Consider the following 288,358-nt stretch of genomic DNA (forward strand, 5'->3'; position numbering starts at 1 on the left):
GTATGTTCGTATTTTCGTTCCGCAAAAAAAAAGAACATGTCCTATTATTGTCCGCATTACGGACAAGGATAGGACTGTTCTATTAGGGGCCAGCTGTTCCGTTCTGTAAAAAACAAAATGCACACGGATGTCATTCTATTTTTTTAGATCCGTTTTTTGTGGACCGCAAAATAAATACGTTCGTGCATGAGCCCTTATTCTGTGACTAAAAGTGGTTTTGCAGCCTCTGCTCGAACTGTGCAGGAAACTATGGACCTGAATTGCGCTGTTATGTAGGAACTGTTTGGATCAAGGGGTCAGAGTGATAGCGTATCCTGTAAATGAATTGCTAGAGTAATTCAGCAACCAGAAACATTCACCTGATTACTAAGGATGAATGTGAACAGTGAAGCTTGACTTTACACTCCTATTTCTATACTCAACACTGACAAGATGAATAAATCTTAAATGGGGAATTTGTTGTAATGATACTGATGACCTATCCTCAGAATAGGTCATCAATATTAGATTGGGGGGGCGATTCCCAGCTCCCCCGCTACTCAGCTGTTTTGATAGGTCATGACGCTTGTGCGAATGTTGGAGATTTCTTGTTAGGCGCATGGACTGTAGAAAGTCTGCTCCTCACCATAAATTAGGAGCATCCTCCGGCAGCGCTGGGGATATCAAGACTGATGCAGAAAGCGCCAGTCTTGATAACTTTCCCCAAATGTTCAAAATTATTAGATTTGTTGAAAAGAAAAAACTAAAATCTTGCATTGACATAAATATTCAGACCCTTTACTCAGGACTTAGTTGAAGGATCTTTGGCAGCGATTACAGCCTCCAGTCTTCTTGGGTATGATGCCACAAGGTTTGCAAACTTCTCGGTTTTCTGCCATTGCTCTTTGCAGATCCTATGAAGCTCTGTCAGGTTGGACTGTTGGTGGACAGTCATTTTTAGGTCTCTCTAGAGATGGGTTCAAGTCTTGGCTCTGCTTGTCCATAAGCCCCTCTTGTGTTGTCTTGGCTGTGCTTATGCATTGCTTCCACTACAAATGTTAATGTATTTCGAGCACTGTGTATGTCCCATAGACTGTATATGGAGTGGGAGGTTCCCTAGTTACCGTGGCTAGGTAGGGCTGGCTCCACCCTTTCTTCTCAGGGGTGGAAGTGAGTCAGTCTAGTGTTAGCTGTAGATGAGTGAAAAGCTAAAAACTGTGTGGAGCAGAGTTAACATTAGGGATGAGCGAATGGACTTTTATCCCCTCAGAGAACCTGAACTGTATCAGTTCAGGTTTGAGGTTCTGTAGCAGCTCCGGTGTGTATTAAGAGGTTCTGCAGCAGCTCACTTGTGTAGTGTGAGGTTCTGCAGCAGCTGCTGTTACACCAAGAGGCGGGCTTATGCAGTTTGAGCACTGCTCGACACCCCTGGTGCACAGTACAGGCGCCTCCATTGGTTGAAACACGCCCAATCCACTTAGATTGACAACAGTAAAGTTCATGTCTAACATTGAGTTCTCGCCCCAGGGACACTCATACGTGTTCTATATGGTATCTTGTGTCACATTTTCCCACAGATGTTGCAGCTGGGTCTGTGGGTCCTGCACATTCTTAGGTTACTGAAGCTGGTGTCCCAACTGGTCCCATAAATACTCAACTGGCGATAAAGCTGATGACCGGGCAGGCCAAGGAAGTGTTGCAATCACAATCTAGTGGAAACAATCATGAGAAATCCTTGTTGTGTGTGGGTGAGCATTATCCTGCTGAAATATGCTCACTACCGGGCCTTCATACTCGACCCCGACTGTCATTAGATGCCAAACAGAACTAGGATTTGTTGCCAAAGACGATACAGTTCCAGTCCATAGCAGTCCAGGTCTCTGGCTGTCAGGTGGCAACATCTGTCCTTCAAAGGCAGGACATGTAATGGTGGTCGTGACACCACATTTTCTTCTGCTAAGCACCTGGAAATAATCCAGGTATAGAGACAGCAGTGTGTAAAGAAGGTGCCACCTGTGTACAGTATGGATAGTGGACCACAAAATTGTGGGAGCTGCTTGTGCTCAAACAATCCTCTTTACTGGTGGTCTGGTTGGTTCATTTGGAGCAATGTGTGTTTGCTGTCAGATGACCACTGTTCTCAACACCTAGTCAGTGGGAAATTTGTTGAAATGATGTCTTTGAGTCCATTGTAGAGGCTTGTCTACCAGTCAACGATCTCTACCTAAAAGTAGCCTCTGAGAACCTTTTTATAGGGCAGCAAGGGAAACATACAGACCACACTTGTTATCATTTATACATCTGCCTGAGACATAACTGTGTGCGACTTGTCTGACATTTCTGTCTGGGTGCATTATTTTTTTGGTCAATGAGTGCATGCACTGTACTAGATTACAGCAGATGTGGTAATTGATTCAGGGATTTATGCCTACATTTTTGGAGTCAGGAAGGAATATTTCCCCCTAGTAAAAGGTAGTTGGAGGCTGTCTGAACAGGGTTTTTGCCTTCCTTCAGGATTTAGCTTGGACTTGATGGATCTGTGTGTTTTTTCAACTTTATGAACTATGTAACTATATATTACATTCCTGCACCTTTACTCCTACAAATTTTGCCAAGAATACTGTATTAAGATATAAGCCATCTATGTCTTGTCGTCACAGATTGGCCTCTTACTACACACTACACTGCATATATTGTTGCTTTCCTTCTGCTAATCCCTGCCCCTATCACAGTGATGGCTAACCTCTGTCACTCCAGCTGTGGTGGAACTACAACTCCCAGCCTGCTCCATTCATTTCTATGGAGTTCTAAGAACAGCCAAGCAAGGGTGCATCTTGGGAGTTGTAGTTTTACCACAGTTGGAGTGTCGGAGGTTAGCCATCACAGCCCTATCACATACTGCCCAGTCCCCACAATCACATAGCTTCCATAGAAAATTCATATTAAACATTACACTGACCCAGAATCTCTTAAATCAGGGATGCCCAACCTGCGGCCCTCCAGCTGTTCCAAAACTACAACTCCCAGCATGCCCGGACAGCTTACAGCTATCAGCCTACAGCAGGGCATGATGGGAGTTGTAGTTTTGCAACAGCTGGAGGGCCGCAGGTTGAGCATGCCTGTCTTAAATTATTCGCATCTCCAGCTCAGTATTTCAGTGTTTGGGTTGATGGTTGACACAGTGGCATTTATAACTGTAAAGGCTCATGCACACGACCGTTGTTGTTTTGCGGTCCGTTTTTCATTAATCCGTTGTTCCGTATCTGATGGGTTTTTTTTCCCTCTGATTTAGGCTACATGCACATGACCGTATGTGTTTTGCGGCCCGCAAATTGCAGGTCTGCAAAAAAAAAAAGATGACATCCGTATGCCATCCGTTTTTTTCTTTGCGGATCCATTGTAGCAATGCCTAAAACGGACAAGAATAGGACAGGTTCTATTTTTTTCGCGGGGCTACGGAACAGACATACTGATGCGGACAGCACATAGTGTGCTGTCTGCATTTTAGGTGGACCCATTGAAATGAATGGGTCCGCATCCTATCCGCAAAAAAAACAGAACGGACATGGAAACAACAACGTTCGTGCGCATGTAGCCTTAAGTCCTCTTCCTTTCCATTATTACACAAAACATATCCGTATGGGTTACGTATTTGATCTTTTTTTTTGTGGATCGTATACAGAAACAGTAACTTATTAATCACCAAACACATGAGCAATATGGGCTGGGCATAGCATTTCTACAGTATGGATCCGCAAAATACGGATAAAATACGGATGACATATGTTCGTGTGCATGAGCCCTTAGTTTGTGGAAAAAGGGGATGTGGAAGTTAGCTTTTTTTAAACAAAAAAATACAAAACTATTCTAGCAGAATCTAACACTAATCCACAAAAAAGGACAAATACAAAGGTGTCCAATCTCTGGGCAGTTGCTTTTTGGAAAATGACTGTGATAAAAATACAAGAGTATTTCCAGGCAAAGTTCTCACAAATTACAAAAGTATCGCATAAAATTAAGCCAAGGGCTAAATGTGAGACTTTGGCTCTTTCAAGGTGGCACGTTGACAAGGATTAAACATTAATTTCTGTCTGTCTCAATGAAGCATTTCACTCCACTCTGAATCGGATGACAATGACGGACTTTGGGGAAATCCTAAAACATGTTGGAGAATTTGGTCGCTTTCAGAAATGTTTGGTCCTTATGTTGTGTTTCCTTAGTGTGTTTAATGCGTTCCACATGTTTGGGCAGGTGTTTATGGGAATCTCTGTGCCTCACCACTGCAATACCAACTGGATCCTGGAGAAAAACCCAAATCTAACTGAGGACTACCAGCTGAATTTAACCATCCCACACAATGAACGTGGAGGCTACGAGCAATGCCTCATGCACACTCCAGTGGATTGGGATATTGAATCCATTGAGAGGTATGGACTAAACAGCACGGAGGAATGCCGGAATGGATGGGTGTACGACACGTCACAGCAAAAGTCCACGCTGGTCACTGAGGTCTGTACACATTTAATCATCACTAGTAAACCTTCTACATTAGATTCTACGGAGATCCTTCGCCTCTACGCGGATTCATAGTTTGCAGCAGCACATTCCTGTTTACACAGGGAGTTCTGCTGCCGACAATGATTTATTGTGCAACATCAAAGATGCTTTCACCAAATGAATGAGCATTTGCTTGTTTATCAGGTGATCGGTGGTATATTTACACAGGCCAATTATCGGTACAAACATTCATTCCTGAAAATGGATCCAATAATTTGCCCAATGATCTGCTTTTGTAAAAGCATCTGTACTTTGCAACAGGATTTTACGTCCAAACTGTGGCACAATTGTGGATCAAAATGTGTTTTCTTGGGTCACATCCCCTATCCTTCTAATCCACATTCTTTCCAATTAAGCCATTTTTTATGGATTTTTCTTAGAGGGAATCTGTCACCTGCTTTTACCATTTTAAGCTGTCACCATCGCTATGTTCACTAAAGTACCTTATTTCCAGCAGTCTTCTTTTTACTTTATTTCGTTTTGTAGTTTTGATATAAAAGCACTTTTATGATATGCTAATGAGGCTCCAAGGTGCCCAGAGGGGCGTTTTTTTCCTTCTCCGGTGCCCAGTGACGCCCCCCTGCAGTGCCCAAGAACGCCTCCTGATTCTTAAATAAGCTCCCACAGCCCGGCAAACGGTTCCGCCCCCTCCCCACGTCATAGTCTACCTTCTAGAAATGCCCCGTCCTTCGGCGGCCAGAAAACTCGCGCAGGCGCAGTACCGCCTGCGGCCTGCGCCTGTGTGATCATCAAGCACCTGAGGGCAACAGCCTCACTGGGCATGCGCCGAGCCCAGTGATGTGACCTGAGCGCTATTGCCCTGAGGAGTTTTCTGGCCGCCGACAGGAAGAAGGACAGGGCATTTCTAGAAGGTAGCTTTTATATCAAAAGGACAAAACGAAATAAAGTAAAAAGAAGACTGCTGGAAATAAGGTACTTTAGTGAACATAGCAATGGTGACAGCTTAAAATGGTAAAAGCAGGTGACAGATTCCCTTTAAACTACATACTCCAAACTGCACCAAAATTTGGTGCAATTTACAACATCTAGGTGCACTCTCATTCATAAATGTAGGCCAATGTTATTTTTATCATATGTCTTACATAGAGAGACATTGACAAATCTATATTGTCACTGTACTATATTGAATATAGTCATTATATATAATGTGCTAAATACTGTATATGATACAATAATACAGGTAATACTGGTCACAGGACAACAAGGTGACTTCTAATCGTAATCATTTATAGTAGGGTTAACATTATTCCTTATACTAAACACATAAACTGCTTCAGAACCTCTTTGTTAAGGGCAGTACCATTGCACCTGAGGCTCAGCTACTTTTCATTCCTGGATACTCCCACCACATGTACTCATGCCTGGCCCTGAAGTCTAGCGCACAGTGTTTGCCGGTATATGGCTGGAGATCGTGCTGCCGTGAGACTTCAGTGCCAGGAGTGAGTACATCTGCACTGCCTGGACCTGTCAGTCAAAGTGCTGGGGTTCTGCCGGGAATGAAAAGAAGCAGAGCCTCTGGTGCAACTAAGGGCAATGGCACCACCCTCGTTTCACTCAGGGGCTAATTAGCATAAAACTAAAAAGCCGATTTCTCAACAGAGGCCACCTATTGAAATACAAAACCATTGCAATGTACTGACAAGTGCGTTTCTCGCATGTAAGATGGATTCATAATGATGAATATGGTGACAGATTTCCTATAAGTCCTTAAAAGCCATTAATATACACAGTTGAGTCACATTATTATGACCAGTAGCTAATGTCCAGAGTAACTGCCATATGCAGCACGGACAGCTGCTAGACGGGCTGGGAGTGACCTGGTAGGTGGTCACAGGTATCTGGAGCAATGATGACTGCAGTACATCCCACAGCTTCTGGAGGAAGTGTGGGGGAGGATCCATAGAGGGAATATATGATCCAGGTGTGGTAAATTAGGGGACCAGGATAGTACTTGGAATTCTTGGTCATGCTCTTCTAACCAATGTTGGACATTTCTAGCCGTGTGACATGTCGCATTGTCTTGATGGAACATTCTATCCGCTCCAGGGAAGACAATCAGCATGTATGGGTGTATGTGCTAGGGGTGGGCGATATAGGCTATATGCAATATAAATTTGTGCCACGATATGGATTTTGTGCATATCGCCTATATCGCCGGACCGCGATATGATCTCGCTCTCGGCGCGCACCATGTTCTCCTGAGCTGGCACAGTGGAGAAGGAGGGAGGCCCTCCCTCCCCACTGTGCGTGGCTGCTGCTGACCACCAATGAGAATAGAGAAGGAGGAGGAGGGGAGGGACTGTGGCCACTGCGCCACCAATGAATGTGCCGGTCATATCCCAGCCCCTATGACTGCACACTGCGATCCGCCGCAATTAACCCCTCAGTTGAGGGGTTAATCGCGCGGATCACAGCGTCCTGTCAGAGGTCGGGTGCTGGGAATGTTCTTCAGTCTCTGCATTTGTGGCAGTGGGCAGTTCAGATCGGAGTCCCAGCAGTATAATGCTGGGGCTCCGATCGGTTACCATGGCAGCCAGGAGTCACGCTACTGAAGTCCTGGCTGCCATGGTATGTTAGTGAGCAGCATTATACTCACGTACGCCGTGGCCGCCGGACACTCCTTCTTCTGTCTGTGCGGCGCATTGCTAATGCTTATAGCATTAGTAATGCGCCGCACAGACCTATGAGAAAAAGGAGCGTCCTGCGGCCACGGCGCACGTGAGTATAATGCTGCTCACTAACATACCATGGCAGCCAGGACTTCAGTAGCGTGACTCCTGGCTGCCATGGTAACCGATCGGAGCCCCAGCATTACACTGCTGGGACTCCGATCGGAACTGCCCACTGCCACCAATGATGGGGGGATGAGGGGGACCCTGTGGCCACTGCCACCAATGATTAATACTGGGGAGGGAGGGATGGGTTTCAGTTACCAGAGGGGGCTGATAAGAGGGAGAGGCTGGAGGGCACATGAGAGGCTGGCTGCCATGGTCAGCTCCCTGCTGTTGTGTGCACAAAGCACAGGGCAGCAGGGAGCGTGCAAAGTCCTATTCACCCTAATAGAGCTCTATTAGGGTGAATATGACAAGGGTTGTAGCCCTTAAGGAGGCTAATCGTTATTAAATAAAAAGTAAAAAAAAAAAAAAAAAAGTTTAAACACCCCACCAGTATAGAAAACAATATATCGCAATATATATTGCATATCGCACATGCTTAAAATTATATTGCAATATAGATTTTAGGCCATATCGCCCACCCCTAGTATGTGCCATGAAAACATTGCCCAGACCATAACGCTGCCACCACCAGCTTGTGCTTTTCCAGCAATGGTTGCAGAATGTTTGTTGTTCTCTGATGTTTCGCGCATGACACGTCAACGTCTATCCGCTCAATGAAGCAGATAACGTGACTCATCTGAAGAGGCAACACTTAGTGGAAATCCAATTCCAATACTGCTGTGAAAATTAAAGCCTTTTCTGCAGATGTAACTTCATTAGCAGGAGGTGCAGTGGCCATCCGTCTGCTTTGGAGTACCCTATGCAGAGGGGCTCGCTGGACTGTTGTTTTTGACACACATCTGGTAGCCGCCTGGTTTATTTTGGTGGTGAGCTGCTTCACTGTAGCTCATGAGTCCGCCCTTGCGCACCTTCATAGCCAGTGTTCTCCTCTCACATCAATAGCACGTGGTTCTCTGCAGTTTCCATGTCACTTATTCGCAGTGGTGCCATTTCTCCACTCACGATACACTTTTACCACAGCAGCACATAAAAAGTTCACAAACTGCGCAGTTACAGAAATACCGCCACTCCTGGCCCAAAAGCCAATAATTATCCCTTTTTACAACTCTGATAAATCCCTTTGATCCATGACATCAACGACAGACTATCGCACACCTTACATACCCACCAAGCCAGCTCACCACACGTGACCTCCTTCATGAGCTACGCACTGGTGATGTCGAAAGTGGGAACAGTGGTGTAGCTAGAAATGACTGGGCCCCACAGCATATATTTGAATGCGGCCTCCCTCCCCCAGTAATTTTTTCGCAACCCCTTTCTTTCATGCCACCCCCATTCTTGTGGCTAGTAAAGATCGCTCTCTCAGACCAGGGCCAGCAGCTGTTTCATCCTGTCACTGTATATAATTTAATTGTGTAATACTGTTGAGGGGGCACTGACAAAATATTTTAGTCGTCATCCTCCTGGATGGGCCCCTTTGGGGTCAGGGCCCCAAAGCAACCGCTTCCCCTGCTTCCCCTATAGTTACGCCCCTGGGTGGGAAGTGGTCATAATAATGTGATTGGACAGTGTATGTTTGTAATTAATCACTTCACTATATACTATACGGCATGATAATCTGTCAGAAATTATAAATGTATGTAGAAGTAAAATATTCAGTGTACAGGTTTTGATCACTCATGTTTAGAGGGTACAGTATAATTCATGCTCAATATAATTAGAATATTTTTTGCCATTCAGTTCAACTTGGTGTGTCACAGAAAAGAAGAAACTGAAATTTCTCAGTCCATTTACATGTCAGGACTCCTTATTGGATCCATTATTTTTGGTCCCTTAGGAGATAGGTAAGTTATTATTAGCCGCATGGTAGGTTTGTACAGAACCAACATTTTCTATACTAGATCCTCTAGGTTGTGAATAAGAGTCATGATGAGAAGTGAAAAGTTATTCTGCTTTCATGATATTGCTGACCTGTTTACAGCACAGTATCATCAGATCGGTGGGGGTTGGACTGCCGGCGCCCCTGCTAATCAACTGTTTGAAGGGGCTGTGGTACTCATGCCAGTGCTACATCTTAAATTTTTACCTGCACGCTGTCTAGATTGTAGCGGAGTTGCAGAATAATGACAGCTTCCTCTCCCATTGAAGTTAATGGATGAAAGCTGTAATTACTTTTGCACTGCTGTTACAATGTAGACAGCGTGCAGGTAAACACTGAAGAGGCCGTAGTGCCTGAATTAGTGCCGTGGGCCCTTAACCCACAAAGCTTACATGCGGGGGAGACTAATTGGGGTGGCTTCTAGGTTAAAAAAAGAAAGGAACTCAGCTCTACTTGCTTTAGAGGCTAAATTGACCAGGTTGGTCCGAGTTCACCAACAAACCCCTTCACTTTACCTTCTAAAAGCGATTAGAGATGTTAAACTACAGCTAAATATGTTACTCTCCAACAACACTGAGAAGGCCCTCCGCTGGACAGCTTCCTACTACTATAAATATGCCAACAAACCAGACAAGATGCTAGCTCGAAAACTTAAAGCCAGACAGAAAATCAATCAGGTATTCCAAATTCGCACTAGCTCAGGACAGACCACTTCAAACCCGGACCTTATATACAATACGTTTCACACATTTTATAGAAAACTCTACTCCAACCCTGGAGAGCCTCCTGGATTGAAAGGGGAAGATTTTTTATCTTCTATCCCGCTACCAAAACTCACCCCGGAAGCGTCAGCAAGTTTAGGGGTAGATGTTACAGGGGAGGAGGTCGAATTCACAATTAAAAACTTAAAACTGGGTAAAGCCCCTGGTCCTGATGGGTTTTCGGCACTATTTTACAAAAAATTTGCCTCTTCACTAACCCCACGCATTGTCCATTAATGTAATAGTTTATTGAACGTTCCAAGCCCCCGTCAGAGTTCCTATCTGCCAAAATCACGGTTTTAGGCCTCATGCACACAACCGTTTTTTTTTTAAGGTCCGCAAAAACGGGGTCCGTAGGTCCGTGATCCGTGAACGTTTTTTCATCCGTAGGTCTTCCTTGATTTTTGGAGGATCCACGGACATGAAAAAAAAAGTCGTTTTGGCGTCCGCCTGGCCGTGCGGAGCCAAACGGATTCGTCCTGAATTACAATGCAAGTCAATGGGGACGGATCCGTTTGACGTTGACACAATATGGTGCAATTGCAAACGGATCCGTCCCCTATTGACTTTCAATGTTAAGTCAGGAGTCCCTTTTATACCATCGGATCGGAGTTTTCTCCAATCCAATGGTATATTTTAACTTGAAGCGTCCCCATCACCATGGGAACGCCTCCATGTTAGAATATACCATCGGATTTGAGTTAGATCGTGAAACTCAGATCCGACAGTATATTCTAACACAGAGGCGTTCCCATGTTAGAATATACTAAAAGAACTGTGTACATGACTGCCCCCTGCTGCCTGGCAGCAGGGGGCAGACCCCCCTCCCTCCCCTATAGTTAACTCATTGGTGGCCAGTGCTGCTGGACCCCCCTCCCTCCCCTGTAGTTAACTGGCGTCTATTCTAACAATAATACTGCATACGTCATATGTGACACTTCAAGGAGGTGCTTCTCTATAGACAGTGAATAATATATATATATCATCAAGTCATATGATTGGCTTATGCATGCCTCCACAATCTATACACCTCCCTTGGGACACCTGTACAAAGATGAGAAAACAGACCCTTCCCACAGCACAGCTCTTTGCCCCCCCCCCTCTCCAGTCTTGAAACAAAGAGGGGGGTGGGAGGCACTTGAAGAAGAAAAAGTTAACTCATTACAGTCCTAGAGACACATAATATAGAATAAAATTCACACATCTTTAACAGTCCCCCCTTGAATTTTAAGTCTCTCCCTAAACCTAAACATCTGTCCCAATGCTTCGCCTCCTCTTCACCAGCTTCCATGACAAGCCATTCCTAGTGAACAGCCTCCCATGACACTGGATTTGAGCACGGGGAAGTCAGATGATATTTCCCTAATTGCGTTGACATTACATGGGGGAGACTGGAGGTCATCAGTGCTTCTGATTTGAATGGACCGAAGTTTTCATACAATTTTTCCATATTCTTTTGAGTCATGATCAACAGTCACACAAGGGAAAACCAGTCTCAACACTTCCTTGAAATCAATCCAATTATGCTTTTCTTTGAGCTTCACTGTGCTTGTGGTCAACAACACTCGGAATGGACCATCAAACCAGGGTTTTAGGATTTTTCTAACGTGTCTTTTACTACCACCCAATCTCCAGACACAAGTGGGTGGGTTCCTGGTACTTTATCAAAACCTGGAAGTGAAGCAAAAACTCGAAAATGTACTTTAGTCAAATGCTTGTACAAAACTGATCACATAATCTGTCAGACAACCATGTTGCATCTGATGCTGCTGTGGGAAATAAAATCCTATCCTAGGGGCTGACCCAAAAAGGACCTTATAGGGACAAAGGCCTGTCTCACAGTTAGGCGTATACCTTACTAAAAGAGGGCTACCAGCAGGCACTTAAGGCTTAAGTCAATTAAGGCTTTTGAATCTTTAACTTTAGTGTCCCGTTCAGCTCCTTTTCCCTACTCTATTGCTGCTTTGTGGATGGTATGAAGCATGTAAGGCCTGTCCTACACCCAAAACCTTCATCATCTCCTGCATCACTTCATCTGTGAAGTGAACATCTGTGTCACTTTCAATGATCTAAGGTACCCCATACCTGCACACAACTTCGGCCATAATCTTCTTTACTTCTTTGGGTACGGTTTTGGCCATCCTGAAAACAAGTCATCACATATCAATACATACTCATACATGCCCACCTTGGGTAGTTGAAGGTAGTCTGCAACGTTGAAACAGATCCAAAAAGCAAGACGTTTCTTGGGTACCTTAACCACCTTGCCCACATTGTTCTGGGCACAAATCATTTATCCTTGAGTATGTCTGACTGTTACAGTGCTGAACCCTGGGGCGTACCATATGCTACGTACTAAATCACACATAGCAGTTTTTGTCTGGTGCATCACTCCATGGGTTGCCTGTGGCATCGTGGAGTAGAGGGACCTGGGAAGGCAAAGTTTCCCTTCTTATTTGTAGTCCCCCCTTTTCCATCCACCAGTCCCTTTCCTCCTTCCCCATCTGGTTCTGTAAGGTCTTAAGAACTTTCGGGAGACAGGAGGAGTTATTTCAGGGACCTGAACTGTGGCCACTTAAGACAGAGGTCTGCTTAGGTAATTTGGCAGCCATTTTTGCCGCCTGATCTGCCGTGGCTTTCCCCTTTGCCTCCTCTGCATCTGTTTACAGTGGCCTTTCGTTGCTATCATCACCCCTCATGTTAGTGACAAGAGGGCTTCCATCAGAGACCTCACTGCTTCCCCATTTTCAATGGGTTTACCTGAAGCGATCAAGGAGTCTGGCTTTCCATATATAGTCATGGGCTATCCCAAAAGCACACCTGGAATCAGTGCAAATGTTGGCTGTTTTCCCATCTGCATATCTGCAAGCCATCTTCAGAGTCTTTTAGCTCCACTTCTCGAGAAGATATGTGTGGTAGTTCACATTTAATCACCACTGCCCAACCTGTGTAGTACCTGCCATCCTGGCCATACCTCGATCCATCCACAAAGAGCACATGATCTAGGTTACCTAATGGCTTATTTACCAAATCCCACTACCTCTTGTGACATCATCTGCAAACAGTCAGGAGCCTCTTCCTTTGAATCTGGAAGAAAAATTTAAAGTGCTGTGCCCTAACTCTTCCCTTCCCCCTTGGTTCAGAGGCAACAGGGTGGCTGGGTCCAAAGTATTACACCTTTGGAGAGCAACATTGTCAGGCAACAAAATGGAACACTGCATTCTCAAATAACGGGCAACAAAACAATAATTTGGATTGTACGTTCATGAGGATAGATGTAATATTACCATCACTTTGTGGTTCAGAACTATCTCAGAGCTATCATCAAGCATAGCTAGTACAACTACTACAGCTCTGATGCGGAAAGGGGCACCTCTGGCCACGGGATCAAGTCTGACTGAATAATATGCTACGGGGCATTATTGTTGGCCATGCAGTTGGGTGAGGACAGCTGAGTCATGGCCACTCACTTCATAATAATACAATCTAAATGTAATAATCTGATAGGCTCAGGGTGGGGGAACACAAAATTGCCAGTTCTAGGCATAAAAAGCATCTCCACCTCATCTGTGAGGCGGTAGGGACTAAAGGACAAATCAATCACAGTGGAGTGAGTAGGGGTAATGGGAACCTGAGCTGACAAGGTGTGTGTGTGTGTATTGGGCACGATGTGGATGTTAGAAACTGTGGCTTCATTAACGGCATGTAGGTCATGTACCATCCAATGGTGAGTGGTTTGCTTTTCTCAGCTTCTGGGAGTACTGATACAAACATGGACCAGGGAATTTTATCATTAATGGCCAACAAACAAAGTTCCTGGTCGTTGAGGGCATCTGTAAGCTTCACAGTGCCGTCCTCCTGATATGAGATACTAGCATGCACTTTTGCAAGCAAATCTGCACCCAGGAGGCAACAAGGGGCGTTATTGCTGACCAGCAAACGGGCAAGCGCATCTTGGTTAGGGGCAAATCTAATATGGATGGTTTCTGTTGAAAAGGGAGCGTACTACTTTCCCATCCACTTCTACCCAAAGACTGGTGTGCTTGGAGAGTAAATCAGGGGAGGCCATGTTTGCTGTGCACAACTGTCTTGGCTGCTCCAGTATCAATCTTTTATCACCCAGAATGAGGGATATCATTGGGCCAGACTGAATCTGCTAAAAATGTTTAAAAGTAGAGCCGATACTGGACTTCCTGTTTGCTAATCTTGATCTAACTCCCCCCACCCTCACCTATCTTTGTGTTCTCCTTATGACAAAAAAACATGGGTGTCTGTGGGGGCGGACAGTGATCCGGGCATGGTCAACATAGAATACAATCCTCTCGTATGGTGTGGACGAGGAGAACCACACACAGCACAACACTCTCTCTTCTGGAATCTGGGTCCCACAGACTCTGCAGGCCCATCTCCCAGGACCATTACAGGGTGGCAGACTTACTTTTTCCTCACTTCAATGAGGCGTTTGACATCAGGGCTGAAACAATGCCAAAGGAACACTACCTATGGTAGGCACCACTGAACCACCCAATGCTGCTTGATGTTAATCTGCATTCTGGCTTACAGAAGTATCCAACTTTTCCTTTCACGGAATTAATGGACTGGAAAACAGGACTTCTCATCTTCCATAGGAGTGTCTTATAACTAGGGGATGGGCACAAGGGCTGTCGTTGTCTGTAACGTCCACCCCTATCCTCCTCCCTCCGCTTTGAGGAATCTAAGTCCACCCCTTTCAGTCAGACGCTGTGGTCCTCCTTCTATCCGTCAGTAGTGTCCCAGCTGTGATGTTAAGCACAACACTTAACATGTAACACGTAACTTCAAACATTGAAACAAACAGATCTGACAATACAGACATGAACACACAAAGGCCCCATAAGAAACTTTTCATTGACTTTAATTTAAAAAAAAATGTACAGCTCAATCAACATTGTAAATTAATTTCTCAATGTGCATATTATTTAAAAACAAATATCGTACTCCATACGCATTCACATTTTCATGTACTTACTTTCACAAACAGCTCATAACCACGCCCTTATATATAAAATATGAATTGCATTCACAGCTCTGCTAAAACATCCATCAGTCTTCACACATTTTCGACTCAACTACAACTCAAAGCCACACCCATTCACATTCCACAGAATCATTTATGTCTTCCAACCTAGCCACACAGTTTTCTTGTTTCATCCCAAAACTTGCAGCACAGACAAACAAAACTTTCCTGGAAACAGATCACCGCACCCAGAATTGCTGATGTTCTATGTAGCTGTTGTTGCTGTTATTTCCAATGTCTTCTGGTCTTTACTCTGTGATTAATCAACTCTTATAAGAAGACAATATACAGTTGCAAGAAAAAGTATGTGAACCTTTTGCAATGATATGGATTTCTGCACAAATTGGTCATAAAATGTGATCTGATCTTCATCTAAGTCACAACAATAGACAATGACAGTCTGCTTAAACTAATAAGACACAAGTAATTAAATGTTACCATGTTTTTATTCAACACACCATGTAAACGTTCACAGTGCAGGTGGAAAAAGTATGTGAACCCCTAGACTAGTAACATCTCTAAGAGCTAATTGGAGTGTCAGCCAACTGGAGTCCAATCAATGAGATGAGATTGGAGGTGTTGGATACAGCTGCCCTGCCCTATAAAAACATACACCAGTTCTGGGTTTGCTTTTCACAAGAAGCATTGCCTGATGTGAATGATGCCTCGCACAAAAGAGCTCTCGGTAGACATACGATTAAAAATTGTTGACTTGCATAAAGCTGGAAAGGGTTATAAAAGTATCTCCAAAAGCCTTGCTGTTCATCAGTCCAGGGTAAGACAAATTGTCTATATATGGAGAAAGTTCAGCACTGCTGCTACTCTCCCTAGGAGTGGCCGTTGTTAAAGATGGGTGAATTTTATTCTATATTTTGTAAATCTAGGATTGTAATGAGTTAACTTTTTCTACTTCCAAGTGCCCACCCACCCCCCTCTTTGTTTCAAGACTGGAAAGGAGAGAGAGGGGGGCAAAGAACTGTGCTGTGGGAAGTGTCTGATTTCTCATCTTTTACATGTGTTCCATAGAGTGTCAGGCATTGCCTTATGCATGAACAGGTGGAATGCGTAAGCCAATCATATGGCTTGATGATATGTATATATTATTCACTGCCTATAGAGAAGCACCTCTTTAAAGTGTCACATATGACGTAGGCAGTATTCTTGTTAGAATAAACTCCATTACAAAATGGCGATGGTAACCAGATGTTTACATTAGTTCACATTCCAAAGTGGTACTCACTGCGCAGATGTTGAAGTGTTATCTCTGTTTCTCTTATCACTTTTTCCTTTTTGACCAATGAAACAATGTTTTAGCCTCAGAGAGGACTGCCCTCTTCTGAAGATTCATAAACGCTTAGTCCATGTAATAAAGTTAGAGATTGCTTTGACCAACTTCTGTGTCAGTGTCCAGTCTCTCAGCCACGCGTGGATATTAACCCCTGGGGGGGTACATTGATCTGGAACACCAGAGTGTATCTAAAATGCCCTAATTTAGGGTGTTTTTAACAAATGGCACCCCAGATTGGATTCTGAGCGAATGTAGCATCAGACAGCTGACAAGACGGGCCCCTGAGCTTGACGAACGGCAGAGGAGAGAGGATTGCAACCTCAAAGAAAGGTGAGAAAACTTTTTATCTCATCTGCCTTTCTGCTAGTTACTTCGTCATGCTCACATAGCTCAGTCTGCTGTGAGGTGGTACCGATGTAAGTATAGTAGTCGGCTGTAATGCTGAAAGCTTGGAGTCTATTGAACCAATAGTCTGAAATCATAGATCACTCTGGTGTGTATATGTTTTGTGTGTGTCTGTGATTTATGTGAGGAGTGAATTGAGCACAGACTGTAAAACCACAGACAAAGGGAGGGAACAGTAACCTCCTGGTTGGGAAGGGGGCGCTATAGCGCCGAGGTGTGGGACAAGGAACTCCGGCTGACCTGACCAGGAAGATGCGTAGAGCCGTATGATCTCTTGATCTGATGGAAGACTGCGGAGACTACCTGACCTGACCTTAGGAAGATGGTAGAACCTCTCATGACCTTTTGATCAAGGGAAAGACTGCGGTGATATTCTCTACCTGACCTGACCCCAGGAAGATGCGACGGAGCCCGCCTGACCCCTGGTTTTGGGGAAGACGTGCGGGGAGTCCCGGCTGACTAGTCAGACGTGATAGTCAGATTTGAGCCAACCAGAGGGGGGGGTGAATCCTTTGTCTGCGGAAGAAAGGGCTAAAGGTGCTGATCACTCCTCTGTTTTGTGTGTGTGTCAGTCTGAAATACTGTTGTTTTGATATCGGTCAGTCCCAGCATTATGAAGGAGAAAATACAGCCCCTAGCTAGTAGTGAGGGAAGAATTGAAAGTTAAAATGTGAAAAAGAATGTTAGAGAAAGTGTAGACTCGGACAGAGGTCGCCCCTGGCAACAGGGATGAAGATCTGTAAGAATCTGTGAAGTTAGAGCTTACAGACTGTGGGCATCAGAACTCCCGTGATTTTGAGGGGGGAGTTGTCAGGATGTTAATTGATGGCATTAACAAGAAAGAAAGAAAGTGCCCCAGTGTCTGCAATCAGAACGGCGCTTGTGTTAAATGTTCCGAAACGAACCGGTTAAGTTTTGTTACCCTAATAAAATGTGTGTGTTTAACTAGGGAATATCCTAGAGATTACAGCAGTAAAAGATGGTCAGTTAACGGATAGGTGTTGTATCCAGTGTGAGCTACAGAGACTCACTACCCCCACCTTAACAGAAACATTCCTGAGATAAGAGGATCAGACTAAGGAAAAAGGTGGGAGGGAATGAGGGAATGATGCAGAGTCAGTGATGTGTAATATATTATACAAGACAAAGAATTGTTCAATAATTTTCTTTCTTCTTTCTTCTTTCCCAAGCAGTGTACTGTGGGAATCCAGCTTTTAACAAAATGACTGTATGATAACATGTATATTCTCTTACAGCGACAGACCATCAGCAATTCTGGGTGTGGTGTGGCTATCTGTTTCTAGGAAAGCTGTGTTTGTCTGTGCTGCAAGTTTTGGGATGAAACAATGTGGGTTGGAAGACAAATGATTCAGTGGAATGTGAATGGGTCTGGCTTTGAGTTGTGATTGAGGCGAATATGTGTGAAGACTGGTGGAGGTTTTCAGCAGAGTTGTGAATGCAATTCAGTTTTTATGTATGAGGGCGTGGTTATGAGCCGTTTGTGAAAATTAGTACATGAAAATGTATATGAATGCGTATGGAGTACGATATTTGTTTTGTTTTTTTAATAATATGCGCATTGAGGATTTTATTTTATTTTTCTTGGAAGTTTTTGGGTTTTTATTGGTGCCAACAGCATTGATCAAGCTGTACATTTTTATTTATTTATTTATTTTATTTTTAAATTGAAGTCAATGAAAAGTTTCTTATGGGCCCTTTGTGTGTTCATGTCTGTATTGTCCGATCTGTTTGTTTCAATGTTTGAAGTTACGTTAAGTGTTGTGCTAAACATCAGAGCTCTGTTCTGATGGGCAGCTGCCACATTACTGATGGACAAAAGGAGAACCATAGCGTCCGACTGAAGGGGGTGGACTTAGATGACTCAGAGCGGAGGGAGGAGGATAGGGGTGGACGTTACAGACAACGACAGCCCTTGTGCCCATCCCCTAGTTATAAGACACTCCCATGGAAGATGAGAAGTCCTGTTTTGTTTTCCAGTCTATTAATTCTGCGATAGGAAAAGTTGGATACTTCTGTAAGCCAAAATGCAGAGTAACATCAAGCAGCATTGGGGGGTTCAGTGGTGCCGACCATAGGTAGTGTTCCTTTGGCATTGCTTCAGCCCTGATGTCAAACGCCTCATTGAAGTGAGGTAAAAGTAAGTCTGCCACCCTATGGTGGGCCTGCAGAGTCTGTGGGACCCAGATCCCAGAAGAGAGAGTGTTGTGCTGTGTGTGGTACTCCTCGTCCATACCACACGAGAGGATTGTATTCTATGTTGACCATGCCCGGATCACTGTCCGTCCCCACAGACACCCATGTTTTTTGTCATAAGGGGAACACAGACAGGTGAGGGGGGGGGAGTTAGATCAAGATTAAGAAACAGGAAATCCAGTATCTGCTCTATCTTTAAACATTTTTAGCAGATTCAGTCTGGCCCAAGGATATCCCTCACTTTTGATTGATACTGGAGCAGCCAAGACAGTTGTGCACAGCAAACATGGCCTCCCCTGATTTACTCTCCAAGGACACCAGCCTTTGGGTAGAAGTGGATGGGAAAGTAGTACGCTCACTTTTTTTTCAACAGAAACCATCCATATTAGATTTGCCCCTAACCAAGATGCGCTTGCCCGTTTGCTGGTCATTGGTAACGCCCCTTGTTGTCTCCTAGGTGCAGATTTGTTTGCAAAAGTACATGCTGGTATCTCACATCAGGAGGACGGCACTGTGAAGCTTACAGGTGCCCTCCACGACCAAGAACTTTGTTTGTTGGCCATTAGTGATAAAATTCTCTGGTCCATGTTTGTATCAGTACTCCCAGAAGCTGAGAAAAGCAAACCACTCACCATTGGATGGTACATGACCTACATGCCGTTAATGAAGCCACAGTTTCTAACACCCACATCGTGCCCAATGCACACACACACCTTGTCGGCTCAGGTTCCCATTACCCCTACTCACTCCACTGTGATTGATTTGTCCTTTAGTCCCTACCGCCTCACAGATGAGGTGGTAGATGTTTTTTGTGCCTAGAACTGGCAATTTTGTGCTCCCCCACACTGGGCCTATCATATTATTACATTTAGATTGTATTGTTAATGAAGTGAGTGGCCATGACTCAGCTGTCCTCACCCAACTGCATGGCCAGCAATAACGCCCCATAGTATAATATTCAGTCAGACTTGATCCTGTGGCCAGAGGTGCCCCTTTCTGCATCAGAGCTGTAGTAGTTGTACTAGCTATGCTTGATGAAAGCTCTGAGATAGTTCTGAACCACAAAGTGATGCTGATATTACATCTATCCTCATGAACGTACAATCCAAATGATTGTTTTGTTGCCCATTATTGTTCCATTTTGTTGCCTCAATGTTGCTCTCCAAAGGTGTAATACTTTGGACCCAGCCACCCTGTTGCCTCTGGACCAAGGGGGGAGGGAAGAGTTAGGGCACCGCACTTTAAACTTTTCTTTCAGATTCAAAGGAAGAGGCTCCTGACTGTTTGCAGATGATGTCACAAGAGGTAGTGGGATTTGGTAAATCAGTCATTAGGTAATCTAGATCATGTGCTCTTTGTGGATGGATCGAGGTATGGCAGGTACTACACAGGTTGGGCAGTGGTGATTAAACGTGAACTACCACACTTGTCTGCTCAGAAGTGGAGCTAAAAGACTCTGAAGATGGCTTGCAGATATGCAGATGAGAAAACAGCCACCATTTACACTGATTCCAGGTGTGCTTTGGGATAGCCCATGACTATGGGCCCATATGGAAAGCCAGAGACTCCTTAATCGCTTCAGGTAAACCCATCGAAAATGGGGAAGCAGTGAGGTCTCTGATGGAAGCCCTCGTGTCACTAACATGAGGGGTGATGGCAACGAAAGGCCACTGTAAACAGATGCAGAGGAGGCAAAGGGGAAAGCCACGGCAGATCAGGCGGCAAAGATGGCTGCCAAATTACCTAAGCAGACCCCTGTCTTAAGTGGCCACAGTTCAGGTCCCTGAAATAACTCCTCCTGTCTCCCGAAAGTTCTTAAGACCTTACAGAACCCTGGGGAATGAGGAAAGGGACTGGTGGATGAAAAAGGGGGGACGACAAATAAGAAGGGCAACTTTACCTTCCCAGGTCCCTCTACTCCACGATGGCACAGGCAACCCATGGAGTGATGCACCAGACAAAAACTGCTATGTGTGATTTAGTACGTAGCATATGGTACGCACCAGGGTTCAGCACTGTAACAGTCAGACATACTTAAGGATAAATGGTTTGTGCCCAGAACAACATGGGCAAGGTGGTTAAGGTACCCAAGAAACACGTCTTGCTTTTTGTATCTGTTTCAACGTTTGCAGACTACCTTCAAATATCCAAGGTGGGCATGTATGAGTATGTATTGATATGTGATGACTTGTTTTCAGGATGGCCAAAACCGTACCCAAAGAAGTAAAGAAGATTATGGCTGAAGTTGTGTGCAAGTATGGGGTACCTTAGATCATTGAAAGTGACACAGGTGTTCACTTCACAGGTGAAGTGATGCAGGAGATGACGAAGGTTTTGGGTGTAGGACAGGCCTTACATGCTTGGTACCATCCACAAAGCAGCAGTAGAGTAGGGAAAAGGAACTGAACGGGACACTAAGTTAAAGATTTAAAGTCTTAATAGAGTACCTGCTGGTAGCCCTCTTTTAGTAAGGTATACGCCTAACCGTGAGACAGGCCTTTGTCCCTATAAGGTCCTTTTTGGGTCAGCCCCTAGAATAGGATTTTAATTCCCACAGCAGCTCCAGATGCAACATGGTTGTCTGACAGATTATGTGATCAGTATGGTATAAGCATTTGACTAAAGTACATTTTCGAGTTTTTGCTTCACTTCCAGGTTTTGATAAAATACCAGGAACCCACCCACTTGTGTCTGGAGATTAGGTGGTAGGAAAAGACACGTTAGAAAAGTCCCAAAACCCTGGTTTGATAGTCCATTCCGAGTGTTGTTGACCACAAGCACAGTGAAGCTCAAAGAAAAGCATAATTGGATTGATTTCAAGGAAGTGTTGAGACTGGTTTTCCCTTGTGTGACTGTTGATCATGACTCAAAAGAATATGGAAAATTGTATGAAAACTTCGATCCAGAAAATCAGGAGCACTGGTGACCTCTAGTCCCCCCATATAATGTCAACGCCAGTTAGGGAAAGATCATCTGACTTCCCCTTGCTCAAATCCAGTGTCACGGGAGGCTGTTCGCTAGGTATAGCTTGTCGTGGAAGCTGGTGAAGAGGAGGCGGAGCATTGGGACAGATGTTTAGGTTTAGGGAGAGAATGAAATTCAAGGGGGGACTGTTAAAGATGGGTGAATTTTATTCTATATTTTGTAAATCTAGGATTGTAATGAGTTAACTTTTTCTACTTCCAAGTGCCCACCCACCCCCCTCTTTGTTTCAAGACTGGAAAGGAGAGAGAGGGGGGCAAAGAGCTGTGCTGTGGGAAGTGTCTGATTTCTCATCTTTTACATGTGTTCCATAGAGTGTCAGGCATTGCCTTATGCATGAACAGGTGGAATGCGTAAGCCAATCATATGGCTTGATGATATGTATATATTATTCACTGCCTATAGAGAAGCACCTCTTTAAAGTGTCACATATGACGTAGGCAGTATTCTTGTTAGAATAAACTCCATTACAAAATGGCGATGGTAACCAGATGTTTACATTAGTTCACATTCCAAAGTGGTACTCACTGCGCAGATGTTGAAGTGTTATCTCTGTTTCTCTTATCACTTTTTCCTTTTTGACCAATGAAACAATGTTTTAGCCTCAGAGAGGACTGCCCTCTTCTGAAGATTCATAAACGCTTAGTCCATGTAATAAAGTTAGAGATTGCTTTGACCAACTTCTGTGTCAGTGTCCAGTCTCTCAGCCACGCGTGGATATTAACCCCTGGGGGGGGTACATTGATCTGGAACACCAGAGTGTATCTAAAATGCCCTAATTTAGGGTGTTTTTAACACCGTCCTGTAAAGATGACTGCAAGAGCACAGCGCAGACTGCCCAATGAGGTGAAGAAGAATCCTAGAGTGTCAGCTAAAGACTTACACAAGTCTCTGGCATATGCTAACATCCCTGTTAGCGAATCTATGATATGTAAAACACTAAACAATAATGGATTTCATGGGAGGATACCACAGAGGAAGCCACTGCTGTCCAAAAAAAACCTTGCTGCACGTTTACAGTTTGCACAAGAGCACCTGGATGTTCCACAGCAGTACTGGCAAAATATTCTGTGGACAAATGAAACCAAAGTTGAGTTGTTTGGAAGAAACACACAACATTATGTGTGGAGACAAAGAGGAACAGCACACCATCATCAAAACCTCATCCCAACTGTGAAGTATGGTGGTGGGGGCATCAAGGTTTGGGGCTGCTTTGCTGTGTCAGGGCCTGGACGGATTGCTATCATCAAAGGAAAAAGGAATTTCCAATTTTATCAAGACATTTTGCAGGAGAACTTAAGGCCATTTGTCCACCAGCTGAAGCTCAACAGAAAGGACAGGACAACGACCCAAAGCATAGAAGTAAATCGACAACAGAATGGCTTAAACAGAAGAAAATACGCCTTCTGGATGGCCTAGTCAGAGTCCTGACCTCAACCCGATTGAGATGCTGTGGCATGACCTCAAGAAAGCAATTCACACAAGACATCCCAAGAATATTGCTGAACTGAAACAGTTCTGTAAAGAGGAATGGTTAAGAATTACTCCTGACCGTTGTGCACGTCTGATCTGCAACTACAGGAAATGTTTGGTGGAAGTTATTGCTGCCAAAGGAGGTTCAACCAGTTATTAAATCCAAGGGTTCACATACTTTTTCCACCTACACTGTGAATGTTTACATGGCGTGTTCAATAGAAACATGGTAACATTTAATTATTTGTGTGTTATTAGTTTAAGCAGACTGTAATTGTCTATTCTTGTGACTTAGATAAAGATCAGATCACATTTTATGACCAATTTGTGCAGAAATCCATATCATTCCAAAGGGTTCACATACTTTTTCTTGCAACTGTACATGTTATAATACTACAGTAATTTTGTTAAAAGCTGGATTCCCACATTACACTACTTGGGAAAGAAGAAAGAAAATTATTGAACAATTCTTCGTCTTGTATAATATATTACACATCACTTACTCTGTATGATTCCCTCCCCCCTCTTCCTTTGCCCGTTTCTCTTATCTCAGGAATGTTTCTGTGTGAAGGCAGGAGAAAGTGAATCTCTGTAGCTCACACTAGATACAATACTTATCCATTAACTGACCAGGCTATGGGTCTTCCCTATTTCCCTATTTAAACACACACATATTATTAGGGTAACAAAACTTAACCAGTTAATTTTGGAACATTTAACACAAGCGCCTTTCTGATTGCAGACACTGGGGCACTTTCTTTCTTGCTAGTGCCATCAATTAACATCCTGACACTGCTCTGTAACATTCTTTTTCACATTTTAACTTTTCAATTCTCCATTAATATCACATCTATAATCTCCCTCTTCCCTCGCTACTAGCTAGGGGCTGTATTTTCTCCTTCTTCATAATACTGGGACTGACCCATTTCAACAGCAGTATTTCAGACTGACACACACAAAACAGAGGAGTAAAGAGGCACCTTTAACCCTTTCCTCCACAGACAAAGGATTCACCCTCCCCTCTGGTTGGCTCAAATCTGACTATCACGTCTGACTAGTCAGCTGGGACTCCCTGCACGTCTTCCCCTCCCTAGGGGTCAGACGGGCTCTGCACGCATCTTCCTGGGGGTCAGGTCAGGTGGAGAATATCTCCGCAGTCTTCCCTTTCTAAGGGTCATACGTCTCCACGCGTCTTCCTGGGGGTCAGGTCAAGTGGAGAATATCTCCGCAGTCTTCCCTTTCTAAGAATCATACGGCTCCACGCGTCTTCCTAGCTAGGTCAGCCGGAGTTTACTTTGTTCCACACCTTGGTGCTACAGCGCCCCCTTACAAACCAGGAGGTTACTGTCCCCTCCCTTTGTCTGTGGTCTTACTGTCCATGCTCAATTCACTCCTCGGACCATACTAACACACATAAACACATATACACACCAGAGTGATCTATCAATTCAGATTATGGTTCTATGGACCAGAGGCTTTCAGCATATTAGCCGACTACTATACTTACATGGTTACCACCTCACAGCAGACTAAGCCAACATGAAGTGATGAACTAAATGGCAGAAAGGCGGGTAAGAGTATTCTTACCGTTCAATTAAAGCCGGCCATCTCCTCTCTGCCGTTCGTCAAGTCCTGGGGCCTCTTGTGTGTCGGCTGTTGATGCTCCCTTCGCCTTGGGGTCCCATCTGGGGTGCCATTTGTTAAAGTAGCCCTAAATTAGAGCATTTGAGATGCACTCTGGTGCTCCAAATCAATGTACCCCCAGGGGGTTAATATCCACGCGTGGTTGAGAGACTGGACACTGACACAGAAGCTAGTCAAAGCAATCTCTAATTTATTACAGAAAGTAAGCGGTATATGTATCTTCAGAAGAGGGCAGTACTTTCTGAGGCCCAGGCATTATTTCATTGGCTCAAAAGGAAGCAGAGATAATAGAAACAGAGATAACATCCTAACATCTGTGCACTGTGTATCACTTTGGAATGTGAACTAATGTAAACATCTAAGTGTCCGCCATTTTGTAATGGCGTCTTTTCTAACAATAATACTGCATACGTCATATGTGACACTTCAAGGAGGTGCTTCTCTATAGGCAGTGAATAATATGTATATATCATCAAGTCATATGATTAGCTTATGCATTTCTCCACAATCTATACACCTCCCTTGGGACACCTGTACAAAGATGAGAAAACAGACCCTTCCCACAGCACAGCTCTTTGCCCCCCCTCTCTTCTCCAGTCTTGAAACAAAGAGGGGGGTGGGAGGCACTTGAAGAAGAAAAAGTTAACTCATTATAGTCCTAGAGACACAAAATATAGAATAAAATTCACACATCTTTAACAGGTGCACTTAATCCTAGGAGTACTGGATTAGTCAAGTATGTACGGTCTGCACCCGTAGTTCTGTTTCGCGGCCCTACAAGAAAGATAGAGCATGTCGTATTCTTGTCCGCAATTCATTTATATCATAGTGCCTTTCATGTGCGGTCCACAAAATGTGGAACTCATACTACCGGTATCCGTTTTTTGTGGATCCACCATTTGCAGACTGCAAAACACTATGGCCGTCTGAATGAGCCCTAAGGGCTGGCATTTTTTGCTGAAATAGCAATTCTAGAGCATCTTGTACATTTCTGCTATTGTTCATTTATTCCTCTTGGCAATGTGTGTACAAATCAGGCTCGGACTGGCCCACAGGGGTACAGGGGAATTCCCCGGTGGGCGCCTGAACAAGGTGGGCCCCTAGTCTCCCACCACCTGCACATGACACAGTAGACTTACTGCACTGCCTACATATATTCAATGTACATCACCTCAACCAGCCTATGTCCATATAAAAAATGTGGCAGATTATTTATTATATTTGAGTGTATCTGTACGGTGGACCCCCAAAATAAATTTTACTGGTGGGCCCTTGGTACCCCAGTCCGACACTGGTACAGATTACCAATTATATGTTATAATTCCCCTTGTCAAAGGGGCCTGTCCATAGTTAGTTTGACACTTTCTTATCAGGGCCAACAATCTTTGTAGGGACATTATTGATTTATACATTTTCAGGAGCAATAACAGAGGAATGCAAGATATTGCAAGGGTTTTTTTTATAAAAGGTATAACCGAAATGATATTGTTTTTTCAGAGTGAAGATATTATATTATCTACTATTATCTACTACAGGGATCTGGCCCTGAATTGTAATATACTGATGGAAAACATAATATGAAGAATATAAAATATCCCAAACAACAAAACCACACCAGCACCTTCACTGTTAGCACTTTCCTTTCAAAAGGATGTCTAATTTTTATAAGATAGTTTTGAACTAGGATCAATATACACCCCAAGAGAACATAAAAATATGAATAAAAGTTAACCAACGTTAACATTAATCAGATTACAAAGTGTAGAATCCCCTAGACCTAGTCATATGCTATAACTCACCTTGACTGCTTAGTATCACATCTTTGGCAAAATATGATACTAACCTCTTTGTATGACAATAGAAAAGTACAATTAACATTTTATGTATGTTTATCGCTGTGTTTTAAAGGATTGGGAGGCGTCCTGTTATATTAATCTCCATGTTACTGATGTTCTCATTTGGCATCGGAGCAGCATTTGTCACAGAATTTTACGTCTACATAGCGTTGAGATGTGTGGTGGGAATGGCTATGTCAGGGGTCCTGATTAACAATCTTGTATTAGGTAAAAATACTTTCCATTATTATTTTCTGATGTTTTATGTTTATCTGACCAATGAAATTTTTAAAAAGGTTTCAATGCAACAGAGTTGTCTAGTTTGCTCACCTAATCCTACTTCCAGTTGCAAAAAAAAGTATGTGAACCCTTTGGAATTATATGGATTTCTGCACAAATTGATCATAAAATGTGATCTGATCTTCATCTAAGTCACAACAATAGACAATCACAGTCTGCTTAAACTAATAACACAAAGAATTAAATGTTACCATGTTTTTAGTGAACACACCATGTAAACATTCACATTGCAGGTGGAATAATTATGTGAACCCCTAGACTAATGACATCTCCAAGAGCTAATTAGAGTGAGGTGTCAGCCAACTGGAGTCCAATCAATGAGATGAGATTGGAGGTGTTGGTTACACCTGCCCTGCCCTAAAAAAAAAAACACACACTAGTTCTGGGTTTGCTTTTCACAAGAAGCATTGCCTGATGTGAATGATGCCTCGCACAAAAGAGCTCTCAGAAGACCTACGATTAAGAATTGTTGACTTGCATAAAGCAGGAAAGTATTATAAAAGTATCTTCAAAAGCCTTGCTGTTCATCAGTCCACGGTAAGACAAATTGTCTATAAATGGGGAAAGTTTAGCACTGCTGCTACTCTCCCTAGGAGTGGCCGTCCTGTAAAGATGACTGCAAGAGCACAGTGCAGACTGCTCAATGAGGTGAAGAATAATCCTCGAGCGTCAGCTAAAAACTTACAAAAGTCTCTGGCATATGCTAACATCCCTGTTAGCGAATCTACGATACATAAAACACTAAACAATAATGGATTTCATGGGAGGATACCACAGAGGAAGCCACTGCTGTCCAAAAAAAACATTGCTGCACGTTTACAGTTTGCACAAGAGCACCTGGATGTCCACAGCAGTACTGGCAAAATATTCTGTGGACAGATGAAACCAAAGTTGAGTTGTTTGGAAGAAACACACAACACTATGTATGGAGAAAAAGAGGCACAGCCCAGCAACATGAAAACCTCATCCCAACTGTGAAGTATGGTGGTGGGGGCATCATGGTTTAGGGCTGCTTTGCTGCATCAGGGCCTGGACGGATTGCTATCATTGAAGGAAAAATGAATTCCCAAGTTTATCAAGACATTTTGCAGGAGAACTTAAGGCCATCTGTCCACCAGCTGAAGCTCAACAGAAGATGGATGTTGCAACAGGACAACGACCCAAAGCATTGAAGTAAATCAACAACAGAATGGCTTAAACGGAACAAAATACTCCTTCTGGAGTGGCCCAGTCAGAGTCCTGACCTCAACCCGATTGAGATTCTGTGGCATGACCTCAAGAAAGCGATTCACACCAGACATCCCAAGACTATTGCTGAACTGAAGCAGTTCTGTAAAGAGGAATGGTCAAGAATTACTCCTGACCGTTGTGCATGTCTGATCTGCAACTACAGGAAACTCTTGGTTGAAGTTATTGCTGCCAAAGGAGGTTCAGCCAGTTATTAAATCCAAGGGTTCACATACTTTTCCCACCTGCACTGTGAATGTTTACATGGTGTGTTCAATAAAAACATGGTAACATTTAATTCTTTGTGTGTTATTAGTTTAAACAGACTGTGATTGTCTATTGTTGCGACTAAGATAAAGATCAGATCACATTTTATGACCAATTTGTGCAGAGATCCATATCATTCCGAATGGTTCACATACTTTTTCTTGCAACTATATGTTACCTTATCTATGTTCCACACTGATGGACATTGTGAATGTATCCACCATGTTAGGCAAATACTTAGGGCAATGATTGTGAATGAATGATCATTGCCGGCTCGTTTCGATGCAACCCCCATGATTGCTACTGCCATTGTTTGTTTTCATACGGATACATTGTTAGTTGGCAGCAGACCTTGGTTCACACAGGATAATGCGCTGCCCACAAATGATGATTTTAAGGGCCATATAAATAGATGGTCAAGGGCACCATTACACAAGGCAGTTGTTGGGAACAAGCATTCATACAAACATTCTTCCCTTGTAACTGACCCAATCCTCCACCTGTGCAAAAAGTCCCTTAGTTCATGACCATACTGGGGCTCACAATCTAATTTGCCTATCATAAACAACCTAAAGCTTGCTTGTTAAAAGGGAACCTGTCACCATGAAAATGTAGTCCATTCTGCAGGCAGTTGTTATAGAGCAGAAGAAGCTGAGCAGATTGATATATAGTTTTATTGGAAAATATTCAGTAAATAGTCAATTTAGTCATCTAAATCTCTGCTTATTCTGAGCTAAGAAGTAAATTTTAGTGAGCAGTAAATGAGTCTAATGCTCAGTCTTGCAAATTCTTCCTTGTAGAGGAGAGATGGCTTTCTTGATGCAAAGTTCCAAGGAGTGAGAACATGTTGCTCTTCTCACTTCCTCAGCTAACACTGGAGTGAACTAAGTACATCACATAGCTTTCTACAAAGGCAGAGTCAGGATTGTTAACCCTAACTGATCCATACAGCCGAATACTGAGTTACTGGAATACATCAGAGCATTATGTAACAAAAAACAACTTTGCAAGTATCCTATTCTGGGGTACTGCAAGTGTCTGTACAGGAGACTAAAAGCTTGACAAATTATATTAACTTTTGCTCAGAGGGGAAAGTGAGGTCACACAACAGGGCAATTTATTCTAAATATGTACTTTAGTAGGGCGGAGCCCCTAATAAATATTCATGAGAGGTAATTTTGATTGAAAAACACATGAAAGCTGGAAGATCACAGTGTGAATTATATAATGACAATAACCATCTCATAAATGAGAATTATATTGGTGCTTGAAACTTATATATATTTCTGCAAAAGGTTGACTAAAACTACATCAGATTTTCATACAAGTCCTAAAAGTAGATAAAACCAAATCAAACAAATGTGTCAGAAACATTCGAGTTGGTCATTTATTTGTATGAGGAAAATGATCCAATATTACATGTCTGTCTGTGGCAAAAGAATGTGTACATCTAAGATTAGCCCATAATTTAATGGTGGAATTAGAGTCAGGTGTTTTCAATCAATGGGATGACAATCAGCTGTGAGTTGGGCGACCTCTTTTATTTAAAGAACAGAGATCCATCAAAGTCTGACCTTCACAATATCAAGTGTATTATTGCACAAACAAGGAGATTTTTGAGGACCTCAGAAGAATTGTTGATGCTCATAAGGCTGGAAAAAGTTACAAAACCATCTCTAAAGAGTTTGGACTCCACCAATCAACATTTAGCTGTGTGCAAATGGAGGAAATTGAAGACCATCATTGCCCTCCCCAGGAGTGGTCAACCAACAAAGATCATGCCATGTAATAGTTCACATGGTCACAAAGAAACCCATGGTAACATTAGCTAACATTAATGTTCAGAAATCAATCATGAAAAAGACATTGAACTACAATGGCAGGATTGCAAGGAGAAAGCCACTGATCTCCAAAAAGAAAATTACTGCCCGTCTGTAGTTTACTAAACATTTCCTGGATAAGCCAGAAGGCTGGTAGAACAATGTTTTTGGGATCCATAAGATCAAAATAGAACTGTTTGATTTAAATGAGAAGCCTTATGTTTGGAGAAAGGAAAACACTGCATTCTAGCACATAAACCTAATCCCATCTGTAAAATATGATCATGGTTTGGGCTTGTTTTGATGGAAGAATGAATTCTAAACTATGACAGCAAAATTCTAAAGAAAAAGGACAGGATACCTGTCAGTGATCTGAATCTCAAGAGACTGAATCTAGGAGACCTTAATCCAATACAAATGTTGCGGAAGAACCTGAAGTTAGCAGTTCAAGGGAGAAAACCTACCAACATAACAGAGTTGAAGTTGTTTTACAGTGGAATGGACTAAAAATATGTGCAGGACTAATCAACAATTATCATAAATGCTTATTTGCTGTTATTGATGAAAAAGGCGTCACAACAGATACTAAAAGCAAAGGTTCACATACCTTTGCAGCAAAGACATGTGATATTGAATAATTTTTCTCAATAAATAAAAGAATAAACTTAAAGCCTGTATTACACAGGCTGATTGAGTAAGCGACTGAGGAAACGCTCCCCTCCCGGCAATTGCCTGCAGAGATCTCCTCCGCAGCATGGGGAGGAGCAATCTCTATGCCATTGCTCGTCCGCATGCAGTTTAGTGGTTTACCGGCAGCAGAACGTTATTAGACAGCACGATCTGCCACCGACAAACTATAACTTTCAAGCCTGCTTAAAAATCCCAATTGCCCGATGACCGAGTGTTTGCTCATTCATCGTGCAATCGGCTGAAGTATTACATATCCAGATGATCGTTAACAAACGTTCATACGAGTGCTTGTTAGCAATCATCTGCTGAAAAATCGGCAGGTGTGATACAGCCTTAATATTTTAACTAATTTGTTTAATTTGATTATCTTTATCTACTGTTAGGACTTGTGTGAAAATCTGATGTAGTTTTAGGTCTATTTATAGAGAAATATAGAACGTTTTAAATCTTAAAGGTTCAAAAACTTTCAAGCACCACTGTATATTATATATTTTATTATTATATTTATTATTTAATTAATCATAAGATCTGTACAAAAAGATCTAAAAATACAATTTCAGTGACTTTTTTTATCAGTTTTCAAAGAAACATTATGCGACTTTTATTTTACAGTTGCTGAGTGGGTGGGATCTTCTCATCGTGCATACGCCACTATCACCGGCCATGTCTGCTTTGCAGTGGGACTGATGGTTCTGGCCGGGCTTAGTTATGGCATTAGGAACTGGAGGTGGCTACAAATTGCTGGCTCTGCACCCACGGGCTTATTATTCTTCTATATTTGGTAAGGAAAGGTAACATGACATAGCATGAGGTGGAAATTGAGAATGTTCAGATTTTTCTACTTGTGATCAGGAAGTGATAATATAATATATAATATAAAATGTAATAATATATTATTGTGCTTCGAATATCAGATTTATACCGTATTTTTCGCCGTATAAGACGCACCGGCGTATAAGACGCACCTAGGTTTTTGGGGAGGAAAATAAGAAAAAAAATATTTTTAACCAAAAGGTGTGCTGTGGGTTTGGTGGGTTTGGAACTAGGTGGTCTGTGGATGGCACTATTACTGGGGATCTGTGGATGACGGACACTGTTATGGGGGGATCTGTGGATGACGGACACTGTTATGGGGGGATCTGTGGATGACGGACACTGTTATGGGGGGATCTGTGGATGACGGACACTGTTATGGGGGGAACTGTGGATGACTGACACTGTTATGGGGGGATCTGTGGATGACTGACACTGTTATGGGGGATCTGTGGATGACGGACACTGTTATGGGGGATCTGTGGATGACGGACACTGTTATGGGGGGATCTGTGGATGACGGAAACTGTTATGGGGGAACTGTGGATGACGGACACTGTTATGGGGGAACTGTGGATGACGGACACTGTTATGGGGGGATCTGTGGCTTGCACTGTTACAGGGGGATCTGTGGCTGGCACTGTTACAGGGGGGGATCTGTGGATGGCACTGTTATACATGTGTCATCCACAGACCCTCCCAGCCCATAACTGTGCCATCCACAGATCCCCCGCCGCTCCAGTATACTAATATAATAGGTCTTATTCAATTAATAGTTATTAAATATGCCTCTTTATTCCTAATAGTACCTTAAATCCTAAGCGTTTCAGTACAATGCCGGCAGGCCGGGCAGCCGGCGCGGCGTGTCACTCACTGACGTCACTTGCCTGCGCCGCCTGCTTCATTCATAAAGTAGGCGGCGCAGGCACGTGACATCAGGGAGTTACGCTGCCGCCCACCCGGCCTGCATTGTACGGATGCGCTTAGGATTTAAGGTACTATTAGGCATAAAGGGGCATATTTAATAACCATTAATTTAATATGACATATTTTATTAGTACACCGGAGTGGCGGGGCGGGCCTTTAGTACAGTGACTGCACCGCCCCGCCGCTATTGCCGGCCCCAGCTCCTCCTCCCAGTCCCTCCCCGAGTCCCCGCTCGCTTTACATCGCTGCCAGCGATGTAAAACTGACTGCATTCGCCGTATAAGACGCAGGGGCATTTTCCCCCCATTTTGGGGGAAGAAAAAGTGCGTCTTATACGGCGAAAAATACGGTATATCACCAGCAGAGCCTATAGTTGATACTGCTGTGTGATAATGGATTGTATTGAGAATTTAGATAAAATTATAAATGGATAGCCAAAACATTCAAATGTTTGCATACAGTCTATTCCACATAGTCGGTATTTTGTATCAGTATTTGATCAGTACCGTATTTGTAAGCCAAAACCAGAAGTGGAGCCTACAAAGAAAAGGTATAATAGAAATAATTTTGCCTCTTCTATGTTTTGGACCCACTCCTGGTTTTGGCTTAGACTACTTGCACATTAGCGTTTTTTGCGGATCCGTCGTGAATCTGCAAAAACGCTTCCGTTACAATAATACAACTGCATGCATCCGTCATGAATGGATCTGGGTGTATTATGTCTTCTATAGCCATGACGGATCCATCATGAACACTTGAAAGTCAACGGAGGACGGATCCGTTTTCTATTGTGTCAGAGAAAGCGGATCTGTCCCCATTGACTTGCATTGTGTGTCAGGACGCACCACACACCACCACCACATCCGCAACCAAACGGAACGGAATGTATTTTGTTACATTCCGTTTTGTTCAGTTCAGATTTGTCCCTACTGACAATGAATGGGGACAAAACTGAAGTGTTTTCTTCCGCTATTGAGATCCTATGACGGATCTCAATAGCGGAATTGAAAACGCTAATGTCAAAGTAGCCTTACAAATACTGATGCAAAAATACTGACCATGTGAAAGAGGCCTAATACTAAGTTAGAAATTTAGGACAGAAAAATTTCTTTCTAAATGAGAAAAAGCAGGTTCTAAATTTTGTGACCATTATACTAAATAATATGAACTATAAAAGCATAATAAAAGTTTTTCAATTTTGTTTGAATCATGTGTATTAAAGTAGTGTGCAAATGTTTTAGGCAAATGTGTGGAAAAATGCTTCAAGGTTACAATGCTTTTCAAAATAGAAGTGTTAATGGATTATTTATCTCAATTAAGAAAAGCTAAGTGAATGAACAAAAGAGAAATCTAAATCAAATCAATATTTGGTGTGACCAGCCTTTGTCTTCTAAATAGTGTCAATTAGGTACACTTGCATACAGTTTTTGAAGGAACTTGGCAGGGATGTTGTTCCAGACATCGTGGAGGACTAACCACAGATCTTTTGTCAATGTAGACCTGCTCAAATCCTTCTGTCTCTTCAAACTTCATAGTAGTTTGTCATGTAGTAAGTATTCCTATACAGCAGAATTATCATTTCATATTTCACAACAGGTTAAACTGTAGCTGTATAGCGTAGTGGTTAAGGTTTTTGGCTCTAATGTAGAAGGTTGTGAGTTCAAATACTGGCAGAAGCTTTCAGAAATAGTTTTGACAAAAAAAAAAATCTTAGTTTACTACTTTTCCACCATTCTCGCATCTTTTGGACAAATCATCCTACCACAATACTGTGCTGCTGTGATCCCCAATACAATACTGCAGACACAGATAAACCCCCTGATAATAATAGTACCACACAGAGCCCCCCATAGTGTCCCCCAATAATGTGCCAGTAAAAAGGGACCCCCATAATGCCCCCAATAATGTGCCAGTAAGTGACCCATAGATGCCCCCATGTGCCAGTATCAAGTGCCAAACGCCCCTATGTGCCAGTATCAAGTGCCTCCCACCATGTCCCAGTATCATAGTGCCACCTCACCCCCCAAAGTGCCAGTATCAAGGGCCTCTCTCCTTCCCACCCCCCATGTGCCAGTATGATAGTGCCAACCCCCATGTGCCAGCATCAAGTGCCTCTCTCCTCTCTCCCATGTGCTAGTATCATAGTGCTATCTCCCCCCAATGTACCAGTATCATAGTGCCATCTCCCCCCAATGTACCAGTATCAAGTGCCTCTCTTCTTCCCACCCACCTCCCCATGTGCCAGTATCATAGTGCCATCTCCCCCCCAATGTGCCAATATCAAGTGCCTCTCTCCTTCCCACCCACCTCCCCATGTGCCAGTATCATAGTGCTATCTCCCCCTCAATGTGCCAGTATTAAGTGCCTCTCTCCTCCCCTCCCTATGTGCCAGTATCATAGTGCCATCTCCCCCCCAATGTGCCAGTATCAAGTGCCTCTCTCCTTCCCACCCCCCATGTGCCAGTATCATAGTGCCAAACCCCCCCATGTGCCAGTATCAAGTGCCATCTCCCCCCCAATGTACCAGTATCATAGTGCCATCTCCCCCCCAATGTACCAGTATCATAGTGCCATCTCCCCTAATGTACCAGTATCATAGTGCCATCTCCCCCCTCCCAATGTGCCAGTATCAAGTGACTCTCTCCTTCTCACCCCCCCATGTTCCAGTATCATAGTGCCACCCCCCCCATGTACCTGTATCATAGTGCCATCTCCCCCTTCTCAATGTGCCACTATCAAGTGCCTCTCTCCTTCCTGAAACCCCCCAACCCCATGTGCCAGTATCATAGTGCCAAACCCCCCATGTGCCAGCATCATAGTTCCACCTCCCCCCCAATGTGCCAGTATCATAGTGCCGTCTCCCCCCAATGTGCCAGTATCATAGTGCCGTCTCCCCCCAATGTGCCAGTATCATAGTGCCATCTCCCCATGTGCCAGTATCAAGTGCCTCCTGCTCCCCCCAGGTAGCAGTAACAGTCCAGTATTTAAAAAAAAAAAGCACTTACCTCCATGTCAGCGATGCGATGCAGGCCTCTGTCCCGCGCTGTATGTCCATATATGGAGTCAGTGTTTGTGCATTTCAGAAAAGTTTCTGCTGGGACTCGAACCCAGGACCTTCTGCATTAAAGGAAAGGCACCTAACCACACAGCTACAAAAGCTGCATAGCCACTACCTGAAAAAATATGAGACTTCTACTATAGACTCTGTCATAGCTTTGATAGCCAGTGTACATCCATACACATGACAGCTGCCCAGCACACTCATCTCTGCTATATCTCTATATGACAGCTGCCCCAGCACACTCAGCACTACTATATCTATACACATAACAGTTGCCCCAGCACACCCAGCTCTGCTACATCAATACACATGACAGCTGCCCCAGCACACTTAGCTTTGCTATATATTTAATAAAGATATAGCAGGGCTGAGTGTGCTGGGGCAGCTGTCATGTGTATAGATGTAGCAGAGCTGAGTGTGCTGGGGCAACTGTCATATATATATAGAGATATAGCAGAGCTGAGTGTGCTGGGGCAGCTGTGATGTGTATAGATGTAGCAGAGCTGGGTGTGCTGGGGCAGATATCATAAATAGAGATATAGCAGGGCTGAGTGTGCTGGGGCAGTTTTCATATAGAGATATAGCAGAGCTGAGTGTGTTGGGGCAGCTGACATGTGTATAGATGTACACTGGCTATAACAGCTAACAGAGTCTACAGTAGAAGTCTCATATTTTTTCAGGCAGTGGCTATGCAGCTCTTTTAGCTGTGCGGGTAAATGCTTTGCCACTGATACAGAAGGTCGTGGGTTTGAGTCCCAGCAGACACTCATCTCCCTCTCCTCCTGCAGCACAGGCAATGCATCTGTATCGCTGTCCTGAGGACAACGATACAGATGACTATGCCCGGGATTCATCGGATTCGAATTTTGTAAATGAGGTCGGGATTCGAGTCCACGAATCCTTCTAATCCAGCAAGATTCGAGAGATTCGTGGATTCGACGGATATGTCGCCCCACCCCTAATATTTATAATATATTATAATATATTTTAAATATATTATGGCTAAAAACATCAGTAGTAGTTTCCCACATATTATGCATTCAGATATATCAGAAGTATGATTTTATCTATCTATCTATATATATATATATTATTCTTATTTTTTATAGTAATTACACATTTATTTTGTGCCATACACTTTTTACAATTACAAAGAAATATATAAAATGTATACATTTAATCTCTATTTCTGAGATGTTTCTGCCAGGATTTGAACTCGCAACAATCTTCTACATCAGAGGCAAGAACTTTGACCACTACACTATACAGCTGCATGTTAATCTGCACTGAAATATGACATTATACTTCTGCTATATAGGAATACTTACTACATGACAAACTACTATGAGGTTTTTCTGACATAGTTTATCATTCAGCTTTATAGCTGAGTGGTTAAAGTCCTTGCCTCTAATGTCGAAGGGCGGCAAACTTCTGTTTAAATATATATATATATGTTTTTAGCCATAATATATTTACATATATTATTATATATTTAGAATATATAATTTATTATGATTTATGTAAAGAAATTATGGCTAAAAACATCAATAGTAGTTTCCCACATATTATGCATTCATATATATCAGAAGTATGAATATATATATATATATATATATATATATATATATATATATATATATTTGTTATTACATATTTATTTTGTGCCATACATTTTAAATTTACAAAAAACTAGAGGCTAAATTAAATTAATATATTTTATATTTTTTTAGTAATTGTAAAAAATGTATGGCACAAAATAAATGTGGAATTACAAAAAAGAAAAGAAAAACAATATACTAATCATACTTTTGGCTAAATTAGATTTAAATACACTGGGTGTCCCCAAGCACTGACTCTATATATGGACATAGCTATATATAGAGTCAGAGCAGTGACTCCTAAGCCAAAGACTCACACTGGGGGATTCCCTCACTGTGGTCTGTGATTCCCTTCTGCATAGACCTCAGTGGGACCCGGTACCCTCCCCTCTTTAGAGCAGGGGGTGCCTGGTTTAATGCTCGGTTTCTTCCATTGACTTCCATTGTGTTTGGGTGCTCTGTAGAACATCCGAGCATCGCAAAGTGCTCTACTCGAGCACCAGAGCACCCGAGCGCTTTGGTGCTCGATCAACACTAATAGTGACACAGGGGCCCAGGCTGGGTACAAGTGCACAGTACCTTGTAGATAGAACAAAGCTCTCAAGTGGTAGAGGTGCTCTGACCTGCTCTGCATGGTTCCGGACTGTGTTCACGCCGATCCAGCGAGTAAGATCAATGATTCTTTATTTCTTCATTTAAAAAAATGTATAAACAAGTAATGCTTCTGCATAAAATCAATGCGTTTCAACCATAAGACAGGTCTTCATGGATTCATAGTATAAAGTATCCATGAAGAAGACCTGTCTTATGGATGAACAAATGAAGAAATAAAGAATCATTGATTTTACTCTCTGGATCCATTAGGACTTTTTTGTTGCACAAGTGCACAGTCACTGCCCTTTCCTTCCCTCTCCTATGTACTGTATGTAGCTCCCGATACTTTACATTAAATGCAATGCATTACCTGTTTTATTGCAGTATGTGAGTGAAATTAGGTAAAATAATTTTTTTATAATTAACCTGCATATCCTCAAATTAAGTTTTATAAGATGGTGGAACTCTTCCCCAATACATTGTTTGCAATGATATAATATGATGCGTGTTTCAGCCCAGAGGTGGGAAGACTAGTGTTACCAATCCATGGGCATTTCATTTGTAATGGAATATATGATTACTGCTTTTTAGTATAATATTTTAAATCATGTTCCAATCTTGTCTAAATTGGGGGTGGCTACCGCTGGTTCAATCAGTTCGATGCACAATGGTAGCAGGGAGTTGTGATCCAGGTCCCGCTTCCTACAAAAAAAAGTGCTGTTAGTCTATGTGATAATGCGGTGGGAACTCCACACACACTAGTGATATTGTGGGGCACAGAACTAACTTACTTGGTGTAAAATCAGGATGGGGCATAGCCCAGTGGCAGCCACAAATCAATGCACTTAACAAGAGTTAGCAGGATTGATCATGTGTGTCCCATATGGCAGTGCAAAACTGCTCTTTGTCAGTCTTAAAAAGTTTGATGAGTTCAAGAGAGGGCCCTCTCCACAAGTACGATATGATATTGGATCTCCATAAGCAAATAACTAGGCATACATCCAGAAAACACTGCGGTTGTGACAGGGCATTACGGATCTAGGTGAGAGCCAACAAGTAGGGTAAGCCACCATTACCAATAATCTTTACATAGTTGGAGATGAGAAACTGTTGTGAAAGTTAAAAGTATCTGCGCTTGACTGGTAACTGTAATTGTGGTTTTGGGGTCCTGATCACACCAGCCTCTTCCCAAGAGTCCATACTTTACAGTTTTATGGCAATAACTGGAGATCTGCATGAAATATAGACTTATTGTTTTCATATGTGTAATCCTACAGGGTTCTTCCAGAATCACCACGATGGCTTTTAATTAAAGGCAAATATGAGGAAGCAAAAAATCTTCTTCAAAAAGCAGCACATTTTAATGGACGGACTATACCAGAGGAATTACTGCTACAGGTAGCAAATCTCCCTGTCTACAGTCTAGGTAGAATATTCTATTGCAGAGGATAGCTCAAAAGTCCTTGGACAAATGTGTCACTTCTGTCTGTGGATCTCCCAATCTCTCTATCTTCTGGCCATGATGCAGTCTCTAAGATTGCTGCTGTTCACCTTCCTTCCTTAGCCTTTCCCACTGGTCCCCCTGCTATTGTCTACAAGGAAGAAGAAAAAGTGCTCATGGGATTTGTAGTCCACTTCACATCAAAAGAATCAGCACTAATGCCTGCTGCTGTGAGTCCCTGCTTGTAATGCACAGTCGCAGCATTCACTAGACCAGGGATGCCCAACCTGCGGCCCTCTAGCTGTTGCAAAACTACAACTCCCAGCAAGCAATATCAGTCTACAGCAAGCCATGGTGGGAGCTGTAGTTTTACAACAGCTGGAGGGCCGCAGGTTGAGCATTCCTGCACTAGACCCACAGGGGTTATATTGCAAAATTCTAATTTTGACATTTCTTTCTCAGTTACAAGAAGAAAAGCAGAGTAAATCTGGAACTATGCTTGATCTGTTCAGGATTCCATATTTAAGAAAAGTAACTCTTGTCATGAGCTTTGTGTGGTAAGTTCTACGACAAGAAACCTAATAATGTCTCCCTTGTACTCAGGAGAATGTACAGTACAGATAATAACATCTTGTCTCAGACTTGAGTATTTCCATTCAGAGCTTTTTTATTTCTTGGGCATGGAGAAGAATTGTACACATAGAAACCTATTAGATCCTGCAAATACTGTTAATGGTTAATAATTTTGCTTTGGGTACTGTACTGCATAAACATGGATAACATTTTTATAGTTATTCCTCTCTAAAGTTCAATTACTTTGAAGGGGTTGCCTGAGACAAAAATTCTCAGGGGGCTGGACATGATATACAAAGAAAAAAGGATACTGTCCTTGTCAAAGGATCCCAGTTCCAGTGCTGTGGCTCCTGTCTCTGGTCTCCACTGGGCCAGAAGTGTGATGTGCATATGTCTACTGTCGGCCTTTCAGTGGCTTTAGAGGCCACGTCAGGTGAAGTATAGATGTCTAGCTGGCAGGCTTCGATAAAATTAACTTCCTTAGTAGTGTTAGTGCAAATTGTAACTAATTTGGTGATTAACAGTTTCTTAGGAAGCAATCTAGTGCAGATCATTACGGATGCAGCGATACCTAATATGTCTTTTTAAAAAAATTTGTTTGCTATACTACTCAATTTTCCATTTATGTATTTTCTGTTTCCACGTGGTCGCAATTTAATTTTTGTTTTGCTGGGTGCTTTCAATTTAATTATCATATATATGTGATTACTGCAGGAATACCCACATTGTGGCAGCATGTCACCCACTCACACCTAATGGTCATCCCATTAATTGAAAACACCTAACTTTTATTTCACTTTTAAATTATCAGATAATTCTAAAGGTTCACATACTTTTGCCACTCACAAGCAGTGATGGCCAGTTCGCATTGTTCGCCCGCAAACATAGGTGGGCTGCCATCTTTTTTCACAAGTCCGGCGAGGCACAGGGAAGCCCTTACCTGTCCCTGTGCGGCGAGCCGGTCTGAAAACAAATGCGGTCATCGAGAGCAGACAGTTCCGAGAACAGCCCAATGAAGGCCCCCGGTGGCTGTTCTAAGAACTGCCTGCTCCCGCTGATCGCACTTGTTTTCAGACCGGCTCACGCACAGGTAACGGCTTACCTGTGCCTTGCCGGACTTGTGAAAAAAGATGGCAGCCCGTATAACTTTGCGGGCGAACAATGTGAACTGGCCATCACTGCTCACTAGCATGTTAAATAGGATCATTGTCCTCAATAAATAAATGACCAACTCTAATATTTACACACGTTTGATTTGTTTATCTTTATCTTCCTCTAAGACTTGTATGAAAATCTGATATAGTTTTAGGTCAATTTTATGTATAAATATAGAAATGTAAAAGGCTTACAAACTTTAAAGCACCTCTGCATTAATACATAGTTATCAGATCTCCCTTCAGACGTCTTTTTTCTAAACTAAAAATTTGTTTCCTACCCTTGAATCTGTTCAAACTTTGATATGTCTTTCTTTGTAAAGTGGTAGAACTATCATGTGCATCTACACCCATGTCAAGAACATAGTACAAGAACATAGTACGCCCCATGATCTTGTTAGCCTTGGCAGCAGCTGCCTGACTGATTACTACAGTTAAGGTTACTGTCAACTAAAATTCCCAAGTACTATTCCATGCCAGTCTTACCCAGTTTTTTACCATTTGGTATGTACTGGTGATATGTATTCTCCCTACCCATTTGCAACTTTTCTGCCCAAGCTTTCAACCAGCCCAGAACCAGCTGTAGTAATATACAGTACAGTCCTCGTTTTTGTTCATTACCTTACACAGTTAATATCTGTAAAAAAAATATTGTACTGTGCAACTCTTCAGCAAGATATTTAATGAATATATTGAAGATTACTGAGTCCATTACTGCTCTCTGAAATACCTCACTTGTGACAGTGACCCAATTTGAGTACGTACCATTAATAACCACCCTGGTTTCTATCACTGAGCCAGTTACCCACACACACCAATTTTCCCCCAGTCCAAGCATTCTCATTTTATGTACTGTACTAACATTTTATGTGGCACAGTATTAAATGCTTTGGGGAAATCAAGAGATTACATCCAATGACTCACCCTTTTCCAGTCTAGAACTTGCCTCCTCATAGAAACTGATTAGATTAGTTTGATAGGACAAGTATTTGATAAATACATGCTGATATGGCCTTATACACTTATTTGCCACTGATGTACGTGATAAAAGCCTCTGATGAGTGTGAGTGACAATCTCTTGTACAAGCAATAGAAGATAGTGAACTTGCTATACTCCTTCCCCTAGCAATTGCATGTAGAATTCCAGTGAGTGAGATACAACGGATATGCTTTTAGGTAATTTATTGAATGTACTTTGAGAAGTTATCTGATAGATATCAAATAAAATCCTGTCTCTGGATCTGTGATGCATATCTGGCAAACAGGAAAGGGATGCATAAGACAGGATTTCACCTCAAGAAGAGGAGTAACAGAAAGAAAAGAATATGGAAATTACAGCCTCAGATAATGTACATAAACCCAATATAACAATGGCCACAAGATGGCAGCAGAGCACAGTAAGTATAGTGGGTAACAGATATACCACTGAATACAATGAAAATGGAATTTAGTTGGGAAGCCAATAGCTGGGACAGCACAACACATATTTTCATTAAGAAACTACAGGATAGCATCTCTTAGAAAACCTTCAGTGTGCCACCCATATATGTTAAAATAATAGGCCTACAGTTTCCAAACTCACTTTTTGACTCCTTTTTGAATATTGGCACCATATTTGCTATATGCCAATCCTGTAGAATAGACCCTGTCATGTAGATTCCTTAAATATTAGAAATACTGTAGAGTGTATGCCATCTAAATCTAAATCCAAAGAACCTCAGTGTACCAGGTAACTCTAAAAGGAGGTGTTGATACTACTTTGTGTGACAACATTCTACGTTATATTAAAAAATCTTTAGTTTTTTTATTTCAATTTCTTTACATGTTGAGTTTAATTTTAAACTTTTGATGTGATTGCAGGTTTGTAAACAGTCTGGTATATTATGGTCTGAGTCTAAACGTTGGTAGCTTTGGGCTGGACATATATCTCACACAGCTTATATTTGGTGCAGTAGAAATTCCAGCTCGCCTTGGATCCATGTTCATAGTACAGATCATTGGACGGAAACTAAGTCAATCTCTGTGCCTTTTATTGGGAGGAACTGTGTGTCTGGTCATTATTGCCATACCAAAAAGTAAGACATGATATAATTATCTTGTTATATCAATTTGGAAAAGGAGTTTTACATTTTTTTTTTAAATTGGACAGTGAACAATATTTTGGCTTTCAAGGAAAAATCTGTATTTAGCATTTTACATAAAATTTAATTAGTATAGATTTCTAAGAATTATATTTATAGTACACATTTGCAAGATCATAAGTGTTAGGAGATTGCAGTTACTCCCAGACTTTGGTACCTTACTGGACCAAATAGTCAATCTTTCATTTTAAATACGATATGATAGAGGTGCCCGGCATCATCTTATTCCATCTCTCCATGTCAATAATCATGAATCATCAGTTGATTTACAAGGTAGCTGTGGGAAATATCTGTTGTGGAACACGGATTTGACAAACATTTGTTTTCTCTCTTACATAGTTTTGTGGTTCAATCTCTTTTTATTAAGACAGTTTTGAAATACAATAACAAGGTGATATAGGCACAGAAACATTGTGTCTCCATCAGTAAAGCTTGACATAATGCAGTATCATAGGCAAACGTAGCTACATAATACAGTGCAATACCAAGAACAGATGTAATAGAGACACTAATGTAATGTAACCTAGGTAGGAATCCAGGTGTAAGGTACTATCATTTATTAAAAAGTGCAAAGGGTGAGGTATATAGAAACGATAAGACAGGCAAAAAAGAACACAGACTCACAGACTAAGTCCTCATGCACACGGCCGTTGTTTGGGTCCGCATCCGAGCCGCCGTTTTGGCGGCTCGGATGCGGACCCATTAATTTCAATGGAGCCGCAAAAGATGCGGACAGCACTCCGTGTGCTGTCCGCATCCGTGGCTCCATTCCGCGGCACCACAAAAAAAAATAACATGTCCTATTCTTGTCCGCGATTTGCGGACAAGAATAGGCATTTATATTGCCGGCACCCGTTCCGTTCCGCAAATTGCAGAAGGCAACACGGGCGCCTTCCGTTTTTTGCGGATCCACTGTTTGTGGACCGCAAAAAAACGGCACGGTCGTGTGCATGTAGCCTTAGGCCTCATTCACACGACCGTATTTTATTTCCGTGTCCGTTCCGTTTTTATTTTGTGGATAGTATGTGGACCCATTCATTTCAATGGGTCCACAAAAAACGCGGACAGCACACAGTGTGCTGTCCGCATCAGTATGTCCGTTCCGTTGCTCCGCAAAAAAAATAGTGCATGTCCTATTTTTTTCCAGTTTGCGGACAAGGATAGGCATTATTACAATGGATCCACAAAAAAAGGATCCGCAAAAAAAAAAAACGCATGCTTTACGGAACGTCACCCGTTTTTTTTGCGGATCCGCAATTTGCGGGCCGAAAAACACATACGGTCGTGTGCATGTAGCCTTACATAGGAGACCGGACAGATACAAGGGATTAGGGTGGGTAAGAGTGTCTACCTTATCATAGACACTGACCATCTAGGTGACCTGTGAAGGAACAATGCCATTGGTCAGCCAATCCGAGAATTGCAAGGACTTGCGGAACTGAAGCCAAGGCTCCCAAGCCTGTGCAAATGCAGACACCAGGTCGTGATCTTCAGCCCAGAGCTCCTCCATGTGAACATAGATATTGAGTGAAGATACCCAAGTTATTCTCTGAAGACTCTCAGTTCATCTCCATCTGCGGGGAACTATTTGCCTCATGGCCAAAACAAAGAGTCTGAGTGCTCCTCTCTTAATCTGTTGGATCTGACCTAGAAAAACAGATAACAAGGCTACTGTAGGTGAGGGAGGTACAGTAGACCGGTAAAGGGAATTATATAAGGTGAATACATCTCTCCACAAAGGAGCCACCCCCGGGAAATCCCACCAGATGTGAAGCAATGCGTTGACCACCGCCGAACAGAAGGATAAAACTGGTGGAGCTTTACCGATGTACTATACCACCGAGTCAGTATCTTGTAGTTGAGTTCCTGCAGTCTACACGACACTGATGATTTATGAGTAAATAGTAGATATCTACTCCATTGTTCCACTGTAAGAGTGGTGCCTATTTTTTCGTCCCAAGTGATAATGGGAGCTGTTGCCGAAGCATTGACTGCCCCATCCCCAATCTATCCAGTGTTCAGTAAATTGTAAATGAGTGAGATAGCGTGTCCAGGTGCCGAGTCCGCAACACACAGTTTTTCTAAGTCTAATACAGGGGCACATAACTGCGATCCATGTGCCAGGGAGTTGATAAAGTTGAGTGATAAGTCATTGAGAGGGACGTAAGCCATTACTGTTGTAGAGGTCTATAACCCTAGTTAAATTCCCACTCGGGGATCGTAAGGTCAGAAAAGATTTGAGGCCCTGAGGCAGAGCTGGGTGATCTGTTAAGACTGTAAGAGGGCCTGGTGTTGTGACTAGATTAAGTTTAGATGCAAACTTGCCCCAGGACTTCGCCAAAGAAAGCTTAGGTGGTGAAGGTTGAGGGTGGGGCAACTGGGCCTGTGTAGAGGATGGGAGCCAAAAAATACCTGATGTCAAGTGGGGCGCCGTTCCATGTTCTATCTCCACCCACAATTGCGTAGAGCAATTAACAAGAAGTTCAAGGACACAATTTGCAATCGCTGCCCTGTAATATGTGAGAAAGTTGGGAAGGCCCACTCTGCTGGAGGTCTTTGGATGCATCAGCAGACTATAGCTTAACCTCACCCTAGAGCTTTTTCATATGAATTGAGAAGTCAGTCTCTTGAGGCAGGGCAAAAAATGCTTGAGGGATCCCACAAGGGATCGTCTGAAATAGATACAGAAGTCTGGGTAAAATGTCCATCTTAAGAGCACTGATTTTGCCAAACTATGAGATTTGTAGAGAGGACCACCTCTGGAGATTTAACTCAATGGATCTCAGTACGGGTTATATTTAAAATTAAAAAGGTGGGAAGGATTTGCAGATAGGTGAACTTAATGGATTGTGCAGTCCATTGAAAGGAGAATGCTTCCCTAAGTTGGGTTGAGTCTCGGTGAGGGAGGGTGATATTCAATATTTCTGACTTCTGGATATTCCCCTTGAAGTTGCTGGGACGTCCAAAGAGCTAAAATTCTCAGATGGCAACCCTCAGCCCTAATTTTTTAGATGGTCAGATAAGTAGCATGCCTCGCCCCTAATGTTTTATAGGGTCAGCTCAGCAGCAGACTCTGACCCCTAATGTTTTAGATGGTCAGATTAGCAGCAGGCCCTCTCCCCTAATGTTTTAGAGGGTCACCAGCAGGCCCTTACTCCTAATGTTTTTGAGGGTCACCAGTAGGCCATCAATCATAATTTTTCAAGGGTGTGTATGATGCCCTCCTTTATGTGTAATAAAGGGTGTTTTGGAGTGCCAGTTCCTTGTAATTTTTGGTAGCCCTTTCTCTTAGTGCATAGGCTTTATGAGTGTAAGAGTCCCACTACCTGAACAATTGTACCACAATGTGAATGAGGCCCTCCTTTATGTGATATACAGGTTGTATCGGAGTGCCTCTTCCTTGTAATTTTTAGCAGCACTTGCACTTTAGATACATGTAAATATATAGGAAAGAATGTTTCCTAACAATTTTTCCTCTAAATTCGATTTTATCTTCGGTTTTGTGCGTATTATTGTCAGTCTGTAAAAGTGGCGTACTACTCTGACAACATTGTTCCCATTAGCGACCTTGGAGTCCTAGATGCATCCAGACATCCCCCCCAATCCTGTTCTTGAACCATTTCGGTGGTGTTTCTTTCAATTTCGGACCTTTTCCTATGAACCAGATACCCTCTTCAGAGCAGGTTCTCCCATTGACTTCCATTGTGCTCGAGCTCCCGAGCATCCCAAAGTTTTCTACTCGACCACCTGAGCACTTTGGTGCTCGATCAACATTAATGGCATACAATGTAGTTGGAGGGGGGGGGGGGGAATTCCAAATGAGGTGGAATTGGGTTTTGTTCCTACCGGGTTCCCTTTGCAACAAAACTGACCATGCACTTCATTCTCTGGGTTAGTATGATTACAACGATACCACATATATATATATATAGGTTTTTTTTCTGTCTAAATAGTGTAAAAATAAATCAAAACTTTGAAAAAATGTTTTTTTACATCATCATATTCTGACCACCACAACTTTTTTTTTATAGTTATATCTTCTGAGCTATGTCGGGGCTCATTTTTTGCGGAACGATCTGTAGTCTTTATTGATACCATTTTGGAGTGTGTGACTTTTTGATCACATTATATTTTTTAGAAATAAGAAATGTGATAAAAAAAATTGAGAATATGCCATTTTGACCCTTTTTGCCATTCGCCGCATTGGAAAAATATTTTTATATTTAAATAGTATGAGCGTTTTCAGACGCGGTGATGCCCATGATGTTTATATTTTTTGTTATTTATATATTTTTTTTTTATTCTACGGAAAGGGGGGTGATTTAAATTTATATATTTTTTAACCGTTTTTTTTTTACTTTTTTATGGTATTATCTCATGTTTGAGGATGCAAAACTCCTTTTTTTAATTCTGAACCATCATGGTTGTTATAGATCCATGATGAGAGGAGAATTGCTAATTTCTTATGTTGGCCTGCCCCCTGCTGGCCAAAATAAGGATTGCAGCTTTCATTCCCTGGGTCTCTTCAGAGGGACCCAGCATATTGAATTAAACTACCGACATCCTCTTTGGCTGCATTGGATGCCGATAAGAAGCCTGGAAGCGCATGTTTCTGGGTTTTTTAGCACTTGATCAGGGCATCTAAAGGCTTTAATGACTGGGATCAGCATTGTTGCCAGTCGTGGTAATTACCCATCTTTCCAGCGCCGTACATGTACGGAGCTGGTAGAGAAAGGGTTAATAAGTTAGTTTATTATATATATACTGTATATCACTGAGGTGGTTGCACATGCTCAGTTCTTTCAACTGTTTCCAGCTTTTTTAGAAGCTGTGACAGTTACAGGGAGTTGCCAGCTTGAATAAATCTAGCAGCTCAAATGGAACAATGAATGAGGAGATCTCTTGATGTACAGAGGTGGTTCTAGCCGTGTTAGGCATTGTTATATACTATATTGATTTTCTTTTTTAACATTAATCATGGGATTACAAAATGGGTTATCTTTAATCTCTTTTTTTTTTTCTTTTAAGCGTTACCTGTTGCCGTCACTGTGCTTGCAGTTATTGGAAAATTTGCCATTGCGGCCTCTTTTTCCATTTGCTATATTTATGCAGCAGAGGTATTCCCCACAGTCATCAGGTGAGTGGTTTACAAAAATCATATAATCGTTACTCTACCAGAAAATATAAAGGGCAAGAATGATAGTAAGGCCTCATGCACATGGCAGGGCTAAGTGCACAGGACATGTATAGCAGCATGTGGAATTCCTACGGTATTACTTCATGAGCTTCAACACCATATTACAGAGGCAGGTTTAGGACCAATGCATGTGGCACAGCGGCTTTATGTTGACACACAAAGTACAGAGCTATACAATGCTTCAAATGGTTGTATGTAAAGAACTATTCTCCCCCCAGAAGCAATACAATGTCACAATTTCTATACCTCATATCTGAGGCATTCGGTATTTGATCGTACAATACCTCTCTTATTAAATCTGTGTCCCCCATTAATAAGAAATCAGCTCTAGCCCCTCAGAGCACCTTAGCTTCTTTGCTTTCCACAGGACCAGGCATCCTCACTATGGTCTTGCCTGGTCTGGAAATGCTGCATGTGCCAGGTCATCTTTAATCGATGCATGCTTAGTACATCTCTTAGCTTTCCCTAATGATGAGATGCCAACTGCACATATACCGACTAAAGATTCAACATGCACGATTACGGGGCCAGTTAAGAGGACAGTGAGGATACCTGGCCCTGTCAGTCAAGGGGAGCAGTTAAGGGTGGAAAGGTAAAATCTAAGATGTTTTGAGATGCTGAGATATTGTTTCAATCAGCAGGATCAACCATACCCGTCAGTATGCCTTGTTTAATAGAGTTGGACCTGATGACAGATGCTCTTTAACCAATTCATTACTAGAGTGTTTACCCAGCTTCCTTACCAGGCCAATTTTTAAATTTCAGCACTTGGCCTATCCAGCGACATACTGTAACTAAAAATAAGTGTGTCCCATAGCAAGTTTTTGAATGTGCTCCCCCCAGCAACTTCCTTGCAACCCCTTACTCCCATGCAGTATGTGACCTAGTGACTGGCCACAGTAGTCATGTGCCCCATGTCAACATAAATGGTGATGCGGAGAGACCTTGGACCTGTAGAAGAGTCGGTGGTGGAGAGATGGAGCCAAAAATTAGTGGCAGAGATCAGGTACATATGATCACCACCACATGTCTGGCCATGTTGGAGGGTCTAAAAAAAAGCTGGCACCCACTTTATTAATAGAATCTCTTAATGGGTCCCACCAAACAGTGACAATGTTCCAAAACTAAATCAGCAGTGCTGATTGAGTTTTGGGATGCTGTAGCAACACTGTCAAGCTAGTTGGGAGTTAGGCATTATTTATGTCTCCTACCTCCCTCTGAGACCTCCCTGCCCTACTCCACTACTTTTGTTTCCTGTCACTGATCTACAAGTCAGTGACAGAGATAATGATAAGTTGCCCTAACTTACAAAGTAATTTCACTCCTCAGAGACTCAGCCTCCTGGGGAGCAGACTCCGCACTCCGGTCAGGATGCACAGGACTATTAAATGCTGCCACTAGGCTCCTCTTTCGTTCCTAAACTGGACGGGGAGAACTTCATAGTGCTGGCTAGTGTGATGACGTTCTATACCAGCGCCAGGTCCTCCTGAGTCCTGACACTTACTAGCACAGTACTAGACTCAGCAGTCTGTCTACCAGTGCCACTGTAGGGTATATGTGCTGGGGCCCTGCTGCCGTGCGTGCCGGGTCCTGAAAGTAAATAATCAATTAGACCTAAGGTGGTCTAAGGAGGACTACAACTCCGAGCATATTCAACAATGTTATTATGTATATCAGAGGACATAACAAGAAGGATGTGTACTAGGACAGAACTACAACTCCCATTATGTCTAGTCCATTATTATATCAGAGGACATTACAGGGATAAGGTATAAGAGGAGAGAACTACAACTCCCAGCTTTTCTATGGCTCAAATTGAATCAATTGCCTTTCCACTTTCTTTTCCTCCACACAAAGCTCCCATGACATCATCACAGGTCCTTAACCACAAATTCTTCTCAACACTTCTGAGCTCTATCTTCTCTTGCACTAATCAGATGACAGTGACATCACCACAGATCCTTCAGCTCTTGGTGTGTAGCTAGCGTCTGGGCTCCCTGCTTGTGCCGGCCCCGTAGCAGCCACTATGGCTACGGTAGTAGTTACACGTCTGGGCCAATCTAGCTGCAAATAATAAATTTAACAGACCTAAGATTAATAGTAGTGTTGGGCAAAGCAAAGCATTCAAAGTGGAGTTCGGTCTGAAGTTTAGGAAAAATCGATTTGCAACAAAGCCAAATTTCCTTGCAGTTCGCAGTTCATGGTAACAAACCAGGTTTTCCTAAAATGGTGGCTGAAAATGTTACAAAGTGAAAGCAAGAAGCACGGGAACGTGAAATCACCTATTATACCGTGCAGTTAACCAATCTGCAGGTAGCCAGCCCTGTGATATCACAGCCCTGTAAAAACTTCATCCCACGCGGACTCTGCCAACTTTGCTCATGTGCCAGTGTTGCTGAAAACAGTTTGAAAGACCAATATTAGAGAGGAAGAGTGCAGGGGAGACTGCAGGGAGAATGTATCTTCATGTGCATCACATTCTAGTGCACCAACATTTAGAGTTAAAGTGTAGCTGTCATTCTTTTTTTTTATGTGTAGGGGCAGTGATACTGACCATTTTTGTAATATACTTTAATTACTGAAATTTCTATTAGAAAAATTGCTCTAAAGTGGCCCATTTTGAGCCTTAACAATGCTCCATTGTCTTCTGTTTAGTGTTGACGGAGGAGTGTTGCTAAGGCTCAAAACGGGCCACTTTACTGATAGGAAGCAGCTGTTGGTGGGCGATTCTATCATAAGAGGTGTGAAGTTTGAGGAAAATGGTTTTGTGAGATGTCTCCCTGGTGCTACCGCTAGCAGGGACAGACGACGTATTCTTAATATTGTTAGGCAAGCAAAGCAGGAAAGGGAGGTGGATGTTATTGTCCATCTTGGGACAAATGATCTGGCTTGCAATGAGGTTTCAAAGGTGAAGGAAGCTTTTCACACACTTGGTAATGACATACAGGAGGTTGCATTGACTGTTTCATTCTCTGCAGTTTTGCCTGTGCATAACCTTCAGCATGACAGGAAGATGCACATTAAGGAATTCAATGTATGGCTTGGTGAATGGTGTCCGAACCAAGGGTTTGGCTTTGTGTCTCATGTTAGCTCTCGTTGGAATGGAAAAGAACTGCACAAGAAAGATGGCTTGCATCTTTCTCTCAAGGGAACGAATGTCCTCAGTGAACAGTTCAAAGTATTTGCAAAGGAGCATTTAAACTAGGAAAGGGGGGCAAAAGAGTGATAATCCAGCAGTCCGACTGCCCCCCAGAACAATGCCAGAAGATGCCAGTAGCACATAGGTTAAGAAATAACAAGCTCAGAGTCTTGTCTACAAATGTTTGCAGTTTAGGGAATAAGATCAATGAACTTGAGTCTATAATGGCATCTGAGAATATAGATTTAGTGGCTGTTACTGAGACATGGTTCAATGGGATTAATGACTGGGATATAACAATGTCAGGGTTCTCTCTATATAGGAAAGAGAGAGAAGGCAAGAAAGGGGGAGGGGTGGCCCTGTATGTGAAAGATAGCATAAAATCTAATGACAAGATAGCGAGAGCAATTTAGAGTCAGTTTGGGTTATGTTGCAGCTTGATAATCATAAGGTAACTTGTGTAGGTGTGATATATAGACCACCTAGCCAAGTCAAAGAATTTAACTGATCTACTAGTTGAGGAAATAGCTAAAATGACATTGAAAGGGGAGGTTATCATTATGGGAGACTTTAATCTTCCTGATGTAAACTGGAAAACCAAAATAGCTAGTTCTGCCAGGAGTACAGATATTCTAAATTCCCTACTGGGAATATCTCTACAGCAAGTAGTTGAGGAGCCAACCCGGAAGGAGGCCATTTTAGATTTAGTATTCACAAATGGAAATTTGGTATCTGATATTACTGTAGGGGAAAGCTTGGGATCTAGTGATCACCAGTCAGTGTGGTTTACTATAAGTAATAGAAACTCGTATACAACTAATCTAATTTTAGAAAAGTCAAACCACACAAAAACAAAAGTTATAGATTTTAGAAAAACTGACTTTTCTAAAATTAGATTAGTTGTATATGAGTCTCTATCAGATTGGAACAGTTTCAATAGAGTCCAGGAGAAATGGGACTACTTAAAAGTGGCACTATTGAAGGTAACAGATAATTGCATGAGGCTTGTCAGTAAAAGCAAAAAAAGGAAGAGACCACTGTGGTACTCAGCAGAAGTGGCTAAATCATTAAAAACAAAAAGGATAGCATTTAGTAATTATAAAAAAAAAACGAGAATGACAGGCAAATTTATAAGATTAGGCAGAGAGAGGCCAAGCAAGTTATAAGAGCTTCTAAAGCACAGACAGAAGAGAAATGATCTCAGTCAGTGAAAAAAAGGTGATAAGACATTCTTCAGATACATAAATGAAAAAAAGGAAACTAAAACAAGGAATTACCAAATTAAAAACAAAATAAGGAAGGTATATGGAAGAAGATAAAGAACTAGCTGACTAGCTTCTCTTCAGTTTTTACAAAGGAAAATGAAGGAAAATGACCTCAGTTAGGAAGGAAGACTAATGAATCTTTTGATGCATGTGTCTTTACAGCGGAAAAGGTTCTAAGTCAGCTGTCTAAAATTAATACAAATAAGTCACAGGGGCCTGATGGGATACAACCAAAGCTATTAAAAGAGCTCAGCGGTGAACTAACAAAACCATTAACAGATTTATTTAACCAATCACTGGTAACAGGAGTCGTCCCAAAAGATTGGAAATGAGCAAATGTTGTGCCCATTCACAAGAAAGGTAGTAGGGAGGAATCTGGCAACTAAAGGCCAGTAAGCCTGACATTACTAGTGGGGAAATTAATGGAAACCATACTTAAGGAGAGGATTGTGGAAAAATCCCATGGATTGAAAGTTGAAAAACAGCATGGGTTTACTTCAGGGAGATCATGTCAAACTAATCTTATTGATTTTTTTGATTGGGTGACTAAAATAATAGATGGCGGAGGTGCAGTAGACATCGCTTATCTAGACTTTAGTAAGGCTTTTAATACTGTCCCACATAGAAGGCTTATCAATAAATTGCAGTCTTTGTGCTTGGACTCCCATATTGTTGAATGGATTAGGTAGTGGCTGAGGGACAGACAGCAGTGGGTTGTAGTCAATAGAGTGTATTCAGACAATGGTCTTGTTACCAGTGGGGTACCTCAGGGATCTGTTCTGGGACCCATATTGTTTAATATCTTTATCAGCAAAATTGCAGAAGGCCTTGATGGTAAGGAGTGCCTTTTTGCTGATAACACAAAGATTTGTAACAGGGTTGATACACCAAATGGAAAAGGATTTAGGAAAACTAGAGCAATGATCAAAAATCTGGCAACTAAAATTTAATGTTGATAAGTGCAAGATAATGCACCTGGGGCGTAAAAACCCAAGAGCAGAATATAAAATCAGTGATACACAGGGGCGTAGCGTGGGGGGGGCCAGGGGGGCCGTTGCCCCGGGCGCCAAATTGTAGGGGGCGCCAGGCAGAAGGCAGTAAAATGAGGGTGATGGAAGCCTATGGCTCCCATCCCCTCCGTTCCGCCTGGCATCAAGCTTTAAAACGCAGTAGAGCGGCGCAGGAGTCCAGGAGATCGTGATTATATGACCGTGACCTCCTGCGCCGGGTCTCGCGAGATGACGCGATGACGCGGCGCAGGAGGCCACGGTGATGTGTTCCTGACTGCCTGCGCCGGGTCTCGCGAGATGACGCGATGACGCGGCGCAGGAGGCCACGGTGATGTGTTCCTGACTGCCTGCGCCGGGACGCCCAAGCAAAGACTGCAAGAGGTGATGAAGAGAGGTGAGTACTTTTTTTTTTTTTTTATGTAAGTACTGGGGGCCATACTGGGGGCACTATGGAGGTGGCCAGTATATTTAAAGAATGGGTACCGTTTTATATTATACAGAGGGGCCATGATACATTATACAGAAGGCCATTATATATTATAGATAGTGACCCCTCTGTAATATTAGGATATATAATGGCCCCCTCTGTATTAATATTATATATATATATATATATATATATATAATGCCCCTCTGTATAATTATTATATATAATGACCCCTCTGTAATATTAGGATATATAATGGACCCTCTGGATAATTATTATATATAATGGCCCCCTCTGTATTATTAGGATATATAATGGCCCATTATATATCCTAATATTACAGAGGGGTCATTATACAGAGTGGGGCATTATATATAATAATAATAACTAATATTAATAAAACTCTGCAGAGATGTGACGTGGCTGAAAGAAGGTGTCATGGCGGTCTTATCTCTGAATGAAGATGCTGAGGAAAGTCTACATCACAGGAGACGTCACTGGATGGATGAGGTATGTGGTGCTGTATTATACTGTATATTTTGTAGTGATGTATGTAATGTCCAAACACATATTTGTTATACGGTAGGGTTGGGGGGTGGATTGAGAATTTGGCGCATCCCTGCTGCATCCTGGCCCCAGACTTCAGGTCACACTGTGCGTGTTCTGAATTCTGGGGCCTTATACCCATCTACTACATCATCTGTACTTAGAGCGTTGTCACCATGTTATCTGTGGTGTTACATAGGACTGCTACATTAGCTGTAAAAGGGGCGTGTCCACAGGTTGGGAGGGGGGGGGGCGCAATACATGGCTCGCCCCGGGTGCTGGCAACCCACGCTACGCCACTGGTGATACAGTCCTAACCTCAGTATCTGAGGAAACGGATTTAGGCGTCATTATTTCAGAAGACTTAAAGGTAGGCAGACAATGTCATAGAGCAGCAGGAAATGCTAGCAGAATGCTTGGGTGTATAGGGAGAGGCATTACCAGTAGAAAGAGGGAGGTGCTCATGCCGCTCTACAGAGCACTAGTGAGACCTCATTTGGAGTATTGTGCGCAGTACTGGAGACCATATCTCCAGAAGGATATTGATACTTTGGAGAGAGTTCAGAGAAGAGCTACTAAACTGGTACATGGATTGCAGGATAAAACTTACCAGGAAAGATTAAAGGACCTTAACATGTATAGCTTGGAAGAAAGACGAGACAGAGGGGATATGATAGAAACTTTTAAATACATAAAGGGAATCAACACGGTAAAAGAGGAGAGAATATTTAAAAGAAGAAAAACTGCTACAAGAGGACATAGTTTTAAATGAGAGGGGCAAAGGTTTAAAAGTAATATCAGGACGTATTACTTTACTGAGAGAGTAGTGGATGCATGGAATAGCCTTCCCTGCAGAAGTGGTAGCTGCAAATACAGTGAAGGAGTTTAAGCATGCATGGGATAGGCATAAGGCCATCCTTCATATAAGATAGGGCCAGGGGCTGTTCATAGGATTCAGTATATTGGGCCGACTAGATGGGTCAAATGGTTCTTATCTGCCGACACATTCTATGTTTCTATGTTTACAGCTAATTTTCTAATAGAAATGTACAATTTCAGTAATTAAAGCATATTACAAAAATTGTCAATATCACTGCCCCTATAGATTACCAAGTAAAAAAATGAATTCTCAGTATTAAAGGCAGGTGTCATATATTGCGGTGTGCATAACTGTGCAGTGCACAGACATTCATAGCTAATCCCTTCTGTTAGCTGTAGCATTATGTTGCATCCTTACTACAGGCAAGTGTAATTTGCTGCCCTGTACATGACTGTGCAGTAGAATTAAATATATATATAGCTAATCCCTTCTGTTACCTGTAGCATAACGTTAAGTCTGTTTCTGACAGATAAACAGTGATGTGAACACAGCTTACTGCCACTGCTACCACTCTACCCACTCTGTTATGGGACCACTACTGTCACTGCTACTGCCACTTCTGCTACCCTCCTCACTCTGTCATGGGGCCACTACTTGAATTTTAGTGCACTGCACAGTTAAACCCACTGCAATAAATTAGACCTGACTGTAACATTTACCTGTAATACTGATGCACAGTAAATCGATAGCTGACAGAAGGGATTAGCTATGAATCCGGGTGCACTGCACAATGATGAACACAGTGATACACTTTCCCTGCAGTTTAAGTTCCAAGCCTTCACTCTGAGATTGGGCCACCAAGTGGGAAGAATATGATTAGGCGGATTGGGCTAGGTATACCAGATTTATGGTGATTTGTGACAAATTAATTTGGATCTAATCAAATTTCTTAACGAACTTCAGGGAAGCTGCCAAATCGAATTTTTCAAAACTTCGCACATCTCTAATAGTTTTGTGAAATTGTGTATAATGTCAGCGGCATAACTAAAAATGACTGGGCCCCACGGCAATTTTTTTAATGCCCCGCCTCCCCCAGCTACTTCTTTGTAACCTCCTCCCCCTGTACAATCCCCACTCCTGTGGCTAGTCAAGTTCGTTCTCTCAGACGGGGCTTGGTAGCATCTCTGTCCATTTCCTGCAATATCACCATATATAATGTCATTGTATAATAGTGTTTAGGGGGCCCTGACAATAAAATCTTTTAGTCCTCCTGGGTGGACCCCTTCTGAGTTTTGGCTCGAAATAGCTACGTCCCTGTATACTTTATTGATTCAGTAATCCCTGCTTCCTCTCATGCGTTGGAAGGGCAGCTTTTCCCACCCTCAATCTATGACTAGAATGCTTTTTCCCATGCACACTCCTACAGAGAAGGCTGTCATTCACTGACACGTTTATAACTTGCACTATGTTTTTGTGCCAGAACTGGTCAAATGGTTTACACTGATATTTTTATTTTATTTCTTATGCTTTTTTCACATTTACATTCAATTGTATTTTGCAGAAACTAAACTATTTTATTATGTTTCATGGTGAGATTTTGTCTGCTTTCAGGCAGAATGGAGTGGGACTTTGCTCTATGACAGCCCGAGTAGCTGGGATAATTTCTCCACTCATTAGTCTTTTGGATAAGTACCACCCAGCTATACCAATGGGCATTTATGGCAGTGGCCCTATCATCGGAGGTCTCCTCTGCTTCCTATTACCAGAGACGCGAAACAGGGAGCTTCAAGACCATGCTCATGACTCCAATGACATTCCAAGGTAAAACATCCAATATGTAGGAAATTAGGAATGTCTTACTAGTTATTAAATCACATTTCTGCATTGTGTTTTATTGTGGGGCTTATCCCATAAAATGAAAACTCTTTTTTTTTTTACTTATTTGGAGAACTTTCTTGGCTTTCTGTGCGCGTGCAGCAGCTCACATAAGACATTCAAGCACTTGCTTGTTCCAGGATGCATTGCAATTAGTTCTTCTTAACTCTTTCCTCCTTTGCATAGAAAATAGTCCCAGGATATACTGTATATATTGTATATAACTTATCCACAATTTTCTTCTCCCATGTCTATAAAGAGATATACTGTAGCTACATATGTCCATGAAATTAGAAGTACAAATGAAAGAATGAAAGGTATCTAGGCCGTTTCACTCACTTCTCTATGAGATCACTATGTAAGCACTAAGGGGAGTGGAGAATGGAAGCTATTGAGAATATTAGTAATAATAATTTAATAAAAACTGCAAGGAAAAGGGGGTCAGTCAGCATCCCAATGTGCAGGTGCACGTTGCCATCACTAAATACACACAAAAATACAATGCAGCAGCACTCTGCAAACCAGATAAAGTATATAAATGTCATAGTGATATTAATCCTACGCTTATTTAGTAAATTTGAGATTCTTAGCAAATATATTTAGTACAAAATTATTTGGGCCCGTCTGCCAAACGTCAAGACGAAATCTGTAAGACGGGAACCTAACACTAAAAGCTACCTGTTATGAGCCCTCACATTTGGCAGACGGGCCCAAATAATTTTGTACAAAATATATTTGCAAAGAATCTCAAATTTACTAAATAAGTGTAGAATTAATATCAGAACATTTATTACTATGACATTTTCTATACTTTATTAGGTTTGCAGAGTGCTGCTGCATTGTATTTTTGTGTATATATATATATATATATATATATACAGTACAGACCAAAAGTTTGGACACACCTTCTCATTCAAAGAGTTTTTTTATTTTCATTATTTTCAAGAGGAAGTCACCTGAAAATGGTCTTCCGACAGTCTTGAAGGAGTTCCCAGAGATGCTTAGCACTTGTTGGCCCTTTTGCCTTCACTCTGCGGTCCAGCTCACCCCAAACCATCTCGATTGGGTTCAGGTCCGGTGACTGTGGAGGCCAGGTCATCTGGCACAGCACCCCATCACTCTCTTTCATGGTCAAATAGCCCTTACACAGCCTGGAGGTGTGTTTGGGGTCATTGTCCTGTTGAAAAATAAATGATGGTCCAACTAAACGCAAACCGGATGGAATAGCATGCCGCTGCAAGATGCTTTGGTAGCCATGCTGGTTCAGTATGCCTTCAATTTTGAATAAATCCCCAACAGTGTCACCAGCAAAGCACCCCCACACCATCACACCTCCTCCTCTATGCTTCACGGTGGGAACAAGGCATGTAGAGTCCATCCGTTCACTTTTTCTGCGTCGCACAAAGACACGGTGGTTGGAACCAAAGATCTCACATTTGGACTTATCAGACCAAAGCACAGATTCCCACTGGTCTAATGTCCATTCCTTGTGTTCTTTAGCCCAAACAAGTCTCTTCTGCTTGTTGCCTGTCCTTAGCAGTGGTTTCCTAGCAGATATTCTACCATGAAGGCCTGATTCACACAGTCTCCTCTTAACAGTTGTTCTAGAGATGTGTCTGCTGCTAGAACTCTGTGTGGCATTGACCTGGTCTCTAATCTGAGCTGCTGTTAACCTGCGATTTCTGAGGCTGGTGACTCGGATGAACTTATCCTCCGCAGCAGAGGTGACTTGGTCTTCCTTTCCTGGGGCGGTCCGCATGTGAGCCAGTTTCCTTGTTTAGCTTGATGGTTTTTGTGACTGCACTTGGGGACACTTTCAAAGTTTTCCAAATTTTTCGGACTGACTGACCTTAATTTCTTAAAGTAATGATGGCCACTCGTTTTTCTTTACTTAGCTGTTTTTTTCTTGCCATAATAAAAATTCTAACAGTCTATTCAGTAGGACTATCAGCTGTGTATCCACCTGACTTCTCCACAAGGCAACTGATGGTCCCAACCCCATTTATAAGGCAAGAAATCCCACTTATGAAATCTGACAGGGCACACCTGTGAAGTGAAAACCATTTCAGGTGACTACCTCTTGAAGCTCAATAAGAGAATGCCAAGAGTGTGCAAAGCAGTAATCAAAGCAAAAGGTGGCTACTTTGAAGAACCTAGAATATGACATATTTTCAGTTGTTTCACACTTTTTTGTTATGTATATAATTCCACATGTGTTAATTCATAGTTTTGATGCCTTCAGTGTGAATCTACAATTTTCATAGTCATGAAAATAAAGAAAACCCTTTGAATGAGAAGGTGTGTCCCAACTTTTGGTCTGAACTGTACAGACATCCACATATACATATACAGTGACTATAAAAAGTCTACACACCCCTGTTAAAATGTCAGGTTTCTGTGCTGTAAAAAAACAACACAAAGATAAATAATTTCAGAACTTTTTCCACCTTTAATGTGACCTATGAACTGTACTCAATTGAAAAAACAAACTGAAATCTTTTAGGTAGAAGAAAAAAAAAACTAAAATAATGTGGTTGCATAAGTGTGCGCACCCTCTTATAACTGGGGATGTAACTGTGTTCAGAATTAAGCAATCACATTCAAAATCATGTTAACCACTTCAACCCCGCTAGCTGAAACCCCATTAATGACCAGGCCACTTTTTACACTTCTGCACTACACTACTTTCACAGTTTTTTGCCCGGTCATGCAACTTACCACCCAAATGAATTTTACCTCTTTTTCTTCTCACTAATAGAGCTTTCATTTGGTGGTATTTCATTGCTGCTGACATTTTTTCTTTTTTTGTTATTAATCAAAATTTAATGATTTTTTTTTGCAAAAAAATGACATTTTTCACTTTCAGCTGTAAAATTTTGCAAAAAAACGACATCCATATATAAATTTTTTGCTAAATTTATTGTTCTACATGTCTTTGATTTAAAAAAAATGTTTGGGCAAAAAAAAATGGTTTGGGTAAAAGTTATAGCGTTTACAAACTATGGTACAAAAATGTGAATTTCCGCTTTTTGAAGCAGCTCTGACTTTCCTAGCACCTGTCATGTTTCCTGAGGTTCTACAATGCCCAGACAGTAGAAAACCCCCACAAATGACCCCATTTCGGAAAGTAGACACCCTAAGGTATTCGCTGATGGGCATAGTGAGTTCATAGAACTTTTTATTTTTTGTCACAAGTTAGCGGAAAATGATGATTTTTTTTTTTTCTTACAAAGTCTCATATTCCACTAACTTGTGACAAAAAATAAAAACTTCCATGAACTCGCCATGCCGCTCACGGAATACCTTGGGGTGTCTTCTTTCCAAAATGGGGTCACTTGTGGCGTAGTTATACTGCCCTGGCATTCTAGGGGCCCTAATGTGTGAGAAGTACTTTGCAATCAAAATGTGTAAAAAATGGCCTGCGAAATCCGAAAGGTGCTCTTTGGAATGTGTGCCCCTTTGCCCACCTAGGCTGCAATAAAGTGTCACACATCTGGTATCTCCGTACTCAGGAGAGGTTGGGGAATGTGTTTTTGGGTGTCATTTTACATATACCCATGCTGGGTGAGAGAAATATCTTGGCAAAATACAACTTTTCCATTTTTTTTATACAAAGTTGGCATTTGACCAAGATATTTATCTCACCCAGCATGGGTATATGTAAAATGGCACCCCAAAACACATTCCCCAACTTCCCCTGAGTACGGCGATACTACATGTGTGACACTTTTTTGCAGCCAAGGTGGGCAAAGGGGCACATATTCCAAAGTGCACCTTTCGGATTTCGCAGGCCATCTTTTACACATTTTGATTGCAAAGTACTTCTCACACATTTGGGCCCCTAAATTGCCAGGGCAGTATAACTGCGCCACAAGTGACCCCATTTTGGAAAGAAGACACCCCAAGGTATTCCGTGAGGGGCATGGCGAGTTCCTAGAATTTTTTATTTTTTGTCACAAGTTAGCGGAAAATGATGATTTTTTATTTTATTTATTTTTTTCCTTACAAAGTCTCATATTCCACTAACTTGCGACAAAAAATAAAAAATTCTAGGAACTTGCCATGCCCCTCACGGAATACCTTGGGGTGTTTTCTTTCCAAAATGGGGTCACTTGTGGCGTAGTTATACTGCCCTGGCATTCTAGGGGCCCTAATGTGTGAGAAGTACTTTGCAATTAAAATGTGTAAAAAATGGCCTGCGAAATCCGAAAGGTGCTCTTTGGAATGTGTGCCCCTTTGCCCACCTAGGCTGCAATAAAGTGTCACACATCTGGTATCGCCGTACTCAGGAGAAGTTGGGGAATGTGTTTTGGGGTGTCATTTTACATATACCCATGCTGGGTGATGAGAAATATCTTGGCAAAAGACAACTTTTCCCATTTTTTTATACAAAGTTGGCATTTGACCAAGATATTTATCTCACCCAGCATGGGTATATGTAAAATGACACCCCAAAACACATTCCCCAACTTCTCCTGAGTACGGCGATACCACATGTGTGACACTTTTTTGCAGCCTAGATGCGCAAAGGTGCCCAAATTCCTTTTAGGAGGGCATTTGTAGACATTTGGAGCCCAGACTTCTTCTCACGCTTTAGGGACCCTAAAAAGCCAGGGCAGTATAAATACCCCACATGTGACCCAACTTTGGAAAGAAGACACCCCAAGGTATTCAATGAGGGGCCTGGCGAGTTCATAGAAATGTTTTTTTTGGGGCATAAGTTAGTGGAAATTGATTTTTTTTTAGTTTTTTCTTACAAAGTCTCACTTTCCGCTAACTTGGGACAAAAATTTTAATATTTCATGGACTCAATATGCCCCTCAGCGAATACCTTGGGGTGTCTTCTTTCCAAAATGGGGTCATTTGTGGGGTGTTTGTACTGCCCTGGCATTTGAGGGTCTCCACAATAATTACATGTATGGCCAGCATTAGGAGTTTCTGCTATTCTCCTTATATTGAGCATACAGGTAATGAGATTTTTTTTTCCGTTCAGCCTCTGGGCTGAAAGAAAAAAATGATCGGCACAGATTTCTTCATTCGCATCGATCAATGTGGATGAAAAAATCTCTGCCAAAAAAAAAAAAGGAGGGGAAAGGCGTCTGCCAGGACATAGGAGCTCCGCCCAACATCCATACCCACTTAGCTCGTATGCCCTGGCAAACCAGATTTCTCCATTCACATCAATCGATGTGGATGAATAAATCATTGCCGGGATTTTTTATATTTTTTTATATGCAAAGTGTTTGCCAAAGCATAGGAACGCCGCCTCCTCCTCAGCTCGTATGCCTGGGCAAACGTATCTTTAACTGCAGAGTAGAAATCTCGTCTTGCAGCGCCGCATACACCGACTTGCGTGTAATCTGACAGCAGCGCAATGCTTCTGTCAGAATGCACATCGGTGCTGCAGCTGGTCGATCAGTTGGTCCACCTGGAAGGTAAAAAACAAAACAAAAGAAAAAACAAAAAAAAAACAGGCCGCAACGCAATAATTTTATTAACGTTGGAACAGAACATATAAACTTTAACTTTTTGAACTAAACATTAACCTTTTTGCTTACTGGTGTTTTTTTTTTTTTTTTTTTACCTTTATAGAACAAACCTCTCCTTCCCCATGGGTCAATGTGCAAAGCGCAAATCGCCCAAAGATGTGGCGAAGTGCGTTATGCACTTTTTCCCAGGTGAAAGGAGAGGTTTGCAGCAGCTGTATGTGAATGGGCCCTAATAGCCCTGTGTGCCTGTCCTGGTGAGATGTGATCCCTATGCTAGATGTACCTGTGTGTGGTACTTCCGGAAACACTCCCCTAAGCATAGGGCAGGGTGGTCAGGACAGAAATAGCGGGTGTCACGCCTTATTCCACTCCTGCTACAGACACAACATCTTTTTCGGGGTGACGGTTAGGTTGAGGTACTGGCAACGACATTGGGGAAATGTGGCTCGTGTAGACGGCTAACTACACTGGTGGATGGGGCCACGGAACCTCCTGGGTACAGGAGGTTCTCGATGATCTCTTCCTGAAATTTGAGGAAGGATCCAGTTCTCCCAGCCTTACTGTAGAGAACAAAACTATTATACAGAGCCAATTGAATCAAATATACAGACAGCTTCTTATACCAGCGTCTGGTTCTGCGGGAAACTAAATACGGAGACAACATCTGGTCATTGAAGTCCACCCCTCCCATGTGAAGGTTATAGTTGTGGACTGAGAGGGGCTTTTCAATGACACGGGTTGCTCGCTCAATTTGTATTGTCGTGTCTGCGTGAATGGAGGAGAGCATGTAAACGTCACGCTTGTCTCTCCATTTCACCGCGAGCAGTTCTTCGTTACACAATGCAGCCCTCTGCCCCCTTGCAAGACGGGTGGTAACGAGCCGTTGGGGGAAGCCCGCGCAACTAGTTCGCGCGGTGCCACAGGCGCCAATCTGTTCTAGAAACAAATGCCTAAAGAGGGCCACACTTGTGTAGAAATTGTCCACATAAAGATGGTACCCCTTGCCGAATAAGGGTGACACCAAGTCCCAGACTGTCTTCCCACTGCTCCCCAGGTAGTCAGGGCAACCGACCGGCTCCAGGGTCTGATCTTTTCCCTCATAGACACGAAATTTGTGGGTATAGCCTGTGCCCCTTTCACAGAGCTTATACAATTTGACCCCATACCGGGCGCGCTTGCTTGGGATGTATTGTTTGAAGCCAAGGCGCCCGGTAAAATGTATTAGGGACTCGTCTATGCAGATGTTTTGCTCTGGGGTATACAAATCTGCAAATTTCTGGTTGAAGTGGTCTATGAGGGGCCGAATTTTGTGGAGCCCGTCTAAAGCTGGGTGGCCTCTGGGACGAGAGGTGCTGTTGTCACTAACAGACATCAGGAAACGCAGGATGGTCTCAAATCGTGTCCTGGACATGGCAGCAGAGAACATGGGCATGTGATTAATTGGGTTCGTGGACCAATATGACCGCAATTCATGCTTTTTAGTTAGACCCATGTTGAGGTGAAGGCCCAGAAAAGTTTTAATTTCGGAAACTTGGACGGGTTTCCACCGGAAAGGCTGGGCATAAAAGCTTCCCGGGTTGGCGGTTATAAATTGTGTGGCATACCGATTTGTTTCGGCCACGACTAAGTCTAAGAGCTCCGCAGTCAAGAACAGCTCAAAAAATCCCAGGGCCGAACCGATCTGAGCTGTCTCAACCCGAACTCCAGACTGGGCGGTGAAAGGGGGAACTACAGGTGCGGCTGAAGTTGGGGACTGCCAATCAGGGTTTGCCAGCACCTCAGGGATTCTAGGGGCTCTACGGGCCTGTCTTTGCAGTGGCTGCGACGGGGTCACTACTGCTCGTGCCACCATACCAGCTTCAACTGCCCTTCTGGTGCTTGCCACTTCACCAGGTTGTGCGGCAGTACTAGGTCCAGTAAGGGCTGCGCTGCTGGTGTATGCCTCACCACGTAATCCGACAGCACCAGCCCCACTCTGCTGCTCTTGAAGCGGATCCTGCGCAACCTGTGGTCTAGCGACATGGGGCCGGGTACGCCTGGTGCTATCAGGGACCTCAGCCTCCTCGTCCGAACTTTGGGTCAGAGAGCCACTGCTTTCTACAGGTTCGTATTCTGACCCGCTAGATTCATCAGATGAGGGTTCCCATTCCTCATCCGACTGGGTCAGAAGCCTGTAGGCCTCTTCAGAAGAATACCCCCTGTTTGACATTTGGGCAACTAAATTTAGGGGTATTCCCTGAGACTACCCAAGAAAAAAAGCAAGCCTGTCTTACAAAGGGGAGGCTAGCGAAGTAGCGGAGGCCGCTGCGGTTGATAAAAAATATCAAAACTGATTGTTTTATCGCCGCAGCGCGTGTAAAGTGAATGGGCAGTGATAAAAAAAAATACATTTTTTGTCACTGCGGTGGGGCGGGCGTGGGTGAACGCACGTGTGGGCGACCGATCAGGCCTGATCGGGCAAACACTGCGTTTTGGGTGGAGGGCGAACTAAAGTGACACTAATACTATTATAGATCTGACCGTGATCAGTTTTGATCACTTCCAGATACTATAAAAGTACAAATGCTGATTAGCGATACGCTAATCAGCGAATAAGGGACTGCGGTGCGGTGGGCTGGGCGCTAACTGATCCCTAAACTACCTAACCAAGGGGCCTAAACTATCCTAAAACCTAACAGTCAATACCAGTGAAAAAAAAAAGTGACAGTTTACACTGATCACTTTTTTCCTTTCGCTAGTGATTGACAGGGGCGATCAAAGGGGTGATCAAAGGGTTAATTGGCGTGCAGGGGGGTGATCTGGGGCTAAAGTGTAGTGTTTGGTGTACTCACTGTGAAGCCTGCTCCTCTGCTGGATCCAACCGACGAAAAGGACCAGCAGAGGAGCAGGGCAGCCATATAACAGATCATATTTACTAATATGATCTGCTATATGGCTTCTGATTGGATTTTTAAAAAATCAGCAACCTGCCAGCCGCGATCATTGGCTGGCAGGTTGCTGACGAAATACTGCTTTTACTTTTGCCAGCCCGCGATGCGCATGCGCGGGCCGGTTCTGACCGAAATCTTGCGTCTCGCAAGATGACGCACGGATGCGTCCAGGAGGAGTAAATCAACCACCTTCCGGACGCATCCAGTGCGTTAGGCGGTCGGGAGGTGGTTAAATAGGAGTCAGCATACACCTGCCATCATTTAAAGTGCCTCTGATTAACCCCAAATAAAGTTCAGCTGCTCTAGTTGGTCTTTCCTGAAATTTCCTTAGTCGCATCCCACAGCAAAAGCCATGGTCCACAGAGAGCTTCCAAAGCATCAGAGGGCTCTCATTGTTAAAAGGTATCAGTCAGGAGAAGGGTACAAAAGAATTTCCAAGGCATTAGATATACCATGGAACACAGTGGAACACATCAACTGGAGAAAATATGGCACGACAGTGACATTACCAAGAACTGGACGTCCCTCCAAAATTGATGAAAAGACGAGAAGAAAACTGGTCGTGGAGGCTACCAACAGGCCTACAGCAACATTAAAGGAGCTGCAGGAATATCTGGCAAGTACTGGCTGTGTGGTACATGTGACAACAATCTCCCGTATTCTTCATATGTCTGGGCTATGGGGTAGAGTGGCAAGACGAAAGCCTTTTCTTACGAAGAAAAACATCCAAGTCAGGCTACATTTTGCAAAAAAAAACATCTGACGTCTCGCAAAAGCATGTGGGAAAAGGTGTTATGGTCTGATGAAACCAAAGTTGAACTTTTTGGCCATAGTTCCAAAATATATGTTTGGCGCAAAAACAACACTGCACATCACCAAAGGAACACCATACCCACAGTGAAGCGTGGTGGTGGCAGCATCATGCTTTGGGGCTGTTTTTATTCAGCTGGAACTGGGGCCTTAGTTAAGCTAGAGGGAATTATGAACAGTTCCAAATACCAGTCAATATAAGCACAAAACCTTCAGGCTTCTGCTAGAAAGCTGAACATGAAGAGGAACTTTATCTTTCAGCATGACAACGACCCAAAGCATACATCCAAATCAACAAAGGAATAGCTTCACCAGAAGAAGATTGAAGTTTTGGAATGGCCCAGCCAGAGCCCAGACCTAAATCCGATTGAAAATCTGTGGTGTGATCTGAAGAGGGCTGTGTACAGGAGATGCCCTCGCATTCTGACAGATTTGGAGTGTTTTTGCAAAGTAGAGTGGGCAAATCTTGCCAAGTCAAAATGTGCCATGCTGATAGACCCATACCCAAAAAGACTGAGTGCTGCAATATAATCAAAAGGTGCTTTAACAAAGTATTAGTTTAAGGGTGTGCACACTTAGGCAGCCATATTATTATCATCTACCTAAAAGATTTCAGTTTGTTTTTCAATTCATTGGTGCAGTTTATAGGTCACATTAAAGGTGGAAAATGTTCTGAAATGATTTATCTTTGTCTAATTTTTTTACATCACAGAAACCTGACATTTTAACAGGGGTGTGTAGACTTTTTATATCCACTGTATTTATAGCATGTATATTGCATTAATAGTTTTTGTAGGATAATTCATTTAAGCATGTTCAACATGAAGACTTTTTTTAAATTAGTGATTCATTTACTTAAATATATGTAAAATTTATATATAAATAAAAGCATTTCATTCTATCCTAATTATTAAAATGGTTAATATAGTTACCTTTCAAATTACTCATGATTCTTGCTGTTACAGCTTGGGTCTCCTGTCACATCTGATGGTGTTTTTCATAGATGTCCATATGGCATGTCATTGAGTTGGACATCCATTCACTATGGTTGATACATCACTGCGTTGCACTGTGATTTATTGACCTACTCATCGGACGATCATCATGCAAACATGTAAACTGATGGGGCAGGAAGGAACCCAAACAGCAGTAGCAGGGGAACATTGAGGATTTGGGAAGGAAAGTATTTTGAAGCCCTCATTATTTTTGCATTTTGACAAGAATTGATTTCTTTTATTCTCCCCTGAAAACCCATTACAACTTAAAGGGTAACTGTCATATTTTTTTTTAATGTAATTGGATTGGTCTTACTAAGTTTACCATAGCTCCCTAGTTAATACTTTTGTATAGGTATTGCATTACCTAGTAATTGCAGCCTGTTCTTTCCTCTCCTAGGTATTTCAGTGGTTCGGCTAAAATTGAGTTGCTAGGTGTCCTCCGTCTCCTATCTTCTATATACAGAATACGGAGGACGTAGTAGTGGGCAGTCCTGAACGCTGTGTGCACGCTCCCGTCGGGCCGGGATAGTTCCGATATTCGCAATAAAAATTTGCGAGTGGAATATTCGCGATCAACTACTCAGGAGGAAGAGGGCATGTTTAAGTCTGGAGAAAGCCGATTGGTTGGGGTGAGGCTGAGTGTTCCCGAGATGAGCCGAATGAATTCTGAGTAGTTAGGGAGGGAGGTCTTAGCCTCAGGGTAAGGGGATCAGAGGCCATCTTGTGAAGATAGTCAAAAAGAAGTCTTGTGAGGAGCAGTGGCTGTGGAAGGAATCTTACTAAACAAGTAGTATGTGAACACAATAATTAGTGATTATGGATTATCACCACAGCAGCAACAACATATATCAAAATTGAATTTTGAGTGAAAATATGACAGTTATCCTTTAATGGTCAGCAAAGTAATTTGTTTTTCAGATCTCATAACCTTCCAAAAGATCAGCTCATACATGAAATTCAACAAGAGCAAGAAGTGGATCCTGCACAACAGCAAAAAAGGACTCGTTTATAATATTTAAAGTGTTTTTTCCCCAATTTTTTAAATTACATATTCACAGCATTTGGTGATAAAATGTTGGATTGCTGAGGGTCTAAACACTGTAACTTCTAGTGATCCTGAAAATTAGATGTTCTTGAATCCCTTATCTGAATAGAGTGATAGTGCACAAGTTGGTACAGCTCTCCATTCATTTCTATGGGACTGATGGAGCACTGTCTACGTCACTCCCATATACATTAATGGAGTAGTGGACTGACATGCACTACCACTCCATTCAAGACGACTCAAGGACTTCTTCTTCTGAGGATTGCTGAGGGTCCCAACAGTTGGACCCCCAGCAATATGACATACAGACGTGGACAAAATTGTTGGTACCCTTTGGTCAATGAAAGAAAAAGTCACAATGGTCACAGAAATAACTTTAATCTGACAAAAGTAATAATAAATTAAAATTCTATAAATGTTAACCAATGAAAGTCAGACATTGTTTTTCAACCATGCTTCAACAGAATTATGTAAAAAAATAAACTCATGAAACAGGCATGGACAAAAATGATGGTACCCCTAGAAAACACAGAACATAATGTGACCAAAGGGACATGTTAATTCAAGGTGTGTCCACTAATTAGCATCACAGGTGTCTACAACCTTGTAATCAGCCATTGGGCCTATATATATGGCTCCAGGTAATCACTGTGTTGTTTGGTGATATGGTGTGTACCACACTCGACATGGACCAGAGGAAGCAAAGGAAAGAGCTGTCTCAAGAGATCAGAAAGAAAATTATAGACAAGCATGTTAAAGGTAAAGGCTATAAGACCATCTCCAAGCAACTAGATGTTCCTGTGAGTACAGTTGCACATATTATTCATAAGTTTAAGATCCATGGGACTGTAGCCAACCTCCCTGGACGTGGCCGCAGGAGGAAAATTGATGACAAATCTAAGAGACGGATAATCCGAATGGTAACAAAAGAGCCTAGAAAGACTTCTAAAGAGATTCAAGGTGAACTTCATGCTCAAGGAACATCAGTGTCAGATCGCACCATCCGTCGTTGTTTGAGCCAAAGTGGACTACATGGGAGACGACCAAGGAGGACACCATTGTTGAAAACGAATCATAAAAAAGCAAGACTGGAATATGCCAAACTACATGTTGACAAGCCACAAAGCTTCTGGGAGAATGTCCTGTGGACAGATGAGACAAAAATCGAAGTTTTTGCCAAGGCACATCAGCTGTATGTTCACAGACGAAAAAATGAAGCATATCAAGAAAAGAACACTGTCCCTACTGTGAAACATGGAGGAGGCTCTGTTATGTTCTGGGGCTGCTTTGCTGCGTCTGGCACAGGGTGTCTTGAATCTGTGCAGGGTACAATGAAATCTCAAGACTATCAAGGAATTCTAGAGAGAAATGTACTAGCCAGTGTCAGAAAGCTTGGTCTCAGTCGCAGGTCATGGGTCTTGCAACAGGACAATGACCCAAAACACACCGCTAAAAACACCCAAGAATGGCTAAGAGGAAAAAATTGGACTATTCTAAAGTGGCCTTCTATGAGCCCTGACCTCAATCCTATTGAGCATCTTTGGAAGGAGCTGAAACATGCAGTCTGGAAAAGGCACCCTTCAAACCGGACACAACTGGAGCAGTTTGCTCATGAGGAGTGGGCCAAAATACCTGCTGAGAGGTGCAGATGTCTCATTGACAGTTACAGGAAGCGTTTGATTGCAGTGATTGCCTCAAAAGGTTGCGCAACAAAATATTAAGTTAGGGGTACCATCATTTTTGTCCATGCCTGTTTCATGAGTTTATTTTTTTACATAATTCTGTTGAAGCATGGTTGAAAAACAATGTCTGACTTTCATTGGTTAACATTTATAGAATTTTAATTTATTATTACTTTTGTCAGATTAAAGTTATTTCTGTGACCATTGTGACTTTTTCTTTCATTGACCAAAGGGTACCAACAATTTTGTCCACGTCTGTAGGTGTGGGATAACTCCTTTAATCGTCAAAGTTTACATTGGGTCTACTTGAAGAACGGAATGCTAATTTTAATCTTGTCGTCATCATGATAATACAGCAATGTTATGATCCTTTATTGATTTATTCATAAAAAACTGTAATATTAAGACCATTGGAACTGTTTACACCGTTTTAAAATACGTGGGAGATCAATATCTGCATCTAGACCTGTGAAGTTAATGGGGTTTTCTGAGTTCACAATATTGATGGTCAATCCTCAGGATTGACAACCATTATCAGATCTGTGGGGAACTGACACTTCACACCATTATTTTACATACAATCTAATATACAGTACAGACCAAAAGTTTGGACACACCTTCTCATTCAAAGAGTTTTCTTTATTTTCATGACTATGAAAATTGTAAATTCACACTGAAGGCATGAAAACTATGAAATAACACATGTGGAATTATATACATAACAAAAAAGTGTGAAACAACTGAAAATGTCATATTCTAGGTTCTTCAAAGTAGCCACCTTTTGCTTTGATTACTGCTTTGCACACTCTTGGCATTCTTTTGATGAGCTTCAAGAGGTAGTCACCTGAAATGGTTTTCGCTTCACAGGTGTGCCCTGTCAGGTTTAATAAGTGGGATTTCTTGACTTATAAATGGGGTTGGGACCATCAGTTGCGTTGTGGAGAAGTCAGGTGGATACACAGCTGATAGTCCTACTGAATAGACTGTTAGAATTTGTATTATGGCAAGAAAAAAGCAAGACTGTTGGAAGACCATTTCAGGTGACTACCTCTTGAAGCTCATCAAGAGAATGCCAAGAGTGTGCAAAGCAGTAATCAAAGCAAAAAGTGGATACTTTGAAGAACCTAGAATTTGACATATTTTCAGTTGTTTCACACTTTTTTGTTATGTATATAATTACACATGTGTTAATTCATAGTTTTGATGCCTTCAGTCTGAATCTACAATTTTCATAGTCATGAAAATAAAGAAAACTCTTTGAATGAGAAGGTGTGTCCAAACTTTTGGTCTGTACTGTATATATATATTGTAAAGGATTGTCTCTTATCTGGGGGTCATTCTCACAGACTTCGCTACGGACACCAGGTTGAAGTCCAAACGATGCTTCTATTTTTAAGCTCCCTAAAACACATCACAGTGCTTACCCCCACACAGGGTTAGAGGGTCCCGACTCCCACAGGCCTTGACACAGCCTGCTCCTTTCCAGACTGGGAGAGCCCTGAATGCGGCCTAGATTTATTCAGGCTCCTCAGCTGGCTGCTAATTAACCTTATTACCAGGCTAGCTGCTGCAGACAATGGAAAAACACAATTCACTGCAAAAAATGCACCAAAATGATACACAACTGACAATACTAGCCAATTCCTCAGGCCGATGTTAAAAGCTGAGAACTTTGCCAATATGTTCCAGTCAGGAACATATCAGAGCCCCTCATGCACCACGTCACGGTGTCTCAGCGCGCATGGGGTCCTACCACTAAACTGCCCGTGGTGTGTGAACAGGGTCTGAACAGTGCAATTAACTCACAGCCAGACTCTCACATGCCTCCATAGTGGTATCACAAATGCACTGTGAGGTAAAATAAAGCTGTGAGCCGCACCCACAACAGACCAGGTGACATAGACGCTACCAGGTGCAAAAGAATGTTACCAACAAAATAAAGTGGCACATTCCATACACATAAGGATTATAGACACGCCATAGTGTATGGGTTTGGAGCATTTTCACCCGTTTAAGCCACTTTTTTCAGTGAGTTTTTGTCCTTATGTGTATGGAATGTGCCACTTCATTTTGCTGGTAACAGTTCTTTTGCACCTGGTAGCTTCTGTGTCACATGGTCTGTTGTGGGTTCGGCTCACAGCTTTATCCTACCTCACAGTGCACTTGTGATACCACTATGGAGGCATGTGAGAGCCTGGCTGTGAGTTAATTGCACTGTTCAGACCCTGTTCACACACCACAGGCAGTTTAGTGGTAGGACCCCATGCGCGCTGAGACACCGTGACGTGGTGCATGAGGGGCTCCGATATGTTCCTGACTGGAAGATATTGGCAAAGTTCTCAACTTTTAACATCGGCTTGAGGCATTAACTAGTATTGTCAGTTGTGTATCATTTTGATGCATTTTTTGCAGTGATTTGTGTATATATATTTTTTCATCTGCACAATGTATCATTTTGTGTAAGATGTTCTTGTGGTGCATGCGGTCCGCCCCGGCATCCTCCATTGTACGCTGAGGAATTGCCGTTGTCTGCGGACCGCATGCAGAGGAATTGCTCCCCCGATTATAGACACGCTACAGTGTATGGGTTTGGAGCATTTTCACCCGTTTAGGCCACTTTTTTCAGTGAGTTTTTGACAATGGAAAAACCCTATTTTCCCAGGCTTTCTTGTTCTTACCCAGCTTTCTCTGGGTGAGATACACCTCTTGAATGGCCTTCCTATGGCCTATATATTAAAGCAAACAGACACACTCTTCAAGATCCTAGGTGCAAATCCTATATGAATCCTGGACTAGGATCCCCAAGCAATAAAATAAAGAGTAGTAGGCAGCACTCCGGTATGAAAAAGAAAAAGTGGACTTCTTTATTTACCCATGCAACGTTTTAGCCTTGTCTCAATGGAGGCTTTGTCAGGCTTTGTGACAAAGGCTCCATTGAGACGAGCTGAAACGTTGCATAGGTGAATAAAGAAGTCCACTTTTTCTTTTTCATACCGGAGTGCTGCCTACTACTCTTTATTATATATATACACACTAAAAACAAGAATGGTTCTGCGCTGACTACCAACATTGACCAACTCAGCCCAACACCTAGTGAATGTCTATTCCATACAATCCCAAACTCGGTGTAATATACAACTCCCAACTGGGCAGAACATAAGCTCCTGACTGTCAACTGTGGATATCATAAAAGTACTATAATCATCTGCTCACCTATTACCTGCATGTACTTCTTAGTAGCTTGTTCTTTGGTAAGCTTCTTGGTTCACTTGATAGGAAAAAAGAGGGTGGTTGGTGATTAAAACAGCCAATTGGAGTGTGCCCTTGCCAGTGGCACCACTCCGTACATCAAAAACAGCACTCTGCTCAGTCACTATTGGCTACAAAATGCTGAAAAGACCAAAACAGTAACAAAATAGTACTTTAATGATATCCACTGATACCAGGAGCTTATGTTCTACCCTGCAGGTGCAGTTGGGAGTTTGGTATGGTATTCAAAAACAATTGTGTTCAAATATCAAATCAAGTATGCTTCTCTATAGAGTAGTCTCACACCAGTTTCCTCTTCTGATGGGTTGATTAACCCATTCAAAGCCAAAAATACTAATGTTTTTGAAGACTAAATATTTCAAACAGCCATTGTGGAGGTCAACAAAGTGCTTAGCTGCACTACAAGCATTGATAAGCTTAGTTTCTATGTTGAATATGTGTTCAGCAATCCTACACAGAGGCACAATGTATGATTATACAGACACCGGTAATATGTATTAGCTTTCAATGTATTACAAAACCACTCTTCTCAATATGATAAGGGGATAAGAGGTAAGTGGTCCGTATTGCATGTACAGTAGATGTCCAAGGAGAACATTTTTTGCTTCAGTTATTTTTTCTCTCCCCCATTTAACCCATAATAAAAGGCCACAGCCTTGCTGTATTGAAAATATAGATTTTCTATATTTACAAAGCTAATACATATTGCTGGTTTATTCAGAGGTACATTATATGATTATTAAGACACTAGTAATATGTATAAGCTTATAGACAAGAGTATAGACAACCTCTATTCTCAATATAGTAAGGCTATAACCTTTTATTATGGGTAAAAAGAGTATTCTGGTTAGATTAAGTTATCCTCTATCCACAGGAAGGGGATAACTATTAGATCAGTGGGGGTCCTAGCACTGGGATCCCAACTGATCACAAGTAAGCGGGGCTTTGTACCCCCTGCAGCCCCTCTGAAATGAAGGAAGCAGCTGGTCGCACATGCGTGTGGCTGCTCCATTCATTTCTATGGGAGTTCTGGAGATAGCCAAGTACAGCGCTCAGCTATTTATGGCTGCTACATTCATTTCAGAGGGCTGCAGGGGGGTATGGAGTGCCCATTATCGTGTCTGGTGGGAGTCCCAGCACTAGGACCCCCACCGATCTAATAGTTATCCCTATCCAAAGGATAGGAGATAACCAAATCTAACTGGAATACCCATTTAATTGAGAGAGAAAAAAAAACTGGAGGAAAAGATCTAGAAGCCTCTCCTGGTACACCTACACACAAGGAAAACCACCTACCTCCAAGCTATAGCCTTATCATATTAAGAAGAGTGATTTTCTATACTTAGAAAGATAATATTTATTACTGGTGTCTTTATAATCATACATTGTGTCTGTGAATAAACCCATAATATGTATTTTCTAAGCATACAAAACCGCTATTCTCAACATGGTAAGGCTAAAGTATATGATGTGTACAGGCTAGAACACAGCTCTAGGACACATCTCTGCCCTCAGCATGCTGATGTCTAGCCCTGTCAATCAAGGGGAGGGGGAGGTGTGCACAGTACAGGGGTGTTACAAAAGCAGTGCTCTAATGTGCTCATTTACATATAAATAAAAACACAGATATCTCTGTACCTGTTTAACATACAGACACAAGAAAGGTATTGTTTTAATCAGCATGATGAACCCTACCAAGCTTTATGCCTGGTTAATTATGGTTGATCATGCTGACAGACAATCTAGAAAGTTTTCTGAGAAAGCCAAGTTTTGCCAAAAGGGTGTTTACGTTTATGCACCCTGATTTTTGTATTTCTGCTAGTGTTGCACCCTAATTTAATACTGATAAATAGTTTTGAATGATGTTCTTACGGAAATTTGTTTATATAATGGCTGTAGGATATAGAAAAGGTTACACATCTGTCGGTCAGTATATTTCTGGGAGTAGTTTTATCGGGAAAGAGAACCAATTGAAGTGTTTTATCACTAGCAGGGATGAGTAAAAGATTTTAAACTAATCAAATTTGTAAGAATTTCCCAACAATCTTGAGTTCCATTGAATCTGAGTTTTGGGATTCGTCTTGCTCGAATCAATCAAAATGTTGTCCGTCCTTTTACTGTACATATCAGAAAACAGGAGAGATAAAAAGATGAAGAATAGGCACATAACACCAGTGGATTTGCCCATATTGCCCATAATAGCTGAATAGAAGATAAAAAACGTTTTGTTCGGCTTTGAATAGGTTACTAAACCCATAAGAGAAAGAAACTGGTATAAGAAATTACATTACAGGATGCTGGATTTGGAAATTGGACAAAAGATTTCCGACTGTCTCAATTTTAAAAATGATTTGATGTATATTTTTCAATTGGTTGTATGTAAAATGTTGGCATAGATGCTAGTACATTGTTTAATTCACTATTCTGCACCCTCTAGTGATAACATGGCAACGCGACTGGTTTAAGTCTGTTTTTTCCATACTTTGCTGTTACAGTACCTTATGCTATAATTAATATGTAACTGTCATTCTATATATTTGTAATGTGTAGGGGGAGGGATACTGACCATTTTTGTAATATACTTAAATTAGCCTGTAAAGTGACCCATTTTGACCCTTAGCAACACTCCATGTCTACTGTTTACATAACACAGTCAGTGTTAAGCAAAAATTAGGAAAATTGGTGTCCACCTCATGGGGTTATATGCCTTCCTTTGGATCAACTTGCAGGCTAACAGGCTGAACTGGATGGACTTATGTCTTATTTCAGCCTTATAAACTGTGGAGGTCATTTATTAAGACCGGTGTTTTAGACGCCGTTCTTAATAACCCCTATAGCTGGCAGTGGATCTGCCGAAGTTATGAAGAGGTGCAGGCGCCCACATAGCTTATAAGTATCTAGCTCCAGTCTAAGGCTGGGTTCACACGGGCGTGTCCGCATTAGGTCCTGGATGCATCCCGGTGTATTGCGGCAAACCCGTGCAATTAGGTACGCAATTGCAGTCAGTTTTGACTGCAATTGCGTTCCGATGTTCAGTTTTTATCGCGCTGGTGCAATGTGTTTTGCACGCGCGTGAAAAAAAAAACGAGTGTGGTACCCAGACCCGAACTTCACAGAAGTTCAGGTTTGGGTTCGGTGTTGTGTAGATGTTATTATTTTCCCTTATAACATGGTTATAAGGGAAAATAATAGCATTCTGAATACAGAATGCTTAGTAGGTGATCAATTGAGGGTTAAAAATTATTTAAAAATTAACTCACCTAACTACTCTTGATCGAGTAGTTCCCGGTCTCTTCTTTACTTCTTTAATGATGAACTACCGGCTAAAGGACCTGTGGTGACGGACCATGTGATTGAAGCATGTGATCTGACCTCACCACAGGTCCTTTAGCCGGTAGTTCATCATTAAAGAAGTAAAGAAGAGACCGGGAACTACGCGATCAAGAGGAGAAGGTGAGTTAATTTTTATTTATTTTTTTAACCCTCAATTGATCACCTACTAAGCATTCTGTATCCAGAATGCTATTATTTTCCCTTATAACCATGTTATAAGGAAAATAATACAGTGAATAGACTGTCACCTAGCAACCATGCGTGGAAATCGCACTGCATCCGCACTTGCTTGCGGATGCTTGTGATTTTCACGCAACCACATTCATTTCTTTGGGGCCTGTGTTACGTGAAAAACGCACAAAGAGGAGCATGCTGCGATTTTCACGCAACGCATAAGTGATGCGTGAAAATCACAGCTCATGTGCATAGCCCCATAGAAATGAATGGGTCCAGATTCAGTGTGGGTGCAATGCGTTTACCTCCCGCATTGCACCCGCGTGGAAATCTCGCCCGTGTGAACTCAGCCTAAAGGTTAAGACAGTTTCCTTGCTGGCTTACATTTAGACCATTTTCTATGCCTAAAACAGGCATAGAAAATGATGAATTAGACGGGCCTGCCCCTACACATTACAAAAAAAAAAATCTGAATGACACACTTTAAGAAATAAACCTTGGAAATGCTGATGCTGGACTTTACTTCTGAAGTTTGAAAGATCCTACCAACACTCCATTATATATAGAACTATCATGTGGGTACCAAGCCATATTGCAAAACTTTGGTAAGCTCCATCTTGGTTGTATTTTAAATAATTTTCAATTAAAACGACTTTAAAAGTTGCTATATGTTTCATTTTAGATGACTTGAAACAATATAAACATTATTGCGGCGGTCTCTGTCCACCGACACTCCTCTTCTGCTGATGCACAAAGCTACTGCCTTGCTCACCGTCTACGCCTTTTCTGGCCTCCTGTGGTCTTGTGTGTCCCACCGGCATCTCCCTCTCCCTGCACGTCGGTCCCAGTCGCTGGAGTAACTCTGTACCTCCTAACTGAAGGCTTGTGCGTGCATTCCAGTCAGCTTTTTAAGGGCCATTAGCACAATCTTTCTTTCCAGCATATAGCTGGCTACCTTAGGGTATTTAAGTCACCTTCCTCTGTGGAAGGTGCCTGAGCAATAGGTTCTAGTTCACTAGTTTCCAGTGAAGGTTCCACATTGTTTGCCTGTTCCGTGTGCCGACTTCTGCCTGACCTTTGGAATTTGACCCTTTACTGCCTCTCCTGACTCTTGCCTGATATCTGTACTGACCCTGTGCTGTCAACCCTGACCTCAGATTGGTTATCTGACGGCTCATACTCTGCCGTCCCTGATCTCGTCCTTTCCCTGGGTATGCTTTTGCTCCCCACTTTTTTGATTTCTCTATGCTCCACTGTGCCTCTTCACCCTCATGGTTCAGCAGTCACTTGAACAGAGACTACTTGAAGAGGTAGTGGCCTGTTAGTTCCCAGTGACAGTGGATTCACATCTGCTTTGTTATAATAATAATGTTGAGAAAGAATGTATATCTTTACAGCACTGCAATATTGTTCCCACACAAATAGAAGTGTACAGTACACAGTATTCATAGGTCTTCCATAGGAGCAGCAAGACTGCATGGATGCAGAGTTTAAATGTGTTACTTGGAAAAAATCTGGCCTAAACAATTAAATGAAATGCATGTGTGATAATAAAGTTAAATAGTTACATAGTATGCATAAAAAATAACACAAGTCAATCAAGTTCAACCAAGTGATGGGAATTAAGGGAAGGGGGGAACCAGACTTCTACACATTTACACAAACATTAATGTTATTTAGCTCTATGGAATCATCTAAGCCTTTTTTTAAACTGTCCACTGTTCCTTATTCTGCCTGTGACCACGTTCGGAGGTAGACTATTCCACAGATTCACAGTTCACTTATTGTAAAGAAGCATTGTCACCTCTGGAGACTGAAGTTTGTCTTCTCCAGTCGGAGGCAGTGCCCCTTTATTTTTTGAAGGGACATTACATGGAACACCTTTTTACCATACCGTTTAAATGGGCCATTTATATATTTGTACAAATTAATTGTGTCTCCCCTTAGACTTGTCAAGACTAAATAATTTTTTTTATTTTAGTCTATCCTCATAATTAAGACCCTCCAGGCTCTTTATCAGAATAGTTGTTCTTCTTTGTACTTTTTTCCAGCTCCAGGGCATCCTATCTATGAACTGGCCCACAGAAGTGAACTGCTTATTCCAGATGAGGCCATACAAAAGCTTTGTAAAGTGGCAGTATGACATCCCTGTCCAGTAAATTCATAAGTCATTTAATACATGACAATATCCTGCACAGTACTAAATAGCTTGAAGTCATCTGCAGAAATAGAAAGAGTGCTATTAATCACGCTTCTACTCACCTCATCATAAAAACAAATGAGATTAATCTGACAACTTCAGTCCTTAGTAAACCCATGCTGGCTTAGGGTTTAGTGTTGGGCGATCATGCTCGGCCGAACACTAGTTCGGCTCGAGCATTGCGATGCTTGAGCCTCCTCCCCGCACATTTGTTGGCTGCTATGCAGGGGGGTTCTGAAAGGCAAAAAATGTGGCACGTGTAGCGCACTGTGCCAATTCTTTTGCCGGCCCATTTTTCAAAGCCTCCTTTTTATTTAAAAATGCAGCACACATATCACGTGCTGCACCTATTCCTTTGCCTGGCCATTTCTAAAAGCCCTGTAGGAGTTGAAAAATGCAGCGCGTGCACCGCCGCCCATTTCTAAAAGCCCCTCCTACATATAATAGGCCACTCCCAACAAACACTGTACAGCTGAAATTCTATTGTTGAGGCCTGTCCCTACACATCATACAGAGAGGGGAGGGCCTGTCCTGGCTGCACTGCCTGCTTCACAGTATACAATAAACAAAAGCAGGCTACAGCCAGGAAGCTCCTCCGCTCTCCTCCCTCCCCAGATCCTGCTCAAGGCCTGTGGTTCCCCCCACCATCTGCCACCCGCCCGTGGCCTGCTCCCCTTCTTGGCTGTCCTCACCCAGCTCTGAATCCTCCTTCTGCAAATGGCAGGGGGAGGAGCCGGAGCATCTCCTCTCCTACATAGCACCCCATATCTCTTACATCCAGTGATGTCACCTTTGTTGTAGACGTTCTCTTTCCTCATCTCCTCCATTCAGACCAGACCATTATGATGATTTTTCAGCCATCTCCCGTCTCTGTAGAGATTGACAAACAGACATTACTTTCCCACATTTCCATCATCTTCACATCTTCTGAACACCCTTTCCTGCCACATCCAATACTATACTGCAGAAACAGTCCCCCTGGAGTACTACTACCACACAGATAGTGCCCTCTTCAACAATTATTGGCACACATAAAGATAATGTGCCATGGTACCCCCCAAAGTAACAGTCCTCCCCAAAATACCATCAATGGAAATAATTCTCTGCCAGAGCACACTTAGTAGTAATAATGCCCCTATAGTGCCCATACTAGTAATCATGTTCCTCATAGCCCCCCGGTAATAGTAAAGCTTCCCATAATACCCCCTAGTAGTAATAATTCTCCTTATAATATGACAGTACATGAAATACCCCCGTTTAGTGCCCGCAGTTAAGCAAAAGTCCCCATAATGTATGCCAGTATAAAATACCCTATATAGTGCCCAAGTAAATGCCCTCATAGTGCTCCTTCCCCCTTCCCCATAGTGTCCCCCATAATATGCCAGAATAAAAAATGCCCCTTCTTAGTGCCCCCAGCAGATGCCCCTATAGTGCTCCTCTCCCCCATAATGTGCCAGTAAAAAATGCCCCTTCTTAGTGCCACCACATGCCCCAATAGTGCTCCACTCTCCCATAGCACCCCCAAATAATGCCCCATAGTGCCGCTCTCCCCTATAGTGCCCCCCATAATGTGCCAATAAAAAAGGCCCCTTTAGAGCCCCCACTTACCCATAGTGCCCCCAAATAATGCCCCTTTAGAGCCCCCCAGATGCCCCCATAGTGCTCCTCTCCCCCATGGTGCCCCCCCATAATGTGCCAGTAAGAAATGTCCCCATAGTACCCCCCAAAAGGGCAAGAAATAAATGCCTCCAGAGAGCCACCTCCAAAAAAATGGGGCTGTAAGAAATGCCAGATGCCCCTATAGTGCCAGCTCCCCCCCAAAAAACAAACAAAAACAAAACACTAATACTTACCTTCATCAGCAGGCCTGTGTCCCTGCTGTGTGCTGCCCGGCTCAGGCGGTGCAATGATAATGGCGTCATTGCGCCTCCTGAGCCGGTCTCTGATAGGCCACAGGCATTAGTGCCTGCGGCCTATCAGAAGAACAGGGAAGGGAGACACCTCTCCCTCCCCTGCCCCACTGCAGCACAGACATCTGTATCGCTTTCCTGAGGCCGGCGATACAAATAAATATGGAGATGAGTGCTTCCACAATGGAAGAACTCATATCCTACTGTACGAATTATTAGGAACACCTGTTCTATTTCTTCAATCACATGGCAGTTGCTTCAATGCATGTAGGGTTGTGGTCCTGGTCAAGACAATCTCCTGAACTCCAAACTGAATGTCAGAATGGGAAAGAAAAGTGGGCTACAACAGCAGAAGACCCTACCGGGTACCACTCATCTCCACTACAAATAGGAAAAAGAGGCTACAATTTGCACGAGCTCACCAAAATTGGACTGTTGAAGACTGGAAAAATGTTGCCAGGTCTAATAAGTCTCGATTTCTGTTGAGACATTCAAATGGTAGAGTCCGAATTTGACGTAAACAGAATGAGAACATGTATCCATCATGCCTTGTTACCACTGTGCAGGCTGGTGGTGGTGGTGTAATGGTGTGGGGGATGTTTTCTGGGCACACTTTAGGCCCCTTAGTGCCAATTGGCCATCGTTTAAATGCCACGGGCTACCTGAGCATTGTTTCTGACCATGTCCATCCCTTCATGACCACCATTTACCCATCCTCTGATGGCTATTTCCAGCAGGATAATGCACCATGTCACAAAGCTTGAATCATTTCAAATTGGTTTCTTGAACATGACAATGAGTTCACTGTACTAAAATGGCCCCCACAGTCACCAGATCTCAACCCAATAGAGCATCTTTGGGATGTGGTGGAACGGGAGCTTCGTGCCCTGGATGTGCATCCCTCAAATCTCCATCAACTGCAAGATGCTATTCTATCAATATGGGCCAACATTTCTAAAGAATGCTATCAGCACCTTGTTGAATCAATGCCATGTAGAATTAAGGCAGTTCTGAAGGCAAAAGGGGGTCCAACACCGTATTAGTATGGTGTTCCTAATAATTCTTTAGGTGAGTATATATATATATATATATATATATACACACACATACATATACACTCAGTTAGTAACTCCTTAAAAGGACCGATTCCAGTGAGAGTGATACGTAGTGTGAGAGGGAATTTATGTTGTTCCTAGTTACTCCTTCATCTATCCAATTTTTTAATCCTTCCTTGGCTCAGTCTTTCCCACTCCGTGATGGAGACTTATTGGGAATGACAATCAGGGGATTTAGTGGTAATTGGTATCATACTCATCACATGATTAGTCGCAACAGAGATGGGATGGTGAGTTGGTGGAATAATATATGATTGGGTCCGTTGAGTCGACGCCCCAAGTTTTTCCTATCTGGTGGCATGAATGGATGTCTAGTTGGAAAAAGGGATTTTGTTTCTACCCAATTTAATAATGACTAAATTCCAGGGTTTCATTCAGGCCAAATGGGGTTAGAGTATTAAACCTATAGATCCAGTACATCTCTCTTTTGCAAAGTTGAGAGTAAGATTGGGGGACTGAATCGATGGGGGTCAATTTTAAGCCAAAATGGTTGCCCCGATGTACCTCAGAAAAGTGTTTGACACCCCGTGTTTCAAATATTTTTGCTGGATGTTAGAACGATGTTGGTTCAGTCTCTCCCTCATTGTTTGAGTCATACAGCCAATGTATTGTAACCCACAGGGGCACTCCAACATATACGCAACGTACCTGGAATTACAATTCATATTGTGTTTAAGCGGAATGGATTCACCTGTGTTGGAAACAACCACTATGTCTACATGGTTCGAGATGCGGAGACAACACATGCAGCGCCTGGAGCCACACCGGAAGGAGCCTTTGGGTGAGGTATTGGGATCACTATTCTGGGAGCCCAAAATGTGGCCGGTGTGTTTAGGGCAAGAGGGCCCTAGTATATTTTTCAGAGTGTGGGCCCATCTATAGGTAATACTGGGAGTTTTCTGCCAATGATTGGATCTTGACAATGAATGGACCAGTGTTTTTGAAGAATCAATTTAATGAGTTATGGAGAGAGTTATACCTAGTAAAGCAGTTATACTGTACATCAGGTGGTTCAGTTTTAGGGGCAGTTAGTTTCCAGCTTCCATCAGTTTTGTCATGGAACCATGAACCAGACGTACAACAAGAGATGAGTGGAAATAAGAAGGCTTTATTGAAAATAAAGCTGTAAGGCAAAAGTCCAAACGGATGGCTAAACCGAAGCAGGGTCTTGCGAAACCAGAGATCAGGAACCAGAAGGGTGGTCAGATGAAGCCAGGATCAGGAACCAACAGGGTAGTCAGACGAAGCCAGGATCAGGAATCAGCAGGGTAGTCAGACGAAGCCAGGATCAGGAACCAGAAGCAGCAGCAGTCTTAGAAGCATGTGAGCACAGGAGGACCAAGCAGGGAACTGAAGCCACAGACCTCCTATATATATGAGCTAGGCATCCAGCTCCTCCCAGTGGGAAGGAGGAGCCGCAGGGTGGGAGGCTACAAGAAACCCAGAAACCAAGATGGCCGCCAGCACATGTCAAACGAAGGAGAACAGCAAGGAGGTAAGACCATGACAGTACCTCCCCCTCAAGGGCCCCACCTCCGCGGAGTAAGGAACGGTTTCTGAGGGAAGCGTGCGTGGAAGGCTCGGAGCAAGGCAGGAGCATGGACATCTGCGGAGGGAACCCAGGAACGCTCCTCTGGACCATAACCACGCCAATGGACCAAAAACTGCACCCGGCCGCGGACCAGGCGTGAGTCCAGGATATTGCTCACCTCATACTCCTCACGATTGCCCACTTGGACCGGACGAGGCCGAGGAATCGAGGAAGTGAAACGATTACACACCAGTGGCTTCAAGAGGGAGACATGAAACACGTTGGAGATCAGCATGCCAGGAGGAAGCGCAAGGGCATAGGCTACCGGGTTTACCCTGCGAAGCACTCGGAAGGGACCAACAAAGCGAGGCGCCAGCTTGGGAGTGGGCACTCGAAGGATGAGGTTGCAGGTGGACAACCATACGCGGTCTCCGACCTGGTAGGAAGGAGCTGGCGCTCGTCTGCGATCAGCCTGGAGTCTCTGGCGCTGCGCAGAGACCTCAAGGGACCTCTGGATCTGTACCCAAGAAGCACGTAGGACGGAAAGGTGATCCTCCACAGCCGGAATATCCTGGGGAGAGAATACCTCCGGTAACACGGCAGGTTGGAACCCATAATTGGCCATGAAGGGAGACGTCCCAGAGGAAGAGTTCACCGCCGTGTTCCTGGCAAACTCAGCCCAAGGCAGGAGGTCAACCCAATTGTCTTGGTGATCGGAGACATAGCAACGAAGGAATTGCTCCAATGCCTGATTGGATCGTTCTGCGGCCCCATTGGACTGAGGGTGGTAGGCCGATGAGAAAGAGAGATGAATCCCCAACTGGGAGCAAAAGGCGCGCCAGAACCTGGACACAAACTGACTCCCCCGATCCGACACAATCTCCTTGGGCAAACCGTGCAACCGGAAGACCTCCCTGGCAAAAATCGAGGCCAACTCTTGTGCAGAGGGTAACTTCTTGAGAGGTACACAGTGGCACATTTTGGAAAACCGATCCACTATCATGAGAATGACCGTATGGCCTCGGGATGCAGGGAGGTCCACAATGAAATCCATCCCCAGGTGTGACCATGGACGCTCCCCAGGGGCTATGGGTTGCAAAAGGCCCAACGGAAGGTGCCGAGGGGACTTACTCTGGGCACAAACGGAGCATGCCGCTACATATGCAGCGATGTCGGAACGTAGAGAAGGCCACCAGAACAGACGTGAAACAGCCCAGGACAGCTGATTCTTTCCAGGATGCCCCGCGGCCTTGGAGTTATGGTAGGTTCGCAACAACCGAGTGCGCAACTCCTCAGGCACAAAACACCTGCCGTTGGGTCTCCCAGAGGGAGCACCAGATTGAGCCGCCAAAATCTGCTCACCCAGGGGAGAGGTCAGGCTGGTGCGAATGGCGGCCAGGATCTGATTCGGAGGTATGACCGAAGTCGGAATCGACTCCTCCCCGGACAGCTCGGAGTACTGCCGTGATAAGGCATCCGCTCTGATGTTCTTGGAACCGGGTAGGTAGGAGACCACGTAATTAAAACGTGACAAGAACAGAGCCCATCTGGCCTGACGTGGTGTCAATCTCTTGGCCTCAGAGAGGTAGGTCAGATTCTTGTGGTCCGTCAGGATGAGAACCGGAACCACCGAGCCCTCGAGCAAGTGCCTCCATTCTTTAAGGGCCTGCCCGATGGCCAATAACTCCCTGTCACCAATCTGATAGTTGCACTCCGCGGAAGACAGTTTCCGGGAGTAAAACCCACAAGGAAGCAGAGGACCCTCTGGTGTTCTACGCTGAGACAGGAGGGCGCCTACTCCCGTCTCAGACGCGTCCACCTCGAGGACAAACGGCAACCCAGGGTTGGGATGCGACAGAATCGGAGCCGACACAAAGGCGGACTTTAGAGCCTCAAAAGCTCGGATGGCCTCGGGCGGCCAGACCTGGGGATTACTGCCCTTCCTGGTCAGATCCGTGAGAGGCTTGGCTAGCATGGAAAAGTCCCTGATGAACTTCCGATAATAATTGGCGAAGCCCAAAAAGCGCTGCAGGGCACGAAGACCACTGGGCTGGGGCCACTGTAAGACAGCCGAAACCTTCTCAGGATCCATGGAGAACCCCTCAGCGGAAATGATGTAACCTAAGAAGGTTACCTGGGATCGGTGAAATTCGCATTTCTCAAGCTTACCGAACAGCTTGTTCTCTCGTAACCGTTGCAACACTCGTCTGACATCCAGAATGTGGGCCTCCATGGATTCAGAATATACCAAGATGTCATCCAAATAGACCACCACACACTGCTGCAACAGGTCACGGAAAACATCGTTGATGAATTCCTGGAAGACTGCGGGCGCATTGCACAACCCAAAGGGCATAACCAAGGATTCATAATGACCGGTCCTGGTGTTAAACGCGGTCTTCCACTCATCGCCCGCCTTGATCCTTACCAGGTTATATGCCGCCCTCAGGTCGAGTTTGGTAAAGACCGTGGCCCCTTTGAGGCGATCGAACAGCTCGGAAATCAAGGGTATCGGGTAAGCGTTCTTGATCGTGATGCGATTGAGACCCCTGTAATCGATGCAAGGCCTCAACTCACCGCCCTTCTTTTTCACAAAGAAAAATCCAGCCCCTGCCGGGGACGAGGATTTGCGAATGTGTCCGCGTGAAAGCGCCTCCCTCACGTACTCCTCCATGGCCTCATTCTCCGCTACCGACAGTGGATAGACTTTGCCACGAGGAGGAACGGCACCAGATTGTAACTCTATGGCACAATCGTATGGGCGGTGCGGAGGTAGGGCAACCGCGCGCACCTTATCGAATACATCCCGGTACTCTTCGTATTCAGGAGGCAACAGAGAGTCCGAGGAAGTACACAGCAACTTGACAGGCCCATGGATGCAACTAGCCCCACACTGCGGTGACCACGAGAGGATCTCGGCCGATTTCCAATCGAAAGTCGGATTATGCTTCTGGAGCCAGGGGTACCCCAAGACCACCGAGTAGTGTGGAGACGAAATAACCTGGAGACAGACCGACTCTCTGTGAACGGCACCAATGGCCATCCCCACTGGAAGGGTCTCATGAGTCACGTGTGGCGGCAGAAGGGGTCTGCCGTCTATCGCCTCAAGAGCCAGTGGGGAACCTCGAGGCTGCAGAGGAATGGAATTGGCGGCAGCGAACACACTATCAATGAACAAACCACCAGCACCAGAGTCCACCAACGCCTGGGTCGTCACCGAGCCCCCGACCCAGGAGAGGACAACAGTAATCAGTGGTTTGTCAACACGGGAAACCGGGGACGAGGAGACTCCACCCAAGATCTGCCCCAGACAGGATCTCAGGTGCGAGCGTTTCCCGGACGGTTCGGGCATGCCAACCGAAAATGCCCACCGAGACCACAGTACATGCATCGGCCCTCGCGTCTCCGGAGTACCCTCTCCCCCTCGGACAGGCGAGCAAACCCCAGCTGCATGGGTTCACCCCCAGACAAGTCATCCCCAGGAGGCGTGGGAGGAGAGGGAGGCACGGGTGGGACAGCAAACGTAGGCGCCAATCTGTTAGAAGGCCTCCGCAGGCTCTCCTGAAAGGAAGGTCTCTCCCTGAGTCTGGTGTCAATCAAAATCAGGAAAGAAATAAGAGACTCGAGCTCCACAGGTAGGTCCTTAGCTGCAACCTCATCCTTCAAGGCATCCGAGAGACCATGAGAGAAAGCAGCGACCAGAGCCTCATTATTCCAGCCCACCTCTGCTGCCAGGGTACGAAACTCAATGGCGTATTCAGCTACGGATCGTGAACCCTGTCTGATGGACATAAGGAGCTTCGCAGCAGAGGCAGCACGAGCCGGCACATCGAATACCTTCCGAAGAGAAGCAACAAAACCGGAAAACTCGGCAACCACCGGATTGTTGTTCTCCCATAAAGGGCTGGCCCAGGCCAAGGCCTTGTCCGAGAGCAGCGAGATCAAGAAGCCCACCTTTGATCTCTCAGTAGGAAAGGCATGTGGCAGCAACTCGAAGTAAATGCCCACCTGGTTAAGGAAACCTCGGCACTGAGTTGGCTCTCCCCCAAAGCGCTGTGGAAGGGGGGCAGAACCGGTCATACCCCGAAACACCGCAGGCGCAGCAACAGGTGTCGGGGTAGACTCTGGCGCAACAACCGGAGCGGCAGTAGGAGCGGGCCCAGGAGCGACAACCGACCCATCGGCAACGGAAGCTAAATGAGCCGTGCGTTCAAGCAGGGTTTGCAACGCCACAGCGAACCGACCCAACAGGTGATCCTGCTGATCAAGTCTGGCAACCAGCGTAGGTAGCGAGGATGGCCCTGTACCGTCAGAATTCATGGCTTGGTCCTAATGTCATGGAACCATGAACCAGACGTACAACAAGAGATGAGTGGAAATAAGAAGGCTTTATTGAAAATAAAGCTGTAAGGCAAAAGTCCAAACGGATGGCTAAACCGAAGCAGGGTCTTGCGAAACCAGAGATCAGGAACCAGAAGGGTGGTCAGATGAAGCCAGGATCAGGAACCAACAGGGTAGTCAGACGAAGCCAGGATCAGGAATCAGCAGGGTAGTCAGACGAAGCCAGGATCAGGAACCAGAAGCAGCAGCAGTCTTAGAAGCATGTGAGCACAGGAGGACCAAGCAGGGAACTGAAGCCACAGACCTCCTATATATATGAGCTAGGCATCCAGCTCCTCCCAGTGGGAAGGAGGAGCCGCAGGGTGGGAGGCTACAAGAAACCCAGAAACCAAGATGGCCGCCAGCACATGTCAAACGAAGGAGAACAGCAAGGAGGTAAGACCATGACAAGTTTTGAGGCTATCTTAGTGGCTGCAACCCCCACTTCTCCTCCGCCTCCTCCTCCACTTCCACCTCTGAATTATCATGTTGAAGCACCAGTCAGACATCAATCAGTAGCTGGAAGCAGTGTAGCACAGCAGTGGGGAAGCGGCAACAGGCCGTGCTTAAACTGATCTGCTTAGGTGACAAACAGCACACCGCCGCAGAGCTGTGGCAGGGGAAAAGGGACCAGACTGAGCTGTGGCTTGGTTGTGTCTGATAATGGCCGTAACTTGGAGGCAGCTTTGGAGCTTGGTAAGCTCACACATATACCATGCCTAGCCCACGTGTTCAACCTAGTGGTTCAGCGGTTTGTCAAAACCTACCCCAATTTGACTGAGCTACTGGTGAAGCTGCTCCGCGTGTGTGCCCATTTCCAAAAGTCATCTACAGCTGCCGCCAGTCTGGTAACGCTGCAGAAGAGCTTGCAAGTGCCAGCTCACCGACTGTTGTGCGACTTGAGTACGCGCTGGAACTCCACGTTCCACATGTTGGCCAGGCTTTGTGAGCAGCAGAGGGCAGTAGTGGAATACCAGCTGCAACATGGTCATCGCCTTTCCAGTCAGCTTCCGCTCTTCACAAAGGACAAGTGGGCACGGATGTCTGACCTTTGTGAGGTTTTACGCAACTTTGAGGAATCAACACAGATGGTGAGCAGCGATGCCGCTATTATTAGCTTAACCATCCCACTTCTGTGTCTACTGAAACGCTCAATACTCACAATGAAGGCGGATGCTTTTCATGTGGAACAGGTGGAAATGGGGGAAGACAGTACACAGGGTGATAGCCAGACCACCCTCCGTTCGTCTTCTCAGCGCGAATTAGATGATGATGAGGAGGAGAAGCAGGAGACGGTTGCCTCTGCTACAGAGGGTAGTACCCATAACAGGTTTATTCCATCTGTTCAGCATGGATGGTGGATGGGCCGAAGAGGAGGAAGAGGATGAGGAGATTGACAGTCATCCTCCTGATGAGGACAGCGAAGTCTTGTCTTTTGGGACTCTGGCACACATGGCTGACTTTACACTCACCTAAAGAATTATTAGGAACACCTGTTCTATTTCTCATTAATGCAATTATCTAGTCAACCAATCACATGGCAGTTGCTTCAATGCTTGTAGGGTTGTGGTCCTGGTCAAGACAATCTCCTGAACTCCAAACTGAATGTCAGAATGGGAAAGAAAGGTGATTTAAGCAATTTTGAGCGTGGCATGGTTGTTGGTGCCAGATGGGCCAGTCTGAGTATTTCACAATCTGCTCAGTTACTGGGATTTTCACACACAACCATTTCTAGGGTTTGAAAAGAATGGTGTGAAAAGGGAAAAACATCAACTATGCGTCAGTCCTGTGGGAGAAAATGCCTTGTTGATGCTAGAGGTCAGAGGAGAATGGGCCGACTGATTCAAGCTAATAGAAGAGCAACGTTGACTGAAATAACCACTCATTACAACCGAGGTATGCAGCAAAGCATTTGTGAAGCCACAACTCGCACAACCTTGAGGCGGATGGGCTACAACAGCAGAAGACCCCTCCGGGTACCACTCATCTCCACTACAAATAGGAAAAAGAGTCTACAATTTGCACAAGCTCACCAAAATTGGACTGTCGAAGACTGGAAAAATGTTGCCTGGTCTGATGAGTCTTGATTTCTGTTGAGACATTCAAATGGTAGAGTCCGAATTTGGCGTAAACAGAATGAGAACATGTATCCATCATGCCTTGTTACCACTGTGCAGGCTAGTGGTGGTGGTGTAATGGTGTGGGGGATGTTTTCTGGGCACACTTTAGGCCCCTTAGTGCCAATTGGCAATTGTTTAAATGCCACAGGCTACCTGAGCAGTTCTGAAGGCAAAATGGGGTCCAACACCGTATTAGTATGGTGTTCCTAATAATTCTTTAGGTGAGTGTATGTTATGCCTTTCCTATGACCTTGGCCAACACCGATTACTGGTTGTTCACCCTTCTCAACCCCCGCTACAAAAATAACTTCTCATCTCTTATTCCTGTGGTGGAGAGGACAAGCAAAATGGTGCAATACCAGAAGGTCCTTGTGGAAAAATTGATGCGCTGCCAAGTGTCACAAGGAGAGAAAAGTTTTGGAAGATGGTGAAGGAGTACGTAGCAGACCATGTCAGCATCCTCAGTGATCCCTCTGTGCCTTACAACTATTGGGTGTCCAAGCTGGCACGAACTGGCGCTCTACGCCTTGGAGGTGCTGGCCTGCCCTGCCGCCAGCGTTTTGTCAGGGCAGGATTTTAGTGCTGCTCCTAATTTTTTGAGGGTCACCAGCAGGCCATCAATCATAATTTTTTAAGGGTGTGTATGATGCCCTCCTTTATGTGTAATAAAGGGTGTATTGGAGTGCCGGTTCCTTGTAATTTTTGTCAGCCCTTTCACTTAGTGCATAGGCTTTATGAGTGTAGGAGTCCCACTACCTGAACAATTGTACCACAATGTAAATGAGGCCCTCCTTTATGTAATATACAGGTAGTATCGGAGTGCCTATTCCTTGTAATTTTTGGCAGCACTTGTACTTTATATACAACTAAATATACAGGAAATAATGTTTCCTAACAATATTTTCTCTAAAATCAATTTTATCTTTGGTTTTGTGCGTATTATTGTCAGTCTGTAAAAGTGGCGTACTACTCGGACAAATTTTTTTTCCCAGCAGCGACCTGGGAGTCCAAGATGCATCCAGACATCCTCCCCATGCTGTTCCCAAACCATTTCAGTGGTGTTTCCATCAATTTCTGACCTTTTCTTGTGAACCAGACACCCTCCCCTGTTCAGAGCAGGGGGTGCCTTGTTTAATGCTCTAGTTATCCCATTGACTTCCATTGTGCTCTGGTGCTCTGTAGAGCACCTGAGCATCCCTAAGCTTGATCACCAGCACACCCGAGCACTTTAGTGCTCAATCAACACTACCGGCTATGTGATTCTGCCGCCGGCACCCGCCTCCTGTATCTGTATTAAACGTTAATTATCTTCATTGGTGGAGCAGTGGCCACAGTCCCTCCTCCTCCCCTCTCTCCTCTTATTGGTGGCAGTGGCACAGGGGGGACGGAGAGACTGCTGCTACTTTCCCTAGGAGTGACCGTCCTGTAAAGATGACTGCAAGAGCACAGCGCAGACTGCTCAATGAGGTGAAGAAGAATCCTAGAGTGTCAGCTAAAGACTTACAAAAGTCTCTGGCATATGCTAACATCCCTGTTAGCGAATCTACGATATGTAAAACACTAAACAAGAATGGATTTAATGGAAGGATACCACAGAGGAAAGCCACTGCTGTCCAAAAAAAACATTACTGCACGTTTACAGTTTGCACAAGAGCACCTGGATGTTCCACAGCAGTACTGGCACAATATTCTGTGGACAGATGAAACCAAAGTTGAGTTGTTTGGAAGAAACACACAACACTTTGTGTGGAGAAAAGAGGCACAGCACACCAACATCAAAACCTCATCCCAACTGTGGTCAGGGCCTGGATGGATTGCTATCAGGAAAAAATGAATTCCCAAGTTTATCAAGACATTTTGCAGGAGAACTTAAGGCCATCTGTCCACCAGCTGAAGCTCAACAGAAGATTGAGAGTGTTGCAACAGGACCACGACCCAAAGCATAGAAGTAAATCAACAACAGAATGGCTTAAACAGAAGAAAATACACCTTCTGGAGTGGCCCAGTCAGAGTCCTGACCTCAACCCGATTGAGATGCTGTGGCATGACCTCAAGAAAGCGATTCACACCAGACATCCCAAGAATATTGCTGAACTGAAACAGCTCTGTAAAGAGGAATGGTCAAGAATTACTCCTGACTGTTCTGCACGTCTGATCTGCAACTACAGGAAACGTTTGGTTGAAGTTATTGCTGCCAAAGGAGGTTCAACCAGGTATTAAATCCAAGGGTTCACATACTTTTTCCACCTGCACTGTGATTCAATAAAAACATGGTAACATTAAATTATTTGTGTGTTATTAGTTTAAGCAGACTGTGATTGTCTATTGTTGTGACTTAGATGCAGAAATCCATATCATTCCAAAGGGCTCACATACTTTTTCTTGCAACTGTATATATTGTGGTAAGGTGTACAGTAAAGTGCTAGAAGGGTGTATATTTCACCCAGAATCCTCAGCTGGGTGAGGTAAATCTAATCAAGAAAGCTGCAGTGGTTTCCACAAAGTGTAGCTTGCTAAGACAGTTTTGGTTAGACTCTGTTTTGGACTGGATTCTATTGGACTGGTGGGTAGGTGGAAGTGGGACTTACCAGTCCACTCCCTTACTCCAGCATGGCTATTTCCTCTAGCTTGTGGTGATCTTAGGTGTTACTGCTGGGATCATTACTGGGGAATAAAATCAGGTCTCAGATTGTCAGTAAGTGTCAGAAAGCCTGGGAAGCTAGCTGACCTGCTAGCCGGCTGAGCCAGATTCCCCCTGTGTGAACTGCGCTGTATTGGTGAGACCTGTGTATTAATCAGAGCCCAGATGGGCAAGAGTTTTTTTTTTCTTTTTCGTGTTATTTGCTGCGACTTCAGCCAAGTGACTTTTAACTTGAATGCCATGAATTTTGCTGCACTGAGGAGCAAATAAAATGCCATTTGGACTTTTAACCCCAGGAGTCTGAGAGTCTATCGACCCCACCGCAAGTACATGATCCCTTACAATATTTAAATAACTTTGTTCGGATTTGCTTTGCTCTCTTTGGTCACTATTTTTTTTTATATTGCAGATTTTATTTATGTTTTTTTTTACATAATTAATTAAGCCCTTTTTAAATTTAAAAGGCTATAGCATGGGGCAGCATGGTGGCTCAGTGGGTAGCATTAATGCCTTGCAGTCCTTGGTTAAAATCCAACCAAGGAAGCATCTTCATGGATTTGCATGTTCTTCCTGTGTTTGCATGGGTTTCCTCTCACTGATATAAAATTTAGATTATGATTGATGATAACGTTTGCAAAGTGCTGCAGATTATGATGGTGCTGTATGAGTGAGGGCTCATTCAGTCGACTGCAAATTGTGGATCCGCAAAACAGGGATACTGATCATGTGCATTCCACATTTTGAAGAACGGCCAGCCCTATGATAGAAATGCCTATTCTTGTCCACAGTTGTGGGGCCATGGAACAGAAGTACGCATGCGGAGAGCACACAGTGTGCTTTCCACATTTTTTGTGGCCCTATTGAAATGATAATGACCAAATATTTGGTCATCCGAATGAGCCCTAAGTAAAATAAATAAAAAATAAATATGGAAATTTAACTCTTAGATGTACCTATGCATAGGAAGATCATATACAATTCAAATGATCTATAGACTGTAATGTAATCTGTACAGGTAAACACAATACATGTAATATAAATATGAGACTTTGCCTCTTTACAGGTGTCTCTTGGACAGAGGTTAAACATTAATTTCTATCTGCTTGTTTTGTGTTTTTCATGACTTTGAATGAAGTGACAATGACGGACTTTGGAGAAATCCTAAAACATGTTGGAGAATTTGGTCGCTTTCAGAAATGTTTGGTCTTTATGTTGTGTTTCCTTAGTTTCTTTAATGCCTTCCACATGTTTGGGCAGGTGTTTATGGGAATCTCTGTGCCTCACCACTGCAATACCAACTGGATCTTGGAGAAAAGTCCAAATCTAACTGAGGAATACCAGCTGAATTTAACCATCCCACACAATGAACGTGGAGGCTACGAGCAATGCCTCATGCACACTCCAGTGGATTGGGATATTGAATCCATTGAGAGGTATGGACTAAACAGCACGGAGAAATGCCGGAATGGATGGGTGTACGACACGTCACAGCAAAAGTCCACGCTGGTCACTGAGGTCTGTACACATTTCATTAATTGATCAATTTAAATGCTGAATTGCATGTAATCAATAAACCATGTTGGTATAATGCCAAACGTAGTATTTAGAAGGCATGATGCACATACAGATAACCTTTGTCACTCTGTTAGTTGTGGCTGAACAGTAACTTCGGAGTGCTGAGCAACATCACATAGAAATGAATACCCTTTGTCTTAACATAAAGTCAAGATATACATTAGTGCAAATTCAGGGAATGAAGATTTCAATTTGATAAAATTAAATGAAATGTTGAAGATGCTTTTACTGTTTAATATGCTGATCACAAATTGTGTTTAAATGGAGAATGTGAAAGTATACATGTGGCAGAAATGTTATCCATTCCCTACATGTGAAGAGTGTTGCTTCTGCAGCATGCACATACGGTAGGTGCAAGAATTGGAGAGTGTCATAAATGTAATCTGCTTACTGTGAACTTATCATAAGGGCTCATGCACATGACAGTTGGATATGTTGCGGCAAAACACGGATACTGGGCGATGTACATTCTGCATTTGGCGGAACGGAACGGCTGGCCCCTAAAAGAACAGTCCTATCCTTGTCCGTAATGTGGATAATAATAGGATAGGTTCTATTTTTTGTGGAACAGCCAGGCGGACACGGAATACACACGCAGTCATTTCAATTTTTTGCGGTCCCATTGAAATGAATGGTTTCGCATACAGGCAGCAAAGAAAATGGAATGGACATAGAGAAAAAAATAAGTTTGTGTGCATAAACCCTAACACAGCATTCAGCCAGTGGACTTCATTTACTGCGAAGCCCACGTGACCGCTATGAATAGAGATGAACAAATTTCTTAAAAGTTCAATTCGGCTAATTCGCCGAATTTCACCAAAAAAAGCACTTCATGACAGATTACTTTGTCACGAAGCGCATTATTTTGTAAGTAGCGGGTGCAATGACAGGGAGCTGCGATAGCACCGCCCCCGTCACTTTACCCCTCAGATGCCTCAGTTCATACATGATCGCGCCATCTGAGTGTAAAATTGACAATGAAAAAAATTCAATCAAACTTATAGCCTCAATTTGCTCACGACGGGCCGGCCGCCTCCATCTTGCTTGAAGATTTTGTCCGAAATCCTGTTTGGCGCAAGATTGCGTCATCACGCCGGCGTGATAATCTAATCTCGTGCCGCATGGGATTTCGGCCGAGATCTTTAAGCAAGATGGAGGCTGGCGGCCCTTAGCGCCAGCTAAGTTTTTTATACTATTTAGTTTTTTATACTATTTCCTGTTAAATCGATTTGGATCGAATTCCACTTTGTGAGATTCGATTTGCCCATCTCTAGCTATGAGCAGCATATTCTACATATATTATAGAAGAGCATTTCTGCCATTAACATCCCATAAGACAAAAACGACTGGGGCGCCTCTATGTACAGGATCGAGAGAAAGGAGAATAAAAGGACACTTACCAGATGTAGATGTGCGATGCCATGCATCGTGGTAAGTGAATCCAGGACTGCTGCGACTTTATCACCAATACTCATCCAGATCCCATTTATTAAAAGTATACTTCCTCAGGCAAATAACTGAATTCCTCAGGTGGATAAAGGACCCCCACAACCTGGAGTTCATGATAATCAAAAGATCAAAAGAACTGAATGAAATCAGTTTGACATATAAAATATGATTAAAACGAGTGTGGTGGGTTGCTTAGGTATAAACTACTACTACAAATAAGTAGATACAGATGATGTAAGTGGGAAGAGTTGCCCATTACTATGACCAACGGACCCTATAGAAGTGAAAATAAAATAAAAGCGTGGACTAGGCATCCAAAACCAATCAGAAACCACAGGTAATGGAGTAAGGTGACCTGAAAGTAAAAAGACAATGTGAGTACACATGAAACTAGTTAAGAACAGAAATAATAATAAGAACATGTGTAATAGTGAGTGTATAATGAGATGATCAAAAACCTAGCATGGGCAGTAGAAATGAGCGAAGTTTTGAAAAATTCAATTTGGCCAATTCGCTGTACTTCTCCAATTAATTTGTTTCATTACAAATTAGCTTGTCACAAAGCATGTTAAATAAGGTCTATCTTTTTTTTTCATGTGTTATTTTCAGGGTTTGTGATGCCGATGCAAGATTTCTGATCATCTCCTGAGCACTGTATGTTGATATGTGTGTTTCAGTATACAGTGATACAATATGGCACTTGCCCTTCTAGGCTCTTAGACATTAGTAACAAGAAGGGCAAAAGGAGCATTTGTCCAGAGGCTAGTACCTCCAACAATATAGCATTCTCAACAGAGGTGTTTATGCTGCTTTTTCTTATACAGTATGTACAAACCGGATTCCAAAAAAGTTGGGACACTATACAAATCGTGAATAAAAACTGAATGCAATGATGTGGAGGTGCCAACTTCTAATATTTTATTCAGAATAGAACATAAATCACGGAACAAAAGTTTAAACTGAGAAAATGTACCATTTTAAGGGAAAAATATGTTGAATCAGAATTTCATGGTGTCAACAAATTCCCAAAAAGTTGGGACAAGGCCATTTTCACCACTGTGTGGCATCTCCCCTTCTTCTTACAACACTCAACAGACGTCTGGGGACCGAGGAGACCAGTTTCTCAAGTTTAGAAATAGGAATGCTCTCCCATTCTTGTCTAATACAGGCCTCTAACTGTTCAATCGTCTTGGGCCTTCTTTGTAGCACCTTCCTCTTTATGATGCGCCAAATGTTCTCTATAGGTGAAAGATCTGGACTGCAGACTGGCCATTGCAGTACCCGGATCCTTCTCCTACGCAGCCATGATGTTGTGATTGATGCAGAATGTGGTCTGGCATTATCTTGTTGAAAAATGCAGGGTCTTCCCTGAAAGAGATGACGTCTGGATGGGAGCATATGTTGTTCTAGAACCTGAATATATTTTTCTGCATTGATGGTGCCTTTCCAGACATGCAAGCTGCCCATGCCACACGCACTCATGCAACCCCATACCATCAGAGATGCAGGCTTCTGAACTGAGCGTTGATAACAACTTGGGTTGTCCTTGTCCTCTTTGGTCCGGATGACATGGCGTCCCAGATTTCCAAAAAGAACTTTGAATCGTGACTCGTCTGACCACAGAACAGTCTTCCATTTTGCCACACTCCATTTTAAATGATCCCTGGCCCAGTGAAAAAGCCTGAGCTTGTGGATCTTGCTTAGAAATGGCTTCTTCTTTGCACTGTAGAGTTTCAGCTGGCAACGGCGGATGGCACGGTGGATTGTGTTCACTGACAATGGTTTCTGGAAGTATTCCTGAGCCCATTCTGTGATTTCCTTTACAGTAGCATTCCTGTTTGTGGTGCAGTGTCGTTTAAGGGCACGGAGATCACGGGCATCCAGTATGGTTTTACGGCCTTGACCCTTACGCACAGAGATTGTTCCAGATTCTTTGAATCTTCGGATGATGTTATGCACAGTTGATGATGATAGATGCAAAGTCTTTGCAATTTTCACCATTTTTGGGATTTGTTGACACCTTGAAAATTTGAATCAACGTATTTTTCCTTTAAAATGATACATTTACTCGGATTAAACGTTTGATCTGTCATCTACGTTCTATTACAAATAAAATATTGACATTTGCCATCTCCACATCATTGCATTCAGTTTTTATTCACAATTTGTTTAGTGTCCCAACTTTTTTGGAATCCGGTTTGTATTAGTGGTTGTCAGACTGTCATTGTTCTGTTTGTATTGATAAGGCCTCATGCACACGACAGTATTTTTTCACAGTCCGCAAAAACGGGGTCCGTAGGTCCGTGATCCGTGACCGTTTTTTCGTCCGTGGGTCTTCCTTGATTTTTGGAGGATCCACGGACATGAAAAAAAAGTCGTTTTGGTGTCCGTCTGGCCGTGCGGAACCAAACGGATCCGTCCTGAATTACAATGCAAGTCAATGGGGACGGATCCGTTTGACGTTGACACAATATGGTGCAATTGCAAACGGATCCGTCCCCCATTGACTTTTAATGTAAAGTCAGGAGTCCCTTTATACCATCGGATCGGAGTTTTCTCCAATCCGATGGTATATTTTAACTTGAAGCGTCCCCATCACCATGGGAACGCCTCTATGTTAGAATATACTGTCGGATATGAGTTACATCGTGAAACTCAGATCCGACAGTATATTCTAACACAGAGGCGTTCCCATGGAGATGGGGACGCTTCAGGTTAGAATATACTAAAAAACTGTGTACATGACTGCCCCCTGCTGCCTGGCAGACACCCCCCCCCCCGTTTTTAACTCATTGGTGGCCAGTGTGGCCGGCCCCCCCCTCCCCCTGTAGTTAACTCATTGGTGGCCAGTGGGCCCCCCTCCCTCCCCTGTAGTTAACTCGTTGGTAGCCACCCCCCCCTTCCCCTGTAGTTAACTCGTTGGTAGCCAGTGGGTCCCCCCCTCCCTCCCCTGTAGTTAACTCGTTGGCAGCCAGTGGGCCCCCCCTCCCTCCCCTGTAGTTAACTCGTTGGTGGCCAGCCCCCCCCCTCCCCTGTAGTTAACTCATTTGTAGCCAGTGGGCCCCCCCTCCCTCCCCTGTAGTTAACTCATTTGTAGCCAGTGGGCCCCCCCCCTCCCCTGTAGTTAACTCGTTGGTGGCCAGCCCCCCCCCTTCATCCCCTGTAGTTAACTCATTGGTGGCCAGTGGGCCCCCCTCCCTCCCCTGTAGTTAACTCATTGGTGGCCAGTGGGCCCTCTCCCCTCCCTCCCCCTCCTAATTAAAATCTCCCCCCTATCATTGGTGGCAGTGGAGAGTACCGATCAGAGTCCCAGTTTAATCGCTGGGGCTCCGATCGGTAACCATGGCAACCGGGAACGCTACTGCAGTCCCGGTTGCCATGGTTACTTAGCAATTTGTAGAAGCATCATACTTACCTGCGAGCTGCGATGTCTGTGTCCGGCCGGGAGCTCCTCCTACTGGTAAGTGACAGATCATTAGGCAATGCACCGCACAGACCTGTCACTTACCAGTAGGAGGAGCTCCCGGCCGGACACAGACACCACAGCTCGCAGGTTAGTATGATGCTTCTACAAATTGCTAAGTAACCATGGCAACCGGGACTGCAGTAGCGTCCCGGTTGCCATGGTTACCGATCGGAGCCCCAGCGATTAATAATAACACTACTACTAATAGTAAAATGTGTAAATTTTTTCTGCGATTATTACAATTACAATATTCATTTTGGTATTTGCTTTATTTCAAGTTTGACCTGGTATGTCACAGGAAAGAGCAGAATGACATATGTCAATCCATTTATATGCTTGGTCTCCTGATTGGATCTCTTTTTTTCGGTCACTTAGCAGACAGGTAAGAAGGAATATATAATAAGTGCATGAAACAGATGATGACAATACTTCATTTTTCAAAAGACAATAGATCCCAATAATTTAGGTCAATTTCGGCATCTATATAATACAAGATTGGTAGACTTTGCCAAGGACTCCCATGTGCCATGTCCTTATGGACAGCTAAACTCCCTCTTAGCAACTCACTGTCTCAGCAGCAATGTCCAACTTCAACTTTTATTGCAAGGATAGAGTGAAATTGAGAAACAGAAATAAAGGGGTCAGTTATTAAGACCAGATCCAGTCTAATTAACCCCTGTATCTGGCGGTGGATCTGCCAAAGTTATGAAGAGGCGCCGGACTCTACATAACTCGGGCGCATCCAGCGCCAGTCTAAATGTAAAACAGCTTCCGAGCTGGAAGTTACATGTGCAGCATGTGTTCACTGTGTCAGCTTTGTGTATGACATTGTCCATTGTGTTAGCTAAGTGTGTGCAGCATGTCCCACAGTATGAGCTGCATGTGTGGCATGTGTGAGCAACATGTGGGGCTATAGTGTGAGCTATGTATGTGTAGTACCCCAGAGCGGACACTACCTTTCCTACACCCTGCTACTGTCTCTAATGGTTAATAAATAATGTCATCTGTGTATATATTTCTAGGTCCTTTGATATTGTGCCTTAATAATATTTTTATGCAACTATTATTTTATGAAATGTGCCTGGTTGTCCAGCAGGTGGCAGTGTATCTGGCAGAGAGTATCTTTAGATAGAACAGAATTTACCATTCCGTTCTCCCTCTTTTGGTAATAAGTGGGCTAGTCCTGCTTCCTACCAAGGGAGGGGTTGCATGAAGCTATCGTTAGTCTAGTCGAGAGTGAATCTGAGAATTGGAAGGAGAGCAGACATCTCGCAGTAAGGGGATCTCCCCCCCCCCCCCTCCTGCAGCCGGAGTCTCCCAAGGGAATCAGCTTGCAAAGCACCCCGACTCAGGCTCGGACTGACCCACAGGGGTACAGGTGAATCCATTGGTGAGACCCTGAGCAAGGTGGTCCCCTGACTTCTAGGTATAGAGGAAAGTTAGCCAGTATCCTCTTTTCCCCAGGACCTACCTTCTCAAAGTTGGTGCAGGGACCCCCATAGTTAATCATCTGGTAGCATCTTGCTGCTGTGTGAGCAGGTAATATTTGAATGTATCCGTACGGTGGGCCCCTAAAATACATTTTACTGGTGGGCCCTGCCCCTAAGCACCCTATTCTGACACTGCCTGTTGAACTTTTACCAAGTCTGGACTCTTACTCCACCAACTTCACCCTTCCCTCTATTGCTACAGAGCCTAACCCTGGGGAGCGGCGGTATCCAGGTAGGAGCACAGTGACACACCAAACTAATAAGGCTGCATCACTACTCGGCATTCCTAAAAACCTGGGACATGATCAGCCCTGGGGGGCGGCACAACGCATATGTTCAGCATGTGTCCACAGTGTGAGCTGCATGTCTGTGCAGAAGGTGTCCACAGTTTTTAACTGCATGTGTGACATGTGCCACTGTGTTAGCTATATGTGTGCAGCATATGCAGCATCCCACTACCCTCGTGGGTACGGCCAAGTTGTTGTCTTTATATGCCTTTTATATAGCCTGTTGTTAAGCTGCAATATGTCCTTATGCATCATCCCTGCTAACAGGTGTATTAGCATACAATTACATTGAGCTTTCCACTAGGGGGAGATAATACCTCCCATATATACAGGTCCTTCTAAAATAATTAGCATATTGTGATAAAGTTCATTGTTTTCTGTAATGTACTGATAAACATTAGACTTTCATATATTTTAGATTCATTACACACCAACTGAAGTAGTTCAAGCCTTTTATTGTTTTAATATTGATGATTTTGGCATACAGCTCATGAAAACCCAAATTTCCTATCTCAAAAAATTAGCATATTTCATCCGACCAATAAAAGAAAAGTGTTTTTAATACAAAAAAAGTCAACCTTCAAATAATTATGTTCAGTTATGCACTCAATACTTGGTCGGGAATCCTTTTGCAGAAATGACTGCTTCAATGCGGCGTGGCATGGAGGCAATCAGCCTGTGGCACTGCTGAGGTGTTATGGAGGCCCAGGATGCTTCGATAGCGGCCTTAAGCTCATCCAGAGTGTTGGGTCTTGCGTCTCTCAACTTTCTCTTCCCAATATCACAGAGATTCTCTATGGGGTTCAGGTCAGGAGAGTTGGCAGGCCAATAGAGCACAGTGAAACCATGGTCAGTAAACCATTTACCAGTGGTTTTGGCACTGTGAGCAGGTGCCAGGTCGTGCTGAAAAATGAAATCTTCATCTCCATAAAGCTTTTCAGCAGATGGAAGCATGAAGTGCTCCAAAATCTCCTGATAGCTAGCTGCATTGACCCTGCCCTTGATAAAACACAGTGGACCAACACCAGCAGCTGACATGGCACCCCAGACCATCACTGACTGTGGGTACTTGACACTGGACTTCAGGCATTTTGGCATTTCCCTCTCCCCAGTCTTCCTCCAGACTCTGGCACCTTGATTTCCGAATGACATGCAAAATTTGCTTTCATCCGAAAAAAGTACTTTGGACCACTGAGCAACAGTCCAGTGCTGCTTCTCTGTAGCCCAGGTCAGGCGCTTCTGCCGCTGTTTCTGGTTCAAAAGTGGCTTGACCTGGGGAATGCGGCACCTGTAGCCCATTTCCTGCACACGCCTGTGGATGTTTCTACTCCAGACTCAGTCCACTGCTTCCGCAGGTCCCCCAAGGTCTGGAATCGGTCCTTCTCCACAATCTTCCTCAGGGTCCGGTCACCTCTTCTCGTTGTGCAGCGTTTTCTGCCACACTTTTTCCTTCCCACAGACTTCCCACTGAGGGGCCTTGATACAGCACTCTGGGAACAGCCTATTCGTTCAGAAATTTCTTTCTGTGTCTTACCCTCTTGCTTGAGGGTGTCAATGATGGCCTTCTGGACAGCAGTCAGGTCGACAGTCTTACCCATGATTGCGGTTTTGAGTAATGAACCAGGCTGGGAGTTTTTAAAAGCCTCAGGAATCTTTTGCAGGTGTTTAGAGTTATTTAGTTGATTCAGATGATTAGGTTAATAGCTCGTTTAGAGAACCTTTTCATGATATGCTAATTTTTTGAGATAGGAATTTTGGGTTTTCATGAGCTGTATGCCAAAATCATCAATATTAAAACAATAAAAGGCTTGAACTACTTCAGTTGTGTGTAATGAATCTAAAATATATGAAAGTCTAATGTTTATCAGTACATTACAGAAAATAATGAACTTTATCACAATATGCTAATTTTTTTTAGAAGGACCTGTATAGTCCAGCTCAGGCCTAGCCAGTGAAGTCTAGTTTCCAGACAACTTGCTGTTGAGACTAGAGTGGCAGTTGAGCACAGTCTAGCAGTGTATGCAGCCTGTTATCTACATCCCTCAGCTATATCTCAGCCCAGAGTTGAAGTACTTTATTCATTCAGAGACTACTACTGAAAGGAGACCCCCAAAGGGTTATTGGACATATCTTCTGAGTGCCTTAGGACCTTTGGACTCCATTGTGAAGGATATCTCAGCCTTTGGCGACTTCACAAGCCTGAACCAGGACCATTCCTGAACTCCACTACCAGTAAGGCTACAATCTCCTTATCTAATATCTAGTGAGGGACAGTAACACCTCTCAGCAGAGGACTTGCAGCAGTATATCTCTGTACTGAGACTGTTAAATGCATTGGATGAACTGTTATCCAAAGTCATCTTCGGTAAAGTTCCACCTTGAATTTCATTCTGCTTGCCTCAGACTCAGTTCCTCTATTAACACTATAGTAAATGGTTGTACCTCCATACAAAAGGTACTGGCGTCACGACTACAAGGGACCTTGCCACTGGCACATTAATACAGACCACCAAGGGCACCTCAAACCACCATCTGGCCAGTGTCCCTTACACCAGAGCGTGCCCCAGAGAATCCTTGTGCCATTTTCCTTTTCACTTATGCTAGCCTGCCCAGGGACGACATAACCGTGAGTAACCAGAACTGTATTCACCTCGGCCCACCTATTGCTCACACCGTGACCTCACACAGAATTCCTCTGCAAGGTCTGGCATACCGCACATGTGTTTACAGTGTGAGCTACCGTATATGTGTGCAGCATGAGTCCACTGTGTGAGCAACTTTGGTGGCCATAGTGTGAGTTGTGTCTGTTACATGTGTCCACAGTGTGAGCTACATGTCTGACATGTGTCCACTGTGTAACTATGTGTGTGCAGCAGGTGTCCACAGTGAGAGTAGTGTGTGTAACATGTGTGGGTGTGTCCAAAATGTCATCTGCGTGTGTGGGCTGTATCTACAGTATGAGCTGCATGTGTGGCACGTGTCCACAGTGTGAGCTGCATGTGTGGCACGTGTCCACAGTGTGAGCTGCATGTGTGGCACGTGTCCACAGTATGAGCTGCATGTGTGGCACGTGTCCACTGTATTATCTATGTGTGTGCAGCATGTGTTCAGTGCTAACTGCATGTGTGACATGTGTCCACTGTGTTATCCATGTATGCACAGCATATGTCCACCATGTGAGCAGCTTGTGTGGCACGTGTTTACTGTGTAAGCCATGTGTGTGCAGCATGCTTCCAGCATGTAGTTGCTGTGTGTGGCATTTGTCCACAGTGTGTGTGGCATGTGCTCACTGGGTGTGTGGCATGTAGTTGCTGTGTGTGGCATTTGTCCACAGTGTGTGTGGCATGTGCTCACTGTGTGTGTGGCATGTGGTTGCTGTGTGTGGCATGTGTCCACAGTGTGAGCTGCGTGTGTGGCAATGAGGATAAATAGTAAAGAATTTTATGACACTATAATAAAAAAAAAGTTTATACTAAGCAAGACAGAAAGGACATATCAATGTAGGAGTCAGGGAAGATAGCAGCCAGTTGTTTGAATGACGACTTCTATCTCATGTTTTTGACCAGTTTTAGAACCATTGAGTTGCTTTTACCAGTGTGTATTGTGCCTTACAGTTTCCATGCTGGTATGAGACATGAGCAGAGGTGGACGCTGCAATCATAGTGCTCAAATGGGCCTCAATCCCCACTCTACCAAATGTCCAAATGTACTGCTCTTTTATTACTTTTAGAAAAAAAACCTGTTTTAAATATGTTATTGATAGGGTACCCTCAACTACACTACGTTCCAAATTATATTTTTCTCTGATTTTCCTAAATGGTCGATGCAAATGACAGTCATCAACCATTATATATAAATCAAATTTTATTAAACAAACCTCACAGTGATAACAGTATTTTGTTCGCAAATTAAAAAAAATCTATATGCACTGTTCCAAATTGTTACGCACAAGAGAGTTTAATTTTTTTTTATAGTTTGTAAAGAACTGAAAATGGCCATTTGTTGACTTTGCAGCATTAATAGGCCATATTTACTGAAATCAAAAGCTATTCCAATCAAAAACATCTTACCAGGCCATGTTACATGTTAACGTAGAACCCCTTCTTTGATATCACCTTCACAACTCTTGCATCCATTAAACTTGTGAGGTTTTTGGAAAGCTCCTGCTTTAGCCTCCCAGAGCTGCTGTTTTGATGTGAACTGCCTCCCACCCTCATAGATCTTTTGCTTGAGGAGACAGGGGAGGATAAGGTCAGGGAATGATGGTAGCCACATCATGAGTTTCTCTCATTTTATACCCATAGCAGCCAAGAGAAGGTATTCTTTGAAGCATGAGATTGCGCATTGTCATGCATGAAGATAAATCTTCTATGGAAGGCACAGTTTTTTCTTTTTGTACCATGGAAGAAAGTGGTCAGTCAGAAACTCAATATACTTTGCCGAGGTCATTGTCACACCTTCAGAGATACTAAAGGGTCTTATGAGCAACCTCCCCATGACTCTGGCCCAAAACAAGACTCTGCCTCCTGCTTGCTGTCTTGTTGGGACATGATGGCCATCCACCAATCATCCATTACTCCATCCATCTGGACCATAAAGAGTTGCACGTCATTCATCAGTAAAGAAGACTGTTTGAAAATGAGTCTTCATGTTTGTCTAGGCTCACTGCAACCGTTTCTGCTTGTGAGCACTGGTTGGGGGGGGAATAGTAGGTTTTTGCACAACTGCAAGCCTCGGGAGGATCCTACACCTTGAGGTTCGCAGGACTCCAGAGGCACCAGCAGCTTCAAATACCTGTTTGCTGCTTTGTAATGGCATTTTAGCAGCTGCTTTCTTACTATTAGGCCTCCTGCACACGACAGTATTTTTTAACGTCCAGCAAAACGTGGTTCCGTTGTACCGTGATCCGTGCCCGTTTTTTCTTCCGTGGGTCTTCCGTGATTTTTGGAGGATCCACGGACATGAAAAATGAAAAAAAAATCTAAGTCAAGTTTGCCATTGAAATGATAGGAAAAACGGACACGGATGACAATCTTGTGTGCATCCGTGATTTTTCACGGACCCATTGACTTGAATGGGTCCGTGAACCGTTGGCCGTGAAAAAAATAGGACAGGTCATATTTTTTTCACGGCCAGGAAACACGGATCACGGATGCGGCTGCCAAACGGTGCATTTTCCGATTTTTCCATGGACCCATTGAAAGTCAATGGGACCTCAGAAAAACACGTTAAATGGGACAACGGCCACAGGTGCACACAACGGTCGTGTGCAGGAGGCCTTAGTCTGGCAGAAACCTTCCTCATTCTGCCTTTATCTGCACAATCCTGTCTGTGCTCTATTCAGCCACAAATCTCTTCCACATTATGATGATCATACTTAACCCCTTAAGGACATAGGACGTACTGGTACGCCCTATTTCCCGAGTCCTTAAGGACCGAGGACGTACCGGTACGTCCTGACTTAAAATCGGAATTCCGGCGCCGCGGGGGTTAATCGGAACAGGATTTCGGGGGTTAATCGGAACAGGATTTCGTAACAACGCGGGGGGGGGGGGGGTATTCAGACCTGCGGTTTTCTGCGTTTCCGGTCCATTCGGGTGTCCTGTGACCCGATGAACCGGAAAAAGACTGCGATCGGTGGCGTAATTATACACCACCAATCGCAGTCCGAGGATTTGGAGAGGCGGTGCTGGCCCTGGTGCTGAACACTGCTGTCCAGGGTGCTGATTGGTGCAGGGGAGAGAGGCGCGAGATTCAAACTTCCTGCGCTCCTCTCTCCCCTCCTCTTCCTGTCCAGCACCCTGACCGTGCAGCATCGTCCAGCACCAGCTCCTGTGTCCCCCTAATTAGCATCCATCACCCTCCTGCACCCATCGCCACTCAGGTAGGTTAGGGTCAGTGAGGGAAAGGCACCGTTAGGCAGGGAAAAGTTAGTTAGGAAAAAAAAAAAAAAGTACTTTTATTCCAAACTTCCATCTATCCATCTAACCCTAACCCAGACCCCCCTGCCACTTGCTCCCCCCCACCAGCCCCCTCACCCCACACCAGACCCCCCCACCCCCCACCAGCCCCCCTCTCACCACCACTTTTTTTTGTCTGCGTGCGCTGACTGGCCGGCACTTTTTAGCGTCCGTCCACTGTTAGCGCATCGCCCGCCCCACCGCTGATCAGCGTTGTACCGCTGATCAGCAAGTTTTAACTTTTTTTTTTCCTAACACTTGCCCTTTTTTTATTGCCTTTTTTAGTACGCGAACACCCGTTGCCCCCACACACACGCACATATAATAAAGTTTTCCACACACGCACACCTACACACACACACACCCATGGCCCGCCGGATGTTCTCGGCCGAGGAGGCATACACCCAGATTGCCTCCGACTCTGAGAGCCCCAGTGAGGATGACCCCACATTACTTTTATCATCCGCATCCTCCTCATCATCATCGGATGACGATGAGCCACCAAGGCGGCGGAGACGCCGCCAGGCGGAGCCAGGGGCCCCACATGCTAGGGATCCTGTGGCCCACCCTAGTACGTACTGGTTTCCCGGCCCACCAAATAAGTCCACCGGAGCCCCCTGCCGATGAACTTAGTTGGTGTCCCCCAGTGGACTTTGAGCCTGAGATTCCGGATTTCGCTAGCAATCCTGGAATCCAGATTCCCACAGTGGGGTTTACTGAAATTGACTATTTTAGTTTTTTTTTCAGTAACCCACTGGTGAATTTGATGGTGGAGCAGACGAATCTGTACACCCAACAGTTCGTCGCTCAAAACCCAGGCTCAGTTTTGGCTAGACCCGGTGGCTGGACGCCGGTCAGTGCAGCCGAAATGAGGACATTTTGGTGCCTCGTACTGCATATGGGTCTAGTCCAAAAACCCAGTGTCAGGCAATACTGGAGTGGGGACGTCCTGTACCAGACCCCACTGTACAGTATGGTCATGACACGTCACCGGTTTGAGGCCATTCGGAAATTTGTGCTATATAGCCGCGCGGCAGGGCATAGAACAAAGGGAACTCCATACGGTTTCTGGAAGGCGGATTTTGATGGACAGTTTTTTTTTTTTACACCATGTCCCATTAGAAGCCCCCCCTGATGTAGCCTAGACTAGAAACTCCAAAAAAGTGACCCCATCTAAGAAACTACACCCCTCAAGGTATTCAAAAGTTACTTTACAAACTATGTTAACCCTTTAGGTGTTCCACAAAACTAAATAGCGAATGTAGAAACAATTTTAGAATTTAAGTTTTTGTTACATTGCCTCAAAAAAGAGTAATATAGAGCAACCAAAAATCAAATTTACCCCAAAAATAGTCCTAAAACAACAACCACCTTATCCCGTAGTTTCCTAGATGGGGTCACTTTTATGGAGTTTCTACTCTAGGGGTGCATCAGGGGGCTTGAAAGGGTACATGGTGTAAATAAACCAGTCCAGCAAAATCTTCCTTTTAAAAACCATATGGTGTTCCCCTTCTTCTATGTCCTGCCGTTTAGCCAAATAGTAGTTTACGACCACATATGGGGTGTTTTTGCAAACTACAGAATCAGGGCAACCCATTTTGAGTGTTGTTTGGCAGTTAACCCTTGTTTTACTCCTGGAAAAAATTGATTATATTGGAAAATTTTCCAAAAAATAGAAATTTCTAAATTGTTTCTCCATCTGCCATTAACTCTTGTGGAACACCTAAAGGGTTAACAAAGTTTGTAAACCCAGTTTTGAATACCTTGAGGGGTGTACTTTCTTAGATGGAGTCACTTTTTTGAAATTTCTATTCTAGGGGTGCAACAGGGGGCTTCAAATGGGACATGGTATAAACAAAACCAGTCCTGCAAAATCTGCCTTCCAAAACCCATATGGTGTTCCCCTCCTTCTATGTGCTACCGTTCGGCCAAACAGTAGTTTATGACCACATATGGGGTGTTTTTCCAAACTACAGAATCAGGGCAACCCATTTTGAGTGTTGTTTGGCAGTTAACCCTTGTTTTACTCCTGGAAAAAATTTATTATATTGGAAAATTTTCCCAAAAATAGAAATTTCTAAATTGTTTCTCCATCTGCCATTAACTCTTGTGGAAGACCTAAAGGGTTAATAAAGTTTGAAAAAACTGTTTTGAATACCTTGAGGGGTGTAGTTTCTAGAATGGGGTCATTTTTGGGAGGTTTCTATTATCTAGGCCTCACAATATGACTTCAAACCTGAACTGGTCCATAAAAAGTGGGATTTTGAAGATTTCTGAAAAATTTCAAAATTTGCTTCTAAACTTCTAAGCCTTGTAACATCCCCAAAAAATAAAATATCATTCCCAAAATGCTACAAACATGAAGTAGACATATGGGGAATGTAAAGTCATCACAATTGGGGGGTATTACTATGTATTACAGAAGTAGAGAAACTGAAACTTTGAAATTTGCTAATTTTTCAAAATTTTTGGTAAAAATTGTATTTTTTTATGCAAAAAAATTAACTTTTTGGACCCAATTTTAGCAGTGTCATGAAGTACAATATGTGACGAAAAAACAATCTCAGAACAGCCTGGGTAAGTCAAAGCGTTTTAAAGTTATGAGCACTTAAAGTGACACTGGTCAGATTTGCAAAAAATGGCCTGGTCCTTAAGGTGAAAATGAGCCTGGTCCTTAAGGGGTTAAAGGGAACCTGTCACCGGGATTTTGTGTATAGAGCTGAGGACATGGGTTGCTAGATGGCCGCTAGCACATCCACAATACCCAGTCCCCATAGCTCTGTGTGCTTTTATTGTGTAAAAAAAAACGATTTGATACATATGCAAATTACCCTGAGATGAGTCCTGTCCCTGACTCATCTCAAGTACAGGACTCATCTCAGGGTAATTTGCATATGTATAAAATCGTTTTTTTTACACAATAAAAGCACACAGAGCTATGGGGACTGGGTATTGCGGATGTGCTAGCGGCCATCTAGCAACCCATGTCCTCAGTTCTATACACAAAATCCCGGTGACAGGTTCCCTTTAAGTTTTTGTGAAATATCTCATACCTTGTCCAAGGCATTGCACTATTGGACGCTTTTGGCAGCAGAGCTCTTTTTTTTCCCCACACATTGCTTGAAACTTGTGGCCTGCTTAATGTCGAACGTCCTTCTTAGGCCCCATGCACACGGCCGTTGTTCACGGCCGTGTGCGGGCCGTGGAACCGCGGCCTGGATCCCTCCTGAGAGCAGGAGCGCACGGCGTCACTGGTTGCTATGACGCCGTGCGCTCCCTGCTGCCGCCGCAATACAGTAATACACTGGTATGATCTATACCAGTGTATTACTGTACTGTGCCGGCAGCAGAGAGCGCACGGCATCATAGCAACCAGTGACGCCGTGCGCTCCTGCTCTCAGGAGGGATCCAGGCCGCGGTTCCACGGCCCGCACACGGCTGTGAAACACGGCCGTGTGCATGGGGCCTTAAGTAGTTTTCCTTTAATCGGGCTCACCTGGCAAACTAATTATCACAGGTGTTTGAGATTGAGTTCAGTGATCCAATGAGCCCTGAGACACAATCCCATCCATGAGTGTCATTGAAAAACTAAATCTAATTTGCATAATAATTTGGAACGCAGTGTAAATGACTTAAACGTCACATTGGCGAGTTATTTGGAACAGCATTTATTTTTTTCTTCTTCTGAACCTCCTATAGACTTTAGTGGTGAGAGTTGTGCCATTAAACTGTACAGAAAGTGCAGCTGGCAAATGAGAGCCTCTGGACGCTTGTTCACCCAAAAGGTGAGGGCCCCAGAGGTGACATTTAAGCCATAGAGGGGAATACCCCTATAAGTAAACTATAAATAATAATAATATAATCTATTAATAGCTGTACAAAACTGTAATTGGCAAAGAAAAGTAAAAATAACCAGTTGTATAAGTAGAAATGCTGCACATTTTCATGCATGCAATACGTAAGTAAAGATATGTTTATGTCACTGATCTTAAATCTTACAAATGTAATAATTATTTCTTTTTTTTTATCTTTAAAGGATTGGGAGACGTCCAGTTATTTTAATCTCCATTTTAATGATGTTCGCTTTTGGTCTTGGAGCGGCATTTGTTACACATTTTTATATCTTTATGGTGCTGAGGTGTTTTGTGGGAATCGCTATGTCTGGGGTCCTGATAAACAATCTTGTACTAGGTAATATTTTATAAAATTATATAATAAGTGTTCAGAGCCTTTTATTCTGTGTTTTCCAAGCAATGACTTTCTGTTTAAACAAGCAAGAAGGTTTGTGATTGTATCTCATACTTGCAATAACTTTTGTAATTGAAATAGTTTTTCAAAAAATAAGTTATTTCTTATTCACCTCCTGCCTTCTTCTGGGCTGGTTCTCTCATTGCATTGAAGGATCCATTTGGATTCAGATTTCTTTAAAAAGTAGCGACAAGTAAGTCTTGCAGGCAGTTCTTTTTCATCCTGTAAAAAGGCAGGATGTTGAACGGAAACTGAACGGTTCCCATTGTGGTCAATGGAGTCTGTTCACCTATGGCACTTCTAATGTAGCAGAACAATTGAAATAAATAGCATTGAGTACCTAATCTGCAATTTCCAGCATCATCCAATCGAGTACATTTGTTAAGTCGTGTCATACATTAACTTGTTCGCTACCAATGCCATAACTGTACGGCGCTGCGAACTGTGCTTACAATACCAGTGCCGTACAGCTACGGCGCGGTGTACAGCCACAGGGAAGTTTTTCCGCCCCCTGCAACCCCGATCTCTGCCATCGGCCGGTTTCTGCAGACCGGACAATCGCAGCTCCGGATGGTTTTCATTCATTCATGCAGCTGCAGGGGTGTTGTACAGGGGTTGTACTGCGATGACTGGTGCTGAACTAGTCAGTACCAGTCTCCCCCGAGGTCAGGCAGGGGACACCAGTGTTTGGTTTTCCATGCCAACATCTAGCTGGTGACTGCATGCAGAGAGGTTCTGTGCTTCTCTGTGCTGCTTGTTAGCTTGCTGGGACTTGTGGTGCACCACCCCTGCGATTTGAGCTTTTCCTGCAGAAAGAAGAAAAGAAGAAGAACATCTGGAATTGCTGCACTGATTTTTTCATTTGCATATGTTCCAGATCCCTAAACCACCCTCCGTCCCTGTCCCTTCTCGCCTCCCTCCCCCGCAGCCCCCCTGTCCTTTTTTTTACGGATGCCATTTGGTCCGTGCGCTTCTTTTGGTCATTTTTTTTTACAATTTTCCAGCTCTGCACCACTTTTCCTGTGTTATACAGTGCATACAGTACCTGCCTGATCAGCACCTGGGGATTATTTTTAGCGCTTTTTTTGTATCTTGATTTTTTTTGCCAATTTTTCCTTTTTTTTGGTTAAAAAAAAGATATTGTAGTTATTTTACTAATTTGTTTTCTCCTTTTTTCCACCTAAATTTAATTTCCAATTTATTGCAAGCCCCTTCACATGTGAAAACACTACATACACACCCCTCACACATAAAGGTTTACACATATCACACGTCACACCCCAATAAAATAAAAATGGTCCATCCATCCCAACGAGTGTACTCAGCTGAATAGCATGCTACTTTGGCCTCATGCACACTGCCGTTGGGCGGCCGTGTGCACCCCGCATTTCCAAATGGGTCTGCAATTCCGGAGATGTGGAATGGAGTGACGGAACTACGGAGTGACATGTCATATTTTTTTGCGGTGCGGACAGACCACGGACCCATTCAAGCTGAATGGGTCCGGCCCGCTGCACGGATGTTACCCGTGCATTGGGGATGCAATGGTCCCCAATGCACGGAATGGCCGCACAACGGCCGTGTGCATGAGGCCTTTCCTCTACTCCTCTACCCCCTCATCATCATCCGCTGATGAGGGACCCTCTAGAATAGGCATGCTCAACCTGTGGCCCTCCAGCTGTTATAAAACTACAACTCCCACAATGCCCTGCTGTAGGCTGATAGCTGTAGGCTGTTCGGGCATGCTGGGAGTTGTAGTTTTGCAACAGCTGGAGGGCCGCAGGTTGAGCATGCCTGCTTTAGAAGGTGCCCCAGAATAACAGCTGAGGCAGCCCCCCAGAGTGAGCCCACATGGAGCTCAGGAATTCCGATAGATTGTGTGGGCTTCACTGAAATAGATTTTTTTGTATCTTTTTATTTGAAGATTTTATAAATTTGATGGTAACCCAAACAAATTTATATGCCCAGCAATTCATTGCTCAGAACCGCACAATGTCATACACTAGACTCCTAGGTTGGACCCCAGTAAATGCAGCAGAGATGACCTTTTGGAGGCTCTTGCTGCATATGGGCGTTATTACAAAGCCAAAGAATAATCAGTATTGGAGTGTGGATGTCTTGTACCACACTCCAATTTACAGTAATGCCATGCCCGTAAACTGAAACGTGCAAAATGGAACCTATGTAGGAGATTCTGTTTCTAAACCTGTATGTATTGAATATTCAAATAAAGCAACATGGGGCCAGATTTATCATGACTCTGACAGCTCACTTCACTTTCACATATGGCTAAAGTCAGATTTATGATCGGCCCTTTAAGACTGTAATAAATGTGGTTTGACAGTAGCAGTTTATCCGTCAGTAAGCAGCTTTACAAAAGTCGCACATCTTTACGAAAAAGTTGCAAGTTTTTATGAAAAAGTCACATGTTCTATTAAAAGTCTCATAGGATAAGCATGGTCCTCACTGGAGTGAAATTGCGCATTTTTTTGGAACTTTTTAGCGACTTTTTAAATAGTCCCAATAGTAAATCTGTCTAGAGATTCATTTACATAAGAAAACACGCCCACTTTCAGAAAACTGGCGAGCATAGTGCAGAGCAGAAAGAAGTCGCAAATTTTTGCGCAGTTTTAGTGATTGCGCAAAAATTTGCTATTTTTTCACTCCATTATTCAGACTTGAGCTAATCACAAATATCTGGCCCACGGACTTTTAAAACCAGTGCTGGATCTTTTCTCAAGAAGTTTGAATTGGCGTCAAATCCAGGCCTTCCGGGCACGGCAGATATCCCTGCTTCAGGTGAGCTGGAAAATTCCTTTGTTTGGTATCATGTGATCATGTCATCATGTATGACCCAGCGCAGGAGGTTGCGTTGATGTCATTGCGGCTTCTTGTGCTGTTTTGTTGCCCAGCGGGCTGAGGCTTGTGAAATTGGATGGCCATCAATGCGCCCCCCTTTATGGGTAGTGAAGTGACGCCCTAGGCGGATGACTTGCCTATCCATCGTCCCAGCCCTAATTCAGAGCACATTACCACAGGAGGTATAACAGGAGAGGACTATAACTCACAGCATGTCTAAGCCATTATTATTTAATATCAGAGCACATTACAAGGGGACGTATAAGAGGATGGGAGTACAACTCCCAGCATATCCAGGGTGTTGTAATGTACCCTGATATTACATAATAATGACCTGGACATGCTAAGAGTTGTAGTCCTCTCCTCATACCTCCTCTTGTAAAATACTCTGATATTACATAACAGGAGGTATAAGAGGAGAGGACTACAACTCCCACATTTTCCTGGCTCTTACTTTGAATCCTTCACTTGCATCACTGGTCTTCTTCTTCATTACTTCACTGCCCTGCTGAGCTCTGCCTTCTGTTCTTGTTACATGATGGTGAGGTCATTGCAGGTTCATTATCACCTCTTCTCTGCTGAGCTCCATCCTCCTGCACATTACATCATCGCAGGTCCTACATCTCCAGTAGAAGAATGCTGCTGGTGTCCAGAGCTATCAGCACTAGGGTAATGATTTATCTTATATGTACAGAGAGGAGACCTTACGCTGTATCTTATCAGCTATCCACCTGCCCGCTTCCACGGACGTTCAGCTGAACAGCAGCACTGAAGCTGTGGCTCCCTTAGACGTTGGGGGCACTGGTCAACAGCCCGATTTGGCCCCCCTAACACCGGGCCTGAACCTTGGTCAGATGGTTGGGATGCAGGGAAACCACACCACAATTGCAGGAGCAGTCTGGACAGTCACTGAAATTGTAACTGCAGCTATTTGGTAACACGGAACAAGAGACACTAGGAGAGCTTGTGGGCAGGGTAGTAACAGATGCAGGAACAAGGCACGCAGGAACCAAGATGGTAGCACAGACAGGAAGACAGACTAGGAGAATTTAAACACAGACTCGAACTGAAACAGAAGTGTAAGGTCAGGAACCGTAAGGTCATGGCTACATGGCAGGGACACAGATGGAAACACAGGCTGGATAACAAAGGTAAATCACAGGAAGTATGAGTAGCTCTAACTCTTCCAGCACCTTTGCTGGTCACATGGAACCTTTAAGCCCAGGCACCCTCTGCCTAGAGAAGCTGCCTTAAATACCCAAGGACCTTTAGTAATTGGCTGGGGAAGGTTTAGTGAGTGCACACACTGGCCCTTTAAAAGATCAAACAGAAGCACGTGCGTGCACACTAGCCATGATGATGGAGGCTGCAACGTACAGTAGAGAGGACGCTGATGACTAGGATACTTGATGGCATGGTGAGTGGTGCAGTGAGGGATAGCAGAAGAGGTAGGCTCAAACTGCAGACCAAACAAGTAGGCTCTCTGTGGGACTAGGCCAGCTGGGAAAGTCTATGCTCCTTGTATGCATTAATGAGCCTTGGATGCCCATGACCCTATCACAAGTTTGGCAGTTGTCCTTACTTGGACCACTTTTAGGTTCTAACCACTGCATGTTGAGAACACGCCACAAGACCTCCCGTTTATGTCCTCACAATCTAGCATCTGTCAAAGTCACTCTGATCCTTACATTTGCCCATTTTTTTCTACTTCCAGCACTTCAATTTCGGCAACTGACTTGCTGCCTGAAATATTCCACCCCTTGCAAAAGGATGATCAATGTTATTTTCCTCACCTATATATACACCCAGTACTGTTCAAACGTTTAGTAAGAATGCTTTCAGAAGTAGTGATATTAGTTTAAATTTAAATTTATTCTACAGCAGAACAACAACCCCCAACATAGAGCCAATGTTATTAAGAACTATCATCACTGTAAGGGCTCATGCACACGAACGTATTTTCTTTACGCTTCCATTCAGGTTTTTTTTTCAGACCGTATGCGGAACCCTTCACTTCAATGGGTCCGCGAAAAACAACAGAAGGTACTCTGTGTGCATTCCGTTTCTGTATTTCCGCATTTCTGTTCCGCATAAAAGTAGTGCATGTCCTATTATTGTCCGCAAATCACGATCCGAGGCCCCATTCAAGTCAATGGGTCCGCAAAAAATACGGAACGCACACGGAACACATCCGCATGTCATCCGTATTTCATCCGTGTTTTGCAGATCCATACTGTAGAAATACTATGCCCAGCCCATATTGCTAATATGTTTGGTGATTCATAATTTACTGTTTCCGTTTCTGATCCGCCAAAAACGGATCACATACGGGAATCCTATGGATATGTTTTGTGGAATAACAGAACGGAAGAGGACATAAATCAGAGGGAAAAAAACCCCTCAGATACGGAACAACGGATCAGTGAAAAACGGAACACAAAACAACGGTCGTGTGCATGAGCCCTAAAGAAGAACATGGAAGTGATGATAGGACCTCCACAGAGCCCTGATCTCAACATCAGTGAGTCTGTCTGGGATTACAAGAAAGAGATAGAATGATGTGAGCAAGCTTACATCCACAGAAGAGGAATAGTTAGCTCTCCAAGATGCTTACAACATCCTCCCTGCCAAGTTTCTTCAAAAACTGTGCAAGTGTAGAAGAATCAATGCTGTATGGAAGCCAAAGGGTGGTCACACCAAAACTTGGTGATTGAGGTTTCTCTTTTGTTCATTCACTTTGCATTTTGTTAATTGATAAAAGCATTCTAACTTTGAAGCATTTTCCCAAAACCTGCCTAAATCAATATATATATTTGTGTAATTTTTTCCCCCTTTCAGTTGCTGAATGGGTGGGGCCTTCACAGCGTGCCTATGCTACTATCACTGGGCATACATGCTTTGCAATAGGACTAATGGTGCTGGCTGGAATTGGATATGCTATACGTAACTGGAGGTTGCTACAGATTGCTTGCTCTGCTCCCTCTGCTTTATTAGTCTTTTATATTTGGTAAGTTAAACATTTTTGGATTTATGAGAAATAAGTAAAAGGACTATTGGATCACAATTAAAGATGATAGAATTAATTTAAAAAAAATCTAATTTGACTGGAATTTTCAAAAATGTAGGTCCAATCTGAATCCAATTTTTTTTAATTGATGTCCCAAATACATCCATAGTCTTTCCATCTTGAAGAGAACATGGAGGCTATAGCAGCCACATACAATGTGTAAGGAACAGATACATAGTGAATAATTACACTTATATAAATCTCATGTCTACAGCAGCTACTTACAAGAAAGTCACAATCTATATTATAATATCACATAGGTTTCTACCAGAATCTCCCCGCTGGCTTCTAACGAAAGGCAAAAATGAAAAAGCCAAAGATCTTCTCCATAAAGCTGCACGCATGAACAAACGAGAGTTATCTGAAGATATACTGAAGGAGGTAAAGCTTTTAGTGTCGTAGAATGACCCTGTTGCGACAGTCTCACCTGTTTGACACCTTTTGTGTGCTAGAAAACTGATGTGAATTAAGATAAAATTGCTGGCCCTGCTGGTCATTGCCCTCCTGCTCTCACCACGCCTCCTTTTTCTGCCATTTGAGAAAAGTGGCGAGAAGGAAGATCAAGGTATGCCACAAAAATGGACACTTTCATTTTTTTCATATTTTGTATTGTTGCCACATTGCAGTGGAGTACTTCCAATAGAGGCAGACCACGCAGCTGCTATGGAACCATAGAAAAAAGGGTCCCGAAGTGGATAGGACCCACCCACTAATTACATCGAGCTCCAGTATAGTATCCCTACTATCAGTGAAGAAAGCTAAAGAATGTGTGATGATGTCATTACTGGTCCTGTACATGTAGTATAGGAACTGCTCAAAGAATGGTGTAGTTCCCTGCCAGGATGTGTGATGATATCATCTCACACATCCTGTGAGTAAATGAACTGCACAGCAGAGCCTCATCACAGGTCCTTCAACCCCCAACAGCATGGAAGATGAGCTCTCCATTGAGACTAGAATGGAGTGGTAAGAGGAGGTCCTCCTCCTTTCTCTTCATTTGCCCCACATTCCCTATTTTTACACATATATACAGTACAGACCAAAAGTTTGGACACACCTTCTCATTCTAAGAGTTTTCTTTATTTTCATGACTATGAAGGCATCAAAACTATGAATTAACACATGTGGAATTATTTACATAACAAAAAAGTGGGAAACAACTGAAAATATGTAATATTCTAGGTTCTTCAAAGTAGCCACCTTTTTCTTTGATTACTGCTTTGCACTCTCTAGGCATTATCTTGATGAGCTTCAAGAGGTGGTCACCTGAAATGGTCTTCCAACAGTCTTGAAGGAGTTCCCAGAGATGCTTAGCACTTGTTGGCCCTTTTGCCTTCACTCTGTGGTCCAGCTCACCCCAAACCATCTCGATTGGGTTCAGGTCTGGTGACTGTGGAGGCCAGGTCATCTGGCGCAGCACCCCATCACTCTCCTTCATGGTCAAATAGCCCTTACTTTCAAAGTTTTCCCAATTTTTCGGCTGACTGACTGACCTTTATTTCTTAAAGTAATGATGGCCACTTGTTTTTCTTTACTTAGCTGCTTTTTTCTTGCCATAATAAAAATTCTAACAGTCTATTCAGTAGGACTATCAGCTGTGTATCCACCTGACTTCTCCTCAACACAACTGATGGTCCCAACCCCATTTATAAGGCAAGAAATCCCACTCATTAAACATGACAGGGCACACCTGTGAAGTGAAAACCATTTCAGGTGACTACCTCTTGAAGCTCAACAAGAGAATGCCGAGATTTTGCAAAGCAGTAATCAAAGCAAAAGGTGGCTACTTTGAAGAACCTAGAATATGACATATTTTCAGTTGTTTCAGACTTTTTTGTTATGTATATAATTCCACATGTGTTAATTCATAGTTTTGATGCCTTCAGTGTGAATCTACAATTTTCATAGTCATGAAAATAAAGAAAACTCTTTGAATGAGAAGGTGTGTCCAAACTTTTGGTCTGTACTGTATATATATATATTTTTTTTATATATATATATATATATATATACTGCAGACAGTTACAACCACTATACCAGTACACTGCTCTATATAATATAATGCATCTATTATACAGTATAATAGATGCAGTAAATACAGGTATGTAGTTTACCCAGCAGTGTACTTATATGTGAGGTACAAGGTATATTAGATACAGTGTGTACAGATACTGTATATAGTATATACAGTAGAGTACTGATATGTGGGGTACGAGGTATAATAGATGCAGTGTGCACAGATATATAGTATATACAGCAGAGTACAGATACCTGAGGTATACAGGGTGTACAGAGATATAGTATATACAAGAGTGTAGTCATATGTCAGGTACTGTCACGAACCAGAAGGTGTGAACCCACTGTGCCACGTGTCCTACCTCCTCTAAGAGTGTTGTCTTAGTGAACCCCTGGATCTTTACAGTGCCCCTGATAGTGGGGATAGACTTTCCCGAGGGGAACACCAGGTCGCTACCTCTTGAGGAGGATAGGCACACGAGGCAGCTGGTCCAGGTGGACCAGGAGTTACCTTATAAAGGTGTAGGACTGAAGGATTAGGCAGAAGTGTAGTCAGACAGGAAAAAGGTCAGGGCAGGCGGCACAGGTACAGGTCAGGCAATCCACCTCGGCAACAGGAGAGTCAAGGCAAGCAGATAGGGATCTAACAGGTAGCAGAGTCCAGGAATGCAGATACAAGTCAGAAACAAAGGAACACTAGCGTAAAACAGGAACCTTAGCAGGATACAAGGACCTTGACTTCTCCAGTCCACAAGATAATAGGTCTTCTTGTCACGCTTCCTGATGTCCAGGATGTCTTTGACCTCAAATGTCTCGCCAGAAACTTCAGATACCGGAGTTGGAGTAGAAGGAGCCGTCAAGAAGCGATTAAGGACTACTGGTTTTAGCAAGGACACGTGGAAGGCATTAGGAATATGCAGAGAGAGAGGCGGACGTAACTTATATGTCACTTCATTGATCCTCCTCAATACTTTAAAGGACCCAAGGAATCTAGGAGCAAACTTGAAACTGGGAACCTTTAAGCGGATGTTTTTAGAAGAGAGCCATACCTTATCTCCAGACAAGAACTAAGGCGGTTTTCTTCTTCTTGTCTGCATTCGGTTTCATGCGGGTCACCGCTTGGTTGATGCAGTCCTTGGTGTCGCACCAAATCTTCAAAAAATCCCTACAAGAAAAACTGCAGCTGGTACCCCAGAAGATATAGAAACAGGGAGAGGAGTACGAGGGTGTTGGCCATAAACAAAAAAGAATGGAGAGGATCCAGTAGACTCACTAGAGTGGTTGTTATAGGAGAATTCAGCCCGAGGTAACAATTGTACCCAGTTGTTGTGTTGGGCTGAAACAAAATGCCGGAGATAGTTCTCTAATATTTGATTGACCCGCTCTACTCGCCCGTTGGTCTGGGGATGATAACCGGAAGAGAAGTCCAGCTCAATTTCGAGCAGCCGACAAAGGGCTCTCCAGAGCTTAGAGGTAAACTGGACTCCGCGATCGGAAACAATATGCCAAGGTAGACCATGCAAGCGGAATAGGTGTCTCACAAACAGTTAAGCAAGTTCAGTAGCCGAGGGCAGTCCAGCCAAAGGAACGATATGTGCCAGCTTGGAAAAGCTGTCCATGACCACCCAAATATGGCAGAAGAGGGCAGATCTGCAACAAAGTCCATGGCAATGTGTTGCCATGGGGCATCAGGAACAGGAAGGAGTAGCAACAGACCGGGTGGTTTTGTCCTGGAGACTTTATTCTGAGTACAGACAGTGCAGGCAGACACATAATCACGCACATACTTAGACAGTGTGGGCCACCAGTAGTGGCGAGACAAAAGTTCTGTGGTCTTGCTATCCCTGGGTGACCAGTCAGTTTGGAGTTGTGCCCCCAAGCTAGAATACGTTTTCTCTTGGCAGATGGCACGAATGTCTTCCCGCGAGGGATGTCTTTTACCAGAACAGGAGCCACTGTGATCAAGCGAGCAGGATCTACAAAAATAAAAACAGGAGAAGAAGAGTGCCTATCTGGCTTGGCGAGGGTCCTGACGTTGGGCCGTTTGCAGGTATGTAAGGTTCTTGTGGTCAGTGAAAATTATCACTGGATGCTGGGAGAAGAGCTTGGAGAAAAATCCACATGTAACCAACTTTCTCTTGGAACCTTTCTGTAGTAAAACAGCACCAGCTCTTATAGAGAAATCGTCCACTTCTAAAAATAATTGGGATGATGCAGAACAGGTGCAGAAGCAAAGTACTTTTTTAATTGGACAAAGGCGGCCTCTGCCTCTGGAGTCCAGTCTATGGCATTTACCCCTTTCTTAGTAAGAGCGGAGATCGAAGATATAAGAGATGAAAAATTCAGGATGAACTGACGATAGAAATGAGAAAATCCAAGGAAGCGCTGTATAGCACGAAGACCCTGTGGGCGGGACCAATCCATTACTGCATTCAACTTTTCAGGATCCATCTACAATCCGAGATTATGTATCCGAGGAACGGTACGGTAGATTTTTCAAAGATGCATTTCTCGAGTTTGGCATAAAATCGATTCTCTCTCAACCGCTGTAAAACCAACCATACATGCTTCCGGTGAGTGGTCAAATCTGGAGAATAGATCAGTATATTGTCCACGTACACTATCACGCAGACATAGAACATGTCCCGGAAGATATGGTGTATCAACTCCTGGAATACTGCGGGAGCATTGCACAGACTGAAGGGCATGACAAGATACTCGTAGTGTCCATCACAAGTGTTGAAAGCACCGGCCCTGTCAGCATTTTAAAAATCGCGCGCCTCTGTTCATTCGGCGCAGGCGCTCTGAGATGAGGATGCTCGTCTCCTCAGAACTCCCTCAGTGCGCCTGCGCCGATGACATCACCGAAAGAGAAGACGTCATCGGCGCAGGTGCACTGAGGGAGTTCTGAGGAGACGAGCCTCCTCATCTCAGAGCGCCTGCGCCGAATGAACAGAGGCGCGCGATTTTTAAAATGCTGACAGGGCCGGCCAGAGGAGGAGATCACGGCTGGCCCTGTCAATCAATACGACGACGGGGCGGTTTTTTGCGGCGGCTACCAGCAAGTAGACGCCCTACTTGCTGGTAGGGACCTGATTTGCATATTATAAAACTTCGTTTTCTTAAGAAACGGCCGAATGAAAGTAAGTAACAACATTATATTCTCATATATCGCACTATAAGGAATGTAACTAGCCAACCCAAAAAAAAAATAATGACTTTAGTGGGGTGACAGAAGCCCTTTAAATAAGTGTTTATGACCTCTGTGTGATATAATGGCTCAATGTGATATAATGGCTCAATATTTTAAAGAAATTGAAAATATGATTTTTACCCAAAAATGAGTAAAATGCAATCATAAGCAAAAACTGCCTCCAAAGATGTACATAGCCTTTAAATATCAATCTGTTCTACGCGGTATAGATCAGGGATGGCCAACCTGAGGCTCTCCAGCTGTTGCAAAACTACAACTCCCAGCATGCCCACACTGCCTATAGCTATCAGGTTGGAGCTGGAGAGCCACAGGTTGGCCATCCCTGGTATAGATCAATAAATATAAGCTTACCATTGAAATGGTGTGTGGCGCAGGAACTGCTAGAACACGATGATTAAAGAAACTAACTGGCTTAGAGTCTGGTACACTATTACCACATATATTTGGAGATTATTTATTATTATGGACTCTTTATCGTGGACTTTTTAACATGTCAATTTCTTTTGCACAGGGGTAGTCGGCTGGGCAGTGTTGTACATTTGGATATTTTGAGTTTTTACAATTTTGGTGATTCACCTAAGAACTTTGTATTGCATATTTATTTGTGATGTATTTAGCTATTGGTCTATACTTTATTGTATGTATATTTCAGTTTCAGTTTTTGCACTCTTGCATTATATATCTAGCTGACACATGGATTTTTATGTAGCTCACTATTTTTAATAGGCGTGAACAAGTCTGGGCCAGACTAAAAAACAAACATTTTCCACAGCCAACACATTCAGGGGTCATGCACATGACTATATTTTTCTTCAGTGTGCTAATCTATTTATTATTATTTTTTTTTACAAATAGCACACTGACCCCTTCATTACTATATGGTGCCATGTACACATGCATATTTTTCATGGATCTGTGCTGCCATTGCTCAAATCTCAATGCAGGTCCTATTCTTGTCTATATTAGCAGATAAAGATAGTCCTTCTTATTAATGGGAGTGGGAAAAATATGGAATGCATAAAGAAGATATTGGTATTTGGCGGATCCATTTTTTGCGGACCTACAGTACCTTGAAAAAGTATTCATACCTTGAACTTTTCCAAATTTTTAACATTACACCCACAAAGTTAAATCTATTTTATTGGGATTTTTTGTGGCAGACCAAAACAAACTACCAAGCATGTGTGAACTAAAATGAAAACGATACATGGTTTTCAAAATGTTTAATACATAATATTCTGGAAAGTGTGGTGTGCATTTGTATTCAGCCCCCTGTACTCTGATACCTCTAAATAAAATCCAATGTGATCAATTGCCTTCAGAAGTCAACTAATTAGAAAATAAAGTCCATCTTGACTTCACACATATTTGCTACTTTGTGTTGGTCTATCACATAAATCCCAATAAAATATGGATGTAGTTAACACAAACACTTGGTGAGTTATCGCATCTAGTTAACACGTTATCACTGTGACTGTTAACTCTACTGTATCTTTACAAGCGAAAAAGGTCAAGGAATATGAATACTTTTTCAAGGCATTGTAAATACGGACATGTGCATGAGGCCACAATGCTTGTCCCTTCTCTCTGTTCTATCTGCAGCCACTTCTGCTGGGTCCATTGCACAGGTTGTCTCAGCAGCAGACTGTGTCTCTTACCAGACAGCCCTCTCTCCTCTCTAGCACTTGCTACTGGGCCCTTGTGCCCTGTGCAGCTTTCCCAACACAGCACTTATTTTGAAGTCTAATGGCTCCTTGCCACTACAGGCTTAGTCTGTGCCCTAGATGTGTCCACATGTTGCCTTGGAGGTGTGTTCCACACATGCCCAAACTGTCTGCCTTGGTGCCAACAAACCCTTATATGCCAGCTCTTGCTGTTGTGCCACCACTCCAGTGATCCCTGACAATGTTTTTTTGCTGTAGCAATGGCATGCATTACATCTGAGTGATTGCTGCAGCCAAAGGCCTAAGCAAATATGTCTGCATGTTTAACATGAGACTATTGAGACCACTGATGTCCAGCAGTCATGTGGATGTAAAGAATCATCATCGCTGCTTCAAAGTTATTTGAGGGGATTTAACAGATGAATATCAGTAATTTTTTATTTTAGCATATTCTCTGCTGCCATGCAAATCTTTTTCAAATTTTGGAAAACCCTTTAAGAAGAGTGATTGCAGTAGCCCTAGTCTTGAGAAGGTTCTTAAGCAATCCCTTCTAGCACTCCCTTCCCATCCACTTCCCCAAAAGTCTGAAGATACCAGAACACATTCCAGGCTTTAGGGCAGCCAAAACTTATGCTAGATGTTCACCATTTCTTCCCTGCCCCACTTTCCACATAGGCCCACCTAGACCCATCTGTAGCATCCCCCAAGGTTCAGTCTAGCACCACCCAACCAACCTTGGTCCCTGTCTAGAATAACATCTCTCACATCTCCAGAAGACTCCCCAGAGCAGACTCCTCATAGGCAGGAAGCATACCTCAGCAAAGGAAAAGCCCACACAGTGCCCTGCAAGCTGTCCCCTCCCATGGCTGACTGTCTCAGCCGCAAAGAAAAGTCACCTCACCATCTTCTTCACTGTGACATTCTCTAGGTCTTACTATGCAATACCACAACGGCACTTCTTGCCTCTTGTCCCTTATCACTTGCTTAGGCCTCTACCCTACTGCCTGTCTTGTAATGAACAAGCAGATTCTCTACTATCAGATATAGGAACGGGGAGAACTAGTCCTGGGATCTCATGTGCTCGGGTAGAGTTGATGGTGTAATGACATATGGAGGTATTTGTGAAGAAACACAGTTTGTAAATTACTTGGATTAGTTTGAGGTTATAGATAAATATTACAGTAGATTACATTATTCTTTCCAATTTTTTTAGGTAAAAGAACAAAAACAGACTAAATCTGGCAACATGATAGACCTGTTTAGGATCCCACTTTTGAGGAAAAAAACGCTCATTATGTGTTCGGTATGGTAAGTTCCAACTGTAGTGTCCTATAGATAATTGAAATAAAAATGCAAGAAATCTGCAAATTAAAATATTTGTCTGTAAACAAGCTGAACTGTAGTACATAGGTCTGATGTTTTAGACACTTCTGGGACACCTGTTCATCTGTAGGTACCTGAAAGCTTTAGAATTGCTAAAAACAGGGAGAGAGCGTCATGGAAGGAGAGAGCGTGATCAGCCCTGAGCTCAACCCACACCTCTGTCCCTGGCTATATGCACAGTCTGCCCTAGGCGACGGTGTACAACTGGACGACTTTCCCTAAACTGAGTATGTGCTGGGTCTTAAAGGGAACATTGAAACTGGAAAAAATAATAAACAAAGTGACTGGCAGGCACGGAGGAGGAATACACAAACAATGCAAATATAAGCAGCGGTCAAAATACAGGACGAAAGATACATAAAAATGAGTAAGCAAGGTCAAAAGAAGCCGAGGTCAGTACCAGGAGGTCAAGTCAGTACAAAGGAATAACCAAATGACAACAAACACAAGCCGAGGTCCGAATGCAGGAGGTCACGTCAATTCAGAGGAAACAGCAGAAGCGGGGTCAAGGACACAGAGCCGAGGTCAAGGTACAATGCAAACCAATACAGAGAACTTGGTAAATGAAAAGACCTTATTCACAGGCAACCTGTGACCCGCAGACTGCGTGTTTAAATAGTCCTGGCTGGTGAGTCACATGACGTGGCCGGCGTCACGTGATTCACAGCTAGGGTTGCCACCCGTATGGGAATGACCCGGACAGTCTGGGTTTGTAATCCCGTGCCCGGGTACAAGCCTTTCTCAGACCCGGGCACAGGATTCAAACTGCAGACTTGCACACCTGACAGCTGGTGGCGGTGAGCGGCGGCGTCGGGCGTCAGTCGGCAGCGGAGGCCGATGAGGTGTCGGCAGCGGGGACTATCAGCTGTCACTGCGGGCGATTTTCTGCTTGGCCCGTTCCACTGTCCTCTCTGATATCCTGTCTGCTTGGCCCGTTCAGCTGGACCTACTTCCGGCCTGTGGAACGCAACTTCCGGTCCCGATGCGTTCCACCCGTGTTCGGGTTTGGCTTGAAGAAAAGGTGGCAACCCTGCTCACAGCAGCCCAACTCAGCCAAGCACCGATCATCATTATCGGCGCTCGGCTCTCCTGCAGCTTGCCTGCTGTCATGGAGACAAGGACGCAGGCTACATCCCTGTCCTTCTCCTTGCGTAGGGTGCCAGCAGATGCTGCGAAGGAAGCGCGCGTCGCCGGCCACTCGTTACAGAGAGAGTAGCTTCAAACATTTATTTTTTTTAATTCTTCTTTTTATGGCTTTTTTGGAACACACTATCCAGCGGACAGATTTGGCATGCTGGTGAATAAACCCTACAAATAGATGCTCCAGAATTGTTAGTACATGGGGAATGCAAGTAGTTACTAAAAGTCATTCCTGGAGATGACATCTCCTCTTTACGCTTATGTCTCATGTGGTCTGTATATTGATCACACATGTATGACCCTCACAGCCCCTACAACTTACTGTCTTCTATGTATTTTTGGCTTGACAGTTTCTCCATGTTTTAAAATCTGTTTATAGGTTTGTGAATGCTTTAGTGTATTATGGCCTCAGTCTGAATGTGGGAAGCTTTGGACTGGACATTTATGCTACTCAGCTCATATTTGGAGCTGTTGAAATACCCGCTCGCCTTGGATCTATTTTCGCATTGCAATTTTTTGGAAGAAGGCTAAGTCAATCATTTTACCTTTTGCTCGGGGGAACTGTTTGCCTTATCACCACTGCAATACCAAAAGGTAAGCAACGTATTAGTGGTGTGTGTCTGGGACCCCATATAATGTTAATGGATTGGATGTGTTACATTTATTCTGCTGTCCCTTCAAGAGACAGGCTTAGTGAGAAAACATGCCTTTTAGGCTAGGGATATACGGCGACACTGGTCGCGGCCAGGATTGCTGAGCAGAGGTGATCCCATAGAAATTAATAGGATCACCGCGGTAGTCGCTAGAAATCCAACAAGACTGGATTTCTTGCAACTGCTGAGGCCATCACATTCATTTCTATGGGATCACCGCTACTCAGCGATCCTGGCCGTGACCAGTGTCGCCGTGTAGCCATAGCCTTATCCCCTTCTACCTTGGGAATATTTCACCTTGGGCCTCTTTCACACTGGCCAGATTTCCACGCGGGTGCAATGCGTGAGGCATTGCACCCGCACTGAATCCGGACCCATTAATTTCTATGGGGCTGTGCACATGAGCGGTGATTTTCACGCATCACTTGTGCGTTGCGTGAAAATCGCAGCATGCTCTATTTTGGGCGTTTTTCACACAACACAGGCCCCATAGAAGTGAATGGGGCTGCGTAAAAAAATCGCAAGCATCCACTAGCAAGTGCCGATGCAGTGCGATTTTTGCGCACGGTTGCTAGGAGACTATCGGGATGGGGACCCGATCATTATTATTTTCCCTTATAACATGGTTATAAGGGAAAATAATAGCATTCTTAATACAGAATGCATAGTACAATAGGGCTGGAGGGGTTAAAAAAAATAACCATGGTGATGGATCATGTGACGACCATGTGATGAGCGCAGTGACGTCACCACAGGTCCTTTTCCTCAAAGAAGAAGAAAGAAGCGAACAAGTGGATGAGGTGAGTTAAATTATTTTTTATTTTTGTTAACCCCTCCAGCCCTATTGTACTATGCATTCTGTATTAAGAATGCTATTATTTTCCCTTATAACCATGTTATAAGGGAAAATAATAAAATCTACACAACCTTGAACCCAAACTTTAACTTTAGTGAAGAAGTTCCGGTCTGGGTACCACATTCAGTTTTTTATCACGCACGTGCAAAACGCATTGCACCCGCGCAATAAAAACTGTCTGAAATTGCGTACCTACTCTTGCGGGTACCTACTCATACTAAGCCAAAACGTGACGCCCGTGTGAAAGAGGCCTTAGGGTGCTGGCATACAGTACAGTTCTGACATGCATTCAGGATGCAGTTATATTTTTTGTAGCTAGCTAAATTTGATTAAATCATTTGCACTATGCAGAACACCAGGGTTCAACGAGGCTGCTAAACTAGCTAAATGGAACACTGCACCCTGAAAGCATGTCAGAACTGCACTGTGTGCCAGCACCTTTAGGCTGGGTTCAGACCTGAGCGTTCTGAAACGAGCGCTCTGTATGCGCGATTGTACGGGCGTTTACAATCGCGCATACAGAGACAGGCGTGCACACATTGTCGCGCGTTCCCGAATATCTATGTGCGGGAACGCGCGACAAACGCCCAAAAAAAAGCTCAAGCACTTGTTTGAGCGTCGGGCCTTTTACAGCGCGATCGTACGCACTGTAAAACGCCCAGGTGAGAACCATTCCCATAGGGAATCATTGGTTCTTGCCTGTTGTGCGTTTTACAGCGCGTAGGAACGCGCTGTAAAACGCTCAGGTGTGAACCCAGCCTTAAGGACCGAGCCATTGTTTTGCAAACTTGAAGTGTCACTTTATGTGGTAATAATTGTAGAACGCTTTTACTTATCCAAGCCATTCTGAGAATGTTTTCTCGTGACACATTGTACTTCACGACAGTGGTAAATGTGAGTCAATATATTTCACATTTAATTTTTTATTTTTATCCAAAATTTACCCATTTTTAAAAAATGTGCAATTTTCAAAATTTTTACTTCTCTGCTTTTGAGACAGATAGTGATACCAGGACCAGTTCTGTTATGAAGTCACTTTGTGGGGCTTATATAATAGATGCCACCCATTAGGCCTCTTGCACACGAACGTACCGTGTTTTGCGGTCCGCAAATTGCTGATCTGCAAAACACAGATGCCGCCCGTGTGCCTTCCGCAATTTGCGGAACGGAACAGACAGCCCATTATAGAAATGCCTATACTTGTCCGCAAAACAGACAAGAATAGGACATGATCTATAATTTTTGCGGGGCCACGGAACCAAGCAACGGATGCGGACAGCACATCTTTTTCTAGCCCCAGTGAAGTGAATGGTTCCGCACCCGAGCCCCGAGGAATCGGAACCAAACCACGTTCATGTGTGATGACCCCAAATGACCCAATTTTAGAAACTACACCCCTCAAGTTATTCAAATATGATTTTACAAACTTTGCTAACCAATTAGGTGTTCAACAAGAATGAAAGGAAAATAGAGGTGAAATTTCAAAATGTAACTTCTATTTGCAGATTTTCAATTTCAATCCATTTTTTCATGTAAGGCAGCAAGGGTTAACAGCAAAACAAAACTTAATATTCATTACTCAGATTTTACAGTTTATGGAAACTCCCCATATGTGTTTGTAAACTGCTGTATGAGCACATGCCAAGGAGCAGAAGTGAAGGTGCAACATGTGGACTTTGGAGGGCATTGGTACAATTTTGGGGTACATATGATTTTTGATCGCTCGATATTACGCTTTTTGTGAGGCAAGGTAACAAAAAATGGCTCTGCTGGCAGTTTTTATTTTCCTTTTTTTTTAGGACAGATCATGTGATATTTTTTTAAAGCTGGACGTAGCAATATGTCAATTTTTTATTTTATTTATTTTAGTTTTACACAATAAAAAGCATTTTTGAAAAAAATATAGTTTTTGTGTCTCCATTTTCTGAAAGCCACATTTTTTTTTCTTTTTCTGCAGATTGCCTTGTGTAGGGACTTGTTTTTCATGGGAAGAGTTTTTGATCTTTCAATAATACACTTTTTTGGGGAAAGGTGACCAAAAAATGGCTGTTTTGGCACAGTTTTTATTGATTTTTTTTTTTACGCGTTCACCGTCATGTGATATTTTTATAGAGCCATTACGGACACGGCACTTTTTTACTGTAAACTTTTTTTATTTTATAAAACATCTAAAACTTTTTTTTTTCCTTTTTTCACTTTTTTTTGTCAAACTACAGGGACTTTAACATTTCAGGGTTTGATCCCTCTTTCAATGTAGTGCAATAAATGCTGTATTATACTACATTACCTGTCAGTGTAATACACTGACAGTGTGCCTGTCTCACAGGCTTCCGTACATGGCAGACCCCAAGGCCTCTGTGAGGCCTGGGTTTGCCATGACAGCCATCGCCCCCCTGTCACCGCAGCACAGGGGCGATGGAGATGCCATGGTCAGCGTTGATCGCAGCATATAAGGGTTTAATCCGCTGACTATGGAATTTACAGCGATGCCGGTGGATACAGCAGGTGTCCATCTGTCAGTTACAGCCGGGCTGCTGCATTGATCGGGCACACCCAGCTCCAGGGCCCGCCCGATAATCATGTCACTTCCCGCTGTAACGTACTAGTATGTCACATGTTGCCAAGGGGTTAATATAAGTGTATCAGTGCGTCCTTTCTCAGTACTATGTTAGAAGGGGTGTATAAAGCCCCTGCAGACAGGAATAAGACTGCTGGATGTCTCTTTATTGTTGGGCAATATGTAACATACCACCCATTAGCAGTTGTGATATGTGATATGGGAAGGCCATACTATAGGAAATGCACACTATAGGAAAAAGCACCAGCCTATGTGTGCTTTCACGGTCCCAGCTTCCAGAGAGGCCGATGCTTTTTCCTATTAGTGTGCAAACACAACCACCACTGATGGATTGCAGGGTGGTCATAACCATATAGACAAGCAGTGTATAATGTGGAGGAAAATTTAATCCAGCCAGCAAAGGAAGCAATATAGATAATCGCAATACATTAGTAAGTGCCTTGTATTTACTTTGTCTACATAATGAATGCCATTTGCTAAAGTGAGACAACCCCTTTAATTAACTTTCTGTATATAACCAGTATGTACAATATTATGCTGTGTCATTTTCAGAGTTATCTGTCGTAACCACTGTGCTGGCGGTAATTGGAAAATTTGCAACTGCGTCTGCCTATTCAGTCTGTTATATATATGCTGCTGAGTTATTCCCCACAATCATCAGGTGAGCTGTCTAAAGGCAGAAATATGCGTACTGAAGATTTTTACCCTTAGGCTGGGTTCACACGGGCGTGTCCGGATTAGGTCCGGATGCGTCCCAGTGTATTGCGGCAAACCCGCGCGAGTAGGTACGCAATTGCAGTCAGTTTTGACTGCGATTGCGTTCCAATGTTCAGTTTTTATCGCGCGGGTGCAATGTGTTTGGGTTCGGTGTTCTGTAGATTGTATTATTTTCCCTTATAACATGGTTATAAGGGAAAATAATAGCATTCTGAATACAGAATGCTTAGTAGGTGGTCAATTGAGGGTTAAAAAAAATAAAAAGTTTTTTCCTGAACAGATCCTGACACAATCCGTATTGCTCGTGTGAAAAACGCCTTAGGGCTCCTTCACATGGCTGTGTCACATACATTTTTTGTGTTGTATGCATGCATAATATGATGCCCATAGCCTGCTCTGACAGCATACTGTACCTCTAGGTGTTTCCGATATTATATGTAGGCACATGGATATTTCTAGTTCAGATTTAAAGGCTGTGTACACCTTCGGAGGTAATTTTTTTTAAGATTGCATATTACTCATTTTTGGATAAAAATCTTTTTTTCAAATGGCCTATATTAAAAATATTGAGCTGTTCTGTCAAAAAGGGTTAACTGTTTTTCTAGCTGTGTGACTGGTACTTTCACTTTGTGTAGGTCATCTAATAAACCTTTCCTCTAAACTACTAAGAGGTCATAAACACTTATTTAAGCTACATTCTGATCAATAAGATAAGAACTGAGCTGTAAAGAGTGTTTAGGAGGTAATAGTAGTAAGAGAAAAACCACCGCACACTCAAGGTTATCATGCAAGTAAAAAATATTTTATTCTGACATATCCTCCAATGGGTACATAAGTAATCACGGAGAGATGCCAAAATTGTGACTCCAAGTCTTAATGACGTTTCGGTCGTTCCGGACCTTGATCACATAAGTCACAAAAGAAGAGTGTAGGCAGAAAGGAGGACCCGCGGGGGACAGCAGGAACGAGCTGTGGGGGGAGGCTGTGGACCAGTGTGTGAAGGTAGGAGGTAATAGAGCAGAGATAAGGAGTCCGTCAGCTCCTGGTCTGACGAAAAAGACAGAAAATCCAAAGGGTGCTTTTATACCATGTCAGCTCTGTCCAGAAAAAAGAATGCCATATTTTTAATACCATATAAGACCAATTAAAAAAGTATTTTTAGCTCAAAATGAGTACAATGCAATAATTTAAAAAAAAATTGCCTCCAAAGGCGTAGCTTTAAATGAAATCTGTGAGTGAAAAAAATCATGACATGATTGATTACATCATGCAGTACTACAGATGGATGCACAATGAATCCATGATTGAAACCATGTGCTTCTGTACATTGTCCTTAAATGCCATAATGCCCTGTGCTTGCACCCTTGTGCTTTGATGATGCCGCTAGGCTCTTAGTTGCATGATGGGAATATCACATGCAACAAGTGTTCATCAGAAAGGATGTACCAGGCAAGGATTTCAAGTCTGCTCCTTGTGGTTTTCATACTATGTGCATAAGGAATGAATGTACACCACAGAGGATTTCCAGGATTAATAAACTATATATTCCTAACTGCAAGCGGTTCTGTGTGAGCCATAAATATGTTAACAGTATGGTAGGTCACAAGAATGCCATAGTAAAATCCACACATACCGGCTTGTTCATGGCTTAGCTTTTGGAAGAAGGTTGACTCATTTAGGAGGAACTCATACAAACCCATGCAAGTGGTGTACCGTCATGGCCCAAGTTCTCTGTAGTACTAAGCAGTAAACCACCAGCACATATGCAAATGGTTTTCTTTACCCACTCTTCACCATAGAGTACAGGCTATATACATTGTCTGAGTTTACAACTATAATGATCTGGAGGTTTTCCCTATATTGCAGGCAGAGTGGAGTAGGACTCTGCTCTATGGCAGCTCGGGTCGCTGGGATTTTAGCACCCCTCATTAGGCTTATGGACCAATATCACCCATCTATACCAATGGCCATTTATGGAAGTGCTCCCATCATCGGAGGTCTTCTCTGCTTCTTTTTACCAGAGACAAAGGGCAGTGATCTTCAGGACAATACATTTGACACCAATGGTATTCCAAGGTAAGGCAATTTCTCCTATGGATCAGCTGCGTCTCCAACACATGTTTCGCTGAAGAGTATGCCCAATTCAGACTAGCAGTTCTTAACTTCAAGTCTGCACTTGTTATTGCTTAACAGGACTACTTCACTATTGTCATATATTCTCTGTCAATCAACCTCTGGCAATTATTTAAAACTTTTGACTTCAACTTCTGGTCCCGCCCCCATATCACTCATCTCATACATTGAAGATAAGATCTACAACATCAGAGAAAGTTTTAACCTAACCTTACTTTCCAAATCACAAGTCCGCACCTGTGTCCTGAACTCTTTCCCATCGCATCTGATCCCCAACCTTATTTTTGCATTTACCCCAACTCCGACCCTACTCTTTTGCCAGTTGATACTGGCATCTTTCCTTCTCCTTTTTAACATGCAACCATCACAACTACTATATATTACTAGCTGCACTTGTACTGGGAGCAGCACATGCATGCAGCTAGTAATAGGCATTATTAAACCATGGGCCTGATGTCTGATGGTTTCATTTGCCTTGGATAGCTCATAAACCCCAATGGCCTTGAGTAACACTTCTACATTGATGACACACTAATTAACCCATCTGACTCAGAAATTACCTTTCTGCTATCCAGAGATTCAGAGTGACTATCGGCTATATCCTCCTACTCCATCTTAATTAAAAAATGCAACATACATAATACTGAATTAATCTTTTCCCCATCTTGTTGAACCTTCCCAGCACCAGATCTATCAAGCACAGTTAATGCTTCCCCAGTCTCACAAGTCCTCTGTCTCAGGATAACCTTTAATTAATCCCTATCTATTAATCCACATATTCAAACCCTTACCACCTGTGCCGATTCAACAACAAAAAAATATATTCTCAAAGCCGCTCCTTCATGATTCAAGTCAGCAAAAATTCTAGTGCATACTCTTATCATCTCTCACCTAGACGGCTGCAACATCCTTCTCTATAACTTCCCCTGTAACATTTGTGTACCCTTCCAATCCATCCTTAACTTTGTTATTTTGGCTGTGTACTTAGGGTCATTGTCTTGTTGGAAGGTAAACCTTCAGCCCAGTCTGAGGTCCAGAGCACTCTGGATCAGCTTTTTATTGAAAAATCTCTTTATTTTGCTCCATTCAGCATTCCTTCAAACCTGAGAGGTCACCCTACCTCAGGTGCTACAAAAATACCTCACAGCATGCTGCTGCTACCACCATGTTTCACTTTAGTGATGGTATTGGGAAGCTAATGAGCATTGCCCTGTTTCCTCCAGACATGACTCTTAGAATTGAGGCCAAAAAGATCTGAGAATCCTTTATGTGCTTTTTCTATGTATTCTTCTTCCTACCCTCTCTTCCATAAGCCCAGATTGGTGGAATGCTGCAGTGATGTTTGACCTTCTGGAAGCTTCTCCCATCTAGACACAGGATCTTTGGAGTGCAGCCAGAGTGACCACTGGGTTCTTGGTCACCTCCCTTACTAAGGCTCTTCCTGCCAATTTGGTCTCCCATATCTTTGAAACATTCAAAAGTAATCTACCCTCACCCTGTCCCATTCCCCCTTCCTTTGTAGATTGCAAGCTCTCATTGGCGGGGTCCTCACCCCCTGTGAACCAGTCACTCATTTAGTCTCTAGTATATAGTGATGGACGAACATCTGCCGGGACGTTTCGCGAACACGATCAAATGTTCACGAACCGCAAGTTTGCGGCGGGTCCCATTTATTTTAATGGCAGGCGAACCTGAAACACCTTCAGCTCATATTTGCAGCCAAGAAATAATTACTAGAAGTGCACAAATAGTCCCACAACATGGACAGTGACATACCAGATGTAGTATTCAAATTGCGATCTCCATTAATTATTTTTTTCAATGCAAAATATTGGCAATATAATTTTTGCGTACGCGCATGCGCACACCAGTTATAATTATTTTTTCCAATGCCGTTTGTCACTGTGTGTAGCAGAGAGAAAGCAGCAAAACCGCAAACGAATGCTGCTGTAACCAAATGCACCATATAGAAAGTATATTATTGGTAAAAAAAAATCCAGCTTCTATCAGTTTTTTTTTGGGGGGGGGGGGGGGGGGCGACTGGTATATCACACCAGTTATAATTATTTTTTCTAATTGCGTTTGTCACTCGCTGTCAATTGCTGCAGAACCGCTCACCACTGCTGCACAATACAAATCCACTATAATTTGCTTTCTACGTTAGACAGTATATTATAAGTGTATTACACCCCTCTGTACTGCACACCTATCAATAGCACACCTATACCAGTCCTTAAAAGGACTTTTGTGGGCCTATAAGCTAGCGATTTGTGTCCCTAACAGTCTGTCCCTGCTCCACACAGCAACCTCTCCCTACACTGACAAAGGACTTTATGTAAAATGGCGGCCAGATCGGGTCTATTTATAAGGTAGGGGGTATGTCCATGTGCTGAAACTTTTCAATTGGCTGTCCTGTACCACCTGATGGATGTGTCATGGGTCAAAGTTCTTTCCAATGTAAAAGAATATGGTGGGCGCGAATATCGACATATGTTCGCATGTTCGGCGAATCGCGAATGAGCAAAGTTCGCAGCGAACCGACCATCGCAGAGAACCGCAAGGCCATCTCTACTAGTATATTGTACATATTTTTTATCCCATGTTATGTATTGAAACCCTTTAAATGTGTATGTACCCTTCAATTAATGTTGGTTTAAAATAAATTATATTACTATTAATAATAGTAGAAATGAAGAGATTTATTCCAGCAGTGTGAATACTGTGAGTCATATCTGGTCTTCTACTTCAATGATAATTCTGTCAATGCATACATGTAGAACTGGGAACTCCAGGACTAATGATTTAACTTTGATACAAGTTTTATGTCCATAAAAAATAAATCTGATGTATATTGCTATTTTCACCAATGTAAGGAAATTTTTGTTTCAGGCCAGACAACTTGCCAACGGACCACTTGTTTAGTGATTCTAACATACTACATAGAGAACACGATGAAAAGAGCACCCGATTATAAGCTGGCTCAAGAACAAATATCTCAATATATTTATTATGTGAGAACCATTATTTCTTTTTCTGGACCTTTTGTCAATAACCACACTCCAAAAATAATGGAAGAAGCTCATCTCAAAAACATTCCTTTAAGTATATCCAGTAGATATGCCTTCTTTAAATGATAAACTCCGCTCCGCTACATTTAGAGGACGATTATAAAGACTGTATTAAATCAAAAAGGATTCATGAACCTTATACACTAGCCAGGTGGAATTAAACAAAATGTGAAGCTTAGATTGTCCTTTGTTTTCCATCTGTTGGTCTTACAGAGTTAACATAACTGAAATTAATGACATTATTTATTAATTAAAGGGGGTTTACTCTTAAATTAAAGTGACCACAGTGTGTAAGCTTATAATGTGCTCACACTTTGTATCTCATTCTCTGCTTAATTTTTTCAAGAAGGATGGATCAAGTTTGGCGGGGACCCTGGACAAAACATTGGTGCCCCTACCCTAGTAGCAACAAGAAAGAACCTAGATAATTGCTCTTTATGCTGTCTATATCCCCAGGAGAGTTTGGAGAAATAAAAAGTTTAAGTGATCAGCTGCAAGGATGAGTCTAATTACGTAGAAATGAAAGGGAACCTGTTACCATGAAAAACAGTGTAATCTGCAGGGAGCATGTTATAGAGTAGGAAGAGCTGAGTAGATTGATACATATCTTTATCGGAAAAGATTCAGTATACCTTGTAAAATATTAATTTAAAGAGCCTCTGTCAACATGATCAATCCTATTAAACCAGGCATATTGGAATAGTAGGGTTGATCATGCTAAGTAAAATGATATCTTTCTTTTGTATAAAGGGTTAATAATATTGTAGATATATACATTTTTATAATTGTGTAAATTTGGTATTTGAAGCACCAAGGGGCTGGCCATAGAGCTAGAAGCACCACTAGCGAAGCACTCCCATGCTCTCTGTACTCCCACCTCCCCTGGAGGTGGGAGTGGGAGTACAGAGAGCATGGGAGTGCTTCTCTAGCCTTGTGTTCTCACGGCTGCACTGAGGTTCTGTGCAGTGGGACTGATGAGCTCAGAAGGCAGTGCTTATCAGATCCACTGCGCAGGCGCCGAGTCACTGTGCCAACTCACAATAAGGCTAACACTTTCACAATAAGGCTTATATTAGACGCGCAGATCTTCAAGGTCATTGTCCACTGGGTATTTCTGCTTTTAGAGGAGTCTTGGGACACTAAACAAATTGTGAATAAAAACTGAATGCAATGATGTGGAGATGGCAAATGTCAATATTTTATTTGTAATAGAACGTAGATGACAGATCAAACGTTTAATCCGAGTAAATGTATAATTTTAAAGGAAAAATACGTTGATTCAAATTTTCACGGTGTCAACAAATCCCAAAAAAGTTGGCACAAGTAGCAATAAGAGGCTGGAAAAAGTAAATTTGAGCATAACGAAGAGCTGGAAGACCAATGAACACTAATTAGGTCAATTGGCAACATGCTTGGGTATAAAAAGAGCTTCTCAGAGTGGCAGTGTCTCTCAGAAGCCAAGATGGGTAGAGGATCACAAATTCCCACAATGTTGCACAGAAAGATAGTGGAGCAATATCAGAAAGGTGTTACCCAGCGAAAAATTGCAAAGACTTTGCATCTATCATCATCAACTGTGCATAACATCATCCGAAGATTCAGAGAATCTGGAACAATCTCTGTGCGTAAGGGTCAAGGCCGTAAAACCATACTGGATGCCTGTGATCTCCGGGCCCTTAAACGACACTGCACCACAAACAGGAATGCTACTGTAAAGGAATCACAGAATGGGCTCAGGAATACTTCCAGAAACCATTGTCAGCGAACACAATCCACCGTGCCATCCGCCGTTGCCAGCTGAAACTCTACAGTGCAAAGAAGAAGCCATTTCTAAGCAAGATCCACAAGCTCAGTCGTTTTCACTGAGCCAGAGATCATTTAAAATGGAGTGTGGCAAAATGGAAGACTGTTCTGTGGTCAGACGAGTCACAATTCGATGTTGTTTTTGGAAATCTGGGACGCCATGTCATCCGGACCAAAGAGGACAAGGACAACCCAAGTTGTTATCAACGCTCAGTTCAGAAGCCTGCATCTCTGATGGTATGGGGTTGCATGAGTGCATGTGGCATGGGCAGCTTGCATGTCTGGAAAGGCACCATCAATGCAGAAAAATATATTCAGGTTCTAGAACAACATATGCTCCCATCCAGATGTCATCTCTTTCAGGGAAGACCCTGCATTTTTCAACAAGATAATGCCAGACCACATTCTGCATCAATCACATCATGGCTGCGTAGGAGAAGGATCCGGGTACTGAAATGGCAAGTCTGCAGACCAGATCTTTCACCTATAGAGAACATTTGGCGCATCATAAAGAGGAAGGTGCAACAAAGAAGGCCCAAGGCGATTGAACAGTTAGAGGCCTGTATTAGACAAGAATGGGAGAGCATTCCTATTTCTAAACTTGAGAAACTGGTCTCCTCGGTCCCCAGACGTCTGTTGAGTGTTGTAAGAAGAAGGGGAGATGCCACACAGTGGTGAAAATGGCCTTGTCCCAACTTTTTGGGGATTTGTTGACACCATGAAATTCTGATTCAACATATTTTTCCGTTAAAATGGTACATTTTCTCAGTTTAAACTTTTGTTCCGTGATTTATGTTCTATTATGAATAAAATATTAGAAGTTGGCACCTCCACATCATTGCATTCAGTTTTTATTCACGATTTGTATAGTGTCCCAACTTTTTCGGAATCCGGTTTGCATATTCATGTGTTTTGTCAGAAGCTTCACATCCCTGGAATTGATTGATACTGGTGTCTCTTCAGTGCACTGTATGGAAATCCCATAATTTTAAGAGGTACTCCAGCCTGGCATCAAACACCTCCTGTGCATGATCCTACTTGCAACACTAGCAAATGACATTTCTGTCATCATCATTTTTTTGTGAAGCTAAGGCTACTTTCACACTTCCGTTTTGATTTTGCACATCAGGATGCATCCGTTCTGTTAGGATGCAGTTGTGTGAAATCAAAATGGAAGAAAACAGATCCGTCACTAAATACATTAAAAGTCAATGAGATCCGTTTTTTTAGGCTCACCATTGACTTACATTGTTTTCAGTGCTGGATCCGTTTTTTTCCGTTTTTATGACCAGACACAAAACCATAGCTTGAATGGTGAAGCGGTAAGTAAGGAAATACAGCGGCACTGCTCCTGTATGGAAGACACTCCCACCTCCTGCGATCCGGAACTCCTGAACCTGCGGTTGTATCGGGGGACCCAGATGCTGTGGTGCTCAGCGTGATGAAAGTGGTACAAAGCAAGGAATGTAGATAATAGACATGCGGCACTCACCAGGGTCGATGCTTCATGGATGCTTTATTTGCTGGTAAGCAAGATAGCGTGGGGTGCACAGGCTGGGGAGCGGACAGGCCCAGGTGTGGTTAGGCGCCTAACCACACCTGGGCCTGTCCGCTCCCCACGCTATCTTGCTTACCAGCAAATAAAGCATCCATGAAGCATCGACCCTGGTGAGTGTCGCGTGTCTATTATCTACATTCCTTACAAAACCATAGCTTGCAGCATTTTTGTGTCCGGTCACAAAACAGAATGCTGCCGGGATGAAAGACATCCTGATGCATCTTAAATGGATCATTTTCCATTCAGAATACATGAGGACTAAATGGAAGCCTTTTTTTCCGGTATTGAGATCCTGTGCCGGATCCCAATATCGGAAAACGACACAAGTGTGAAAGTTGCGTGAGAAGAATATTTATAAAAACGAATTTGTGGTTGAAGGCTAACTTCTACCAAACCTGCAATTTCAGGTTCCATGGACATTAATATAATATTTCAAGTGTGAGCAGCACTAAACTTATTTTCCTGCCCTCTTGTGAAGATAACTTTCCAAGACTCTGCTTTATTAGGCCATTTAAAGTTATGGCATATTGCTAGGGTATGCCATAACTTTAATAGCTATTGGATTTCCAAAGTGAAATTGTTACAATAAAGAGGCCTACTGATGGTAAAGTGCAGGGGGTACTTTGGATTATTTTCCTACTCAATGCGATTCACAAGTCAGAGGCATAGCTATAGGGGGTGCATACATAGAAATTGCACTGGGTCTATGTGCTTGACTTGCAAGTTGCACATCTGGTGTAAGTACGTTATTATTAAATCTGACATATCCTAACAATTTGTAATATTGTCAGCTACCCCACTAGACTTGTCCTATAAAGCAGTTATGGCAAGCATGATTAGGTAAAGGGTTACCAGGAACAGGAATTACATAGCCCATTTTACTTCTGCTCATAAAGGGTATCTTTCGAGAATGGTTAGATAGAAAAATGTGCATTTACTCTTCGGACCAGAAGGTGGAAATGCCGGGCTGTACTAAATCAGGATTAATATCATCATAAATACCATATATACACACATTCTTTATTATTCAATCCATCGAGTCACAGCAAAAACATCAACCACAAGTATAATGCAAATAGGTATTTTATTATGCAACATGAAAAACAAAGGTTTTGTGACAAACAGTGGTGTATAAGATTTATAAAAGGATTTAATGAGAAAAAAATTACTATACAAAGGTAATATTTCTATAAATGCCACATTCTATGCATAAACACTGAAGAAATCTTATAAATAATATAAATTAGGATCTCATAATATTTTAAAATTCTTTACTCTGATCTTGTTAAGAAAAGCGTACAAAATCGAATGGCTAAGGTAGATTTAAAGAGGATTTTAAGTGTTTTACACTGATAGTTATCCTCAGGTTAGGTCATCATCAGTACTGGTTGGGATCTGACTCCCAGCACCTTGCCAAACAGCTGCTTGGAAACACGCAGCCTACTCATAGCTTACCAAGTACAACGCCATCCATTGGATAGAGCAGGGGTTAGCAACCTTCAGCACTCCAACTATTATGAAACTACAATTCCCAGCATGCTCAATTCATTTCTAAGGGAGATATGAGAAGAGCAGAGCAAGTGTGCATGCTGGGAGGTATAGTTTCACTGTGCATCCTACTATTATATATTTCCGAGGTATAGTTTCACAACACCTGGACTGCCGGAGGTTGCCTACCCATGGGATAGAGACTGTGCTTCTTGGGATTGCTGCTCAGCCCCATTCACTTGAATGAAACAGCTGTATCTAGGACATGTGACTGATGAACATAACGTCAGTGACCTAGGAGGAGGCCGCATCTCTCACAGGAGTACCACAGCCTCTTTAAACAGCTGAGCGGCAGAAGTGCTGGCAGTTGGACCCGAACCTATCAGATACTGATGACCTATACTGAGGATAGTTTAGCGGTAATAAACACTCAGACAACCACTTTAACTGAGAAATATAATTAGTGTTGTATCTTGTTCAAGACTTTAAGATTAATCAGTTATAAGACACCAGCATGTGCTCTGAAAACATTCGATGGGCAAAATTCTCCCAATATGACCCATCATCAGGTTGGAGTTTTAGAGGCAGTCAATACCCAATATATAAAATGAATACAGAGCAAAAGATGGCAAATAATTGAGGATTGAGGTGCTATAGTGCTAATGGAAAACAATATAAATTAAATGGTTATGCTGGGAATAGTAGTTTGCTGAACCCGTCAATTTTGGTGAATCGGCCAATGATCTCATGTGTATGGGGACCTACTAGCTGTCCTCTATAGGCAGATTTCAGAGGGTTTCAATATGCCTAGTCTTTGCTTTCCATGGGTGAAACAGTAATCAATTGCTAGAAGGGTTATTTTCCTCTCTCAAATGAAATAAATGTACATAAGTGGCCTCATGTGCATTTTTATGGTGAGGAGGACCAGCGTTATATGCTATACCAAATCTAAAATCCCACCCTGCGGCTCCAATTTTTGCTCTGACACTGTAACCAAAACTGTTACATTGTAGTTAAAGCAGATTTAATTTGTTAAATTACTTGTACGTTATCTAGTGCTTAAGAGGAATATAAAACAATGTTTGACCAAAAGGTATTCATGGAATAAGTGTATTGAGAAGAACTAGGATATGTTTGAGATTATAACAATGTCTCATTATTTTGGTCTGTATAGTGCTGCTTGACTTAGTCTGATTACAGAAGAACCCAATTTATGAAAACATCATTTCTGAGCTGGTTTTGAATTACCAAAAGTGACAAATACCACACCAGTCTCGTTTCCTTTGTTACTTGAATTGTCTACAGATGAGATAAGATGTCTTCTAAGAATAGGAGAAGCAGTCACCTCATAACGTGGAGGAGCAGATACAAACTCAAATGTTGACGAACTATGAGTGTCAGATTGTTTTGTAACTGTTGTAGATGTCTTGGACCTTACGATTTTGTTGCCATACTGATCAGATTCTTCATATTTCTCTGTAACTATTGTTGTTCCAATTACTTTGGGACTTTCTAACCCAGTTTTCAACTCTAAGACACTCTTTTGCCTTTGAGAATTGGGACTTGATGGTGAGTTGAGTTTTTGCTCATAGACTGCTGGAAGTCCAAGTGATTCAGATGACAAAGATTGTCCATTGTCACATACACTCCGCTGATAGAAAGGATCTAAATTAATCCCATTCCGCTCTTTACCACTAACACCTTGTCTTTGCAAATCTTGGGACATGTCTCCATTCTGGTTTGAAATTACAGCTGAAGGTAGAGAGCTGTTGCTCCCCAGGGAAGTTTTTCTGGCTGCAGATTCTATGGTAATGAAAGATGGAGATGTAGGGGAAAGTCGACTAGAAATACCAGTAGTCATCTCCAGTTCTAATTTCTTGTTCTCTGTTTTTGCTTGATTTACATCTTCTGTGCTCTTTTGTTCAAAAAGTTGTGGTGTTTTTTCAGGTTTTGCTTTACTAGAAACAATACAAATTTTTTTAATGTTATTTGAAGTATTGGTAGATGTTCCTAATGATTCACGGAATAGACTTGAAAGACTTACAATGTCAGAATCTGATTTTAAGTTGGAAACAGCATAAAGTGCTTTCTTAATTGTTTCTTCAATGTCTAAAATTTTTGCCAGGGTCTGCTCTTTTAAATGTTTGATTTCAGCACTTGCCCTTTCAAGGTCCTCAAAGGCAAGTTCCACTGATGAGACACTTTCAGAATCTTCCTTTTGTAGCCCAAATCTTTCATCATACTGCCTTTGTTCTTTCTTAGGACAAGGGGAAGCCTTTTCTTTTGAGCTTGCCACCCAATCTGGAACAGTCTCAAATAAACCCCTCACAGACTTTACATCTACAGTGCTGGTCTTTTCTTCCAATTCTGTTACTTTTTTCAAAATATTCTCTAACTCATCTTGTTTTTTCAAATTTTCAAAAATGTCCGTTGCTGCCTTTACATTGTCCTTCATTATTTCATCCATATGAATTGATAATCGTTGGCGTCTTGCCTCTTCTGATTCCTTTTTTCGCTTGATCCTCATTACTACATTCTTGTTATCAGCATTACTAACATTGGTTTTTAATTGTGTCACGTCAACTACTGACTTATCAGATGACACTTTTCCATCTTTTACATTTTCAGATAGTATCTGTTTATGCTCATCTTGTTCTGAATTGTGTTTTAGATAGTTTTCTGGCATTGTTTGAGTAGTTAGCTTAGAATCTGCAGAAGCACTGCCTTTATTTAATAAATCTTGTTTGTTTTGATCAACTTTGATCACTCTTTCTTCCAGATTGTTATTGGTAATAACATGGTCTTTGCTGCAAAAATTGTGTTCCTTGTGATGAATCATATACTTCTCATATTCTGGATTTATGTCTGTAGGATACTTGCAAGAATGTGGGATGTTACTTGGAGACTGGTGTTGCATTGTCATATTATCTGGTTCTGCTATACCTTTAAAACTGAATTCATCGGCTGGAGTTGAAGGTTTAAAAGTTGGAGATGATGGTGTTGTTAAGGAAGCCTTGTGTTTGTATCTTGGGGGTGGACATACACCTGGTAACAAATGCTTTGGTTTTGGTGGTAGTGCTGGCTTTTTTCTTTGTGGCATTTGGCCAGTTTGGGAGGCATTAGCGTTCTCATCTACTATATGTTCACAAGCCTTTGCAATGAAATCTTGAGTATTTGCCATAGGATTATTCACCTTTTCAGAGTCATCTTTTGTTGCATCTACATTACGTGTGTTGAGAGCTTGGTACTTTTCTTGTTCAGTCACAGGAGCTGGAGAAGGAGGAGAGTTATTATCAAATGGCTGCATTGACTTTTCTATAGCCTGATCTTTTATGTGCTGAACATCAGAATTCCTTTTACGCGTAGCATAAGATTGCCCTGCATTTCTGTATATCATAGCTGCTTTAAAGTCGCCCTTGGAAACATTTACATTTGACTTTTGAAGAGATTCAAGGGTGAAAGCTAAATTACCTTTAACAACTTCTTCCTTTTCTATTTCTCTCTGTTCTGCCGAAGCATTCTGTAATGCTCTGATGGCTGCCTTTACATCTCCTCTGACAATATCTTGATCCCTTTCTTCTTGTTCTATTTGTGCCTTATAGTCACAATCACTAAATGGATTTAAATAGTTTTTTGCTTGTTTGGGGGGCTCATCATCATCTTTAATATTGCTAATTTCTGCTCTAGCGATTTCTTTATTCTCACATGAAGACATATCCTCCTCAGAAACACTGACCTTTTTGTTGGATGAAGTACATATCTGAAGACTTGCAGAAGATGTGCGTGTATCTTTAACATTGGTCGTGATGCTTGCTGTTTGCTTTACTTTTGCGTGTTCTTGATGTAGTGTTGCTTGAACTGGTTGGGTTATATTTTTTACTGCTTCTCTGTTGGTAACTTGTATTTCTTGAGCATTGTTCTGTATCTTGCACTGGACCTGTTTTTGGATGGTCATAGCTTCGGCTGTTGCCTGTCTGAGATCCAACAAAGCTGCTTGTAGATCAGTGCTAGTGGCGCTGCTGTTGTCTAATGTATTAGAGTCGGAACCCAAGGGCACAACACAAGAATTTGTATTCAGTGTAGAGGTATTTTTTTCTGTAGATGTTTGCTTGGTGCCTGTGCATTTCTGTACTGTTACATTTCTTTCTGTGTTATTACTCAGATTGATGTTCTTTTCTGTTTTGCACCCAGATGAAGCTTTCTGTGTATCTAGACCTTTCATAGTTCCATCCACAGCACATTCTTTCATATTCTTATGAACTTTTAATGGGTGAAACACAGGGGTAGATGTAACAAACACACATTCTGAACTTGCTTTACTTTGATCAGTTGACTGCTTACTTTGCTTATTATTTTCCTCTTGATGCATACATCCACTCTGAGAATATGCAAGAGCATCTAAGTCTGATTCTGCCTGAAGACTTTTCAAGTATCCAAGATCACCTTTTTCAATGCAGCTTGTGAACAACTGGACATTTCCTTTTTCATTTTGCTCCAGATTCACAGAGTTTCTTGATTTGCTTTCTTTACGACATGCAAGTAGATTTCCAATTGTGGATTTGACATTCCCTTTTAGAATATCCTCCTGAGCCATGTTAAATTTACAGTGTAGTGAAAGAGTATAGATAATAATTTGTACTGAGCCACTTTCTGATTCCTCCATTATGATACCAGTTTTTGTACAAGCATCTTCATTTAGCAATATTTTAAGGGCTTTGGCCACATCATCTCTGACATTTTCTTCCTCCTGTTCTGTTGACTTGACAGTATTCAGAAGGTTCAATTTAGTTGCAATGATTTGTCCACTGCTGTTTTCCTCAATTAATAGACCATGAGGTTCTACATCAGTTCTGTGAAGTAGCTGTAATAGGATTCTTTGCAGGTTACCTCCTACAATTTCTTCCTTTTGAATATCAGTTGCAGTCTGTGTGGATAACTGATACTTTATCATCTTTACATGTCCACCATTATTGTTTTCAATGGCAATTCCTTTATGCTGAATTATATTATGGGAAAGAAAAGCATCAAGTGTGTCTTTTACATTTATTTCTTTCTGTTCAACACTAGTTGAGTCTTCAAAGTCAAATTTATCTAGGGGTGTACTTTCAAATAGCCAGGTTGTACTCTTCACATTGGCTTTGGGAAGCATTTCTGTAGCTTGAGGAGCTGCAGGGCTTTCGGTGTCTTTCAAGCTGTCTAAGGGCTGAGACTCAAATAACCATGTGCATCTCTTAACATCACCTTTTTGATTGTCTTCTCTTTGTACTTTTACGATACCACAGTGGTCTTGATTTTCTCCTTTCAAGCAATCAATTGGTTGGTTTTCAAAGAGCCATGTAGATGTCCTAACATTTCCCTTCTGTACGTCGCTGACACTCACTAATCGAACATACTTCTTCTGGTTTACTTGTTGAGACTCAAACAGTTGTCTATTCAATTGGACATCACCTTTCTGTACATCATCAACAGTTTTAGCTGTGTGCTTTACAGCGTCAGAGATGGAATCCAATGGTTCTGTCTCAAATCTCCATCGGGCAGCCTTGACACAGCCCTTTTCAATATCTTCCTGTGTCACTGCTCTAATGACAAAAACTTCTTCATCCTTATTGATCATATCAAGAGGTCTTGTTTCAAACAGCCATTTTGCTCCATTCACATCCCCCTTTTGAATTTCTTCCTTCTTTACTGATGTTACCTCATGGTATATCCCTCCTTTGTCCTGGATTGCATACAATGGTTTGGTTTCAAAAAGCATAGTGCAGGACTTTACGTCTCTGCTATTAACAGCTTCTTGTACTTTGTTTATTTCTGTCTCATCGGATTCCTGGTGGATCTGATCTAAAGAATATGTTTCAAAAATAAATATTTTTCCTCCAACATCTCCACTTTCTATATTCTCTTCAGGAGATAATTCTTGAATTCCAGCTTCATGAATTGTCATAGAGTCCATTGGACAATTTTCAAAAAGCCAAGTGAATTTATTTACTGAACCAGCTGGTATATTTCCTTCTATAGGAATATCTGTCTTCTGTGATGGGACACACACATTTGGCTTTGATTCAAAAATCTCTTTCACCCTGGAAACTTCACCTGATTGGATTTCAACACGACTAGAATATCTTATCATTTTCTTCTGTTCTTTAGTTGAAGAAAGACTGTCTAATGGTTCAGTCTCAAATAAATGCTTGGTTGTTTTAACATTAACACTTTCCAATTTGTCTGTTGAAGCAACACGTACTGTTATGTAGCGCTCTTCAGAATCTGTGATGGAATCAAGTGGTTGAGTTTCAAATAACCAAGTGTATGAGTTAACATCACCTTGAATGGGACATTCGTTCTCATTTTTCTTCTCTGATTTATCATATAATGCATCAATAGGCTGGGTCTCAAAGAGCCATCGACATTTGGTAACATCACCTCTTTGTAAGTCTTCCTTTTGAGCCGTGCATTGTTCACCTCTTACATTCTTATCAGGATGAATGACATCAATAGGTTGTGTTTCAAACATCCATCTTGCTGTTCCAACATCACCAGCCATAATTTCTTGTTTTGTAATCCCTTTAATGACATCTACCTTCTGGATACTTTCACTAAACTGATCCAAAGGCTTTGTTTCAAACATCCACTTGTAATTTTTAACATCACCACTTATTACTTGCTCCCGACTGACAGATGTAACTTCATGGTAATTACCCAAACTATCTTCTATGGCATAAAGTGGTGTGCTTTCAAACAAAGTTTGGTTCGCTTTCACACTCCCAAGCTTAATTTCATCCTGATTAGAGACGTGAACACTTTTACGGTTTCTAGTGCTCTCATGCGGAAGCGTTTCGAATAGATTTTTGAATGACTTCACGTCTCCCTTTATAACTCCTTCTGTGTTTGTTACGTATTGTCCAGTTGATATATCCTCTTTGTTGGTAAGTTTGTCTAGAGAACATGTCTCAAAAATGTGTTTTCTTTGTTGAACTTCTCCTCTTTCCTCACTTAATAACTCAACCTTTTTTAAATGCCCGACTTCTAAACTGCCTTTAAGAGTTTCCATTGGTTGTGTTTCAAAGAGCCACAGAGTGGACTTTACATCTCCAGGCAATATTTCTTCTGTGCCTGCAAATTTACTGTCAGTGTTATCATTTATGGAGTCAAGAGTTTGATTTTCAAAGATAGTGCGTTGCTTGCTCACGTCTACACCTGGAACAACATCTTCGGAGGGTTGAAACATTCCCTCGTCTACATTCTCTTTTATTGTGTCTAAGGGTTGAGTTTCAAAAATCCACTTGCTTGCATTCACACCTCCTTTTGCTATCTCTTCCAATGATATTCCTCTAATAACCTGAACTTTAGATGCATCCTTATGAATAGTGTCGAAAGGCTGAGTTTCAAACAACCATCTGGCTGTTTTTACATCATTGCTTTGAGTCTCTTCCCTACAAATAGATTTAATCTCATGAACATTTCCAGTTTTATCTCTAATTGCACACAAGGGCTCAGTCTGAAAATATTTGATTGTTTTGTTCACATCTCCTTTCAGCTCTTGTATTTCAGATTTCAACTGAAGAATGCTATGTTCTTCTACAGAATTGCAGCGACCAACTTCATCTAGTGATTGTGTCTCAAAGAGAATTTTGGTTCCCTTCACATCACCTTTTTCAACTGGATCTTTTAAAACTGCTTGCTGGACATCAGCATCTTCAGAATAGATTTTATTTAATGAATCTAGTGGTTGTGTTTCAAATAACCACAATGCTGTCTTAACATCTCCCTTTGTCTGATCTTCTGTATGTAGTTCAGATGAGGACCTTTCACCACCAATGCATTTCTGCCCTTGAAATAGCAAAGATGTATTTTTAACATTGCTACCAAGTACAGCTTCTTCTTCAGTCAATTTTCGGTTACCCTGGTGTTCTCCAATGTTATCCAAATTCCAATTTTCAAAGATCCAACGCATGGACTGTACCTCTCCTGAGTCTAGGCTAACTCCAACCTGTGGATTTGGCTCGTCATTGCTTAAAAGATCGGATATGTCTCTAGACACAGCATGCTCCAAGTTCTTTCTTAGCTCTGGATGCATATGGCGATAAAGTCTTTTTAGCTCATTTACTTGTCTCTGCTCATAGAATTTGGAAAATGACTCTTTTGGTGGAGGTGGAGGCATAAAACATTGATCGTGTTCTCCAGTTGCTGTGTCGGGAGGAGGTGGTAAAGGTATTTCAGCCTCATGTTTCTTTTCACTAATAGCATCCTTTGATAACTTCTTCATGTTGTCTGCCATCTTAAGAAGTAAACAAGAATAACAAAAATCATGCAAAGATGTTGGATTTTAGCCTTTAGGCAAAATTTAAGAATCAAATATCAACACTAATTCCAAAGTTTTACTTTCCAGATTCCCATTCTTTTGAACCATGAAGCTTTTTCCCTGGCTGCTTTTGAAGGCTGATTACCTGCTCAGATCCCAGAAATCTGTACAGGAAGTTTACAGTATAAATCCTCAGGTGGGACATGACAACTACTGTCTATGACTTCAGCACTTTAGAAGGCTACAGGGATGCAATGAGACCCTAATGGATGTTAAAATCAATGGGGATATGTGTAACTTTGGAAGGAACTACAACTTACACTCAAGGGAAATTTTATTTTTATATTTTGTCTGGGAGGTCATGTTGAATAGCACCTGTCAGCAGGATCAAACTACTTAAGCCAGGCATACTACCTAGTAGGGTTGATCTTGCAGATTAAAATGATACCTGTCTTGTGAAAATCAGTTGCAGAGTTCCTGAGAAAAAGGGCTGCAGTGCACAGAGGGGTAGGGCCTAGCTACTCGGTGCACCTCAGCTCCTCAGATTTCCACTGCTGGCCATGCCCCTCAGTGCACTGAAGCCCTCATTTGCGTAAAAAGGTTTAAAAAAAATTCTCTGGAACGCCATAACTGATTTTCAGACAAGTACCATTTTAATCAGCAGGATCAACCTAACCAGGCAGTATGCCTGATGGAATAGCTTTGATCCTGCTGACAGGTGCTCTTTAAAGGTAGGTTAATACGTAATGTGCTATAAACAAAAACTTTGAAAACACTACAAGTAAAATAAACTAGTGGTGTTCAGGTTTACTATAAATGCAAGACAATATAGTAAAGGTGTTCCCATGAGTTTAAAACATTACCCTAAGGGTACAGCCACATAGTCAGGTTTTTGGAAACCAAAACAGGAGTGAATTAAAAAATGAGGAGAAGTTGTATCTGTCCTTTGTATTTTCTCTCCTTTTATGACCCACTCCTAATTTTGACTTCCAAAACTGCATGCAGAAATCTGACCATGTGGCTTCACCCTAACAGTAGGAAATGAGATAAAATAAAAATAGTTTTATTAATTTAATCACTCTCCGGTGTCAGCACTCTGAAGGTTCTCAGAGACTGCAGAGTTTAGTTATTGGTCGAAGCGGTCACATGAATATACGACACGTCATTGCTGAAGAAAAATATTCAAAAACCAGTGAGCTCCACTGGAGCATCATCATGGGAATATCCAGCAGATGAGTGATGATTTTATTTCATTTTATCACATTCCCTGACATTAGACTATATATTAAACACCTGCAACTTCTTTAAATAATTAAATGTGAAAATCATTTTTATTTGAAAGGTCATTTCTTATCCCCAGGATAGGACATCAATATCAGATCGATGTAGGTCCAACACCCCACTCCCCTGCCAATCAGCTGCTACAGTGGATCTCTGGTGCAGCACTGGAACTACACATCCCTGTAAAGTGCACTGAACTGGTAATGGCAGCTCTGCTGCCCTTGAAGTGAATGGGAGCAGCACTGCAGAAACCAGCTCCACCCACTACACAACAGACAGAGCTGTATAGTTCCAGCACCAACTTCTTTACAAGATGACAGCTGATTGGAGGGGGTGCTGAGTGTCGGACACCAGCCGATCTGATATTGATGGCCTAGACAACCCCTTTACGGGTGGAGTATAACTTTAAGCCTAAAGGTGCCTTTACACATAAATCTGCTCGGATTTTGTTACAGATTTTTCCGCAAAGTTTTCCACTGCAGAATTAATTTGCCATTGAATTGAATGGAGAGTCTCGTACAGAAAAACAGCAGCATAACATTATTTACGATGCGGAATGTAAATTACGCAGCGGAACACAATGCAGGGATGGACAGTTTTCAGCCCCATAAGATAACATGAGGAAAGTCTTTCCACCACATATGAAGGCACCAAAAGGCTAAAATTACCTAACTAAGGAAAACTATTAGATAAGCACATGATCAGAAATTAGAAATTAAAAACAAATCCTACCTGTTTGGGTGTATCAGGTCGCCTTCACTTTTCTGACTTCTGGTCAGCGTCTATGAACACAGAGATTAACTTATAGGACTTTTTCATTGCTAATGACATAAATCTATCTTACCTCTATCTAATTCTATATGTTTAACTACTGTAAACCGTCCATTTTTGGGAAAAAAATACCCTAATCTATTTGGATTTTTTCAGTTCTAAGGTATAATGTGCTCTAATTGTTGTAAGCTTTGCCTAGCATCACAGTTAGTTCACCTTTCAGGTAGTCATCATATATACTTAGATGACACTTATGCATTTTAAACCTCACAGGTGTATTTAAACGGGCCGACTGAGCGACCGATTGTCGGAAAGTAAGCGTTCCTTCCTGACAGTTGGCTGCTCGTTCACTGAAGGAACTTTTACATGCAGTGATCTCCTTAACTGTAGGAGGACGAGCGATCGCTATAGTAATCCCTCGTCCTCATACAAAATGATTGCTTCTGGGCAGAAGATCGCTGTTTAGACTGCACGATCTGCTGCTCAGAAGCCATGATCGGTGGTGATCAGCAGCACATTTAGATTGCAGGAACGGTCATTCCCGATAATCTGGACGATTGTTGAGGAGTCTAAACACAAGCATCATTCAAGCATGCCAAATTTACTTGAAATGACAAAATAAAATGTGAAATTTAAAATCCAAGTGGTCCTGGACACTGCTTATTAGAATTTTTGAATTATCCACTGAAGTTGACCTTACATCCTCCCGAGAGGATGACGTCTATTCTGAGGTGAGCTGACAAATTATCATACTGTATATTTTTTAGAGTTTCGATATGTCCTTTTTAAATAATTCTTCACGTTCACATCCCTCATTGTTTTATATATATATATATATATATATATATATATATATATATAGCATTGTGTATTCACTTTCATCCACTGGTGGGTCAGAATGGTAATAGATGTGAAAATATTAAGGAGCTGGAATGTAGAGAATGAAATACATACGGTTTTGTATTGTCCACAGTAGACTGCAGCTGTCTTCACAATATCTATTTCCCTCACGGAGGGTAAGATCTACTTGTCCTTGATACGACTTTCCAGTGACGTTTTCCTCTGGTACATCAGTGACCACTTTCTTCATCTGAAATAAGACATTCACATTGCTTATTGAATACAGGGTATTAGTCATTTTCTATTTTGCTCTGTGACAAGTGCCTATGCTTTATAAATTCTAAATTTATATATTCTATAAATTACTATTTTTTATACCAGTAATCCCCAACATGCAGCTCTCCAGCTGTTGCAAACTACAATCCCCAGCATGCCCTGATAGCTGCAGGTTAGGAAAAAAAAATTCAGTTTATAGACTATAGCTCCTGTCTCAGGTTCATGTAATCCTCCTCATATCGCAGAGCTTTAGAGCTTATGTGACATGACCTCTACTTTTGGTGATAGAATATTACAGTAGTGATGATGGTGTTAGTAGCCATAACAGCTGAGTGCGTCTTCTCCATCGATGGTGTGTGAAAGTGGGGAATTTGGCATTTTGACTTATTTAGATAAAATACATTAGACTGTTGAGGCAACTTTACTGCCCTTCACCACCGCAGATAATATCATTATTATTCCCATAATTACCATGTTATGTGATATTTACTGCCATCCTATGAACCTATAACTACTCTAATCACACCGTTTGAAAATAGTTTTTCTCAAAGGGGTAATCCATCTGGGATATTGATGACATATTGCTAGTATATGCTATCAATGTCAGATAAGTGTGGGTCTCACATTTTGGATCAGCTCCTTTCTCCAGAACGGGACCCCTGAATAAGTGAGAGAGCAGCCGCATATGCGCAGCCACCCTCTGTTCACTGCTGTGGGGGTTCCAAGAATAACTGAGTGCTGGCCTAATTCCAGTAGTCCCATAGCTGTGAATGGAGAGGTGGCCATGCTTGCACGGTAGGCTCTCTATCCATCATTATGAAACTCCAATAGTGATTAATGAAGAGCACGCCGTGCATGCATGGTATGCTCTCCTTCACTTTTGGGGGCCCATTCTGGAGACAAGAGCTGGTCTTAAGGTGAGACCCATACCTATCTGACATACCTATCCTAGCCATATGCCATCAATGTACCAGATAGGCCAACCCTTTTTAAAGCCTACCTCCACTAAAATTCTAATTACTCCTGACAGAAGTTAGCCTGGGTATCCTGGTCTAGAAAGGTCATTTAGAAGGAGCTTGCTCAGGTCCTACTGAAGTGTTCTAGCTGTCCCTGTGCCTGCCTATGACCTGGTGGAAAAAACACCAATTGTACTTGCCCATTATTTTCATTGCTCGAACTTAATAGAGTTGGTGATTTATTTTTAATTCTAAGACTGTAAACCACCATTTGGATTTCTGAGAAAAAAGAATAATTGGGGACTACCATGTTTCTGTTCTTCAAATAACGCAGTGGGAAGCAGTCAACTTCCAATTTTAGATCTTAGTTTGAATTGACCAGCTATAACTTGCTATACTCTACTGTAGGGATGCACTAAAATACGACTTTGTAAGAGTATATGTTATTTGAAACAACCCTAACCCTACCTGAACCATTCTTACATGTTAATGCAGCGTATGTGCTTATCATGTTACCACTGGGTGCCTGTTTCTTTTTGGTTTATCAACTTGTCTTACGCACATTCCTCTAATTGGAAAACACAGTTAGAATTTCTCCTTATCATTACTCACAAGATAAGTCAGCCTAAAATAAGTAGCATGTGCCTTTAAAATATTCCAAATATGCATTTCCCAGCCAGGATAGCTACAGGAAGCTCTAAAACAACAAAATTAACTCAACTGAATTGGTTTTAACTGGACATCTGCTCCTTTACTGCAGCCTTAAAATACTAATCTCCATACATGGCCTGCAGCATTGTCTCTAGGCAAATACATCTTCATTTACAAGTATGGAGCACAGACCCAAAACGATAATGATCAGACGGAAAAGCTACATTTGGAACTACCATCTAAAGCAAAACAAACCTGCAGGAATGTATTTGCCGCTGTTCAACAATCTCTACAAATCGTCTGGTATCCACACAGTTATTAGCACAGGCCATGTACACCGGCACCATGGGCCCAAATTTTGAAAGGAACATAAAAACTATTACACATTCCACACCCAAAAACATGCTTAGAATTGGACCCCTTTCCCACAAGCGAGTATTTGGCACGGGTGCAAAGCGTGATGCGAATGCATTGCGCCAGCACTGAATCCGGACTCATTCATTTCAATGGGTCTGTGCACATGAGCGTTGTTTTTCACACAACACTTGCGCGTTGCGTAAAAATCGCAAGTTCTATATTCTGCGTTTTTCACGCAACGCTGGCCCCATGGAAGATAATGGGGCTTAATGAAAATCGCATCCGCAAGCAAGTGCGGATGAGATGTGTTTTTCAAGGATGGTTGCTAAGAGATGTTTGTATACTTTCAGTTTTTTATCACGCTCGTACAAAGCGCATTAAATCGCATTGCACCCGTGCGATAAAAACGGAACCACTGAACGCGATCACATACAAAACTGAATGAACTTGCTTGTGAAATCGCGCATTTTTCACTGAATGCATCCGCAACGCATCCGGACCTAATCCGCTCTTGCTCATCTGCAAGGGGCCTTGTCTGAAAGTTGATTGGGGGGTACTTTAGTGGTGGTGCATCAGTATAAGTAACAGAAAATATATTTAGGAATTAAATAGCATATAAGAATTTACTATGTAAAAAATGCAATGCAACAACAGCTCTCTGCAAACCAAATAAAGTACAAAAAAGTATTCTAATTCTAATGCTATGCTTATTATGTAAATTAGAGATGCTTGGCAAATACATTTTGTACAAAATTATTTGGGCCCGTCTGCCACACGTCAAGGCGATCTCTGTAAGATGGGAACCTAATACTAAATTCTACCTGTTATGTCTAATCTCTATCTCTAATTTACATAATACGCATAGCATTAAAAACTTTTTTTACTTTATTTGGTTTGCAGAGAGCTGTTGCATTGCATTTTTTACTTTGTGTTTTCAGCCACAGCAACATGCACCTGCGCATTGGGCTGTGCTGACTGACCCCCTTGTTTTTCTTTGCAGTTTGCACTGGAAGAATTTACTATGAACAGACAGATAGGAGTAGAAGGAGTGACAGCACCCTGACATTACCCCATAATGACATGACAGGAATGACAGAATTAAATCAAAACAGCTTTTATACCTGTGGGTCAGACAGCATTTATCTGTCTGACCCACAGAGAGCTCAGACAGATCGATAGACAGACAAGTACATAGACAGACCAGCTATAGATGGATGCCTGCTAGATACAGGACCCCTGTCTCATGATTAGTGGTGGTCCCAGCAGTCAGACCCCCACTGATCTAATAGTGATCCCCAATCCTGTAGATAGGGGACAACTTGACGTTAAAATATCATCTTTGTCCTATGTTTCAAAACATAGGATGAGAACATAGTCCTACCACTTTACAAATCGCTAGTCAGACCACACATGGAGTACTGTGTACAGTTCTGGGCTCCAGTGAACAAAGCAGACATAGCAGAGCTGGAGAGGGTCCACAGGAGGGCAACTAACGTAATAACTGGAATGGGGGGACTACAGTACCCTGAAAGATTATCAAAATTAGGGTTATTACCAATCTGTTCCATATAAATCAATAATGCATGCAATGCATTCAGAAAGTCTTCAGACCTTTTCACTTTTTTAACATGCTGTTTTGTTGTGACCTTATGCTAAAAGAAAAAAAAAATCTAGTTTGTCCCCATCATTCTGAAATTGCAAATTTATTGCAAAGGAAAAACTAAAATCTTTCGTTAACATACGTATTTAGACCTTTTACTTAGAATTTGAAGCATCTTTGGCAACAATTACAGCCTGCAGTCTTCTTGGGTTTGATGCCACAAGGTTTTTACATCTGGAATTGACAGATTTTTCCCCATTCTTCTCTGCAGATCCTCTCAAGCTCTGTCAGATTGAATGGGGACAGTCAGTAGACAACTACTTTCAGGTCTCTCCAGAGATGTTCGATTGGTTCCAAGTCAGGGTTCTGGTTGGGCCACTCAAAGATATTCACAGAATATGATGAGAAGCCAGTGTGGCTTAGTCCCTAAGCCACTCCTGTGTTGTCTTGGCTGTGAGTCTAGGTTCATTTCCTTTTTGGAAGGTGAACCTTTAGCCCATTTTAAGGTCTATAGCACTCTGGATCAGGTTTCCATTAAGGATATCTCTGTACTTTGCCTCATACACCTTTCCTTCACCCCTAACCAGTCTACCTTTCCCAGGCACTGAAAATCACCTCCATAGCTCAAAAGGTGATGAGCAGTGTCTGGTTTCCTCCAGATATGACATTTAAAATTGAGGCCAAAATGTTCAATCTTGGTTTCTTCAGGAAAATCAATAAAAAAAAGTTGCCTAAATGGGAGGAAATTCTCAAAAACCCCAAACACTGTAGCGTGTTTATAACCGGGGGAGCAATTTCTTAGTATGTGATCTGTTGCTAGCAGCAATCCCCAGCAAAAATGCATACAATGGAGGATGTTGGCAGCGGACCACATGCACCACATGACTGGAATACATTGGCTAAAGTTTTAGTTTTTAACATCAGCCTGAGGAATTAGCCAGTATTGTCAGTTGCATTTCATTGTGGTGCACTTTTTGCAGTGATTATTGGTTTCTTCAGACCAGAATCTTGTTTTTCACAGTGTGGTTGTTGTTTTTTCAAACTCCGGGCAGGCTCTTATGTGTCTTTTACTGAGGCTTCTTTTTGGCCACTTTGCCATAAAGCCCAGATTGGTGGAGTTCTGCAGTGATGGATGACCTTCTGAAAGTTTCTCCCATCTGCACACAGGATCTTTGGGTCTCAGCCAGAGTGACCATTGGGTTCTTGGTCACCTCTCTTACCAAGATTCTTTTACCCTGATTACTTAGTTTGATGGGGAGGCCAGCTATAGGAAATGTAACCTCCACATAAACCTGTCTCTGAGCTCTACAGGCAGTTCTTTCTTCATCATGGCTTGTTTTTTGCAATGTCAGCTGTGAGACCTGATATAGACAAGGGTGTGACTTTCCAAAACAAGTCCAATCAACTGAATTTACCACAGGTGGACTCCAATCAAGATGTAGAAACATCTTAAGGATGATGAAGAGAAATGGGAAGCCCCCAGAGCTAAATTTGCAGTGTCATTGCAAATGGTCTGAATACTTATATCCATGCAAAACTAGAGTTTTTCTTTTTTTGCAAAAATGTAGAAAATCCAGTTTTCACTTTCTCATTATAAGGTAGCTAGGGCAGATTGATAGGCAAAACTTGATTTATTTATTTTTTAATTTTAGCACAAGGCTGCAACATAACAAAATGTTAAAAACTGAAAGGCTCTAAAGTCTTTCTGATTGCTTTGTATATCTATCTATCTACAGTATTTCTATAATTTATTTAGCAGTTACACAACTTGAAATATGACACACACACATATGATATCACAGTGAGGTCTGCTACATTGCAAACATAATATTTGCGCAATGAACAAAATTAAGTATCTTTCTTCATAGTATTACTAGTATAGATACATGAACATATTTCCTATATAATGCTGTTGAACAGAACAGCATTAACTTAGGACAGTAAGAACGGTACCAATACTGTTATTTTCTAAGTAAAGCAATGATATTCTGAAAACATCTAAACTGGAATAATGTGTAGATTTCCCTATAGCCCCCTTCTGCATTGTACAGCCTAATTTTAAATATCCACATGAAAGACATCCACCCACCTGTTCATATCCATCGTAGTCTTGTGTTTTTGTAGAGAGACTAAGGACACCAACCGTTGTGCCCTGCCTGTGTCTATAGAGTAAACTGCAGAGTCAGCGGCAGCCCATCCAGACCGGGCACTAGAGCCTGTCTACAATCAGCTCCTGTAATCCCCATCTCGGTGACTGCACACAATGCAGCCCTGCCAGTCCCATGCTATTATTCCTTGTGACTTCACACTTCACACATCTCGGGTTTACCCACAGTTTTCATAGAACTATTAGGTTCAAAATGCTGAATTACTCCGGAAAATATGCTAAGGAGTTGAAAAATCTGCTATTTCTAATAGACGCCTTTTCCTAATATCCCCTTCACTGGGATGACCGAGGTGAGCTGGAGTGGTGGCCGAGCATCCCCCATGCTGTACTAGAAAATATATGAGAGATATACAAGACAAGCTCTTTAAGTCCCATAACAATCAATGGAATCTGTCCAAAATATAGAAACAAAAATTCCAGTGTGGTCAGAGCACATCCTGACTATGGATTATATGAATACACTGATTGAACTGATGGAAATAAATGGGACCACTGGCGGATCACTAGTGTGAATTCGGCCTGCGGCCATGGTTAACAGGAAATATGAGAGTATCTATACGATGCTGTAATAAACTTTTAATAGTAGATGGAATGACACTCACCAAACAGGTCTCCACTGCTAACAGGGGACACTGAAAATCATATTAAAGAGAGTCTGTCAGCGGTTTTGTCCATGCTAAACTGCTGACAACACTATGTAGGGCCAGGGAGAGCAGTATAATAATATCTTATGTAGAACTTTTATTATTAGTGGTGTGAATATGGACTTTTATTCTGCCAGATTCTGCTCTTGCAAGTGCCCAGGAGTTGAACTCACTGTATTGCGCTACTTCACAGCCCCTCTGCTCTGGGTGACAGCTGTAGAGGTCTCCTGGATGGATGCTACAGCTGTCAGTCAGAGCAGAGGGGAGGGGTTGTGAAGAAGCTCAATGCAGAGGGCACTTCCAGAGAAGCTCCACCTCCTGGGCACTTGCAGGAGCAGAATCTTGCAGAATGAAGGTTCATATTCACACTACTCCTGATATTGAAAGCCAATATAAAGAAAAAGTCCAGGGCGCCACCAACGTGAAATGTTCAAAGCTTTATTTCAGGGCACAGAGGCATAAAACAGCAATATTTTAGCTTGCAGGAATTCTTCCAGCTTTTAGTAGGCCTGCATGCCTAAACGTCACCGTTTTATGCTTCTGTGCTCTGAAATAAATCTTTGGCAGTGGCTTGAACTTTGTTGCAGATCTGCAGTAATGGTATTGTATTATTTTTAACCATATTTTTGCAGTTAGAGGAATTTTAGGCAGGCATTCCATATTAATGTCACCCTGCCTCTGGAATACTATGAATTTGTCACCTAATAAACTCCTAGCGCCCAGCACAGTTACAGACATGGGTTCTTTTATGTAGTTTGTTCTAATCTTCACAACAAAACAGGTATGTACATACAGGACGCCTATGTCAGATGTGCTAATTTTTTATGTATATAAAAAACCCTGAATGACTGTCGGTGCCAGAGATGATAGAATGCCAACATCTGCTCTTGTAATAAATGGACATAGGCTGGTGACATCGGCCCTGACATTCAATGAAAATATCTGCTCTGACAATGGACTGGTAATCTCTGGCGCCTCTGACGTGCCCTGCCTTGTGGAATTCTCATAGATGGCTAGGCACTCATAATAGCAGGATGAGAAGCCAGTGTGTCTGTCTAATCTGATGGACTTTATACATGTCAGCCATTGAAGACAGGTCCAACTCATGGATCCAGTATCTATTGTATGGTTCCTAGTTAATACCTAACGTCTGTTAAATATGTAACGATAAAAAATACTGTAACTATGAAACAATATTTTAATGTCTATTTGTATTTGGTTTTTACCTTAACATATATACGTTTTGATGTTGGTCATATTGAAAAGTAACTCAATGCAATTTCATCAATGTTAAAAAATAATAATCTTCATTATATGAATATAAGTATAATAAACCATGCATCTTATTAGGCTCTGTTTAAACCATAGGTTTTGTTTAGAGGTTCTAGGAAAAGCTGAGGACTTTTTCCCCCCAAATCCTGTCCAAGTAATAACTAGAACTAACACCTGCACACTGTTAGGTCTGATCACAGCATTTAATCAGAGGAAGTAGATAGCAATGGTATGGGTGGGTGGAAGCCTCAGGAGACTGGACACTAAAGTTTTCAAAGAAAAAAACCTCTCCAAATTTCTTAAAAATGTTGTCCCAAACTAACAACTTATCCCCTATCCACAGGACAATGGATAAGTGTCTGATCGGCAGGGGTCCAACACCTGTGTCACCCGCCTTTCATAAGAACAGCACTCATTCCCAAGCCTGAATATGTGTCTGCATCGCCCATCAGCTCTATGGGAAAGTGCTCGGCTATCTCCAGCAGCCCCATAGAATTGAAAGGAGCAGCAGTGTACTCCAGTTGTTGGCTTGCAGAAATCCATGCGCCTGTCACCGAAAAGCCCCATTTAGATGGACAGAACTGATTTTCAGTCATTAAAATTTCTGCAAAAAAGCAACTACTTTTATTGTAAAATAAATAGTGTTGATCGAGCACCAAAGTGCTTGGGTGCTTGAGTAGAACACATGGGCTTTGGAGCTTGCCGAGCTCCAAAGCCGCCACCAAGTTACGGCCATTATCAGATACAACCATGACTGGTTGTAGGTTGAGTGGCCAGAGCCACAGCTCAGTCTATTCCCTTATACCCTGCCACAGCTCTGCGGCGGTGTGTTGTTTGTCACCTAAGCAAATTTGTTTCAGCACGGCCTGTTGCCGCTTCCCCACTGCAGTGCTACACTGCTTCCAGCTACTGACTGATGGCTGACTGGTGCTGCAAGATGAGAATTTAGATGTGGAAGTGGAGGAGAAGGTGGAGGAGGAGAAGGGGGGGTTGCAGCCACTAATGTAAGTGGTGGCGGAAATCCTGATGGAAGTAGGGCCCGCAATCCTTGGCATCGGCAGCACCTGTGCCATCCCAGGGTACGACTAGCTCCCGGCCTCCACAACGTTCACCTGGTGTGCCGTCAGGGAAATGTAGCATCCCTGGCCAAAAGCGCTTGTCCATGTGTCAGTCGTTAAGTGGACCTTCCCAATAACTGCGTTGGTCAGGGCATGGGTGATGTTACGGGACACATGCTGGTGCAAGGCAGCACACCTGGAAAAATAGTGGCGGCTGGGGACTGACTGGTGTTCGGCTGAGCATGCTTGATCATCACTAAAAAGAAACAAAACAAGAAAAAAATCCCAGTGGTATAAGACAATGTGTTCATGGAAAACTCCTGCTATGACAAAAGCACCAAAAACTGGAAGAATGTTATTCCATCCCATGACAACTGGTGTCTATGTCTGATTGCAGCAAAATAGATCAAACTATGGTGTATTTTGGTCTTTGGGGAATTATGTCCGACCCAGGAATGTGGTAAAGTATTCTAAGAACAGTATTGTGGTGAAGTCCTGTGCAGCTGTCCCCAGGCACCAGGAAGCAGACCCTTCTACCAGCAGACAGCTGTCTCTAGCAGGTCTCCTCTTCTTCAACCAAACATCCTAGGCATGTTAAACAGAGCTTTATTTTGTGTGCCCCCATGCTGTATTTACAGCACCCCTGCCCACTTCAGATTAATACTTCTCCCCAGTCTTCTGATGTGAAATATCGAATAGCTAGATGACCTTAAATATATCCTGTGGGGATAGAAAAGGCCTGAAGTTTGCTGAAGAATCTTAGATATTTGCAAGTGGGCTTAGAGGAAGATATATTTATTGGGCTGCTATATTGAAGCTGCATAATATGTATCTTTTATTTATTTAGTCCAGGAGACTAGCTGTAGACTGAAGGGCCTAAATATGCTATCTATCTATCTATCTATCTATCTATCTATCTATCTATCTATCTATCTATCATCTATCTATTATCATCTGGTATCTATCTATCGCTCATCTGCTATCTATTATCTGCCATCTATCTATCGATCATATATCTATCCATTATTAGTGATGGACAAATACCTGCCGGGACGGTTCGCGAACGCGATCGAGCGAACAAGATCAAATGTTCGCGAACCAGGCGAACCAGAAAAAACCTTCATGTCATATTTGCAGCCAAGAAATAATTACTAGAAGTGCACAAATAGTCCCACAACATGGACAGTGATATACCAGATGTATTATTCGAATTTGCGATCTCCATTCATAATTTTTTTCAATGCGAAATATAGGCAATATAATTTTCGCGTACGTGCATGCGCAACTGCACTATACAGTACCCAAATGTACTATAAAGAAAGTATATTGTTATATACAGTCAGGTCCATAAATATTGGGACATCAGCACAATTCTTGGCTCTATACACCGCCACAACGGATTTGAAATGAAACAAACAAGATGTGCTTTAACTGCAGACTGTCAGCTTTAATTTGAGGGTATTTACATCCAAATCAGGTGAACGGTTTAGGAATTACAACAGTTTGCATATGTGCCTCCCACTTGTTAAGGGACCAAAAGTAATGGGACATGATAATAATCATAAATCAAACTTTCACTTTTTAATACTTGGTTGCAAATCCTTTGCAGTCAATTACAGCCTGAAGTCTGGAATGCATAGACATCACCAGACGCTGGGTTTCATCCCTGGTGATGCTCTGCCAGGTCCTTACTGCAACTGTCTTCAGTTCCTGCTTGTTCTTGGGGCATTTTGTCTTCAGTTTTGTCTTCAGCAAGTGAAATGCCTGCTCAATCGGATTCAGGTCAGGTGATTGACTTGGCCATTGCATAACATTCCACTTCTTTCCCTTAAAAAAATCTTTGGTTGCTTTTGCAGTATGCTTTGGGTTATTGTCCATCTGCACTGTGAAGCGACGTCCAATGAGTTCTAAAGCATTTGGCTGAATATGAGCAGATAATATTGCCCGAAACACTTCAGAATTCATCCTGCTGCTTTTGTCAGCAGTGACATCATCAATAAATACAAGAGAACCAGTTCCATTGGCAGCCATACATTCCCACGCCATGACACTACCACCACCATGCTTCACTGATAAGGTGGTATGCTTAGGATCATGAGCAGTTCCTTTCCTTCTCCATACTCTTCTCTTCCCATCACTCTGGTACAAGTTCATCTTGGTCTCATCTGTCCATAGGATGTTGTTCCAGAACTGTGAAGGCTTTTTTAGATGTTGTTTGGCAAACTCTAATCTGGCCTTCCTGTTTTTGAGGCTCACCAATGGTTTCCGTCTTGTGGTGAACCCTCTGTATTCACTCTGGTTAAGTCTTCTCTTGATTGTTCACTTTGACACACATACACCTACCTCCTGGAGAGTGTTCTTGATCTGGCCAGCTGTTGTGAAGGGTGTTTTCTTCACCAGGAAAGAATTCTTCGGTCATCCACCACAGTTGTTTTCCGTGGTCCTCCGGGTCTTTTGGTGTTGCTGAGCTCACAGATGCGTTCCTTCTTTTTAAGATTGTTCCAAACAGTTATTTTGGCCACGCTTAATGTTTTTGCTATTTCTCTGATGGGTTTGTTGTGTTTTTTCAGCCTAATGATGGCTTGCTTCACTGATAGTGACAGCAACAAATTCCAAATGCAAATAGCACACTTGAAATGAACTCTGGACCTTTTATCTTCTCATTGTAATTGGGATGAGGGAATAACACACACCTGGCCATGGAATAGCTGAGAATTACTTTTGGTTCCTTAACAAGTGGGAGGCACATATGCAAACTGTTGTCATTCCTACACCGTTCACCTGATTTGGATGTAAACACCCTTAAATTAAAGCTGACAGTCTGCAGTTAAAGCACATATTGTTTGTTTCATTTCAAATCCATTGTGGTGGTGTATAGAGGCAAAAATGATAGAATTGTGTCGATGTCCCAATATTTATGGACCCGGCTGTATCACCCCGCTTCAATCAGTTTTTTGGGGGATCGACTGGTATCTCACACCAGTAGATCCGCACACAACTGCCACACAATACAAATACACTATAATATACTTTCTAACATAGAAAGTATATTATAACATTGTACAAGGAAGGCAATCCATTAGAATATACATAAAGATAAAACTTAACCTTTAATAATGTTACTATGAGGGTCCATTCACACATCCCTAAGTGTTTTGCGAATCTGCAAAACACGGACACCGGCAATGTGCATTCCGCAATTTGCGGACCGCACATCACCAGCACTATAATAGAAAATGCCTAATCTTGTCTGCAATTGTGGGCAAGAATAGGACATGTTCTATTTTCTTGCAGAAACGGAAGTATGGATGCGTAAGTGCGGATCCGTAGATGTGGATGCGGACAGCACATTCCGCCCCCATTGAAAATGAATAGGTCTGTACCCATTCCAAAAATTTGTGGAATGGATGCGGACCCATTTTGCGGACGTGTGAATGGAAAAGATATCCCTCAAAATAAAAATAAATTAAATAATAAAAGTTAAGCAAAAAGCATAGATGTGGTCGGCAATAACAAGTGCTCGGCGGCACCAAATCAGAAACCATATGTCCTACCACTATCCAGGGGGTTCCAGTAAACATCCATGAATCCCGGAGTTAAAGTAAAAAACATCTATCCCCGGGCTAGATGATGATATTGAAGGACTGGGTGGGCAAAGAACTGTCCCTGATATTGCTCTACAGGGGGGTGCTATTCTAGTCCTGATGGCCTAACCACAGACCATCCGCCCTGATAAGAGCAAGCCCGTCTGGAACCTTACCCTATATATAAATGGCCCTAGTAAGCCCCTAGCCCCTAGGCCCCTGACATCCAGGTGATCACTATATAGATCTATGTGTTTTTGACTCATTATAAAAGTATATTATAAGTGTATTACACCCCTCTGTGTTTCACACCTATCGATAGTACACCTATACCAGTCCTTAAAAGGACTTTTGTGGCCCTATTAGCTAGCGTTTGGTGTCCCTAACAGCCTGTCCCTGCTCCACACAGCAACCTCTCCCTACACTGGCAAAACACTGAATGTAAAATGGCGGCCAGATCAGGTTCATTTATAACGTAGGGGGTATGTCCATGTGCTGAAACTTTTCAATTGGCTGTCCTGTACCACCTGATAGATGTGTCATGGGTCAAAGTTCTTGACAATGTAAAAGAATATGGCGGGCGCGGATATCTCCATATGTTCGCATGTTTGTCGAATCGCGAACACGCAAAGTTCGCCGCGAAACAATCACCGGGCAAGCCACAAGGCCATCTCTATCTATCATCATCTGCTATCAATCTATCGTGAAAATAGTTAAATATCAGTGTGTTCTGTATGGATTAATAATGCTTACAATGCATTTGGAAAGTCTTCAGATACTTTCACTCTGTTATCTTGTGACCTTATGCTAAAAGAAACAAAAAAGTGTTCCCCCATCATTCTGAACTCATTACCCCATGATGACAAAGTGCAAACAGAATTTTCAGAATATTTGCGGAAAGGAAAAACTTAAATCTTGCATTGGCATAAATATTCAGACCCTTTACTCAGGACTTAGTTGAAGTACCTTCAGCAGCGATTACAGCCTCTAGTCTTCTTGGGTATGATGGGTATGCACACCTGGATATCTATCTATCCAACCCATTATCCTTTGTATCCTTTGTAGGCCTGAGAATCAGGTACCATGCTAAAACTATTTCCTATTTCTATAACCTTTCCGCATAGCTTCTAGATCACTCTATCAGTTATGTGATAATTACCAGATGCTATAGCAGAACACATTCAACCTGTGTTATGTTGATCGGTGAGCCTACCACCATTGATCTATAATATTACCATATAACATAATTCTGATTTAGTAATGTTTGACGTAAGTCACGGCATCCAACCTCACAACTGACAGATACAACAAATTTACATTACATCTTCTTGTTAGTACTTTTTCTGACCATGAGACTTGTTGCAACCAGATGGGCCACATCAGCAAAAGGGAAATAGAGAAATTTGCAGTATTTTTCAGTCCCCCCAGAAATTTTAAAGCATGCCACTTTTTATCCTTTAAATTGTAAAACCCCTATGCTGTTTTCACTTTGGATACAACCGATGAATGTTTCTATAAAAGCAGCTTTGCTAATACTAGAATTTAGGATTAATGTGAAACAATGGCTATAAAATTGAGAAGACACCAACCAAATGTGAAATAATAGATAGAAACACAATGTTGTAATCTATCAGTTTTTCCATTAACTACCCTGTAATGTATAACCCTAGTGCTCCTATATTCCGTAACACTCAAGATACCGTAACACTGTTCTTCATAGTTCAAAATAGAAGAAATATAAAGTTCTATTTTTCAAACACACAAGAAAAAGTTATATGCAAAATTATATAAAATCAATCTAAGAACAATAGTACAGCAACATAGTATCTACATAAATGAGTTTCCATAGTCACTACTACAGGTGCTAATGATGTTGTTTTAGAGTAAATTAACGACACCATATAATATAGTGTATTAGAATTTATTGCATTAACTTACATGAAAACAGGCCTTCCAGATTCTGAGTAGAAAGTCCCCAAATGGGTTGTCAGTTTCCCTGTGTCCCAAGCAGGACCTGTGTCCCTCTGTGTCTGGCGAGAGCAAGTGGCAGCTGTTTTATCAGGTTGCTGAGCTATGTTGGGACTATGATACTTCAGGTCTATTTTTAGGGAATGGCAAGTGCTTTTCTATTTATTTGAGTCAACCATTACGGTGCTGTAACTATAGGAGGGTGAGCAGTACGTCTGTTAGGCCTTAGGCTGAGTCACTGTCAGACACCTTGGTAAATAAAGTCACTGTTCTGAGGTTCTTCTGCTGGGAACAGAATGTGAAAGTCTGGAAGACACCAAAAAGTGCAGAAGTTGGGTGGCCAGACATCTACAGTATGGTCATACGCTGTGTTTAAGATCCACAATTTATGATCTGATTTAGACATCTAAGACACATGTAATAATGAATCATTAAAATGTTCAACATGGAACAGTTTACATATGCCATATTTTTCGCTCCATTAAGATGCAACGGACCAAAAAAGCACCTAGGATACAGCGAAGGAATGTAAGGAAAAAAATATTTTTCATCACACATCAAATAGAACCTAGACCTCTAAGCTCCATCAGACCTCAGATCAGACTCCCATCATACCCCAAGCTCCATCAGACCTCTGTATCAGCCCCCTATGCCTCCTCACACCTCTGCTCAGACCCCCAAGCACCATCAGACAAAACAAAAAATAAATGAATACCTTACCTCTACTGCTCTGGACTATCCTGACACTCACCACTCCATGGTCTTCTGCTGACCTAGAGCTGCACTGTGACCTAATGTCATATAGCGTCAGGTCATAATTCGTTCCTACGTGCACTACATCCTGACGCTGTACGCAGTGTTGTCACTGGCAGAAGACCAGGGAGCGGTGAGTACAGCCAGTGCAGAGCTAAACTCACCTCTCCCTGAAGACGGCTTCCATAATGGTAGCGGTCATTAGTATTAGCTCTATAAGACTCACTGCTATTTTCCTCCCCTTTTTGGGGAAAAAAGTGAGTGTTATGTAGTGAAAAATACAGTATTTAACAAATTATTCTTATTTATGAAACTAACAGCTACGTAACAGCATTGGGTGTGTTCTGTACAGGTATGTGTTATTGTATTAATGTCAAATTTTCTTAAATGATTACAATGTACTGTGTGAAGAAAAAGTTTTGAATTAATTTGCTTGATAAGCTCATACTAGCTTAAATAATCTGTACCGGCTGAGAAAACGGAGTCAGTAAGGTACACTGCACACCATCCACACTGGACACAACCTGGTCAGTGGTTTCCCTGAATCTGTACGCTGCAGTAGCTTGTTACAGCTATCTTACTAAAAGTATTGTCAGCCTCAAATTCTGGAGAGGAAGAGTAAAGGAGTACATTAAATCTAAACCTGACCCATACCCATACAAAATCCTCTGGGGAAGATTTCCTCTGTACATTGGTGGAACCATATTCTGAGACGGTTGGAAGTACTATAACCCTCATTTTGCAGTACAGAAAGATGTTTATTCTGTTAAATCTGGCCTGGTTACTGACTCCTACACTGTATGGCAGCCATTGCTAACTCTACATGCTCTGCCTTGCAACAATATATACATTGACACCAAGGGCACCCCCAATCTACCATCAGGAAGGAGCCCTAATAGCAGGGAGTGCCCTGAGGGAAGAAACAGTGTGCCATCCTTTCACTGCATTGACCATAGTGAGCACAATGTGAGGAAAACTACTGTGATTTTCTGCAAGCAGAGCCACTACCACTCCCATGCTCCACTCCAGCTCCTTGTCACTCTTGTTTCCTGGGTTCTGTTTCTATGGGAGCCATAATGGATATGACCAATGTGGTATGATCCGTTTTGTACCAGATCCTGATGGATTGTACATCTTCAAAGTTTCTTTTTTTCTTTTGGGGATAAAATAATGCAGCATGCTATGTTATTGTGGAAGAAGGAAAGGAAGCCCGTCCAACAGTGGAGGGTTGGGGACTGTATCTTACTGGATTATCACCTGAGAGTTCCTGTCAATGTGGCCATATTGTTACACACTGGCACTCATTTAAATAAGGGGGTAGCAGTACCCACCTTACAGTTGACTTTGTAATTTGACATGTTTAGAAGGTTAAAGCAGTTGTCTGGGTCAGAGCTGAACCTGGACATATGCCCGTTTTCACCCAGGTAGGCCCTCTGATATGAGCATTGGAGCATTTCATGTTCCGATGCTCTCCTTTGCCTTCCGCTGAATCATACAGGGCAAAGGCTTTTTTTTGGAGATCCAGTGATGTACCTGGCTCTCCATGGGTAAGCTAGGCACTAGCCTGTAAAAACAAACAACCCTTGCCTGCGCTGAATCGGGAGAGCATTAGAGCAGAAAAACGGTTTAATGGTTGTTCAATGGGCACATGGAATTTGCAACATAAAAGAGGGGGGACTCCTATGAACAGGAAACAGAGCTGCCAAAAGTTGATGTTGTTATGGATGCTCTGGTAGAAGAAGGTTAATAATGAGTCCAAGCCACAGCATCCGAGGAGAGTCCAAGGAAAAAGAGAAGGATGGAGTGGACTGAAGAGAGAAGCTCCAAGGATTTAGTAAGAGGAGTCAGTGTAGTGTACCAGTGGTCGGTAAAGTAGAGGGTTTGGGACATTGTGAGGGACAGGGTAGATTTCTGTGGTCACATCAGGCTCAAGGTGAACCACGCCCCTCCTTTTGGGTGTAACACTCTGCCAAGCATTGAGATCTCAGTTTTGCCTGAAAGAACTGTAACCATCATGCATTAAACATCATTGCAGTATATGGAACAGTACACATTGAGCAGTTGGTGGGATGTTGTTTCTTCTTCTATGTGCCTGTCCTGGGCTTGGGATTAGGAGCAGCACTATAGTTGCAGTACCTGCCATGACTTAACCTACACCTTTTACATCTATGTAATATGCCTTTGTTTTTAAATGTTTGTGAAGCACCCCTCTGCACAGCAGTGGTACACTAAAAAAATACAAAAATGTGTTTTTCAGTATTTCATATGTATTTGCTGTATTTTGCATGCACACAGTATTATTAGGCCATATCCACAGCCACCACTAGATGGGCTGCTGTCACCCTCTCCAGAGATGGGTCAGTCTAGTCTGGGATATCATAAGAAACCGAGGCAAAATGTAAGAGCTGACAGATTAGTCTGTCCTGAAGAAGGAACCAGCCAGAGGTAGGCCAGAAAAAGAATGTGATCCACTGGAGAAGCAGACCAGATGGAAGAAGGGAGTGTAGAGTCAAAGTCATTGGAGAAATGCTGTTGTACCTACATCTCATTGCCATGTGTTCAGCAGTTTGCCTTTGGACGTACACTACAGTTTGATCACCTGCTTAAATACATTGCTTACTGACATTATAGTGGGTAAATTCAGGGCATGTAAACCAGGAACTCTCCAAATCCATATGGGACACCTCACTATGGATGGGGCTTACATAAGTCCTATCCATTTTCAGTCCAGGACAGCTCAAATTTCCCAGGAATGTCTCTGAAAATTAAGGACAGTGTCTGAAAATTAGGGATAATCCCTGCAATGTTGGGACTGTTAGCAACTGTGCATAAAGATGCCCGTGATTGTACAGCGCTGGGTGGTATTTTCACAATGTGTCAGGTGTCTACTTAAGAAAATATATGGGTATAGGAGGATATAATATGATTTTTCTATTTATTTTATTATTTCGATTTCATTTGTGTTTGTCAACAGTGCAAAAATAGTCCTGGCACAGAAAAGATTAATATCAAACTGAAATAAAATCTCTATATCATGGAATCTATGGCCTGGGGGGGAGGCTCATAATGCCATTCTGTATGCCCACTAGCCATTTTTTTGACTCCCATATTTGATATTACCTCTTTGAAGGGAGCAAGAATCCAGGGAGCCAGAATGGAACAACGAGGAACCGATAGATATGTTTTTTTTCAATAGGTACAGTAGGCCGGGCTTGGAACGTAAAGTGTACAACGCAGGAAAAACCTGTTAACATCAGTCATAGCTTTAGGCTCTGGTCATATTACCCAAAAAAACTATGTCTGTCCCCTTTTCAAAAGAAACCCGATGAGTCCCTTACTACCCCTACAAAATTTGCAGACTGCAGTAGCCTTTATAAAAAATTTAAAACCACATAGGAAACCTAAACACATATAAAAAGTATCTAAATCTTCTAATGTAGGCCAGAAAATACTGAAAGGAGTGCAAGTAGGGTACTAATGAGGGGTATCATAAGAGACCTATGACACCTCAAAAAGAGTTACTGTGCCTGCCCCCCAATTCAGCCAAGTTGTAAATAGCCTGACAGCTTTTGTAGCTTTCCAAGACTTGGCCAGCTGAGGGAAGCATAACTTGGACACTTTACAGAATTTATTTCCTAGCAATGGAAGAAGGGGAACTAAGTGTTGGCTGCTCTGTGATGTGTATCTATAGCCATAATTAATCTCCGCACCCTATGGACAGTTTGACTAGGAGAATATGGATAGAATGAGGCTTGGTATCACTTCTTGCGTACATTATGGCATTTTGTGGCCATTGTGAGCACTTTTAGACTTTATGTATGAATGACACTAATTTGGCCCACTATATACCGTCTCTACAATGTATGCAGTAAATGGATAGTGTTTGGTACTGTCTTGGTAAATTGTCAATCAGTGAAGCGGCTGTCACATCCAGACGATTCTTTCCATATGCCCTGTTAGGCTCCTTCGCTTTTAGTTATCAAAGCCATTCAAAGATAATTTTCTCGTGACACATTGCACTTCATGTTAATGGTAAATTTGAGTCAATATGCTTTACCTTTATTCATAAAAAAATCCAAAAGTTAACGAAACGTAGAAAAAATTCACTGTTTTCTAAATTTGAATCTCTCTGCTTTTAAGACAGATAGTGATACATGATAGTGATAAAATATTCATTAATTAACATTACCCATATGTACTTTATGTTGGCATCATTTTGGTAATGTCATTTTTTTTTTTAGGATGTTAGAAGGTTTAGAATTTTAGAAGCAATTTTTTTAATTTTTAAGAATATTTCCAGTCAGATTTTTTAATGCCCGGTTCAGTTCTGAAGTCACTTTGTGGGACTTACATAATAGAACCAACCCATAAATACCCTATTTTAGAAACGACACCACTCAAACTATTCAAAACTGGTTTTAGAAATGTTTTTGACCTTTTAGGTATTTCATAGGAATTAAAGCAAAATACAGGTGAAATGTCAAAATTTCACTTTTTTGCATATTTTCCATTTTAATAATTTTTTTCCTGGAACACATCAAGGGTTAACAACAAAACAAACCTCAATATTTACTACCCTTATTTTGCAGTTTACAGAAACACCCCATATGTGGTCATATACCACTGTATGGGCACACGGCAGGGCACAGAAGGCAAGGAGTTTATATGGTTTTTGGAGGGCAGATTTTGCATTTGAAGAGACCCTGAGGTATCTCCACAGTGAAAACCCCCCAAAACCCCCACATTTTGTATATGCCAGCGCTCAAAAGGGAAGGAGTGGCATCTGGATTTTCTAAATGGAATTTTCTGTCATGGATTTTAAGACCGATAACTTTTTAAATTTTTTGTTGAATGAGCTGCTTGAGGGCTTATTTTGTGTGGAACAAGCTGTAGTGTTTATTGGCACCATTTTGGGGTACATTTGGCTTTCTGGTTCCTTTTTATCTCATTTCTTGGAAGATGAAGTCACAAAAAAGACAGTTTGGTGTAATTTTTCCTTTTTTTTTTACACCGTTCAATTGATGGGGTAGATCATGTGATATTTTTATAAACCCGGTCATTACGGATGCAACGATACCAAATATGTCAATTTTTTTTTTTTTTTACGTTTTACACAATAAAAACATTCATAGAGAAATAAATCATGTTTTTGTGTTGCCATTTTCTTAGAGCTATATTTTTCTGGCTATAGTCTTGTGTGAGGGCTTGTTTTTTGCGGGACGAGGTGACATTTTTATTGCTACCATTTTAGGGTACATATGACTTTTTGATTAATTGATATTATGTTTTGTGTGAGGTGACTAAAGAAAGGCTGTTTTGGTTTTACATTTTACACAATAGGACAATTTTTAGAAAAAATGTTTTTTGTGTTGCAATATTTTTTTCCCGGGTATGATCTTCTATGGGGGCTTATTTTTTGACTGATTAACATAGTTTTTTGGGAGGTTAGCTTACTAAAAAATCACTATGTTTATTTATTTATTTACGGTGTTTACCTGATGGGGTAGATCATATCAGATTATTTTAGAGCTCCCATCAGCACAAAATACCTCCCCAAAAACTTTAACTGGCAGGCCATGAGGAGGGCCCAGGTGGCCCCCTGGGCATCAGCCCGCAGAGGAATTTCCCTGTAAGGTCTATGGCCAATCCGCCCCTGGTCCCACCTACAACATGGGGCCACTTTTAGTTTTTTTTCCAGGGCCATTTTAAGTTTCCAATATGCCCCTGGTGAGCAGTGACGTTACATATTGTGAATGGTGGGTCCTGTCTTATCTGTATATAGAGGAGTTATCTATCATTGTAAGACAGCCTGTGATGATATTAACCACTTCAACCCCGCTAGCTGAAACCCCCTTAATGACCAGGCCACTTTTTACACTTCTGCACTACACTACTTTCACCGTTTATTGCTCGGTCATGCAACTCACCACCCAAATGAATTTTACCTCCTTTTCTTCTCACTAATAGAGCTTTCATTTGGTGGTATTTTATTTCTGCTGACATTTTTTGTTATTAATCGAAATTTAACAATTTTTTTGCAAAAAAATTACATTTTTCACTTTCAGTTGTAAAATTTTGCAAAAAAAAACGGCATCCATACATAAATTTTTCGCAAAATTTATTGTTCTACATGTCTTTGATAAAAAAAAAATGTTTGGGTCAAAAAAAATGGTTTGGGTAAAAGTTATAGCATTTACAAACTATGGTACAAAAATGTGAATTTCCGCATTTTGAAGCAGCTCTGACTTTCTGAGCACCTGTCATGTTTCCTGAGGTTCTACAATGCCCAGACAGTACAAACACCCCACAAATGACCCCATTTCGGAAAGTAGACACCCTAAGGTATTCACTGATGGGCATAGTGAGTTCATAGAACTTTTTATTTTTTGTCACAAGTTAGCGGAAAATGATGATTTTTTCTTTTTTTTCTTACAAAGTCTCATATTCCACTAACTTGTGACAAAAAATAAAAACTTCCATGAACTCACTATGCCCATCACAAAATACCTTGGGGTGTCTTATTTCCAAAATGGGGTCACTTGTGGGGTAGTTATACTGCCCTGGCATTCTAGGGGCCCAGATGTGTGAGAAGAAGTTTGCAATCAAAATCTGTAAAAAATGACCGGTGAAACCCGAAAGGTGCACTTTGGAATGTGTGCCCCTTTGCCCACCTAGGCTGCAAAAAAGTGTCACACATCTGGTATTGCCGTACTCAGGAGAAGTTGGGGAATGTGTTTTGGGGTGTCATTTTACATATACCCATGCTGGGTGAGATAAATATATTGGTCAAATGCCAACTTTGTATAAAAAAATGGGAAAAGTTGTCTTTTGACAAGATATTTATCTCACCCAGAATGGGTATATGTAAAATGACACCCCAAAACACATTCCCCAACTTCTCCTGAGTACGGCGATACCAGATGTGTGACACTTTTTTGCAGCCAAGGTGGGCAAAGGGGCACACATTCCAGAGAGCACCTTTCGGATTTCACTGGCCATTTTTTACACATTTTGATTGCAAACTACTTGCCACACATTAGGGCCCCTAGAATGCCAGGGCAGTATAACTATGCCACAAGTGACCCCATTTTAGAAAGAAGACACCCCAAGGTATTCCGTGAGGGGCATGGCGAGTTCCTAGAATTTTTTTAATTTTTGTCACAAGTTAGCAGAAAATGATGATTTTTTTTTTGATTTTTTTTTTCTTACAAAGTCTCATATTCCACTAACTTGTGACAAAAAATAAAAACTTCCATGAACTCACTATGCCCATCACAAAATACCTTGGGTGTCTTCTTTCCAAAATGGGGTCACTTGTGGGGTAGTTACACTGCCCTGGCATTCTAGGGGCCCAGATGTGTGAGAAGAAGTTTGCAATCAAAAGCTGTAAAAAATGACCGGTGAAATCCGAAAGGTGCACTTTGGAATGTTTGCCCCTTTGCCCACCTAGGCTGCAAAAAAGTGTCACACATCTGGTATCGCCGTACTCAGGAGAAGTTGGGGAATGTGTTTTGGGGTGTCATTTTACATATACCCATGCTGGGTGAGAGAAATATCTTGGCAAAAGACAACTTTTCCCATTTTTTTATACAAAGTTGGCATTTGACCAAGATATTTATCTCACCCAGCATGGGTGTATGTAAAATGACACCCCAAAACACATTTCCCAACTTCTCCTGAGTACGGCGATACCACATGTGTGACACTTTTTTGCAGCCTAGATGCGCAAAGCGGCCCAAATTCCTTTTAGGAGGGCATTTTTAGACATTTGGATCCCAGACTTCTTCTCACGCTTTAGGGCCCCTAAAAAGCCAGGGCAGTATAAATACCCCACATGTGACCCCACTTTGGAAATAAGACACCCCAAGGTATTAAATGAGGGGCCTGGCGAGATCATAGAATTATATTTTTTTTGGTATAAGTTAGCGGAAATTGATTTTTTTTGTTTTTTCTCACAAAGTCTCACTTTCCGCTAACTTGGGACAAAAATTTCAATCTTTCATGGACTCAATATGCCCCTCACAGAATACCTTGGGGTGTCTTCTTTCCAAAATGGGGTCATTTGTGGGGTGTTTGTACTGCCCTGGCATTTGAGGGTCTCTGCAATCATTGCATGTATGGCCAGCATTAGGAGTTTTTGCTATTCTCCTTATATTGAGCATACAGGTAATGAGATTTTTTTTTCCGTTCATCCTCTGGGCTGAAAGAAAAAAAATGAACGGCACAGATTTCTTCATTCGCATCGATCAATGTGGATGAAAAAATCTCTGCCCCCCCAAAAAAAGGAGGGGAAAGGCGTCTGCCAGGAGCTCCGCCCAACATCCATACCCACTTAGCTTGTATGCCCTGGCAAACTAGATTTCTCCATTCACATCAATCGATGTGGATGTATAAATCATTGCCGGGATTTTTTTTTTTATATACAAAGTGTTTGCCAAAGCATAGGAACACCGCCACCTCCTCAGCTCATATGCCTCGGCAAACGTATCTTTTACTGCAGAGGAGAAATCTCGTCTTGCAGCGCCGCATACACCGACTTGTGTGTAATCTGACAGCAGCGCAATGCTTCTGTCAGAATGCACATCAGTGCTGCAGCTAGTCGATCGGTTGGTCCACCTGGAAGGTAAAAAACAAACAAAAAAAAACAGGCCACAACGCAACAATTTTATTAACTTTTGAACAGAACATATAAACTTTAACTTTTTGAACTGAACAACCTTTTTGCTTACTGGTGATTTTTTGTTTGTTTTTTGTTTTTTACCTTTATAGGACAAACCTCTCCTTTCCCATGGGACAATGTGCAAAGCGCAAATCGCCCAAAGATGTGGCGAAGTACATTATGCACTTTATCCCAGGTGAAAGGAGAGGTTTGCAGCAGCTGTATGTGAATGGGCCCTAATAGCCCTGTGTGCCTGTCCTGGTGAGATGTGATCCCTATGCTAGGTGTACCTGTGTGTGGTACTTCCGGAAACACTCCCCTAAGCATAGGGCAGGGTGGTCAGGACAGTCAGGACAGAAATAGCGGGTGTCACGCCTTATTCCACTCCTGCTACAGACACGGCATCTCTTTCGGGGTGACGGTTGGGTTGAGGTACCGGCAACGACATTGGGGAAATGTCGCTCGTGTAGACGGCTAACTACACTGGTGGATGGGGCCACGGAACCTCCTGGGTACAGGAGGTTCTTGATGATCTCTTCCTGAAATTTGAGGAAGGATCGTGTTCTCCCAGCCTTACTGTAGAGAACAAAACTATTATATACAGCCAATTGAATCAAATATACAGACACCTTCTTATACCAGCGTCTGGTTCTGCGGGACACTAAATACGGAGCCAACATCTGGTCATTGAAGTCCACCCCTCCCATGTGAAGGTTATAGTCGTGGACTCAGAGGGGCTTTTCAATGACACGGGTTGCTCGCTCAATTTGGATTGTCGTGTCTGCGTGAATGGAGGAGAGCATGTAAACGTCACGCTTGTCTCTCCATTTCACCGCGAGCAGTTCTTCGTTACACAAGGCAGCCCTCTCCCCCCTTGCAAGACGGGTGGTAACGAGCCGTTGGGGGAAGCCCGCGCGACTAGTTCGCACGGTGCCACAGGCGCCAATCTGTTTTTAGAAACAAATGCCTAAAGAGGGCCACACTTGTGTAGAAATTATCCACATAAAGATAGTACACCTTGCCGAATAAGGGTGATACCAAGTCCCAGACTGTCTTCCCACTGCTCCCCCGTAGTCAGGGCAACCGACCGGCTCCAGGGTCTGATCTTTTCCCTCATAGACACGAAATTTGTGGGTATAGCCTGTGGCCCTTTCACAGAGCTTATACAATTTGACCCCATACCGGGCGCGCTTGCTTGGGATGTATTGTTTGAAGCCATGGCGCCCGGTAAAATGTATTAGGGACTCGTCTATGCAGATGTTTTGCTCTGGGGTATACAAATCTGCAAATTTCTGGTTGAAATGGTCTATGAGAGGCCGAATTTTGTGGAGCCGGTCAAAAGCTGGGTGGCCTCTGGGACGGGAGGTGGTGTTGTCGCTAAAGTGCAGGAAACGCAGGATGGTCTCAAATCGTGTCCTGGACATAGCAGCAGAGAACATGGGCATGTGATGAATTGGGTTCGTGGACCAATATGACCGCAATTCATGCTTTTTAGTTAGACCCATGTTGAGGAGAAGGCCCAGAAAAATGTTAATTTCGGAAACTTGGACTGGTTTCCACCGGAAAGGCTGGGCATAAAAGCTTCCCGGGTTGGCGGTTATAAATTGTGTGGCATACCGATTTGTTTCTGCCACAACTAAGTCTAAGAGCTCCGCAGTCAAGAACAGCTCAAAAAATCCCAGGGCCGAACCGATCTGAGCTGTCTCAACCCGAACTCCAGACTGGGCGGTGAAAGGGGGAACTACAGGTGCGGCTGAAGTTGGGGACTGCCAATCAGGGTTTGCCAGCACCTCAGGGATTCTAGGGGCTCTACGGGCCTGTCTTTGTGGTGGCTGCGATGGGGTAACTACTACACGTGCCACCGTACCAGCTTCGACTGCCCTTCTGGTGCTCACCACTTCACCATGTTGTACGGCAGTGCTGGTACTAGGTCCAGGAAGGGCTGCGCTGCTGGTGTATGCCTCACCACGTAATCCAACAGCGCCAGCCCTACTCTGCTGCCCTTGAAGCGGATCCTGCGCAACCTGTGGTCTAGCGACACGCGGCCGGGTACGCCTGGTGCTATCAGGGACCTCAGCCTCCTCATCCGAACTTTGGGTCAGAGTGCCACTGCTTTCTACAGGTTCATATTCTGACCCGCTAGATTCATCAGATGAGGGTTCCCATTCCTTATCCGACTGGGTCAGAAGCCTGTAGGCCTCTTCAGAAGAATACCCCCTGTTTGACATTTGGGCAACTAAATTTAGGGGTATTCCCTGAGACTACCCAAGAAAAAAAGCAAGCCTGTCTTACAAATGGGAGGCTAGCGAAGTACCGGAGGCCGCTGCGGTTGATAAAAAATATCAAAACTGATTTTTTTATCGCCGCATCGCTTGTAAAGTGATTGTGCAGTGATCAAAAAAAATAAATTTTTTGTCACTGCGGTGGGGCGGGCGTGTGGGCAACCGATCAGGCCTGATCGGGCAAACACTGCGTTTTGGGTGGAGGGCGAACTAAAGTGACACTAATACTATTATAGATCTGACCGTGATCAGTTTTGATCACTTACAGATACTATAAAAGTACAAATGCTGATTAGCGATACGCTAATCAGCGAATAAGGGACTGCGGTGCAGTGGGCTGGGCGCTAACCGATCCCTAAACTACCTAACCAAGGGGCCTAAACTATCCCTAAAACCTAACAGTCAATACCAGTGAAAAAAAAAAGTGACAGTATACACTGATCACTTTTTTCCTTTCACTAGTGATTGACAGGGGCGATCAAAGGGGTGATCAAAGGGTTAATTGGGGTGCAGGGGGTGATCTGGGGCTAAAGTGTAGTGTTGGTGCTACTCACTGTGAAGCCTGCTCCTCTGCTGGATCCAACCGACGAAAAGGACCAGCAGAGGAGCAGGGAAGCCATATAACACATCATATTTACTAATATGATCTGTTATCTGGCTTCTAATTCGATTTTTTAAAAATCAGCAACCTGCCAGCCACGATCATTGGCTGGCAGGTTGCTGACGAAATACTCCTTTAACTTTTGCCGGCCTGCGATGCGCATGCGCGGGCCGGCTCTGACCGAAATCTCGCGTCTCGCGAGATGACGCACGGATGCGTCCAGGAGGAATGAATCAACCACCTTCCGGACGCATCCGTGCGTTAGGCGGTCCGGAGGTGGTTAAGATGACTCGAAAAGTGATCTCTACAGATTAGGAATTGTCAGCCTATTTTTATGCTTAGTGGCTAGTGAAAAAAACTGCATGATTCTATAAAGATACTGACATGAAAAAAATCCTTAAAAAATTAACTTAATATAAAAAAAATGATTCAAACAATAGGTAATTTTTGATAGCAGAACATTTAAAGGGGTTGGCCCATCTTGATGGCATATCGCTAGGACAAACCATCAATGTCATATAGGTGCGGGCACCAAGTCTGGAACACGCTCCTATCTCCAGAAAGGGCCCCCCTCTCCATTCACCACTATGGGATTCACGTTCTGTCAGTCCCATAACAGTGATAAATGGAGAGCATGATGCACATGAAGAGTTCTAAAGATAATAGCAGGTCCCAGAGGTGGGACCTGCACCAATTTTACATTGATGGCATATCCTAGTGATATACCATCAATGTCCCAGAGGAGCTATCCACTTTAAACAATAAAATTCGAATTGCCTGTAGCCACCACAAGAGGGCATATGGGAGAATATATAACACTGTTATACCCCAAACTCAATAAAACATGAAAGCTCCTCCTAGTGGTGGTTGTAGGCAATTAATTTCACTTTATGTCCATACCTAGGATTTAGCGTGCTGAATCAGAAAAATGAAGTTTAGGCCTTTATGCGCACGACGAACGGATGCCGCCCGTGTGCCTTCTGCAATTTGCGGAATGGAACGGGCGGCCCATTGTAGAAATGCCTATTTTTGTCTGCAAAACGGACAAGAATAGGACATGTTATATATTTTTTTTTGCGGGGCTACGGAACGGAGCCACGGATGCGGACAGCACACTGAGTGCTGTCAGCATGTTTTGCGTCCCCATTGAAGTGAAAAACTGCGGCTCGGATGCGGACCAAGACAACGGCGGCCTTAAACAGATATTCAGATATATTAAGAAATGAATCAGTGCAGTATAACTTTGCGATGGTATGTGACTATATAACTCTTTATGTGAAGGACTTACCAAGGTAACAGCTGAATTTCATTTTTTCCACGGAGATCACTTTGAAAAAGCAGGATAATATAATACAGGATTTTATAACGTTACATGTTAGATACTTTGTAGCTCTACCTCATTTCTTTGGTCCTCCTCCGACCTTTGAGTTTTAGGCTTACAGGGGTTGTGTCACTTCAGCAAGTGGTATTTATTATGCAGAGAAAGTCAATATAAGCTGCTTACTAATGTATTGTTATTATCCATATTGCTTCCTTTGCTGGCTGAATTAATTTTTCCATCACATTATACACTGCTCGTTTCCATGGTTACGACCACCCCGCAATCCATCGGTAGTGGCCGTGCTTACACACTATAGGAAAAAGCACCAGCCTCTTTGGTGGCCGCGACCGTGGAACTTCACATAGTCTGGTGCTTTTTACTATAGTGTGCAAGCACGACCATCACTGCTGGATTGCAGGTTGGTCGTAACCATGGAAATGAGCAGTGTATAATGTGATAGAAAAACTAATTCAGCCAGCAAAGGAAGCAATATGGACAATCACAATACATTAGTAAGTGGCTTGTATTAACTTTCTCTGCATAATAAATGCTATTTGCTGAAGTGACACAACCCCTTTAAGTGTGACAGCAACTTCTGCACCTCCTATAATTATTTCAGTGGGATAAGGGCTTGGGGAGCATTTTCATTCAATGTATTTTCAGCCTTCCACTTGGTATGTATGGATTCTTGTATCTGTATACATAAAAGCACCATGTAGGGTAAACCATTCATTCACATTGCATAATGATGCAGTAGATACTCCACTGATCACTTGCCATCCGTGATGTCACACTCCTCCAGGATACATGTAACTGTACAGTCACAAATGAGTCACTGTGGGGAAATACTCTGAGCTACAGTTCTAAATAAAGGTGTCCATATATTATAGTCTCATGCTCCTTGGCTGCAAATACTGAACTACATGAATCGGTGCTATATTTAGAAGGAGCCTTGATCTTGAATTGCTAAAGGCGGCGTGATTGTGTGAGGGAATATTCTATGAATGTACACAGCGGATATTGACTGTGCTAAGGCACTAAAAATCTGTTAGAATAATAATTGTTATTTATATAGCGCCACCATATTCGGCAGCTCTTTACAATTCAGGTAGTTCATGTACAAACCAAAAAAAAAATCACAAATACATAACTGAAACACTAGGAGTGAGGGTACTAGTCTCAAGAGCTTACAATCTATGAGGAAGTGGAGGTGACATAAAAGGTAGTTGATTGTTATATGAAGTGGTCCAGCCATCTTTGTAATAAAAGGAGTGGTGTAGGCCGATCTGCGTGTGCCAGTGCTTTGAGTGTGGGGATTACTGTCAGAAGAGGGTCTGAAGAATAAGATTTGGGAAGGGAAGACTTAGTTTAGGTAGCTTGATAAGCCTGCATGAAAAGATATGTTTTTAAGGCACATTTGAAGGTAGGGAAGTTGGGAATTGACCTGAGGGTGAGAAGATTGAACTGTATTCTGTGACGGAAGGGCAACCAGTGAAGTGACTGGCACACGCTAGAAGCATCAATATAGTCGGTGGATATCTAGATACGCCTGGCTGTGGCATTTAGGACAGACTGAAGGTGGAAGGTTTTAGTGAGAGGAAGACCAATTAGTAATGAATTACAGTAGTTAAAACAAGAATGAATCAAAGCAACAACAAGAGTTTCCACCATAATAAAAGGGCAAATTCTGGAGATGCTCTTGAGGTGTAGTTGACAAGAGCATGCAAATTATTGGATATGGGGAAGAAAGGAAAGATCCCAGGCAAATCTGACCCCAAGAGAGCAGGTGTGTTGCCCAGGAGTTATAACATTATCACAGACTAAAAATTGAAATATTAAGTTTAAATGGGTTAGTAGATGGAGGAAAGAGAAGAAGTTCAGTTTTTGTGAGGTTCAGTTTTATATACAGAGAGGACACGATGTTAGAGACAGTTGCCAGACAATTACTGATGCTTTGGAGTAAAGCAGGGGTGATGTCAGGGGATAATTTGTATAGTTGGATGTCATCAACATAGAGATGGTACTGAAAACAAAATCTACTGATAGTCTATATGATTGTGGCTGTGTAGAGAGAGAAGAGCTGAGGACCTAGGACTGAACTCTGAGGAACCCCAACATCAAGAGGAAGAAAAGAAGAAATAGAACCAGAGAATGGTACACTAAAGGAGCTGCCAGAAAGACAGGAAAAGAACCAGGAGAGCAGTGTCCTTAAAGCCAACTGAGTGACGCATGGTGAAGTGTAGTCTACTGTATTAAATGCTGCAGAGAGATCCAGAATAATCAGTAGAGAATAGTTGCCATTCCATGTTGCTGTCAGGAGATCATTCAACTCTTTAGTAAAGTCAGTTTCTGTAGAGTACAGAAGGAGAAAGCCAGATTGTAATGGGTCAAGAAGATAGTTTGCGGAAAGATTGTTTATTAAGCTATGTTCCAGGAGTTTAGAGATGAATTGAAGAGGAGGTTCAAAACAGGTGGGTAGATAGCAGCACAGGTCAGGTCAAGAGATGTATTTTTTGTAGTGGGGTTATAACAGAATGTTTGAAAGAGGATGGAAAGAAACAAGAAGAGAGAGAGGTTAAATATTGCAGTACGGTGAGTAATTACAGCTTCGGAGAGGGACTGGAGAAGGTGTGAGGTAATAGGATCACTGCTGCAGGTGGTGGGTCGAGAAGAAAAGAGAAGCCTTGAGACTTCTTCATCTATTATAGGGTCAAAAGAGGAGAGATAGCACAAGGAAGTGTGGGACGGAGGAGTATCAAAATTTGTTGGGGACTGGGAGATTATTTCTTGCTGGATGTTATCAATCTTCTCTTTAAAGTAAGTGACCAGGTCTTCAGCACAGAGGTCATTGATGGGCATATGCATGTTAGGGCTTAGAAGGGAATGAAGAGTGTCAAAGAGTTGCTTTCGGTTATTTGAGAGTGATGAGATAGGTGAAATAATTCTGTTTGTTGAGGGCCAAAGTGTAGGTTTTAAGCATAATTTATAATGGAGGAAGTCTGGTGATATTCGTGATTTTCTCAGCGATTTCTCCACTTCAAGTCACGACAGACCATCTTTACAACACTGTTCTATAAGGACATGTTATACAACCCCCACTCTTACAGTAAGGCCATTCCTGACCATCACATAGCCTTTATTTTAGCCCTAGCCAGACTGTAAGCAAGGACTTCCCAATGAACATAAAAAAGCCACAAAAAATGGATGTCTTCCTTCCTGGCCACCATGTAGTTTTATATCAGCTGGGCCAAAATTAGATTGCATGTGTCCTTGTATCCAACCAAGGACAACTAACTGCATGGGGTTTGTATGTTCCCCCTGTGTTTGTGTGGGTTTCTTCAGAGAACCTTAGTTTTCTCACACACTCCAAAGACATACTGATAGGGAATTTAGATTATGAGCTCCATTGGAGACAGTGAGTGATGATAATGTCTGTAAAGCGCTGTGGAATATGTTGGTGCTATATAAGATAGTAACATAAATAAAATGTGTTCTGGATGAACCACTGACAGAGACAGCAAAGTGAGTGGCATCTTCTTGGATCATAAGCTTCTAGATTTCTGTCTGTGCTTAGATAAAACAGACACACATTTTCTCATCTGTTCTGAATCTTCTTTTAACCGCCTCAGGACCGCCGTACGCAGGATTGCGTCCTGGCGGTGGCCCTGTGATTCCTCCTGGAAGCGCCGGCGCGTCCTCTCGCGAGAGGCGAGATTTCCTGTGAACGCGCGCACACAGGCCCGCGCGTTCACAGGATCGCAAGGTAAGCAAGTGGATCTACAGCCTGCCAGGGGCGATCGTTCGCTGGCAGGCTGTAGATGCGATTTTTTTAACCCCTAACAGGTATATTAGACGCTGTTTTGATAACAGCGTCTAATATACCTGCTACCTGGTCCTCTGGTGGTCCCTTTTGCTTGGGTCGACCACCAGAGGACACAGGCAGCTCAGTAATAAGTAGCACCAAACACCACTACACTACACCCCCGTCACTTATTAACCCCTTATTAACCCCTGATCATCCCATATAGACTCCCTGATCACCCCCTGTCATTGATCACCCCCCTGTCATTGATCACCCCCCTGTAAGGCTCCATTCAGATGTCCGTATGTGTTTTACGGATCCACGGATCCATGGATCGGATCCGCAAAACACATACGGACATCTGAACGGAGCCTTACAGGGGGGTGATCAATGACAGGGTGGTGATCAATGACAGGGTGGTGATCACCCCATATAGACTCCTTGATCACCCCCTGTCATTGATCACCCCCCTGCAAGGCTCCATTCAGACATTTTTTTGGCACAAGTTAGCGGAAATTGATTTTTATTTTATTTTTTTCTTACAAAGTCTCATATTCCACTAACTTGTGTCCAAAAATAAAATCTCACATGAACTCACCATACCCCTCACGGAATCCAATTGCGTACATTTTTTTAGACATTTATATTCCAGACTTCTTCTCACGCTTTAGGGCCCCTAAAATGCCAGGGCAGTATAAATACCCCACATGTGACCCCATTTCGGAAAGAAGACACCCCAAGGTATTCCGTGAGGGGCATATTGAGTCCATGAAAGATTTAAATTTTTGTCCCAAGTTAGCGGAAAGGGAGACTTTGTGAGAAAAAACAAAAAAAATCAATTTCCACTAACTTGTGCCAAAAAATAATAATTCTATGAACTCGCCATGCCCCTCATTGAATACCTTGGGGTGTCTTCTTTCCAAAATGGGGTCACGTGTGGGGTATTTATACTGCCCTGGCTTTTTAGGGGCCCTAAAGCGTGAGAAGAAGTCTGGGATCCAAATGTCTAAAAATGCCCTCCTAAAAGGAATTTGGGCCCCTTTGCGCATCTAGGCTGCAAAAAAGTGTCACACATGTGGTATCGCTGTACTCAGGAGAAGTTGGGAAATGTGTTTTGGGGTGTCATTTTACATATATCTATGCTGGGTGAGATAAATATCTTGGTCAAATGCCAACTTTGTATAAAAAAATGGGAAAAGTTGTCTTTTGCCGAGATATTTCTCTTACCCAGCATGGGTATATGTAAAAAGATACCCCAAAACACATTCCCCAACTTCTTCTGAGTACGGCGATACCACATGTGTGACACTTTTTTGCAGCCTAGGCGGGCAAAGGGGCCCACATTCCAAAGAGCACCTTTCGGATTTCACATGGCATTTTTTACAGATTTTGATTTCAAACTACTTCTCATGCATTTGGGCCCCTAAAATGCCAGGGCAGTATAACTACCCCACAAGTGACCCCATTTTGGAAAGAAGACACCCCAAGGTATTCCGTGAGGGGCATGGCGAGTTCACATAATTTTTTAATTTTTGTCACAAGTTAGCGGAAAATTATGATTTTTTTCTTACAAAGTCTCATATTCCACTAACTTGTGACAAAAAATAAAAACTTCCATGAACTCACTATGCCCATCACGAAATACCTTGGGGTGTCTTCTTTCCAAAATGGGTCACTTGTGGGGTAGTTATACTGCCCTGGCATTTTAGGGGCCCAAATGCGTGCAAAGCAGTTTGAAATCAAAATCTGTAAAAAATGGCATGTGAAATCCGAAAGGTGCTCTTTGGAATTTGGGCCCCTTTGCCCACCTAGGCTGCAAAAAAGTGTAACACATGTGGTATCGCCGTACTCAGGAGAAGTTGGGGAATGTGTTTTGGGGTGTCATTTTACATATACCTATGCTGGGTGAGATAAATATCTTGGTCAAATGCCAACTTTGTATATGTAAAAAGACACCCCAAAACACATTCCCCAACTTCTTCTGAGTACGGCGATACCACATGTGTGACACTTTTTTGCAGCCTAGGTGGGCAAACTCATTGGGAATTTCACAAGAAAAACAATGGTGTGCTTGGTTTTAACGTAACTGTATTCTTTCATGAGTTATTTACAAGTTTCTGACCACTTATAAAATGTGTTCAATGTGCTGCCCATTGTGTTGGATTGTCAATGCAACCCTCTTCTCCCACTCTTCACACACTGATAGCAACACTGCAGGAGAAATGCTAGCACAGGCTTCCAGTGTCCGTAGTTTAAGGTGCTGCACATCTCGTATCTTCACAGCATTGTTTTTCTTGTGAAATTCCCAATAAGTTTGATGTGTCACATGACCTTCTTCCTTTTGAAAAAACAAAAGTTGGATTCAAAATGGCCAACTTCAAAATGGCCACCATGGTCACCACCCATCTTGAAAAGTTTCCCCCCTCACATATTGTCATGGTCTTACCTTCTTGCTGTTCTCCTTCGTTTGACATGTGCTGGCGGCCATCTTGGTTTCTGGGTTTCTTGTAGCCTCCCACCCTGCGGCTTCTCCTTCCCACTGGGAGGAGCTGGATGCCTAGCTCATATATATAGGAGGTCTGTGGCTTCAGTTCCTTGCTTGGTCCTCCTGTGTTCACATGCTTCTAAGACTGCTGCTGCTTCTGGTTCCTGATCCTGGCTTCGTCTGACTACCCTGCTGGTTCCTGATCCAGGCTTCGTCTGACTACCCTGCTGGTTCCTGATCCAGGCTTCGTCTGACTACCCTTCTGGTTCCTGACCTCTGGCTTCGCAAGACCCTGCTTCGGTTTAGCCATCCGTTTGGACTTTTGCCTTACAGCTTGATTTTCAATAAAGCCTTCTTATTTCCACTTATCTCTTGTTGTACGTCTGGTTCATGGTTCCATGACATTAGGACCAAGCCATGAATTCTGACGGTACAGGGCCATCCTCGCTACCTACGCTGGTTGCCAGACTTGATCAGCAGGATCACCTGTTGGGTCGGTTCGCTGTGGCGTTGCAAACCCTGCTTGAACGCACGGCTCATTTAGCTTCCGTTGCCGATGGGTCGGTTGTCGCTCCTGGGCCCGCTCCTACTGCCGCCCCGGTTGTTGCGCCAGAGTCTACCCCGACACCTGTTGCTGCGCCTGCGGTGTTTCGGGGTATGACCGGTTCTGCCCCCCTTCCACAGCGCTTTGGGGGAGAGCCAACTCAGTGCCGAGGTTTCCTTAACCAGGTGGGCATTTATTTCGAGTTGCTGCCACATGCCTTTCCTACTGAGAGATCAAAGGTGGGCTTCTTGATCTCGCTGCTCTCGGACAAGGCCTTGGCCTGGGCCAGCCCTTTATGGGAGAACAACAATCCGGTGGTTGCCGAGTTTTCCGGTTTTGTTGCTTCTCTTCGGAAGGTATTCGATGTGCCGGCTCGTGCTGCCTCTGCTGCGAAGCTCCTTATGTCCATCAGACAGGGTTCACGATCCGTAGCTGAATACGCCATTTAGTTTCGTACCCTGGCAGCAGAGGTGGGCTGGAATAATGAGGCTCTGGTCGCTGCTTTCTCTCATGGTCTCTCGGATGCCTTGAAGGATGAGGTTGCAGCTAAGGACCTACCAGTGGAGCTCGAGTCTCTTATTTCTTTCCTGATTTTGATTGACACCAGACTCAGGGAGAGACCTTCCTTTAAGGAGAGCCTGCGGAGGTCTTCTAACAGATTGGCGCCTACGTTTGCTGTCCCACCCGTGCCTCCCTCTCCTCCCACGCCTCCTGGGGATGACTTGTCTGGGGGTGAACCCATGCAGCTGGGGTTTGCTCGCCTGTCCGAGGGGGAGAGGGTACTCCGGAGACGCGAGGGCCGATGCATGTACTGTGGTCTCGGTGGGCATTTTCGGTTGGCATGCCCGAACCGTCCGGGAAACGCTCGCACCTGAGATCCTGTCGGGGGCAGATCTTGGGTGGAGTCTCCTCGTCCCCGGTTTCCCGTGTTGACAAACCACTGATTACTGTTGTCCTCTCCTGGGTCGGGGGCTCGGTGACGACCCAGGCGTTGGTGGACTCTGGTGCTGGTGGTTTGTTCATTGATAGTGTGTTCGCTGCCGCCAATTCCATTCCTCTGCAGCCTCGAGGTTCCCCACTGGCTCTTGAGGCGATAGACGGCAGACCCCTTCTGCCGCCACACGTGACTCAGGAGACCCTTCCAGTGGGGATGGCCATTGGTGCCGTTCACAGAGAGTCGGTCTGTCTCCAGGTTATTTCGTCTCCACACTACTCGGTGGTCTTGGGGTACCCCTGGCTCCAGAAGCATAATCCGACTTTCGATTGGAGATCGGCCGAGATCCTCTCGTGGTCACCGCAGTGTGGGGCTAGTTGCATCCATGGGCCTGTCAAGTTGCTGTGTACTTCCTCTGACTCTCTGTTGCCTCCTGAATACGAGGAGTACCGGGATGTATTCGATAAGGTGCGTGCGGTTGCCCTACCTCCGCACCGCCCATACGATTGTGCCATAGAGTTACAATCTGGTGCCGTTCCTCCTCGTGGCAAAGTCTATCCACTGTCGGTAGCGGAGAATGAGGCCATGGAGGAGTACGTGAGGGAGGCGCTTTCACGCGGACACATTCGCAAATCCTCGTCCCCGGCAGGGGCTGGATTTTTCTTTGTGAAAAAGAAGGGCGGTGAGTTGAGGCCTTGCATCGATTACAGGGGTCTCAATCGCATCACGATCAAGAACGCTTACCCGATATCCTTGATTTCCGAGCTGTTCGATCGCCTCAAAGGGGCCACGGTCTTTACCAAACTCGACCTGAGGGCGGCATATAACCTGGTAAGGATCAAGGCGGGCGATGATTGGAAGACCGCGTTTAACACCAGGACCGGTCATTATGAATCCTTGGTTATGCCCTTTGGGTTGTGCAATGCGCCCGCAGTCTTCCAGGAATTCATCAACGATGTTTTCCGTGACCTGTTGCAGCAGTGTGTGGTGGTCTATTTGGATGACATCTTGGTATATTCTGAATCCATGGAGGCCCACATTCTGGATGTCAGACGAGTGTTGCAACGGTTACGAGAGAACAAGCTGTTCGGTAAGCTTGAGAAATGCGAATTTCACCGATCCCAGGTAACCTTCTTAGGTTACATCATTTCCGCTGAGGGGTTCTCCATGGATCCTGAGAAGGTTTCGGCTGTCTTACAGTGGCCCCAGCCCAGTGGTCTTCGTGCCCTGCAGCGCTTTTTGGGCTTCGCCAATTATTATCGGAAGTTCATCAGGGACTTTTCCATGCTAGCCAAGCCTCTCACGGATCTGACCAGGAAGGGCAGTAATCCCCAGGTCTGGCCGCTCAAGGCCATCCGAGCTCTTGAGGCTCTAAAGTCCGCCTTTGTGTCGGCTCCGATTCTGTCGCATCCCAACCCTGGGTTGCCTTTTGTCCTCGAGGTGGACGCGTCTGAGACGGGAGTAGGCGCCCTTCTGTCTCAGCGTAGAACACCAGAGGGTCCTCTGCTTCCTTGTGGGTTTTACTCCCGGAAACTGTCTTCCGCGGAGTGCAACTATCAGATTGGTGACAGGGAGTTATTGGCCATCGTGCAGGCCCTTAAAGAATGGAGGCACTTGCTCGAGGGCTCGGTGGTTCCGGTTCTCATCCTGACGGACCACAAGAATCTGACCTACCTCTCTGAGGCCAAGAGATTGACACCACGTCAGGCCAGATGGGCTCTGTTCTTGTCACGTTTTAATTACGTGGTCTCCTACCTACCCGGTTCCAAGAACATCAGAGCAGATGCCTTATCCCGGCAGTACTCCGAGCTGTCTGAGTCGATTCCGACTTCGGTCATACCTCCGAATCAGATCCTGGCCGCCATTCGCACCAGCCTGACCTCTCCCCTGGGTGAGCAGATTTTGGCGGCTCAATCTGGTGCTCCCTCTGGGAGACCCAACGGCAGATGTTTTGTGCCTGAGGAGTTGCGCACTCGGTTGTTGCGAACCTACCATAACTCCAAGGCCGCGGGGCATCCTGGAAAGAATCAGCTGTCCTGGGCTGTTTCACGTCTGTTCTGGTGGCCTTCTCTACGTTCCGACATCGCCGCATATGTAGCGGCATGCTCCGTTTGTGCCCAGAGTAAGTCATTATGAATCCTTGGTTATGCCCTTTGGGTTGTGCAATGCGCCCGCAGTCTTCCAGGAATTCATCAACGATGTTTTCCGTGACCTGTTGCAGCAGTGTGTGGTGGTCTATTTGGATGACATCTTGGTATATTCTGAATCCATGGAGGCCCACATTCTGGATGTCAGACGAGTGTTGCAACGGTTACGAGAGAACAAGCTGTTCGGTAAGCTTGAGAAATGCGAATTTCACCGATCCCAGGTAACCTTCTTAGGTTACATCATTTCCGCTGAGGGGTTCTCCATGGATCCTGAGAAGGTTTCGGCTGTCTTACAGTGGCCCCAGCCCAGTGGTCTTCGTGCCCTGCAGCGCTTTTTGGGCTTCGCCAATTATTATCGGAAGTTCATCAGGGACTTTTCCATGCTAGCCAAGCCTCTCACGGATCTGACCAGGAAGGGCAGTAATCCCCAGGTCTGGCCGCTCAAGGCCATCCGAGCTCTTGAGGCTCTAAAGTCCGCCTTTGTGTCGGCTCCGATTCTGTCGCATCCCAACCCTGGGTTGCCTTTTGTCCTCGAGGTGGACGCGTCTGAGACGGGAGTAGGCGCCCTTCTGTCTCAGCGTAGAACACCAGAGGGTCCTCTGCTTCCTTGTGGGTTTTACTCCCGGAAACTGTCTTCCGCGGAGTGCAACTATCAGATTGGTGACAGGGAGTTATTGGCCATCGTGCAGGCCCTTAAAGAATGGAGGCACTTGCTCGAGGGCTCGGTGGTTCCGGTTCTCATCCTGACGGACCACAAGAATCTGACCTACCTCTCTGAGGCCAAGAGATTGACACCACGTCAGGCCAGATGGGCTCTGTTCTTGTCACGTTTTAATTACGTGGTCTCCTACCTACCCGGTTCCAAGAACATCAGAGCAGATGCCTTATCCCGGCAGTACTCCGAGCTGTCTGAGTCGATTCCGACTTTGGTCATACCTCCGAATCAGATCCTGGCCGCCATTCGCACCAGCCTGACCTCTCCCCTGGGTGAGCAGATTTTGGCGGCTCAATCTGGTGCTCCCTCTGGGAGACCCAACGGCAGATGTTTTGTGCCTGAGGAGTTGCGCACTCGGTTGTTGCGAACCTACCATAACTCCAAGGCCGCGGGGCATCCTGGAAAGAATCAACTGTCCTGGGCTGTTTCACGTCTGTTCTGGTGGCCTTCTCTACGTTCCGACATCGCCGCATATGTAGCGGCATGCTCCGTTTGTGCCCAGAGTAAGTCCCCTCGGCACCTTCCGTTGGGCCTTTTGCAACCCATAGCCACCGGGGAGCGTCCATGGTCACACCTGGGGATGGATTTCATTGTGGACCTCCCTGCATCCCGAGGCCATACGGTCATTCTCATGATTGTGGATCGGTTTTCCAAAATGTGCCACTGTGTTCCTCTCAAGAAGTTACCCTCTGCACAAGAGTTGGCCTCGATTTTTGCCAGGGAGGTCTTCCGGTTGCACGGTTTGCCCAAGGAGATTGTGTCGGATCGGGGGAGTCAGTTTGTGTCCAGGTTCTGGCGCGCCTTTTGCTCCCAGTTGGGGATTCATCTCTCTTTCTCCTCGGCCTACCACCCTCAGTCCAATGGGGCCGCAGAACGATCCAATCAGGCCTTGGAGCAATTCCTTCGTTGCTATGTCTCCGATCACCAAGACAATTGGGTTGACCTCCTGCCTTGGGCTGAGTTTGCCAGGAACACGGCGGTGAACTCTTCCTCTGGGACGTCTCCCTTCATGGCCAATTATGGGTTCCAACCTGCCGTGTTACCGGAGGTATTCTCTCCCCAGGATATTCCGGCTGTGGAGGATCACCTTTCCGTCCTACGTGCTTCTTGGGTACAGATCCAGAGGTCCCTTGAGGTCTCTGCGCAGCGCCAGAGACTCCAGGCTGATCGCAGACGAGCGCCCGCTCCTTCCTACCAGGTCGGAGACCGCGTATGGTTGTCCACCCGCAACCTCAACCTTCGAGTGCCCACTCCCAAGCTGGCGCCTCGCTTTGTTGGTCCCTTCCGAGTGCTTCGCAGGGTAAACCCGGTAGCCTATGCCCTTGCGCTTCCTCCTGGCATGCGGATCTCCAACGTGTTTCATGTCTCCCTGTTGAAGCCACTGGTGTGTAATCGTTTCACTTCCTCGGTTCCTCGGCCTCGTCCGGTCCAAGTGGGCAATCGTGAGGAGTATGAGGTGAGCAATATCCTGGACTCACGCCTGGTCCGCGGTCGGGTGCAGTTTTTGGTCCATTGGCGTGGTTATGGTCCAGAGGAGCGTTCCTGGGTTCCCTCCGCAGATGTCCATGCTCCTGCCTTGCTCCGAGCCTTCCACGCACGCTTCCCTCAGAAACCGTTCTTTACTCCGCGGAGGAGGGGCCCTTGAGGGGGAGGTACTGTCATGGTCTTACCTTCTTGCTGTTCTCCTTCGTTTGACATGTGCTGGCGGCCATCTTGGTTTCTGGGTTTCTTGTAGCCTCCCACCCTGCGGCTTCTCCTTCCCACTGGGAGGAGCTGGATGCCTAGCTCATATATATAGGAGGTCTGTGGCTTCAGTTCCTTGCTTGGTCCTCCTGTGTTCACATGCTTCTAAGACTGCTCCTGGTTCCTGATCCTGGCTTCGTCTGACTACCCTGCTGGTTCCTGATCCAGGCTTCGTCTGACTACCCTGCTGGTTCCTGATCCAGGCTTCGTCTGACTACCCTTCTGGTTCCTGACCTCTGGCTTCGCAAGACCCTGCTTCGGTTTAGCCATCCGTTTGGACTTTTGCCTTACAGCTTGATTTTCAATAAAGCCTTCTTATTTCCACTTATCTCTTGTTGTACGTCTGGTTCATGGTTCCATGACACATATACTAATGTGCCACAAACAGAAAATTAATATCACCAACCATTCCCATTTTATTAAGGTGTATCCATATAAATGGCCCCCCCTGTACATGAAAGATATACTATATTGGTATTCAGGTTAAAATGCCGTGTTGGCACTTTGCGATAAATAAGTGGGTATTTGGTTGCAGTTTAGGCACTTGGTCTCTAAAAGGTTCACCATCACTGCCTTAGGGTGTCTACTTTCCGAAATGGGGTTATTTGTGGGGTTTTTCTACTGTCTGGGCATTGTAGAACCTCAGGAAACATGACAGGTGCTCAGAAAGTCAGAGCTGCTTCAAAAAGCGGAAATTCACATTTTTGTATCATAGTTTGTAAACGCTATAACTTTTACCCAAACATTTTTTTTTTAATCAAAGACATTTAGAACAATAAATTTAGAGACAATTTTAAAGAAAAAGTGAAAAATGTAATTTTTTGCAAAAATTTCGGTAAATTTTGATTAATAACAAAAAAAGTAAAAATGTCAGCAGCAATGAAATACCACCAAATGAAAGCTCTATTAGTGAGAAGAAAAGGAGGTAAAATTCATTTGGGTGGTAAGTTGCATGACCGAGCAATAAACTGTGAAAGTAGTGTAGTGCAGAAGTGTAAAAAGTGGTCTGGTCATTAAGGGGGGTTAAGCTAGGGGGGCTGAAGTGGTTAAAAGAAAGCTTTGCTTGAATAGGAGTTGATCTGTAGTATATTTGAACGGCCACTACACAGTATATGCCACTGTTTACATTGTTTATACAATAGCAATATAGTAGCAATAGCAACATCATTTCTCATAAGTCTGGAGGTCTATTGACTGAATATCTCAAGCCATTTAGAAGCGGCGCCTCTACGTAACTGCGGCAGATCAACCTCCAATTCAGGGCTTTATTAAGACTAGCGTCTAAAACGCAGCTTAATAAATGTGCCCCAATGTTCATATTGGAAAACAGAATACCACAGTCTACTTGTACAAGTGACATAACATTTTTGTTTTATCTATAACTTCTCTTTTTTTAAGTGTAAAAATGTACGTACATGGATGCCTATATGTTTAATGTGTATGTCAGCGTAAATGGAAGCATTCAAATGGCATATTGTTTTCGAAGATTGTAGTATACACCTTAAACCTATACTGTACACTAAAATGTGGACCCAAAACATAATGTGAACAGGACCTAGCATATCTAGTACACTGCCTGTCTCCACCAAAAAGAAAAGGTCACACACTCTAATATTTCGTTGGACTGCCTTTAGCTTTGATTATGGCACGCATTCGCTGTGGCATTGTTTCGATAGGCTTCTGCAATGTCACAAGATTTATTTCCATCCAGTGTTGCATTCATTTTTCCACCAAGATCTTGCATTGATGATGGTAGAGTCTGACTGCTGCGCAAAGCCTTCTCCAGCCCATCCCAAAGATTCTCAATGGGGTTAAGGTCTGGACTCTGTGGTGGCCAATCCATGTGTGAAAATGATTTCTCATGGAGTCGGGAAGGAATTTTTTATTCCCCTAAGGCCTCATGCACACGACCGTTGTGTGCATCCGTGGCCGTTGTGCCGTTTTCCGTTTTTTTCGCGGACCCATTGACTTTCAATGGGTCCGTGGAAAAATCGGAAAATGCACCGTTTTGCAGCCGAGACCATGAGCCGTGTATCCTGTCCGTCAAAAAAATAGGACCTGTCCTATTTTTTTGACGGACAACGGTTCACGGACCCATTCAAGTCAATGGGTCCGTGAAAGAACATGGATGCACACAAGATTGGCATCTGTGTCCGTGATCCGTGGCCGTAGGTTACTTTCATACAGACGGATCCGAAGATCCGTCTGCATAAAAGCTTTTTCAGAGCTGAGTTTTCACTTCGTGAAAGTGATGGGGACGATTCTAGTTAGAATATACAACGAACTGTGTACATGACTGCCCCCTGCTGCCTGGCAGCACCCGATCTCTTACAGGGGGCTGTGATCAGCACAATTAACCCCTCAGGTGCCGCACCTGAAGGGGTTAATTGTGCGTATCATAGCCCCCTGTAAGAAATATGGGGCTGCAAGGCAGCAGGGGGCAGACCCCCCCTCCCTCCCCAGTTTAAATTTCATTGGTGGCCAGTGCGGCCCCCCTCCCTCCCTCTATTGTATTAATAACATTGGTGGCACAGTGTGCACCCCCCCCCGGCCCCCCTCCCTCCCGCTATTGTAATAATAACATTGGTGGCACAGTGTACGCCCTCCCCGCCCCCCTCCCTCCCTCTATTGTAATAAGAACATTGGTGGCCAGTGTGCGGCCTCCCCCGGCCCCCCCCCTCCCTCTATTGTAATAAGAACATTGGTGGCCAGTGTGCGCCCTCCCCCGCCCCCCCTCCCTCTATTGCATTAATAACATTGGTGGCCAGTGTGCGGCCTCCCCCCCTCCCCGATCATTTGTGGCAGCGGAGTTCCGATCGGAGTCCCAGTTTAATCGCTGGGGCTCCGATCGGTAACCATGGCAACCAGGACGCTACTGCAGTCCTGGTTGCCATGGTTACTTAGCAATAGTAGAAGCATCATACTTACCTGCTGGCTGCTGCGATGTCTGTGTCCGGCCGGGAGCTCCTCCTACTGCTAAGTGACAGTTCATTTAGCAGTACGCCGCACAGACTTGTCACTTACCAGTAGGAGGAGCTCCCGGCCGGACACAGACATCGCAGCAGCCAGCAGGTAAGTATGATGCTTCTACTATTGCTAAGTAACCATGGCAACCAGGACTGCAGTAGCGTCCTGGTTGCCATGTTTACCGATCGGAGCCCCAGCGATTAAACTGGGACTCCGATCGGAACTCCGCTGCCACCAATGATCAGGGGGGGGGAGGGAAGGCCACACACTGGCCACCAATGTTGTTAATGCAATAGAGGGAGGGAGGGGGGGCCGGGGGAGGCCGCACACTGTCCACCAATGTTCTTATTACAATAGAGGGAGGGAGGGGGGGGGCCGGGGGAGGCCGCACACTGGCCACCAATGTTCTTATTACAATAGAGGGAGGGAGGGTGGGGGAGGGGAGGCTGCACACTGTGCCACCAATATTATTTTTACAATAGAGGGAGGGAGGGGGGGCCGCACTGGCCACCAATGATATTCAAACTGGGGAGGGGGGTGGTCTGCCCCCTGCTGCCTGGCAACCCTGATCTCTTACAGGGGGCTATGATACGCACAATTAACCCCTTCAGGTGCGGCACCTGAGGGGTTAATTGTGCTGATCACGGCCCCCTGTAAGAGATCGGGTGCTGCCAGGCAGCAGGGGGCAGTCATGTACACAGTTTGTAGTATATTCTAACTAGAAGCGTCCCCATCACCATGGGAACGCCTCTGTGTTAGAATATACTGTCGGAAATGAGTTTTCACGATATAACTCATATCCGACAGTATATTCTAACATAGAGGCGTTCCCATGGTGATGGGAACGCTTCAAGTTAAAATATACCATCGGATTGGAGAAAACTCCAATCCGATGGTATAAAAGGGACTCCAGACTTTACTTTGAAAGTCAATGGGGACGGATCTGTTTGCAATTGCACCATATTGTGTCGACGTCAAACGGATCCGTCCCCATTGACTTGCATTGTAAATCAGGACGGATCCGTTTGGCTCCGCACGGCCACGGATCCTCCAAAAATCAAGGAAGACCCACGGATGAAAAAACGGTCACGGATCACGGACCAACGGAACCCCGTTTTGCGGTACGGGAAAAAATACTGTCGTGTGCATGAGGCCTAAAGTGGGGAAAATTGGCTTCTACCTCACAAGTTTTTTTTGGGACTTCCTCTGGATCAACTTGCAGGATAACAGGCCGAACTGGATGGACAAATGTCTTTTTTCGGCCTTATGTACTATGTTACTATGTTACTATGCTCCCTGAACCACTCTTTCACAATTTGAGCCTGGAGAATCCTGGCATTGTCATCTTGGAATATGCCTGTGCCATAAGGGAAGAATAAATCCATTGATGGAATAACCTGGTCATTCAGTATGTTCAGGTAGTCGGCTGACCTCATTCTTGGAGCACATACTGTTGCTGAACCTAGACCTGACCAACTGCAGCCACCCCAGATCATAGCACTGCCCCCACAGGCTTGTACAGTAGGCACTAGACATGATGGGTGCATCACTTCATCTGCCTCTCTTCTTACCCTGATGCACCCATCACTCTGGAACAGGGTAAATCTGGACTCATCAGACCACATGACCTTCTTCCATTGTCCAGAGTCCAATCTTTATGTTTCCTAGCAAATTGAAGCCTTTTTTTCCGGTTTTCCTCACTGATTAGTGGTTTTCTAACGGCTACACAGCTGTTCAGTCCCAATCCCTTGAGTTCCCTTTGCATTGTGCGTGTGGAAATGCTCTTACTTTCACTATTAAACATAGCCTTGAGTTCTACTGTTGTTTTTCTTCAATTTGATTTCACCAAACGTTTAAGTGATCGCCCATCACGATCATTCAGGATTGTTTTCCCCGCCACATTTCTTCTTGAATACGATGCATTTTTAATAATACGTTGGACAGTTCTTAACCCAATCTTAGTAGTTTCTGCAATCTCCTTAGATGTTTTCTCTGCCTGATGCATGCCAATGATTTGACCCTTCTCAAACAGACTAACATCTTTTCCATGACCAGAAGATGTGTCTTTCGACATGGTTGTTTAAGAAATGAGAAGCAACTCATTGCACCAGTTAAATAACTTGTTGCCAGCTGAAAGATAATCGCCCATGCAGTAATTATCCAATAGGAGGCTCATAACTATTTGCTTAGTTAAAGCCAGGTGGCGACTTTTTTTTTGGGACAGGCAGTGTATGTCTGCACATAAAGTCTACATGACATGCTCCTGGATTCAGGGCTTCATTCTTGTCATTATATCGCCATCTAATGGATAAATCGAATAAATACATACTGCAACAAAACTAGGAACACTGAGTTTCCTTCCAACTGGAATTAACCCTTATGAAGCTTCCTGCTAATTAGTAACACCTGAGCCAAATGGGAGGACTGCGGACACCATGAAAAGAAAAAGAGTAGCAATGCAATATTCTAACAAAAAGACAAAACATATTTTCTACACTGAAGGTACAGTGTATAGCAGGAGCTCTGTGCGTTTGTGTCCACAATCCTGACATTCCTTGTATTTTATTCTTCGCTAGTGATGAGCGGCAGGTGCCATATTCGATTTCGACGAAATTCGCGAATATTCGATATAATATTCGTTTTATATTCGTCAAAATCGAATATTCGTCATTATTCTCGTTATCGTGATTAATATGCAATTTAAATAATCGCGTATTGCGATTTTTACTTAAAGGCTACTCTCCTATTGAAATAGCAATGCGATTAATTCAAGTTATAATAATCGACTTTCGATTTCAACTTAGCACTGCTATATTCCATATTCGTTAATTCCAGCCTAATATGGAATATAGCAGGTCCAAGCTGAAATCGCAATTCGATTAATTCAAGTTATAATAAGTTGATGAGTTATTTACACATCAGTTGGATGAAATTAGTGATGCGCAACCATTATTGCCAGGGGATGTAGATAACAGGGATATGTCTCAGTCAGGCAGCATTACACACATGGACGTACAGTGTGATGATGATGATGATGTTGTACCCGCTGCTACTTCCTTTGCTGAGGTGTCAGATACAAGTGAAGTGGTTGATGATGACGATGTGTTCGTGGATGCCACGTGGGTGCCTGCTCGAAGAGAAGAAGAAGAGGGGGAAAGTTCAGAAGGGGAGACAGAGAGAAGGAGGAGACAAGTTGGAAGCAGGGGGAGGTCGTCGCAAGGAGCTAGTGGCACAGTCAGACAGCATGTATCGGCACCCGGGGTCAGCCAGACAGCACGCCAATCAACGCATGCTGTTGCCACCACCAGAATGCCGTCATTGCAAAGCTCAGCAGTGAGGCATTTTTTTTGTGTGTCTGCCTCTGACAACAGCGATGCCATTTGCAACCTGGGCCAAAAGAAACTGAGTCGTGGGAAATCCAACACCCACCTAGGTACAACTGCTTTGCGAAAGCACATGATCGCACATCACAAACGCCTATGGGATCAACACATGATGACGAGTAGAAGCAGCACACAAGCTCAAAGCCACCATCCTCCTCCTGGTCCAGCATCTTCAGCCACGTCAACCACTGCTGTCCTCCTTGCCCCCTCTCAACCACCCACCACTCTGCCTCTCACCTTCAGCAGTTCCATCTCATCTGCCCATAGTCAGGTGTCTGTAAAGGAAATGTTTGAGCATAAGAAGCCAATGTCACAGAGTCACCCCCTTGCCCGGCGTCTGACAGCTGGCTTGACGGAACTCTTAGCCCGGCAGCTTTTACCATACCAGCTGGTGGAGTCTGAGGCCTTCAAAAAATTTGTTGCTATTGGGACACCACAGTGGAAGGTACCCGGACAAATTATTTTTTCTAATAAGGCAATCCCAAACATCTACTCAGTGATTGAAAAGAAAGTCGTGGCATCTCTGGCATACAGTGTTGGGGCAATGGTCCATCTGACCATTGATACCTGGTCTGCAAAGCACAGTCAGGGCAGGTATATCACCTACACTGCGCATTGGGTCAACCTGCTGACGGCTGCCAAGCATGGAATGCGTGGCTCTGCAGCGGAGTTGGTGACACCGCCACGACTTGCAGTCAGGCCTACTGCCACCTCCTTTACTCCTCATACTCCATCCTCTTCCATAACCTCCTCAGCTGAGTCCTCTTCGGCCTCATGCACACAACAGTATTTTTTCACGGTCCACAAAAACGGGGTCCGTAGGTCCATGATCCGTGACTGTTTTTTCATCCGTGAGTCTTCCTTGATTTTTGGAGGATCCACGGACATGAAAAAAATGTCGTTTTGGTGTCCGCCTGGCCGTGCGGAGCCAAACGGATCCGTCCTGAATTACAATGCAAGTCAATGGGGACGGATCCGTTTGACGTTGACACAATATGGTGCCATTTCAAACGGATCCGTCCGCATTGACTTTCAATGTAAAGTCTGGAGTCCCTTTTATACCATCTGATCGGAGTTTTCTCCAATCCGATGGTATATTATAACTTGAAGCGTCCCCATCACCATGGGAACGCCTCTATGTTAGAATATACTGTCGGATATGAGTTACATCGTGAAAACTCATTTCCGACAGTATATTCTAACACAGAGGCGTTCCCATGGTGATGGGGACGCTTCTAGTTAGAATATACTACAAACTGTGTATATGACTGCCCACTGCTGCCTGGCAGCACCCGATCTCTTACAGGGGGCCGTGATCAGCACAATTAACCCCTCAGGTGCCGCACCTAAAGGGGTTAATTGTACTATCATATCCCCCTGTAAGAGATCAGGGCTGCCAGGCAGCAGGGGGCAGACCCCCCCCTCCCCCAGTTTGAATATCATTGGTGGCCAATAGAGGGTGGTGCGGCCCCCCCCTCCCTCCCTCTATTGTAATAATTTGTTGGTGGCACGGTGTGCCCCCCCCGCCCCCCCCTTCCTACCTGTATTGTAATAATTATTCGTTGGCGGCACAGTGTGCGCCCCCCATCGGCCCCCCTTCCTCCCTGTATTGTAATAATTATTAGTTGGTGGCACAGTGTGTGCCCCCCATCGGCCCCCCTTCCTCCCTGTATTGTAATAATTATTCGTTGGTGGCACAGTGTGCGCCCCCCATCGGCCCCCCTCCCTCTATAGCATTAACAATATTGGTGGTGGCCAGTGTGCGGCCTCCCATCTCCCCCCCCCCATCATTGGTGGCAGCGGAGTTCCGATCGGAGTCCCAGTTTAATCGCTGGGGCTCCGATCGGTAACCATGGCAACCAGGACGCTACTGCAGCCCTGGTTGCCATGGTTACTTAGCAATAGTACAATAGTAAAAGATTCATACTTACCTGGGAGCTGCGATGTCTGTGTCCGGCCGGGAGCTCCTCCTACTGGTAAGTGACAGGTCTGTGCGGCACATTGCTGTCACTTACCAGTAGGTGGAGCTCCCGGCCGAAAACAGACATTGCAGCTCCCAGGTAAGTATGAATCTTTTACTATTGTACTATTGCTAAGTAACCATGGCAACCAGGGCTGCAGTAGCGTCCTGGTTGCCATGGTTACCAATCGGAGCCCCAGCGATTAAACTGGGACTCCGATCGGAACTCCGCTGCCACCAATGATCGGGGGGGGGGGGGGGGGCGATGGGGGGTGCACACTGTGCCACCAACGAATAATTATTACAATACAGGGAGTAAGGAGGGGGGCCGATGGGGGGCGCACACTGTGCCACCAACAAATAATTATTACAATACAGGGAGGAAGGGGGGGCCGATCGGGGGCGCACACTGTGCCACCAACGAATAATTATTACAATACAGGGAGTAAGGAGGGGGGCCGATGGGGGGCGCACACTGTGCCACCAACGAATAATTATTACATTAGAGGGAGGGAGGGGGGGCCGCACTGGCCACCAATGATATTCAAACTGGGGAGGGGGGAGGGGTCTGCCCCCTGCTGCCTGGCAGCCCTGATCTCTTACAGGGGGATATGATAGTACAATTAACCCCTTCAGGTGCCGCACCTGAAGGGGTTAATTGTGCTGCTCACGGCCCCCGTAAGAGAACGGGTGCTGCCAGGCAGCAGGGGGCAGTCTTGTACACAGTTTGTAGTGTATTCTAACTAGAAGCGTCCCCATCACCATGGGAACGCCTCTGTGTTAGAATATACTGTCGGACATGAGTTTTCACGAAGTGAAAACTTAGATCTGAAAAAGCTTTTATGCAGACGGATCTTTGGATCCGTCTGTATGAAAGTAACCTACGGCCACGGATCACGGACATGGATGCCAATCTTGTGTGCATCCGTGTTCTTTCACGGACCCATTGACTTGAATGGGTCCGTGAACCGCTGTCCGTCAAAAAAATAGGACAGGTCTTATTTTTTTGATGGACAGGATACACGGATCACGGTCTCGGCTGCAAAACGGTGCATTTTCAGATTTTTCCACGGACCCATTGAAAGTCAATGGGTCTGCGAAAAAAAACGGAAAACGTCACAACGGCCACGGATGCACACAACGGTCGTGTGCATGAGGCCTTCTGCTGCGGCATCTGGCTGCACATCAATTGAATCCCCCCAGCTCCCCAGGGACTATTCCACATCCCGGATACGACAGCGTCGCGCTGTTGTCACGGCCAATTTAGGTTTGACCGTGACGCTGTTGCGTGCAGACTTGTTGCCGGGGGCAACGTGTAGGTTTCTGTTTGCACGTACACTTTTCCTTTATTTGGTGCTTTCCCCGTTTTGGTTGTCACGGGGTTAATTTAGGTGTGTCTGCTAGGTGTGGTGGGTGTGACCTCAGGCCTCTTTATAAGATGGTGTGTTGGAGCCTGTGGTCATTCTTATTTTGTTGTCTGCCTGTGTAGGAGCTCTGCTCCCTGGCGGTATGTCTTTGTGTCTGTGTGAGTCACCCTTATTTATTATATTGTTTCCTTACCATGTGTCATGGAACCATGAACCAGACGTACAACAAGAGATAAGTGGAAATAAGAAGGCTTTATTGAAAATCAAGCTGTAAGCAAAAGTCCAAACGGATGGCTAAACCGAAGCAGGGTCTTGCGTAGCCAGAGGTCAGGAACCAGAAGGGTAGTCAGACGAAGCCTGGATCAGGAACCAGCAGGGTAGTCAGACGAAGCCAGGATCAGGAACCAGCGGGGTAGTCAGACGAGGCCAGGATCAGGAACCAGAAGCAGCAGCAGTCTTAGAAGCATGTGAACACAGGAGGACCAAGCAAGGAACTGAAGCCACAGACCTCCTATATATATGAGCTAGGCATCCAGCTCCTCCCAGTGGGAAGGAGAAGCCGCAGGGTGGGAGGCTACAAGAAACCCAGAAACCAAGATGGCCGCCAGCACATGTCAAACGAAGGAGAACAGCAAGAAGGTAAGACCATGACACCCTGGCTGTGTGTCCCCTCCGGTGTGTCTCTGTTTTCCTCCCCCACCTGGTGTATGTTGTATTGGTGTGGTTGGTGTATGGAGGTTTTCTGGTGGTGTCTCTGCTCCGGAAGGGGCGTGCTTTCCCGGAGGGGTTAAGCGAAGGCAAGACCGTGGGTTTCCCAGCCTGGAGCCTCCGTCCATCTTGGCTGCGGCAGGTAAGAGTAGATAACATTGTTATTTTGCTGTGTGACTTACCTGCCGTACTGCTTTACCCATGTTCTTGTCTCCTATCTGCCACTGGGTCTCTGGAGACACCTTTTCATCCGTTGTGTAGGATGAATGGGTGGTCTCTGCCCTGTCATCATGCCTAGGGCGTAGCAGGGATAGCAGGAACTATCCCTGCTACGCCCCCTTACCTTATGAGGCGGCTCATGCGCTAGGAGTCTAGGGAGAGCGTTTAGGGTTACGTGAGGAGGTGACCTGCTCCCTGTTCCCTGCTATCTGGCGTAGCAGCCTCAGCAATTGCACGGTGGGGGGTTTTCCCCACTCCCCGCCGTGACATTATAATAAATAATGGCTCCGCAGTCGCAGAGCCTTCGGAAGAGGGTGCAGCATGTATGGCCTGCCGTTTGGGGCATACATGCGCGTTCTCCGGAGGGAGAGCGTTATAGGGGATCACCGTTAACGGCACGGTTGGTGGCTTTTTCCCCGCCACCTAGCTAACCGTTGTCCGTGTTGGTGACCCCTCGTCCCTCTCAGGGTTCCTATCTCTGGTCGTCTGCTGGCAGCTTTCCTTTGGTGTTCCGGCGGTGTGCTGGTTGGGGAGTGGCTGCTGGCAGCGACCTGGAGTGGGAGCGTTCCCCGAGTCGGATGCGGTGTCCAGTGTTCCTCATCCAGACTGCTTTTTTGGCTGGCGACCTGGGACTGTTGTGTACGGTCCAGGTTTGTTGGCGGCAGTTCTGGAGGGAGATACGGTCACCTGTCTGGCAGTGCCTCCAGTTGTTCTTCTCTTCCAGTCTGCTTTGTTGGCTGGCGACCTGGGACTGTTGTGTACGGTCCAGGTTTGTTGGCGGCAGTTCTGGAGGGAGACACTGGTGGTAATCAGGCATTGCCCCTCCCCCCCTCCCTGTTGTTTGGCCCCACCAGCTTCCCCTTTTCGGTTGGAGGGGGCTTTGAGGGGTGGGAGTGTCACGGCCAATTTAGGTTTGACCGTGACGCTGTTGCGTGCAGACTGGTTGCCGGGGGCAACATGTAGGTTTCTGTTTGCACGTACACTTTTCCTTTATTTGGTTCTTTCCCCGTTTTGGTTGTCACGGGGTTAATTTAGGTGTGTCTGCTAAGTGTGGTGGGTGTGACCTCAGGCCTCTTTATAAGATGGTGTGTTGGAGCCTGTGGTCATTCTTATTTTGTTGTCTGCCTCTGCTCCCTGGCGGTATGTCTTTGTGTCTGTGTGAGTCACCCTTATTTATTATATTGTTTCCTTACCCTGGCTGTGTGTCCCCTCCGGTGTGTCTCTGTTTTCCTCCCCCACCTGGTGTATGTTGTATTGGTGTGGTTGGTGTATGGAGGTTTTCTGGTGGTGTCTCTGCTCCGGAAGGGGCGTGCTTTCCCGGAGGGGTTAAGCGAAGGCAAGACCGTGGGTTTCCCAGCCTGGAGCCTCCGTCCATCTCGGCTGCGGCAGGTAAGAGTAGATAACATTGTTATTTTGCTGTGTGACTTACCTGCCGTACTGCTTTACCCATGTTCTTGTCTCCTATCTGCCACTGGGTCTCTGGAGACACCTTTTCATCCGTTGTGTAGAATGAATGGGTGGTCTCTGCCCTGTCATCAGGCCTAGGGCGTAGCAGGGATAGCAGGGTCCTAGGTTGGTGAGCATGAGCCCCCTTACCTTATGAGGCGGCTCATGCGCTAGGAGTCTAGGGAGAGTGTTTAGGGTTACGTGAGGAGGTGACCTGCTCCCTGTTCCCTGCTATCTGGCGTAGCAGCCTCAGCAATTGCACGGTGGGGGGTTTTCCCCACTCCCCGCCATGACAGCTGTCTTGGGGTTGACTTGCCTGAAAGCAGAGAGCGACACCGGACCAGCACTCCTGTACGCCCTGAACGCACAGGTGGATCAGTGGCTGACCCCGTACCAACTGGAGATCGGCAAAGCGGTGTGTGACAATGGAAGCAATTTGTTGGCGGCATTGAATTTGGGCAAGTTGTCACATGTGCCGTGCATGGCACATGTGTTGAATCTCATCGTACAACGCTTTGTGTCTTAGTACCCAGGCTTACAGGACATCCTCAAGCAGGCCAGGAAGGTGTGTGGCCATTTCAGGCGTTCCTACACGGCCATGGCGCACTTTTCAGACATTCAGCACCGAAACAACATGCCAGTGAGGCGCTTGATTTGCGACAGCCCGACACGTTGGAATTCAACACTCCTAATGTTCGACCGCCTGCTCCAACAAGAAAAAGCCGTCAACGAGTATTTGTATGACCAGGGTGCTAGGACAGCCTCTGCGGAGGTGGGAATTTTTTTGCCACGTTACTGGACGCTCATGCGCAATGCCTGTAGGCTCATGCGTCCTTTTGAGGAGGTAACAAACCTAGTCAGTCGCACCGAAGGCACCATCAGCAACCTCATCCCATTTGTTTTCTTCCTGGAGCGTGCCCTGCGAAGAGTGCTGGTTCAGGCTGTAGATGAGCATGAAGAGGAAGAGGAAGAGTTGTGGTCACCATCACCACCAGAAACAGCCTTGTCATCATCGCTTGCCGGACCTGCGGCAACGCTGCAAGAGGAGTATGAGGAAGAGGAGTCAGAGGAGGAATGTGGCTTTGAGGAGGAGGAAGACCAACCACATCAGGCATCCCAGGGTCCCAGGGTGCTCGTTGTTGTCACCTATCTGGGACCGTGGTGTTGTACGTGGCTGGGGGGAAGAACAGACCATCAATGACATCAGTGAGGAGGAGGAACGGGAAATGAGTAGCTCGGCATCCAACCTTGTGCAAATGGGGTCTTTCATGCTGTCATGTCTGTTGAGTGACCCTCGTATAAAAAGGATGAAGGAGAACGACCTGTACTGGGTGGCCATGCTACTAGACCCCCGGTATAAGCAGAAAGTGGCGGAAATGTTACCAAATTACCGAAAGTCAGAAAGGATGCAGCAGTTCAAAACCAAACTAAAAAATATGCTTTACACAGCTTATAAGGGGGATGTCACAGCACAACGGGAATCTAACTGAGGAAGAGGTGAAAGTAATCCTCCTCCTACCACGACCACGGCGGCAAGGACAGGACGCTTTACAGATGTGTTGTTGATGGAGGACATGCAGAGCTTTTTCAGTCCTACACATCGCCACAGCCCTTCGGAATCCAGCCTTAGAGAACGACTCGACCGACCGGTGGCAGACTACCTCGCCTTAACTGCAGATATCGACACTCTGAGGAGTGATGAACCCCTTGACTACTGGGTGTGCAGGCTTGACCTGTGGCCTGAGCTATCCCAGTTTGCGATAGAACTTCTGGCCTTCCCCGCTTCAAGTGTCCTGTCAGAAAGGACCTTCAGTGCAGCAGGAGGCATTGTCACTGACAAAAGAAGTCGCCTCGGTCATAAAAGTGTTGATTACCTCACCTTCATTAAGATAAATGAGGCATGGATCCCGAAGGGACTGACAGTAGGGGATACGTTTAACTAACAAAAGGCCTGATGACATGCCTTGGCCTCAAAATGGTCCCCACGCTGCTGTATTTAATGTCTGCATACCGGATGACTTTCTCCGCCACCAACTAGGGTTCAAGCCGCAATGTTTTAGTCACCTTTCTGCCTTGAAAACATCAATTTTTCCGGCCGCTGCTACAACAGCGGCTGCAACAATAACATTATTTTTCAGGCATGTATACATGCCTAATTTTTCTGGCCTCTGGTGCTGCACTGTGGCTGCAAAAAATAAATAAATAGGCACATACAAGTGTCAATTCCCCTTTCGTGATCGTTACCTTGTTGTGGTGAAGGGGCTTGCGTATCACAATGAAGCGATCATAACCTCTATGAGTGTGTTGGCAATGTTGCCACACCCCAGATGATAAGGCCGTTGCTTCATTATGATCAGACCAAAAGTGATCGGCTGGATGTTTTTTCATAGAAAAAACTTAAATATTTTTATTTATTTTTTTAAGTTGTATGGGTGGGGTTTTAATACATAAAATAAAAAAATCATAATAAAGTCTCTTAATAGTTTATTAGAAATAATGCAGACAATTTAAAAAATCCCCATCAATTCCAATACAAAGCAAGTACAAAGCTCAGAACTAAATTATTCCAGGATGTAGTAATGGTTTGTTAATTCGACAATGGTTAATCAATTCGACACACGTCCCCGGATAGGGGACGTAACAGGGATTAAACTGATAGGAATAGTACTAGTTAAGACACCACTCATATAGGGTGTCACAGCACATTGCTCCGTGCACGCGCAGTGCCCCAACTTGGAGTAAAAGGACCGACCAAGCTGCTTTTTCCATCTCACAGTTCCTATAATCAATTCAGTTTGGTGTATCAGAGTTTGGTCTGTCACTGTGAAGGCAATCGAAGGTACCCGGCCTAAATTTATTTTCACAAAAGGCAATCCCACCCTGATATGGGACGTAACAGGGATTAAACTGATGAGAATAGTACTACAGAAAATACCACTCATATCGGGTGTGACAGTAAATTGCACGGAGCAGACGCAGTGACCGTGGATTCAAACAAAGGGGAGGGAGCCAGCGTTTTTTTAACCATCTCCCCATTCGAAAAATCAATTCAATTCACCTTTCCGGGACCCTTGGTGTTGTACGAGGCTGGGTGGAGGAAGAAACCTTCAATGACATCAACGGGACATGGCTAGCTTGGTATCCAACCTTGTGCAAATGGGAAGTTTGTGGTTGGGCAAATGGACTGTTTACGGTTGTTTGCGGTGCATTAAAAGGGGAGTTTGGTCTGTCAATGTCTGTGAAGCGGGCGTAACCCTTACACTACCTGATCGATACAACATCATACCTAATCGTATACACACACTGGATGTTTTAAACCACGTTGTTCAAAAAAAAAATTGGATTGTTAGGTGATTTATGCCCTTTATGGATTAAAATCTAACTCTGCGTCAACTATGTAATTTTCCATGGGAGTTTTGCCATGGATCCCCCTCCGGCATGCCACAGTCCAGGTGTTAGTCCCCTTGAAACAACTTTTCCATCACTATTGTGGCCAGAAAGAGTCCCTGTGGGTTTTAAAATTCACCTGCCTATAGAAGTCAATGGCGGTTCGCCCGTTCGCGAACATTTGTAGAAGTTCGCGAACTGAAAATTTTATGTTCACGACATCTCTAGTTATAGACCCAAAATTCCTTTTAAGACTATTGTGTTTGTCAGCAATATATATTTTTAGTGCAACCTGAACTTAATTGCTAAAACTTGCTAGAGACCCAAAAGTCCTTTTAAGGACTATAGTTGCATCTGGAAGCAATATATATTTTTAGCGCAACCTGCGCTAAATAGCTTGCAATTATTTGGCAGCTGCAGACAGCGACATTATCTGCGCTACATCTCCTGTATAACTTTAGCGCATCCTAAATATCAGTGACATTCATTGAGTGTAATTTTTTATTAGACGGTGGTGACAGCGACATTACTTGCGCTATACCTCCTCTTTAACGTGTGTGCATCCTAAATATCAGTGACATTCATTCAGTGTAATTTTTTATTTGGCGGTGGTGACAGCGACATTACTTGCGCTATATTTCCTATTTAACATGTGCGCATCCTAAAAATATATGTGACATTCTGTGTACTTTATTTGCGCATACACTTACAAAACCTGCGCTACTGTACGTGTGACATACTTGCAAGCATATATACCATTTAATATGCGCAAGGTGAGCAGTAGAGGCACGTAGAGGCCGTGGTCTTGGGTACGGTGAAACTGTACCTGCTGCCAGAGCACAAGAAACACACTAATTTACAATACCTAGCTTCATGTCCCAGTTTTCAGGGCGGCGCAGGACACCACTCTCGAAGTCACACCAGTGCGACCAGGTGGTCGGTTGCAGCAGATAACTGTCACGGCTGGCGGTGGGGAAAACCCCCAGCCGTGCGGTGCCAGGAAATGGTAGGGTTACCCCTTGGCCGGGACCACAGAGTTAGGGAGCAGGTCACCTCCTATTGCATCCCTAACGCTGACCCTGTCTCCTATCTGTATGAGCCGACCTTGGTGGTAGGAGGACTCATACGCCGGAACCTTAAAGTCCCTACGAGCCCTCAAGTCGGCCCTGTACTAGGGGACAGAGTGAGACGACCTGCTCCTCCTAGGCACGGGGGAGCAGGAGTCTCAACGGCCAAGCAACACAGGGGAAACATCAACAGACATATGGAAATGACAGGTAAGTGAGACTAGTCCTGCACTTACCTGCCACAGACACACAAACCTGGAACCCATGAACAAGTGCTGATGTCCACAGCAACATAAAGGACACAGCACACACCAGACATACAAGGGAAACCAGGAAACCATAAGCTGCACTAACAAGATAACCCCACACACACCTAGATAACACCAAGAAACATAGAAATTCCCAACACAGGTTTTATGACCAGAAGGATGGTCCTCACCAGGCAAATGGAGGAGACAGGAGGCTGCTCCAGCCAGCATGGCTGAGAGCAACCTACTGAAGCCTGCAAGAGACTCAGGCTATATAGGCCAAGTGGCCACACCCAAACGGCCAGACACACCCAGTGACACACACACTGGGAAGGGAGTTAACCCTTCCTACACCACAGAAGGGAAAACACACATATAAGGGGAAGTGCACATAATACATAACCTCGTGCACCACAAAACGACAAAGGGAGTGCACATAAAACATGTTGCCAAGGGCAACCGCACGCACACTTGTTGTCCGCGGCAACCGCACCTGAGGCAAACAACTAAGTGCCCCAGCTGCGGTTGACGAACTCCCAAACCGCGGGCAACAGCATGCGGCACCCAAGGAGTCACGACCATGACCAGGGGTCGTGACACTCCCTCCCCTCAAAGCCCCCTCCAACCGAAAAGGGAAGCTGGTGGGACCAAAACAACAGGGAGGGGGGGAGGGGCAATGCCTGATAACCACCAGTGTCTCCCTCCAGAGCTGCCGCCAACGGACCTGGACCGTACACAACAGTCCCAGGTCGCCAGCCAACAGAGCAGACTGGAAGAGAGAACACTGGAGGCACTGCCAGATAGATGCCCGTATCTCCCCCCGGAACTGCCGCCAACAGACCTGGACCGTACACAACAGTCCCCAGGTCGCCAGCCAACAAAGCAGTCCGGAGGAGGAACACAGGACACCAGACCGATGCCCGCATCTCCCCCCAGAACTGCCGCCAACAGACCTGGACCGTACACAACAGTCCCCAGGTCGCCAGCCAACAAAGCAGTCTGGAGGAGGAAAACAGGACACCGCGTCCAACTCAGGAGGACGTTCCTACTCCAGGTCGCTGCCAGCAGACACTCCCCAACCAGCACACCTGCCGGAACACCGAAGGAATGCTGCCAGCAGACGACCAGAGATAGGAACCCTGAGAGGGACGAGGGGTCACCAACACGGACACGGTTAGCAAGGTGGCGGGGAAAAGCCACCAACCGCGCCGTTAACGGTGAACCCCGTAACGCTCTCCCTCCGGAGAACGCGCATGCACCCCAACGGTCAATGGATGCATGCTTCACCCTCTTTCGAGGGAGACCAGGTGAGGTGCCAGTTCTGGTCATACTGTCACGGCTGGCGGTGGGGAAAACCCCCAGCCGTGCGGTGCCAGGAAATGGTAGGGTTACCCCTTGGCCGGGACCACAGAGTTAGGGAGCAGGTCACCTCCTATTGCATCCCTAACGCTGACCCTGTCTCCTATCTGTATGAGCCGACCTTGGTGGTAGGAGGACTCATACGCCGGAACCTTAAAGTCCCTACGAGCCCTCAAGTCGGCCCTGTACTAGGGGACAGAGTGAGACGACCTGCTCCTCCTAGGCACGGGGGAGCAGGAGTCTCAACGGCCAAGCAACACAGGGGAAACATCAACAGACATATGGAAATGACAGGTAAGTGAGACTAGTCCTGCACTTACCTGCCACAGACACACAAACCTGGAACCCATGAACAAGTGCTGATGTCCACAGCAACATAAAGGACACAGCACACACCAGACATACAAGGGAAACCAGGAAACCATAAGCTGCACTAACAAGATAACCCCACACACACCTAGATAACACCAAGAAACATAGAAATTCCCAACACAGGTTTTATGACCAGAAGGATGGTCCTCACCAGGCAAATGGAGGAGACAGGAGGCTGCTCCAGCCAGCATGGCTGAGAGCAACCTACTGAAGCCTGCAAGAGACTCAGGCTATATAGGCCAAGTGGCCACACCCAAACGGCCAGACACACCCAGTGACACACACACTGGGAAGGGAGTTAACCCTTCCTACACCACAGAAGGGAAAACACACATATAAGGGGAAGTGCACATAATACATAACCTCGTGCACCACAAAACGACAAAGGGAGTGCACATAAAACACGTTGCCAAGGGCAACCGCACGCACACTTGTTGTCCGCGGCAACCGCACCTGAGGCAAACAACTAAGTGCCCCAGCTGCGGTTGACGAACTCCCAAACCGCGGGCAACAGCATGCGGCACCCAAGGAGTCACGACCATGACCAGGGGTCGTGACAATAATGCTTCCAGTCGGTTAAGCACCACCCTGTCTTCCACAAAGTCCAGTCTCAGTAGCCAAGAGTCTGGTTAACAGAATCCTCACCCTGATACTCCTTCCACCCACCATGAAGAGTCTTGGAAAACAAGTGATCCCACACTAGGATATTCCGAGGAGCTCTTTTAATCGCATTCCTTAATTTGGGCCTCTCACCAAGCCCACTTGAAGAGGGACATGAGAAGATCTTGTGCCCTGATTCCTAAACTCTGGAGCATCCACGGTCACAAGAAGATGACAGTGGGGAATGGCAATTCGTGTTTCACGAGGTGAATGATGATGATGAGACACAGTTGCCAAAAGGTAAACCGCAATTAGTGTCTCAAGAGGTTCATGATGAAGATGAGACACAGTTGTCAATAACTGAGGTTGTTGTTAGGTCAACAAGTCAGGAGGATGACCAGAGTGAGGAAGTGGAAGAGGAGGTGCTGGACGATGACCCAACCTGGGAAGGTGGCAAGCCGAGCGAGGACAGCAGTACAAAGGGGGAGGGAACCGCAGCACCGCAACAGGCTGGAAGAGGCAATGAGGTAGCAAAAGGGAGAAGGCGGGCCACACCAAACAGGCTCGCAACTGTTCCCTGGAGCACCCCCTCGCGGCAATCTCTCTTGCCAAGGAGTAGGTGTTCCAAAGTCTGGCGCTTTTTTGAGGAAAGTGCGGACGATAAAAGAATTGTCATTTGCAACCTGTGCCATACAAAAATGAGCAGGGGTGTGAACACTAGCAACCTCACCACCACCAGCATGATCCGCCACATTGTAGACCAAACGCCTGGGTCCACAACCAGTGTTTGAGGGTCACACTACTGCCTCCTCTTCGCCTGTGTTACATGATGGCCAATCCCCTGTCCAAGACGCAGGCCCGGATGCCTCCCACCTTGCACGTGGACCTTGGCAAGCACTATCAGCTAGCACATCCACTTCTGTGTCCCAGTGCAGCGTACAGATGTCTATACCCCATGCCTTTGAACGAAAGTGCAAATACCCAGCAACTCACCCACAGGCCATAGCACTAAATGAGCACCTTTCCAAATCACTGGCCCTGGAATTGTTGTCTTATATTTGCAAATGTAGATGTATATTCCTGCTTTGCATTATTTTGCAGTTGCCAGCTTGTCAGGGCCCCTTTATGTTGCACCGAGGATGGGCAACGTTGTAGCATGGGGGTATGTAGTGTCCCACTAGGTAGGGGTGGGCACTACACAAGGGCCAATTGGGTCACGTGTTACTCCTACTCCTAAGGGACAGTGATATTATATTTATCTATGCATTTTAATGTATTTCTCTATGTGCTTTTACATATGTTGTTTTCCCCTGTGACATGCATAGCAGGCCTATTAGGGTGTAGTTAGACATCCTAGACACTAGAGGGAGATAGGGAGCCCCTAGTATAAATGTTCAGGCCCAGACAGGGAGGGGTTAGGTCATAGTCAGGAGTCTGTGAAGAGAGAAGGCACCAGCCAGGGATATGCTAAGGGCCTCCTCCTGACATGCAGCTAGATAGTCCAGGCTTCTAGTTGCCACCAGGAGGCTAGTCTAGTCAAGAATTACAGCCTGCCTGGAGATCCTGAATCCAGTTAGCACAGAAGAAGTAACCCCAGTAGTAAGGATGGTCCTCCTGGGAGAAACCTGCAGTCACCTTCAAGCCAAGCAGTGCCAGGACAACCAGCTCAGATAAGTAAGCTGATGGGCAGAGGTACTATAAAGTAGAGCAAGGGTCAATACAGGAGGAAGATTAAATACCAAGGATTAAAGCCAGCATTTAGGCATCCGGGCCTTGGGATCCTGCCAGCCAGAATAGCTGTGGTTATAGTGCAGCCTGGTCTGCGAAGCATTAATTATTTTTACCCTCCAAGTATCTTGCAAGATTATACCTGCAATATAAAGAAATAAGCCTGCTTGTGGCATATATGATAAAAAGGGACTGCATTACAATCTGTATGTACAAAGTTGGACTGTTGAAAGTAAAGCTACGTTTGGTTCACCATACCATCTGTGCATCTCCATTATTGCTACTGGAAACCGGTGTGCCACCGTTACAGGCACTGGCATCACGATCCTTAAAGGGACCTTGCCCCAAGCACTCAAAACACCTGCAACATCCAGGGCACCTCACCCACCATCAGGCCTGGTCCCTATATGCAGAGTGTGCCCCAGAGGAACTTTGTGTCAGCCTCTCCTTCACTGTCGCATGCCTGCCCAGGGTTCTCCTCCAAACAGTGAGTAACCCTCGATTGCCCATAACCGTGACCTCACTTCGCAATACCCTGCAGGTCTGGCATGCTGCAGATCCATCTCGCCAGGTGAGATATGACCTCCCCCCAGATGGTCTCTCTCTCTCTTTCTCATTTCTGTGAGCCCAGGAAAGGTGAACTTTTGAGATCAGTTCACATTTTACAGTGCTGCATGGTGAATATTGCTGCTGTAGGGCTGTGCCTGTGGGTTTATATGGCACAGTGCCACGAGGGCTTAACCTGAAAGCAGGAGGGCTTTTGGGTAGTGATAGACGAACATCGGCTGGGATGGTTCTCGAACGCGCATTCGCGATCAAATGTTCTCGAATCACATGTTCGCGGCGGGCCCCATTGACTTTAATGTTAGGCGAACCTGAAAAACCTTCAGGTCATATTTGCAGCCACCAAATACTTACTAGAAGTGCACGAATAGTCCCACAACATGGACAGTGACATACTAGAGGGGGGATCATTGGCAAAAATTCCCACAAAAAAATATGTATTTTAGTCAGGGGCCATTTTTATGCGTCTTAAAGGGAAACTCGCAAAAATGTGCCCTGCTGGAGCCTATAAAAATTAAATTTTAGGCCACGGGAGTACAGGCCCCAGAAATGAGGCATTCACCTGACAGAAAAGAACTTGTGATTATGTGGCTGGAGGTACATTAGGTAGTCACTGGATACAAATTTTACTGTAGGCCAGTACAGGCCCCCAAAATTAGGCATTCACCTGACAGAAAAGAACTTGTGATGATGTGGCTGGAGGTACATTAGGCGGTCACTGGATAAAAATGTTACTGTAGGCCACTGGAGTACAGGCCCCAAAAGTTAGGCATTCACCTGACAGAAAAAAACTTGTGATGATATGGCTGGAGGTACATTAGGCGGTCACTGGATAAAATTTTTACTGTAGGCCACTGGAGTACATGCCCCAAAAATTAGGCATTCACCTGACAGAAAAGAACTTGTGACGATGTGGCTTGAGGTACATTAGGCGGTCACTGGATAAAAATTTTACTGTAAGCCAGTACAGGCCCCAAAAATCAGGCATGTACCTGACAGAAAAGAACTTGTGATGATGTGGCTGGAGGTACATTAGCCGGTCACTGGATACAAAATTTTACTGTAGGCCACTGTAGTAGAGGCCCCAAAAATTAGGCATTTACCTGACAGAAAAGGCCTTTTATGCCAATGTATATACATAAGACAAGGACCATTCTTTGTTTGGGGTGGTGGAGGATATGTGTGGGCTGACATGAGGAAATTCAATTACACGTGGTTGTCACAGGTGTTGAATTCCTCCGAGATTCATGTCTCATTAATTTTTAGAAATGTGAGGTAGTCCACATTGTCGTGAGCTAGGCGAGTGCGCTTATCGGTCAAGATCCCCCCTGCTGTGCTAAATGTCCTTTCAGACAGGACACTTGATAAGGGGCAAGCCAAGAGTTCCATGGCAAATTGTGCGAACTCTGGCCACAGGTCAAGCCTGCACACCCAGTAGTCCAGGGGTTCCTCGCTTCTCGGAGCGTCCACATCAGCCATTAACATGATGTAGTCGGACACCTGTCGGTCTAGGCGTTCCCTGAGGCTAGATCTGGAGGGCGGCTGTTGATGTGTTGGCTGCAAGAATGATCTCATATCTGAAGTAACCAACATCATCAAATCGCCCTCTTCTTGCAGGCGCGGTAGGATTGGTACCCGCACCTGTTTCGCTGTCGGTGAAAATTCCTCTGCCCGCACCCGCAACAGCAGAATGCAGCATCTCTCGCAGAAAGGCCTGGAAATGCTGCATTCTGACAGCCATTTTGTGTTTGTACCGGGGGTCTAAGTATGTTGCCACCCAGTACAGGTCCTTGCCCTTTATGCTTTTGATACGGGGGTCCCTCTTCAAACACTGGAGCATGAAAGCCCCCATTTGCACTAAATTGGAAGCGGTGGAGAACCCTGGCTCCTGCTCATCGCCCAGGAGAATGTCATCCTCAGTCTCCTACCCCCAGCCACGGACAACACCAGGGATCCCCGAAAAGTTTAAAGTCCCGCTTAAAGCCTGCTCGTATTGCTCTTCCTCCTCCTCCCCCTAGCCACTATTCTCCTCTGACTCCTATTCAGACTCATGCTGACTTGTCTCAAATGGAGTAGTCCCCCTGGGAATTCATTCAGCATTGCGACTTTCTCATCTTCCAGCTCCTGCTCCTCAATCAATCAGCTCCTGCTGATCAATGACACAACGCAATGCACGCTCCAGAGAGAAGGCGTAAGAGACAATGTCACTGATAGCGCCCTGGCTGCGACTGACCAGTTTGGTGATCTCATCAAATGGCCGCAGAAGTCTACATGCGTCACACATGAGCAGCCACTGGCACGGTGAAAAGAAACCAAGCACCCTAGAACCTGTCCTGCTGCAGACTTCGTAGAGGTAGTCTGCAGCAGTCTGCTAATGGAGTAGCCTATCAAGCATATACAAGGTGGAGTTCCAGCGCTTCGGGCTGTCACAAATCAGACGTCTGACGGGCAAGTGGTGTCACCGCTGAGCGTCAGCAAGGTGAGCCATGGACACTTAAGATCTTCTAAAATGGCCAGAGATTTTCCTGGCCTGCCGCAAGACATTCTGGACCACGGGGTATTTAGCAACGAATCGCTACTTGACTAAGTTGAGGACGTGTGCCATGCACGGCACGTGTGTCATTTTGCCCTGTTTCAGCGCGCTCAGCAGATTGGAACCGTTGTTGCACACCACTTTACCAACTGTCAAACTGAGCGGGGTTAGCCACTGATTAGCCTGTGATCGCAGAGCAGAAAGCAGTGCAGGACCGATGTGGCTCTTGGCTTCCAGGCACAACAGCCACAGCACAGCATGGCAAAGTCTCACCTAGGACGTCGAATAGGTGCTGGGGAGCTTGGGGGGCGCAGGGGAAGAGGCGGTAGCAGTGTAAAAGGAGGAGTCAGCTGAGGAGGAGATGGAGGATGGAGTAGGAGGAGGAGAACAAGAGGCAGGCCTGCATGCAATCCTTGGCGGTAACAACAAATTCACACCGGGAGCTACGGGTTGCATGCTTGAAGGCCGTCAGAAGGTTCACCCAGTGGGCAGTAAAAGTTATGTACCTTCCCTGCCCGTGTTTGCTAGACCATGTGCCTGTGGTCAGATGTATCTTGGCACCGACACTGTGTTCCAGAGATATATTCACTTGCCGCTGAACGTCGCCATATAGCTCTGGGATACCTTTCTGGGAGAAATATTTTCTTACAGGGATCTTCCATTGCGGTGTGCCAATGGCCACAAATTTTTTAAAGGCCTCCGAGTCCACCAGTTTATATGGCAATAGTTGGCGGGCTAGCAGTTCCGACAAGCCAGCTGTCAGTCGTTGGGTTATCCTGCATCATCAACTTTTTACGCTCAAACATTTGGGCCACGGAAGCCTGCCTTCTGCCAGATAAACGTGACGATGGCACTGTGTAAGGTGGAGTGGAGGACAAATAGGAGGAGAGAGGAGAAGGAGAAGAGGCAGGACGTTGAGCGCCAGGAGTGTGGCTTAGGCCTCATGCACACGAACGTATTTTGTTTCCGTGTCCATTCCTTTTTTTTGTGGATAGGATGCGGACCAATTCATTTCAATGGGTCCGCAAAAAATGCAGACAGCACACCGTGTGCTGTCTGCATCAGTTTGTTCGTTCTGTAGCCACGCAAAAAAATAGAACATGTCCTATTCTTGTCCGTTTTAGGCATTGTTACAATGGATCTGCAACAAAAAAAAATGGGTGGCATACGGATGGCATCTGTTTTTTTTTTTGGCGGATACACAATTTGCGAACAGCAAAACACATACGGTCGTGTGCATGTAGCCTTTGTGGGTTCTGACGACATTGCTCCTTCTGGGCTCGGTGATGGGAGGCCAGGTGCCTTCTTAAGGCGGTCGTCCCTAGGTCAGTGTCGGGTTTGCCGCGACTTATGCGTTGACAGCACAGGCTGCAGAAGGAAACACTATTTTCAACAGCTGACATGTTAAAAAAAAACACACTGCGGAGCAGTAGGCAGAAACAGCAGGGACCTCTCTCCTTGGGCTGATCTGGGTACTGTCGTCAGACCGCTGGGTGGCGGCCGTTGCTACCTCCTCTTCCTCATCCAATGTCAAGAATGGGTGCGCATCGGTAGGGTCTGGGAATAGTTGAGAAAATAATTCCTCTGACTCGAGTAGAGCGGCTATGGTGGTGGTGGTGTATTTGGGGGTGCACACAGCAGAGAGTGAGGAGGGTGCAGATACAGAGGATGAGGAGAGTGCAGAAGCTGAAGACTGAGTGAGCCAACTCTGGTGCGCCCTTTCAAGTAATTGCACGCGCTTTCTCCAACTTCCCACTTAGGCTTCAGCCTGGTGCACCTGCCCGACCCCTACCAACCCTGCGGAAGGGCCTGCCTCTTCCTTTGCCTGTCGTTTTAAAAATGATCCTGTGCCTAAGTTCCTAGAGAAGAGCAGAATTTGTGGAAGCAGGTATCTCGCACTTTTGCAGGCATCAATCAATATTTGGTGGAAACCCATTAATCGAACCCCATAATCAGTATTTTGTGGAAGAAGGTATGGCCTCAATCAATATTTTGTGAAAACAGGTATATTGAACCCCTTAATCAGTATTTTGTAGAAGCAGTAATATCAAACCCCTTAATCAGTATTTTGTAATAGAAGGTATATCGCAGCCCTCGATCAGTATTTTGTGGAAGCAGATATATCAAACCCCTTAATCAGTATTTTGTGGAAGCAGGTATATCGCAGCCTTAAATCAATATTTGGTAGAAACAGGTATATAGAACCCCTTAATCAGTATTTTGTGGAAGCAGGTATATCGCAGTCCTCAATCAATATTTAGTGGAAACAGGTATATTGAACCCCTTAATCTGTATTTTGTGGAAGCAGATATATCGCAGTCCTCAATCAATATTTGGTGGAAACAGGTATATTGAACCCCTTAATCAGTATTTTCTGGCAGCAGGTATCTCGCAGTCCTCAATCAATATTTGGTGGAAACAGGCATATTGAACCCCTTGATCAGTATTTTGTGGAAGCAGGTATATCAAACCCCTTAATCAGTATTTTGTGGAAGCAGGTATATCGCAATCCTTAATCAGTATTTTGTGGAAGCAGGTATATTGAACCCTTCAGTCACTATTTTGTGGAAGCAGGTATATTGCATGCCTCAATCAATATTTGGTGGAAACAGGTATATCGAACCCCTTAATCAGTATTTTGTGGAAGCAGGTATATTATAGCCTCCAATCAATATTTTCTGGAAGGAGGTATATTAAACCCCTTTAATCAGTATTTTGTGGAAGCAGGTATATCGTAGTCCTCAGTCAGTATTTTGTGGAAGCAGGTATATCAAACCCCTTAATCAGTATTTTGTGGAAGCAGGTATATCGCAGTCCTCAATCAGTATTTTGTGGAAGCAGGTATATTAAACCCCTCAATCATTATTTTATGGATGCAGGTATATTGCATGTGTAATGTCCCACTAGGTAAATGTGGGCACTACACAAGGGTCAATTGGGCCACATTGTTCTCTACCTCTTGTGGAACAGTGGCATTGTATTTTACAGTCCATTTTTATGCATTCTGCTATGTTATTTATGTGTGTTCTCCCTGTTATCTGTGTATCAGGCCTGTTCGGGTGTAGTTCCTCTTCCTAGCCAGTAGAGGGAGCTAGGGAACCCCTAATATAAATAGTCAGGTCCTGTTCAGGGAGAGGAGTGTAGAGTCAGAAGCAGTGTGGACTTTAGCTAGGCAACAGCTGAAGGGAGCTTCTGACATGCAACTGGACAGCCCAGGCTGCTAGTTGCCACCAGGAGGCTAGGGAGAGTAGTCTGGCCTGCCTGAGGTTCCTGAGCCAGAGTTAGCTCAGAACATTGTCACCAGGGATAGAGTTACCGCCTGAGAAACCAATTTCCCATAACAGAGCAGAGCAGAGCCAGTATTCCAGCCAGACAAGAGAGCTGAAGGGCAGAAGGATTTTACCTAAAGCAAGGATATATACCTAAGGAAGTTTCTACCAAGGATAAAGCCAGCATTAGGGCATACGGGCCTTGGGATAAAGACAGCCAGGAGTTCTGAGGAATAGTGCACAGGATTTCTGAGGAAAAGTGCAGCCTGGTCTGTAAGTGTTTTTACCCTCTGTGTATCTTGCAAAAACATTGTGCCTGCCATATATATATAAAGCCTGCTTATATCTGCTGCTGTCATATGGAACTTTACCAAAGACTGTATAAAGTTAACTGTTCCCAGTAAAAGGAAGTTTTGGTTCACCACAACAACGTGTTCCTCACTTATTACCACTATCAACGGGTGTGCCACCGTTACAGGCACTGGCGTCACAAAGCTTAAAGGGACCTTGCCCCCGGCACATTAAACATCTGCAACATCCAGGGCACCTCACTCAACATCAGGCCTGGTCCATATACACCGAGAGTGCCCCAGAGGTCTCCTGTGTCAGCCTCTCCATCACTGCTGTACACCTGCCCAGGGTCCTCCAAGAAACTGTGAGTAACCCAAAGTAACCGTGACCTCACAATCGCAATACCCTGCAGGTCTGCGTACTGCACATGCCTCAATAAATATTTAGGGGAAACAGGTATATCGAACCCCTTAATCAGTATGTTGTGGAAACAGGTATATCATAGCCTCCAATCAATATTTTCTGAAAGGAGGTATATCAAACCCCTTAATCAGTATTTTGTGGAGGCAGGTATATCGCAGGCCTCAATCAATATTTGGTGGAAACCGGTATATCAAACCCTTCAATCACTATTTTGTGGAAGCAGGTATATTGCATGCCTTAATCAATATTTGGTGGAAACAGGTATATCAAACCCCTTAATCAGTATTTTGTGGAAGCAGGTATATCATAGCCTCCAATCAATATTTTCTGGAAGGAGGTAAATCAAACCCCTTAATCAGTATTTTGTGGAGGCAGGTATATCGCAGTCCTCAATCAGTATTTTGTGGAAGCAGGTATATTGAACCCTTCAATCACTATTTTGTGGAAGCAGGTATATTGCATGCCTTAATCAATATTTGGTGGAAACAGGTATATCAAACCCCCTAATAGGTATTTTGTGGAAGCAGGTATATCATAGCCTCCAATCAATATTTTCTGGAAGGAGGTAAATCAAACCCCTTAATCAGTATTTTGTGGAGGCAGGTATATCGCAGGCCTCAATCAATATTTGGTAGAAAAAGGTATATCAAACCCTTTAATCAGTATTTTGTGGAAGCAGGTATATCGTAGCCCTCAGTCAGTATTTTGTGGAAGCAGGTATATCAAACCCCTTAATCAGTATTTTGTGGAAGGAGGCATACCGCAGTCCTCAATCAGTATTTTGTGGAAGCAGGTATATTAAACCCCTCAATCACTATTTTGTGGAAGCAGGTATATTGCATGCCTCAATCAATATTTGGTGGAAACAGGTATATCGAACCCCTTAATCAGTATTTTGTGGAAACAGGTATATCATAGCCTCCAATCAATATTTTCTGAAAGGAGGTATATCAAACCCCTTAATCAGTATTTTGTGGAGGCAGGTATATCGCAGGCCTCAATCAATATTTGGTCGAAGCCGGTATATCAAACCCCTTAATCAGTATTTTGTGGAAGCAGGTATATCAAACCCCTCAAAAGGTATTTTGTGGAAGCAGGTATATCGCAGGCCTCAATCAATATTTGGTGGAAACAGGTATATAGAACCCCTTAATCAGTATTATTTGGAAGCAGGTATATCGCAGCCCTTAATCAATATTTGGTGGAAGCAGGAATATCAAACCCCTTAATCAGTTTATGGAAGCAGGTATATATCGTAGTCCTCAACACAATATTTAGTAGAAACAGGTATATCAAACCCCTTAATCAGTATTTTGTGAAAGCAGGTATATCGCAGTCCTCAATCAGTATTTTGTGGAAGCAGTTATATCAAACCCCTTAATCACTATTTTGTGGAAGGAGGTATATCAAACCCCTTAATCAGTATTTTTTGGAAGGAGGTATATCATAGTCTTCAAACAATATTTAGTAGAAACAGGTATATCGAACCCCTTAATCAGTATTTTGCTGAAGCTGTTATATTGTAGGCCTTAATCAATATTTGGTGAAAACAGGTATATCAAACTCCTCAATCAGTATTTTGTGGAAGCAGGTATATCAAACCCCTTAATCACTATTTTGTGGAAGCAGGTATATTGCATGCCTCAATCAATTTTTGGTGGAAACAGGTACATTGAACCCCATAATCAGTATTTTGTGGAAGCAGGTATATCGCAGCCTCCAATCAGTATTTTGTGGAAGCAGGTATATAAAACCCCTTAATCAGTATTTTGTGGAAGCAGGTATATCGAAGGCCTCAATCAATATTTGGTGGAAACTGGAATATCGAACTCTTTAATCAGTATTTTGTGGAAGTATGTATACCGTAGCCCTAAATCAGTATTTTGTGGAAGTAGGTATATACAACCCCTTAATCAGTATTTTGTGGAAGCAGGTATATTGTAGCCCTCAATCAGTATTTTGTGGAAGTAGGTATATCAAACTCCTTAATCAATATTTTGTGGAAGCAGGTATATTGCATGCCTCAATAAATTTTTGGTGGAAACAGGTATATTGAACCCCTTAATCAGTATTTTGTGGAAGCAGGTATATCGCAGCCTCCAATCAGCATTTTGTGGAAGCAGGTATATCAAACCCCTTAATCAGTATTTTGTGGAAGCAGGTATATCGCAGGCCTCAATCAATATTTGGTGGAAACTGGTATATCGAACTCTTTAATCAGTATTTTGTGGAAGTAGGTATATCAAACCCCTTAATCAGTATTTTGTGGAAGCAGGTATATTGTAGCCCTCAATCAGTATTTTGTGGAAGTAGGTATATCAAACTCCTTAATCAATATTTTGTGGAAGCAGGTATATTGCATGCCTCAATAAATTTTTGGTGGAAACAGGTATATTGAACCCCTTAATCAGTATTTTGTGGAAGCAGGTATATCGCAGCCTCCAATCAGCATTTTGTGGAAGCAGGTATATCAAACCCCTTAATCAGTATTTTGTGGAAGCAGGTATATAAAACCCCTTAATCAGTATTTTGTGGAAGCAGGTATATCGAAGGCCTCAATCAATATTTGGTGGAAACTGGAATATCGAACTCTTTAATCAGTATTTTGTGGAAGTATGTATACCGTAGCCCTAAATCAGTATTTTGTGGAAGTAGGTATATACAACCCCTTAATCAGTATTTTGTGGAAGCAGGTATATTGTAGCCCTCAATCAGTATTTTGTGGAAGTAGGTATATCAAACTCCTTAATCAATATTTTGTGGAAGCAGGTATATTGCATGCCTCAATAAATTTTTGGTGGAAACAGGTATATTGAACCCCTTAATCAGTATTTTGTGGAAGCAGGTATATCGCAGCCTCCAATCAGCATTTTGTGGAAGCAGGTATATCAAACCCCTTAATCAGTATTTTGTGGAAGCAGGTATATCGCAGGCCTCAATCAATATTTGGTGGAAACTGGTATATCGAACTCTTTAATCAGTATTTTGTGGAAGTAGGTATATCAAACCCCTTAATCAGTATTTTGTGGAAGCAGGTATATTGTAGCCCTCAATCAGTATTTTGTGGAAGTAGGTATATCAAACTCCTTAATCAATATTTTGTGGAAGCAGGTATATTGCATGCCTCAATAAATTTTTGGTGGAAACAGGTATATTGAACCCCTTAATCAGTATTTTGTGGAAGCAGGTATATCGCAGCCTCCAATCAGCATTTTGTGGAAGCAGGTATATCAAACCCCTTAATCAGTATTTTGTGGAAGCAGGTATATCGCAGGCCTCAATCAATATTTGGTGGAAACTGGTATATCGAACTCTTTAATCAGTGTTTTGTGGAAGTAGGTATATCAAACCCCTTAATCAGTATTTTGTGGAAGCAGGTATATCGTAGCCCTCAATCAGTATTTTGTGGAAGTAGGTATATCAAACCCCTCAATCAGTATTTTGTGGAAGCAGGTACATTGTAGCCCTCAATCAGTATTTTGTGGAAGTAGGTATATCAAACCCATTAATCAGTATTTTGTGGATGCAGGTATATCAAACCCCTTAATCAGTATGTTGTGGAAACAGGAATATTGCAGGCCTCAATCAATATTTGGTGGAAACAGGTATATTAAACCCCTTAATGAGTATTTTGTGGAAGCAGGTATATCGTAGCCCTCAATCAGTATTTTGTGGAAGCAGGTAAATCAAACCCCTTAAGCAGTAGTTTGTGGAAGCATGTATATCAAACGTCTTAATCAGCATTTTGTGGAAGCAGGTATATCGCAGCCCTCAATCAGTATTTTTTGGAAGTAGGTATATCAAACCCATTAATCAGTGTTTTGTGGAAGCTTCACCTAAATATATATATATTGTATAGCGCAGGCCTCAAGCAATATTTGGTGGAAGCAGGTATATCAAGCCCCTTAATCAGTATTTTGTGGAAGCAGGTATATCGTAGCCCTCAATCAGTATTTTGTGGAAGTAGGTATATTAAACCCCTTAATCACTACTTTGTGGAAGCAGGTATATTGCATGCCTCAATCAATTTTTGGTGGAAACAGGTATATTGAACCCCTTAATCAGTATTTTGTGGAAGCAGGTATATCGCAGCCTCCAATCAGCATTTTGTGGAAGCAGGTATATCAAACCCCTTAATCAGTATTTTGTGGAAGCAGGTATATCGCAGGCCTCAATCAATATTTGGTGGAAACTGGTATATCGAACTCTTTAATCAGTATTTTGTGGAAGTAGGTATATCAAACCCCTTAATCAGTATTTTGTGGAAGCAGGTATATCGTAGCCCTCAATCAGTATTTTGTGGAAGTAGGTATATCAAACCCCTCAATCAGTATTTTGTGGAACCAGGTATATCGTAGCCCTCAATTAGTATTTTGTAGAAGTAGGTATATCAAACCCATTAATCAGTATTTTGTGGATGCAGGTATATCAAACCCCTTAATCAGTATGTTGTGGAAGCAGGAATATTGCAGGCCTCAATCAATATTTGGTGGAAACAGGTATATTAAACCCCTTAATGAGTATTTTGTGGAAGCAGGTATATCGTAGCCCTCAATCAGTATTTTGTGGAAGCAGGTAAATCAAACCCCTTAAGCAGTAGTTTGTGGAAGCATGTATATCAAACTCCTTAATCAGCATTTTGTGGAAGCAGGTGTATCGCAGCCCTCAATCAGTATTTTTTGGAAGTAGGTATATCAAACCCATTAATCAGTGTTTTGTGGAAGCTTCACCTAAATATATATATATTGTATAGCGCAGGCCTCAAGCAATATTTGGTGTAAGCAGGTATATCAAACCCCTTAATCAGTATTTTGTGGAAGCAGGTATATCGTAGCCCTCAATCAGTATTTTGTGGAAGTAGGTATATCAAACCCCTTAATCACTATTTTGTGGAAGCAGGTATATTGCATGCCTCAATCAATTTTTGGTGGAAACAGGTATATTGAACCCCTTAATCAGTATTTTGTGGAAGCAGGTATATCGCAGCCTCCAATCAGCATTTTGTAGAAGCAAGTATATCAAACCCCTTAATCAGTATTTTGTGGAAGCAGGTATATCGCAGCCTCCAATCAGCATTTTGTGGAAGCAGGTATATCAAACCCCTTAATCAGTATTTTGTGGAAGCAGGTATATCGTAGCCCTCAATCAGTATTTTTTGGAAGTAGGTATATCAAACCCATTAATCAGTATTTTGTGGATGCAGGTATATCAAACCCCTTAATCAGTATGTTGTGGAAGCAGGAATATTGCAGACCTCAATCAATATTTGGTGGAAACAGGTATATCGTAGCCCTCAATCAGTATTTTGTGGAAGCAGGTAAATCAAACCCCTTAAGCAGTAGTTTGTGGAAGCATGTATATCAAACTCCTTAATCAGCATTTTGTGGAATCAGGTATATCGCAGCCCTCAATCAGTATTTTTTGGAAGTAGGTATATCAAACCCATTAATCAGTGTTTTGTGGAAGCTTCACCTAAATATATATATATTGTATAGCGCAGGCCTCAAGTAATATTTGGTGGAAGCAGGTATATCAAACCCCTTAATCAGTATTTTGTGGAAACAGGTATATCACACCCTCAATTATTTTTATACAGTTGTATGACACCACCCTGTTTATTTGGGTGCAACAGGTATATTGCAGCCCTCAATCAGTATTTTGTTGAAAATGGTATATCACACCCCTCAGTCTGTTTTTTTGGGGGAGAACAGGTATATCACACCCATTTCAATTAGTTGTTCCAATAGCGCATGTCCCTCTATATAGCTGCGGTATCGCAGCAGAACCGCACGCAACTTCTGCACAATACAATTGCACTATAATATACTTTCTGTGTTATAAAGTATATTATAAGTATATCTTACCCCTCAGTATATCACACCTATCAATAGCACACCTATACCAGTCCTTAAAAGGACTTTTGTGGCCCTATTAGCTAGCGTTTGGTGTCCCTATCAGGCTGTCCCTGCACCACAAAGCAACCTTTCCCTACACTGGCAAAACACAGAATGTAAAATGGCTGCCAGATAGTTTTTTTTTTATAGGGTGGGGGGGGGGGGGGGTGTCCATGTGCTAAAATGTTTGAATTTTCTGTCCTGTCCCACCTGATGGATGTATCATGGATCAAAGTTCGGCGCAATGCAAAAGAATATGGCACCGGCTGAGTTCGCCATATGTTCGCTTGTTCGGCGAATCGCGAAAAGCGCAAAGTTCACCTCGAAACGACCGCCGGGCGAACCGCAAGGCCATCTTTACTGTTGGGCAGCTGTGTCTCGCCACCTGCAGGTACTGTGTTGTTTCATCATTTAGAGTGGGGACCTACTCAAAAAAAGCCACATTGATGTTGCAAGTGGGCCAATGCATTATGTTCCACTTTTGAAAACATTATTACCTTAAAGAAAATCATATATTATTCGAAAATCTCACTGAGGGCATATTAAGTTCTGGTATGGGGAGCAATGAGATCTGTGTACACTCCTGTATGCAGTTACCTTCTAAGCTATCAGCAATTTAGGTGATAACCAAAATGCTGTCAAAGATTTTGTCCAATAACAGATTTGTTAGTGGATATTCAATAGATATCCCTTTCTTCTATGTAACTAATAAGGAGGCTGATAAATACTTACACATTCAAATTGCACAATCATCACTACAATGACAAGTACCACAGCATGTCAGCTAAAGGCAGTATAAGAAGCAATATTGCTGAATTTCGACCAGGTTTTGTTGCATTTGCGTCATATAAAATGTATTTTTCTAATACAGGATTTGTACTTGCTGTTGAACAGGATTAAATGAAGCTCCTGACTTTTCTTTTAATGCTGCTGGAGATAAGTCATTTAAAGCACATGGAAGCAGATGAGCCAATTATTGCCATTGCCTAACCTCTATATACAAGAGCTCATACATAAAAGATTTCGGCTGCTAGTTCATCTGTCACCTTCTTCTGAGCACCTCGTCTATCATCCCTATGAAAATGTACCATTAGCTTTCCAGAGTCATCGAGCCCTTTTGTTTATGACAATCTCAGAAAAAATATTAACCATCTCCTGACTGCAGAGAGCGTTCAATGGCGAGCTTAGCGTAGGGATGTTGCAATAGTTTATAATGTATATTTGGATTTCACATTCAACAGCAGGAAATCTGCCAGGCTTGCACCAATTTGTAATTAATATTTAATACGGATCGCATGTTTCCTGGCTTCTGTACAACAAATAGTAGAATAATTGTGCTTCTTTGTGGTCTGATTATCCTAATGTAAACCCGACAGATATAGCAGTACTGTGCAAATGTAAAATGCAGATAATGAATGTCATACACTATATATATATATATATATATATATATATATATATATATAGAAAGAGAGAGAGACAGAGAGATAAAACAAATGGACAGCACTGAACACTATAGATAAGCAAATGTCCAAAAATGTTCTTTGTGTCTGATTTGGTAGAATTAGCAGACAGATTCAATTTGATTTGAATAGAAAATGCCCCAATTGCCCTGAAAAGTCAGATAATATTCTGAAGTCTCCTAGGGCTGTATACAATTCATTTCAAGCACTTTAACACCAAGCCAGCATTAGTAATGTCAAAGTGACAGTAAATGGATGGGAGCCGATGGTAACAAATAGCCTGTTTAAAAAAACACTACACAGATTTTTTTAAACTAAATAACGGTCCAGCCTGTCTTCTGATCTGCAATATGGTACTGTTTTGAGCGATTCATGTGGGATGAATCACAAAAATTTAGATTTGATTTTCACTTTTTGGGGAAGTTCATATTGGATTAGGTTTGTGTAGAATTGATTTGCTATCTCTAGAGAGCAGTTCTCATGACATACATGCTGTGAGCTCTTGAGTTGCTGGTGCAGAGGATGGGAGTGATAATGGTCCTGATGAGATGTTGTTACATGATGCACTCCCTCAGGTTGCAGCTTTCTGGGATTTGGTGCAGTGAAAAGGTGATGTGAAGGAATCAGTTTTGTTTTTTACTGAATGCAAAGTACGAGTTACAGTACATTCAGCTGTCATCTGTACAAGGTGCAATGTCTCTATTCCCAGATAAGGAGGTATGGTGGCAGGCAAGATGGCAGACAATAGCACTCAAGTGTAGTCCTTCTCTCTCCTGATTTTGCAATAAACGGGCACTTGTGGCTATAGGTGTCCACTTGTGTGATGCAGGCTTTTGAGTGTGCCTGTACTAAACTGTGGTGATGGGTGTCTTCACTTGTTGTCCCTTCACCTGCAATAGAGTCTGTATAGCTGTACTGCTGATCACTCTGCTAACTTTGCACGCTGTAGCCTCCACAACTTCTGTGGCCTGGCACTCTGCAGTTTGCCTGGAGTAGTGGTTCTCACAGTTAAGCTCGATTTCTAGTCCCAAAGGCGCTTGAAGCGGAAGCAGATGGACATACTCCCTCAATCGAGGCTTGCTACACTAACTCTGGAACTCCCCCTTCTAGCAGGAAGCAGGACCAGACCACTCTCACCTAGAGGGGAGGAATGGAATGGCAAGCTCCATTCTTATTGCCAACCATACCCCATTATTTCTGTAGTATAAGGCAGATATATAATATAGCATGACATTAATACACAATATAACAAGCAATTGCAGATACCACCAGGTCTGGGGTACTGCATATAGTCAAAGAGTAAAAATATGGGACAGTACAAAACCAGAACACCTCCATGCTCTCCAGCTATTCCTGCCCTCAGTGTCACCATAGATAGAGGGGACAAAGTCGAGCTGCTGTCAACCTTCTTGTTATCGCTTTGTCATCAGCTGTTAAATGATTTCAATGTAAAATGATGTTCATCTGCAGAAATGGGGTAAGATGTTATGAATACCTTTACACATGGTGTTTTCCAGGCTTAAAAAAAACATGCAGCAAAACTGTGCTCTACAGAGGAATCACGAGCTTATGTCCCCCAAAAACCAGCTGATGACATCATCAGTGATGTCACCAAAGCAGTGTAATTGTTCTCCATGGTTTCAATCCCTGTTATGTAGACTTATAGGGGCCACATCACACCTCTGGCATGAGCCATTCCTACACCAGGGTGGATCGGCTGTGTGCGACTTTTGACACAGGGGCTAAGTTCATAGGTTACTACCTGCCACTTGGGATATCATCATATATTATCACCATCTGTTGGCAATGTCACACACTCCACCCATTATAAAATCAGTACAATGCACAGACCTTTTCAACACCAGCACATTCTCTCACTGTTCAAGCATCACATTCCCCATTTCAGCGGCGTGCCTAGGTTGTTTGGCACCCGGGGCGGGTCCTTTCTCTGGAACACCTCCCCCCACAATTCTTTAAAAAATCGTACCCCCCCAGTAGTATTGCCCTCATTGTACAACCTTCACAGTAGTTTTGTACAGATGTGTGCCCCCTAACAGTAGTTATGCCCACATTGTGCCCCCTTAAACTACTTATTCCTTTATTGTGCCCCCTTAACAGTAGTTATGCCCTCATTGTGCCCCCTCACAGTAGTAATGCCGTCTCTGTGCCCCTTTCACAGTAGTAATGCCCTATCTGTGCCCCTTGACAGTTGTAATGCCCTCTTTGTGTCCCCTTCAAAGTGTTAATCCCCATTGTGCCCCCTTCACAGTAATAATCCCCATTGTGCCCCCTTCATAGTAATAATCCCCATTGTGCCCCCTTCATAGTAATAATCACCATTGTGCCTCCTTCACAGTAATAATGCCCCTTAGTAGTAATGCCCATTGTACCTCCTTCACAGTAATAATGCCCATTGTGCCCTCTTAATAGTAATAATGGCCATTGTGTCCCCTTAATAGTAGTAATGCCCATTGTGCCCCCCTCACAATAATAATTCCCTTTGTGCCCCCTCCATAGTAGAAATCCCCATTGTGCCCCCTTAATAGTAGTAATATCTTCTGTGCTAGTGTGAGATTGAGAAACAGCTTCTATTACATGAACACTTTTTAACTAAAAACTAGGACTGTTATTCTGTTGTTTGCCACAAGAGGCCGCTGTTTCCCCACACAGCTAAACAGATTGCAAGTATTTGAATATTCATAGGAGACTGAATCACACAGTCTGGGGAAGAAGCAGAGTAGCCGCAGACATTTTAGAAGGAGCCAGACAGAACAGGGCGGTGTGCAAATCGAATCCGAGGGCATCCAAGTGTCCGGGCATCCTACAGTGGCCGGAGCTGCAGCTAAGTGAGGCTGATAGCAGTCCAAGTCCCAGAGCCCGCCGGAGGAAAATAATTGTTTCCAGGAAGGCGGTCAGGAGCTTCGGAACAAAGCACTATCTTCCCTGTAGGGCCACATATGTGCTGAAGAGACTTGCTGCTGTCCATGTTAAAAACATCATTCGGATGAAAAGCATACCTGGGTCAGTAAAATCGTGCACGCACCACATTGTATTGGGGGAAATACTGTATAGTTAGACCGATAAGATTGTAAGTTCTTGTGCTGTACCGCAGGAAGCCCGTAACTCACACCCAAAGCAATTGTTCCTGCCCTTAGGGTAATTATACCGTAGGGTTTTTTCTGACATCTATCTTAGGCTGCTGTGCTGTGCATCACAAGGGTCTCAGCCTCCGGACTGAGTGTATATAACCTCATTTTATGTTTCTTGCATTTGGGATTGTGTTTAATACCCTGTTACAGTAAAAAGCCTGTTTTACAAAAGCTGGTGTCAGAGTTGCTTTCCTCGTTCGTGACCTCGCTGTAGTGTGGGGAGCCCACCCCGGTATACGACTTACAACTAGTAATGCCCATTGATCCCCCTTCACAGTAATAATGCCCTCTGTGCCCACCCTTATAGTAGAAATTCTCTCTGTGCACTGTGCCCCCTCCATAGTAGAAATGTCCATTGTGCCCCCTTCACATTAGCAATGCCCTCTGTGTCCCCTCCAGAGTAGAAATGCCCATTGTGCCCCCTTCACATAAGCAATGCCCATTGTGCCCCCTCCATAGTAGATATGCCCATTGTGCCCCCTCTATAGTAGATTTGCCCATTGTGCCCCCTCCATAGTAGATATGCCCTTTGTGCCCCTTCCATAGTAGCTATGCCCATTGTGCCCCTTCACATTAGTAATGTCCATTGTGCCCCCTCCAGAGTATAAATGCCCATTGCACCCCCTTCACATTAGCAATGCCCATTCTGCCCCCTCCATAGTAGAAATGCTCATTGTGCCCCCTCCAGAGTAGAAATGCCCATTGTGCCCCCTCTGTGTTAAAAAAAAAAAAACAGTACCTACTCACCTTGTCCCGTTCCTGAAGATCACAGTCCTCTCCCCCTTGCAGACACAGATCGCTCTGCAGCACTGTGTGGGCATAGCTTATGCTGATTTCTGGGATGCATTCTCCGCCTACACAGGCCAGCAGCGTGATCCGTGTCTGCAGGCTGAATGGTGGAGCAGGGAGAAGTCTTCCTGCTTCACCATTCTGTGCACCGCTGGTCTGAAGGAGGGGAGGAGTGTGGGGAGCTGAGCGGTGAGTGACAGGACATCAGCTCCCAGTGCTCCAGCAATGAGCGCTTCCATCTGTATTGATAAGAATAGAGAAGGACCGCACCCCCTGTGTGTGAACTGTATTTTAGAGAGTGCCCCTGATTGTTGGGGATCGCAACTCACCAGATCAGGTTGTGCACGCCAGGCACAATGCTGGGAAGCGTATGTGGAATAACTTGTGCGGTATCGAAGCAGCTCCCTTCTGCCACGGGCATCCAGAATAGGTCCCAATGATCAGAGGTAAGTTTAAGGCAAAAAATGGCAGTACTACCGGGGCACTAAGATTTCCCCACACTTTTTTTTAAGTATAAGACTAGACAAATACTAGATAAACAAAGTGATTTGGTCTTAGTTTAGCTACGCATTTCACAGATGCTCCGTCGGCTTCGTCAGGCTGACCCAGAGGAGTGGCACACACCAGAATTTGCACAAAAAAACAGGAAATGACATCATTAGATTGACAGGTTCAGTACGCAGATACATTTAGTAGCCTAAATATTTAAAATGAGACATTGTGCAAATATATTATATAAAGGCAAATAAATAATTGATAGTATATAAATATAAATATATATACAGTGGATATAAAAAGTCTACAAACCCCTGTTAAAATGTCAGGTTTCTGTGATGTAAAAAAAAAAAGACAAAGATAAATAATTTCAGAACTTTTTCCACCTTTAATGTGACCTATAAACTGTACAACTCAATTGAAAAACAAACTGAAATCTTTTAGATGGAGGGAAGAAAAAATAAAATAAAAATAATGTGGTTGCATTAGTGTGCACACCCTCTTATAACAGGGGATGTAGCTGTGTTCAGAATTAAGCAATCACATTCAAAATCATGTTAAATAGGAGTCAGCATACACCTGCCATCATTTAAAGTGCCTCTGATTAACCCCAAATAAAGTTCAGCTGCTCTACTTGGTCTTTCCTGAAATTTTCTTAGTCGCATCCCATAGCAAAAGCCATGGTCTACAGAGAGCTTCCAAAACATCAGAGGGATCTCATTGTTAAAAGGTATCAGTCAGGAGAAAGGTACAAAAGAATTTCCAAGGCATTAGATATACCGTGGAACACATCAAGTGGAGAAAATATGGCACAACAGTGACATTACCAAGAACTGGACAGCCCTCCAAAATTGACGAAAAGACGAGAAGAAAACTGGTCTGGGAGGCTACCAAGAGGCCTACAGCAACATTAAAGAAGCTGCAGGAATATCTGGCAAGTACTGGCTGTGTGGTACATGTGACAAAAATCTCCCATATTCTTCATATGTCTGGGCTATGGGGTAGAGTGGCAAGACAAAAGCCTTTTCTTACAAAGAAAAACATCCAATCCAGGCTACATTTTGCAAAAACACATCTGAAGTCTCCAAAAAGCATGTGGGAAAAGGTGTTATGGTCTGATGAAACCAAGGTTGAACTTTTTGGCCATAATTCCAAAAGATATGTTTGGCGTAAAGACAACACTGCACACCACCAAAAGAACACCATACCCACAGTGAAGCATGGTGGAGGCACCATCATGCTTTGGGGCTGTTTTTATTCAGCTGGAACTGGGGCCTTAGTTAAGCTAGAGGGAATTATGGGAAATACCAGTCAATATTGGCACAAAACCTTTAGGCTTCTGCTAGAAAGCTGAACATGAAGAGGAACTTCATCTTTCAGCATGACAACGACTCAAAGCATACATCTAAATCAACAAAGGAATGTCTTCACCAGAAGAAGATTAACGTTTTGGAATGGCCCAGCCAGGGCCCAGACCTGAATCCAATTTAAAATTTGTGGGGTGATCTGAAGAGGGCTGTGCACAGGAGATGCCCTCGCAATCTGACATATTTGGAGTGTTTTTGCAAAGAAGAGTGGGCAAAGTCAAAATGTGCCATGCTGATAGACTCATACCCAAAAAGACTGAGTGCTGTAATAAAATCAAAAGGTGCTTTAGCAAAGTATTAGTTTAAGGGTGTGCACACTTATGCAACCATATTATTATATTTTTATACAAACCGGATTCCAAAAAAGTTGGGACACTAAACAAATGGTGAATAAAAACTGAATGCAATGATGTGGAGATGGCAAATGTCAATATTTTATTTGTAATAGAACGTAGATGACAGATCAAACGTTTAATCCGAGTAAATGTATAATTTTAAAGGAAACATACGTTGATTAAAATTTTCACGGTGTCAACAATTCTCAAAAAAGTTGGGACAAGTAGCAATAGGAGGCTGGAAAAGGTAAATTTGAGCATAACGAAGAGCTGGAAGACCAATTAACACTAATTAGGTCAATTGGCAACATGATTGGGTATAAAAAGAGCTTCTCAGAGTGGCAGTGTCTCTCAGAAGCCAAGATGGGTAGAGGATCACCAATTCCCACAATGTTGCACAGAAAGATAGTGGAGCAATATCAGAAAGGTGTTACCCAGCGAAAAATTGCAAAGACTTTGCATCTACCATCATCAACTGTGCATAACATCATCCGAAGATTCAGAGAATCTGGAACAATCTCTGTGCGTAAGGGTCAAGGCCGTAAAACCATACTGGATGCCCGTGATCTCCGTGCCCTTAAACGACAACGCACCACAAACAGGAATGCTACTGTAAATGAAATCACAGAATGGGCTCAGGAATACTTCCAGAAACCATTTTCAGTGAACACAATCCACCGTGCCATCCGCCGTTGCCAGCTGAAACTTTACAGTGCAAAGAAAAAGCCATTTCTAAGCAAGATCCACAAGCTCAGGCGTTTTCACTGGGCCAGGGATCATTTAAAATGGAGTGTGGCAAAATGGAAGACTGTTCTGTGGTCAGACAAGTCACGATTCGAAGGTCTTTTTGGAAATCTGGGATGCCATGTCATCCGGACCAAAGAGGACAAGGACAACCCAAGTTGTTATCAACGCTCAGTTCAGAAGCCTGCATCTCTGATGGTATGGGGTTGCATGAGTGCGTGTGGCATGGGCAGCTTGCATGTCTGGAAAGGCACCATCAATGCAGAAAAATATATTCAGGTTCTAGAACAACATATGCTCCCATCCAGACGTCATCTCTTTCAGGGAAGACCCTGCATTTTTCAACAAGATAATGCCAGACCACATTCTGCATCAATCACAACATCATGGCTGCGTAGGAGAAGGATCCGGGTACTGAAATGGCCAGTCTGCAGTCCAGATCTTTTACCTATAGAGAACATTTGGCGCATCATAAAGAGGAAGGTGCAACAAAGAAGGCCCAAGACGATTGAACAGTTAGAGGCCTGTATTAGACAAGAATGGGAGAGCATTCCTATTTCTAAACTTGAGAAACTGGTCTCCTCGGTCCCCAGACGTCTGTTGAGTGTTGTAAGAAGAAGGGGAGATGCCACACAGCGGTGAAAATGGCCTTGTCCCAACTTTTTGGGGATTTGTTGACACCATGAAATTCTGATTCAACATATTTTTTTCTTCCCTCTACCTAAAAGATTTCAGTTTGTTTTTCAATTGAGTTGTACAGTTTATAGGTCACATTAAAGGTAGAAAAAGTTCTGAAATGATTTATCTTTGTCTCATGTTTTTACATCACAGAAAGCTGACATTTAACAGGGGTGCGTAGACTTTTTCTATCAACTGTATGTGTGTGTAAAATTAAACTTAAAAGTGCAGCAATATACTGTTTTAGTAACAAATTCTAATTAAGGGCTCTTTCACACTTGCGTTCTTTTCTTCCGGCATAGAGTTCCATCGTGATCAGGATTATCCCAATGCATTCTGAATGGAGAGCAGTATACTTACAGTCCGTACGGCTCCCGGGGCGCTTCAGAGTGACGTCAGGGTGCCCCACGCGCATGGATGACGTGATTGCATGGCACGTCATCCATGTGCATGGGGCGCTCTGACGTCATTTTGGAGCGCCCCGGGAGCCGTACGGACTGTAAGTATACTGCTCCCCCGCTCCCCACTACTACTATGGCAACCAGGACTTTAATAGCGTCCTGGCTGCCATAGTAACACTAAACGCATTTTGAAGACGGATCCGTCTTCAAATGCTTTCAGTTCACTTGCGTTTTTCCGGATCTGGCGTGTAATTCCGGCAAATGGAGTACACGCCGGATCCGGACAATGCAACTGTGAAAGAGCCCTAAATAATACATTATTTAATAAATAAATAAAAAATTCAAGATGGCAGATATAAAATCATTATTTATAATAGAAAGCTCTGTTAAAATAATTATTTATTATTTTATTCTTCTATTAATTTATTTATTCTTTTATACTAAAAAAAAGTGTGGTTAAATCTTAGCGCCCCGGTAGTACTGCCATTTTTTTCCCTAAACTTACATCTGTATTGATGGAAGCACTCATTGCTTCTGGCACCACCCTAAGAGCGAACACCCGGGGAGGACAGCCCCCCTCCCCAGCAGAACACTTCCCCTTTTACATTTTCATAGTGCAACACCCACCACTCCTGCCTACTACCGCAGCACATCAGCCGTTCTGTTTTTTCTCCAGATTGCTCTTAGATGTCATTGTGAGATTGAGAAACAGTCACCACTGTCTGAACACTGTTTATGTGCATATTGATTTATTAGGACTGTCATTCTGCTCTTTAACCACAAGAGGCCGCTGTTTCCCCACAAAGCTAGCATACTGCAGTACTTGAATATGCATGAGAGGTGGGGTTAACAAGCTGAAGAAGGAGCAGGAAGGAGCTCGGCAGACATCTTGTGAAAAGACAGAGAGAGGCTGGAGAACAGCATCGGGTGGCATCCAGGCGTCAATGTGTCCTAGAGTGGCCAGAGTTGAGGCTGAATGTGACTGATCGCTGTCCTGTATCCAGATATCTTCCAGAAAAGAGAGGATCGCTGATAGAGCTGTGGAACAGAGCTACATACCCTGCATGGCCTCCTGTTTGCTGTAGAGACTTGTAGTTCAGTTTAAAGTCAAAATCGGATAAAGATAGGATTGTAAGATGCTATTTTGCACCGCAGGCAAAACCGTATCTTGCACCCCACACAATTGTTCCTGTTCCTAGCATAATAATAGGTACGACGAGGCCGTGTTAATTGCGCCCGTCAGCAGGTAAATTATCGCAATTGTTTTACCGGCTACCATCGGAGGGCACCATGCTGTGCAACACAGGGGTCTCGGCCTCCAGGCTGAGTGCATTTATTTTATGTTCACTGCATTTCGGGTTGTGTTTGATATCTTGTTATAGTAAAAAGTCTGCTTTGCAAAAGCTGGTGTCAGTGTTGCTTTCCCCGTTCGTGACTTCGCTGTATCCTGGGGAGCCCACCCCGGTACACGGCTTACAACTTGGCATTGTCAGCAGAATACAGCGACCGCTATGGATGGGAACGTGGCGGGAGACACCGGATCAGGACCCAGCTCAGGGTGTGTCAGAACTCCCTCAGACACTAGCCTGCAGAAGGGCACCAAAATTGGGCCCGAAACATAATAAATGTTCTACTGGTGTTGAAATTTGAATGAATAAAAGCAGAGTTTTTTAAATCATTCTTTTGGCGTGCTGTCTCAAGCTTAATAGACAGGATATATACGGTACAGATTTCTCTGGTGGAAGGAATCAACCTGGGACGTGTGCCTATAAAAGCCGCTAGTGGATGAGTGTTGTGGTTTTAATCACAACATTCAAGTGGGGTGGCATCAGGGATGTCCATGGTGTTGGGGAGGAAGATTGGGAGAGAGTCCAGAATGGCTGCCCGGACCTGGACCTGGAAAGTGAAACAATGAGTCCGGACCATGATCTGGCATCGGCCAGAAGAGCGGGCTTGTTTGACCTCAGAGGGCAAAAAGTTGTTGAGATAGTGGGATAAGCTGACTGTTACCTAGGGCCTCCTGTGTTGGACCATATACTTAAAGTCAGAGCTGCAGTACTGACAGCATCATCATCATTAATTGGTTGGCAGTCAGAGTGATACTCATGTAGTGTGCTGGCCTGCAGAAGAGGCATGGTGGTGGTATTAGAGAGGATTGGTGTGGTGGCAGTGGCTAACATGGTGGTGGTAGTCCTCACAGTGGCTATTCTTGCTCTAGCACTGCCCCTGGCTTCCTGCTTAGTGGTGGCTGGGGTGCCCCTGATGGTGAATAAATAGCAGGTTGCAAGGCAGGGGGGCAAGTACAAGAACTGGTGGAGGTTGGATGCAATGACCAAGTTGGCTTGACTTTAGCAAACAACTGCCTCTTTACTTGGAGATGATGGATAGCACAGAACAAATATAAGTAGTAGGTGGCACAGTTCTCAAGTATGTCACATGGCAGATGGTTCCTAAAAGTCTGTGCATAGGGAGTAGACAGTATGATAATCCCCTCTAAGTTTCCCTCTAGATATACAATGTAATCCTCCCAATTGATCAAAGGAGTGCAAGACCTTTCTCATATATATGCAATTCCAAACTGTAGGGTGCAGTCCTAGAATGGATGGTCCGTCTCAGTAGTGTGGAAGGTGCCAGAAGCAATTAACCCTAAACATGGGCAGTAAAGTCCAAAGCCTTAAACGTACATAAATTCTACTGTCTTAGTCCATACACTGTATCTTTATAATGGTCCTCAACCATCTGTTGAAATTCAATGCTCCTTTCTCTAAGAAGTTATCTCTTAGCCCATTTGCTTTTCTGGCAGCATTAAATCACACTGAGATGGTGCTTTCTTGTCAGCAACCACTACACATGTCCTTACGCTGCATTCATTGGAGGTATAGAGTGGGCTCAGTATTTATGTTGGTACCTGCATTTCCTTTGATTTAATGGAGACCATTATGGCACCAAAAATGGTAAAAGGTAGAGTGGACCCAGCATGCATGTGGAACCTGCATTCCCTGAATTTTATGGTGGCCATTATGGCACATAACAGGTAGTATTTAGTGTTAGGTTCCTGTCTTACAGAGATCACCTTGACGTTTGGCAGACGGGCCCAAATAATTTTGTACGAAAGGTATTTGGCAAGAATCTCAAATTTACAAAATAAGCGTAGCATTAGCACCAGAATATCTTCTAAAAGTATGGCATTATTGTATGTTATTTGTGTTGCATTGTTTGCAGAAGGAAGTAACCCTAACTATGGACAGTAAAGTCCAAAGCCATAAACATGCATTACTTTTACTGTCTTAGTCCATGCACTCTCTTTATAATGGTCCTCAACCAGCTGTTGAAATTCAATGCTGTTTTCTCTAAGAAGTTATCTCTTAGACCAGTTGCTTTTCTGGCAGCATTAAATCACACTGAGATGGTGCTTCCTTTGTCAGCAACCACTAAACGTGTCTTACATTGGCCTCTAACCAGCGGGGCAGGACTAGCCCAGCACCTGACAACTTATAACTAAGACTGGCAATTAACGATTTTCTTCCCATATACTGCCTTTTTGGATCACAAAGTGTATAATACATATAGGTAGGAGGGTAAAGGAACCCAGTGTACTGCAGGGGCCTGTAACGGGAACTCTGATGGCAATAATTACCCACCCCTGAGCGGAAGGCACCTGGAGCAGCAGCACGTATTGTAGGTGCACAATGATTAGCAACATGGATGTAGATAGAAACTGACTGCATTGGGCAACTGTGCAAGAACAGTATGAGTCCCTTTGTCTCTAGTAGCTCAATATACAGTCTCCCCATCAATAATTGTGGGCTATGAGTCTTATGTGGCAGCAGAGTATAGGCCCCATATTTGGACTCATCAAGCCATGCTCTTCATTACAGTACTACTTATTTTGCCTTGATACTAGCCCTGGTAGCCCATTGCACATATTTTGAAGACAGGAATGGAGAGAGTCTGTTTTCAGGTAATTCCTTTCTTACTACAGAAAATATCCCATATTACTTTTGATGACTGAATCCTTCTGGGGTGGACACTTCCCATTCATCTTGGTCTCATTTCCAGGATATTATACTCTGCTAATTGAATTCCTATTGGTATGTGCTGCTGCAGTATTTAATAAATGATGTCGGTGAAATGGAGTCAGAGCTGTCAGTTATGCAGACATTCACCTTTATCTAGTCTGAAAAGTGCCCTAAATCTCCAGAATTAATTACACTTCGCCACCACACTATTTGCCAACATTTCAGTTTAATTTCCAGGCATATGCTCCTGACAAGTGGAGTCTACAGTTTGATGAATGCTCTAAAGACACTCGAGATGGAAACAAGTTCTAGCTATGAGTACATGAGTAGTAGCGATGTCATTGTATAGGATTGTAATGATGTCAATCAGCCCTGTAAGGCACAGCGGTGATGTCATCCTTGTCAAATGGAATTAGCAGTGATGTCACATGAATTCCTTTTACAAGGAAACTACAAAACCATGTTTAACAGAGGTGATGGCTTCTTTAAACCACAATGTCACCATACCACGGGCAACAAAGGGCTGAATATGGAAACTCTCTCTTTTCTTGTGATTGCAGGTCTTTTTTAAACGTTCCTTGTTATATTTTGGTAGCGTTTTATATAAGCCGTGTACAGTTTATTTTTTAAATTGTGTTTTACCCCATCGCAGTGGAACAAACATACACCAGAAGTGATGCATGAATATAATTCCATACACCTTTTTACTAACATGGCAGATATAGATATTGCTCTAAAATACTGCAAATGGTTTGGCCTTGGGCTAAAAGTCAATGAAAGTCAGTTCACATCCACACATCTGAGACAGGCATTTTGTGTGCCGCTATAATTTGTTTTTTTACGGTATAATTTTAAAAAGATATACTCTCCTATGATGTATACCATGGAGAATTGTGGCTCGCTATGAGTAAGAACCAGTGCATATCAGTTTGAGCATCTTTTTTTTTTTTTTTTTACAGCAGAACTGTCTTGATGGACTTTGAATGAAGCCAAGATGTTTCAGAGGTTTCCACACGAGTGCTGGATTTCCCATTTTCTGTGTATTTACCCATTGCCATGATGGTGTCCTCCTATGTACAGAGGATGATACCACGCTAGCGGGATACATGTGGTTATGAACTGCTTATGAATGTTTTATACAATGGAGAATAACACCATTAAAACTATATTAAATTTGAAGAGTATGGAGGTATGGTGTGGCCCCAAATACTTTTATGAGTGTCACATTGTGGATTAGTTCAACTCGAAGCTTATTCAAAACCACATTATGACCATGCGTGTCACCCTACCTTACTTCATCTATATGTCTACATTTGTATAATATAGAAGAGTCCACAAGAGTCCCCAAAAAACTTGATATGTCCTAGAAACATAGTTTTGATTGGTGAGGGTTTGAATGCTGAGACCCCCACCGATCACTAGAATGAGGAGAGGGAAGCCCTCACATAGCTTGCTCTCTCAGCGCTCAGACCACCACCAAGCAAAGCTGTCGATCTGTCTCTAAGGTTTTTGAAAACTCAGCGACCCTGTACGAATCTTCCATCCGAATACTTAAAAAAAGAAAAATTAAGAATATTGGAAATCACTATAGAGTATTATAAGGATGATAGTATCTCTGTTCATAGTAACGTTTTATATTAAAAGCAGACAAAACCAGAGTCAATGGAACAGCTATTTTCTATAAATAACCCCCTTGATGTTTCTTATCTAGATAAGGGTAGGAACTGGTGAATCTTAGAAAGCTTTGCTTGTTTCATCTTTAAGCCTTAAAGTACTTTTAGTCATTAGTGAATCACAGTTGCATTTTAGTGATTCATTTCAAAAGTGGACAAACATCTCCTGGAAAAAAGGCAGTACAAGTGAACGGACAGCAGAGGGCGCCAGTGACATGGACGCTAACGCACTGTACAAATACTGACAATGTACAAACAACAGCTGGGGACTTGGAAGTTTTGCTTTACACAAATGGATATACACCTGAATATTGTCTTGTGTCTCCAGCCTTGCCATTCAGTTCTTATGAAAGGTCCTACAAAATATGTCCTGGAAAGCAAATTCTAGTAAACAGTGCACTAATCAAATTAAACTTTGCAAATGACAGATAAAAAATGTTTTTCGGCTCATTTACAAACAGGAGAAAGGGGGATATTATGATTTTTTTAATTAATAGTTTAAGCAGTGTTTACCTATCTAAATGTCACCCCTTCCGCCATTTGTAAATGAGCTAATAAACACATATCGATTTACTGATGTATTTTCAGCCTCTGTTACTTTTGGTGACCACCAATGAGACTCGCTATAGCCCAGGGCATCTTCTCTGTGGACAGGAAGTCAGTGTGTAAGGGGAGCAGACCTTACAGACAGAATCTTTTTGGCACTAAGGCTACTTTCACACTAGCGTTCTGCTGTCCGCTCGTGAGCTCCGTTTGAAGGAGCTCACGAGCGGAGCAGAACGCTTCTGTCCAGCCCTGATGCAGTCTGAATGGATGCGGATCCGCTCAGACTGCATCAGTCTGGCGGCGTTCAGCCCCCGCTCCGCTCGCCTCCGCACGGCCAGGCGGACAGCTGAATGCTGCTTGCAGCGTTCAGCTGTCCGCCTGGCCGTGCGGAGGCGAGTGGATCCGTCCAGACTTACAATGTTAGGCTGCTTTCACACTAGCGTTCGGGTTTCCGTTCGTGAGCTCCGTTTGAAGGAGCTCACGAGCGGACCCGAACGCAGCCGTCCAGCCCTGATGCAGTCTGAATGGAGGCGGATCCGCTCAGACTGCATCAGTCTGGCGGCGTTCAGCCTCCGCTCCGCTCGCCTCCGCACGGACAGGCGGACAGCTGAACGCTGCTTGCAGCGTTCGGGTGTCCGCCTGGCCGTGCGGAGGCGTGCGGATCCGTCCAGACTTACAATGTAAGTCAATGGGGACGGATCCGTTTGAAGATGCCACAATGTGGCTCAATCTTCAAGCGGATCCGTCCCCCATTGACTTTACATTGAAAGTCTGGACGGATCCGTCCCAGGCTATTTTCACACTTAGCTTTTTTTAGCTAATATAATGCAGACGGATCCGTTCTGAACGGAGCCTCCGTCTGCATTATTATGGGCGGATCCGTTCAGAACGGATCCGCCCGAACGCTAGTGTGAAAGTAGCCTAAGTCAATGGAAACGGATCCGCTTGAAGATGACACCATATGGCTCAATCTTCAAGCGGATCCGTCCCCCATTGACTTTACATTGAAAGTCTGGACGGATCCGCTCAGGCTACTTTCGCACTTAGAAATTTTTCTAAGTTATTAATGCAGACGGATCCGTACTGAACGGAGCCTCCGTCTGCATTAATATGATCGGATCCGTTCAGAACGCAAACGCAAGTGTGAAAGTAGCTTAAGTAGTATGCGTGGCCGCCCACCCGAGGGTCAGGCAGACACAGATATAATTTAAAATGGTCTTTACTTGACTCACTTGGGGCAACAAGCTGGGGTTGTCTGAGAATACCAAAGTTTTAAGTGATGTCTACAGCCTACCTCTTCCATTTCAGTCTATCTTCCGGTCTATGGTTTGTTTACTTCCTCCTCAGCGTGGACATGGTCACCTGCTCCTCTGGAGCCAGCCACTGGCTTCAGTGGTGATGTGTCTCTTGTGGATACATAACTGCTAAAGCCAGTCAGTTAAGGTAACCATGTGCATGCCGGGGAGCAAGGAAACAAGCAGTGGATTGGAAGATGGACATGCGGGGAGCAAGGAAACAAGCAGTGGATTGGAAGATGGACATGCGGGGAGCAGGCGAGCAGAATTGGTGTGGCGGCAAGATGCTTTCGACAGGCAGCAGGCTTAGGGGATACAATGTCTCCATGAAGGCACAGGCTTAGGGCAATAATATAAATAATAAAGATAATTTAGGTATACCGTCTCTTTAGTGGGCAACAGGCAAATCTAACACCTCACTACCCCTCTGGCTTGTGTTGCCCCAGCACCTGGAAGCTGACACTCTGGTTTGGTCAGAAGATGTTAAATTAACCTCAGTTTTGCTTACAAACATATTTTCAATGCAATACATTTATAACCCAGTGCGGTATATCACAGCTCATTACATCAGCGAGGCTCATCGACAGTGTCTATCGCATCCTGCCCAGGGGAGTAGCTACCGAGCCCTGGCGCCTCAGGAGACATAGGAGGCATAAGAAGACACCAGTATTAGGGTCCATTCACACGTCCGTATGTGTTTTGCAGATCCGCAAAACAGGGACACCGGCAATGTGCGTTCCGCATTTTGCAGACCACACATCGCCGGTACTCTCATAGAAAATGCCTTTTCTTGTCCGCCATTGCAGACAAGAATAGGACATGTTCTATTTTTTTGCGGAACGGAAGTGCGGATCCGCAAATGTGGATGCGGAAATGACATTCCAGCCCCATTGAAAATGAATGGGTCTGCACCTGTTCCGCAAAACCCATTTTGTGGACGTGTGAATGGACCCTTATAGAAAGTGCATGCTGGTCAAGTTACACCTCAGGCCAGAGGGAAGGTGGTTAGGTCAAGAATTTGGCATGGGGCGGGGGTGCCGTTTCAATTTTTGCCTCAGGCAGCACGAAGGCTATGTGCTCCCCTGCCCCTGGCCACAAAGCACTGAGGTAAGGGGGGCCCAAGCTGGACTCTTGCACGAGGGCCCATGAGCCTTTAGCTGCTCCCCTGATCCTGCCCAAGGTACATGACTCCCCAGAGTGGCCATATAAACTACCTGTGACATTCCCACTATATGATAGCCTGGGCACACAGGGCATTTTACCTTACTAAGTGCAGTACCTCCTTTTGTGGTTTCCCACACATGTAACATAGGACATTACATATAAAACAAGGCATATCAACATGAATGCAAGCACATGGCTACTTAAAGGGGTATTCTGAGTTTTTTCATTATTATTTCATGTTCCCATCCCCTTGTTGAGATTAACACATTTTCGATTGATACAGATAAAGTTGTTGACTGCTGAAATTATGCAGGTCAGCGCCCGAGGCTGGATGACTGTGCAGACGCAGCCGGCCTGGTTAAGGGGCTGGATAGTATGCTATGCACAAGCAGCGCTAGTAAGATATGCATTCTCACACATGCGCTGTGATTAGAAAGCGCAGGGGACAGGCCATGAACGTGTCATCGGTGGGTTGTAACCAGGCTAGGATCGCGGTACAATGTACAGCATGTGATCCAGGAAGCGCCAGGAGCTCATCATTTGACCGGGGACCAGAGCACTTTTAATAAGTATCAATGGAAAAGTTGTTCATTTAAAGAAAGAGGGGGGGCATAAAATAACATAAAAAAAATATCAGAATACTTCTTTAAGTTAAGGGAGACATGATGCAGTATATAAACAGTAAGCACTTAAAGGCATAGCACCAGTAATGTAACAGTGTAACTAGGTGGAGCGACCACTGCAACAGGGTCAACATTAATTGATTCCAACAACAGCTCGATATCAATCTCATAAAAGCAAATAGAGAAACTGACTTTCTGTCCACAGAGCAGATGCCATGGGGTCCGGCGCGTTTCTTTGGTGGTCACATGATATAACTGGTATAAGTGATAGAGGCTGAAAGTACCTCGTTACCTTGTTAAACATGCAGTTATGTATAGCAGCTCACAAAAAAAGAGAGGGACAGACATTTTTTTCTGTGAAAATAATCTGCTCCCATGCGTTTCATGTTTTTTGACCTATGTCATGACATCATTCTGCCCTCTTCACCGCTCTATCCTCGAGGCTGCACTCAGAACATTGTATACTTGATACTATCAATTATGTATTTCACCCAGAGTATTATATATAACACGGTACAACATTATGGCAGTGAGATACATAGCAGCTTGGTTGCTAGTAGATATATATATATACTAGTGGTCGTGGAATGCTGCTTGTATTGACTATCGCCCATATATTATCAGCAGATGCTGTGTACAGGGAGCGCCGCTGTCCTCGCATTCCTCCAAATTTTTACATCTAGACACTTCTCATGCTGGGGAAGCTGTTTACAGAGTCAAAGTGGGTGGCTGCCCCCATGGAGCTGTTCAGATGTGAAATGACTCTAGCCGAGTTATTTACTTACAGCATTGTCAAGAGGGCAGAAATGTTAGCCCCCTGGAATAATATACAGTACCGCAAGTTTCTGCTATTACGCAAAGCAGCTGCTGCCTCACAACTCTGCATACCTCCTACTTATCTACAGCGCCGTAGGGTGCAGCGCTTTATAGTGATGCTGCCCCTTTTGCAGCGCTGAGGTCATGGTTTGGGTCCTGACCATGAGGCCTGCTTGAAGTTGGGCTTGAAATATGTCTTCTCTCTAAACATTCAAGTTTCTTCCCACAATCCAAAACTGTGCTGGTGGGTGCACTGACTCCTCATTTGAGGTGTTGTTCACTTTGAACAATTGTATTCCACTACTTACCTTCCCCGATTACAACTGGGGCAATCAGCTTTTAAAGGGGTTGTCTCACACCCAATTACCCAGAAAACTTCTGGGAAAAACCTAATCAGTGCATTACACAAATAACCCACTGATGGGCAATGTGCACATTTTCATGTCTTTCAGCAGGACTGTCCCCAGATTAAAAGGGGTTGTCTCACTTCAGCAAATGGCATTTATCACTTAGAGAAAGTTAATGCAAGGCACTTACTAATGTATTGTTATTATCCATATTGCCTCCTGCAAGGCACTTACTAATGTATTGTTATTATCCATATTGCCTCCTGCAAGGCACTTACTAATGTATTGTTATTATCCATATTGCCTCCTTTGCTGGCTGGATTCATTTTTCCATCACATTATACACTGCTTTTATCCAGGGGTTACGATTTCCCTGCAATCCAGCAGCGGTGGTCGCGCTTGCGCACTGTATAAAAAAGCACAGGCCTGTCTGGTGGCTGGGACTGCTGGGGAGAGCATAGGCACGCATGTGCAGCAGATCCTATATCCGGCCACCTCATATCTGTGCAGCAGCGGTGGTGACAACCCCTGGAAACGAGCAGTGTTTAATATGATGGGAAAATGAATCCAGCCAGCAAAGAAGGCAATATGGACGATCACAATGCATTAGTAAGTGCCTTGTATTAACTTTCTCTACATGATAAATTATATTTGCTGAAGTGACACAACCCCTTTGGGGACAGTCCTGCAGAAAGGCATGAAAATGTGCACGTTGCCCATCAGTGGGTTATTTGTGTAATGCACTGGCTAGGTTTTTCCCGGAGAATTTCTGGGTAATTGGGCGTCATGGAAGTAATGCAAGGGCATCCTTAATAAAAGGTCACATAGGAAGGGAAAGTCTTAAATGGACAACTGCTTTAGGTCATGCTCACACACAGAGCAGTGTTAATGCAGTTTTTGAAGTAATTTTTTACCAAAAACAAGAGTGAATAGGAAATTTAGAAATCTTCCCTTTTTCTTTCCTTCTCTTTTGTCGTTCACACCTTGGCAAAAAAAAAAAAAAAAAACAATACATATAAGAACTGTATGAAATTGTTCCCCTGTGAAACTGGCCTCGGGGTCTGATTTTTACATGCTGTCTTTTCTGCCATTGTTGAGCTAAACAGGAGGAGATCCAAAAAAGAGGCAAAGCGAGTCCTTCTTTTATACTTTTTTTGCCTTGGATACAATCTTGTCTTGTTCTCATGCAGTTGGCCCAGGGGTCAGAGATTTAATTAAACTGGGGTTTCACAGCACAATGGAGCCACCCACTAGTTAAGATAAAACTGTGGAGTTACCTTGGCCATGCTGCAAGTTATTATTAGACCCCTTTCACACGGGCGAGAATTCCGTGCGGGTGCAATCGCGAGGTAAACGCATTGCCCCCGCACTGAATCCAGACGTATTCACTTTAATGGGGCTGTGCGGATGAGCGGTGATTTTCACGCATCACTTGTGCATTGCGTGAAAATCACAGCATGTTCTATATTCTGCATTTTTCACGCAATGCAGGCCCCATAGAAGTGAATGGGGCTGCGTGAAAATCGCAAGCATCCGCAAGCAAGTACGGATACAATGCGATTTTCACACATGGTTGCTAGGAGATGATGTTAGTAAATTGATAAAAGTCAATTTACTGTATTATTTTCCCTTACAAAGGAAAATAATAGCATTCTTAATACAGAATGCTTAGTAAAATGTTGCTTGAGGGGTTAAAAAATAAAAAAAATTAACTCGCCTCATCCACTTGATTGCGCAGCCGGCATCGTCTTCTTTCTTCTTCTTTCAGGACCTGCAAAAGGACCTTTGATGACGTAATCGCGCTCACCATGTAGTGAGAGCGGTGACGTCAGCGCAGGTCCTGCTGAATGAAGATAGAAGATCCTTCTATCTTCATTCAGCAGGACCTGCGCTGACGTCACCGCGATCACCACAGTCCTAGTGTAAGCTCTAGTGCCTTCTCAAACAGCTGATCAGTGGGAGTCCCATGTGTGTCCCGGAAAACCCCTTTAAGATAAAGGTTCAGTCAAACTTTATTTAGTCAAGACAGTGAAAAATAAATTTTTCACTGATGCCTTTCTGAGAAACGGAGGTTAAAAATGGACCCATTCAATTGTATGAAGCAGCCTGTCAGTGAAAAACGGACAAGATAGAACATCAGTTATTCACTGGCCGTCAAAAAAACTGCTGTGTGAATAACCCCAGACTACCAGTAGTTTTAAAACAGACGTTTGATGGCCGTTACATCACTCACATGTCCGTGTGCATGTAGCCTTATAGTTTAGGACCACAACATATTTCATATTTTCTAATTAAATAGTAGCATAATTAAAGTGGAGCTTTGATTATAAATAATTTTTAAATAGTACGAGCACAGGTAAGAAACTTTGTAATAATCATATTAGAAAAATGCCTCTTTCTCCACTTATCCAGCTCATTTCCATCCATCTCTCTAGGACGGTGAGAGGTCTATTGGGTTTCTATAAACATCATGCTTAGGCCTCATGCACACGACTGTAGTTATGGTCCGCATCCGAGCCCCAGTTTTTACGGCTCGGATGCGGACCAATTCACTTCAATGGGGCCGCAAAAGATGCGGACAGCACTCCGTGTGCTGGCCGCATCCGTTGCTCCATTCCGACGCCCACGCTAAAAAAATATACAGTAGCATGTCCTATTCTTGTCCATTTCGCGGACAAAAATAGGCATGTCTACAATGGGCCTCCCGTTCCGCAAATTGCGGAAGGAACACGGGCGGCTTCTGTTTTTTGCGGATCCGCAGTTCGCGGATCCGCGGTTTGTGGACCGCAAAAAAACGTCACGGTCGTGTGCATGAGGCCTTATGGCAAGGGTTGGTCACCCGAAACTTTGCATTAGCAGGTACCAACGCTCGTTCCTCTCCAGCTACGCGTCCATGTGGACTTATCCTATGGTAGATTGTTTGAATAGATTTAAGTCATCCACTATGGGACGGGCACAATGAATGAACATTGTGATAGGGATGTATTACTGCTCTAAATGACATATACAAAAGTCAAACTTTCCAAAAAAGCTTGATCAGTGCATGATTTCTTTATCTGCATATTGCTGAGGCGGGTATGGATATATCCTTCTTCTATACTGTATATTGCAAACGTGCCCTCATGTGCTGAGGTATTCGACGCTGTATGTAAAGGGTGCGCTCGAAGCGGCCTGGAATCTGGTACATACCCAGGTGTTTAGAAACATCTGTCACTTTCAGCCACATCTGTCTCAGTTTCCCTCTACGAGTATAATGCATCTTCCTGCATATTCATTTCCCAGTATCAGTTTCCATTCAAGAACTGTGAACTCAAAACTTAACAACAATCAGCTTCAAAAACCTAAGCTAACATGAGATAAAGATAAACAGTGTACATTTTGACAAGCGCCTGCCAGCACTCCTGACCTGTTTTTTTTTTGTAAATAAATATATTCTCTATAATAATCTATTTTTTTAGAACTCTGAATTATGATGTTCCTCTGTTACTCCTGCTAGAAATGTGTGACTACCCTGACAGCTGGGTGTTACCAGGTGTCACTGCACACTATGGCTGCTTTCAGACGAGCTAGTTGTACACTTCTGACTCTTGCAGACAAGCGTATCCAGATTAGGTCCGGATGCGTTGCGTCTGCGGTCAGGGAAAATCGTGCGAGTAGGTACGCAATTGCAGTCAGAAGCCTTACTAAATTGTGTCTGTGGAGGTTCTCATTTATCCAGGTCATGGTATATCTGTAAAGAATAAATCAAGGCAACTGGACGTACTGTAGATTTTTTTAAAACGTTTCACTCGTTCTTCCAACGAGCTTTCTCAATTCTGAGTGACTGTACAAGAATTCTCATAAGCATTCTTTATTTCACTCATTACTTCAATTACTTTTCACATACTTTCATACTAGTTTTTCACCATCATTGGTTATATTTATTATATCCATTTTTTATGTTTCACATTATCTTTGTTTTTGGGATAATTTTTTGTATCCCATTATGGCTTATTTGGCCATTCACCAATATTGAACCTATTAAGGACTCAGGGCGTACCTGTACAACCTAACTTTAAATAGAGATTCCGGCGCCGTGGGGGTTAATCGGAACGGGATGCCGGCATCCTGTCACAACGCCAGGGGGGTCATGTGATCGCCGCAAACCACAGGTCAATTCAGACCTGCGGTTTGCTGCACTTTCTGCAGTTTCTGATCCTCGCGGTCCCTGACCGCAGGGATCAGAAACTTTAAAATGCCCAAAATGTCGATTTTGCACCCCCCCTGCACCCCTGCATGATTTAATGCCGGCGGGTGGTGCAGGGGAGGGTTGTGGGCGGTGGGGGCGATCCCCCGCCCGCCTCCTCTTGAAAATTTGTTGGCGTCTAGTGGTTATACCAGGGTGTCAGCACATTGCTGACACTCTGGTATAAACGGCTGACGTCCGTACGGAACTCTGTATGGAAAAGGTTAACTGTCAGGGTCAGGGAGCTCCCTCCCTCTCCCATCGGGGGGCTGCTGTGCCTTTGCAGCCCCCCGATGGAGAGGGAGAGAGCCCCCCATCAGCCACCCGCCAGCCCCCCGCCAGCCCCGTCCTCAGCCTTTCCCGTCTGCGAAGTTGTGGCAGACGGGGAAGGTTCCCATGGCAACAGGACGCCTTCTCAGGCATCCTGCTGTCCATGGTGCTGAACAGATCTATGCTAAAGGCATAGATCTGTTCAGACAAAGTGTAAAGTAAAATACAGTACAGTACCCTATATAGAGTACTGTACTGTATTATACAGTCATCAGACCCACTGAATCTTCAAGAACAGAATTAGGGCCATAAATAATGAGTTTTGTTTGGCTGTTAACCCTTGCTTTGTAACTGGAAAAAAAATATTAAAATGGAAAATCTGCCAAAAAAGTGAAATTTTGAAATTGTATCTCTATTTTCCATTAAATCTTGTGCAACACCTAAAGGGTTAACAAAGTTTGTAAACTCAGTTTTGAATACCTTGAGGGGTGTAGTTTCTTAGATGGGGTCACTTTTTTGGAGTTTCTACTCCAGGGGTGCATCAAGGGGGCTTCAAATGGGACATGGTGTCAAAAAACCAGTCCAGCAAAATCTGGCTTCCAAAAACCATACGGCACACCTTTCCCTCTACGCCCTACTGTGTGCCCGTACAGTAGTTTACGGCCACATATGGGGTGTTTCTGTAAACGGCAGAGTCAGGGCAATATACAGTCTTGTTTGGCTGTTAACCCTTGCTTTTTTAGTGGAAAAAATGGGTTAAAATGGAAAATTAGGCAAAAAATTAAATTCTCAAATTTCATCCCCATTTGCCAATAACTCTTGTGCAACACCTAAAGGGTTAACAAAGTTTGTAAAATCAGTTTTGAATACCTTGAGGGGTGTAGTTTATAGAATGGGGTCATTTTTGGGCGGTTTCTATTATGTAAGCCTCGCAAAGTGACTTCAGACCTGTACTGGTCCCTAAAAATTGGGTTTTTGTAAATTTCAGAAAAATTTCAAGATTTGCTTCTAAACTTCTATGCCTTGTAACATCCCCCAAAAATAAAATATCATTCCCAAAATAATTAAAACATGAAGTAGACATATGGGGAATGTAAAGTCATCACAATTTTTGGAAGTATTACTATGTATTACAGAAGTAGAGAAACTGAAACTTTGAAATTTGCAAATTTTTCCACATTTTTGGTAAATTAGGTATTTCTTTATGCAAAAAATTATTTTTTTTTACTTCATTTTACCAGTGTCATGAAGTACAATATGTGACGAAAAAACTATCTCAGAATGGCCTGGATAAGTCAAAGTGTTTTAAAGTTATGAGCACTTAAAGTGACACTGGTCAGATTTGCAAAAAATGGCCAAGTCCTTAAGGTGAAATAGGGCTGAGTCCTTAAGGGGTTAAATCCACTTGTCCTCCTCACAATCATTATTTTGTTACAATATTATGCACTTTTTTTCATTCCAACTTGGGGTTACCGTGCCTTTTGGTCCGCCTTCTATCTTCTGAGGTTTGCCGATTATGTGATCGCGATTTGCGATCATGTGATCTATCCCTTTGACGTCGGCGGCCGCATGACAGGCCATCACGTGATCGCCAGTCGTCTCGCGGGATCATGACGTCACCCAAGGTCCTTGTTAAATCTTCCGGTGAACACAGTAGTGGCCGCACGATTGGCCACCGCGCGATCTCTCTGTGACTCCACCTTCTAGAAGGGCCGTGATAGATGGCTTCATCTATACCATCTGTTCCTAATTTATCTCAATTTAGCAGTATCTGATTAGAGGAGTATTCATTTAAATAGAGCCTCTCCAGTAGGAAGAACTGTGCCCCCAGAGGAAGGTTTCCACCGAAACGCGCGTCGGGGTGTGCGGTCTTCCTGTGGAGTTATTACTTTGATTTATGGTATGTGACTATTTACATCTACTGTACATTGAGCCTTTGAAATTAGCAAATTTGCACAGGCTCAGTTCAGAAGCCTGCATCTCTGATGGTATGGGGTTGCATGAGTACGTGTGGCATGGGCAGCTTGCATGTCTGGAAAGGCACCATCAATGCAGAAAAATATATTCAGGTTCTAGAACAACATATGCTCCCATCCAGACGTCATCTCTTTCAGGGAAGACTCGTTAATTTCTAACGATAATTTGTTTTCCCTTAGTCCTAACAGCAGCACAGATGGGGTTAACTGCCCCTGTGGACTGGTAGGACCGGCGGAATTTTAATGAGCCCAAGAACCAATAAACGATCTTCAGCTCCCTGAAAGGGAGGAGATCACCCCCCAGCCTACCGTGTTTTTAACAAGCATAATGTATTTAGGGTGGGATATTTGTGTGCTGCTGTTAGGACTAAGGGAAAACAAATTATCGTTAGAAATTAACGATTCCCTTACGTCCTCAACAGCAGCACAGATGGGGAGATAGCAAGAAGAATCCCCTAGGGAGGGTCCTGATGCCTGGCAGAACTAAGAACAGTCTGCCCAAAAGCCGAAAACTCTGCCATCCTAGCATCTATCCTATAATGGGAGATGAAGGTTGACTCAGAGCTCCAGGAGGCCGCCTTACAGATCAACTCTAAGGGGAGGAGTCTTCTCTCCGCAACCGAGGTGGAGACCGCCCTAGTAGAATGGGCCCTCACAAACTCGGGAGGATCTAAGGATTGGGAGACGAAAGCTTCCATAATGGCCTCCTTGATCCAGCGACTAATGGTGGCTTTAGACGCTTTACGGCCTTTAGACTTACCGGCAAACAGGATAAGAAGATTCTCATCTATCCTGAACTCACTAGATCTATCCACATAGATCTGGAGGCATCTTGAAATATCCAGCGGATCTCTAGCTGGAGTATCAGAGGAGGAGGCTGTAAACAAAACTGGTAAAGATATTACCTGATTGATGTTCTGGAAAGTAGGCACCTTAGGCCTGAAGTAAGGTAAAAACTTCAGGAGAACTCTTTCCTGTAGAAAAATAATGTACGGGTGATTTGCGGAGAAAGCCTGCAATTCAGAAACTCTTTTGGCTGAAGCTATAGCCAGAAGAAAGACCATCTTTAAAGTCAGAAATCTAAAATTTACCTCCTCCAAGGGCTCGAAGGGGGGAGATGCTAGCCCCCTGAGCACTACTGAAAGATCCCACTGGGGGATAGGTTTCAGTATAGTAGGCTTTAGTCTTTCAGCTCCCTTCGGGAAGCGTTTGATGAGTGGGTCCCAAGAATGTGGCCTGTTGAGACAGGCCGAGATGGCATAAACCTGTACCTTCAAGGTAGCTGGAGATAGGCCTCTATCTAATCCATCCTGAAGAAATTGAAGTATCGCAGGAAGGGGCGGATCTGCAGACGCCACCTGTCTGGAATCACACCATTCCTCGAAGATTCTCATGATCCTGGAGTAGGCCTTCTTTGTAGACTCTGCTCGGGAATGCGACAAAGTTCTCAGGTCCGACTCGGAAAGCCCTTCTATATTGGGAAGGGACTGATCAACCTCCAGGCTGTCAGGTTGAACCTGTGCAGATCTGGGCAGAGGTGAGTGTCCCACGACACCAGGGTCTGCTCCGGGGGGAGTCTCCAATATTGTCCCCGACTCATCTGAATGAGCTGGGTAAACCAGGATCTTCTGGGCCAAAACGGTATGATGGCTATTACCGAGGCCTGATCCTGACGGATTTTCATCAATACCCTCGGTATCATGGAAAAGGGAGGGAAGATGTAAGCCAGCCTGAACCTCCACGGTATTGACAGAGCATCTATCGCCAGGGGGTTGTATTCCGTGTAGAGGGAACAGAACCTCATCACCTTGGCGTTGAACCTGGTTGCCATGAGATCCACTTCTGGCATACCCCATCTGTGAACTAGCTGCCTGAAGATCTCCGGATGCAGAGACCACTCCATGGTCGGTAAACCTCGACTTAAGCGGTCCACTATCATATTGAGGGAGCCTCGAATATGAACGGCAGATAGATGGGAAAGGTTCAGCTCTGCCCACCGAAGAATTACCCCGATCTCTGACAGAAGGGGCAATGATCTTGTGCCTCCCTGTTTGTTTATATAGAGGACTGCAGTCATATTGTCTGACTGGACTTTCACTGCTTTGCCCCGGATCTGAGGCGCAAAGTGAAGGAGGGCTAGCCGGATAGCTCGCATCTCGCGAAGATTGGAGGAAAGATGCTGCTCCAGAGGAGACCAAGATCCCTGAATTGGGGATCCGTCCAGGTGAGCGCCCCAGCCTACAAGGGAAGCGTCTGTAGTCAATATGACCCAAGCTGGTTGGGTCATAGACTTCCCTGCTGGTAGCTGAAACCACCATCTGAGGGAATTTCGGGTTTGACCGGACAGGGAGCACAGGGAATCTAGCCCCGCAGGGCTGCCGTTCCATAGGTGTAAGACCTCCGACTGAAGAGGACGGAGGTGCCATAATGCCCAAGGGACCGCATCCGCAGCCGCTGACATGAGCCCCAGCATCTTCATGAGAGTCCGGATAGAGACTCGACGAGGGACATAAAGGACCTTTGCCAGGTCCTGAATCCGCGCTCTCCTTTCTGGAGTCAACCGGACGGACATCTCCACAGAGTCGACCACGAATCCTAAGTAATGGATTGAAGTCGATGGGCTCACATTCGACTTCTGCCAGTTGATAACCCAGCCTAGGCGGAAGAGAAAGGAGACTGCGACCTGAAGATGGTGGGTAAGGATCGGAACTGAAGAGGCTATGAAAAGCCAATCATCCAGATAAGGAATAATAGTCAGTCCTTGGAGTCTCAAAGCTGCCACCACCGAAACCACCACCTTGGTGAAGATGAGGGGGGCAGAAGAGATTCCGAAGGGAAGCACGGCGAACTGAAAGTGCCTGCAAACCCCTGAGATCTGGACCGCGATCCTGAGGAGTTTCCGGGAAGCGGAATGGATCGGAATGTGAAGGTACGCATCCTTGAGGTCCAGAGTAGCCATGACGTCCCCAGGATTGAGGATATGGCTGACTGACCTTATGGTTTCCATGCGAAACCTTGCTTTCCTTATAAATCGATTGAGGAATCTCAAATCGATGATCATCCGGAGATCTCCTGTATTCTTGGGAACCAGGAACACTGGTGAATAAATCCCTAGGCCCCTCTCCCCTGCCGGTACCTCCTCCAGGGCTCCCTTGGAAATATAGTCCTGAATGTAAGATTCTAGGACCACCTGTTTGGCAGACCCGAAGCTTCGTGTGGCGATGAATCTCTCTGGGGGGAGAGAGATAAGATCTACCCGGTACCCGGCGGAAACTATGTCCTGGACCCAGGGGTCTGCAATCAACCGGCTCCAAGAGTCTTTGAAATGGGTAAGACGGCCCCCCACGGGAATCTGGGGGAGGGGTACGGGAAAATCTAGAGGAGACACTGCAGGGCTTATCCAAGAGCCTCGAGGAGGCCCATAGTCAGGAGGGTTTGGCCTCCCTGGTGGGTTTGCGGGGGCGTCTCGGATATTTACGAGACGGCCCCCCCCCAATCTCTGCGCTTAGACTGCTGCCCAGAACGACCTCCGCCCTTCTTTTCCTGTCTGGGGCGTCCCCGAAAGGGCTGCTGGGGGAGGCTCTTCCCTTTTTTATCGGAGAGCCCCTCCATTATTTTGTCCAATTCGGACCCGAATAACCTATCTGGTTCGAAGGGGAGCCCACAAAGGTTAAACTTGGATGCGTTATCCGCGATCCACGGTTTCAGCCAGAGTGGTCTGCGGGCAGCTGAAACTAGGGCCATAGTTTTGGCGGCCAGCTTTAGCTGCATCTGGGAGGAATCAACTAAAAAGTCCATAGCCAGGTTGGCTGACTTGAAGGCTGCCAGGATGTCGTCTCTTGATACGCTCTGGTCCACATCTGTCTGGATTTGATTAAGCCTAGAGCGTAGATAGGTGGCTACCTCAGTGGCCGCAATGGAAGTAGATGCGGAGGCAGCGGCCGCCGCGTAACCCCTCCTAAGGGTGCACTCTGCCTTCCCGTCTAGAGGGTCCTGCAGGCTAGACCCATCGTCTGCAGGGACTAGAGTGCGCCGGGACAACTTGGCTATAGCCATGTCCACCTTGGGAACGGAACCCCACGATTCCACCAAGGGTTTAGCCATCGGGTACATGAGTCTGAATTTTCTGGTAAGCACTGGACCCTTCTCAGGCTTTTTCCACTCTGTGCGCATCACAGAGAGGAGGGTCTCATCCGCTCTAAAGACACGCTGTGTCCGACCGGCGGGATCAGAGGACTCCCCCATGTCAACATCCTGGTCCCCCGACCTGATGGACTTGAGTAACTTCTGCGTCTTTTCTGGAGGAAAAAAGCAAGAAGTAGATTCTTCTTCCTCAGAAGAAGAAGACCCCACTGAACAGGGGGTAGGTCTTTCGACCGGTGCGACTACCTCCATGGGAGTCTGAGAGGGACCTGGTAGCCTCTCATTAAGTAGCTGAACTACTCCCTTGATGGAATCATCCACGTATGTCTTGGTCCATTGGAACATCTCCTGCATCGTGGGTTCCGTGGATGCCGTGCGACAACTCTCACATCTGGAGTAAGGACAGCTGTCAACTAGGGGTGTGTTACATTCGTAACATGCCAAATGCTTCCTCTTGGCCCCAGCCTTCCGCTGATCCTCCTTAGGGGAAGCCATAGTCTGTAATGGAAGAAACAAAACAGGTCATAACACCTACAACATCAGGAGGTGGAGAAAACCAGACCTTAAGGGGGCCCACCAGCACTAGAAGAAATAGAGCTGAAAGAAGAGGAAGTACAAAACCCAAGCAAAGCAATACTGCAGGAATATCACAAAGCACAGGAGAGCTCTGGAGCTAACTTGTGAAAGCAACGCAACCAGAGCACTGACTGATGGGCTCTGGGCGCTTAAAAGGAGGAAACCCCGCCCAATGGGCGGGTTCCTGAAACGAGATCAGCACCACTCCCTTTTTTTTTTTTTTTGTATATGTGCTGCCAAAGCAAGCACTCAGAAAAACCAGAGCCTATACTGGCTCTACCTAAACGAAAAATTGTCTCCCCAGACTAATCCTAAGTCCAGGATGTCATTCTAGGGAGCCAGTTTAAAGAAAGGTGAGTTTTATACATCACCGCATCGCTTCGGAAAACCGGAAGTGACGTAGCGCACCTAGGGCGCGTCACTTCCGGAAAATGGCGGCGCCCATAGCGCCGCACACATGCGGTAACGGAGGAACGGAGCACCGTCTACAGATGATGAAAGAAGAGGGGAGGGGACGCCCCCCAACGATACCCCAGACCGAAATCGCCATGATCAGGCCTAAAATAAAGGCACTGAGATCCATAGAAAGCGAGCTAAGCTTTAAGGAGGGAAAAAAGAACCCCTAAGCAATCTTCAGCTCCCAGAGAGGGAGCAACACGCCAGTCCACCTGTCCAGAGGACAGAAAAAAACACGGTGGGCTGGGGGGTGATCTCCTCCCTTTCAGGGAGCTGAAGATCGTTTATTGGTTCTTGGGCTCATTAAAATTCCGCCGGTCCTACCAGTCCACAGGGGCAGTAAACCCCATCTGTGCTGCTGTTGAGGACGTAAGGGAACCTGCATTTTTCAACAAGATAATGCCAGACCACATTCTGCATCAATCACAACATCATGGCTGCGTAGGAGAAGGATCCGGGTACTGAAATGGCCAGTCTGCAGTCCAGATCTTTCACCTATAGAGAACATTTGGCGCATCATAAAGAGGAAGGTGCAACAAAGAAGGCCCAACATATTTTTCCCTTAAAATGGTACATTTTCTCAGTTTAAACTTTTGTTCTGTGATTTATGTTCTATTCTGAATAAAATATTGGAAGTTGGCACCTCCACATCATTGCATTCAGTTTTTTATACGATTTGTATAGTGTCCCAACTTTTTGGGAATCCGGTTTGTATATATATATATATATATATACTACTCACAAAAAGTTGGGATATTTGGCTTGTGGGTGAAATTTCAGGATGGACCTAAAGTGCCGTCTAACCTTTACAGGTGAACTTAATGTGTGACCTTCTCTAAACTTTTGAATGCAAAACTTGCTGTTCCCTAAAGAGAAGCTTAATGTCAAAATTTACAACAGGTGTTTGATCCAAGAATCGCCCAATAAATTTCCTGGTTCACTTAGAATTGGTATACATCATGAGACCAGGACGAAACCTAACAATTGATCAACAGTACCTCGCAATTGGGAGGCTTCAAGCAGGATGTTCTCAGACGGAAGTGGTCACTGAGCTTATAGCGTCACAGAGTATTGTCACGTGCCAGAGGACCAAGGCAGACCTAGTCACCTCCGGGACTTCATTCAAACAGGACACAGGCAAAACAGACCAAGGACCCACAGAGAACTTTATTACAAGTGTAATAAAAGCACATGACAGTAAGCAGGTTAGGCAATAGTGGTAGCACTACCACAGAACCAAGTGCAAGGGCAGACCAGAGGCAAACCCCAGAGAGCCAGTGAACCCCGTTCTTCACAGAGCCCTTGGTGGTGGGGATGAACTGGGCCGAGGGCTCACTGTTCGCACCTCCAGGAAGGTCCCGGTACACTTGGCCCCTCCCTGCAGAGAACCAGGCTGGTGAAACCACCAGCAGAAAGACAACAAAACTGGAACCCAAGCAAACACAGGACATGGAACAGACAACAAAGCGAACGGGACCAGCACAGAAGCAGATTCCTGTACCTCAAGTGGAATGGAAGCATGGCGGTCTCAGGCAGAGCTGCACACAGACTAGAGATTCACACAGAGTAGAGATCCTCCCTCTGGAGAACCCAGGGGCCGTCTCACAAAGGCAGGACAAACACGGGATAGGAACAGACCAGAAAGGAACTATAGGCAGACAAGAACAGACAAGGATCAGAAGCAGTAGGCACTGCCAGGCAGGACATAGGACAGACTACAATCAGAAGCAGTTTAGCACTGCCAGGTTATCAGATGCAGTAGAGCACTGCTAGGCTAACAAGGAACAGACAAGGATAACATAAACATCATACAGGACAGGTACAGATCAGACAAGGGCATAACATCAAACACCATCAGAGAACAGGTACCAACAACTTCCGACAATGCAGCAACAGGTGACACCACAAACAAGGGCAGATAGGGGAAAAAAAACTGGGTCAACAGCAAGGGGCTACACCCAGTAAGGCACTGGACAGAAGATAGACTGACACCAAGCCCCACAGTTCACAGGTAGATATAGCTGCAATAATGAGGACACCTGATAAGCTACACCCAGGAATGGACCAGGAGAAGTTAACCCCATCAGAACCAAACAGGGAAGGGAGCCTGCATGAACAGGGAAGTGAACACACAGACTGCAGTACAGAACGTTGCCCCTGGCAACCAGCATACACAGAGTCCACCACAGCCAGTACGCCAGAGCACAAACAACCCGTGACACAACAGACATGCATACATACAAAGGCCATGTTTACACACAAGGCCGCAGCCAGCACGCATCTCAGAACCAACATGCATGGGGATACCCACAGCCAGTACACAAAGCGCATGCAGCCAGCCTGCACGGCACCAGAGACATGAGCCACAGAGATTCAGACACGGGAATCCACAAACACAGGCCACAGTTCACACACTACACTGCAGCCAGCCTGCAGTCCCAAGCAACTAGCATACACAGGTGTCAGCCTGCAGCCAGTACGCGAGGGAGCCTGCAGCCATGGCAACAGTGATAAGAACTGCACAGAGAAGCAGACACAGGGAGAGCAGGCAGAAGTTTCACAAAACACTGCAGCCAGCACGCAGCCCCAGCAACCAGCATGCACAGGAGACAGCCTGCAGCCAGTATGCGAGAGGGCATGCAGCCAGCCTACACAGCCAAAACTGTCACAGTGAACCCTACAGTGACAAGTGTCATCAGAATGTTGCAACACAGATACAGAGAGACTGGAAGAGTCACAGAAAGGCATAGAAGTGGATGCATTTTGGCCAAATCCCACACTGATGACTTCTTCATTGTGTACAATTACCAGGGGAACTGGATGATCAATGCCCCACAACTCCAGCCACATTTAAGGGAGGCGAGAGGCACCCAAGTGTCACGTCAGACCATTCAAAACTGTTTACATCAGCATGGTCTGCATGCTAGACGATCTCCAAAGGTACCTGACCACAAGCGTCATTGTCTTGCATGGACCAGGGAGCATCTACGCCACTGGATGAGGGACCGGTGGGCCTCAGTGCTGTTTACTGATAAAAGTTGATTCACGTTGTGCAGAAATGATGGCCACTAACGATGTTGGAGATGTCAAGGAGAGAAGTATGCATCAGCCACTATTTTCCTTTGGTGGTGGTGGTGTTACAGTGTGGGCAGGTGTGTCTAGTCAATACAGAACTGCCCTACACTTTGTGAATTGTACAGTGAGAAGCTCATACTACTTGAATAACATCATTAATTCAGTCATTGTGCCAATGCATGAGCAACACAGGTGTAATTTCATCTTCATGGACAACAATGCGGCAGCTCATCGATGTCGCATCATTAGAAAATGGCTGCTGGAAACTGGGGTACCTCAAATGGAGTGGCCTGCACTTTCTTCAGACTTGAATCCCATTGAAAACCTATGAGATTAGCTGAGTCGCCGCATAGAGGCTCATAACGCTGTACTCCATAACCTCAATGACCTGAGGGCCGCCCTTCAAGAAGAGTGGGATGCTATGCCTCAGCAGAAATATGTCGAACAGCATGAGACGTTGTTGTCAAGCTATAATTGATGATCAAGGCATGACAAGTTATTGAGACGATGACATTTTTTTGTGGGGGTATACCCACCACTGTTGTTGGCTTTTTTTCAATAAATTGTTTGGGATGAGGAAATCATCATTGCATGCTTCTACTTAAATGCTCTACTTTCATGATATGATATCACTGTAGCGTAAACTTTTTACGTTTTCCATAAATTTCACCCGAATGCCAAACATCCCTTTGTGAGTAGTGTATATACACACAACAGAAATTACCCAGTACAACTTGAGTAAAAGGGTTGTAGACCTGCTTTATTACCCCAGAATGCAACGTTTCAGCCTAACACACGCAGGATTGTGATAACATTCCTTGGGACCATTAGTACCACCAGAGGAAATGTTTCTGAGGGCCTGCTCACAATCTACATGAGCATCTCCACTTTCAATTGCACACAGAGCACATGTCATCACAAGATCTAATAGGTTATTTGTGAATCAGTTGACAGTGGATGATGGGCTTCATATGAGGTTGTCTTCTACTGGATCTTTGGGACTATTATTGTGTCCTAGCCTGGGCCCATAAGAGGATGCTCTGGTACTCTTGTGGGGCAAGTTCAGCCCTGGGTACATCAGAGGAATAAGTATATTATTATAAAGTATAATGAAATCTTTAGTGGCTCATCTATATGGCCTAATACGATGTAGAGATAATTAGGTTATGTGATTATGTAATGGCTCTCTAGATGAGCAGCACTGTAATACAGAATGTTTTGGAGAATGTTAAATATCGCAGAATTCATTTTTCTTCCAGACAGAGTTATTTTATTACTGTATATTTGTGATGGAATTTCAAGAGTTCCTCTGAGATTCTGCACTAAAATAACCTTGGTAACAAGCCTAGTCTTTGATATTTAGCTGCAGGACATGAAGTACTCGAAGACTGCTCAGGTGTCTATACTGAAATTAATTATGTGTTTGAGATGATATAGCTGATTGCATTTTCCCGCAGAGCAATGCATGCTTCAGATTTAGACGGCACATTTTATGGCTCCCGAATGAATAATGGCTTATTAGTTAAAATCATAAAATATTACAGTTTAAAAAAGAGATGATGGAAGAGCCTTTATTGGTGCCAGCAGGGTACAGATGAAATATGTAGAACTAGAGATAGGAGACAAAGATATATCTGTACGGCTCTTCGAATAATTTAAGATATGCTATAATATTGATCAAATTGGAACTTTTGAAACGTAGAAAGAATGTGTTATCTTCAATTGCTTTCATGCTGCAGAATTATCATTTGGACTTTGTTACGCTAAGTAGTGTTTCTTCAGTATGTCATTTATTAATGATATATTTGACCTTATTTTAGCCTATTTGCATATCATCCAACAACCGACTGACAAAAAATTGAATCATAGCAATTATCTTTTATGAGTGCAAAATTATGCAAAGGGAACCAGACTAATGATTATGTTGCTGTATGTTGCTTCTTCAGCTAAGAACAATGTCTTGCAGCACTGCAGCACTGCAAGTTGAAGAAACCAGATTGAGTTCCATATGGTAAAAATCCCTCATTTACCCTTATCTAAAAGTGCAGCTGAAATGATGAAGGAAAGTTCTCTGCCTGTTTGAACCCATATTTTTGTGGTTGTTGCCTATTATAGTAGTCAATGCATGTGTTTTTAAAGTGAAGAGTCAAACAGGATGCCATTAAGGGTTAACCAACAGAGGCCTCGTGTACTACCACTGACCCAGTGTTGGGGGAATGTTGTACATCACAGAAGCATTGGAAGAGGTGTAGCTATAGAGGGTCACAGCATTCATGATTCAGTTATGATTGGGCCCCTGAGGCACAGGGGCCCATAAGCCCCCATAACCACACTAACATTGGTAGGCAAAGCTCTCCTGAATTAATCTGCCTAATCATAAAGAGAACTGTGCAGCCCTACAGTTACAGTTGCAAGTTCCTCTCTATCTCCTCTCTGATCTCATCTCTATGGCCAGTGTAGGGAGGAAACAGCAAGTTATAGCTAGGACAATGCTGAAGCCTGAAGGGGTGAGTGAATACTGGCATGTAACATCAAGATATAAAGTGCTATGACCAAGCGTGCAGTGTATATAAGCAATTGTATTTTAATTTTGTTATATGTGTCCTAAGATTATAAGATATAATAAACTTGGAATTTTGGATGTAACATCAACCCTTCAAATGCCTTCCACCAGACATATCAACATTAACCCTTTCACTGCTCTATATCACCAGGCATACTTATATTAAACACTTCACACCCCTAGACCATCAAGTACATTTGTATTAACCCATTCGTTGCCCGAGAGCACCAAGTATATTAACATTAACCTCTTTATTGCCCTAGACCTTCACTTCCCTAGTTTATGTTATACTGAAATTAACCCTTCACTGCACTATACCAGATATACTGACATTGCCCCCTCACTACCCCAGAGCACCAGATATATTGACATGAACCCTTTCACTGCTCTACAACTTCCAGTATACTGATACTAACCTGTTCACTTGTGTATATCACCAGGGATCTTCACATTAACCCCATCATTGTCCTAGATCACCATTTATGTTGCCACTGACACTGTTCTAGACATATACAGACATCAACAATTTATCTAAGACCACTATCCATACTGAAATTAACCTCCTCACTATGCTAGGCCATCAGAATACACATATTAACCCCCTTCATTTCCAAGGGCTACCATGGATACAAACATTAACCCCTTTATGGGTTCAGGGGTCAAATTGCTCTTTTGCCCCAGTGCCCATGAACGTTTAAGTGCTGGAGCTGCTGGTTTTTCCTGTCATTGACATCTTATACTGTAGACGCTCCAGTTTAAAATGACACCAGTACATGAATATGGTGCTCTAATTTAGCCTAGTTAATCTAGCAGACCACTTAGGCCTTATTCACACTTGCATCGTAGATAACGTTTGTCACAAAAGCCATAAAATACTACTGCATTTATAAAATGACTCATCCCACCGATGCCCAATGGATCTCATTAACCTGCAGAACAGCATGCAGTGCTATTTTTCCATTAAATCTGTCAGGGCTGCCAGTACAGCGTCTGAATGGAGCCTCTGACTGTAGTGCGAACACAGCTTTTTGTTGTGAAATATAATATGTTTGAATGTGTGTTCATGTAAAGGTTGCACTATGCTGTTGACTATTCTTCTGTACATACATAATCGAAGACAAGTTCACAGATCGGAGGGTGATCCATGTAAAGCTTTGCATTCTTTCTTCCTCTCTCGTCTCTAAGGCTGGGTTCAGACCTGAGCGTACTTGAACGTACGCTCTGTATGTGCGATTGTACGGGCTTTTGCAATCGCGCATACAGAGACAAGCGAAAGCCCATTGTCGCGCGTTCCCGCTGAAGTCTATGTACGGGAACGCACGACAAGACGCCCCAAAGAAGCTCATGTACTTCTTGGGGCGTCGGGCGTTTTACAGCGCGATCGTACGCGCTGTAAAACGCTCAGGTGAGAACCATTCCCATAGGGAATCATTGGTTCTTGCCTGTTAAGCGTTTTACAGCGCGTAGGAACGCGCTGTAAAACGCTCAGGTCTGAACCCAGCCTTAGTCCCCTTGCAGACGAGCGTGTCCGGATTAGATCCGGATGCAATGCGAATGCGTTCAGTGAAAAATGCGCGATTTAGCAGGCAAAGGCCTCATGCACACGACAGTTTTTTTTCACGGTCCGAAAAAACGGGGTCCGTGGGTCCGTGATCCGTGACCGTTTTTTCGTCCGTGGGTCTTCCTTGATTTTTGGAGGATCCACGGACATGAAAAAAAAGTCGTTTTGGCGTCCGCCTGGCCGTGCAGAGCCAAACGGATCCGTCCTGAATTACAATGCAAGTCAATGGGGACGGATCCGTTTGAAAATTGAGCCACAGTGTGTCATCTTCAAACGGATCCGTCCCCATTGACTTACATTATAAGTCTGGACGGATCCGCTTGCCTCCGCACGGCCAGGCGGACACCCGAACATAACTTGAAGCGTCCCCATCACCATGGGAACGCCTCTACGTTAGAATATACTGTCGGATATGAGCTACTTCGTGAAACTCATTTCCGACAGTATATTCTAACACAGAGGCGTTCCCATGGTGATGGGGACGCTTCAGGTTAGAATACACTGCAAACTTGGTACAAGACTGCCCCCTGCTGCCTGGCACCACCCGATCTCTTACAGGGGGATATGATAGCACAATTAACCTCTTCAGGTGCGGCACCTAAAGGGGTTAATTGTACTATCATATTCTCCTGTAAGAGATCAGGGCTGCCAGGCAGCAGGGGGCAGACCCCCCCCTCCCCAGTTTGAATATCGTTGGTGGCACAGTGTGTGCCCATCGCCCCCCCCTTCCTCCCTCTATAGTTAAAAATCGTTGGTGGCACAGTGTGTGCCCATCGCCCCCCCCTTCCTCCCTCTATAGTTAAAAATCGTTGGTGGCACAGTGTGTGCCCATCGCCCCCCTCCATCTTCCCCCCCCCCCCATCATTGGTGGCAGCGGAGTTCCGATCGGAGTCCCAGTTTAATCGCTGGGGCTCCGATCGGTAACCATGGCAACCAGGAAGCTACTGCTTCCCTGGTTGCCATGGTTACTTAGCAATAGTACAATTGTAGAAGATTCATACTTACCTGCCTGCTGCTGCGATGTCTGTGACCGGCCGGGAGCTCCACCTACTGGTAAGTGAAAGGTCTGTGCGGTGCATTGCTAAAGAACTGTCACTTACCAGTAGGAGGAGCTCCCGGCCGGTCACAGACATCGCAGCAGCAAGCAGGTAAGTATGAATCTTCTACTATTGTACTATTGCTAAGTAACCATGACAACCAGGGAAGCAGTAGCTTCCTGGTTGCCATGGTTACCGATCGGAGCCCCAGCGATTAAACTGGGACTCCGATCGGAACTCCGCTGCCACCAATGATGGGGGGGGGGGGAAGATGGAGGGGGGCGATGGGCACACACTGTGCCACCAACGATTTTTAACTATAGAGGGAGGAAGGGGGGGGCGATGGGCACACACTGTGCCACCAACGATTTTTAACTATAGAGGGAGGAAGGGGGGGGGGCGATGGGCACACACTGTGCCACCAACGATATTCAAACTGGGGAGGGGGGGGTCTGCCCCCTGCTGCCTGGCAGCCCTGATCTCTTACAGGAGAATATGATAGTACAATTAACCCCTTTAGGTGCCGCACCTGAAGAGGTTAATTGTGCTATCATATCCCCCTGTAAGAGATCGGGTGGTGCCAAGCAGCAGGGGGCAGTCTTGTACCAAGTTTGCAGTGTATTCTAACTAGAAGCGTCCCCATCACCATGGGAACGCTTCTGTGTTAGAATATACTGTCGGAAATGAGTTTTCACGAAGTGAAAACTTAGATCAGAAAAAGCTTTTATGCAGACGGATCTTCGGATCCGTCTGTATGAAAGCAACCTACGGCCACGGATCACGGACACGGATGCCAATCTTGTGTGCATCCGTGTTCTTTCACGGACCCATTGACTTGAATGGGTCCGTGAACCGTTGTCCGTCAAAAAAATAGGACAGGTCATATTTTTTTGACGGACAGGATACACGGATCACGGCCTCGGCTGCAAAACGGTGCATTTTCCGATTTTTCCACGGACCCATTGAAAGTCAATGGGTCCGCGAAAAAAAACGGAAAACGGCACAACGGCCACGGATGCACACAACGGTCGTGTGCATGAGGCCAAAGTCATTCAGTTTTGCCTGTGATCGCGTTCAGTTGTTCAGTTTTTATCGCGCGAGTGCAATGCGTTTTGTTGCGTTTTGCATGCGCGTGATAAAAAAAATGTATTTTAGCATCTCTTAGCAACCATCCGTGAAAAACGCATTGCATCCACACTTGCTTGCGGATGCTTGCGATTTTCACGCAGCTCCATTCACTTCTATGGGGCCTGCGTTGCGTGAAAATGTACACAGCCCCATTGAAATTAATGTTTCACTGAACGCATTCGCAACGCATCCAGACCTAATCCGGATACGCGCGTCTGCAAGGGGCCTTATTGTTTTAACCCGTGGCCCCTCCCATTATCACACACATTAGATGAAAGCCGTAAATTATCAGAGAAAATGCAGCTTTAAAATATAACCAGCTTGTTGTGGATAACACAGACCTGAAATGAACCACTGATAGCTCCAGAGGCAGAATCAGACTACGCACAAGGTTTGAAGTCTGTAAGGGCACCTTCACACGAGGCAGGTTTCATTGCAAAAATGTTCTGCAACTTGAAGAGGGAATTGGCTACTCGTTCGGTTCTTTTAATTCTTACTACCTGCTTCTTTTCTCCCCTCCCATAAATAACCACACAACGCTACTGCTTGGATTTAATCGGCCACAGCAGCCGTTTATTAAATAAATACATAACATAATTAACATAAATTAACATAACTTAAACCCATGACGAGGGAGGTCCTAGAAGCCCCAATAGCCTCCTAAACACCGGGAAAAAACCCTGCGACTCCATCTTGCCCCCAGCCGTTGAACCCAGCTCGGAGGCAGCAACTGATGGACGCCTAGTTCGTTAATCCCAGCTCCTCCATGAGAGTCCAGCCCCTCCCGCGGGGCCCTCCCATCCTCAGATACCACCATCTTTTTCCACTTCCAGGACCTCCCCCGCCTCCTCGACTGCCGCGACAACCACATTTCTCTTTTCCTTCTTTTTTTTTTTTTTTTTTTTTTTTTTATTAATAAACCCCCCAACTAGGGTCGGGCGGGTGGGCGTTCGTCTCGCCTGGCCGAATGCCACTAACACCGCCTCCCCCTCGCTCTGCCGCATAACCCCTCCCCCGTTCGCATGGCGACACGCGCCAACACCTAACCCCTCCTCCGGCCCTTAACCCTTTACCTGTCTGTCCCCTCACGCCAATCCTCTTCATGAGCGGCCTCCCCCTAACGCTCTGCTCCATGTCCGGCCTGACTTGAAGAGGGAATTGGCTACTCGTTCGGTTCTTTTAATTCTTACTACCTGCTTCTTTTCTCCCCTCCCATAAATAACCACACAACGCTACTGCTTGGATTTAATCGGCCACAGCAGCCGTTTATTAAATAAATACATAACATAATTAACATAAATTAACATAACTTAAACCCATGACGAGGGAGGTCCTAGAAGCCCCAATAGCCTCCTAAACACCGGGAAAAAACCCTGCGACTCCATCTTGCCCCCAGCCGTTGAACCCAGCTCGGAGGCAGCAACTGATGGACGCCTAGTTCGTTAATCCCAGCTCCTCCATGAGAGTCCAGCCCCTCCCGCGGGGCCCTCCCATCCTCAGATACCACCATCTTTTTCCACTTCCAGGACCTCCCCCGCCTCCAAGAACGCGCAGATTGACTTCCTCAAACCTGCGCGTCCCTCCACATTTGTAACGCTATCTCCACTCCATTCTGAATCCCCAATGACCACAAATCCGTCCCTACCGCGTTCAAATGCACCCCATCCATCCTCCAAAATGCACCAACACCCTTCTCCAACTCCTCATGCCGCACCGCCACAGCCCCATTCCTTGCCATAAATCGGCCCACCGCCCTATTCACCTTAATCCGAGCCTTATTAATGCTCTCCACGGACCGCGCCTCCCTCCACGACTTACGTGGCACGATGTCCGACCAAACCGTAACCACCCCAGGGAACAACGCCCAGATCCTCAACAAGTCAAATTTAACATCCCGTATCAATTCCCGAAAAGGGCGCCTACCCAAGTCATTACCCCCAACATGAAGCACCAACACATCCGGGGCCCTATCCAACCGAGCAAACCTCTGTACCTCCCGCAACACCCCCCCCCAAAGCATCCCTCTAACCCCCAACCACCTCACCGTAGCCACCTCAGCACTCAACCCCAGCTGCCGACCATGCGGCCGCACATCCGCCCGGAGCGCCCCCCAAAAGACGTAGGAATGACCTAGAATCCACACCAAAGCCGCCGGCAAACCTGCAAACAAACAAAAACACAATTAACACCAACCCCTAGCACTGTGCCCCTACTCCAAAAAACCCAGCCTAACATAAGACCGAAACCGCACCGACTCCCAGCGCCCAATCCTCATAATGACCTCATCACTGACCCCCAACCTGGCCGCCTCAGTCGCAGCGCCGATCCGAAATGAGTGCCCGGAATACTCCGTCTCCCGAACCCCCAATGCCCTCAAACATTTCCGGAAAACCGCAACAAACTGGAACCTGGACAAAAAGGAACCATCCGCATGCCGGAAAAACGGCAGTGAATCCCGCACAACACCCACCCGATACTCCCCCACGCACCTAACCGGGCACATGCCACACCCTGGAACCGGAAACAACGCAAACCGCTGCCCTCTGCCTTCCTGATCAGTCTTCGACCTACGAATCCGAACCACAACCTGGTCCCCACCCCACTCCACATCCTCGCTCGCCAACCCCCCCGCCCGGTTGACACTACCACACACCAATTCCCCCAACCGGAACGCCCCAAAAAACGCTAACGCAAACGCCGCCCTAAACAACCTCAACTCCCACCCAGAACTACAGACCGCGCTCAACTCCTCGCCCAACCGCATCAGCAACTCAAAAGACACCGGCCTCCGCCAATCAGCCACTTTTCCCGCCCCCCTACGCCACCCTCTCAACACCTGTCGCACTAAGAACCCCTTCGTCAAATCCACCATGCCCCGCATCTTGAAACCGAACGCCACCCCTGCCACAAAACGACTCACCTTAGACACCGACCAACCCTCACCTTTCAAATGCCCCAGCAACATCACCATCTTAACACCCCCATCCTCCTCCCCGACTCCCCAGCCCCCAATCCACTCCTCCCAGATGCCCCACGCCTTACCATACTCCCTCCACGTACCCGGGCTCAGCGAATCCCTAAGCAACCCCATCACCTCTCCTCCAAGATCCCCCACAGCCATGCCGGACACTCCAGACCCTCCAACTCCGCTTCTGGCGCTAGAAGCCGGAACCGCTCCCACTGTGAACGAGAAAGAGAATCCGCCACAGCATTAGACACACCCGCGACATGCTCCGCCACCAACCACACATTCAATGACAAGCACCGCAATACCAAAAACTGTAAAAGCCGCACCACTGGAGGAGAAGACGCCGACAAACTGTTGATAGCCTGAACTACCCCCAAGTTATCGCAATGAAAACGCACCTTCCTATTCTCAAACTGTCCCCCCCACAACACCACCGCCACCACAATGGGAAACAACTCCAACAAAGCAACATTCCTCACCCAACCCCGCACCACCCAAGACTCCGGCCACCCGCCCGCACACCATTGCCCCTGACAATACGCGCCAAAGCCAGCACCGCCGGCCGCGTCCGTATATAACTCAAAATCCGCAGAATCGCAAACTTCCCCCATCACCAACGTCCGCCCATTATACTGTCCCAAAAACTCCGCCCAAACCCTCAAATCCCCTTTCAACTCCTTCCGCAACCGAACGAAATGATAAGGCGCAGACACCCCAGCAGTAGCCGCAGCCAACCTCCGACAAAAAATCCTACCCATCGGCATAATTTGACATGCAAAATTAAGCTTCCCCAACAACGACTGTAAATCCCTCAACCTAATCTTATCCCTCCCAATGGCCCTAGCAATCTCCTGCCGTAAATCACGCAACTTGTCCTCCGGGAGCCGACACTCCATCCCCACCGTGTCTATCACAATCCCCAGGAAGCATAATTCCGTCACCGGACCCACTGTCTTCTCCCCCGCCAACGGCACCCCAAAACGCGCAAACACAGACTGCACCGTGTGCAACAACAACGAACACACCCGAGAACCCGCCGGCCCCAGGCACAAAAAATCATCTAAGTAATGAATAACCGAGGAACAACCCGAAACCTCCCGCACAACCCACTCCAAAAAAGAGCTAAACGTCCCGAAGTACGCACACGAGAGAGAACACCCCATCGGCAAACACCGATCCACAAAATACTCCCCCTCCCAACAACAACCCAACAAACCCATGCTCTCCACATGAACCGGAAGCAGCCGAAACGCCGCCTCAACATCAACCTTCGCCAACAACGTACCCCGCCCACACCGTCGCACCCAGCGCACAGCCGCATCAAATGAGGTATACACCACCGAACAAAGTTCGGGATCTATACCATCATTGACCGACGCCCCCTTCGGGTAAGACAAATGATGGATGAGCCGAAACTTGTTCGGCTCTTTTTTTGGCACCACCCCGAGCGGAGACACCATAAGGTCCGGAATCGGCGGCGCCCTAAAAGGACCCGCCATTCGCCCCAACTCCACCTCCTTCCTCAACTTATCCGTCACCACCTCAGCATGATCAAGCGCAGACCTAAGATTTTTATGAACCCTAGGCCCCGCCGTTACCACCGAAGGAATGCGGAAACCAAACCTAAAACCATCCCCCAACAACCTGGCCGCCGCCCGATCCGGGTACCTATCTAGGAACCCCTGCATCTCTTCCACCCGCACCGGCGTCCGCCCCTTTTCCAGCGCCATCACCGCCCCTCTGTCTACCCCCCTTAAAGCACCGACTAACTCCATGGGCCCCCCCACACCCCGTGCATTCGTGCTTAAACTTGCACTTAGCACCGAATCTGCAGCTCCCCTCATTAAAGAGGAAACACAACCCTTTAGCTGAAGCCGCCGCCAAGGCACCCGAAGACGACCCTCCGGGCTCCCCCCGAAAGGACTGCCCCACCCTAGGTGGTGCCGTCACCTTCAACCACAATCCAATGTCCTTGTGGTCCCACCGAATATCCGACCTCACCGCCTTCCGCTGCCGAAACTGCTCGTCATAGCGAAGCCACCCCACCCCGCCATACACCCGATACGCCTCGCCTATAGCATCCTGGTAGCAAAACAACGCCGAACAACATTCCGGGGACCGCTCGCCAATCACACTTGCCAATATGGCAAACGCCTGCAGCCAATTAGCAAATGTGCGGGGAATCAACCTATGCCGCCGCTTCTCCTCCTCCTCCTTTTTCCCCTCATCCTTCTTACCCCTATCCAAATTAAACCTTTCCAACGGGAGCAGTGAAAATATCTCCACATACTCCCCTTTCCAGATTTTTTCCTTAACCTCCTGCTTCAAATGGGCCCCCAACGGCCCTTCAAAGCACACATACACTTCCCCACGCGCCCGATCATCCAACCTCTGCACCTCCTCCTCCCCCCCAGCCTGAGTCTCCACAGACACCGCAACCCCGCACGACCCCGCCACCGGTCCCGCCGGCACCCCCCACGCCGGCAACGGAGACACCCCACCCGCCCCCAACCCTGCCAACCAACCCGCCAACCCCCCCAACAACTGCCCCAATCCTTTTCCTAAATCCCCCATGGCCACCCCCCCCCCAGCACCCCCCGCCGGGAAGCCCTGCGCTAACAAGGGACCCAAAGCAAGCTCACCAGGCACCACGGGCGCTGTGACTCCCGCTGCCGCCAATCCTGACTCCCGCCGCATGGACTCTCCCTCTGCGCTGCTCCTGGACGTCGACGGTAACTCCTCCTGGACGACTGGCACGGCCCTCTGGACAACGCTGGCAGGCCTCCGGCATGCTGACACGGCTCCCCCGTCGCCTGGAACTTCGCTGGGCCTGCACGGCTCTTCATCCACACACCGCGCAGCCCGCACCACCTGGAAGTCCTCACACAGCCGAGTAGACCGCCCGCTGGGACCTGGGCTGGGCCGGTCCACCGTTCCTGGTCCTGCATCCCCAGAACTGGCAGCAGAGAGCGGGGGAAGGGACGTCCCGCTCTGCTCCAGGTCCCGCCGTGTGGTGGGATTCCTCCCGCGACGAGAGGGCCTCGCTGCAGACCGGGCGGACCCTCTCCGCCGCGGAGGGTCCCTTGAGGGGCTCCCGACTCGGCGCCGGACCCTGGGAGTACTTTCCGGACTAAGGCGCGCCGGTGGGACGCCCCGCCGCGGCCGGACCGCCCGTACATTGGGGGTAGCTGCAGGAGCAGGCCCTAAGACACCAGCACCAACCTGCTCCAGCAACCAGCCAGGCCCCCGCACCTCCGCCTCCCTGCGCAGCCGTTCCAGCATCTCCTCTACAGACCACGCTTGTGCCGCCATGCTGCTCCGTTCGTCTCGCCTGGCCGAATGCCACTAACACCGCCTCCCCCTCGCTCTGCCGCATAACCCCTCCCCCGTTCGCATGGCGACACGCGCCAACACCTAACCCCTCCTCCGGCCCTTAACCCTTTACCTGTCTGTCCCCTCACGCCAATCCTCTTCATGAGCGGCCTCCCCCTAACGCTCTGCTCCATGTCCGGCCTGACTGAAATCACTTCCATTTATGTGAATGGGACTTCCAAATCCAAAAATCCAAATGCTTGCTGCTAAAACAACCCCATTCAGATGCATAGAACTAATTTTCAGTCATAGAAATTTCTGCAACAAAATCTGCTGCGTATGAAGGTGCCCTAATCATGGAGCCGCAGCTGCCTCAGCCTGGTTGTGTACAGCAAATGGCGAACTGTTTGCAAAGTTTCTTCATTTTACATCTTCGAATTTAACCTCTGTGAAGAAGCTATCCTCTACAGAGAAAAACCTAATGTGCCAACAGATTTTATTTTATTTTTTTATTGCATTTTTTATTATAAAATTTTTACTTCATATAACAATATATACCATCTTTAAAAAACAGTCATATGTCAATATTACAACAATCTTTAAATACATAACATTATATTCCTCTCTCCTCCCCCATCCCACATTCATTATCTGCTTAAAAGAATATAGAAAAAAAAAAAGAAATTTGTCAACAGATTAACATGGTCACACATCTCGTGCAACCATGACAATTTTGCGCATGCGCAAATGATCTGGCTAGTCAAATTTGTGCACGGTTTGCTTGCAAAGTCATTGAATTGATTCGTAGCCAGATCATCGCACATGTGCTGATACTCTCAGTAATGGCGCACATGCAAGATTACTAAACCCACGTGAGATGTGCAGCCATATTAAGGGATAAGGACTGTCTTGAGTTGCAAGGAAATTCCTTAAAAAGTGAAAATTCGTCCAGATTACCAAATCAATTAGGTAGTATGAATTGATTCGTTCATCCATATTTTAGATGCATTGAACCAATAAAGGTGTGTTGACAGAAAGATCTTTAAAAAAACTTGACATTTTGCAGTTCTCACAATGGCCGCAGTCTAATAATAAGCTCACGCAGCCTGTTCTGTAGAGATCAATTCTCAGCAGTCATCTCGTTATTATCACAGGCAGGATTACAATGTAAGGTAACACCTCTTTTATGAGACTGTAGGTAGATAATGCAGGATCCACCATTCATAACAGATGATGGTCACAGTTAACCTCCTCCTTTAGTTTCCTACAGTTCATGTGACTAAAGAGTATCTGAAAATCTTGTTGAAAAGCTCAAGCAAGATGTCATAAAAATAAAAACACATAGTAAAAGAATATTGGAGCATCTTGTTTTAAGTAGTACAACAATACAGTTGATGCATACCTTTAAAGTGGTTAGTGGTTATCTAAAGTCTTAAAGATCGCCCCCAATGTTCAGGCCCCTCATATACATTATACTTACCTGCAGGGACCCGGAGCGACACAGATGCCAGGGAGGAGGCAAGTATAATGTATACGAGGTGCCTGGGCATTGGGGGGATGTTTTAGACTTTGGATAACTCCTTGTGTATCCCCCTCACCTTACAATCTTGCAGGTCCAAAATCTCTGCAGAGTCTTACTTTAAACGTATATAAAAGGTAGTTTAGATGAAAGGTCTCACAATAGTCCCCCCCCCCCCCCATACACTTTATTGCATTGTCAGTTGAACCCACCATTTTTTGGAACTAATGTATATGGGGAGCTCCTGACAGATGGTGTCGGGGGTGAGAAGGAGAGGGTGGATTATTTGCCTGATCCTTTTATTCTCCTAGGAAGTAAGCCAGGGTCAGAGACTTTCTCTTCCCTCCTTATGGAAAATACATAGGCATTCAGACAAATAGGGGAGTTGGGAGTGAGTCATGAGAGATAGCTGTCTACCGAGAGATCATTTTTCAGACAGCAATTGAATGTGCATGGGCATCCTAAATCAATATCAGGAATTCCTGTTGTAGAAAAGAAAAAGTCCAAGCGCTTGATCCCAATAGGCTTGTTCACATCAGCGTCAGAGACTGCATTCAAGGGCACCTGTCATTGAGAGAAGTCCTGCAGGCAGACTTTTCTCCTCTAAAGAAGTGGACTCCTGGGTGGTAACCAAATGGATCCCATTATAGTCAATGCTTGGCTCCCCTTGTGTCAGTTATGTGCTGAATCCAGCACTTTCCGTTATTTTTTGTTGTTCTGCACCTATAATAGAACAGGGCAACAGAAACCAAAAACACTGATGTAAAAGAGGCCTTAGTGATCAAGAAAGTCTGCAAACCTACAATGTGGTGGGAATTCTCCGCTTAGTACCCCCTTCTTTTAGTCAGACTGAAGAACTGCTTGAGAGACCTGTTCTACGTTATGTATGTCTGCAGCACTTGGACCTGTATTATGCCCCTTCTGACAATGGATTTTTCATTTGACAATCTACCAGACCCATGTACAAGTTAAAGGATAACTGTCACATTTTCATAAAAAAATCTATTTTAGCATATGTCACTGCTGCAGCAGCATTATGCATAAAGCAATCCTTAGTTTCTTCACTTAATACTGTTTTCCTTAGTTATAGCTGTTTTGAATCCTACATTCTGAAGATCTTCTCAAGATGTCTCCTCTGCCAGTTCTCTGAGGCCAAAACTGCATTTCCTCTTGTCACATACAAACTTGCTGTAGCCAGCAGCTTTCTGCCTGCCAATCAGATTAGATTACTGAGAGACACGCCTCCTCACTCTGAAGCCTAATGCAGGCATGCAGTGTGAAGGACTGCCCCTCCGTCTTCCTAGCCGGAGACAGATGAGCCCTAGTAATGGTCTTTTAAGGGAGCAGTGGAAAGGGACAGAGGACATTAATGAAAGCTGTTATTATTAGGTAATTACAGATCTTTTGGCAATCACTGACAGACTAACTCATGTATACATGTCTAGCTCTAATAAACTAGCAAATAAAAAAATATGACAGTTACCCTTTAAGCTAGTTTAACATTAGCGGTAGGTTCTTCCGGCAGGCTGTTGCGGCACAGGAAGACATCATATCCAGCATAGTTGGATACTACCTGACTCTGCCAAATCCCATTGACAAGTTCAGCCAACGTTCTGTGGGTCATTATGGTTGTGGCAATACCAAAGTTATATGGTTTTTATTATGATTTACTACTTTAAAAAAATAAAAATGTTTAAAGAAATCGAAATTTTCATTGCATATTCTGACACTCAAATATGTTTTTATATTTCCATCTCCAGACTGTGTAAGGGCTGGTTTTTCGTGGAGTGACCTTTAGCTTTTATTGCTGGGGTGCATACAATTTTTTGATCATTTAACATTTTTTTGTAGGGGGTAAAATAACCCCCAAAAATTTTAGATTTTTTTTTACTGTTGCAATTTTTACAGTTTAGGATATATACCTTTACATTTGATAAGTTTTGTATTGTTTATTTTCAATGGAGAAATGGGAAAAGGGTGATTTTGAATTTGTAATTCTTTTTGTTTTTGGAATATTTTTAATCACTTTTTTCAACTTATATTTAAGGCCCTTAGAAAACTTGAACATACTGTATGATCTTTCAACTGCTTATACCATAGACTTAGTTTACTATTGTAGTCTTTGGGGATTTCCACACTTCCTATTAAGCCCTGCCACAACCCCCTCCCTCTGATTAACCTTTTAGATGCCACAGTAACTATTGTCTGTGGCATCTGATGGGTTAAAAAACTGGAACTAAAGTTATCCCCCATGCTGGTCATTGCAGGCAGGTGTCAGCTGTACTACTCAGCCAGCACTCGTCATGTATAGAACAGGGTCAGCTCATCAACCCACTCCATGTACCCCCACTCTCTCTCCCTTCACATCTAGATATTTACTGGAATCTAGTCCAAGTACATAAAGTTAAAGGGGTTGTTCCACGAAAAAAAAAAATATCTACATTTTTCAAACTAGCTCCTGGATCTGAATACCTTTGTAACTGCATGTAATTAAACATTTTGTATAGCCACTGAGTAATTCACTTAAATCTGTCTGTATAGCGCCACCTGCTGTCTGCTCTTTTTCTAAATTCTCTGTCCACTGAGTGTGACATACATCCTCAGTTCCATCCTTTAATTGCTACCAGCTGCAGCAGAAGGGCCACACCCCCTGAGAAAGTGAACACCCCTGAGCTGCCAGCTTGAAATAAATCTAGCTGAGCAATTGGAGCAATGAATGGGGGAGATCTCTGGATCCATATGAGGTACAGCGCTGGGTCTAAGTTTGTTAGAACGGCATGTACTAAACTGTCATGTACTATATGATATCTAATTTTCATTTTTTACATTACGTATGGGATAACCCCTTTAAATTCTAATGTTAATTACTTGGAGTTTATAAAATAAAGTGGCAAAGAGTGTATTTTATCTAAATATTTTTAAAACATAAACACAATGGTTAGAAAGTTTGTTTTCTGAAGTTGAAGTATTAATTATGATCATGTTCTCCCAGTAATGAAGCTAATTTAATGGAATGGCAGAGGACAACAACGACAAGATGTAGGTGGTAGTGTCCTGCCGCAATAAAATGAAGACTGGATTATTATCTCTCCCTCTTTATTTTAAATTAGACTCTCCTTATAACGTTAATGTACTGAAATTAAATTGAAAATTCACAGAATAACAATGACTCAGCTAGAGGTCTATTATCACCTCCTTAGAACGGGCAGGATAATTGTATGAAATGCATAGTTCAGCGAAGGACATATACAAGTCGCGTGGAACAGAAGAAAATGTTCAGTTCAATCTAGGACAAGTCGTGGAGAGAGATGTGAATGCTTCACTACATCAACATGCTGAACCTTCGCCTGGTCTGAACAGTAAATAAGACTGTGCCACGGCTTTACATCATAGTGTTGTGTCAGCACTAGCAGTTCTGACTTTATTGCCTGCTCAGAGGCATAGCTTGGCGCTCCAGTGTTAAACCTGGCCCACCTATTGTGTTTCATCGAGGTATAATAATGGTGTCCTCTTATTTAGGTCTGTGTCGTAGTGCTCTCTTATCACTCCTTATAGCTACGAGCAGGAACCTGTTAATACACACAGGTTTTCATGGTGCACACAACACTGCGCTCTTATGCTGCATTATAATAGCCAAAGGTATATTTGTAAAAGGCTGGATGTACGAGGTGAATTGTTGTAAAATCACAAGTGCAATGCCCTAGTTAGGGGTACATGCACATGGCAGTGTAGTTTACATGTTTTTTCCACAGTGATTTTCATGCTGTTTTCACAGCATTTCCGCGTCAAATACACATCAAAATCAGGTGTTACTTGCGGATTTTGTCACAGATTTTAAAGTGAATTTGCCCCAGATCTCACCTAGAGATGAGTGAAATTCATAAAGTTATTTTCGTGTCCAATTCAGCATCTTTTGAAAAAAATTGATTTGGGTCAAAATCGATTATGCTTAAATTTTCATTAAAATTTGTATATAACACTCCAATCTGTTGGTAACCTAAAACTGTTCCAACAGTGATTTTTCATAATCAGATGTTCCCCTGTTGGTAGCCTCAAACTGGTTAATCAGTGCTTTTTCATAATAAGATATTCCCCTGGTGGTAGCCTCGACCTGTTCAATCTGGGAAGGATATTCAAATTAGCTTTTCTTCAAAAAAGAAAAGAACACTAATGCCAGCAGAACTAAGATATGACAATTTGCATCATTTTCCCAGAAACCCAGAGTAGCATACCAAGCCCTCTCTCTCTCAACAAATCTCAAGAAATTTGGAATTAATTCTGAAATGGTAGCACAAACAATTGTCATACAACGGATTTCAAAGCCCAAACCACAAGTCAATTATTGTGCAGAAAAGCTTTTGCACTGTACAGATGAGATTTTGAAAATCTCTTCTATTTAGCTGGCACTGTATTTTCAGCCCACATCGCCTCCCAAAAAACTGAAATCAAAAAGTCATATGTACCCCAAAGATTGTACCAATTAAAAGTACAGCCCATTCTGCAAAAAAAATAAAAAATCCCTCAGACAGAAACATTGATGGAAAAATAAAAATGTTATAGGTGTTAATATATAGTTATGCAAAACACAGTTGGTTTTTAAAAACAATGAGATTTTATGATACAAAAGCAGTAAAACATAAAAAGTATAAATCTGGTATTAAAATAATTGTATCAATCTGTAGAATATGTGAAGTGAACCCATTAAAAGATAAAAAATAAAAAAAATGACAGAATGTACCCCAAAATGACTATAATAAAAACTCCTGCTTGCCCTGCAAAAAATGTAAAAGTTATACCGTATCTCTTAAAAAGAATTTCAACAAATTTATCATGACAAAATCCATCTGAAGCTCCTTCCCTTTTGAGTATCCCCCAGACAGCAGTTTATGACCACATATTGGGTATTTCTGTTCTCAGGACAAATTGCGTAACAAATTATGTCATGCTTTTTCTTCTTTTAACCCTTGTGAAAATGAAACATTTGGGGTTAAAACAACTTACTTTTGGGAAAGATTAAGAGGCACATTTTACACCAGTTCTAATAAGCCCTATACCTGGCGGTGGATCCGCCATAGTTATGAAGAGGCGCTTCCGAATTTTGCAGACCGCACATCGCCGGAACTATAATAGAAAATGGCTAATTATGTCTGCAATTGCGGACAAGAATAGGACATGTTCTATTTTTTTCGGGAACGGAATTGCGAACCCGGAAGTGTGGATACGCATTTACGGATCTGGACAGCACATAGTGGACCCTTAACCCCTTAGGGACCCATGACGTACCGGTACGGCATGGATCCCGAGTCCTTAAGGACCCATGACGTACCGGTACGTCATGAGTTTAAAATGAGATTGCGGCACTGCTGGGGTTAATCCGCACAGGATGCCGGCTGAAATCATTCAGCCGGCATCCTGTCACAATGCCGTGGGGGGGGTCATATGACCCCCCCGTATCGGCGATCACAGCAAACTGCAGGTCAATTCAGACCTGCGGTTTGCTGCGCTTTTGGCTGATTCTGATCGCCGCGGTCCCTGACCGCGGCGATCAGAAACTTTAGAAACTTCAAAATGCTGCATATAATTTTTTTTCCACCCCCTCTGGATGGTTTTATGGCAGCGGGTGGTGCAGGGGGGGTGTTGAGGGCGGTGCGGGCGGTGCAGGAGGCGGGCGGTGCGACAGGCGGGATCTCGATCCCCCGCCCCCCTCCCGCCGAATAATCGTTAGTGTACAGTGGTATACCAGAGTGTATAAACGGCTGACATCTGTGATGGGATGTCAGCCGTTTAACCCTTTCCGCTGTATGGAAAGAGTTAACAGTAAGACCGCTGTATGGAAAGAGTTAACAGTAAGATGCGGCTCCCTCCCTCTCCCATCGGGGGGCTGCTGTGCCTTTGCAGCCCCCCGACAGGATGGGGTGACAGAGGGAGAGAGCCCCAGTCCTTACCCTTCCCCGTCTGCGAAGTTGTGGCCACAACTTCGCAGACGGGGCAGGTTCCAATGGCAACAGGACGCCTTCTCAGGCATCCTGCTGTCCATGGTGCTGAACAGATCTGTGCTAAAGGCATAGATCTGTTCAGACAAAGTGTAAGTAAAATACAGTACAGTACAATATATATTGTACTGTACTGTATTATACAGACATCAGACCCACTGGATCTTCAAGAACCAAGTGGGTCTGGGTAAAAGAAATTTTTAAAAAAAGTGAAAAAAAAACCATTTATCGCTGATTAAAAATGAAAAAATAAAATTCCTTACACATGTTTGGTATCACCGCGTCCGTAACGACCTGATCTATAAAACGGTCATGTTACTTTACCCGAACGGTGAACGCCATAAAAATAAAAAATAAAAAACTATGATGAAATTGAAATTTTGCCCACCTTACTTCCCAAAAAAGGTAATAAAAGTGATCAAAAAAGTCGCATGTACGCCAAAATTGTAACAATAAAACCGTAATCTCATCCCACAAAAATCATACCCTAACCAAGATAATCGCCAAAAAACTGAAAAAACTATGGCTGTTAGACTATGGAAACACTAAAACATGATTTTTTTTGTTTCAAAAATGAAATCATTGTGTAAAACGTACATAAATAAAAAAAAGTATACATATTAGGTATCGCCGTGTCCATATTGACTGGCTCTATAAAAATATCACATGAGTTAACCCCTCAGATGACCACCGTAAAAAAATAAAAACGGTTTAAAAAATGCCATTTTTTGTCATCTTACGTCACAAAAAGTGCAATAGCAAGCGATTAAAAAGTCATATGCACCCCAAAATAGTGCCAATAAAACAGCCATCTCATCCCGCAAAAAATGAGACCCTACTTAAGATAATCGCCCAAAAACTGAAAAAAACTATGGCTTTTAGGCTATGGAGACACTAAAACTTTTTTGTTTTAAAAATGAAATCATTGTGTAAAACTTACATAAATAAAAAAAAAATGTATACATATTAGGTATCGCCACGTCCGTGACAACCTGCTCTATAAAATTACCACATGATGTAACCTTTCAGATGAATGTTGTAAATAACAAAAAAAAAAACGTGCCAAAAAAGCAATTTCTTGTTACCTTGCCGCACAAAAAGTGTAATATAGAGCAACCAAAAATCATATGTACCCTAAACTAGTACCAACAAAACTGCCACCCTATCCCGTAGTTTCTAAAATGGGGTCACTTTTTTGGATTTTCTACTCTAGGGGTGCATCAGGGGGGCTTCAAATGGGACATGGTGTCAAAAAAACCAGTCCAGCAAAATCTGCCTTCCAAAAACCATATGGCATTCCTTTCCTTCTGCGCCATGCCGCGTGCCCGTACAGCGGTTTACAACCACATATGAGGTGTTTCTGTAAACTACAGAATCAGGGCCATAAATATAGAGTTTTGTTTGGCTGTTAACCCTTGCTTTGCTACTTTAAAAAAAATATTGAAATGGAAAATCTATTTTCCATTAAATCTTGTGCAACACCTAAAGGGTTAACAAAGTTTGTAAAATCAGTTTTGAATACCTTGAGGGGTGTAGTTTCTTAGATTGGGTCACTTTTAGGGAGTTTCTACTCTAAGGGTGCATCAGGGGGGCTTCAAATGGGACATGGTGTAAATAAACCAGTCCAGCAAAATCTGCCTTCCAAAAACCAAACGGCGCACCTTTCACTCTATGCCCCGCTGTGTGGCCGTACAGTAGTTTACGGCCACATATGGGGTGTTTCTGTAAACGTCAGAGTCAGGGCAATAAAGATACAGTCTTGTTTGGCTGTTAACCCTTGCTTTGTTAGTGGAAAAAATGGGTTAAAATGGAAAATTAGGCAAAAAAATGAAATTCTCAAATTTCATCCCCATTTGCCAATAACTCTTGTGCAACACCTAAAGGGTTAACGAAGTTTGTAAAATCAGTTTTGAATACCTTGAGGGGTGTACTTTATAGAATGTGGTCATTTTTGGGTGGTTTCTATTATGTAAACCTCGCAAAGTGACTTCAGAGCTGTAGTGGTCCCTAAAAATTGTGTTTTTGTAAATTTCTGAAAAATTTCAATATTTGCTTCTAAAGTTCTAAACCTTGTAACATCCCCAAAAAATAAAATATCATTCCCAAAATAATTCAAACATGAAGTAGACATATAGGGAATGTAAAGTCATCTCAATTTTTGGGGGTATTACTATGTATTACAGAAGTAGAGAAACTGAAACTTTGAAATTTGCAAATTTTTTTTTACTTCATTTTACCAGTGTCATGAAGTACAATATGTGACGAAAAAACAATCTCAGAATGGCCTAGATAAGTCAAAGCGTTTTAAAGTTATCACCACTTAAAGTGACACTGGTCAGATTTGCAAAAAATGGCCAAGTCCTTAGGGTGAAATAGGGCTGAGTCCTTAAGGGGTTAACCAGGTGTAGAAAATTACGATTGAGATGGGCCTACTGGTAAATCCCCTTCCCCGCTCCCCGCTCACACCACACCCACTGTTTTAGACTGGCATGAGTGGGGAGAATTGCAGATCTGTATCAGAAATACACCTGATTTCGGTGTATTTATGTTTAATAAATGACTCCCTTCATTTTTATGGTCAATTGTTTATCAAAATCTATGAAACACATGTACAGTAAAACCATTACTACACACCTAATTGAATTCCTTGGAGTGTAGTTTTCAAAATGGGTTGTTTTGGGGGGGTTTCTACTGTACTGGTTCCTCAGGAGTGTTGCAAATTTGACATGGTGCCCAAACCCATTTCAGTAAAATCTGTGTTTCAAAAGCTAAATGGCGCTTCTTTATTTTGGCACTCCTTGAATTTTCAAGCCCCAATTGTAAAAAATTATATAATTCTGATGCACCCCTCTATTAATTTCTTGATAGGTGTAGTTTCCAAAATGGGGCCTTTTGGGGGTGTTGTTTATGATTCTAAACCTCAAGGTGTTTGTAAACCTGAAATGGTGCCTGAAAAACTTCCTAACAAAATGGAGATCCCAAAATCCACCGTGCTCTTTCAATTTTGAGGCCTGTAGGTCCACATCTGGGATATTTCTAAAAACTGTATAATCAGGATGCAGTAGAATCCGGGTAAAAAAATGTGGAGTTTTAGTTCCATTTCATCAGCTGCTGTGTTTCCAAAAATGGATCAAAATTGAAAACCAGCAAAAAATAGAATTTGCATTTCACCTCCATTTTGCATCAATTCCTGTGAAAAAACAAAAGGGTTAATAAACTTCTTAAATTACATTTTGAATACTTTGAAAAGTGACGTTTTTAAAATGGGGTGCTTCATGGGGGGTTTCTAAAATATTAAGCAACTTCGGAATTGAATTGGTCTTTAAAAAATAGTATTTGGACATTCAGTTGAAATAATGCAAAATTGCTGCTAAACTTCTAAGTCCATAAACATCTCCAATAAATAAAAGTATTATTTGAACAACAATGCCAACATAAGGCTACTTTCACACTTGCGGCAGGACGGTTTCGACAGGCTGTTCACCATGTCGGATCCGTCCTGCGGCTATTTCGCCGTGCCCGCGGACCGCCGCTCCGTCCCCATTGACTATAATGATAGTGGGCATGAAGGGTATATGGAATGCCCACCATGGTGGCATTGAGCATATAGGGGGTAATGGTTGCTTAAATCCCCCATTTTCTCCCCTTTTTCCCGCCCTTTTCTCTGTGTTAATACGTGTTCTTTTTCAGCATTCTGAGGTGATTTTATTGGAGGATTCTGATTGGTACCTGGTTGCCTACCTGTTGCGGAGGTACCTGTTTTCTGCCACATGCTGATTGGTGGATGGAGGTTTAGGGCGGGAAATTCAAGTATTTAATGAGGAGCGCAGCAGGTCCGGGGCTTGTCGCCGCGGAGCCTGTAAGAAGAGGACGTCGTCGGAAGCCCTGGTGAATTGCCGGCATAAGCTGCAAAAGAGCTATTAAGCTGTGCCGGCATTACTAGGCAGAAGCTGAGCGGCGGCTGTGAAGAGCGGCGTGTGAGCAGCGAGGCAGCGAGGCAGCGCGGCGGTGAAGACTATAGCGGCGCTGAGTTCCGGAGGTGCGGCGACTTCAGGCGGAAGAACAAAAGTGTGCTGGCCTGGGTGACTGAAGATTGAAGACAGTGGAGAAGGACTCACCGGTTTAATGGAGGAGCTGCTGAAGAGGCTGATACAGCGCGCCGAGTCAAGAGGAGGAGAGGCGTGGCTTCAGCGGTGCTTGGCTGACGGCTTGTCAGCTGAAGATGAGGGGGCGGGAGTAAGTGACGTCGCTTGGCGTAGTGACGTCACGGAAGATGCGACGGCGACGGCGAGGTCATCAAGGAGCGCTACCCACAGCGCTGAAGTCCGGGTGTCAAAGAGGACCAAGAGGCCGAGGAGGGCGTACTCACCGTCCGAAGCAAGGAGCAAGAAAGGTGGCAGTGTGCGCTCCTCCCCCAGGTGTGCGGTATCGCAGCCTGGGGTTTTGAGTCGAGCGCCACAGCCGGCCTCCAGCGCACACAGCATGAATCCGGTACCTGAGACTGGTGAGGAGATATGTAGGCAGAGCTTTGCTTTGCCTACCAACATAGGGACAAATGAGAATAGGTTATTGAATAGTTTAGCCAAATTATTTTCTGAGTGGGCTACAGCTAGTGTGCCTGTGTCAGTAGATCAGCCTGCAGCAGTGTGGAGGGATATTCCAGCTGATGCAGGTGCTGATAATATAAGTGTTAATAAATCAGTAAATGCAGTAGTTGTAGATAATGGTGAGGGTATAAGTGAAACTTGCTTAAAGGAGGCCTTAACGTGTGACGGGTCTCCTTTGGGGTTTCATTGATCCCAATCTGTAAAAGAAAAAATTTGGAGAAGGGATTATATCGATATTTTATCGTTACTCCCTTCCGCCAAAGAGTCCTTTAAGGTGGAGAAAAAAGGTTTTGAAAAAGATGAGGATAGAAGAAGGGTTGCGCCGAGATCTTTTAATAATTGGTTGCAGTCCTTTTTTATATATGCTTCAGTATATTGTGCAAAGCATCCTCAGAGCAGTATTGGTTTGTTTCAGCATATGGACTCTATCCTGGAGGCTTACCGTAATTTCGGTGGCCTCGCTTGGTTTACATATGATGAAACTTTTCGTCAAAAATTAGCAGTACATAATGGTATGGAGTGGGGCTCAAAGGATGTGGGACTGTGGCTTAGTTTGATGTTACCGCAGAAAAGCGGTTTTCAAACTAGACCGTTGAATTCAGTGGCGTCTGGTACGATTAGCAAGAAAGGTTTTTGTTTCGCCTATAATGAGTCGGCGTGTAGATGGCTGAGCAATTGCAGATACCGGCATGAGTGCTCATTTTGTTCAGGTGCGCACCCCCTTTTTCGGTGCTTTAAAAGATCAAACCAAGCCGTTTTACAAAATCAATCCAATAGAGATTTTTCAAAAAGCTCAGATGCCAGTGAATTGGGTAAGAATGCAGCCATGGTTAGATTTGTTTCCAGACCGTCTGAAGGCGGAGTTAATTCTTAAAGGTTTTATTAATGGTTTTTACGTTCCGAAATTTACAGGTCAAGGTTGTTTAGTGTATGATAATTTGCCGTCAGTTAATAAGCACTTAGATGTTGTAGAAAGTAAGATTTTTAAAGAGTTAAAGGAAGGTAGGATAGCGGGTCCTTTTCTTTCTCCACCTTTTCCTAATTTTAGGGTATCTCCTTTGGGGATTGTTCCAAAGAAGAATCCTAATGAATTTAGATTAATTCATCATTTGTCATACCCTGCCAAAGAGTCTCTCAATGATTCGTTGGATAAAGAGATTGCGTCAGTAACTTATACATCCTTTGATGACGCAGTTTCTTTAGTCCGTTCGGCAGGGAAAGGGTGTTTTATGGCAAAAGCGGATATTAAGGCAGCGTTTCGTTTGTTACCAGTAGATCCTGTAGGTTTTAATTCTTTAGGTTTTCAGTTCAATGGGCAATTTTTCTTTGATAAATGTTTGCCAATGGGATTTTCTTGGTCGTGTTTTTATTTTGAATCGTTTTCTTCCTTTTTGAATTGGGTTGTTATTAAAGAGTTGGGTTCTGTTAATGTGTTACATTATTTAGATGATTTTTTGTTTGTAGGTTCTTTCGATGAGTGTTCACGTTTATTAGAGGGTTTTATCCGGATCTGTCGGTATTTTAATATCCCATTAG

The 288,358-nt window shown here is 44.0% G+C and overlaps 3 protein-coding genes across 5 annotated transcripts; 2 read left to right on the plus strand and 1 right to left on the minus strand.

The window, feature by feature from the left end:
- The first annotated feature begins 4,113 nt into the window (after window positions 1–4,113).
- Window positions 4,114–69,297, plus strand: LOC122938612 (solute carrier family 22 member 13-like). Of its 2 annotated transcripts, none has more exons than XM_044294252.1 (10): window positions 4,114–4,488; window positions 9,036–9,139; window positions 26,906–27,060; window positions 31,749–31,917; window positions 39,407–39,527; window positions 40,033–40,127; window positions 43,158–43,372; window positions 48,467–48,575; window positions 57,454–57,663; window positions 68,848–69,297. In XM_044294252.1, exons 1-10 carry the CDS (start codon window positions 4,114–4,116, stop codon window positions 68,954–68,956), a joined length of 1,662 nt encoding a protein of 553 aa, XP_044150187.1. In that variant the 3' UTR covers window positions 68,957–69,297. The 2 variants fall into 2 exon arrangements, with proteins under 2 accessions (XP_044150187.1, XP_044150188.1); XM_044294253.1 differs by having other exon boundaries at window positions 68,863–69,297.
- Window positions 69,298–94,466: 25,169 nt separating this feature from the next.
- Window positions 94,467–137,348, plus strand: LOC122938613 (solute carrier family 22 member 13-like). 2 transcript variants are annotated; one of them, XM_044294255.1, is made up of 10 exons: window positions 94,467–94,860; window positions 100,114–100,217; window positions 111,609–111,763; window positions 117,518–117,686; window positions 118,007–118,127; window positions 125,854–125,948; window positions 127,543–127,757; window positions 131,803–131,911; window positions 133,834–134,043; window positions 136,990–137,348. In XM_044294255.1, the coding sequence occupies exons 1-10, from the start codon at window positions 94,486–94,488 to the stop codon at window positions 137,072–137,074; spliced, it is 1,638 nt and encodes a 545-aa protein (XP_044150190.1). In that variant the 5' UTR covers window positions 94,467–94,485; the 3' UTR covers window positions 137,075–137,348. The 2 variants fall into 2 exon arrangements, with proteins under 2 accessions (XP_044150190.1, XP_044150191.1); XM_044294256.1 differs by lacking the exon at window positions 136,990–137,348 and having other exon boundaries at window positions 133,838–133,977.
- A 4,246-nt stretch (window positions 137,349–141,594) lies between these two features.
- LOC122938046 (xin actin-binding repeat-containing protein 1-like) lies at window positions 141,595–167,847 on the minus strand. Its single transcript, XM_044293315.1, has 4 exons — window positions 167,709–167,847; window positions 153,320–153,455; window positions 152,327–152,376; window positions 141,595–150,289 (listed from the first exon to the last, which is right to left on the minus strand). Exon 4 carries the CDS (start codon window positions 150,287–150,289, stop codon window positions 143,240–143,242), a length of 7,050 nt encoding a protein of 2,349 aa, XP_044149250.1. The 5' UTR covers window positions 152,327–152,376; window positions 153,320–153,455; window positions 167,709–167,847; the 3' UTR covers window positions 141,595–143,239.
- Between the last annotated feature and the right edge of the window lie 120,511 nt (window positions 167,848–288,358).

This window comes from Bufo gargarizans, chromosome 5 (genome assembly GCF_014858855.1).
Source record: "Bufo gargarizans isolate SCDJY-AF-19 chromosome 5, ASM1485885v1, whole genome shotgun sequence".
NCBI classification, from domain to species: Eukaryota; Metazoa; Chordata; class Amphibia; order Anura; family Bufonidae; genus Bufo; species Bufo gargarizans.

Coding starts and splice junctions, on each gene's coding strand:
- LOC122938612 (XM_044294252.1), top strand. CDS start 4,114: ATGACGGACTTTGGGGAAATCCTAAAACATGTTGGAGAATTTGGTCGC. Junction 48,576..57,453: donor GTATTCCCCACAGTCATCAG/GTGAGTGGTTTA, acceptor GTCTGCTTTCAG/GCAGAATGGAGTGGGACTTT. Junction 57,664..68,847: donor GACTCCAATGACATTCCAAG/GTAAAACATCCA, acceptor TGGTCAGCAAAG/TAATTTGTTTTTCAGATCTC.
- LOC122938613 (XM_044294255.1), top strand. CDS start 94,486: ATGACGGACTTTGGAGAAATCCTAAAACATGTTGGAGAATTTGGTCGC. Junction 94,861..100,113: donor AGTCCACGCTGGTCACTGAG/GTCTGTACACAT, acceptor CTTTATTTCAAG/TTTGACCTGGTATGTCACAG. Junction 111,764..117,517: donor GATAAACAATCTTGTACTAG/GTAATATTTTAT, acceptor TCCCCCTTTCAG/TTGCTGAATGGGTGGGGCCT.
- LOC122938046 (XM_044293315.1), bottom strand. CDS start 150,289: ATGGCAGACAACATGAAGAAGTTATCAAAGGATGCTATTAGTGAAAAG.